This window comes from Amblyomma mixtum, chromosome 2, assembly GCF_055824585.1.
Source record: "Amblyomma mixtum isolate Tamu chromosome 2, ASM5582458v1, whole genome shotgun sequence".
Lineage (NCBI taxonomy): Eukaryota > Metazoa > Arthropoda > Arachnida > Ixodida > Ixodidae > Amblyomma > Amblyomma mixtum.
The window spans coordinates 225955734-226244091 of NC_143013.1; the positions used below are offsets into that span (position 1 = coordinate 225955734).

The 288358-nt window shown below is 45.8% G+C and overlaps 2 protein-coding genes and 1 pseudogene across 3 annotated transcripts; 2 read left to right on the forward strand and 1 right to left on the reverse strand.

The window, feature by feature from the left end:
• The first annotated feature begins 40442 nt into the window (after nt 1-40442).
• LOC149362789 (uncharacterized) lies at nt 40443-43256 on the forward strand (annotated as a pseudogene).
• A 682-nt stretch (nt 43257-43938) lies between these two features.
• On the forward strand, nt 43939-46418 carry LOC149362790 (uncharacterized). The gene is made up of 4 exons (XM_089569816.1): nt 43939-44181; nt 45273-45444; nt 46024-46172; nt 46252-46418. The coding sequence occupies exons 1-4, from the start codon at nt 44022-44024 to the stop codon at nt 46416-46418; spliced, it is 648 nt and encodes a 215-aa protein (XP_089425942.1). The 5' UTR covers nt 43939-44021.
• Nucleotides 46419-109412: 62994 nt separating this feature from the next.
• On the reverse strand, nt 109413-240759 carry LOC149362791 (uncharacterized). 2 transcript variants are annotated; one of them, XM_089573215.1, is made up of 3 exons: nt 240528-240759; nt 147499-147604; nt 109413-109945 (listed from the first exon to the last, which is right to left on the reverse strand). In XM_089573215.1, the coding sequence occupies exons 2-3, from the start codon at nt 147559-147561 to the stop codon at nt 109697-109699; spliced, it is 312 nt and encodes a 103-aa protein (XP_089429341.1). In that variant the 5' UTR covers nt 147562-147604; nt 240528-240759; the 3' UTR covers nt 109413-109696. The 2 variants fall into 2 exon arrangements, with proteins under 2 accessions (XP_089429341.1, XP_089429342.1); XM_089573216.1 differs by lacking the exon at nt 240528-240759 and adding an exon at nt 162429-162649.
• Nucleotides 240760-288358: the final 47599 nt, after the last annotated feature.

A 288358-nucleotide genomic window follows, 5' to 3' on the forward strand; every position in this document is an offset into this window, starting at 1 on the left:
CTTTCTTCTGAGTAACAGCGACATATCTTGCTCTACCACAAACAAGCTTGAGGTGTTCCAGTATGGTTCCTCTCTGTCCTTCAAAATTTCGAGCAATTCAAATCGGCAGGCTCGCAAATAAACCTTCAATTTCTACATAATAGGGTAGTGAATGGCTGAGTGACAAGTTCTGAAACGGCCCCAGCCTGTTTGCACTCACACTAATAAAAGTAGTATCACAGCAATGAAGACGTGCAGAACCACGCAGTCAGATTTTGTGTAATTAAATTACTCATATTGATTGAGTGTCGCAGAATTCCTGTAATGTACCGTACTCTACCTTTCGGACAGCCGAACAAAGCGAGCCAGGCTTCTCGTGCTTCTCGGTATTAACAGGCCCAAAGACTTACGTCAGGGGACGCATTGCCGAATTACCGAAGTCTCTCTCTGAAAAACTGAAGGCCGCTTAGAAAGACTAACGTGTCCTAGGTCGCTAGAGGTATTTACCACTCCTGCTTCAGCATCCTGCTTTGGCATCGGATTATCACCAACAACAAAAAATGTAGGAGGAAGAATCTGATAAATGTGGGGCTTCTGCTTGTACAATGCGTATTTGAGAGGTCTCTTGTCGCCTACATCTCTGGAACAGCTGCTCAGTTGCTGATATTGGTGTCTCTTAATAAAATGCCGCTTTTTTTACTACCGAAATCGAAGAAAGTGTTCTATCGGAGGAAATGCACTCAATATACATGATTCAGCGAAATTATCAAATTCAGTGCATGAATGTGAAATGATAAATACGAATCTGAAACGGTCCTGAGTGGCTCAAAGATAATTGGCCACAGTTTTCTCATGCCAGATAGATCATATCAGTACTCGTTGCCTTTGGTATTAAGAGGTCATTGCTAGCCACTGGTATACAACTCCACTCTCATAAAAGCGTAAATAACTGCCAAGAGAGAGCACCATGGGCGATCACCGCATGCTTTGAATAGGCGTCTATGCAACTCTAAGAATCATGCACCGGGTTTAGGCGCACATCTTACTCTCATGATATAACCAGTGATGTCAATTCTCTCTCTCAAGTAGCATAATTTTATGTGTGTGACAGCAGGCATGCAAGCTTTAAAGATCTTGATGCGTAAAAAAGTGAACTTGCAGTACCAGTAAATTATAGGCCCGAAGAGCATTTCCAAATATTATACACAACAATTCAAAAGTCTGAAAATTCACTTGGCGGGTATTAGGAGAAAAAAAGACTTCATAAGCAGATTACGCGCTTTTTATTTCTGCTTTGATTGCCACAAAACAATGCTTGTTTTTCTATCTTTTTTTTATTTAAACCACCATACGATCCTATATTTTTCCCGTGCCACCCGCGGCATTGGTGGCTCATTGCCCTTGGCGTTCGACGACTGGTCTCAAGGTCGCTGGTTCGATCCCAGCCGTGGCAGCCGTATTTCGTAGGAGGCGAAAGACAGAAACACCTATGTGCTGGGCAGCGTCAGCGAGCGTTAAAGGACAACCAAGGAGTAGCCGGCACCACAACAAGGCTCCAAAATCTCCTTTCTGCCCATGTCAATAAAAAAAAACCCAGATCTTTAATTTAATTGAGTGCACTCCGCGATGTTGAGCCAAAAATTGCACTTACTTTCCTAAGCAACAAGATTACAGCTTTTTCTGGAATGGCTCCCGTAACCTTATCTTGAATCTGAATAGCCATGCTCAATTTCAAGCCTCAAACCGTTTTGATCACCTTGCAATCAGCGCAGGTAATTCTAGCAGTGTCGCAAAAATTATTCTCGAGAATTTGCCACTATGGTTCTTTTTGGAAGTGATCGTACAGCCCCATCCATAAATTTACTCTAACCGGTACACACCCTGCGAGGCAGAGTGGGAACGGCGATTCCTGTACGCTGCTTTGCCCGCATGGAATGTACAGGAGCCCCTAATGCATTCTGGGAACTTGAAACACGCAGCGCTTGGGCTAATTAGGCGCAGATTGTAGCCCGCTCAGCTCATCATTGGGCACAAACTACGCAAGGACATGAAGAAAGTGGACGCATGACCCATAGGAGCGCTAACTGCATTCGAGACAATGGCGCCCGAACTTGAGTGAAAGACCTCCAGGAATGCATTCCCGATATCTGGAGAGCGGTGAGTTGCGACCTGCCAATCGTACCGAGCCGTGGCGGGGAATATTTGCGCGTTTATGTTACCCGGCTGTCAACGAACCCAGCGCGTGGTGGTCCGCTCACTTGTTTCATCTCGTGAGCAGCGACGGACCTAATTGCATAGACAAGCGCAGCTCGTTTACACATAAGAGAGAAGAGAAAACAAGGCAGCCAGGCGAGGTTCCGCTTTCCGTATTTCACCAAAGGATTTATGCACCAATTCGAGACAGCCAGTGGCGACTGCTGCGCTCGCTCCCCTCTAAAGCGATGAATTCATGGAGAGAGAGGAAGGAATTTTGCTCTCAAACACGTAGGGTTACCATATTTTATAGTTTAGCTTGATTTCACAGCGCTACTGAAGAGTGGCCTGAAGCCAGGAAACTGCTTCGGTCTGTTTTTCTTGAAATACTCGGAATTCCTCTCCGGAATTCCTCTTGAACAGCGCACTGCAATTGAAAACACTAGATGCACTGACACATGGTCCATACCATATTTTAGAACAGACTACAAATTACAATCCTTGCCTCATAATCTCCCCGTTTCGCTCAAGAAATATAAAGACACTGTTGGTTTTAGTCCTAAGCAATTGAGAGCCTACTTCGTGCAAATATAAACCTATCCATACATGTGTTTTTACTTTAAATATTATACTCGCATTTACAAACTTTCTGCCTTGTAGAGCTTTTTTCATTGATTTTATTATTGATCAACTTTTTTGTTTTGTTCTCGTCTCGTCCTACAGTGACGTATGCATTGCAAAAATTTGTAATTAACTTCTGGAATTTGGTGTTTGCTCGTGCGATGTTGTGTATTGGTTTCCTAGGCCTTGGTCAAGCTGTTTGTACAGCTTTTAGCTCAGGTGACCATCCACTTGTTGGAAAATAAATTCGATTTGATTTGATTTGATTTGATTTTTGATTGATTGAAGTTCGTCTTTATTTTAGAGCATCAAAGCTCATCGCCTCACCTCAAAATCATCCCAAGCGAAAATAACTTCCTGTTTGAGTCCCGATATAACACTAAGGCCAGCCGACCTCATTGCAGATTTTACAAGAGCTTTTATACATGTTCAGCTCAAAAATACTGAACCATTAAAATTCATTTTAGAATGCTGAAATATGTTTATTTCGCAGTAGGTTTTGCTTCACTCCAGATCTCACAGATTTTTAAAAATGTTGTACGGTTTCTACTTGGCACCATGATGAAGCTGCATGCCTAGACAACAAGGAGGTAGAAGTGCAGTGTTCGTGCTTGGCGCCGCTTACCCCCTTTCTGTACGTCTATTTGGCTATATATATATATATATATATATATATATATATATATATGTATATATATATTGTAAGAAAGAGAGTTGGAGTTTGATGCCCCAGCAGCTAGCGCCGACGAAGGCGAGAAAGAAGTTAGGCGAAGCCGACGAAGTTCGGGTTTTGCGCTTGCGAACGCTGGCCTGCTGAGCAGCACCGCTGGGACAAGGACTGCGGCCATCCACGCTAACTGTGCGAGTTTCCACATTACAATATATATATATATATATATATATATATATATATATATATATATATATATATATATATATATATATATGACAGAAGCCAGCAGACAGAGAAACCCAGGGGCACAGGGCATTTTTAATTAATTTATTTATTTTGTAGTGTTGATCAATTTAGAATATTACTGAATATGTTATCGCTTAAAGCTAATTGAGTAGAAAAGCAGAAGAAAGGCAGAATATATATATATATATAGCGAAGTATACGCTTCGTTAAAGCAAAACATATTTATTCGACTCGACGTTTCGATCGGAAGGCCGATCTTCTTCAGGAGTGATTTTACGTTGTTAATGCATCCCCTTTTACAGGGGTGGATACAGAACAGGTAAGTGTTTCCCACTGACCTGTTCCGTACCCACCCCTATAAAAGGGGATGCACCAGTGCACACCTTAGGGGGGAACAGGGGCGAATCAAATGCTTTATGAGTAGCACGTTGCCTACAGTGTAACAGTGCCTGGCCTGGACCTTTCTTAAGGCATTATGCGGGTTACAAAAAGACAATAATGAGGTTTCCTTCTAAGCTGCATATAACTTGCACATCCCCTGCAGTGCCTGCTGCCTCATTGTCTCATGAATTTTGTTCGTCTACATCTTTCTTCATAGAATTCTTAATTCCTCAAAGCACAACAGTTCATAAGCAAAGTCTACCTACCACCCTCCACTTGCATGGTATAAAGCTGCCTCAGCGTTTAAAGGCTAACTCCATTAAGTTATTTCACCGCACTCAGTTCTCCTCTCCCCAAGTGCGTCGTATCAGGCCAGGGTCACTTCGCCGCTGACATCTTCGTCTTCCTCTTAATAATTTTTTCTTGTGGCATATATACATTGATGAGGCCAAACCCACCACATTGGAGGACATCATTTTTGAAACTTCGTTTTTAATTGAGCAGTGTTATGTATAATGGGCAAAACTTTTTAGCCAAAGCTGGAACTACCAAGCGCGGCCCAGTGGCCTCCTTTGAAAAATATCACTGCGGAAACCGCTTCCGGCAAGAAAGAGTCGTCTGCATGCTCCAACGTGGCACCAAAAGCGATTCGGCAACGCAGCGGCACGTGCGAAGACCAGCTCAAATGCGCCTTTTGCTTTGCCTATGTATTGCACCAGTGTTTGTTACAAATCTGTAAACTGCTTTGATATAAAATGCTCCGTGTTTGCTGTATTTAGCTGTTAGCGGATAAAGGAAATGTTGGGAGAGCGCAGCACATCAGGCTATCTCCCCGCCCCGCTTTAGGCACATGTTTTAGAACTCGCCTTGAACAACTAAGAATGCAATAGAAGAGTCCCCCTTCCTTCACTCAGGTATAAAATACGCCTTTCTAAGGACCCCTCAGCGAGGTTTCTCTTGAATTTCCTTTCCTTGAGATAGGTTTAGTTTGGCTTGTGGGATTTAACGTGCCAAAGCGACTCAGGCTATGAGGGACGCCGTAGTGAAGGGCTCCGGAAATTTCGACCACCTGGGGTTCTTTAACGTGCACTGACATCGCGCAGTACACGAGCCTCTAGATTTTCGCCTCCATCGAAATTCGACCACCGCAGCCGGGATCGAACCCGCGTCTTTCAGGTCAGCAGCCGTGCACCATAACCACTGAGCCACTGCGGCGGCCTTTCCTTGGGATAGGCGCAATGCTACGGTCATGTTTGCCACCTCGTTTCTTGGCCTCAATGCATGCTTCACCGCACTACAGTTTGCTGTGCGCTTGCGCCGTAGGGTGGTTTCGGTGGCTGCGGCGAAGCTGAGAAAAAAAATAGCGAATTTTTTTATGACAAATTTCTATCCGCAACCTACGCGTTTGAAGACCTCGCCAGATTTAATTTCCTTGCGGCTAAGCTTGCCAGTAGTCATGCGTATACGCACCCTTCTCCGGCAGTGTTTGCGAGCATTCACTGCGGTCGCTTCACACTTAAGTATTCCAGGTTGCCAGATCAAACATCTTTTTTCCTGCCAAATCATATAGAGCTGTGAAACAATGCGCGCAAAATGCAGAACGAGCGCGCGTAGGCGCGCGTACGTCATTATAATAAAAACTTTTGGAGGAGCGCTTTTTTTTCAATTTAGGCACACATGTTTTTATTATTAGATACATATTCTGAGCATCAGACGCGTATATATAGGTCCTCGTTGCTATTACCACCTCCTTACCAAAGTAGAGTCAAAAGGTGGTTCGAAAATTGGACGGCTACCTACTATGGTTCCATGTGATAGGGCCGCATTAAGGGTTCCTCATTTGAAGTAGCGAAATCATATAAGCTAAGAGGAGTTCTAAAATTTCGCCATTCGAATTCAACGACAAAGTGAGTTTTGGGAGCATGAGGGCGTCTTAAAGGGCACATGCCTAAAGCTGATTCATTACAGTGCGGACGTGTAATAGTGTACGGAAAAGTGATTATTCGTTTGTTGTAGACTGAGAAAAATTATAATGGTAACCAGCGTGCATGCCCAGTAAAAGGAGAACGAGTTAGTAATCGTTACGTGCACTTCAAATCTTAGTGTTCCGGGCTGTTGAAAACATATGCTAGTAGTTTAGACGATTTTTATACATGCTGCAACTTAGGTGCAAGCAGCATGAAAACAAAACAAAAACTTGTTCCGTTTTAACTTAAAGAATTCATTTTACGGAGCGTACGCTCTGTAAGTCAGTTTTACAGCTGAGCAACCATCACTGCCCACACTGCCGGACGGGTAAGGTGTTCCTACGAACCTATAAAAAGGCTTTCTAATTTTGGCTCAGGAGGATTAAGAACAGTGCAACCGCATAGGCAGCAGCGATATCTTAGACATCAAATTAATTCAAGTCTGTAATCTACACATAAAGTAAACTCTCGAAACTCTCGACACAGTAGCTGGCAAGCTGACCCTAGAACCAGCATTTGCTATGCAGTAAGTCTTGTACGGAGTCATCATGCTATAAGTAAAAAGTAGTAAAACCTCTGTTTCATGAACGAGACGCCGTGTAGAGTTTTGGTCTCACTCGGGAGCGCAGTGGAACGTGTTGCGTGCATTACGCTTTTTTAAAACATTTTGGCAACCAGCAATAACAGGACAGCTAAACTGTGCTGCTCTTGCTCCTCCTTTACACAGCTGTCGGAAGGGCAAAAAAGAGAAAATGAATGATTAATTTTCTCATTTTCATTAGCCATTTTATCTAAGATGGGTTTCGCATTTAAAGAAAATATACACAAATTACATCACGCGTCCACACTTGAGATTTCTTTTTTACAGCACTAAACTTAGCTAAAGTTGGATGGGACACTTCAGCTCCGCCTTAAGGCTATGACGTACTATCGCAGTGGGTTAATTCCTATATACGCAGACAGTCACTCTCTACTTTACACTTATAGATCCCTTGGAGTCCTCATGCCCCTTCTGGCGCAGTGGTGCCGCGGTTAAGTGATGAACCACTGCCCTGCGATGGCAGGTGCTACAAGCGGTGGGTCTTCAGCGACCCAGGTTGCTCTTGCCGAGCGACCAATGCTTAATTTAACTCCCACCTGCCACGGCGGGCAGTTTGCTCACTATCCGGTGGGAAGGTTGTGATGACGTCGCAAGCTCACGTGACCTAGGCTGCCCACCTGCCTCTTAGGTTGCTCTCTGGGCACCACTTGACAGAGTCATGCTCGTGATTTTTCGTTCACAACGCCGATGCCAAAACGCCGACGCTGAATTTTCTGAGTAACGGGGCCTGTAACACTGCCGCGTTAAAACTCTCATGCATTTTCTGTGCACATGATAATAGAACAGCCAAAAATTCCGCTTGGACAGACAGGGACCGTCCTTTGCTGCAAATAAATTCCTTTCTTGGTTTGATTTGCACTGCGTGTTAGGTTCAAGCAGTTCCGCTTAATGTAAGATTTATCACTATTGTCACTGTGGTAAAGTGCACAATGGCTCTGAAGTCTTAATGTTATGACATCGTGCTTACTTATCTACAGGCGCTGAATTGCTGGGCGGTAAGGTGACCGAAGTATCTTCCAGGCTCAAAACAGTCGACTAGTCCATAGATGTCTTCCAGGGCGTTATCGATCAGTTAAAGAAAGAAATAGCTCCTCTAGCACAAAAAAGAATAACCCTCGCCATCAACACAACCTACTAAAACGCACTGCTGGAACAGACCTCTAAACGGAAAACGACTGACCTCGTGGCTTAAACACTATAGATAGTGAATAACTGAACTTCGGTTTTACGCAAAGCATGTGTCGAAGACGCGAAATAAAGGCACTGCCAATTGTTAAACCAGTTCACTCCTCTGTTCCCATAGCTCTTAATACTTGCCAGCTTTAGCTCTTGTAAAACACGATGCTGGTGGAGCAGCCGAAGACAATTGCTCTTGTAGAAGAGTTACATTTGTTTCTGCTGTCAGGAAACAATCTTCTTGCTCTCTTTCTACCAGGGATGCTGTTACGGCAGGACTGGCTTAGAATAGCTGGAGCCCCTGTGAAGGATGGCGCCTTACACGTATAGTCTTTGCCAAACGTAACCAAGCTGCATGGTTTGATGCTCATTCGTATAGCAGAGCCCTCACGTCTTCCCTAAAGATCGAAAAGTTTTTTGAAAGTGAGGACAGGGGTTCTTCTTACCATAGAGAAATTTAGAGCTTGAGGGATGGCATAATAGCTTTAATATACGACTGAGAAGCAAACCGTGCAGCCTGGTTACTTTTGACAAAGACTGTACGTGTGTGACCCTCTTTCTTCAGAAAGGTGCAGTTTTTAACGGCACGAACGCGCAGCAACTCTACCACTTTGAAGCTTTGTTTCAAATAATTCCAGTGCATGGTAACACAGTTCACAAAATCGTTGATACAGTTTATGCCAGTAGAAAGTTCCAAATGAGACACAGGCGCCGGCACTCTCATTCGCTATATGCTTATAATATTCTATGTAGCACAAAGTATAAAATGAAACGGGGGCCCTTGTAGGTCCGATGTCGGCAGCGCATCCGTGCTTTATGGCATAAATGTGGGTTTTGCACAGAGCCCACATTGGAATCAAGAGGGCAGGCCACAAAGATCCCGATCGGTCCCATTTCGGGCCGATGTAGGAAGCCCACATTGGGGATAATTTCCTGCCGTCCCCGCATCACGCTAACCAAATAGGAAAAAGCCAGCTGAAGAGGAAGGCAGGAAATTTTAATAAACTGGATAACTGCAAAAGCGCCGTGGGGCAAACATGCATGGGACAAAATATGACGCCTTTCCAAATCCAAGGTGTTGCTGATTTCTTGCTTTGAATACACAGGAAGTTGCCTGCATGGACATTTACACAATCTTCGGGAGTCGATTCGAATGACAACACAAACAGTGTTCCCAGACCGATCCCATCAGCGTAACACAAAACCATTTCCGGAAGGCGCACTAAAGCAGACGTGGCCTAGGATGCAACCACTTGAACCACCTGACATGACGTCACTTCCGGCAGCAGTAGAGCTGCCTAGCGTTTTTGAAGTTACTGGGGAGAAATTTCGGTCTAGTTTACACTCACAACTCGTTTTGAATGTGCTGGTTTGGGCCCTCTAATGTGATAACAGTGGTTACGCATGCTGACGTCATGTCTACGTATTCATGGCATATTTGGGGCGCTTCACCTTAGCCGCACCTTAGCCGAGCTCTCCTCGCGGGCGGCTATTATGCACGCACGCGTTGGTTGATATTCAAACAAGGTAAAACAACGAAGGGCACGGACGAACCGATGAGAAACAAGGCTGGTCGCTAGCAGTAGCGTTTTGTTTTCTTTTCAAGTTGATAAATCAAAATGAACAGGAAGGATAAAGGTGTGTTAAAACCGTGGAAACTACATACTTTCCTCAAGCACTCGATCTACTGCCGGCGCAACCAAGAGGAACAGGTAGAAGATAGGGAAGCTGGTGACACAGAGATAGTAAGGTAGGAGTACGGTAGGGTGTTACCAAACACACACACACACACGCAGAGAGAGAGAAAGAAAAAACGGCTACCGCGTATGTGCGCTCCCAAACTTCTGCAAAAGCAAAAAGGAACACGAAGGACAACAGCGCAGGCGTAAGGCGGCCCGCAGGACTCTGTCGCTTGCCGAAAGACGTGATGTGCCTATACTCCAAAGAACCGATTCATTGGAGCATGATTAAAAAAAAACAGCGCTTACAGTGGGAGACTTTATTAAAGGTCAAATCACAGCTTTTACGTGCTCTTCAGCAGCGCAGCCACTAGCCAGCCGGTTGACGTTCGCTGACGAAGCCAGCCACGCCTGTCAGTGGGTTGGAATGGGGGTAAGGTAACGTAAATAATGGATGGACATCTCCTTTTTGCTGGCGCTGCGAAGCTGAACATAACAAGCGAGGCGACACAGCAGAGGACAGCAACAACTGAACGCTTATTGTGCATGGAGAATCGCAGCGGTGGGCTAATGGTTTAACATCCGCCTCGCATGCGGAGGTGCGGGGTTCGATCCCTAGTGCCGCCAGGTACCCTCCGGTGATACAATATATTAAGGGACCCGTGGCCATAGATGCCCTTCCGCTAATAATTATGATAATTGAACATACAGCGAAATTAAAGGAAATGGTTTAAACATGATTTTTTGGAACTTCGTTGAAACATTTTCGACCTTCGGCAGTCATTTGAGGCGCATAGTATATTATCATGAATGCACCTAACTAATGGAAGCCAGCCTGTTTTTTTTTCTACAATATTTAATGCTCCATCCCATGTGAGCACAATAAAAATGCTGTGGACTTCAAAGCATGTACCCTTGTTCCTACTTCATTATCACTGCACCTGGCAAACACATCACTTAGAGCTGGTGAATCGTTTCTTGTTTTTTCAGGACACAAGAGACCCGTTTTTGCGTACCGTATGCCAAGTTACGCTGCGGCGCCTGCTGCCGGAGTACGTAGTCGGAACTGCTGAGGTTTACAGTAGGGTCAGCGGTTTTTACCGGGAAATCGTTTCCTGTGTAAGGTTTCTTTCCGCGCGGTTTTCGAATGACTTTCCGTGCACTGTGAAACGAAAGAAACTGTACCGTGCTTTGTGTGATGCAGTTTTCCCCGTGCCTTGTACAGGGCCTTGTACAGTGGAGGCCCAGGCAAAGATGTTTTAAAGAGAGTGAAAAAAATGCAGGTGCCGCCAGGAACAAAAACCTCCTTTTTTAAGCTGCACACCGGAACCTTACCGGTTAAAAAATTTTTAGAGGGAAAGGAATTATTTTTACCCTGGGGAACTCACTGTTTGATTTGCAGGAAGCCGGAAACAATAGACCATGTTTTTTTACACTGTTGGGAAGGGGTTTATTTTTGGGATGTGTTGCAGCGAACCTTAAAGAAAGAATTTCCACTAGACCCGTACGGCATTCGGTACTTATCTGTTGAAAATGAGCATGGGGTGCCTTTCGACTTAATAATGCTGACAGGCCTCCACTCTATATGGCGCTCCAGAATGGCAGGCTACCATTGTGACCGAGACGCAAGACCTGCCAGGATTTACTTTCGCGAAAATATGGACATGTTTCTGGCCATTCAGAAGGCCGCTGCGGACCCTCCGGAGTGGCTCTCAAAACTAGAGCCCCTCTGTACATTGCCTGAATTTTAATTAGACGAAGCCAGATTCATGCTGGCTGACCACGAGTCGTATGTACATAGCGTTTATTGTGTTTTGTTGATTGTTTGTTTTGTCCAATTTTCTTTGCAAAAGCCAGGCAATAAAGAAAAAAAAACTTAGATACCAATTTACGTAAGAAATACAAAAAAATTGATTGTGGCGCCATCTCGCGAGTCCATTATGAACTTCTGCTTGGTTGCCGTATATCGCGGATGCGTTTGCAAAACGAGAGGATGTTTTCGTAATAAAGGCTCCATTACGCGACTTCGAGAAACTCGCTAGAAAAAGTGTACATCCGCTGGGCCAACCTGCTCAAGCCAAGTTTGACGCAACCAAAGGTCGCATCATTTGAGAAGTCGACTCAGTGTTGACACTTGAGTAGCTGAGAGAGGATAGAAAAGAAAATTCGCTCGGCTGATTCGCTCGCTTGTTCAGGCTCAAATTGAGGACGAGTTGGCATTTGGTGGTGAATTTCGTTTTATACTACGTTTTTCGTGGCATACTTGCCTCATTTGGTCAGAATCACCCATTAAATCGTCATCTGCGCCAAAAAACCAAACAACCAGCTCATCATTGGTGCAGGTAGCGCCATCTTGCACCCATTGCAGAAACGAATGTTCGATCAATTCACCGTTCATAATGTCTAGATGGCGCCAGAGGTATCGTTGCTGTGAAAGTTAGTTTTGTTTTTTGTCACCGCGAACGAGTATTTAACAATTAAACGTTACCAGGGATGGAAAGTATCCTGCTAAAACAGTACAAAGCATAACTGCCCGCCATATGGCACCACTGTCAGAATCATCCATTAAATCGTCATCTGCACCAAAAAAAAAAAACAAGCTTGGCATCATTAGTTCAGGTAGCGCCATCTTGCACCCATTGCAGAAACGAATGTTCGATCGGATCGCCGTTCATAACGTCTAGATGGCGCCAGAAGTATCGTTGCTGTGAAAGTTATTTTTGGTTTTTGTCGCCGCAAACGAGTATTTAACAATTAAATGTTACCATGTACGGAACGTATCCTGCTCAAAAAGTACAAAGCAAGATTGCCCGCCATATGGCACCACTGAGCGAAATTTGAGCGCTCGATAATGTTATGACGAGTTACTATTTTTTTCTTTTTTTTCTGAGCGAAGCAACACTCCTGGGAACAAAACGCGCGCGCCAATATTTTTCTAAAGTGCGTTGCGATCGCAAGTGAGCTGATGAATCCTCCACCGAAGGGTCTATCTCGTGGCTGCGACCCGCGAGGTAGCAGCCACAAGGTAGCATGGAGGCCGTCATCGCCATAGGAATCGTTCAGGAAGGTGCTAAAACAATTCTTAGGGATTCCAAGGCGGCCCTTCGCAGCGTTGCTGGGGGCAGATCTGCTCTAATTCCTGGAAAATTTTATAAACGTTACCTGAAGACAGGATCGAAGTGGACCTGGTCTGGGTCCCAGCCCACGTGGGCGATCCAGTAATGAAGCCGCGCACCGCTATGCTCCAGGTTTTGTCAGCCGAGTGGGTGGGGAGGCTTCTGACACGGGGGCGCCCCGAAGTGAGGCCGTGGACTCGAATCAGGCCATAACGCGATACTAACAGAGGGCTACGAGTGCGCCTGCCTCCTCTGCACGATTCGCTCAGCAGAGAACAGGCTACCACGTGGCGACGGCTGCAGACGCGGCCGCAGCCGAACCCGAGCACATACTCTAACATATTCCCCGATCTTTCAAACCCGTTCTGTGAACTGTCCGGGGAGCCTGCCACTTCGGACCACACAATCTGGGCCTCCTCGGAGGATCGGCCTCCTGTAGATCTAGTTACATCTCCCTCTCCTGAGCAATGGGAAGCTGTTCTCGTTATTTCTGACCCCGGCGTTCAGCCCAGGGCGTCGCCGAGACCACTACAGGTCGCCGAGAGACTACAACTGCCGGCCACCTGGAGCTCACTGGCCATTTGATTTGCTGACAAAGTTGTTTCTCTCTCTCTCCATCGAAGGGCCGTGGTCGAGCAAACATTGAGAAATTACACAACACAATCCGTACGACCAGCCAGGTGAGATGCGAGCACAGGCGTGACCGACAACTCACTTTCTGCGTCCAGCGGCGCGTATCGAGCATTCAACAGCTGGGGTTGCATAGATCCTTGGAACCACTTTACAACGGCGTGAAGATGCAGTTGCGCATGCAAAGGCATTTTTCGCTGTCCACAGCCTCCATTCCTGCATCAAACTGCCGGTGGAAGTGACATCATGGATGTCATTGTTCGCAATTTCGGGCGTTATCTTCTTCAGTATGCCTACGGGATATAATTTAGCTATACGCAACACAAGCCCTGTTTTGTTCCATGGCCCACTAAAGTCTACACACTACTACAGCCGGGCTGTGAGTAGATCCTGGCTACACGATGTTGTTGAATTTCCTGCCTTTGTGCTAACCTATTTCAGTTTTGATTTCTAAGTTTTTCCTGTACTGCTCAGCGTGCCAAACTTTACCCCGTGTGGCGCTAATTTGTCCCAGTCTCCGCTACACACCACGCCCGAAGCGTGACGCGCGGTTTTGACTGACAGCAGAACGTGGCCCAAACTGCACAACGGTGCGGACTGTGACGGAGGCCGCAGCAGTAGTAACAGCATGGGCCATCCAAGGACGAATGAAAAGTCGGGAGAGGACGTGATGTCGCGCGGTCAGCCTTCGCAAGCAAATCGCTCGTGAAGCCTGTGCCTCCGGTTTTTGCTCTCCGAGTCAGTTCCTAATGTTTTGGTGTCGGTATATTGTAGTGTGTGCATCTGCGCGGCTTATTTTTTATTTATCTACAATACCCCTAAGGGCCCTCTTGCGAGGGTATTACATTGGGGGGGGGGGGGGGGGGGGGGCGATACAAGCATAAAAATAAGGAACAGGCACTTGAAACAAAATACACGTAATAATGAATTAAAGCTAGTAATGTACACAAATAACACAATAAACAACTCAGAATAAAATAGTAACTGCACATAATACAACAAAAATACCAAATCTGTTAGTCCATGGTTTGCTTTAACGAATCCTGAAACGATTGTAGGTTAGCCTCAGTAGCTATGTGTGATGGCAAGTTATTCCAATCTATTATAGTGCGAGGAATGAATGATTTCGCGTAGAGCGATGAATGGCATGTTATGTGTTTTATTTTGTTATCGTGATCCCGGCGAGGAAAGACTGCAGGGTGTGGCAAAAAAAAAGTCGTCGTGGAGGGTATGGTGGTGATACAGTTTGTGAAGTAAGGTTAGGCGAGCGAAATGGTGTCGACATGATAGTGGTTCCAACTCGGCACGTTGTTTTAATGCTGTGACACTGGTGATGCGTGAATAATCTGAAAAGATGAAGCGAACAGCACGGTTTTGCAGGGATTCAATGTTGTTTATGATGTATGCTTGTTGAGGGTCCCATATGGCAGAAGCATACTCAACTTTCGGGCGGATTAGCGTGATGTAAGCAAGTTTTTTTAAGTGTGAAGGCGCATGTTTGAGATTACGCCTAAGAAGGCCGAGTGCGCGATTTGCTGATGCTAAGATTGTGTTAATATGGTAATGCCAAGTTAGGTCACACTGAAAGTGAACTCCTAGGTACTTGTAAGTTGTTGTAAGTTATACTCTATCGTTATTGAGGAAGTACGCTGTAGGAATTCGAGTGGAACGGTTAGTAAACGACATTAACTTTGTTTTAGATGCATTTAGAGACATTAGCCAGGAGGAACACCAAGCCGTTACAGCGTCAAGATCAGTTTGAAGTGAATGGCGGTCGGCTTCATTAGTAATATTACGATATATTACACAATCATCCGCGAATAACCTAATTTGAGACGATACACACCTGGATAGATCGTTAATAAAAATTAAGAAAAGCAGAGGGCCAAGTACACTTCCCTGGGGGACTCCAGATGTTATGGGGACAGAACACGAGTTAAAGCCGTTGACATAGGTGAATTGCTTTCTGCTATAGAGGAATTGTTTTATCCATGAAATAACGTTGGGATGGAGATTTAAGTATGTAAATTTGGTTAGGAGCCTGTGATAGGGAACGCGATCAAAAGCTTTAGAATAGTCTAAAAATACTGCGTACACCTGTAAGCCAGCGTCTACTGCGGAAAATATGTCGTTAGTAAATCCAGCGAGTTGTGTGTCGCGTGAATAACCCCTGCGAAAACCGTGCTGGTATTTTAAAATGATATCGTGCTCCTCTAGATAATTAATTACTTGAGTATGAATTATGTGTTCCAGGAGTTTAAAGATGTTGCTGGTTAATGAGTAGTGGCCAGATTTTTAGGCACTAAAACGCACGTTTTAGGCGCCATAAATAGGCGGCTAAAATTGCATTTTAGGCACCCAACGGAGAAAAATAGGCACTATAAACTTTATCAAAAGTGCACACAGTTCCGAACTTCAGCGCGCAATGTCTGCCGTAAAATAAAACAAAAACACAGCAGGAATGATTTGGGACCTTAAGCAAGGTGCGAACATTGGAAGCCGTTTTTTTAAGGCTGTCGTGCAACTTTTCGAACGATACACAAGCTTCGGCAGAGCAAAAGAGACGGTTACCAACCCTTTTAAAACACTTTGGTATACCTCGAAACAAACAATTGGCTTGTCGTGTACAAAAGTAGACACAATGAACACCTTAACAGGAGGCCATGTATTTAGAAATTGATAGGAACATTGTCAATTCAAAGCATCTGACAAATGAGTTCAGTCTTCGCTCACACAGGAATTGAACTTAATTAGTGCAGGTATTCACGAATGCCTGCAATAAATGCGAATAAATGCGAATAAAGTGCGCGCATACGAATGCGTTTTCGTATGCACGCACGACTGTCAGCTGTCTAGTGTGCCCTTCTCCAAGAAGATTACCGCCAAATGCCGTTTGGTGAAAATGGCATGCGGCCGGGGCACAAGGAACGAAAATAAAGCAGGTTACCCAGGTGGAAATTTTAATCAGATAAACTGTTTTCAGCAGGTTTATCGAACATTTTACAGTTGGTTTCAATTGGAGCCAACAGGGAATTATTTGGACGAACCTATATCTTACTCCGTATACTTTCCGAAATGTGGTGCCATGTGGTCAACTACCGCTTTAACAGCCAGTCATCAACAAGCGGCCACGATAAAATGGCAGAAAATAGGAAAAAAGTTGCTTCGATATTTTCGCCTGACGTGGTTGGTATTGTGTACACAGCCGGTGTAGGTGCAGTGTTCCCCACAGCCAACTGACGAGGTCATCTAATGTTGTCACGTGTGTGTTCTACTCAAAACCAAAATACATTCGAAAGCAAACAGAATCTGAAAGCAGAACCACAGCGTATTTCAGGACCCTTTTCTGTAAAATAGGACATGTTTAGGCACCGACGTCGGAAATAGGCACTTATAGGCACTGACACCCAAAATAGGCATTTATAAACACTATAAGAAGAGCATTAAACATATTGTCAACACCTAATTCGTGCTCATATGTAAAAATGGTGCGCCTAAGAAACGTTCAACAAAATAGGCATTTGCCTAAAATCCGGTCTCTATTAATGAGATAGTGCGATAGTAAAGTGGAATTGTGGGGTCTCCGGATTTGAAAATGGGTATTACTTTCGCTGTACGCCAGTCATCAGGAATTGTACCGGATGATAATGATTGTGAAAAAAGTGATGTCAATACTTGATAGAGGTTTAGAGAGGCATTCTTTAGTATTTTGTTATTAAATCCAAGGTGATCAGAGCTAGTAGTAACTTTGAGGTTATTCAAAAGGGCAAGAATGCCTGATTCACCAATGATAATTTCTGGCATGGAAGTGACTGAAGATGGCTGTAACATGGGCGAGGAAGTGGTGTCTTCATGGGTGAACACTGAAACGAATGCGTCGTTAAAGGTGCACTGAAGAGGAATCTGAACTTGTCTTTTTGCCGCGGGAACTCGATTTACACGTTCCGAGCTTTCTTAGAAACTGCGATTTATTGCCCTGTGTGGCCGATTTCCGTAATTAAATCAAATTAACGTCCGGCTCCCGCCTTTTTTTTTAATTCTCCCGCGTACGGTGTGCAGAGTCGACCAACGCGTGGAGCGCCTTTCACCCAGTTCCGTGGCGGCTTGCCGCTCTGCCATTGGCGGAGTAATACGTAGTAGACCGTAATAGCAAATAGTCCGCGCGTATTTTTATTTCTGCGGGCTTATTTCGTGACTATATTATCTGCTAATGAAACTATTTATTCATGGAAACCTAAAAAAAACAAAATAAAGCTAAAGCAAAGCCTCCACGTAGCTGGCTGAAAAGCACTTCACGCGTTGGTCGACTCCGCCCACCGCACGCGGCGAATTCAAAAAATAAAGGTGGGAGCCGGACGTTAATTCGATTTAATTAGGGAAATCGGCCACAGAGGGCAATAAGTCGCAGTTTCTAAGAATGCTAGGAACGTGTAGATCTAGTTCCCGCGGCAAAAAGACAAGTTCAGAAACCTCTTCAGTGCACCTTTAAGAAGCTGTGCACCCTCAGTTTCAGTTACTGGATCACCGTCAGGATTAATTAGTACGATTTCGGGGTCGGAAATCGGATTGATGACGCGCCAGAATCTATGAGAGTTATTGGTTAACATGGTGGACAGGTCGGGACTGAAGAAATGATGACGAGTTGCTTTAAGCAGTGACTGATTCTCGTGATCGCAATGCCTGTACTTTGTCCATGACGATGGAAGACCTGTTTTGACTGCTTGGCGGTACAAGCGTTTTTTCTTATTATTAAGACGACGAAGGCGATTTCTGAACCATGCTGCATTTTTATCATATGTGATGGCGATGACTGGCACAAACTTGTCCACATGATTAGTCAATGTGTCTTTAAGCGATTTCCAATTTGTTTCGACTGAGCGAGATGAATAGTGAGCTAGGAAGTCCTCTGAAAATGACTGCAGTGCAGAGTTAATCCCATCGAAATTAGCGCGGTTGTAGCAATGAATTCGCTTAGTGGATGTTTTCTTTCTATCGAATGGACGAGTGATGTACCCGATGATGATGTCATGATCGGATAGGCCTTGTAAATGCAAGATATCGGAACAAGCCTCAGGGTTATTTCTTAGGACAAGATCAAGAATATTTGCCGTTGTGGCGGAGCGGCGGGTAGGATCAGTGATAAGTTGAACAAGCGAAAAATCTAAGCAGGTATGAAGGAACATGTGGGCTTCCTGATCACTGGGGTTAACCGTAAGATTAGGCCAATCAATTTTTGGGAAGTTAAAATCACCAAATACAAAGAAAATAGAGTTAGGAAAACGCACATATAAGTCACTCATTAATCTATGAAATTCACCTGAAATGTGGCAGTCATATCTGGCGGTCGGTAGAAGGCAGCAATAACAACATCAGCAATACCGATTTTGCACCGTATCCAAACACATTCAAGAAAAGAAGCGACAGTGATGGGGACAGCAGATACTTGTTTCTTTGTAGCAATAAGGACGCCACCCCCTTTCCTATTTTTCCTATCAAAACGAAAAAAGCAAATTTCGGATTCACTGAGAAGAATGTTAGCATCCCGAATAGAAACGTCCAAGCAAGTTTCAGTTAATATCAGAAGTGAAGCGCACGTTGAATCGACGAGGGAAGAAAGGATGAAGAAGGATGGATAGCTGGGCGAGTTTGTAATAATACATCGTGCGAGGGAACAGCGCGAACAAGACGACAGACGAAGCAAGAGGACACAAAGACGAGCGCTGTCTTAGTGTCCTCTTGCTTCGTCTGTCGTCTTGTTCGCGCTGTTCCCTCCCACGAGGGAAGAAAGGGCAACAGATTTTGAAAGTACACTTCGGATATTAGTGAAGAGGAATCTACTGCTATTCTGTGAATTAAGACGAGTGTTCAACGAGGATGATGAAGAGGCTGGAAAAGATGAGGTGGCTGTTGGAACCGGTCAGTCGGTCGTGGAAAAACTGGCACCGCTCGGCCACTGGCGACAACCCACAGATACGTATCCTTATTGATATGCAATTTATCGAAAGCCAAGCGCACGCGGTCACCATCTTTTATGCGAAGCATATAACTAGAGCTACACTACAGCCCGTCGAGCGCGGCGGTGGAGCTACCATTGACCTTTAGCGTGACCACGTGACACCACGTGACAACATGACGTCACAGCAGAGGAGTGATGGGCTGCCGGCTCGCGCGGTCGGCCGCGGCGGTGGAGGCTCCACATCAGAGGCGCGGCGGATGACCACGTGACAACATGACGTCACAGCAGAGGAGAGATGGGCTGCCGGCTCGCGCGGCCGGCCGCGGCGGTGGAGGCTCCACATCAGAGGCGCTGCAGCTGACCACGTGACGCTACAGCAGCGGTATAAAGCTGAGCTTGCCTCGCTGTCCGGGCACTTACGAGGCGGCCAGGTGTTGGGATGCCGCCTAGAAGCAGGGCTGATTTGAACGAGAAGCGAAAGCTTCAGCGTGCCACAGAGACCGATGAAGAGCTGGATGAACGTCAACCAAAGAAAGCCATGTATTACCATGCCTAGCCATCAATATGCTTCGCATCTGACTAGGCTTAACCTTAGCTAAGCCTCAGCCATTTTTTTAAATCGTTTTCGAGAACTGCAGCAGCTGGCGGCGTTTGTTACGGACAGCAAGCGAATAATCACGTCCGATCCTAAAATCTCTTTCTTTTAGCTTGCGGCCGTTACTTAGAATGGCTTCAATTTCTTTATCGTTGATGAACTTCGCTATAATTGGCCGTGCCTTCTCGGTCGAGAAACGGCCCACACGATGCGACCTAGCAATGGAAGTAACAGTGACGCCAAGCTTATCGCGGCAGAAGTCGTTGACAAGTTGCTCTGACGTCTCCCAACTTTCAGACGAGTCACTATCGGCGATACCATAAAACATTTGAACGTCGCGACCGGTTTGCTAGGTCATCAATTTTATTGGCGATGTTAGATAACCCAGCTTCGAGATTTGCCTAAGTACTAACAGATGAAGCCAATTCAAGTTTTGTTTCAAGTTCTTGAACACGTTTGGTTAGATTTTCAAGGTCTGTTTTCAGTGTGGCATGAATATTTAGTACTTTTGTTACTGCTTCAATAAGAGAGCCGTTGCTTCCTTCAAGTCGCAATACGGTTTCTGCCACGACGTCTAATTTCTCTTCCTGCGCCTTTGGCATGCCGTGGGCCTCTACACACAGTCTGCCGCGCCGGTCCGCGTATGCGCGTGCAATGCGGCGATGGATATCACCGCACTCTATGACGTGATCTGGCCACATGGGAGACCCATTCCCTCCTTTTACTTTTTTATGCATAGGCTTCAATGTAACAGCCGGACGCTCCCTCCAGAATTGTTGTTTCTGTACTGGATCATCGCTTCGAGGGTCGGCGAACGTCAATATGACCAACAAGAGCCATTTAATCCCATGACAACGGAAACTTCCTGCAACAATTCACATGTTGAAAGCGTCGGCGTGATGGCTGTGCAACGATCTTGGCGACCACCTAAATATGCAGAAACTGTGCGGTGGGCCTTATTTGCTCACGCGAAGTTTCTACACGAAGATGTCTTTTGTTCGGCGTATTTATACTCGACAAGGCTGCTTCTTCGTGAACAAACTTGCCTTTTAATCAGTGAATTAAGTCATTACAAGCTTGTTTACCAGAAAGGAAGAAGTCGTCACCATTCAAAATGCATGAAACCACCATGATCCCGCTCACTTTTTCCAGCCCTCAGGTTTTTGATCGATAATGGTGTCTGGCGCGTGGACTGATTTTGCAGGTTGAAAATGGCACAGCGTGTTGTTTCCAGCGGGAACACACGGAATGAAGCGCAGAAAAGTTTAGGCGTTCGCGATTATGTATGATGCCAACCATCCCCACACCGTTTCAAAGGGGACACACACACACACACACACACACGCGCGCGCACACGCACATGCACACACACACACGCACACACGCACACACGCACACACACACACGCACACACGCACGCACGCGCACATGCGCACACGCGCACACGCGCAAAGACGCACACACGCACGCGCACACGCGCACACACACACACGCGCGCACGCACACACACGCGCACGCACATGCGCACGCACACACACACACACACAAGCGCGCGCGCACACGCGCACACGCGCACACACGCGCACACACACTCGTACGCACGTACGTAAATACATACATGCCGACTGTTGCCTCGATCAGCGAAAATTGGAAAAATTTTCTTGGCCTCACGGCTCACTTGTTCGGGCTCCAGTTACGCACCAAAGTGGCATTTGCCAGTCAATTTTGTTTTATGGTTCGTTTGGATGGGGTACTTGCCTGATTCGGTCGTCTGCATTTGCTGCATGAGTAGTGCGAGTGAAGGCTTTTTAAATTCACAACGCTGGAAAGCCGCCTTAACGAGCTTTCAACGCCGCACTTTTCATCTTAAATTTTTCGATCCACAATATCAATTCATAAAATGTAAAGCTGTGTTCGCCCTCTACGTTGACCGCCCTAAATTTCTTTCGCGATTGAATACTATACCGTAAATTATTTATTATTATTATTTATACATACTGCAACCCTGTAGAGGGATTCTAACACTGTGGGAATAGGCTTGGTTTTGGTTTTATGGGGTTTAACGTCCCAAAGCGACTATAATAAGGCGATGAGAGACGCCGTAGTGGAGGGCTCCGGAAATTTCGACCACCTGGGGATCTTTAACATCGCACAGTACACGGGCCCCAAGAATTTCTCCTCCAAAGAAATTCAACCGCCGCGGCCGGGATCGAACCCGCGTCTTTCGGGTGAGCAGCCGAGCACCATAACCACTGAGCCATCGCAGCGGCTTGGGAATATATAAATAAAAAAAACATTTGAAGGGAGGGGCATAAATTAAAACAACGGCATGTTTCAACAGTGCAACCAAGAAAGAAAAAAAGCGTAATAAAACATGTTATTACAAACACCTATCGAAAACCTTCAGATGACATTCAAACAATTTCAAGGATGGCTGAAGAACTTCATCCCCAAGCAGCACAGGTAATAGACCCAGTATTGCGAACGGATGGTTCCTCTGTGGTCTTTTGTATGGCCGGGCTTTGCCAATACGTTTCAAATATTGGGCCGACTATCTCTGCTGCTTGGGTTGTTGGCAAGTAAATTCCAGTCAGTGAGAGTTCTGGGGAAAAATGAGTTCCTAATGATGTTATTGTTTGTACGAAAAGGGGTTATTGTCAGATTATGACGCTGCACTGTGGCATACCCAGTTGAAAAAGAAATAATGTTTGCGAAATCCACTTCATAACCTACGTTTATTATTTAAAACAAAGTTTAAGACACGACACACGATTTCTATTATCTAACGAAACTAAACCTTCTATTGTCAGCAATGCTTTCGCACATGCTTTCCAGAAAAGTATTGTATATAAAGCGAGCGGCTCTTCTTTGCACACTTGCAGTGTTATTCATAAGGGTTTGTTTGTACGGGTCCCAAATGATGGCAGCATGATCTAGTATTGGAAGTACGACGCACCTGCAAGCAAGCAGACGTAACGTAGGAGTTGAAAGTTCAAGTGCGCTCCAACCCTTCCTATTAGAATTTCCTCTTAGAATTAGCCACCACATAATCTACATGTTTATTCCAATTAACATTTCTTAATCCAAAAACCCTTATTGCTTATATTGGCATACCTCTCATAAAATGTTTTGGTTGCAGGGATACTGGAATTCTAAAGGAATTTTTTTCGAGTGATATTGATATAGGCAGTCTTTTCAAAATATAGAGGTGCTTTGCCAAGTGTCAAGCCAAGTGACAACTTTACCGACTGCCTTAATTCAAACTATTTGGCTTGTAGCACCTTCAATTTCATGATAAAGAACACATACATTAGCATACAATTTAATTTCAACAGGAATGTCTTGAACGATATCGTTAATATATAACAGCTAAAAAGGGATGCAAGGGCCGAGCCCTGGGGCATGCCAGAGTCAACCGAAAGTCCTTTAGAGTGTTCATTGTTGAATACAACGAATTTGTGGCGATCGTGAATGTAGGCAGATATCTACTGTATGAGCTGAAAATTTTTGAGCAATCTATTCGATCTTAACAATAGTTTTTTTGTGAGAAATGTTGCCAAATGCTTTGTGTAAATTCATGAAAATACCATCTGTTTGGTTACCGCTATTTATTGATGTAGCGAAGTCGTACACTGTTTCGACTAATTCTGTGCATGTTGAATAGCCTCTCCTTAATTCGTGTTGAAATTTAGTCAACCCATAATGCTTATCTGAATGTTCTGAAATGTATTTACGTAAAATATGCTCAAGTATTTTGCAAACTGTAGAATTTAGTGAAACCGGACGGCAATTAACAATGAGGTTTTTCTTTGTATTTTTATGAGGTGGCTTGACTCTGGCGGTCCTCTAGTCCCTCGGAATTCGAATGTCAAGCAGTGAATTGAAAAACAAAACATATAGATACTGAAAGGGGGTTTCCGCACAGGTAGCTCGGGGACGGAGTTCGCCACGAGCGACACAAAATGGGCGAGCAAGACGGCGGGCAGCGCAGATGATGGCCAGTTCACCCGAACCGATCTCGTGCAGCGCGGCGGCTCTTCGTCTTCCACTGGCGCTTCGTCTTCGTCGGCGAGTCGTCAGTGATCTGCCCTGGCGGTAACAGGCGCGACCGTAGTGTTTCGCTACAATACAATTTCCGCATGAGTATTCAGAAAAGCATTGGTAATTTGATTGGGACCACAAGATTTTCTTGGTATCTGTGTTCAAAATCATACCGAAAATTCCCTGTTCGCAGATTACAATGTACAAGACTATACAATTAAGCTGATCGCTTTCAATAATTAATTGGTTTAATTGTTTATTAGGGTTTCACATCCCAAAGCGACTCAGGCTATGAGGGACGCCGTAGTGAAGGGCCCCGGAAATTTCGACCACGTACGGTTCTTCAACGTGCACTGACATCGCACAATACATGGGTCTAGAATTTCGCCTCCATCCAAATTCGACCGCCGCGGCCGGGATCGAACGCGGGTCTTTCGGGCCAGCAGCCGAGCGCCGTAACCACTGAGCCACCGCGGCGGGTTTTAATAATTAATTAGTCGTCTATTAGTTAGTATCTGCAGCGTACATAATGTCTATTTCGCTGTAAAATCAACTTGCTCAGACCGCATCGAGTATCTTCCTATGTTTTTTAAAATGGAAATGTGCAAAGAGTTTGGAAAATGTCTCGGTAGAAATTATACATCCTGTTCGCACCATTAGCTTGTATAAGGGTGATTGTAACGGATCCTAAGACTGCATATAGTTTTCAAACGATAACAGGTGATACGCGCATGCGCGCTGACGGAGCAGTTGCGCCAAGCTTCAAAGGCTAAGGCCTGACACATAGCCCTGGTTTTTCAGCTTCTAGAGAAGTAGTGCTTCCACACTAAAAAATCATGGCTACCACAACATTCAGCAATGCAAGACCAATCTAACTCCTAAGCGATGAGAATGGACAAACGCTGACGGCACCAAATAGCGAGAGCTGATAACAAATGCTCGTTTTAGGGTACTACACCGTATCTCAGGTGGATATTCGGAAAGCTTAGGCGGCAGCTCTTCAGGGGGCGTGCGCTGCGATTGCTGAGTTTGCGAACTATGCCTGTCCGCTTTCGGTGTTCTTGGACTTCAGCCACACTCATTGGTTGGGTAGGTGCTCCAAAGATGGCGCGCGGCGCCTGCTCTTTTTCTGTCGGTGATCGTGGCAAACGCTAGGAGACGTTGTGTTGGCCTTCAGTTGCACTCATTGTTTGGCTAGATGATCGAAAGATGGCGCGCGGTGCCTTCTCCTGCTAAGTGCGAATTTTCAAGCTAGCTACGGATTGGTAACTTTCTGTACTCTTATTTGCGGAGTCGTTAAAGGGCTTGTTTTGTCATATGTACACAGTGACTACAGCTTATTCCTCAAACGCGAATATACTTCCAGAGAACTTTGCCTTTGGTAATTTCACCCAGTTTTGAAAACAGCTTCAACCTGCAGAATTTAATAACAGAATTACGAGTTCGCGGTCCTAAAGAGTCCCGTGATGCAGCCGTGCTATCAAAAAAAGGAATGAAAAAAAAGCCGCTGACAGTGTTTTATCAACTCAGAATCAAAGGCTTTAAATTCGCATTGTCGGCGACCCTCGGCCAAAAAAAAAACAGTAGCAAACAATTGTTTAGAAAAAATTTTGTATACATATGTACACATGCCAAGGTTACCAGATACATTGGCATTTACAAGAACACATGACACTAAGCATGTAACGCGAGCCAATTAAAGAGGTACCATAAACTTCTTTAAGTAACTAACAGGAATTGCTCGTGGCCGATGTAAAACAGGATAGCATTCCTATAGCCAGAAGGATGAAAAGGCAGTAATTTTACACTCAAACACTGAAAAGGAGACCTTAGCGCCAGTTTTGTCTAAAAACCAGAACAAGACGACCGTTCACTACAAAAAAAAAATGGGCATGACTTTCTCTGACCAGAAACTCAATTAACTCCCTCCGCAGACCTAAAGCGGGATTATCTGGGCACCACTCGAACGAGTATCTAAGTCCACGCACAAAACCGTCATACAAGCACTAGATGCTGCCCGAAACAGTTATAAAAGTCTTTGTTGCTAATTTCTTCTGAATGGTCGTTGAGATTTTGGTCAATCTGTGCGTTAAAATACGCTGGACATTGAATTTGTCATTTGCAATAACGCGTGCAAAGAGCAGATATACGGCGTCATGCTCTTCAGTATCTTCTGGTGGCTGTCAGGGACCTTAGAAGGTGGTTCCAGGGTAATAGGGGAGGGCCAGGGTGGGAGGTGCGCCGCGTGGAACAACGGCTTCGGGGATGGCGCCAAGGTCCCACACACGCACATAAAAGATCGCTCGACGCCGGCGGTCGAGGCGGTAGCAGTTTCAAGCGCGCTCGCGCGTTAGGGCATTTGAAATCAAGTCGGTCACTGCTGTGGCGTAAGCTCATAGCTTTTCTCCTTTTGGCAGGCGGATGTGAAACGCTCGGGGACCACTTGAACGCGATGGTTCTCCTGCATTCTTGTCAGGCCTGCGTCGCGTCTTGGCCGAGGTACGATTCTGCATTGTTCTGCATGTGCTACTCTCGTAACCATTTCATGCTTTCATCTCTTCTCGGTCACGAGATACTAATTCGTTTTATGAAGGTAGCTTTTATCAACGGATAACAGCGAAGCATAGCCGCGTTGATTCGAGGATTCTAGAGGTATAGTTAGGAAACTAACTTATCACTAGTGCCTCTTGAGAGTGCGTCAGCTGTTGTATTAAGGCGGAAGCCTTTAATGCCTCATCGTTGTAAGCAGGAGTTGTCGACAGAAATGTCACGCTTTTCAATTGGTGGAAATGGTCGTTGGTGTCACAGTGCGCGAATTTCAAACAGGGTCAATTGTACTTTGGCTAGTAACAATGCAACCATTTAAAGAGATGGTATATTGATGCTCCAAGTAAGTGGAACTGAGTTTAATTAATTGCTTAATTATCCAATTAGCCTATTTAACCTTTCTAGTCAGACGAGATAAATAAATAAAGCCGAGTAGGAAATTGGTCGAGTTCGGGAATCGAACCCCGGTTTCCGGAGTGCGAGACGAGCATGCTAACCACTCCGCCATACCAGCTCGATGGTTTAGAATGAACAAAGGCACGTCTAGTGAATACGGTGTCTTCGTTCACTCCCATCTTCCTCCCTTCCCGTTAAGGCGAGGTTCAGGTGTCCACCGAGGTATGCGAGACACGCACATTTCCTTTCCTCAAAAACCAGTTTGCCAACAAGCAAGGCGTAGAACCGAACGGGCGATGGCGTTCTATGGAATCCCTGGCAGCGTTGCAAGACGCTGTCGCGTTTCACTCTTACAGGCCAAGCTTAACATCTTAACAACACATCAGTGGCACAAGTAGCAACACTGGCTTAAGGCTTTCGCCTCACCGCACTTTAGGTCAACAAAGTGCCCCAGGAGTAAAGGCGTTTGTTTCTGCCGCAGCGGTAAGCCTGTATCCTCGTCCCTTCTGTCTCTGAGCGTATTGAGGCGCAACGTTACGTTGTTCATCTGTCAGGCGAAGAACTTGAAAAAATATTGACCAGGACGGCTGCATTGGCATCATAAATTAGTGAATTGCTTTTGGAGGAAAGGAAATGGCGCAGCATCTGTCTCACGTATATCAGCGGACACCTGAACCGCGCCGTAAAGGAAGGGAGGAAGGTAGGATTGAAAGAAGAAAGAGAGAAAGAGGTGCCGTAGTGGAGGTCTCAGGAATAATTTCGACCACCTGGGGATCTGTGAAATATTTGCCTCATTCTAACGAAAAGCTGGAACAGCTGATGTGCTGCACTCAAATTTCTCATTAGGAAGTAACGTAATCCTCAGCAATTTTTTCCCCTCTTTCTCATGTGTATTCTATAGTATTAGGCACCTGATTACACGTAAGTAGTTATAACAGAAACGGACACTTGTTTTTTCACATTGATGGCAGTATAAAGTTTGGGCTCCCGACAGCCGGACCATAGGCACCATACGATCGCAAGCGTCGCGTGCATTATCTCACAGCCGCAGATCAGTGCAATTTATACCCACAGACAGATTACTAGGCCTGGGCCACCACAACACGATCAGGGAACTGGTGGAGGCCCACCGACAGGCCCAATACATCAGGCTCATACAAACCTCCACAGGTCGGTATATCCGGTACTCCCTCGGAATCAGAATACCGGCCAACGACCCAACCCTCCTCGCCATGCCACGACCCCTTCACCAGGAGCTCCTCATCAAGCCGCTCCCGAGGAATATGCACCCGTCCCACCATGAGCAGTGCCGCAGAGCCCGTGCAAAGGCACTCCATCGAGCGTACGGCCCCGAGCCGGACGCCGTATGGGTGGACGCTGCCTGCACGAGGGATGAAGCGACAGCAGCTGTGGTGGACTCCTCTTTATCCAGCCTCATCAAACTACCTCTCCCTCCAGACAGAGAGGGAGAGAAAAAACTTTATTGTACAAGGAATTCCGGGCACGCCCCAGGGTCCCCGCACGACCCCACTGCACTCAAGCGTTTAAGTTCCTAAGGTCCATAACACTGGCAGCCCGGCCGGTTGCGATTGTCTGCACGGCTGGGTCCTCCGAGCGCAGCAGGGTCTCCCAGTCCTCCCAGGTCTTGAGGTTCTCTAGGTCCCGCGGGGGAGGGTCCGCCGGGCAGAGGGAAAGGATGTGGAGGGAAGAGGCAAAGGGTTCTGGGCATAGGGCGCATGCTGGAGTGGGGAAGGAGGGATGATAGTGGGCTAGGGTAAGGGGTGAGGGAAGAGAGTGTGTCTGTAGTCTGCGCCAGAGCGTTGCGTGTTTGTTATCTAGGGAGGGGTGGGGCGGGGGTTAGAGCTGGCGTGAGGCTCTGTAGGCCTGCATCAGCTCGCTGAATGAGTGCATGCGCTCCTTCGTGAATCCCCGATCCGAGGGCACCTGAGCCCGGTTTAAAGAACCTCGGGCTAAAAGGTTGGTGGCCTCGTTTCCGGGATTCCCGGAGTGCGCCTCCCCAGAAGCTGCAGAGGAAGCCGCCATTGCACTTGCTATCACCCGCACGGAAGCCCGGTACATTTTAAGTGATTCTAAAACTGCGATTCTAAATTTTGCTCGAAGCCGAGTCCATGTCCCTGTTTTTGGCATACTGGACTCCCCCGATGCACCCCCGCCCCGCCAAGCGGAGCTGATATGGGTGCCCGCGCACTCCGGGAATCCCCGAAACGAGGCCGCCAACTTTTAGCACGAGGTTCTTTAAAAGGGGGTCAGGTGCCCTCAGATCGGGGATTCACGAAGGAGCGCATGCACTCATTCAGCGAGCTGACGCAGGCCCACAGAGCCTCACGCCAGCTCTACCCCCCCCCGCCCGACCCCTCCCTAAATAACAAACAAGCAACGCTCTGGCGCAGACTACAGACACACTCTCTTCCCTCACCCCTTACCCTAGCCCACTATCATCCCTCCTTCTCCACTCCAGCATGCGCTCTATGCCCAGAACCCTTCGCCTCTTCCCTCCACATCCTTTTCCTCTGCCCTGCGGACCTTCCCCCGCGGGACCTAGAGAACCTCAAGACCTGGGAGGATTGGGAGACCCTGCTGCGCTCGGAGTACCCGGCCGTGCAGACCATCGCCACCGGCCGGGCTGCCAGTGTTATGGACCTTAGAAACATGAACACTTGAGTGCAGTGGGGTCGTGCGGGTACCCTGGGGCGTGCCCCGAATTCCTTGTACAATAACGTTTTTTCTCTCTCTCTCTCTTCGTTTCTTCCATCTCTCCTTCCAGGACATAGCACTGTACTCGCACTTTTCTTTTTTTGTTTACCTGCCTTGTACTGACGGCGTCGAGCAGAATCAGACTGCCGAGTCTAAGCTAACGGGCTCATTGTTTGGAGAAGGTTTCATTATTTAGAGCGCCTAATATTGGCTCTGGTCGTTGATTTAAGCAAGAGGTCAAAGTGCGGGCCCGAGTTCGAAAGCCTGTAAGCCTGTAATCCATCTTTGAGTAGTGTTCAGCGGGCATCAATTATCCGGCTGCCCGGTAATATGCACCAAGTGCCTGGAGGTTCTCGGGGCCCGGCGCTGATTAATTGTCTCTGCCATTACTCATTCCTTCCTAGGTTATAACTCATGCGCAACGGCTCCACTGTACTGGCACAAAGCGCTCACGGGAAGTTTTCACCCTCCGTAATTACCTCCATCGCATTGAAGTAATTTTACTTTTTTTCTGTTTTCATGTCACAGGCCATTAACCTCCTAAATATGCAGTACGTCACTGCAAGGGTAACCCTGATCCTACGGTCGGCGATGTCTTCCGTTTGTCAAACACCCCGAGAACTCCTCTTGATTAGCCCGACCAGCTCTCGCAAAGTGCGGAGAGACATTAGTTGATGAGAACGACTCTTATCCCAGTTGTAGCACCGTCGGAGTGGTAGCAGAGTTTAAGCGCGACCGCAAAAAAAAAAAAGGAAATGTTCCGGGTTATTGCTAGGTTGCTTTTCTGCTTCTTACAAGAGCTGTATTTTACCATCACAGTCATGTTCTGCAGCGATGCGCGATAAGGCTTCTGTAATGTTTAGTTTCGCTTCATAAGTAATCACAGGCAAGCTTAGAGTTAAAGCAAAAGAAGTACTTAAAGGATTCTTCTAAAGAGGCACTGCCAGAAAATTTCGAGCAAAAACACACAAAATGATTTCATTTATTGGCGTAAGGAGGTGCTTTCTAGCAGGTTTCAGTCGCAGGCGTTGAGTGGAACATAGTTTGATATGTATGATGCTGAATCTTCTGACAGGAGCTGCTGGGCATTTCCAACCGCATTCAATGAAGTTAATATGCACTTTCCTTAAATTCTGTGGCGTCACCGAACCCAATGCTTGCTCACAGAAACAACCATTGCTTGCCGGCAACCTCTACGACATCAGAAATGTGGCAGTACAGGTTGGCCGGTCGACCGCTACGTCAAAGTGCACCTCAGCGCTGGCGGGACTGTGACCGATATTGCCTGTGCAGAACAATTCGCAATAATTATTTACGCGGCGCAGTGGTGTTTTCAGCTCATTTTCATAATTAATACGCCCGTATAGAGGATTATAAAGAAAAAAATGGGCACGGAAAAACGACTTCTCTACTTCTTAATACGTACAGTCTTTGGCAAAAGTAACTAGGCTCTACCGTTTGCTTGTCTTTCGTATAGCAGAGCCCTCACGGCTTCCCTAAAGATCAAGAAGTCCTTTGAAGGTGAGGACAGGGGTTTTTCGTGATGTTTTCCTTGTTGATGTTGGAATAAAATTATGTTGATGATGGTGATTATGATGATGATAATGATACAGAAATTTAGAGCTTGACGGCTGGCATAATAGCTTTAACACATGACTGAGAAGCAAACCGTGCAGCCTGGCTACTTTTGGAAAAGACTGTATACTCACAAAATTTCACTAATAATATTAGGAATTTGCGCGGTTTGACGCTCCGACGCGCTACATGAGTTATGAGAGACGCCGTATTGGAGGTCTTAAGTTAGTTTTAGACCAAATGGGGTTCTTTAATGCGCGCTGATATCGCAAAGCATAGAGGAGTTTTCCCAGTTAGCTTCCGCCTAAATGAGACCTCCACGGCTGGGATTTGACATTGTCAGTTTGAGATCAGTAGCCGAACGCCACAGCCTTTTTGCCCTCACAGCACGTGAATGAACAGAGAAGCTGGCGCGCCGAAATTAAAACTAGAATTTCGTGAGGGTCACGCCAAATAAGCCGGTCATGATCTCAGTAACTACAATCTTTATTCAAACACAAGTGAGGTCGCGGGTTTTGGGGCAAAAAGAAGAGAGAGAGAGAGAAACAACTTTATTGCCATAGATTGGCGGGATTTAGGGCAGGTGGGCTTGGTGTGGCCCCCAGGTGGGGGCGACTTCCTGGGCCCACGAAATGAGTGCCAGTTGGATGCTCTTGTCTGGCCTTCTGAGGAGTTGGTTCCATCCGTCTTCGGAGGGAGCTGGCAGTAAGGTTCGAGGGGGCGGATTTCCCGCGCAACCCCAGAGGATGTGAGCCTGGGTGGCGATTTCTCCCTGGTAACAATTTTGGCAGACGGGGTCGTATTCCCCGTCTGTGATGAGTGAAAGTCTAGAATGGCTAAGGATGGAGTGTGTCTGCAACCTGCAGAGCAAGGTGGCTTGCGCTCGATTCAAGTCGGGGTGTGGAGGCGGGAACTGGCGTCTCATCTCTCTGTAGAGGTTGGTAATTTCGGCAAAGGTCTGGGGAGCCTCGGCAAGAGCGTCTGGGTCCGTGGGGCCGGCCGCCCGGTTGGTTAGTCCTCGGGCTAGTCGGTCGACCCCTTCGTTTCCAGAGTTTCCTGCGTGGGCGGGTACCCAGACCACATTGATCTTATGGTCGGGAGTGCAGCCGCGAAGGATGCGTGCAGCGGGGTGGCAGATAAAACCTGCCGAGTAATTTTGTATCGCTCTTTTGGAGTCGCTGAGGACTGTGCGCGTACGTGGGTCAGCGATGGCCAGCGCGATGGCGGTTTTTTCTGCCGCTGTCGGAGAGTGAGCTACTACTGTGGCGGCGGTGACGATAGTAGATTGTGGCGTGGTTGCACAAGCCACGTATGTGTTTGCACTTTGCCGTGCAGCATCTACGTATATTGCGTGTTCGTCGGCAAGGTATGTGGCGTCTAGTGCTTGGGCTTTCAGCTGACGGCGCGTATCATGGCGGCCAGGTAGCATGTTTTTGGGGATTGGTTTTATAACTAGGCGGCTATAGACCCCTATCGGAATGGGCGTCGTGGGGTGGACGTCGCCTATGGGGTTGATGTTGAGACGGTCAAGTATGAGCCGCCCGTGTTTAGTGCGTGAGAGGCGGTGGATTTGGGCGGTCTTGTGTGCCTCTATGAGTTCTGTGAGCGTGTTGTAGATGCCGAGTAGGAGGAGGTGCTGTGTGCTGGCGTACTGAGGTAGCCCCAGTGCCGCTTTGTACGCTGAACGTATAATGCTGTTCACAGCTTCCTCGTCCTTCCGGCGGAGGTGATAGTAGGGGTAGGAGTAGACTATCCTGCTAATGAGGAAAGCTTGCGTGAGCCGACAGAGGTCATCCTCCTTCATACCTCTCCGGCGGGTGCTGATGTGGCGTATAAGGCCGTTGATCTGATTGGCTGTGGTGCGGAGGCGCTGAATGGCCTCCGAGTTTTGCGTGTTGTTCTGTATTAACGTACCCAGAATGCGGATGGTGCGGACCGGAGGTATGGGATGGGTGTCGACTCGAAGCACAATAGGTTCTTGCGGGTCGGGTACGGGCAGGCGAGCTCGTCTGTCCCTGATGACTAGTAATTCGGACTTCGTGGAGGAGCATGTGAGCCCGTTCGCCTGTACAAAGGAGTGTACTTTATTGATTGCTGTTTGGAGGGAGTTTTGGATTTCCCCGTCAGAGCCAGAGTTGGTCCACAGGGTAATGTCATCGGCATATATTGAGTGTTTAATGTGAGGTATCTCTTCCAGGAGCGGAGGGAGGCCTCTCATTGTAGTGTCGAAAAGGAACGGAGATAGGACTGCTCCTTGTGGTGTTACGCGGGTGCCTAGTGTGATCTTCTCGCTGTGGAGGTCTGCAATGTGAAGTTCTGCTGTGCGGTTATGAAGAAAGTCGGCGATGTAGTTGTAAGTGCGAGTGCCTACATTCATTTGTGAGAGGTTTGCCAGGATGGAAGCATGTGACACGTTGTCGAAAGCCTTGCTGACATCTAGGCTTAGGATGGTTCGTGTAGCTCGGATGGGTCTCGGATCGATGTCGTGTTGGATTTGCCACATAATGTCTTGAGTGGAGAGGCCGGTCCTGAAGCCGATCATAGTGGGGGGGGGGGGGGGGGGGGAAGGCCCTCTTGGTCTACGTGAGTGTGGAGTCTATTGAGTATGACGTGTTCCATGACCTTTCCCAGGCAGGACGTGAGCGAGATGGGCCGAAGGTTGCCCAGCTCGAGTCGTTTGCCTGGCTTAGGTATGAAAATCACTTTGGCATGCTTCCAAGTGTCTGGAAGGCGACCCTCATGCCAGTGTTGGTTGAAGAGGTCCGTGAGTGCCTCGACGGACTGATCTTCGAGGTTACGAAGCATCTTGTTTGTGATGTGGTCGTCGCCAGCGGCCGCGGTGGTTTTAATCTGGTTGAGGGCGGCGCGGACTTCTCCTGCCGTGATGTCGGCGTCCATGTTGGTGTTCTGAGCACCCGTGTATCCTGAAGGGATGGGAATTTCAGTGGAAGTATTGATGTATTTGTCTTTCAGGGTAGCGAGGAGTTCCTCATTTGTTCCCTGAAAAGCGTGTATGACACGGGTGAGGTTCTTGTGAGATGTGGATTTGGTGTAAGTTGGGTCCAGTAGATGTCTGAGCAAGAACCACGAATTTTTGCATCCTAACTGGCCGTTAAGACGGTCGCAGGTTTGATGCCATTGCTCCTGACTCAGTTTGATGGAGTAAGCTTCTATCTCTCGCTCGAGGCGAACGAGACGGAGCTTGAGGGGTCGATTGTGTTTTTGGCGGAGCCAGCGAGCGCTAAGACTGCGCTGGGCCTCCCACATGTGTATGAGTTTGGCGTCGGGAGAGGGGCCATCCTCGTCCTGGGTAGTCGTGGAGGTGGCATTGGCGGTGTCTTCGAGCAGCGAGTTTGTCCATGTGTCCAGGTCGTCTATGGGGGCCGAAGTGCGTTTGGCGCGCACGTATCGGAAGGCGTCCCAGTTAGTGTGCCTGATTGTTCGGTTGGGGGCTTTGCTGTGTGTAGCCGTGAAAGTTGTGCTGAGAACATAGTGGTCGCTACCTATGTTCATGCCGAGGTTTTCCCAGCGTGCGTCTGGGATGTTGCGGGCGAAAGTGAGATCGGGGCAGCTGTCCTGTGAGACACTGTTTCCAATCCGAGTAGGCCTGTCGGGGTCTAGGAGTAGTGTCAGGCCCAGTGTTTGGGCTGTCTCCCACCATTTGGCTCCCTTACGACCGCATGCTTTGCGGGGGTAGCCCCACTCGGTATGCGGCGCGTTGAAGTCACCTAAGATGAGTAGCATCCCTGTTTGTGCAGTCGCGCAAGCCTTACGAACGAGGGTTGCCACTCGTGTGCTTTTGTCGCTAGGGGGGCTGTAGACGTTGAGGATGTGGAGCGGGGCTTGTGAGCGGCTGTTCGGTAGGACCTGTACGAAAGTGTGCGGAACCTCGGGGTAACTAAGGTCTATATGATTAGCTGCTAAATTTCGGTGGACCAGGATGGCGGTGTTGGGCCGGTGGTCTGGTGTCGTTTGTTGGTTATATGCGGCGTAGCTGGTAAGTTTCGTGTCCATGAAGGTTTCTTGAAGTGCGATGATGTGGGGGGTGTGCGGCTGGGCCTGCAGGGTGTGCTCCAAGGCTCGCCGCTTCGCCTTGAAGCCCCTGCAGTTCCATTGCCAAACTGTGATGGGGGAGCTAGCCATCGCGTTTCCCGTAGGGTTCGGGGCGCTGTGATAGCACGACGGGTGATTTAAGAATGCCGCCTGCACGTGAGCGCGCGGTTGCACTCTCCGACGTAGCGACAATAATGGGTGCTGGGTAGTTAGGAGGGGTTGTCGACTTCAAGGGGGTTGCTGATGTCGGGGGATTCGTGAGGGTATCGAGCCTGGCATGAAGGGTTTGGATGTTGGCTGCCATTGTGGCGCAGCTTTCTACTAGACGGTCAATAGTGGGGGCGAGTCGAAGGAGGGCACCCTCGAATTGGGCCATTCGCGTATCAGCTGCCTCGAATTTGGCATCTATGTCTGCTTGTGAGGAGGGGGGAGGTGCTTTACGCTTCGTGCGCTTAGACTGCTCAGTGTCCATGCGTGGATCACCTACGGGGTCGGATGTGGGAGCGTGAGCCACCTGCTGCGGTTGCAATTTGGGGTTTGCCTGTGCTGATTCTAGGCTATGAATTTTAGCGTTTGCTTTGGCCAATTGTAGCTGTAGTTCCTTGACCATGTCTGCCAGCTCCCTTACCTGTGAATCTGGTGGAGAAGCGGTGACTTGTGCAGGAGTCTTCCATCCAACTTGTTTGGCTGCTTTGATCTCCGGCCGGCCTTGAGAGCTGGCCCGAGAGCTGCGTGAGGCGGATGTGGAACGGCTGCGAGTGCTGCTGGAAGGGCTGCCGCTGCCAAGCGGGGGGAAGGAGTCGTCCCGCAGTAGGTTGTGGTCGCCGCGTTTGCGGTCTCGGGACCGGGACTGGCGTCCGGGGTTTGCCGAGTTGGAGCCGGTATCGGTGTCAGTGACCGATGGGGAAGACTTGGGCCGAGTGGAGGACGTGAACCGGTATTTGCAGCTTCTGCTGCCTGTAGGGTGGGCACCTTTGCAGACGATGCATGAGGCTTGGCACGTGGGCGGTTGGCCAGGTGGAGGAGGGTCATGGGCTGCGCCACAGCGTCGGCAAGTTGGTTGTCGCGGGTGGGGGCACACATCCGCCCTGTGGCCTAGCTTCCGGCAGTTGAAGCATGCCTCCGGACGGCTTTTGTAGGGGAACACCTCAAAAGTGAAGCCGAGGTACCTCACGTAGCGGGGTAGCTTGGCATTAGCGATAGTCACCACGAAATGTCGTGTGCGGCCCATGCGGCGTGCGGCGACTACGGGGAGATCGGGGTTTCGAGCTTGGAGCTCAGCGAGGATCTCAGCGTCGGTCCCGTGACTGTAGGCTCTATATATGATTCCTCGCATTGACTCCAACGCCATCCTGGTAGCCTGGGGCGTACGAGGCTACCAGGATGGCGTTGGAGTCAATGGTTAAAGTTCGTATTTTAGCATACAGGAACGCCCGTTCTTTCTCCGGTGTGCTGATGGTGACAGTGTTGTTTGTGGGGTGGACGCGGACTTGGTCGGCGGTGATTGCAAGGCGGCCGTCGATCTTGGCGGCGTTGTAGATGGCCATCGCCAATTTGGCCGGGCCGACTGCGTTGAGGTCGACGGTGCCTTGCGGTCGGAAGACGATTTTGTAGTCCTCTGCAGGCAGGCGAGGAAGTGGTCGTCTTTTAGTTGGCGGTGGTGGACGGCCGCGGGGTCGTTGGTCTGACAGGCCAGTGGTGGCTACGGGCGTTTGGGTGGTGGCCGGCGGCGTTGCCGGTGGTGGCGGGCGTCTGTAGCGGCGGTAACATCCGTGCCGGTGACTGTGTACTGCATCTTTAAATGCAGGGAAGCGTCGTCGAGGCGAAGCGGGCGTCGCCGCCGCAGGTGGGAGCAGAGCACGCACTAGGCGTGCTGAGCCATTAGGCCTAGCTCCCGCGGTCGGGCGTGGTCGCAAATCGGCCGTAAAATTGAAGGCACTCGCCTGAAAGTGGTTAAAAGTCCCACAGGTGAAGCTGGATCGGTGGCGGGCCGTCCTGTGAAACATTGGTGGCTGTAAATAGCCGGAAACTGGTGAAATCGCCGGAAAATCGCAGACCGCATATAAGATGCGTCCGCTCGCTCCGAGCGCAGTCGGCGTTCTTCGGCAAAAAGAAGATACGGTTTCACTCAGCGCGTTCACATGCCCCTGCAACTTCCGACATGTCTTACGTTCCTTTCTTTTCCATTTTTTTTCGTTTTTCTCGGCAGCCATCTCTCCCTCTTTCAGGGACGCACGGCAGAACTCCACCTTGGGGATATTGCTTCCCAGCCTTTCCCCCTGCCTAACCGGGGTACCCCACAAGGGGCGGTTCTATCACCTGTACTTTTTAACATTGCCCTGGCAAAGGCCCTTGCTGCTATCCCAGGGCTGCACACAGCCATATACGCAGATGATATAACCCTCTGGACAACGGGAGGATCCCTTGGAACAGCCCAGGATATCCTGCAATCTGCCATAGACATCACCACCACTCATTTAGCAAACACAGGCCTCCGTTGCTCTCCAAATAAATCGGAACTTCTGCAACTGAAGCCCCTCCCCAGTGACCCCCAGATCGAACTACACATGTACGACAATCCTGTGCCCATTGTGCCTCAGGTGAAGATTCTCGGCCTTCTCATTAGCAACACACTCGATGCAACCACCACCCTTCAGCTCTTGCAAAAACAGACCAAACAGGTCGCTGCACTTATCAGGCGGGTGGCAGCACGCAATCATGGGCTGTCTGAACGGGAGACCCTCAATATGACAAATGCACTAATCATTAGCCGCATTATATACCACCTCCCATACCACATACTCACTCAGCGGCAAACACAACAGGCAGACATCCTAATACGCACGGCTGTCACCTCCGCCCTACGTCTTCCACGGACGGTTAGCACGAAACGTCTCCTGGCCACAGGTACCCACAATACAGTGACCGAATTAATAGAGGCTCAACGCACCAACCAGTTAGTCCACCTGAGTCGCACAGAAACAGGACAACGCCTACTGCGACAGCTACGTCTCAATCCACCCATTCCCTCCCCAACAAGTCCTACACCTTACATGATCTCTCTGCGCACTCAGGATCACATATATCAGAAGCCCCTACCGCGCAATATGAGCGCTAGTCTCCATCAGGGTAGGCGGCAGGCACGAGCGAGCTATTACACGAAAACATACAGCAACCGCTCCGATATCCTTTATGTCGACGCGGCACAAAATTCGAAACCGGGATATTTCACGGCAGTCGCAGCCTATGAAGACGGCACAGTGGGGGCCGCCGCCACTATCCGGACTAATTCGCCTGCAGAAGCGGAAGGAGCCGCCATCGCACTTGCTCTGGCCCACTTCACCATTGACAAAAACGTAACCGAAATTTGCACAGATTCCCAGGCCGCGTACCGCCACTACCTAAAGGGCGTGGCGACGCCGGCAACACATCGTATTCTTGCCACAGTCACCTCTCTCGACCGAATGGTTACTCTGTCGTGGGTCCCTGGGCATGCCTCGATCCCCGGTAATGAGCGCGTTCATGCGCTGGCCCGAGAACTCTCCTCCCGGACCCCGGATGATCAGGCGCCCAACCCTGCGAAAGAGGCTACATCGGTCCTGCATACATATCATCAAATTACAACATTCTACAAACTCAGCCGCATGACACTGCCACCACCCCACAGTACCTTGTCGCCCTCATCCAGCGCCACATGGCGACAATTACAGACAGGCTGTTTTATTTTCCCCCACCGTCTCTCATGCTTTCACCCCACCTTTCCTCCTGATTGTAGCACCTGTGGCGTGCCCAGATCTACACTTTTCCACTATCTTTGGGAATGTCCTTCCCCGAAGGCAGTACCCCCCTTCCCCAATCCCACTCATTCTTCTTGGGAGGCTGCTTTACGGACCGCTCAGCCCGCCGGCCAGAAATGGCTGGTGGATCGGGCTTTACGTGAAGCGCAAGCCCGTGGACTCCTGGACCAGTAGGGGACCACCCTGGAAGAATTTTTTTTTGTGTGTAATAAAGTTGTTTCCATCCTTCCATCCCGCGAGTATAAGACAATGAAGAGGTATTGAGCAATGAAGGAAAGAGAAATGACATAAGTCCGTTATGACTAAGCATGAAGAAGGCCAACAGTAAGCGAAACCAAGAATCATAGGAGAATGCTTTAATTTTTTTAATTCGTGGCGTTTATGAAGAGGAAATACAAGTGCAATTATTTTATAGCTGCAAAATATTTGATTACATAAAGTACAAGAAAAACAACCGCATGCTGCCGGTGAGATCCGATCCCGTGAGCTCCGCATTTCGCGTTCGGTGCTTTATGGGAGAATCCCTTTGCGACAATAAAGTTCTTCACTCACACTCTAGCGACTTAGATATGACGGGGGCTGTTCAGTCTTCTACTTTTAGGGGTATTTATGCTGCGTATAAACTAGCCTTGACAGTTTTCACTAGCGCCACCCGCTTCCATAGCGGCGGACGTAGTCAGTCCTGTGTTAGCGTGATAGTGACCTGGTACGTGATCAAGAGTTTTAGGTGACCGCAATTCGGAAGTCGTGGGATCGGATCCCACCGATATCATGTCGCATGTTTTCTTCTACTCTATAATGATTTATTTCTCTGCAATAAAATAATCACACTGTAAATTTCCCATTCATCAACACTGAAAACTTTAAAAAAAGATAGAAAAAGGACAGGCGCTATATCCGGTCCTCTCCTGTCCAGCGCCAGTCCTGTCCACTTCTGTGTCCTCCGTGTCATTTTTGCGCTATGTTTTCGAAGCGTAACGCAAAGAGTTGAGCTGAAGTTAAGGATAACGGAGTGAGCTATGGAAAGAAAATTGATACATGTAAAGTTAAGAGACCGGAAGCTGCTAGAGTAGGTGGGGGAACAAACGCGGGTTAACGACATCCCCGTTGAAATCAAGAGAGTGAAATGGGCTTGGGCAGTGCGTGTAATGCGAAGCAAAGATAACCGCTGCTCTTTAAAGGGAGACTGAAGCGGTTTTCGAATCAGCTAATCTTCTAGGGTTTTGAAGTAGTGTCGTAGCTGATCACGCCTGTAAAGTTATTTTTTCGATTTTGGCTAAAACAGTGGCGCAATCACCAATTGTAAGCGCGATGTTTAAATCTCCCGCGTCCCGCACGACCGCAGGTGAGGAGGATAGCGGAGAGAGAAACCTCGTCCATGTCGGCGAACGTGACGTCATTTTGAGGAGTCGGAGACCGTCCCGTCACCCGCGCGCGCTTTCAGCGCGCGTTGTTCCTCGTTTAAGCCAAGTTTTGAGCACCCGACAACGTGCAGGCGATCTAACATGCGGTACTGCTCTGTATTCGGGTGTACGAGCACCTACGGCCGCGATGATGTCGTCTTCCACACTTTCCCGAAAGATCAAAAGCTCGCAGCGCAGTGGGTCGTTGCTGTGAAGAGGGACAATTTCAAGCCGACCAAAGCAAGCGCACTCTGCTCGAAGCACTTTCGTGACAGCGATTGCGAGCTGAGCTTGTCCCTAATGCGATCGGTAGGGGTTTCTGTTAAAGGGGCACGGCTGAAACATGACGCGGTTCCTTCGATATTTTTGCACAAATGAAGCGCGTCACCACCGCCAAGAAGCGCATTTGCGAAAAGAAGGAAACATAAGGTGAGTGCTTCTACTTCACTACTTTGCGGAAATTCAGGTCTCATCTGTGTGTGAAGCTTTGCATGAAGCGTTGACCGTGATTACCACACGCGGAGCCGACCCCGCGATGGGACAAAGCTGCGCCGCGCGGCTCTATACTAGCGGGTTTACTTTTCTCGCGCAAGGGGATATGCTATAAAAACCCGGCGTTGCGCTAAAAATCACGTAACTCATCAACGAAACACCGATGATGATTATTCGCGTGCGCACGAGACGGGCTACTGAGAAAAGCCCACTGCTGTGCCTGACATGATCGCGGAGCCCCTGCGGAACACTGGCGCGGCCAGGTTGGCCAGGTCTGAGGGCGCGCTGAGCGAGTTTCGGTTCGACGCGTCGAAGCAAAGAAGTATCGAAGCTGTTCACATGCGGCGTCGTGATTTCCTGCCCGTTGCTGCTTCGTCGTGGATCATTAGTTACGCGATCTGAAACGAAAATACTCAATAGAAGTCTGTCTGGTTGCGGGTGCATTTCAAGTGAAAAATGAAATGAAATACGACGTTACGAAACCTAGTCCGTCATAGGGGAATAGCGGGGAGGTACAGCGCATGCGCAAGACAACAACGCCCCTCAGGCAATGGTTCAGCACATGTGCACTGGCGCCTCAACCGATAGGATCATCCTATTCTAAAACTGTCCAATTACGACGTGTTTACGCAAATGCGATTCGATGATCACCTGACAGCCGAGAACGACATCACATATGCGGTTTTCTCGCCTTCATGGGAAAATTTTGAGAGTAAAGAGCAATTCCACAAATTCAGTACGCATTTTATCCTTTCAGGTTCTTGCAGAACTGCTTCAAGAAGGATCAACTATGGAAACACTTGATCCAGAATTGGACAGTCCCTCTGGTAACCAAACAGGTAATGATTCTACATTAAGTCTGAACATTTAGTTATACATGGCTATCCCGTGCATCAAATCTTATCTCAGTCTGTGTTGCAGACGTCACAACAGAAGCTGAAGCAGATTTTTGTGCAATGTCACATGAAAACTTTGGTGAGGAAAACTCGCCAAGTACCCTCGCTCTCACAGGTAATGACCAATATTCAGCAAGCACAGTAATGCAAGGCATTGATCCCTTACACATTACATGATAACCTGCTCATTATTGCAGATGCAGCACAATATTATGGGCCACTGGAGGTCAAACTGACCGAGTCCTGTGACAGAAGACACAAGTGTGTCCAAGCAATGGTGCGGCCAGCGACACAAAGCACAGCTGTACAGGCATGTGTGAAAAAAAGCATGGCATCACGCCGCACTCAGACAAAACCGCAAACTGTATCTATCGGTATGTGCCTCTACATTGAGCGTGCATTTCTGATGCATGCATTTGTGCAGTAATGATGGGGGAGGGGGCAAAGCACTATAAAGATTGTCAGTTCTAAAAATTCTGCATATTCCATGTTGCGTCCAGTGGTAATAAATAATAAATGCACCTGCACATATCGCACGACTTTTAGGCATTCAGGTTGGTAGCCCCATGATAGATGCAGCCACTCAAAAGAGCATGCCGACCCAAAGAGAGGCCAGCGAAAGCGACGATGACAGCACAGAAGACGAAGGAGCCGATCAGAACTACGATGATGAGGACTACAGCCCATGTGAAGAATTTGAAGAGAGGTATGTTATTTATTAGCAGTATGACGAAAAGCTAACAGTACGCTTAAAATGCTGTTTGCCCTACTTTTAATGTGGTGCCATAAACATTCACTCCAAATTTTTTCATACAAGCTTGCATGTTTACGCTGTCCAGTGCGATTGAAAATTTGCCTATTCTTTTTCAGGCTAGGGATGTGCTGGAAGCTGCACAGATGAACCTGGAAAAAGAATTTTTTTGGTGCAGGAGAAGTACCTGCGAAAACTTTTCGAGTTGTGCACAGAGTGCCTCGCACCTCGTACAGTCTCATTCGAGTGTGAAGGCACACGTTTAAAGGTTTATGGGCAATGTGCATCTGGTCATTTCATTTACTGGTGCAATCAAGGCATCACAAAACAGCAGCCGATACTCAACCTGAAGCTTTGCGCAGCAGTTCTCTTTTCCGGAAGCAACCCAACAGCTGTGCTTAGAATGCTGGCTTCAGTTGGTGTACCGGTTGTGAGCAACAGGACATTTTTTTGCAATCCAGCGTTCATATCTGTGGCCTGCAATTGACAGGGTAAGAAGTCATCGTGAAGAAGTTTCCAGCTTTTTTTGCATGGCCAAAGTTCAATGCGCACTATTTTTTTTTTCAGGTTTGGAAAGAAGAGCAGAGAAGTCTGCTGCAAGAGCTGCAAGGCCAACAAGTAAAACTTGCTGGAGATGGACGGGCTGATTCACCAGGATATAGTGCTAAATATGGCACGTATACTCTGTTGGACGTTGAACGCCACAAAGTCTTGCATTCTGAAGTTGTGCAGGTGCGTTTCCACTTTGCTACAACAAGATTCTGTAAATTTCTATAGTTCACTAACGCTGACAAATGAATTGTAACACAACACTTAAATATCATGAATTCTTTCTACGGCACACGCATATTGTGGGTTTAGCTTTGAATCCCCATGCTGGTAGATGAACGGTTTATGGGGGTTTAATGTCCCAAAGCAACTCAGGCTATGAGGGATGCCGTAGTGAAGGGCTCCAGAAATTTTGACCACCCGGGGTTGTGCATTGACATTGCACAGTACATACGCCTGAAGCATAAGCACGGGACTGCCATTGTTAGCAATACAAACAGTCATTTTCGTAAAAAATAGTAACAGCTGGGAAGCAGAGGCCTCAATACATGCAGTTTTTTTTTGAATTGGTAGACATGCAGCGCATCAAACTCAATATCCTTTGCCATTATCATTCCAGAGTCTAATGATGCTGGCGGCAGCTGTCGCATGGAGTTAGAGGGCCTGAAACAAGGCCTTGCTTTTCTGGAGAGTGAGAACATCAACGTTACAGTGCTGGTGACCGACCGTCACACACAAATCAAGTGCTTTCTTCGCAACAACAAATCTTCAATCACCCACGAGTTCGATGTGTGGCACATAGCAAAAGGTATCCAGCAGCTGCAGTTTTACGGTGGCTGCTGATAAAATGTTATTTTCAGCGCATTTATGGAATATATCATGTTCAATTTATATCTAATATGTCTTTTAGGTGTCACCAAGAAGCTGCATACCGCTGCGAAACAAAAGAGCTGCAACGAACTTGCACCTTGGATTAAGTCTGTGTGCAACCATATGTATTGGGCGGCAGCATCCAGCAAAGGCCAAGCACAACTCATTGTGCCCAAATGGCTGTCCCTTCTTAATCACATAAGGGACATCCACACACACGACCAGGCATCATTCCCCACGTGTTTGCACGGTGACTTAGCACCCAAGCAGTGGCTCAGAGAAGGTATATTGCATTTTGCATTGAAAATACGGCAAAGGCCCCACTGAAGCATAATTAGTAACATCTAACTACGATATATAAAATTACAAAATTCCAGTAAGAGAGGGTGTCAGGAAAGAAGGCACAATCTCTAAAGTACTATTCAATGCGTGTTTACGGAAGGTATTTACAAACCTCGAATGAGAATAACGGACGATAAGAGTTAATGGAGAACACCTTTGCAATTTGCTGACGACACTGCCTTGCTAAAGAACTCTCAACAAACTGCAAAGCATGATCGATGACCTTGACAGGCAAACAAGAACAGTGGGTCTGAAAGCTTTATGCACAGAACTTAAGCAAGATTCAACAGCCTCTGAAGGGAACAGTGGTTATACGATAGGTACCGAAGCCTTAAAAGTGGGAAGGGAAGAGATCTAATTAGTGTAGGTAATTACTGCAGATCCATACCATGAGAGTGAAAGATATTGGATAATAAGAATAGGGCACAGTGCATTTGGCAGGTATGCTTATACCATGAATGGTAATTTACCGGTATCCCTCAAGAGGAAATTGTACAACAGCCGTGTCTTACCAGTACTCATGGCGGAGAAAAAAAATTAACGAAAAGGGTTGAACTTAAACTGAGTACAATGCTGCAAGCTGCAGAAAGCGAGAAGAGTAACATTATGATATGAAGAGAGCAGAGTGGGTCGGTAAACAAATTCGAGTTAGCGACATCCTAGTAGAAACCAAGAGCAAATGGCAGGGCATGCAGTGGAGAGGCTGCACAACTAATAGTCGTTGAGGGTAACAGACGGGGTTCCAAGATTTTAGCAACCTGCGCAGAGCAGCAGGATTTCAGGATTTACATGATAAGCTTCATGAACTAAATAAATAACATTTGTTTAAATTTCTTACATACAACTTCTTACAGTGCACCTCAAATTCCAGTGTGTTTATTATAAGTATAAAAACTCATAAGATGCTCATTACTTAATACGAGTTTATTTACAGGTGCGCTGAAATGCAGTTTAACTGGTTGATTCACGAGCATACAGCAAGCCACACGTTTAGAGCTTTACAAAAAGATGACAATGACTGTTTCTTTCTAGAATCAAAGGCTTTCCAGAAGCTTCGAGACGTTGCAATGTCTAAAGCCCTTCTGCAAGACATGCCACGGCTGTCAACAGGATACCAAACTTATGGATTAGAGGCTTTTCATAGCCTTCTAGTGCATTTTGCACCGAAGACCTACCATTATTCATATTCTGGAATGAGGGCTAGGTAAGCTGTCTTCTGTCTGCTTTTACGTTGAGAAGACACCAATATCACAAAATAATTATGAACGTTGGCGCAAATGTTAAACATGCATCTGTAGAAAAAGTGAAAGGCATGTAGGTGTGTGCCACAACTATGTGAAAAGGTGCCCACTTTAAATTAGATTTACTGAAATTTTCAATAGCTGCATCTTTTCTTACATCTTCTAAACAGATTTAAAAACACATTTGACCGAATCAGAAGGGATTCTACATGCCGACACTTTTTGAGCATGCAGAGTGCCTGCTGTGTTCACCATGCAAGCACTGCATTTTCATTTTCAATCCGCCTGGAAACTGAGGTGACGCTTTGTTTGCACAGATCTTCACAAGTAGCACTATGCTTTGTCACAGTGTTTTCATCATGCGTGCTCATGGTACTTTCAAGCACTAATTGCTGGCATGGCGTTATGCTTAACATCCATCAGTGACCTCCTATTGTCGCATAATCTTTATAGTTAGACTGTTTACATGGGTTACAAGTCCTGAGGGTGAACGTTTGCGGATACCCTTTTCACATATGGTCCTGTTTGTTTAACTTTTTCAGGACTCAACTCGCTGCACTTCACTACAATGAAAACAGTGGACGTGGTCAGGCACGCACAAAGGATGGCACACTTCGATGGTGTGTGCGTTACCCAAAGGCAGCAGGTGGTGACCCAATAGCTTGTCCAATCAAGGAGCCACCCACTCATGGTAAGCTTGCACCACCTAGTTTATTTGATCACGAAGAAAGTGAATATTGCACAACCTATGAGATAAAATGCTCACACAGGCTACGTCACACGCCTCCTCGACATGATTGTGGCTATGGCTGAGAGCATGGAGCCTCAGGAGAGGAAAACTGCTCCAGAATCTCGACCGCCACTCAGCAGCAGCTTTCCAAAGGTCCCAAAGAAGAAGGTGGTTGAGGAAAGAAAGTCAAGGTTCAACAGACAATGAGCAGTTTCACATGACATGCAGAGAAAGTACTGGTAAGTAGTATGGGGGTTTACCTGATGTCCAAAATCTGAATGTGAGTTGAGCAGCCAAAGCCCTTGAGAAACTGTGACAGGTAAAAATATATAGCAAAGGATATGATGACATGCACTGTATACTTTAATAAGGGGAACCAGTTACTAAAATGTTTGGTTCATCAAAAACAAAATGAAAAGCAGATATCACTAAACACAAGAAGGCAGAGTAGAATCATGCAGCCACTAGAAAGGATGCAGACCACTGTGCACAATATGCTGGGGATTGCGCAGATTATACGGGAAAAGAATGCAACCGTGATAACCGCTTTAGTGCCTCTATTTTCTCAATAGCATTTGTTGTTTCTTTAGCTTTTTTTCATTTTTCTGTTTTATTGCCACTGTTCATATCTGATTCTGTTGCACTTTGTTTGGAAAGGGGGGAGGGGTCAGTTTTTGCAATCTTTTCATGTTAGTATAACCATTAACCTGCTTCTCTCCTACCTGTAGGTCACAGGCCCCATGGCCAGACAAGAGGCCTTTGAAGCCCAAGAGTCCCACCTTCCCACTCGCCTCACTCCACACCCCATCATAATCCTAGTCCCCCCTCTTTAGAGTGAAGGGCCTATACAACCCCTGCCAATGATGACCGCACTTGACCCGACAAAGACAAGTCCTCTTGTTGGAACGTCCGTCGCTGGACTGAGGCTCTTCCTTCATTTTAATTTTTCAAGATTTCCGTCTGCCGTACTTCTTATCTGCCACTATAAAAGATGAACCAGCGCACTAATGCTACTTATTTAGCAGCCAATGCTGTCTTCCAGAAAATATTACCAGTGACCATAAGCTAAATGACACACCATAAGCTAAATGACAGTATCTCATGTGCATGATCTTAAAAGCTTTATGCTTCTGCATTTCTTGACAATTTGCAGGTTAGCACAAAAGAGAACTTCAATCACTTTGTCTAGTGTGCTTCATGGAATGGTCATTTTGTTTGTCAAAGCAGGCAAAAAATTTTTCTTGGCACCTATCTGCTCTGCATTTGTGCGGTAAACATGTAGTTGCAATTTTTTGGACCTGAGTGACTGGAAGGGCAATGATGGTGAAGGAAGTGGCACAGGGCACTTTCACACCTAGTAGTTCAGTATGTTGGCCCTTGACTAGAGCACTTTCCACCAGACTGTGGACATAGCTCAATTTTTCACAAAATTTATTTGAATGATAATGTATCCGTCATTGTGTTCAGTGTTCCTTGGATGCCTACGTCCAACCATTTAACCAGGCATGAACTGCAAACAGACCAACTAGCTCATCCAAAGCCATGCTAGGAAGACAGCTAGATGCCAGGGCAGACTAAAAAGGAAAGTTTCACCCAATTACAGATCTTCAGAAGGTGCCTTTTTGTTCGTGACACAAGTGGCTTTTGCACTGCCGACAGACTTCTAACATGCTTTTTCCTTTCTTGCTGTGACAGTATATAATTTATTGTATAATTTGCAGCAGCAATTCTGACATGATTAGAGTTTTGCTGATTTAGCTTGCTCTTCTAAGTGTTTGATAAGCCAAAGAGACCTTCTCCCTTATTTCAATTCCGTGCACAATTGTCTACTGCGCATACATATGCTACTAGCGTATAATTACTGCGCAGAGTCTTCATGCTGGTATTTATGCGCACGACTTTGAAAGAAAATTTTAGCTGAGATAAAATTTTATTTGAAGTGAATCTGTGAACTCACTCAGCTGTAGAAGCTACGACTTTTTTAATCCCTGCAGCTGCATCTTGCAAGGCGGTGCTGGTTCATTTATGACTAACTGTTTTATTTTTTTATGTCATGCTGGAAAGCCTCATGTGATCCAGGATTTTCGGGCGGCGTCATCAACTCCGTGTAAAGGAATGAAGTTTCACCAACTCGGACATACTTCCTTGACAGTGGTGGCAATAAATGCCACAATGTCAGTAATCAGTGTAGAAAAATGCAACTTGCTCTTATTTCAACATGTACCAAGCTGCATTGCTGCAGCTGGCATAGTGAATCGTCACAAGCAGTTCACAGAAACGTTGGATGCCAGGAGGTCGTCACCGACTGCCTGTAGCAGAACAAAGCTCAGCCAGCTTGTACATGACTGCTCATCGGCAGTGGGGATTGACAGAAGCTACAACCCGTGTAATCCCTGCTGTCTTATCTTGGAGGTTGGTATGGGGACACAATTATCCTGTGCGACGTCGCTGAATGGTAAGGGACGTTGTGCTAATCATCACAAATGAAAAACAAAAAAAGAGAATTAAGAATACTTATTCCTGACAGCAAAGTAGAATAAAACTGGTTTTTTGCTGTATGGTTTCTCCATGCCAGTCACGTTAGTGCCAGGTTCGTGCACAGTGATTGCAAGAAAACCTGCCAGAAACTCGGCAGACCCTGATGAAATAGTCTGCACTGCAAACAGCACTTTTTCTTGCTCTCACTTTACAAAAACCTCAAGCACTGAGGCCAACACACTCCTCTACAGAAACCACCTCTAAAAAAGTGCTTTCTTTCAGACTGTGTCAAGGACACAACTTGGTAGAAACAGCTGACTGTTTCTCATTTGTTTTCAGATGACCTAAACACCAGGTATGCTGCATGTCACTGTAGCCTGTGAATGAAAAGTGTTAAAACTTCCCCCAAGGTTGACTCAAATTTCTCACTCATTATTGGAGCATTTTTTTATTGTGCAGTGGAAACTTCAGTGCAGTAGCCGCACATAGCAGGTATCTCCTAGCGATTTCTGACAATAGATAAGTGCAGTAGAAGTATTCATCTTCTATGCTGTGCATGCATACAAACACCTGCTATGAAAGAGTAATATTACAGCCACAACGAAAACACGGTTATCACCGACTGGGTGCCACCCTACATGCGAAAAAATCGCATACCGGCATCGGACACTCACCGGAAAGCTTTTTCGGGAAAGCCTTCGGGAATGGCACCGGCCGACGCATGCACAACGAGTGCACTGTGGGCAGCTCCTTTCGAAAGGGAGGCCTCTGCCGACGGCTACGAGCCTTGGCTTAGTACATGTGAGCTAGCGAACTCGCCTTTTCGTTGCATCAAGCTTCGGGTATAATTTCCGCTCTCCAGCGCTACCAAGCAATATTGCGAATCACATCACAGCAGACGAACGCACTTTGATCATGCACATGTAAGAGGTGCTATGGCCAGGCGAGAAATATACGGCTGGAATATACGGTCGCGGGTTTTTTCTCACGCCATGCCATGACACGATCGACAACACACCGCAGGGCAAGCGAAAGCAAACACATTCGGGTTTCGTCGTTTCTGCGAAGTAGGCGCACCGTCACGACCTTCCGAATCTTCCTCGGAGTCTTAAAGACTCCTTGAAAGTGACTTATCACTATAAAGTTCTCGGACAATCGTCTAGCTTCTGCCAATAACGACATGCAACCCCAAAAAATGCCGTACTACGTACAAGAGCAAGTTTCCAACGGCGGTAGACGTTTCCGGCTGGTCTTCGCTCTCCGCAATGGAGATACTGCGTCGTTCTTGGGCGCAACAAGTACGAACACATACAGCGAAACCCCGATGTTCACGTGAGTGTCAAAAGTGTCTTACAATCGCTTTTACAACACCGCGAAGAGGTGCAATCTGCACGCAACGCAGCCTACGCAGCGCGGGAGCCATATCGGCAGCTTCGCCAGTCCTCAAAATTACGTCACGTCACATTGGGCAATCACAGGCGGCGGCGCGACCCGCGACGAGCCCCGAGGCGCCGGCCGCATATTTCTGCTAAAAACAACAATTAGTGCTTGTTTTAAACCCAATTTCAGTTCGAAATTCGAGTTTGCAGCATCAAAAACTATAAGGTGCCGTCGCAAGCCCGATTTTTGCAAAAAGTGCTTCAGTCTCCCTTTAAGCCTAATGGAGTGGATTCCAAGAGAAGAGAAGCGTAGCAGGGGGCCGCAGAAAGTTACGTAGGCGGATGAGATCAAGAAGTTTGGTACAAGGCGCAGCTGGCACAAGACAAGGTTAATTGGACAGATAGGGGAGAGGCCTTTGCCGTGCAGTCGGCGTAGTCAGGCTTATTTCGTTCCTTCTTCGATGTCCAACGAAGCTGTTTAATTCCGTTTACTTGTTTCACTGAGAAAACTGTTCCGTATACATTGAGATGGTTCGTAGAAAATATGCCACATACTTCACTTTCCATGAGCAGTGTGTCGCGATCTGTATTCTGCCAGTTTATTTTGTTGGAGCGGCGGCGATAATGATCAGGTAATGAAATTCACTCTAGTTTCCCTATTTATAAATAAATTTTCCATTGGTCAAGCGAAACACGAGGAGCGGCACGTGTCCTTATTTGCCTCCGTTAAAATTCGGTGACAGCTTATCGCATTCCCAAGCAGAAAATGCTTTCTTGTAAGATTTCTCGCTTTTCCCGCTAAAATTTTGAATTGCCTTGAAAGAACCATTAATTGTTGCCTCCGCAATCCTTGCTGTAAATTACCATCCTCCACTGCGATGAGTCAACTATTACTCTCATAAAAACCCAGCAACGACTTCGAAGCGTGTTCACGCCAGATAATGGAATTCGATTATTGCGCTCATAATACCACGCTCAGCTTCATGCTTGAAATCCGCATCATTCTATTCTGTTCATTTTTAACAGCTACAGATACTGTTCCCTCATACCAAATATCGTGCTGAAGTTTCTTTAATCATTCGCTTTTAGTTGACTATATTTCCGGCTTTCTCTATAATCACTGGAAGTATATGTCGTTCGAGACGACTAGCTCTGTTATTGCGGATGAAATATCCCGCAGGCTACAAGGCTATGTCGTTTGGCCGCCAAAGTTCTTATTATTAAACAAATTAGCTTCCTAAGCATCGTGCTAGCTATTGCTTTTCATTACCGGCTGAAGTCTAATGTGAAGTCGATAAATCTTCAAAATGATTACTGGTGCCTTCAGGAGCTATTTGTCTGGTGCCGCATTAGGCTGGCAGTTGGCGAGTTCACAGTGTGAAAATTCTGTTTTCCCTTCATTCGGTAAAAAAACCTTTTCCCGCCATTCCGTTATTTGTTTCATGATGCGTCCCTTTATGGGCTTCATTATTACCAGTGCCTTGGTATCATTTTCGCGCTCAACATGTATAATCATCTCCTTAGTCACGTTTCGACTGTACCAAAAACGACTAGGTTAGCCGTGGAGAAAATAAGGAGTTTTCCAAAATGTGATACTTTGGCATTACTCTATAAATATTTCTGTCTTTTATTGTCGTTCTGTATTAGGTGAGAATAAACCAAAGTAAAAAACTTTTAATGGACAAGGAACCTACAGCGTTTCCCTCTTTAAGCAAACCTGTACGATATTTTTCATTATTGTGATAACAATTTATTTTTCTTGAAAGTTTGTTACCTGAATCTGCCACTGTCCTGAGCATGTAGCTTAGTCATTTCTTAAAATAATCTCCATTGTATACTCTCTCTTCTTCTATACAACATCACTATTGTAACGTTATGGCTTGCAACGACCGTACTGACATGTTCATGTTTTCAAGTTGTTCTTTTCGCTCACAGAATAACGGACCTGGTTGGAAAGTGGTTTTCACTCATTTACATCTCCTAAAATCTTGTTAAAAATCAATACCGTGCGAACAGTGCAAATATTTTTCTTTTGGCAGTCCTTGCCAAAGATGTCATTTTTGTGTGTGTGTTTTTGTTACACCTTGATTATTTTCGCGTTTACATTAACGCGACAGAACACGTAATGCTGCATGCGTAAATAAACAACGTACTCAAGCTTGTATCAAAGATTTAATAGTTATTGATAACTGTATGAATAGAACGGCGTTGCAAAAAAAAGATAAGTATGTAGATATGTGCTGCCACTCATTCTTCTTCTTATCTTATTGGCTGATGCAAATACAGGTTAGTAAAGTTAGTTTGCTTTAAGAAATAAACAAAGGAGATTTGCAGCCCCGAACTGCATGCTCACGAAACGTGTTGTGGTTTGCACGCAAACACGAAGGCTACGCTCCAAAGAAACATCTCCGATTAGCACTGCCTGCCTGCCTCGCTGAGCAGTCTGCGACAAACACGGCTGATTGCAAGTCACCCGCCAGCTGCTTTAGAGGCCTTGTGCCTTGGTACGCCACCTTTCACAAGTGGCCGGCACACCTTCTGCATGCCATCAGTCAGCTGCAGCGCTCCATGAGTCGCCAACAAGTAGCCACCGCGGCCGTCACCGAGTGTTATTTGAAGCCACGTATTGGATGCTCAGGAAAGGTGCTCTTTGGAGGTGAAAGTTTAAGATCTAAAATTTTGTTTCATTGTTGATCTGACCATTGTTACAAATCCCAAAAGGTGGTTTTATTCCAGTATGGGCATTGACTTGTGCACGTACCGTTCCAGAATCTATCGTTTCGTTTCGCACTGTAAACAGAACGAACTTCATTCACCTATAAGGTTTCAACCATATGCATTGTATTTTTGAATTTTTTATTATTGTCCTCAGCATTGTTTTACACTTTTTGTGTTTGTGTTGTCAACCCCCTATTATGCAGTTTTGCTGTGGGCTGTCAGCGCCTGTTTTGCCGATGTTCTTTTTTTTAATGATCCACTGTGTTGTGTATTTAGAATCTTTTTGCTTCTTTTTCAACCTCCTGTCTAATGCCTCTAAGGCCCTCAAGGGAACGTAAATAAAGAAAGTATAATGATGGCAAAGATCATCAGGTTGCATACTTATGATACATGGTGTAAGTACAACGCATATATCTATGTGTGTATATAATTCGCCAAGTTGAAGCAGGTGACTAAGTAACGAGCTATTTTCGTGAGCAGTTCTAAATTAAGTGCCCATCCTCAAGCTTTCAAAATGAATGGCCGCACTAAAGAATTCTTGTATGAGGACACCGCACCCGGTCAACCTACGTAATATTCCCATCATGTTCACAACAAGTTGCGGTCAGGTGGCTGCAACCTTTTCAGCAGCTGCCCACCTATCGGAAGTTATGTTGCGTGCGTTTTTTTTTTCCTGCGGACGAACTTGAATTACAGCGTTCCAGCTGGCTCGGATTACTCGCGCAAACAGACCCCTGCAACAGAATCCTGCGACCGGTCGTCAATACACTTGTTCGTAGCCTGCGACGTTGTTTGTGTCAGCTCTTGAACGAGGCTGTTCAACCGGTTGAATTACACGCCGGCTAGATGAAGCTTTCATGGCAATTCTCTCTCCTCCCTTTTTACTTCCATCGGCCTCAATCATACGGTGCCTTAGCTGTCTAGAAGACTGCGCAGAGAGTAAGTCTGGGACGCTCTTTGGGTTGAGTCTATTCTCCTCATCTCCATTGTTTGGTGTAAGTTGGCCTCACAGCTATGAGGATATGGGCGCTTTGTTCGCGTGGCCTCAAGGCGGGGTTGTCTTTGTTCACAGTGCAGCTAAGGGTCAAGCATTTCTTTGCGTCTTGCGGTCTTTGACCGAAAGAAGTAAAAGCAAAACTTCAGACGCCCCTTTTTCGAACGTCGGAAACAAATAGCACGCGCTTACTTGAAGGGGCACCAACCTCCATCAATCCATTATAGCCGCGAAAACCACATTAGATTCTAGGAAATAATTCACTTTTCCGGCACATAAAGAAACATCACTGCATAGCTATATCAAGGCGAAGTCATCTAGATTTGCATGCACTCAAAGCTTGACCTCACCTCCAAAAGGTCACAGCTAATAGTGGTAACGCGCCGTAAACGTCAGAGGTTCTTGGCCTTGCTTCAAGGGCGAAAAGTGACAATGAGGGTAACACAGTGACTCCCCCGCAGTCTGTGAGAAACCGTTCATTAGGGTCCACATGGCCGACAGCCGTCTTATTCCCATGTCTGCAGAGTGAACATTCTCGATAAGATAAGAGTCTTTTTGTCCTATGATAAACACAGGGCTACTTACTACTGCTGTCACACCACGTCAAGTAACACCACATCCACGCCATATAGTTATACGCAAAGCGATCGGTTTAAAAGGAGACAAGCCTCGTGTCATGATCTCTACTGCACTTACTCTACAAAAGCCTGCAGCTGCTGTTTTCGGGCCACGTGCGCTATTTCAATCTTCATGACACTGCTGCGCTGCTCCCTGAAATAGCCACTTTACATCACAAACGCGCTCCGAGCTGCGCCGTCTTGTCTTGGAGGTATCTCGACTGCGTTCGCTATACCACAGCCGGAAAACATCAGCCTGCGCTTGTCTTCTCAGAAAAGGTTCCGGCTCCTTTCATTTTCTATGCCACGCCGTTACTCTCGCTGTACCATTCCTGTTCCGCCAACGCAGTGCTTCAAGGGATTCCACTGACCCGCCATTGTAAGCCGCAGTACTAAAGGAATGCTTTCAACGTTCGAGGTCTGTAGACACTTACCGGCGACATCAGACATAACAGGGAAATATGTATCGGTTGGAGGTCATTTTGGGAATTCTGGTCTCGTACACGTGTCGCAAGGATCGGCCAGTGTGTGGAAGCCAGATGTCACAACTAATCGAGCGACATAGACAGCCCGAACTGATCGGCTTGCTGGTGCACCTCTACGAAAAAAGCGCCCAAAGAAAAAAAGACGAAGACGAGAAGTGCGTTCTTTCATCATTTTTTTTTCTTTTTCATTCCGCTCCGCTGTCTATATAGAAAGCTATCCAAAACCTCCTGAATATTTTTGTTTGGCAGTTCTAGATGCATGAGAGACTCTCTGTACTCTAGAAACAACTGTCGCAAGGTATATCGAACCGAGCACTTTCTGCCTCGCCTTGTGACCAAAAAGAATGATGTCCTGTCCTCGTCCGCAAAGTATAACTATCCTGAAAAGTTCGAAGCTTTCTTCTGCATGCAGAATGCTGTGTGGCGTGGTCTTCAATTACCATAATTCCGAATCTTTCGTATGTTAGAAGTGCTTCTCTCCTCACTCCTCTGATGATTATGATACGTAACCTAAAACCATAGCGCAGACAAGACGTACACAAAGCGAAAGAGCTCAGAGCTAGCTCCCAACAAAAACATTTTTAAGAGAAAACTCTTATGCAACACAATGTAAGCAGTGCAGGCAGTGTCACTGTCCTGTGCGAAATCCGGGAACGAGAAATAAACCACCTCCAGTCATTTCATGAGCGTCCTAAGGGGCAGTACATGAAGGCATGAAGGTAGTGGAATCTCTAGATTGCGAACGCTGCGTTCAGTCACCATCGTTGCACTGAGACTCGTAATCGTTTCGGCAGAGTCTTCTTCTTAATGCAGCACTATATAATAGCACGAAAAAAGTACGATCAAATCCTACTCGTGCAGCTTTGAAACCAAAGATCAGTATTCAGTTCGATTGTTGCCTTAACGGAAACATGGTTGCACGATGCTATTCCAGACAGTAGTATTCTGCTGAGTGAATCCTGCTTTAATATTTTTCGTTGCGATAGGAAGTTCCGGAGAGGAGGCGGTGTCCTCATTGCAATTAAGAAGGAAATTGTAGCTATACCTGTAATAGTCACCTCTTTCATTGAATGTGTGTTTGTTTTTTTGAAATGCGGCATTGCTAACCTTATAATTGGAGTATTTTACCGTCCTCCTGATATGTGTGACGGTTTTGCTGAAGAATTACATCGCATATTAGGTGAAGTGTGTGCACGTTTCCCGAATTCTATTTTACTCATTCTCGGTGACTTTAATTTTCCCAACATTAGCTGGGATATGTTGTCTGCCCCTCCTAGTGACAAAGAAGCCCATGCCTTCATACAGACGTGTCTCGACTTTTCGTTATCTCAAATTATCTCTCAACCTACTCGGTCATCGGTGCATTCCTCAAACATTCTGGACCTCTTCCTAGCCAGTGACCCAAATATTTGTTCAGATATCATTCATCATGAAGGCCTTTCCGATCACGACATTATCACCGGGCACATCAACTATCTGCTCAGCGAAAGAACAACTGTTCCAAAAAAGATAAGATGCTACAATAGGGCTAACTTTCACAAAATGAACTCCGAATTAACCACCTTCTCAGTGCAATACCTTTCTGATTGGTCCTCTCATTCTGTTGAGGAAAACTGGATGTTGTTCAAAACTACACTTACTAACCTCATCAATGATTGCATTCCTCTTATATCGATAAAGTGCAACCCAAGTGTACCCTGGTTTGATCTCAGGCTTCGTAGAGCTAATAATAAGAAAAAACGTCTGTACAGACAAGCCAAAGCGCATCGAACTACTCATTCCCATGAAAGGTATAAGCAAAGCGATAAAGAATACCAAGTATTACTAAAAAAATCCGCAGGGAATTCTTCAGCAATGTTTTGCCAACAATCATCACCAATAACCCACGTAGATTCTGGCGCGTTATTAATCCCCGCAGCTCTGATGACATTATCCTTACTGACTCGAATAACACTCCAATTCCTGCATCCGAATGTGCTCAGATGTTTCCTTCAGCATTTTCATCCGTATTTACTTTAGAAGACATCGCTACAGCTCCCATCCTAGATCAATTTCTTGAGGTTTCTATGCCCCAATTAGTTATTAATGACGAAGGAATTAAATCCCTCCTGAATAATGTTAAACTAACTTCTAGCTCTGATCCTCTGGGCTTTAACAACAAGATTCTTAAAAACATTTCTGAGAGCATTTATCCAGTATTGTCATCACTCTTTTCTCAGTCATTATCATCTGGATCGATTCCTAGCGATTGGCGCGTAGCTAAAGTAATACCCATATTCAAATCTGGTGACCACTCTAATCCTCTCAACTATCGTCCAATATCTTTAACTAGCTCCATATCTAAGCTAATGAAACATGTTGTTTACACTAATATTATCAGCTATCTTGACCACCACAACATCATATTAAAATACCAGCATGGATTTCGAAGGGGTTTCTCATGTGACACTCAACTTTCCGGCTTCACTTACGACCTCTTTTCATCAATAGACGCAGGCAAACAAGTCGATGCGCTATTCCTTGACTTTTCTAAAGCATTTGACCGGGTCCCCCATTACAGACTTTTGCTCAAACTAACCCACTTGAACATTCATTCCGATGTTATTGCCTGGGTTAAAGCTTTTCTTGCATGCCGATCTCAGTTCATTTCTGTCAATAATCATCTTTCGTCCTCCTCACCCGTTTCGTCCGGTGTTCCCCAGGGTAGCGTTTTGGGTCCTTTACTTTTTCTAATCTTCATAAATGACTTACCCGCTGTGTATCATCCAAAATCAGATTATTCGCTGATGATTGTGTTATATACCGTAGCATTTCTAACGACTCTGACCGCCAATCTTTGCAAACTGATTTAGATTCCATTAGTATGTGGTGTTCTTCTTGGTTAATGACCCTTAATTCCTCTAAAACCAAACTTGTCTCTTTCACTCGCAAGTCTTGTCGCATCCCAACATCTTACACTCTCCTTAATAACCCGGTTGAACTTTCTACTTCCTACAAGTATTTGGGACTACACCTTCAGTCTAATTTAACATGGAATTACCATCTTAGCCATATTCTTGCAGCTGCTAACCGCTCTCTGGGTCTTCTAAAACGTAACCTTAAACAAGCGCCTTTCCACCTGAAAAAACTAGCATATGTTACCTTAATACGGCCTAAAATCGAATATGCGTCGGCCATCTGGGACCCGGATCAAGCATACCTTATTGATGACTTGGAATCTTTGCAAAACCGTGCCGTTAGATTCATCTTTTCTGATTATTATTGTCATTCTAGCGTCACCGCACTAAAGGCTCGCGCCGAACTTGATACGTTATCTCATCGCCGCAAACTATCACGCTTGACCCTTTTCCATAAACTTTACCATCATGTTCTGCTCCATGACGATTTTTTTCAATCACCTGAATCTTTTTTTCCACGTCGCGACCACCCGCTGAAAGTTAAACGCATATCATGCCACACTTCTTCGTTTGCTAACTCTTTCATACCACGTACTATAGTCGACTGGAATAATCTTCCATCACACATCGCTTCTGAACGGGATCTTATTAAGTTTCAGGACCTTCTTACCCAAATGTCTGTTTAGTTTCACTAATTGATTGTACCACATGCTGCATTCAGCTTTTTTGTTATTTTGTTTTGTTCCTGCGGTTGTTATGCCTCTAAAACACTATCTGTTCTTTTCTTCGTGTAAATTACAATGTATACAACAGGTTTTTGTTTATTTCTTTTGTTTTCTACATGTGCTTTCTGTTCTTATGTATTGCACATTGGCGCTTGCTCAATATTATTTTGCGTTGTGTGTCATTGCTCCCCCCTATGTAATACCCTCGATTGAGGGCCTTTAGGGGTTTATTGAATAAATGAATAAATAAATAAATTCCCAACCACCTGTGTTCCGATGTTTTGACGTTCTTGCAATATTGTGAGAAAGGCGGGAAACAAAGAAAGCGACGGCCTAATTTTAAATACTAGCTACTTCGTAACGCCACCATGTGACAAATGGCATTTGGTAAAGATATGGCTTTCTTTTATATGAAGGAAAAGAAGCCAGCCCGAGTTAAAACTCATTTTTTCCCTGAGTTGACGTACGTCACTTCCAACAAATTACACGTCTCCCATCATCCCTCCAGTGGACAACTTTACCGCGCCTTATGAGCGGACAGCGGTGGTCGCTCACGCGGAATCATGGTCCTGCCACGCCAGGATCGGCAGCGAAAGCCAGCGTGACGTCATAAAGTTGTGTGAGCAGAGGCCTGTGAAAGATCGCCGTCATCGCCGCTGCTTTCTAGCCAGCGACGCAAGGCCGCCCACTTCTCATCGCTGCAACCGAGCGCGGACATATGGCGGAGTGGCCTCCGTGCGAACCGCTGATTGTGGGTCTTAGCGTGATTTACGACCGGGGTTCACATGGGGCAAAAAGGAGGAGCTAGTGCAGCCCTTCGCTCCTGGGCCCAGCGCTGATCCTGCCTATGTCTCCGCTGTTTTCGGAAGCGATTTCTTACTTGCCGATCGCTTACAGCCATTCCTTTCACACTGCAGCGGTGGCATAGTGGTTTGAGTGCCCGCATCACAAGCGGGAGGTGCGGGGTTCGATCCCTAGTGCCCCCGGTGGCGAATCGGGGATACAACAGGTGCAAGCTTTCTTCTGTCCTGGTGCGCGGCTTCTTAAGGGTGGAACGCTTGGGAAATGGGTCTTTGACCCCGCTTTAAATAGACGTAGGACGCCTTGTGTCATGTCGCTCTTTGACACAAATGGCCTTGTGCCATAAAATTTCACCATCTTCATAATCACTCCTTTCAACTACTTCGTTTACCTGTTTGTTTCTGCACCCAGCCCCTGCAAGTGCATCCACACCTCACTGTAAGTCGAAAAAGGATTCGTGGACAGCCTTTCTAACCTCTGGGCATCGTAGCGCATTGTGGTGCGTGTGTTGGCGAAGTAAGCATTCTTCTTGTGGACTACCGGATGCACCGGAGATTACCTCATTTTCCGCTTCGGTAAACAGTCCAACTGTCAAGGTAAAAAACATGCGAGGTCACGTGGAAGGGCATAACATAGATTCCAACCTCGCTCTTGACCTTTCTAGACGGCCCGACGCCAGAGAGAGCTTGCCTTTTTCTCCGCTACGTGCTTTAAAACATAGATCTAGAAGCTTGAAAACATTCCTGCGATTCGCAATTCTATTGCTGTGGTTTCGCAGGAGTATAATTCCAGATAAAATAGACAATCCTGGAAATACAGTACGACTTCTTTCCAGCACGGTCGTCTGCGGAGCAACATAATGACTGCCGCACTTACGGTACCTTGTGCTCCACCTTAAGGTTACACAATACCGTCTGCTCATTAAACGCGTGCGCGATAGGTGCATAATGCAAAAGTAAGCGCACAATGAACAGCCTGATATTGCCGCATCCAAAAGAAGCTGTCGCTAATGCGCGCTGTGTGCCACGAAGCGTGGAAAGTTATCTTGCGCTTATTTGGCGCACCGTAATCATGCGTACAAAAGACACAACTACACATAAGGCAGACTCATTCGCAAACGTGTGAGCTCCGTTAGCAGCCCCCCGCGTCCGGCATGCCGTGCAAGAGAGAGAGACCAGACACTAACGACTACCACTTCGACAGGATGGTGCGGAAATGAATTGCGCGGCCTTCCCAGCGAAAGCACCTCTTCCAGAAGGAATTGAAGGGAGGAGCGAGAACGGGGGGGGGGGGGGGGGTTGCGAGCGGAACGAGGAAAGGCGAGAGGCGTCATCTCGGAACACTTTCTGCAATGCCGCTGTTAGCAGCGTACGAGTGGGTTGACTACTACGCTCTCCTTCATTACAGGGAAAGTGGGGACCTGGGGAGCTACGCCTCGTGGATGACGAACGCGCTTCGTGAGAAGGAAAGAACAGCAGAGGGTAGGGGTGGGGAATAGGGGCACCGCGGCGTGATGCTCTTCCGCAAGACTTAGGCGTCGCAATACCGGTGCGTGCGTTCGCGTGTGAAATTGGGAACATGAACAGCAAGAGGAGGCGGATGGGAGGAGTTGTGTGTGTGTCTAGCGTGAGTCTAGCGCGGGGGGGGGGGGGGGGGGGCGAGAGTTGGTGCGCTGGCGCTGAGATTCGGTTCCCTAACCTCCGACCCTGCTTCTTTGCAACACTGCCACTCATCGCTGTCTTTTTTCAGCTTCACCTTTGCCCCCCGACCGCCCCACCTCCTCGGCTTCCTCACCTCCGTATCCCCAGCTAAACTGATCCCCCGCCGGGTCACCCCACCCATCGTGAGGCTTGCTTCTCCCTTTTCCCCGTTCCTCGCGTTTGGGGGCACGCCACCATTAGCCCTCTTCACACGAAGGTTTTCTGATTTTGTCGACCACGCTTGACTGACCTCGCTGCTTCGGCACCAGCACGTTGGAGGCGTGCGACAGCGCTCGTTTGTCAAAAAGTGCGACACAGGCGGATTCCTTGGCATGCATACTGCCGCTCCCTTTGAGGGAACATTTCTTATTTCTTTCTTTCTACTAAAGTAACGCAGGTTTCTATTTTAAAGAGAGCGCGCAAGACGTCTTACAATAAAGCCGGCGAAAGGAATGCAGGCGGATTAAAAAGTCGGTTCCAAGTTCTACGAACCCACCTAATGCGTTATGTGGTGCGGCCTAAACACGCACTAAAGATGCGTCGCATATCTACCGGAGCGAAGGAGTAATAACGCTGCATCCGGCGCGTGCCTATACGTGAGAAAGATGCAGTGTGCGACCTATCAGGAAAATAATTCATTGCGGCTCTGTGACCGTTGAAAAAATAACAGAGTGCTTTAACTTGTATATGAAAAAACCGACCCTCATATACTGCATTGAGTACGAATGTGATCATGAAAATATCCTTGTACATGGATACCTTATTTAGTTATTACTGTACTGAATGTTGTCGTCATGCCAAGGCTTCTTGGAACTGTGTCGTGTGGTAGTGCGTTCTTTGTTCCGAGTTAGAAGCTGAAATCATTAGGCTTTGCGGGATAAACGGCTCTGCATTAATTTAGGTACACACTGAAGCGAAGGTCCGATTATACATAAGAAAACGGGCAAATGAAAAGTGATGGTATGGCACACAAGTTTTCGGGCTTTAACTGGCAGGGTCTGCTAGAGAACAACCTGATTCAGGAAAACTGGAAGCTGCAGGTTCAATGAATGATGTGCGGTACTTGAATATGTAACGCTCTAAAGCAACAAGCATTCGTCGCCTAACAACTTTACTGCCAAGCAGTAATTTGGAAAGGGGCCTTTCTTAGGAGCTGAATGTACCTCTTACTTGCAACGTGAAGTTATCTACAAACGCGTTCAAGTCTGACCGAGCCTGTTTTCTAAAGTAGGAAACGGAATTGAAAGGATTCGCCAAATTATGGTGGCCTTTTAAAGTATTCCCCCGGGGATGTCCGCCCATTGTTATATCATTGTGGGAGTTCCTTGATCTTGTTTGTTCGAAAATGTGTGGATTGCTGTCGTGATCGTGGCATGTTGCGTTTTATTCAATGTAGTGCTTGACGTGTCTCGAAATTCTTCGTGATTTTTATAGGCCTAAACAAGTGTAAAAACTGGTGGCTAGGACCAAACTATAAGGATGGATCGCCAGGAGATCCGAATGCATGGTTTTCAATTTTGCCACTGTCCTATGCGTCGACGGAGCCTGGCGTTATGAATAACAATCACGTTCTCGCATAAAATTTATTCTTTCTGATGGCAGCAGCACTAAGGAGTATGGAAGTGCATCCGACATTTCTTGTGTTCCCTTGCTCCGAAAAAACGTTCACATATATGGCGCCTTCAGCGTGCAACAATGCTAACTCCAATAACTTCCCAAGAGGCGGCTGTGATTTCCTATCCTTGCATGGTGGGAAATTTTGATGATACCACTCCCGTGCTTCTTACTTTAGTTGATATTGATAAAAAAAAGTTGGCAGTGGCTTAGCTCAGCTAGGCCAGGATGTAGGAAGCGAAAGCAGTTTCATCTACTGACATTTCGGTAGCGACACGCCTTCGTTGTCGTACAGCAGCTTGGCGGCGTCTCTTTTCGAGACGTTCCTCTCCTTCTTCAGGCGTCTCAGCCACCCGCTTAGCCTTTGTCGCCTCGTTTTCACGCAGCGCGGAAGCTGTGCGCGGTCCGCCACGTGCGCCATCTGCTGGGCCTGCGCCATATATTGCTGAAGGGGTTTTTCAGTTGGTGCCGCATGATGGAGCTTCTACTACACGCCAAGCAAGGAGGAATTTACTCGAAATGGAGGAAATTTGGTGCTGGCTCGATTGCGACATCTGCAAATAACATGCTCATAATTACTCATGTAGGCCTTGATCCTCGAACACTGCCATCACAATGTGATCCTTGGTCTTGACAGAAAAGAAGATATAATCAGAGTAGGTGAAGCGATCTTTAATTAAAGGATAAGGTAATTACAGTAATTCAGTAGGTAAATAACTAACAAACAAAGTAAAAATTACAAAGGGATACAAAGAGAGGCGAAAAGTGCCGAGGAGGTGTCAATGCCTTCGCATTCTCCCAACACGGGTCGCCGAAGTTATCTCTAATTTTTTTACTTCTTTCTTTACCCCCTTCCCCCGGGCCCACCCACCACGGCAACAACGCCTGCAAAGCCTATGCATGTATGAAAGGAGTAATAAACAAGCTGGAGCTAGCGCCGCACCACCCTCGCGGCAGAGGTGATGCTCAAGGAGGACTGTGGGAATACTGCAAGGATTAATCTTTTACCTCCGACGCGATTTCACGAATCGTTGCCAGACGGTTCGCAATAATGCATTTTTCAATGCGCTCCACATTCACTGTTGTGACGGAAGTCATCCGAACTTGCCGATGTCATTTATTTATCACTGCGTCGGCAATATCAGAATGTCAGACTTTTCTACACACGTGCACTTAAGAAATTTTTATACAAATTTCAGTGCGATTGATGTTCTCCTTCACAGCACTGTTCCATGGAGCCCGATAAACTACTTCGCGACATTTACATTTACCCCTATGCGCATGAAATATCGGCATCATGGCCGACATGTGAATCTCATGAAAGACTTAGGGACAGTCACGGAAGAATAATACAAGCCACGCTCCCGCACGGTGCCTAACTCCTCCATCGCTTTGCGGAACGAATATGTTATATGCCTTCATGCTGCAGCGCGCAAGCGGCATTTTGCTTGCATAAATATCAAAGAGTTATCAATTTTTGCTATGTAACGCACCACAAGAGTTTGACTGCCGAAGCTGCCCGTGTTATTCTATGACTGCGCAATTTCTGTCAGTTCTATTGTGCTGCGTAAAATCATCAGTTTTTTTTTATTAAGAAGCCAAAGGCAGCCGTGAATAACACCTCTATGAAAAGGACGCCTTCAAATATTGCTTCGCAATTGCCGAACACATAGGTTTATTTTTATTTAATACCTTTTGCGCGTTTCTTTTCAGTGACTTACTTTAGTGTGTATTATGTTTCTCCCATTTCATGCACCTTTGTGAAAGTTTTCTTCGTCCGCTTCATCGAAGAGTGAGGAAGCGGAGAATAGCAAATTTACCCGACTTCTTATCTACGGACGCCATGTTTACGCTTACTGGCCACTTCCACGGCTTCATTCTACGGCTGTTTAGCACAGTACAGAGGGCTTCTTATTTCACCTCTCACCAAGACCTAAAACGACGCGCGGACCATCCAAGCATAGCAGCTCTTTAGCTCAACCAAGGTCGAATCCTCACAACATCTCTTGCGCTCCTATATTTATGTGCGCGTAACACGATCTCTTGTTTGCTGTTCTCATTCCGAACCGTCGGGGATGTTTTTTACCCTTTTTGTTGCTCTCTGTTCTCCCCTGGCTCCCCGAAGCGAGCGCCGTCGTCGCCTATCTCGTACTCGTAACGCCTTCGTGGACTGCACTGGCGAAGTGTTGATCCGGCTTTGCAGTCGCACCGCCTCAGTCCTAAATTAGCCCTGCCCGGTTCTTATCCCTGCGGACGAAGCCGGAGCACGAGTACGCCGTAATGGCTGCAATCCGACAAAAGGGGCCAGCAGCCATTGGGATGGCTCCACTTGCGGTCGTTGCAACTTCCGTATACGCGTTCTTGCAGCTCGCATTCTGGGCATGCAGCAGTTACAACAAAGCGTCGTTGCACCTTTTCCGAACAACTGAGCCTCTGGTAAAGCTTCCAAGCTAATTTATATACCTAGTGTGTGTGCTTAAAGTATTCAGTCAAAAGAGGCATTTTGTTCAAATAGCAGACAAAACAGTCGATATCGGGATTGCCAATCGCAAGAAGGTGCTTATTTTGGCTCTATGAAGAAGCCCCTCGTTGACGCCGAGGAGTCACAAAGATTGTTGCTATTAATTCATGCGGGCAGCGCAAAAAACCTTGCCATAAAATATTTTTCTTACAAGAATCAAAAACATAATTACAATTCCAAAGTTGCTGAAGCATACTGAGTTGGGAAACTGCGTTAAAGGACAAAATAGATGGCAGGAGAGGAGAAGATCAGCTCGGATTTTCAAATAATCTGCATACTCTAAAATATTTCACGCTTAGTAAGCGTGAGTGTCGATGATTTTTCGCGTACTTGCTCTAAGCGGTGTGTGTTTTCACACCGAAGTATCACGCTTCTTATGCGTGACTCACTGGATGCGTAACGCTTGCAAAGCGTGAGTGAAGGCAATTTTTCGCAAGCTTGTTTTACGCGTGATCGCTTTCGACACTCACACTTGCCATCTGTGACTGGCGATCTGCCTTTACTTACTTACTTTTTACTTTTTACTTTTACTTACTTCAGGCGACATTCTCTTGCTGTGTAGGCCGTCAGAAATCATTTAAAAAGAAAGCGGAAGGAAGGCCGCATTTCTAGGCTTGACGGTTGCTTATAAATACTGACGACCAGTATTAAATAGTTAATTACAAAAAAAACTTAATTTTCATCTTGCACGTATGTGCAAACACAACACTGCGCTGGGGGAACGTAGAAAAAGATAGGTAGCTTTTTTATTTTGAGTCTGGTTTATACCACAATTGGTATGCAAAAATTAAGACATTGCCTACTCACACTCATTGCCTACTCACACCATTTTCTACTAATGGCACATAATGCGTGCTTGCGCGCTGCTCAGGACCGGCAGTTCGTTATTGAGTGCTGTGTTTTCTGGAACGGGTATGCCTTTAAAACAACGCGTTTTTTCGCGTATATACTGAATACCAACCGTGTTTCGAAACACTTAAAGAGTGGCCTATCTACGTTCAATCACTGTCGTTGCCTTTACAATTTTAGCATGGGCCTGAAACTTCTAAGAAAAAAGTTAATCATTTGTTTTCGTTGAAAGATTGTAACTTCATAATAACATCTTCATGCGCGTGGACTGCATAGCTAACGAAAGCAGTGGAAGAGGAGACCATCTCATTTGAGCATCGTTTAGGAGCTGCATTATGAAAGAATACCGATTGCATAAGGTAGATATCTTTTATATCCTAACGGAAAATGAGCTTAGAGAGCTCGACATTTTTAACGCACTATTTTGAAGAACCCAAGCGCCATAGAATACAATGCAAGGGAAACTATCATAAGGTATCTAGCGAGTCCTACACCTAACCCTCCCATGCCAATTCTTACGGCGTCATCGCCTATACGTTTTCAAAGAAAATTAAGTAAGGAATACTATCAGGCTTTGCATGTCGAAGCAGAGCGGCGGAGCACAATACGAACGTGAAGTAAAACGAATTTTAAATCTGAGTGGAACTTTTTATTCATAATAAGTTACAAAAATGCTTTTCTAGAAGGACATTCCCAGAAAAAAAAACACATATAAACTAGAAAATAGGCTTAAAAATGACGCCGTTTCAAAGGAGCGCGTGAAAAGTGCCATGTAGAGTCAGGCCGGAATGAAAGGCGAGCACGCATATGCCGTGGTTTTCCCCTTTAGAGATGTAGACATTCCTTTGTGACCGTTTTATGAATATATGCTTTGGTAGACGTTTTGCCCTTAAACAGGAATCAGCCTAGCTGTGCACTGCAGCTGCAAGTACACAGGTAAGACATTTTGTTTTGTTCACAGGCGCTGCCTGTAAACAATTTCATTCCGGCTTGACCGTACTTCTCCCAAAGTGTAGCTTCGAGAACAAAATCCCGTAGTCTTTTTTGCGCTCATATAATTTCGACTGTACCGGTACATCCTACCACTGCTTGAACATAATAGCCGTATATTTAATGCCCTTCATGCAATATGCGCACAAGCAAAGCACCGAGCCCTCTTCTGTGATGTGTCAGGTTGCAAGTTGAAGATTTCACGGCGCTCTTTTCAGCATACGAGCTGCTTCATGTCGCCCCACGAAATGCACGGGCCAACGATGTCCGATGGCCAAACCTGGCAAAGATATAATTAACAAAGGAAAATGGTACCTGATGGAGTGAACCGTTGACAAATCTCACTGAGTGAAGTAAATACAATTGTATAAAAGCTATTTTATTGCCGGAGCCCAACATTGAGAATGGGACGTTAAATCTTCGTTACACCCGGCTCAAAACTAGTAGTGCTGGCAGAATAAAGAGGTTTAGAATTGCGCGTGAAATCTATGGTTGTGATAAACCACTATACTCACAGTTGTGATTGGGGCAGTTTATGTGAACCTTGGTCGCAGGTATGTGTCAATGCCAATGGACGGCGGTCCCGTGGGGAGGCCACTTTGTCGCTGCTTCATTTCATGGCTCATCACACACCTGTCCGTTCCAGAATTCCTTTTTGGTCCCCAGCGCATTGGCTTGCATGTAATGAGTTCCACTTGAAATGATTGTTTAAATAAATTTAGTCATCATCTGCAAAGAGAGCGCTCAGCTCTGAAGAAACTCCATTTAAAAATGTGGCGAAATGCAGACGTATAAAAATTTATCCTCAAGAGCCACGGTGCTTGGTACCGAGTAATCCATACATGACGACTCTGTACTCTGTTGGTCGCATTTTGCAGAAGGTAGTGCAGACTGGTCTGAAAAAAAAAAATAAACAAATATCAGCTTGTGCCTTGTCAATTATTTTTGTTTATATGCTTGTGCCTTGTCAATTATTTTTGTTTATATATGGCTTCGATCGCGTGCCTTCGTCACCTACAATTATGCTCAACATGGCGCTGTTTAGTGCGCACTATATATGTGAGTATGTCTTTGATTTGTTCAACCTGCAACGAACTTACTGACTACAGAGAACAGCGGATCCTACTTCTATTTCTAAGGCGTAGAGTTGAGCTGTTTCCGGATGCAGTGCCTCAATTTATTCCAACAAATGGAGCAGCAAACTTCTTACTGAGCAGAAATTAAGGTATATTACTACCATCGATTCCAAGCTGACTCTACCCAACCGATTGCAAGGAGCCTTTTCAGGTTTTTTTTGGCTTTTACTCTGTTGCAGAAACTATGTGTTCGCTTCGTACCCTTGTAGCCCGCTCTTGATACAGCTTATCACGTGGCTTGCCGAGGACGGTTCAAGCAAAATTAATAAACATATCACTTCTGCAATATAAATTTGCTGTATAGGAGAGTTTTAGACCCCCCCCCCCCAAAAAAAAAAAAAAACACTAAAAAAACGGTCCCAAATCATACGGATGATGGTCACTAAAATCGCTAATTTAAAATTCAAAATATTGGACTTTAATTACATCGAAAGAATATGCGCTAAGCGTGGAATCTCAGAAATATTTGCCAATCAGAAAAAATCCTTCACATGGAGATCGTTGTGACTGCATTCCGTTGTATCAGTAAAGCTTCCCTCGCGAATTTCAGAAATGGCATTACAGAGAGGAGCTCTTAGTCACAGCAGCCTACACCAAGCCAAGCATACGCTCTTTGTAGTCATAGAATTTTTCTGGGTTTGCAGTTAAATGTGCAAGTCGAAATTCATGTCATTAACAAGTTCTTTTCTTGAGCGGCTAAGAGAAAAAAAAGTTTTTTTGCCCGTTCGTATGCTGTCATTACGAGAACAAAGCATGACCGCCACGGCATTCCGCCTTTGCCGCCGAGAATGCTATCACCAACACTCGGCGCAGCACAGGCTGTATGTACTAGACCGTAAGCCAATGTATACTGCCTCCCAGCAATGCAAATATTAATTGCACACGGCTGCGATTTCACCCAGCATCCTGAAATTCGTACAAGTAATACAGTTGTATCTCACAATATGCGGTTAGGTTTTAGTTCCGCCCACAGTCAGTTCACCTGTTCCCAGAGGGTTTTCTTGGTACATGCGATTTCAATTTAATAGTGTTAGATCGATGCGTCGCACACTCCAGCTGCTCCAGCCGCGATGTGCAGCACAAACAGGCACATTTTCAGCGTGGCCTTAAGGCGGCGGTTCTTTACGTTCCGCGGAGGATTGTGGGAGCAGCTCCGCGTGTGATGTTATGCGCGTCCTGAAGTGGCCAACGCTCGGAATTAAAAGATGCCGCTTTCTCGCTCAAAACGCTGCACAGGCGCATCTTTACCGTGCTTTCAGAATCCAGGCAGAATTCAGTCTCGATATACTAAACTTTTCCCGGAGTGAGAGTATCTTTTAAAGAAAAAGCAAATTCCGCGAAAGACGCTGTGTTTAGAGCTTGTTCTAGTGTGGTCCCTAGTTTTATCAACACTACAGTTACTGGTAAAGAAGCAAGATATGAAAATATTCATATCTACCAACAGATAGCACGCCCTCTCCCCCTGGAATTGAATCCTAAGTTCCTTCCAGGTAGCAAAATTTGTGCTCTGTTCTGGCGGGGTCTTCCAATCGTCTGCACTTTTTTTTTTACTTCTAAGCGCCAGCCACCGAGACCTCAGGACTAGTCAGGTACAGTAAAAATTAAAGCCCAATTTTCTTCTTCCGCACATTAAAGTTGATGGGAATCGAGACTGCTAATATAGTAAGCCTACAGACTTAAAAATGCTCTTTTTCAAACATGGATTTTCCTGAGAACGCAGTTTTTTCTTCTGAGAAGCCCCTCAAGACTCCTCTTCTGCTTGTAAATTGTACAAACGTTGTATTATGAGCATCCGAAATTTTAAGTTGTGGTTTTACACCACTGTACTCTGTTCGAAGTGCTTAACGGCATTTCTATCATCGACATAACTTACAGTCAGCGAAGAGTGCTCCTCAGTTATTCCATGGCACGTTTCTGCAGGATTCGTTCTTCATGCGCTCGATCAGGTGGGGTGTATGATATTGTCAATGATACGATAAATATTTTGGCCCGCTATAACAGACGCGTTCAGATCATTCGGAAATTTCACTCCACACTCACTACATCACGCCACGTGCCATGTTGTTATACGCGGTCCAGTGGTGTCGCCGAAACAAGCTCTCTTTACGCGAAGATAGACAAACGCAAGACATTCGTCCGTCAAACAAGGCGGTGAGTTCGCTAAAATAGCAAGCATGGCACCGGAACAAAAGCGTTTGCGCGTAGAAAAACAAAGCAATTCGCGAGAATGTTACATCCTTTACGTACACACTCGCCACTAGCATCGAAAGTGAGTATGTATGTTAGCGTGTCGGTGTCATCATTTCTTACACGCTTTTTGTATCTCGATTTGATTACCGTTTTATTTTTCCCGTTTCATCTCCTATACTAGAGTCGCGAATGTAAGGACAGCCTGTTATCTTTTAAGAGCGCTGAGATAGGAGAACGAGCTTGCCGACAAGAAAACGATGATGTGAACGAGCACTTCTTGTCCTTTGTTTTTCCCTTCACTCGAGGGCGCACTTCGTTCTCGTTCCACTTTTCACAACTCTCCAGTTCTGTTTTGTTACTCTAATCCTCTTCACAAGCCCAATGTGGATCCCTCTGCTTCGCTTCCAACGTTCGTTGTCTTCTGGGTTGTCTTCTACGCAGCCTGCCTCTCCTGCTTGCCGGCGAGCCGCTCTGCCTTCGATATGTTTGCTCTGTCAGTGCTCTCGCATCGCCTTGGTGTCCGAAGCTTATTATGGACGTTCCTTTTTTTTAATTTTTACATACTTAGTACAGCCGTCGCTCCTCCTCTTCAGATCCCTTTTCCGTGTCGAAGGGTAGAGCTCGTCTGAAAATGCGGAAGGTCTTGCATTAATTTAAACGGTGGCCTTTCTGTGCATAGCTTAACTGTCAACCTTACAGCGAAATTGGGTCGGCCATCTTTGTCTAAAGACGCACGTGCGGACTCGATGCCGGTTAAGATTGGGAGAATGTGGTAGCTGAGGACCGACAGGAACTCCCATGAATTCTAGGGAAAAGCCGGGCCACTGACAGCGCTCCGATAGAACTGCCCTGCATTTCTGCCGTTCGCTAAGTTCTCAGTTCGCTATTCTATACTTCTGTGTTTCTATACTCTCTCCTCTTCACGGCGTATGTGCGGCAAGCGTCATGGTTCTGTGAGCTTCCGAGGCTGTTTTTGTCAGTGTACTCAGTTCCTTTTTTTTTTCTCTAGTTGTCGCTCGCAAGTACGCTTCTCCTGTGCTTTGTGTGCTCGGCGCATTTTCACACTGTCTGCTTCTCGAGATTGCTTGGCCGGTAGCTCTAACCCGCTGAGATTTGGAAAAGGAGGAAATTAGTTTGGAAATTCCGCCACACGTAGCACGACAGGAAATTTGCTCGCTACTGAGGAGGCAAAATGGCTGCGAGAAAAACAAAAGAAAAAATACAGACTAGTATATTCACTTGAAACCAATTGTTGCTGCTGAAGACACCACCGGTTCGACGGATCTCCACGGCACGCTTGGATGTATGCGTTTCAACTGCTCGCTGAGGGGAGGCTAGAAAGACGCCGATGCGAGAAACTGAGGAATGAAGGAAGCTGTTCCTTGTTGAAACGAAGCGCAACCATCCTAAAAAAGAGTTATTTGCTTTTTGGATCCAGCAGACCGGAAAGCCAACAGTGGATAACTTCAACGTTTTGCATTTTGATCCTGCGTTTCCATTTGCACAGATGCTGGGCCTTTTTTTCCGGAAGGAAATTTAAGACGCCTGCATTTGCATTGTCTTACATGTTAAATATCTTTCAGATAAGCCGCCGTGTTTTCGTAGGAATGGAGCTGCTAGATTCAACCGATAAAAAAAGGCAATAACCTGAGGCTCTCGAAAACACACAAATAATTTAATTAGTCCCGGCCACATTCAACAAAAGAGACACCCTTTGTAGTGCCCTCTTTTTTTTACGTGTTTCAGGGCACGCAGGTTGTTTGCAAACAACAAATAATGGCGCATCCACGTGCCCAACATCCGCTTTTCCGAATGGCGAAATTTTCCTGCATATTAGACTGAGAAGAAACGAAGAAGCTTTAACACAGAAATAGTGCCAGGAAGGTTTGAGAAAGTTGTCTGTATCATGTTCCAGTAATCGTTTTAAAACCCCACTCTTGCTTAGAGCTGCTAGGTGCAATTGCTAGGTGCTAGGTGCTCGACCTAACGCACTTTGCCTGTAGCGAATGCCTATGGGCTAGTTTTTTTAGAGAAGGTCTTGTATTTCCCATATATTCTGTCCTATTGCACTTTTCACTGCGCGGAAAGTGCACTCACTTTTATTCAAACGAATATATGGACAGCAACCATTATAATCAGGTGAGCATCTAACTGCTATGGTAGCCTGGCTCTATGTTTCTCGTTATTTTGTATAGAAACAGCAGACATAAAATGGTGTGGGCAAAATAAAAATAAATAAATAATGCTATTGCCCAGTCCACACCGCCTGTCGCACAACTGTCAGTTCGAACAATGTCGGTGGAGACGCGTCGTGCATCCTTTTGCGGTCCCCTCTAGTCCTTCATAAAAGGTATATATTGATAATACTCCACCAACGAGTGAGAAAAAAAGGTTCTGTGAGGCATTCGGCATACCGATGAAACGAATTGAATATTCGAATAAGCATTTGTTAGAGTATAATTCGCAACAGTGATGACGGCCGATGTAGAAGCAGAAGCGGTGCGACGCACCTGTTGTGTTCTAATTCAGCCTTGGATGAATGTGGAGACAAAGACGGAGTGTGCATTCTTGTTTTCGCAGTAGTATGCCAATTCGAGGATGCCGAAATTTTGCCGCAGTTATCAGGCATATCTGGGCGATCGAATACCTGGAGTTAAAGGTAAGTCACGTAAAACACTGCCTCAAAAATATATTTAGCTTGATCTGAAAATAGGATGGCTATGTGGCTGCAGCATATAGTCTAGTGCATACAGTCCTTGCAAATGCTTTATTGTCTCATCTGGAACAAGCCTTAATAATATCCGGTGTCAAACATAGCGAACTGGCAAAGCAGGTAGGTTCTCGTGAACCAAATGTTAAGCGGGATAACCTGTACCAATTTTTGCTTTGGCCCCACTCAGCCTGTTGTATATGGTGTGTACAGCGAAGTTAAACATATTTAAAGTTGAAAAATTGTATTTACTTCAAGTCTTGCCCTCTTCTGCTCATTGCCGTATTTTCCGGCTACGAAAGGCGTTGTTTGAAAGCAAGGGGTAATGCCGCCGCGGTGGCTAAGTGGTTTTCATTATCTTCTGCTTACCCAAAAGACGTGGGTTCGATCCCATTCGCGATGGCCGCATTTAGATGGAGGTGAAATGCTAGACGCCCATGTACTGTGCGATCATCAACATCGGTAGCAGCAGCGGCGGTGGCGGCGGCCGCGGCGTTGACGGCGGTGGCGGCGGCAGCAGCAGCTTGCGCCCACTACAGGGCAAATGCCTCTGACATGTCTCTACATTATCTGGAGCTCTCCACTACGGCAATCCTCATAGCCTGAGTCGCTTTGGACGTTAAACACCACAGAACCAAAGCAGTGGCTAGGAGTATGATTACTTTTTATTAACTTTCGAACCACTCTACTGCTTCAACGGCTACATGTAACGGGAATAAAAACATTTATTTTTAAAAGATAGGATCCAATTATCGAAGCTCTACATTTGGGTCTTTCTATTGTTATAAACAGTTTCATAAATATAAAACGCTAAAAATAGACAACGCTACGCCATTCCTTACCAAACAAGACTGTATGCAATCTTCCCCACATTATAGATACGAAAGTTCCCTTACTGTGGGGAATGCTTTACACTCTACCACGTGGTATTGGCTTGTATACGCAAAACAGACACTCACAGCTATCCCCCTAACTATTAAAGGGCAGAGCGGTAGGGGAGAGCTTTTCACCTTTGACCCCGACCAGAAGCTACGGCTTACCAAACGGTCGGTCGAAGAACGCAAAATATACCGAGGTGGGGCACCAAGCACTCGACTCACAGCGTTCGTCTTCAATGTTTTCTTGAGTTCAAAGCTTTAGAGCGCAGCTCCTAAGAGCACGTTCATGGGTTCAGCAGCGTCCCTTGACGTCGCCGTCGGCCTCGACGCAATCGGCAGAGCGAAAGAGCAGCGTAGCGGAGGATGAGAGAGAGAGAGAGAGGGAACGGGGAGCGCAGCGAAGGATAAAAGTACGGCAGTAAAGGAAATGGCCGGAGAGGAAAGCCGTGGAAGAGGGTATAACGGCAGCGAGAAGACGGCCTCCGCAGCGGCGGCCAGCTAATAGTTCGTGCTGGAGTGCACGTGTTGTAGAAACAATTGCGCACGTCTGCTGAAACAACTGATCACCTCATAGTCGAATATGATTGCACCCATCCGGATGTCACTGCAGGCGCAGTCAGACTCCCGAGGTTCTAGGGCTTAGAGATAACATCATCATCATCATCAGCCTGACTACGCCCACTGCAGGAAAAAGTGCTCTTCTATGTGTCTTCAATTAACATTGCCCTTTGCGAGCTGCGGCCACCGTATCCCTGCAAATTTCTTAATCTCATTCGCCCACCTAACATTCTGGCGCCCCCTGCTACACATGCTTTCTCTTGGAATTCAACTCCGTTACCCTTAAATCCCCGCCGCAGTGGCTCAGTAGTTACGGCACTCGGCTGCTGACCCGAAGGACGCGGGTTCGATCCCGGCCGCAGCGGCTGAATTTCGATGAAAGCGAAATTCTAGAGGCCCGTGTGCTGTGCGATGTCAGTGCACGTTAAAGAACCCCACGTGGTCGAAATTTCCGGAGCCCTTCACTACGGCGTCCCTCATAGCCTGAGTTGCTTCGGGACGTTAAACCCCAATAAACCAAACCATTAAACCTTAAGGGACCAGCGGTTATCCTGCCTTCGAAATTACATGTCCTGCCTAAGCCCATTTCTTCCTCTTGATTTCTACTAGGATGTCAATAACGCAAGTTTGTTCCCTCACCCACTGTGCCACGGTGCCAATGATCATGTAAATCAATCTGCGGTAGAAGTTAGCGAAAAGATATTTGAAGATTAGTGCCTCAAAAGCAGACAGTTGACAGAAGATTAGAAGTGTAGGTCTAAAAAGATATTGAATTAAAATTGCGAATTTTAGCACCAATTTATAACAGATGTGAATAAAAATAAACAACAAAAACAGAGCATAGTGGAAAACTGCCGCCACCCTGTATCAAAGGGGGCACTCCTATCTTCCATCCACCCACCTATGCCGTCCGTTCGCTCAAGGAGAGGCTCAGCGGCGGCGGAACGCTTGCGCTGCCCAAGCTGAAACCCACAGCCGCCTCAGTTCTGCACTTCGCGTTCCGTATGCAGTCGACGGCGGTTCAAATACTTCTGCAACTGTACACAAAAAGTGCATTACCGAGGAGCGCTATCGTTGGCAAATTTTCCTCCTTCTCGTTCTCTACTTATGGTTAAACGCTTTTGGAAGTTGCCGCATGTATGTGACTAAATAAATCAATCAATGGAAGAGCATTGTCAGCTGTAAGCGATCACATCAGCTACCGCATGCGCATACGACAAAAAAACGGTAAATTTTGTCTCAGGACAAAAGGATGCACAAACAGCATAAATTTTCATGCAGGTGCCGCGCGCTACTTTGAATCCCCGAGAGATGTTTTACGGCGACCTAATGAGAATTGCAACCCTTGATGTTGCAGGCGAAGCAGGTTGAAGCCCTGTCTATAGATTCAAGGTGCGGTATGTCGGCGTTCTGAGGGCACTGCAGGCCGCATTCATGACATCAGTACGATACCTTGGCTGTATCACAGCTGTGCGCTTTGGCAAGGAAATGAAAGGATGGAATGGATCCGGGGACCGCAATATTCTAAAGGCGTGCTCCGCCTACAGCGCAAAAAGCTCGTTGTAGCACCTGCCATGGAGCTATTTTTTAGGCTGTAATTTTTTCTTTTTCCTCCGCGCAATGTAACGTGGTATTTCAAAAGATGCTTTTAACATAGCGCATACCGCAACCGCTACCTAATAGGTGAACCACGACCCGCCACGGCGCTCGCGCTTATTGGTCACGACGCGGCAGGCGTGCTTGCTGTTGACGGTAAGGTGCCGCCATCTAGCGCACTCAGCGTTATCTGCTCATGAGCATTGGCGTCTCGAGGGCAGCGATAGCGGTACACGCTATGCTAAATGTCTCTACTGAGAGAAGCGCATTGCCCTTTGAAACGACTGACTCAACTGCGACGAGAAGTACCGGGATTATTAGAGGATATTAGGAGACACCTTTGTCCTACAGCGGAACTTGTTCCAACTGATGATAGTGAAGAACGAAGCAAGGATACCTCTTTATCTCGCTGAAGGTGGGAACCGACTAAATCGACTCTTCCGGAGCAAACTTCGTGTATACTGCGTCAGCATGTTTTACTAAATTATCGAAATTACTGGAATATGTTCTTCTTGCTCTAATTACGGGAATAGTGTCAAACTGCGCAGGTACTGTGACTGCCTGGCGGCGCCCTGAAAGTAGTTAGCTTTTCTGGCTGTGAACAAGACTATTGTGCGGGCTAGTTACTGTTCCATGATGAATGGCTTTCTGGCTTTGCTGCGCTTATGCCCTCGTTTCAAATACACTGATTATGCACGATGCTGAAACGAGAAGGTGTTGATATAATTAGGGACTGCCTTTCTTTTTGAACAGGAAAGAGCACAGAAGAGCCGCATAATTAGCTAATGAGCGAAATCAAAACATGGCCTTTTCTTCTATACGACTGGTGCCAAAACGGTGTTCTGAAAGGAATTTTACAGATGCTGAGTGCAATGAATGCGGTGAATAGTTAGTGGGAGTTGCATTTTAGTGGCCCTGCTAGGACATAGTGCCCACTATTCGGTGAACACAAGGCTAACTTAAAGCTTTGCTGAAAAATTCGAACATGTGCGCATGCGCCATAAGTTCATGTGCAGCATCTCAACTGTATCTGTCTCACGGGGCACCGAAACGCGCATTGGAAGACAAAAGCGGTGATGCAAAACCAGCTAAAGCTGTCAGCAGCATTGCATGACGAAATTGTACCTAGTAACCACGGTGTCCTTCAGCAAAATTCAGAGCACGAGACAACCACTAAAGCTAGGAAAGAATCCTAGCACCCGAAAATTCCAGCTTATTCACGACATTATGCACCCGTGACCAGTCTATTGAATCTCCAAAGTGCGTTGCTGGGCTTCCATTGTGCTTATAATGCGTTCCTCAAGCAAACAACGTTCTAGACCCAGGGATTGCACCCGAAATCAGATTAAGAACTGTGAACAGAAAACGGCGGTTTTCTCATACGACGAAAAGGCGAAAGTATACCAGCTTTGACCACACCTCCAGGAGCAAGCGTTTGGTTTGTGCGAATTAGATATCACTAAGCGGCGCACGCAAATAGAAAAAAGTGTGAATGCTTGGAGGCTTTCCTAATTCGCACTGGTGTTTCGCTGATATGAGCAGTCCTGAAACCGATGGCTTTCCTTCAATACGGAATTTTAGCGGAGCGAAGACGTACTATATAGCAGATTGCCTAATACAAAGCAGGTATACAATCGCCCACTGTACGCACACGTCTTCGTTATGATGCAACATCCCTTAAGCCTTTTAATCCGAAAAAAACTTAAGATGACAACAGAATTTCCTGGCTCGACATTACTTTGTTCGTCCCTATGTCGTCGTCCTTCGAATTACGTTTTAAGAACTGCCCTGATTACTGCCATAAATCTCAGAAAGCAAATCCTGGACATCATCAAATTTGAGGGTGCAAGGGTAAGGTGGTTCTGTGATACATAATATTGCAGTCTGAAGGCGGTACAGACTGCATACGTCATGTGCGGCTAATTCAGGTCACTGCAGGCCCACGCGCGGAAAAATATTCCGAGGACAAAGTTTACGAGCGTTCGCCAACCCAGTCTGCTTTTCACTCGCGGTCTCAGCGAGCCTCCATTTCGCTTCATTGTTCGTGTTTCTGGTCCATTAAAAAGTTTTCTACTAGCGCTTTCTCGCTGACGTTCAATGATCTCGAGCTGGTACGCCATCCGCCAAAGTTTATGCACCGTTTCCTACCACCATTACCAGTCTTCTGCTCGGTTTCTTTCCCCCCATAAATCTTACGCGTATGCAATGTTTGCTGGTTGTCATTATCATAAATTTGCGCCACTATCGAGGTTATTTCCGAACCAAGCGCGCGCTTTTGGTACAAAAGATAACCACCTCGAACCCGAACTTGCTATGAAGACAGGAAACAAAAAAAAGTGTGTGAAAAACGTTAGTTTTGAAACAAAGAGCACAGAACGAATAGAGCTGCGGGCACACAGAGTCGTTAAAATGAGCCTTTCGGTATTAATAGGCGCGCAGCCCGGCAAGAACTGCGGTCCATTTTGCTTTTATTACTCTTGCCAGAAGGCTTCGGAAGGCGTATTTCTTTTGCTGCTGTTGAAGAAAGAGAGCGAAGCACGCAGCCATGAGCACCATTTTTTTCCGCTCGTTGCTTGCTGCTTGAAAAGAATTAAAGTGTCCACCGCAGCGTTTATTGTTGCTAAGCACTGGAAGATGACACGTTGCCCTAATCTACATTTTTTTGCCCGCGAACTGAGAAAGAACTCATTACCATATTATTAAAAGAAGGTTCTTAACCTTAAGCTCGGCACAATAATTCATTCGTTTAAAGAAACGAAGCCTTACACACTAATTATAAGCAAATAAGGGTTCGGAGGCTTAGTTACTTAAACATGCGCAAGAAAGGCGCCCACTCGACCGTACCATCTTTTTCGTGCTTCCTTCTGTCATCGCGCTAATTTCGGCCATAGTTTAATATATGGTGGTGGGAATGTAAAACGGACTAGATAAAAGAAATTGAGAAATATAATTTACGCTCTCAAGTCTCTTCCCAACCAGCGAGCTGCAATAGCGAAATATTAATAACCTTGAAATGACGTAGGCTACTTGTGGCGGTGGCGGTTTCAAGAGATTATTAATTTTGTCAAGAAGTAAAAGACGTGAAAAGATTTTTTTATGTGATTTAATTATGTGCGAGTACTATGCTTTCCAGCCAGCATGCAATTCAATTAGGCTAGCTTTACTACAGTATCCAATATCAGTACTTCAGTAAAAAACACAATCGAATATCAATAGAAAAGCGGAAGGACCGAATTGAATAGGAATCAAATAATTGTTAGTTATTTGCTACTTGTGCGAATATTTTTACAAAATAAATATTCATGCGGAAAATTTCCAACATTCGCACAACCTCATCTATGTTTTCAGATATTCATTTTGGGTGGAAAAAACAGCGCGAAAGGGACGGAAGACAAAGATGCAGGAAACCACACGGACGAGCGCTGACTCACAACTATTTTTTATTCAGAAAAAACAGACATTTATTCTACTACAGTGTATTTTCAGATATCTCAGTATGAGATGACAAAAAATCACTTCTGGCCAGGTCTGAAATTATGAATTTTGAGGAAGTTGCAGGGAAAAGTGAGAATGGTTTTATTTTCTAGTTTCATTTGGCTGCGACCAAACGAAATATCTGTCGCGACCCACACAGAGCCAGCGTCATCTGCAAAACAACCAACGCCTCTTCATCATGCCCTCCTTTAAGAACTTACGTAAGTTCAGTGAGTTAAAGCAGCATGTATGCCGTTCCTTTCTGGGGTTTCTCAGGAGGCATGGCTTCCTTGTGCATTAAAATGCAGCTTCTTCACGTCAAGTTAGGAATCCTTCAGACGGCACTTTGTATACGTTATGCACTAGTCTGCGAGAGGAAAAGCTGGACTGGCATCTTGAAATATTTTACAAATATTTTGCTGGGTCAGACAAAAAATAGCTATAGCAGCTTGTAGCGGCTTATGAAAAGATTGAGCACAGAAAGTTTCCTGCTTTTGAGCGCACCGGCTCCTTGCTTCAAAATTTCAGCATGAGCGGCTGCAAACGCTTTGCTACTGGCAGAAGAGAAACCAGTACGCTTCATTGCTAATTCATCGTCTGCTGAAGTGGAAAGAACGCAGACGCCTTTAATATTTTAATGACGAAGTGGAGGTGTTGAGAGGCTTCAGTATTACACCACATTGAAATGCAACCCGGAACGTCATTGATCAAGTTGCGAGACCATTAAACTCTCTCAGCAACTGGTTAGAAAGCTCAGTAGTACTTTTCTGACGTCCTCTTTTCCCACTGCAATGGGTAATTTTAGGTTTTAATCACACGATGTGGACTTCTGTCAAGTTACCCATTTGACTAGCAATTCTTTTGTGAGTTCACAAAAGCTGCAAAAGCCTGCCTATTGTTTAATCATTGGTTCTGTCCCTGAGACTCAGCACAAGTTTTTAAAAATTTTGTTCTTTTTGCGTTGAATGAATCAGGTTTTTTCGGACAAGGTCCTCTGAGGCCGCTGGACGAAATAGACGTCTTGACTGTTTAGGTTTCTGAAAGCTTAGTGCTCGGTGTGAAGACGCATTGATTTTGCTATAAACCGGAAATCTCCTTTGGTTCACTTAGGACGCTTTCCAAAGGCATTGAGCACGAGATCATATGCGAGAACAATATGTTTAGAATGTACACTGTGCGCCGAGTACCATGACGGAAGATATCGTAGAAAGAAACGAACGTCGATCATGCATGCGATCAACTGCGCATGGTTCGTGTCTCCGTTGAAGAAATACGTCTTTTTCATATTCAATCCTAACTAATAATGTAGTAATTTTTTTGTTACCTGTCACTGTACATTTAAGAGCTCTTAACCGCTGGCATGGTTACAGTGAGCTCTGAAACCCCTGCTTCAGTTATTTGTTGTCAGGTTGCTTTTACTGGGTTTCTCTTTCCAAGCCAGATGTCGCTCTTATTTATTTTCTTAAATATGGCGCGAATAAATATAACTACCAAATTTGTTAAAGGGCCTCGTGATCTTTGGACTGCGCAACAGGATTTCAATGCTCTCGTGCGAATCGTGGAAAAAAGTACCGCGTTTTTTTGCAGTTATTTTTGTCCGCGTGATGCATCGTGATAATTTTGGACAGCGACAACATCTGATTTTTTTCTCTCCATCTTAAGTTCGGTTACCTGACTGTAGCTAGCAAAATTAAAGAAAACCGGCAAAAAAAAAATACCCGTGGCGCTTTGAAATCCGCAGCTTAACTTTAAAACCTCTCTAATGTTTTCTAGAACTCTGTTAAGTAAATTCACTATTACCTATTTCTTAGAATATATCCTAAAGAAACTCACAACGTGCCCTGAACTTGACTAATTTGAGAAATCTTTTGCTTCAATCACAGCTAAGCTCACACGTCCGTACTTTACACAGCTCAAGAGGGTATCCTAATATCTACTTTGTAACCCGACGCCGCTTCCCCAGGTGACAAAGTAATTAAAATTTTAGAGCTGATATTACATGACGGAGCTGTTGCTTTAAGTGATGACTAAGAGTTTATTATATAAAATGCTGGTAACTCATGTGAGGTTAAGGGTTTGTGGTAGTTCATTTTCGTCAGGTAAAGCAAAAACAAACCGTAAAACTTCACTATGCTGGAATACCGCAGATATGCAATTGACGTGATTTACTGTAGAACACAAAAAGTTGTATGACTAAGCCTTTGATTCTGACATCTTTTACTCTCGGTGATGAACCTGTCGTCAAGCTACCAGCCTAAATTCATCCAAGCAGAAGATAGTGTTCTTTTGTGGATAATAATTGTGTAAGCCGGTCATGACTTTCTTAGCGCACCGAAGTGATGGTTGACTATGTCGCGCGAAAATAAGCGAAGCTCAGAAACGAAAATATTTATTTATATCTCAATGCATTCTCATTATTTTGATATTCACATTGGCATTATGGGGCCTGCTAACAAAAATTTTACTGTTGCAATTTTACCTAGCAAGTAGCATAGTTATCGTAACTATAAGGGGTTTTAGATGAGTGCAATGAATTTTTGAAGGAAACATGTACTTTGTAGGAAAAATTTTTGGTTACACCCTCCTCATGCAGGACTTCTCGTAATGGTCGAAATTAACAGCGCTTGTTGTTTTTTTTATTCCTACAATGTTCTGAGTGCAAGCATTACTCTTCTGGGGTGATTAATTACAACATTAAACTGTGAATTATGCCCTTTTCCGGAAAACAGCGAAAGTCATCTAGTTTGCATAGGCTGCAACTCAGAAAAGGTTTCTATGTGAAGCAATTAGTTCATTGCGTCTAGTACGCCTCTGGTTTGTGCCTTCCTGAGTTCAGGCGCAGAGCTAGCTACACTTTGGGGACTTGTGATGAGAGCCTCAGCCTTTGCTGAAAGATGGGGAACTGATATTGTGAATCCAAGCACCTGCTGCCCTAAATACGTACCGAAATCTCTATATCTTAAAATTTCTGCGTTTACAAAGAATAAAAACGCCACCGTCGGAGTCTATATACAAGCCTGTGTGCGTGTAGTCGGCTGTGGAAAGCTGCACCTCCCAAAACCAGCAGCTGCTTCCATAGTTTTCGTTAAAGGCTTTTTATACCTACGAACTAAATTAAGTTCAGCGGATATAAAACGACACAAACCTCAGTCCTATGCTCGAGATAAGTAGTTTAGTGCAGCTAACGCGCGTAGACTTTCGTATCACTGAAAACATACACGAAATAAATCGAAAGTTGCCTATTACATTTAGGTCCTCTCTAACATCCCAAAGTAACTAGAAAAAGTTGATGCTTATGCTGTATTTGTAGAGGCGAAGCATAGGGACGACGGCTATTTATGGCCATTTCCTCTCAAAGCAGATAGTGAAGACAGACTTACCAAATAATCAAATCCACCAGTCAGCAGTCACGACACATCACTTCGCATCTATAAAACCACCTGGGAGACTGCCCCTTTCTTAACAGCCCTCACAATATCACAGGTGTCTGCTGTTGTCTAAAGTATTGAAGCGGGCACTAACTCAGGCTTTAAGGGTGTGATTTCCGGGGCTACTACACTACTGAGGTTGGATACAGAGACAATATATATGGCCACGCAGAAAGCCCCGCGAATCTTTCTGACTAGTGACTATTCGTGTCTTGACAGGGTTCTAGCTGTTACGATGGCGTTTTGGATGCCCCGGCAATTCCGCGCATACTACAACGCTGTACATGGGCCCGTCATCTATATGTAGATTGACATCGGAACATCTGGTTGATTGTTTCAGTGTGTGTGCAGCGATTTTCTTAGTATTCTGCCTTTCGGGAACGCATTGTGTGTTGCTCTCGGGAAAAACTGCACAATTCTTCTCGGTATACTTCAAACCTCCTACTTTACAAAAAAACATCAAGCATGGCTCGAAACAACTCACGCATGGCTGAAATTTCCACGCTAACAGTACTTTAACTCTATGTTTAAAAAAAGACACATTTATGCCTATTCAATAATTTTCATTATTTCGTACTTATTTCCGCAACAAAAAACCAATCTCCTTTAGTAAAAAAATTCCCATGGGTGAGGGAAAGAAAAGTTATGTTAAAGCACCTGGCAGCACATTCTAGACCCATCGCATGTTTTCATGGCGTCCATATTTATTTGTTGTTTTTGAAATGTATTTCTTTTTTCAAGGCATGATATGGCCATGTCAGTTTGTCCAGCAGAAATTTGAAATATATGCCGAGGAAATATCAGGCTCTTCTTCTCCCAATAAGTTACTTCGAGGTCCCCGTTGAGGTGCACGATGGACGTACGACGCGCAGAGGAACTGAGTCTTTATACTTCAAAAACAATACAAGAACAAATGTACACAGTGGAAACAGAAGCGTCATTCTCGGCTACCTAGGCTGACTCAACATTGAATGCTGAGCTGCCGAAGCCGAACCAATAAGTACACTTGAGCTCACTGCTCGCGCTTCATGGGTACTTGAAAGCTGGGACCTCTCTACTTATTTCGACAAAACCCGAACGAAAACTGCGTAACATCACGCAACAAACTGTAAAAGATGGTAACATACTTTTTGCCTAGATTCTATAAACATGCGCAAGCAGAACTGCGTGAACGTTGGCTTGTCTTGTTACTTTACTGTAGGCTTTCTATTGTTAGCTTATCATGCTGTTTTTCACGTCGTGAATTGTAGTGCTTTAACGTAGTTAAACCGAGTAGGACCAGCGAAAGCAATTGAGGTCATGCCGCCTCAAAGGCAACCGCATGAAAAGACACAGCACGAGCTGCACGCGTCCATTGTCGCCACGCAGTCGCTCGCGTCATTGCGACGCCGATGGCTCACGCGCGTCGGGAGCGGGGACAGCGGAGCACTTCAGCGACGTGGTGTAGGTGGGAGTATAGGCTAAATGCACGCACTAGGAGTGTAAACGATGCTGTGGGATGGTGGCACCGCCGGCAGCGATGGCAGAAACCTCAAAACATCCCAAGATATTGGTAGCACAAACCCACAAAGATTGCAAAATCTCGTTCGGGATTTACTAATCGGAATAATGCCTTCGCACTAATAAAACAGGTCCAAAATTTCTGCAAGCGGGGATGGTGCTGAGAAATTGAATCAGCACCGTAGCAGGCGTTAAGCTGCGTCTTCTTCTTTATGCCTTCTTGATTGCGTCCAACCATCTCGGATCCGAAATTTCTGGAAGCGCGCGACGGCGCTAAGAAAGCGAGTCAGCTCCGCATCAGGCGTTAATCTGCGTCTTTCTCTCCCAGCCTACTCGATTGGTTCGAACCATCTCGGATCGTCTGGTCACGCTCGCCGCATCGCGGAAGACGCGGGGAGAGGAGGACCTGCGCTTTCAAGGTTTTTCAAAAAATTGTTCTCCTTCTGTTTCTGCTGCGCGCGCGATGCAACCATGTAGCCTTGCGCGCTATAGGCATCCCAACTGAAAGTTTGGCTACGTGATGAGAGCGCCGCGGTCCTCGCCTAGCGGTGCAACTCTTAGAGCTTCTTCGCCTATTTTCGCTTGCTGCGGGCGTGCATCTTTCTCCGCGTGGTGCTCGTACCCGTTGCGCCCGTCTCTTCGCAGGCGCGGCGGTTGTGATGAGATGCGCGATGGCTGCGGCGACGGCTGTGGATATGTTCATCGGTGTGCACTTTTAACGATGACCAAAGCGGCCCCGCTGTAGCCTAATGGCGGGAAAGCGTCCTGCTTGTCTCGTGGACTTCGCTCAGGACACATATTCGCTTACAGTCGTGCGTGTTGCCAAAATATATATAAGCAGGTGACAGCAATTTTTTAACAGTATCGGATGTTGCAGCAGTGATTAGAAAATAATAGTAATGATCCATCGCCATTGGCGAAAGGAGAGCGCGACGGCAGGCCCTCAATATGGGTGCTCTTACTCGGCCCACGCCGTGTAAACTTGCAAGGTGGCAGAAGCTATTCCACATAGTAACTAGCGCTGTGTTGTTCACACGCGGTGGCAATGCGGCTCTGCAGGTTACACACCATGTGCTGTAGATCACCGGCGGGTGCGCAGCAGCGGTACGTGCAAATCGAGGCACATAAAATCTGTGAGTGTAACGTCCCAGGGCTCCACGTAGAGCATGGGAAAAAATCTATTGGAGGGCTCCGAATAAACATATATTTTTTAGATATGTGCATGATGATGTTAATGGCAACTACAGCCGTGCGGCAGTAGAGACTAGGCATGCAAAACAGCGTTAGGAACGGCGTTGTTATCATAGTGGTCGTACCAGCTGTATGCATCCCGTGCTAAAACTCCCTTATTTAAAACGATCTATGATTTTTTGGCACAGCAGTACTGCGAAATGCGTTTTCATATTTCGCCCAAATCAAAATGCGGCGAGATTCATCCCGCGGCCAGCATAACGTCTCGCTGTATCGACTGGCGAGTAGCATCCGTTCATTGAATGCAACGTACCCAGTCACCACTAGCCCGCGCGCTGAGTCTTACGATAACACGCGTAGCTTTCTCATGGTCTACATAAGCCGAAAAATTTCGTATAGTCCGTTTTGCACTGACTCCGCTGTTAATACTATCAAATTCCTCAGGGTAGAAGCGTAGGCTACTTTTGGAGATTCAGTGCTGTCTTTGCACGCGTCACTCTTCATATCTTAACAGTAGAGAGAGTCTGCTCGAAAGTTAAGCTCACTCAAAAAAGATCGCATTCTTCTTAGGATGCAAAGTTGGGTTATCTCTGCCCGTTTTCTTCCTAACTGTCCTTGAACAACTTATATGATATTTGTCCACATCTCCTTAGTGTGCCTGCATTATTCTCTCAGCGCACTTTCTCTCTTTCCAAATTTCAATTTAGCGCTGTTCCATCGTTTCACATGTAGGATAGCGAACTTAACCGGAGTGCATTCAAGCCTTTTTTATCTACTCTACCGTTCTCAAGCTTTATTTCACGGTGGTGCAGACACACCCTGAAGCTATCTGTTCTTTTGTCTGATTGTTCTGATTGTCTTCCTCGTAAGCTGCTTAGACACGTAATCATGACAAGAGTTCCTTCATTCATATTAAAAGCAATGATTTTGTCTTTCTTCGGCGAACAGCAGACAGGTTGCACGAAGAAACACTTTTCCTCGAGGCCATCGAAAAGTCTGTGACCCGTGCAGTAAATGCTTTTTATGTGGGAACTTATGAACAGCGACAACGCTTCATTACCATCCTTGTTGTCGTGCACATTACGCGAAATCTGTAATTAAATGCCGCGAGGCTAAAATCGCTCCGACAGTACAAACACTTCGTTGTTTTCGGAAGGCTTGCCAGAAAAGCCTGGCGTTTGCGTGTTGTTTGTAAGCATAAAGTTCGGCCTTCAAACGTAAGGTCTTTGCTGATGCTGTGTCAACAACCAGGAAATAATGTAAAGTGGTGTTTGGTAAGAACAACATTTATGTTGCCCATATGCAAACTCGTTATCAAGGCTTTCATGGATAATTCGAGGTCTTCAATTCTATATTTTAGTGTCCAGTGTCAGGATAATCATTTCTGTTACAATATAGTTTTCCTTGTTTTTCTCCGCTTGGCTTGTACTCTTGTACCTTGTACTCTGGCTTGTACCTTCGCCTGTACTCTGTACATCATAATTTATAAGTTCTTTACTCGTCACATGTTTCTGATACTAAAAATAGCACGATGGCTAAATGGACAGGAAGTTTCTTAGGATACCCACTGAAAAAAAGTTTCACCATGAAGGCCAGCTAATGTGCTTGGTTATTCGAGAACAAACGACACTCAGGACGAAAACATATTAGGCTGGCAAGCATCTGATGTTCACATATGAGTGCCCTGATTTAAATTTACCCAAATATATGCAGCCTAGCTTGACAAGCTTCATTATATTCCCCGTTCGTTAATGAACAGGTACACAAGGGTATACTGTGACAAAGAAAGTTATTCAGCTGGGACGTGCTTTTAGCATCGAGAATTGAAAGCAAACTACTCTGTTTATGAAGCAGTCTTCCTCTGTGCACTCGCCTAGGTTTTAAAACAAATATCTGAATGCATACGAGCTTCCGCGGCCATAATGTCTCCGGTGACCTGTTTACCTTCAATCTGTAGGAACAAGAGCATGACCTCCAAGGTAGTGTTTTTGCAGAGTCCTCCAGTTGACTGATAGGGAACCGAGCCCGTTTTGAAAAGGTGTCATTATGTTACTCCTTCTTCATTTTCTCAAACACGTGGAAGCGGCTCAAATTTTGTGGCTTTCTATGGGCAAAAGGTTTCTAAACTGTCTTGCGCTTAGAACAGCTCTATTACTGGATGGCCGCGCCTAAAAAAAACCTTGTCGAGCATTAACTGATATCAATCTGCACTCCTTCCTGAGAGGTTCCTTTCACAGCCTCGTTCTTTCTGTTTTCTTTTTTCGCTTATAGAGGAAGCAGCGCTTTCGACTGAGGATCAAATTGCGCGCGACTACGGTCGTAGGGTGGTACATGCTTATCCGCTGCTTTGGTCAATGGAAGGTAAATAATGGCACAGTCTTCAAGTTGGTACTCGGCAAATGTTTTTCAGGATAGCTATGTAAAGTATGAAGGTGACCTTGTCAGGATATTAGCAAAGGGACGCTCGTGGAAAACACACAAATGCATATTTTGAAGATTATTACGATACTTTCTAACCCAAAATATCAGCGCTCCTTTGTAGGTGTCTCAGGATCTGTAGGCTCATTGCCTAGCTTTGCTGGGTCGTCGGCACGTCTGTTGACTATATTAGATCGATAGTAGTATTGTTTGATGAATACGACCGTGTGCAATGCATAGCGCGTGAGAATATGTATATTAGTTCGATAGCAGTATTAGCAGAAGAAGGCGACCATGTGCAATGTCCAGCGCGAGAGTGTGTTGCAGTTTAACACAATTTTTGATCGGCTGCAGCGATAGCATAGTGCTCTCATTCTCTTGAGGCTCATTATTTTCCTTTGTTGGGCTGCGGGCACAAATAGCTGCGATGTTCATTCGATAGTAGTATTAGTTGAAGAATACGAAGATGTGCAATGCACAGAGCGAGAATGTGTTAAGTATACACGAGGCGAGGTGATCTGTTAGTTAAAAAGAAAACCGGCAATATCTTAGTGCTTTCGTGCAGTGGCCAGCTGAGGTAATCTGTTTGCGGCACCTCGCGTTCAAATCCCAGTCTCGGCGGTATTTATTTTAATTTTTTTAAGGTTTGGCTCGGTTACACCAACAGCGGCGATGCGGTTCAACCTACGAAGAGGTGCTTAAGAGCTGCGCTCTAAAACTTGCACTAATTTCGAACGCAGCGAAGCACAAGCATGCAATAAAGAATTTATCTAAGACACCTGCGAGAAGATAATTTTATCCGCTTTTAATTGACAATATGCTCACGAGATGACCAAGCAGATATTCCTTGAAAACATTGTAGCATTTTGGCCTTTTAGAACGCATCAAGTGTCTTTCTTGATCATACGTTCTCTGCTCTGTTCGATCACAAGTTCGTAACCTCCTTTGCACGTGGTCTTGTCAGCGTTTGCAGGTTTTTACGCTGTCTACGTACCGCTATGCGAGTGTGATTATTTTTGTTTACCTGGTTGCTTATTTGCATGCCTAGAATATCAGCAAATAGGCTTGTTCCAACGCTAGCGTCCTTATTCCTTGCATCCGACAGGTCGACCTCTCGTGGAACGATTGGCAGAACTTAAAAGTAAATAAAATAAAAAAGATTCTTGCATTGAAACTGCGATATTAGGCGATGATTCTAAACAGACATTTCAGGCGCTACGTCATCATTGCGTGCTTGAAAGGGATGTTACGAAAACAGTGAATGAAGTTTTCTTTGGTGAGAACTTTCCTTAGGTTGTTTCTTCTACATGCATGAAAAACATTGATCAACACGCAAACCTCATGGAGTGCGGAAATCGGCGCATAGTTGAAATTTGACTCTTAAATTTCTTAAGTGCATATTTTAAAGTGCACTTTTTTTCCTGCATATAAACGCAATCGCATTAAAGTTGTCATGAAAACAAAATCCCGCCAATTTCCGAGAAAAATTCTGTCATTGGTCGAGAGAGAAATGAGGTCACATGTACCACGTGGCCACCAAAGGCCAATCAAAGCGCATCGCCAATTTTGAAAAACAATCAGCGCCGGATGACCTGATGAACTAAGAAGCTGCGACTGTGTCGACCTCGCTACCAAAGAGGGCAAACGTAGCAGGGGGCGCCGATTGTCACATGACATGACGTGGATGACGATCGGGATTCGAACCCCCGCGGGGCGAACAAAAGAGCGTACTTAGCCACTTCTTATAAAAGCTTCTTTATCCCCGCCACCGCGGCAGAATTTCGATGGAGACAAAATTCTAGAGGCGCGTGTACTGTGCGATGTCAGTGCGCATTATAGAACCCCAGGTGGTCGAAATTTTCGGAGTCTTTTGCTATGGCGTCCCTCATAACTTCAGCGGGCATCCAGTTTGAAGATCGTAAGACAGTATTAAAAAAATCAAGGAAATTGAAAAGGCAAATCAAACAAACTAACCAAGCTAAGTTGATTAAACTTCTCACACGGCACTACTATGCTGTCTCCCCAACTCTTACAAAATATTGATTGTCTGCATCCTGATGCACAGCAGATGTTTACGCACAAAATAGTCAATTTTTATTATATTTAAAAGGCTGCCGATTAAACACATTTCTACGAACGAACATTTTGAGAGCGTGCAATACTAGACAAACGTGCTTTTTATTTCCGGGCCAAACGAAATTGCCGTAATAGAAAGCAGTGTCTTCAGAAATGTTCTCTGAAGTAGGTCATATCAACAAAAAACTAGACTTTTTAATCTGCAACCCCACCTCTTGTGCAGTTTACAATGCAGCTAAACTATAGTGACGTGAATCGATTGAAAGAGTGTACATTGAGCTTTCGAGCGATGCATATATTAGTGTTTAAAAAGAAAAAAATTGCGGAACGCTCGCACGAACCTAGCCTAAAATGGACCATTCACTCAGCCGAAGTGAGAATCTCGCCTTATCCGAGTCTTGGAGCAATCCTTACTCAAAACCAAGCATTAGAGAATGTCAGTCGAATAAATTTTGGGCGGTCATTACTGGTGCAGTTTTTACCTGTAAGCGTAAATATATGCACCTGTGTTTTGCAAGCTTTCAGAGAAATGAACACTTAAGCGCACGCTGCAAGCGCAGAGGCATAGTTCTCGAGCCACAAAGTGGAATTAGCAGAGACGCTTCCTACTAGATTAAAATTTTTCCACTCTGACAAACTTCTTGTAAACAAGGGCTAAAGATAGGAAGCTAGTTTTTTTTTTGTAATTTGGCATCGACGGCCTTTCTTATTGAAATCCTCTCAGCTAAGAATTTATTTCTTCGTGAAAATGTTCGCGTTGGAGCGCACTACTAAAACGAGTAAATGAACTCAGACGCAATAATCGCCAGCTGGAACGGGTAAGCAAATATTTGCTTTCAACTTACTTCGCCGTTATCACCAGAACCGTTGTTCCTCCCTCGACCATTGGCAGCGTACTGTGTGCGCGACAATCGGCAGGCCTGTAGAGTGGGCCTTTTCTTCCAGAAGTTATTTTTTGCTCCGCGACCCTTGAGGAAGCCCGGGACAAAATATCACTTATTTGGTTTTATAGGAACTGCTTATCGGCGTGAGGACAGATATATACGAATGGCAATTCAAATGCCAGCTGCTCTTTACCGAAGACATCCTGGCACTTTTTCTAGCCGCTTTACCTGGCGGCCTTTTCATTCGACAAGGATTCTGCTTTATTTGTGAGACATTTAACTTCCGAGACACCCTCATTGCATTTCCTGCATTATACACGGCCTTGTTTGTTCTTCTTTTGTAGTGTCAGTCTGTGACGGTCTTTTTTTGTCTTTTTTCGTTTGACTCTACAACCCCCCCCCCCCCCCCCAATGTCAAGATCTGTGCTCCTAGGGTGGTCGCTCTTCGCGGGATTATACGAAATTGTTCGGTTAGTTCAACAATAACGGTGATGTCAATTGAGCACTTTCGTGGGCCATCCTTGTGTTCTCGCCGTTTTAGTCCACTCCCCTGCGAAACTTATCTCGAACCAGCTGCCCGACACCCTAATTTACGGAAGCGTATTGGGTGTCGTTACACGTTAATCACGTGAACTAAATCTCACATAAATCGTTTATTGCTTGCTGTTTTTGGAGGCAGCGATGGTTGCCGATAGTTTTAGGTTCATTAAGGCCAAACCGTTCTCACTGCAGCGAACTTATTTAAAAAGTGGCGTATGCTTGCGTTAAAGCAGCAGTAATTTGGTACTAGATAAATAGTAGTGATAGTTGGTAAGGTTGCACTGGAGGCGCACTTTGCTTCTTCGTCCCGTTCAGCTCATATAATGGGTGCCATGCGGTAAACGGGTAAGTGAAAAACTTTCGAAGCGATCCCTTTGTCGTTGACACACTTGCAGGAAAGAGGTGTGAGATACCGTACAAATCACAGGGTCTTGGATACTCAAACCAGTAGCAACAGAATTTCGCCAGCTGCTATAGATATATTGCGGAGAACATTACTTTCATAAACGAGAGCCTCGATTTCGAGCCCTGAGTGGCTTCTGAGATAGGTCTGCCTACACTCCTAATCAAGTGCCGGGTGCCGGTTTCTTAACTCAAACATGGGCACGAAAATTACGCCAGAAAACGTGCAACAAAAGGTTTCTCAGAGAAAGCATTGCATTTAATAGATTGCAGCAAAGCTGTCACCGAACGATTTCCTCTTGTCTTCGGCTGGAGTTTGCATTTAGACTTGAGTTGCTGGCATTTCGGTCAAGCTGGAAGCATGGCGTGATGTTTTTTTCCTTCCTGGGTCTTAGCCAATTTAGGTCACACCAGAGCCGACTAGACCTCATGTGCCGTTTTAATAGCGGATGCGCGGAACTTATTTCTTATTTCTGGAAGTGACAAATCCTTGCGATATCCAACAACTACGAGGCACAGGAGAATCCTAGCATAATTCTGGTTTCAAAGCTTCGTGTTCGTGGAACTGCCCTGATGAGTAACTCTGGTCTGTGTTGAATTCACCCAGTAGCACCTGGTCAAGCATGATGGGAAAGAATATATGCACTTTTTTCTGCGTTAACGAGGAAATATTGATTGTTTCTAACTGATATTCTCCAACTTTGCGAGCCGCGTTAGCTTTCAGCTCATGTTAATATGTTTGACGGTTCGCGGAGTAGCTGTGAATGCACAATAGGTATTTATGATGTTCACCAATAAATGAGGCGACTCAAGTCTACATCACCGGCCCTGCTCCGCTAATGTTACGTTGGTAACAACGCTAAAAGTCGTAAAACTGTCTCACCGCTCAGCAAAGCAGCGCCGCTCTGAGCAATCCACACAGAAACGCCTCTTTCCCTTTGTGAAAGAACCGATGTGAAAGAGCGCAGGCAGCCATATCACTTAGCCTTCTTTCTCAAAGGAAAAACGTCTACTAGTGGTGAATGTTTGGATGATGAGAGATAATCAAAGCTACTGTGACCAAAAGATTATTCAGAAATTCAATACATGTCTAATCCTGGTTTATTCTAACGTTCTGACATCACTGCATTACTTCAAATGTTTTTCTTCACAGTTTTTCGTTTAAGGGTTAAAGACGCAAAATTTCGAAAGGAAACTAACTGTGCGATTTGTTTCATGGGTGCAAGGAGTGGCACGTGTTGAGTGTAACATCACTTATTATGATTTGAATGTTGTCAAGGAGCTAATTGGCATTTCCATCCGCATGGAGTGACGTGAAGGTGCACTTGCCCCAGTTGTTGTGACGTCGCCGAACCCAGTGCTTCTCGGGAACTACTAGTGCTTGCAGGTGACAGTGACGTCACCAAGAATTTAGTAATCCTATTTGGCCGGTCGACTTTATCTCAAGATACACTTCAGCGCTGGCGTTGTCCAAAACCGAAACTGCCGAAAGGAAATCGTTTGTAATTAATTATAAACGCTGCTCACTGCTGCGTTGAGATCATTTGCATAATTACTAGGCTCATAGGGTAAGCAACGGGCGTGCAAAACCTTTGTGTATGTTCCCTTCAAAAATGCATGTTTCTAAATGCGGTATTCTGCCCCATGAGCATATTGCTGGGGTTGAAGCGAATCCCCGTGTGCAAAATAGTTTCATATATTCTGATGTGGCGGCTACGCTCAACTTTAATTTTAGCCATCAATAAATGTATTATTTCCGAATGTTAGCACATCAAGTGAATCTTTGAATAAGCGTGCGCTTGTAATGTTTCGCTGTACCCGAAGATTGATTAGCTCAATTTCAAGAAATGGACTAATTTGAATCCGTGAGAGCTCACGTCGGAAAATGAAATATTTTTGGTGAAGCCTGCGAGCAAGAAAAAATTATGCGTTGCCTTGAATTAACGTTATAATTAAAAAAAATAACGCTCCAAACTAGGTGGCAATGGCAACGGCAGAGGCGCAGAGGGCACATGAAAGTTTATTTTTCTAATTTGAAGGGGGAAAACTTAGGGGAGAACTTTGCCTAAACGAAAAAAAACGAGGAAATGAGACGCGTTTTCAGGTTTGCGCGTGCACGTAGACAGCTCTCTCAAATCTTGCCTGGCAGGTCAATTATTTTCGGACCATAATCGTCCGCCTTAAGGTATCCCAAAATAGGCACCGATCATAACGCACTGTTTTCCGAAGGCGCCAAAAGGTTAAAGATATCAACGCGTCCACAATAAACTGCGCTAGGAGAGTACGGATAGTTGTTCGCAATCGCCCGGGAAATGAACGGCTGGTTTATCGATAGTCCAGAGCTTGATGCGTGAGCTGCAGATATGGTTTTGCAAGACTGTCTCTGCCATCTCTGCTGTCTCTGACAGCGCGCCAAAACGGCGCAATGAAGGACTCAACACTGCACCGAAAATGCCATCTTTTCACTCCTCCACTTCCACCTTGAGAAGGGTCATGGCATTTGTTTAGTTAGCCGTGGGACTAGCTCCCATTCCCCACGAAAGCAGCCACTCTGATCACCGGCAGAGAATCCATGCAGCCTCATTTCAGCGGGCTTCAGTGACGCCCCTTCGGGGGCCCGCATTCCTAATCCGATTCCCGAACGACAGATTTAAGCGGCTCGCCTCTGCTCTTTTCGTGCTTAAATACACTCTGGCCGTCCTCTCTCATGGTCATCTCATCTCTCTCAGCAAACGTTATTCTAAGCCGGCAGGACATCTCACTCTCACAGTTTCATTTAAAACTCTCTCTTTCGGCCCTCGCTGAGCGTGAATATGTTATGAATTCGATTTTTAATAATCTTTCGGCATTTAGGGCTTTCCTGCAATTTTGCGCGAAGCCGTGGCGGTCGAGCTCTGAAGGACCTCCCTGATGAGCCAGAGTCCCTCGGGGTCTTGATTAAAAGTTGCGGCTCCCAATTTATATCCCATTATGGAAGTTGTGGGCGTACGCTATGGCACGCATGGAATCCTTGGAATCTGCAAACTCTCAGTATGTGAGTGCTGCGCTCTCCATCTGTTGGCGACCGATATTATTTCTTTTCTCTTCATTTCTTTATTGAAAACAGCGCTCTGGGCAATTTACTTACCGAGGCGCCAAATGAAACGTATTGAAACTTTACTGGTAGGTTTGTCCACCAGCGAGAAAGAAACACCGTACTCCAAGGAGTAAGTAACATCGGTTCTAATTCAGACATGTCGTTCACATGGTGTTGGTAAATGTTCTCTTGAGTGAGCCTAAGTGACGCCAGGCGAAAAGAAAAACGTGAATGTCAACATCTCAAAAAGTTTCTGGTGGTTCTCCAGGAAGCATGTGCTGTGATCAACAGAACGAACAAAAAATAAATTACGGGGAGGTTAATCGCAACACAGCTCCGGTTGGTGGCCCCACACTGGACGAAAGGATCGGGGGGTGTAATGGGCAAAGGTACGTGTAAAGTAAACATAATAAAAGTCAGTTAAACACCATCGTGTGGCAAAAGGTCGCACCTTGTTGGGAAAGCATTGCCACCTCCCCAAGCGAGAGATTATCTGGCAGACCGTTTGTGTGGATCATCAATGTCGCTTTGAATTCACTCAATGTGAATGCACGGATACAAAGTATGATACGAAGTATGGAGGGACGGGCTCGAAAACTGGAAAGCCAACTTGATGGGGACGTTGCGAGCAGACCTGTAGGCGCAACTTACGTATACGAAGGGGGGGGGGGGGGGGGGGGCATAATGTGAAGAAGGTCGCCTGCAAACATGGAGTCAAATGGTTTTTTCGGCCCCCAAGAGATTGGCTAATATATGCGGTGGAGTGACTGGCGATGGAAGAAAAAACAATGGCTGCTGTAAGAAGCATGTTAAGCCGTACGTGGAGTGTGCCACCGGGGTCATTTATGAAATCTCCTTAACCTGTACGGAGGTTTACGTCAGCAAACCGGCCGATGTGTGAATGATTGGGCAGGAGAGCACAAGCGGTCTATAAAAAACAATCTGAATTTAAATCAGCCAGGCCGCTGCCGATCTTGGGAATTCAAACTGAACTGTCAGCCAAAACTGAGAAAACAAGAAGTTTAGGCAGGGGCAAGGACACTCTCTTGCGTGAATTACTCGAAGCTTCTTTTATCAAAAGCCCGGGTTCGGCTTGCATCACAGACTCCTCGGTGTTCCTTTTTAGTGGCGAAAGTAGTCTGCTAAGTATGATTAGGTAGAGGTGATCTAGAGTTTGGGTCAGATGTTTGTCGGCTGCGTGAAGGTGTTTGAGGGTGGTTACACTGCCAATTTTGACTCACGCGCAGAAACTCTCATTCTTTCCTTTTTCCAGGAAATAAAACTATTTGGAGTTAGCGCCCGACTTTTCCTTGTCTTCTGTGTGCGTGTATTTTTTAGCGCTGTGGAACTTTTCCTTTATTCAGTACGCACCATCTAGCCCCAAAATTGGTTTTACTTTACGCTATGTGTACTGTCCCGCTGACGCGCCCAGCATTTCATGCAGGCTGCGCCAGTGAAGGCTTTCAGTGATAGTTTTCAGAGTGTCAAAATTGAGTTTGGAGCATTGTGCTTTAAGTGGCGACTGGTGTCAAGAATAATGCGATTCATGCAAACTATTAAACTGGTTGCCTAAGTTCTCAGATCAAACTGTTTATATCTTACAACTGAGTCCTTAATTAAAATTCGAGATTTATATCTCCCTTTACTAAACGCCGCACAGCGTTTTAGAATTTCGAAACAGCTATATCACTCGGCTCTGTGGCGCAACATACAATGACCTTGCATATGCACCAAACCGAGGCTAAGGATTTTCATGACCTCAAGCATCGGCTTCCATGAGTCGACATCATTCGATCGCAGATCCCTTGTCCTCGTCTGTCCCACCCACGCTGAAGATCTGTATCAGCGAACAACGGCATGAGGGCGACGCAGAAGGTCACATGGTATGACGGTCGAATGGCAATGAACTTTGAACGGCGCACACTGAGACTGAAATAAGGGACCTTTCGTTTCTTATGATTGAAACTACTTCACCGCTTTCTTCCCGCAGTATGTTCCAAAGGAAGAAGCTTTAGTGGTTGAAGGCTATGGATGGAAGGTCTTCAGAAATGACTGTTTCGGCCTTGAAGGAAACTTACGAGTACTGTTACTATCAAAATAAACTGAAAGTGCTGAGGCGAAGTTTGACTGGTTAATCGAAAGATGTTTTTTTTAACTCTCAGTGTCTGTTTAGATAGCGCATGTCTCATGCGTGATTCTACATTCTATACACGAGTAGCATCAATGATTGTGTAATATTGGGAGCGCACCAGGTTCCGCGCCATCGATTGTCGACAGAGACATAGATGGTGTGGTATTATGTTATGCTTGATTGCATGTTCCTCGATGTCGAATTCCTTGCTTATAAAAATGTGGAAATCGCGTGGCAGCAGTAGTGAAAGTAATATTAGCTTCGATTGAATGCATGGTATTGAGACTTTCTTTAAAACAGCCATATACTTTGAGAAAGCAAATAATTTCCTAGACTAGTCTTCAAAATTTCGGTCAAGTACGATTTGATGCCATCCTGCGTGAAGAAAGTATGGTGATGTCCCTGCAGCTTAATCGTCCATAGTTTGAGTCATCTTTGGAATTATCTGTGGCTCTAAATCTTACCTGCTGAGGTATTATGAAGTTTTTGTTGTGCGATTCCTTCCCGACGGCGTTAAATTATTCGCATAAATATTTAAAACACTTTTCTGGCTTTTATTAACCACACTTGGGGATTTTCAAAAACGCTTGATCCTTCATCCAGAAAAAAAGTTTCTCTTCACATAAATGTTTAGGAGTCGCTTGACACATTATTAATTATTGAATAATTGATGACGCACCCTTGAACTTTCGCTGAAGTTCGACATAGTCTTTTGATAACCTCTTTTCAGGGTGTGAAACGTAGCAATGTACTTTTAATTCTGCGCGATGTCATTCTAGGAAGAAAACGAAAGGCTTCCTCATGTAACCCTAGCGCTAATCGGAAAAGCTTCCAATATTTTGTTTAGTGAAAATAACGATTGCTGCCTAATAATCTCGATGAGTACTTGGGGGATAGTAGCACGCCACTTCCCAAAACCACTTCAAAAAGTTGTGCTTTAATCAGTGCATGCTCTGAGTCTCGCAATAGTGTAAATCATAAGGTTAGGTAATAAGGGCGTAATTACTCGACATCCACCCGAGCGCAGCCATACGGCTAGAAAGGAAAGCTATGCAGCTTTCTCAGAAATCTCGTAGTTAAAGAAAAATTCGTCCTGGCCCGGGGTTCGAACTCGGGACCACCGCTTCACCGGAGAAGTGGCTCTACCAATTGAGCTAACCGGGACGGCAAGCTTATGGTAGGGCGAGAGCGAATTGATCAACAACTCGAAGTGGGAACTGTGTTGGTCAAATGTTTATTGAATCCCCCAAGGTGGAGCAGATTTGTAATAAGCGCGGAATTACTCATTGACATTGACAGTTCCCACTTCGAGTTGTTGATCAATTCGCTCTCGCCCTGCCATAGGTTTGCCGTCCCGGTTAGCACAATTGGTAGAGCGACTGCTCCGGTGAAGCGGTGGTCCCGGGTTTGAACCCCGGACCAGGACAAATGTTCCTTTAACTACGAAGTTTCTGAGAAAGCTGTATAGCTGTCCTTTGTAGCCGTATGGCTACGCTCGGGTGGATGTCAATGAGTAATTGCTCCCTTATAACAAATTTACTCCACTTTCGGGGATTCCCCTAAACATTTGACCAATAAGGTTAGGTAAACGCGCACTGATTACTTCATTCTTCTTAAAATTTCTCTTTCCAAAGATTATCTGCTTTGTCGACCCTTCTTGTACTTGTCGACAGACGCTTTCACATTGGGTTCATGGCACCACAGCCCACGCTGAAGTTTTCCCTTAGAGAAAAATCAGGCTAAAATGACGCAAAGCCCGTGGCGGCATGCGTACCCTAGGTCGGATATCAAACCATTCTCTTTTACCGTGCCCACATCTTTGTTTCTTTCTTTGCGCCCACCGAGAAAAAGAAGAATGAAAGTGCCACCCCGAAACTTATTTGCATTCGGTTGCCCCGCAGAGCGTATGCAAAAAAAAAGAAACCTGAACGCTAGCGCACTTAGAAACAAAGTGCCCTTTTAGATGGCCCGCTCGAGAATATTACTTAAGCGGTGAATCAGCTCAATCTCTCCGAGAAGCTAGCGCACTCGTGTATTCCAAGTAGATCATCTTTGCATCTTCAAGTATGTGTTTTTGCGTGCTTATCTGCCATGAAAACTCACTCTTCCTTTTCTCTCAGCACTGGACTTCCGTCATGTGGGTCTTGCTCAAGGGTTTACTGTGGATGGCTTTTCCCGTTAAAGCCTAATTAAACATTTTCTTTGAAGCCACTCCGCTATTCACTGCGCAACTTCTGGACGAACGCTTACAGCAAAATGCTTTCATTCAGCTCATCGCTTTCCAGTATAGCGGGCCTCCGCAATTTGCCTGACTACTGCAGTACCATCCACAACGTGAGTACTTTGGTTGATTATACGAATATGAGCACAGTTTTGCATCCACAAGATCGGCTTCTGTAGCTGGTAGCAATAAACCGTGACAAAAAGCGCTCGTTGCAATAAGTGACCTAGTGTTTTTTGATGACCCGTTTCCAGCCGATATTTTAATAAAGAGCGAAATGATATATTCTCCCTGCCCGCTTCCCAGGGACGTCTTTCGCAAGACTTAATAGCTATAAGATCGCGTTAGTTAACGCATAAGCTTGTTGGCAACAGGAAAAAAAATGTTAATGAGTCACGTTGAGGTAAGAAATAAAAAGCACTTTTAGATGAGGCATAGCGATGCGGTTATAAATTATCGTATGAAGACTGCTGCGTACGAGAAATAAGTGCCTCAACTGTCGTTAAACAACAACCTTTATGCAATGCTCCATGACGGGTCATTTGAGGTAAAATTGCTTAATAAAAGCTTGTTTAGATAATGAAACAAATCGCACTTGCTTTTTTAAAAGCCAAAACCTCATAAGATGTTATTCCCAAATAATACAATACGCTTAGCACCGGGCGTAGCAAACAGGTAAGGCTGTAGAAGACCCGGACCAAGGGCCCCTTCCATTTCTGAGGGTGCAAACCTCTTTATTCGATAAAATATTTTTCAACATCACCATCATATTCGCAGTGCTTGTCGGAGGTTAATTGTGTTTTCTAGAGAGTGATGTTTCAGGTGACAAGAGTGTAGTTTAGAAACTGCCGGCCCTTAACTACAACTGCTCGGCCATTGCTCGTCATGAGGCTCCTGCGGCACATTAGCGCTTTTAGAGCACACTTCGGGTTTTTGCCGTCGCTTTGTCGTGCAGGCTAACATGAAGTCTCCCCTCCCCCTCTCGATTATTTTTGTAAAGATTACTCACTGAGCACCTTGTGCGATCTCGGTGACCTTTGTTTGCAAATGTGTCCCACCCTTGTTCGCGTTGTTTATCACAACTTACATGACACCCCTCCCAGTTAGAAGTTGGGCCTCTACGCAATAAGTATCCTGTTGTCAAGGCTACGTTCTAACTTCCCAATCGTGGAGCATGGGCATGTAAGTCGCGTTCCTTTTCTGTCACGCGTGATTTTCGTCAAAAGCTCATCAAGAAACATAACAATGAAACTTAGGAACAGACGTGCCCCCAGAAAAAAAGCACAAAACCATCTTCCGCTCTTAAAAACTTCGAGACTAAAGTAAAGTCGCAAGCTGCTGTTGGCTCCTTCTCCTTTCCAAGCGATTTTTTTTTATCTCGAAGTGAATAACGTATAGTTGCTTTTTGAGTCAAGCGCAAGTTAAAATCTCAACGGCTACCGTTGGAAGTAGGCTGTATGGCTTGTTTTGTTGCCTTTTATACTTTGACACATCATCGCCGACGACAAGTACGATCTGTAGGAAATGAAGCTCAGCCTTGCAGTACGAGAAGTTGGTGATCAAGTATATGCTTTTTTTTGGCTTCAGATCCAAATTATCGTTCTCAATCTTTTCCCCGTTGTCAGTTTAGACGCCTTATGAATTATGCCAATTACTAAACAAAAAACTAAGCTGGGACTGTATTCTATAAGCCCTCCATTTTCCGTTGCTCATTTCTCGTCCATTCAGTCCTGTGTCAGTGGTCACCCTGATGTACCCGCGGCTATCAAGCGTCTGTAGCAAGCGACCCTGCAATTTGGTGGTTGGCGGAAATTGAATGCACCGTTGGCTGAAATTCGATGCAATATGCAGGCAATGGCAATGTGCATCGCAGCGCTCTGTCAACAGCAGGAGACCGGACCTGAATACCGGCTGCCATTGGCTGATATATGCCGTCAATGATGACGTCTGATCGCCAACCACCCAATGGCTGAGTGGCTTGCCACAGACGCTTGAAAGCCACGGGCATATCTAAGTGACGAGTGAGAGAGGACCGAATCAACGCGAACTAGACACCGGAAGATGAACAGCGTATAGGAAAAGGCCATAGAAAAGAATTCTTGAATCTTGCCTCCGCACTATTCGTGTTTCTCACACGAACCACTCCAATCAGAGGCTCATCATTGCGTCCCATGACAGGTTATTTCGCATCCGAGGCCTTAATACACAAATTATCAACTCGCCGAAATAGTTGACAAGCTGTATAATAACGCGCTTCAAAAGGTGATTCGGAGCAAGTTTTCCTTCTTTGCGAAACCAAAGATTGAATTTCATTGGGGCGATTTGGACTCAGATCTTGATTTGTGATTCGAGCACGACGCTATAGTCCCTGGGCTTCGTAGATATTTGGCTCCTTCACAGATTGGGAAAAGTACTCCAGATCGCGGTTTAGAATTCATCGCAAGACCAATCGCTAAAACGCAAAGGCAGCCAAACAATTTAGTGCCAAACGGATACGCCGCACTCACCAGAAAGTTACAGTTCTACAGCATGGTGCCCCCAAAAAATCTCGATATACCGTTTATCCGTAAAGCGGGTGGTTTGCCATGCGAAACCGCCATTCTTCCTGCTGCGGTCAAACCTCGGAACAATGAAATGAACCAGCCAGCGAAAGGAAGCGATTCTCGCCCACATTTTTTTTATTTTGCTCGCAGCTGCGTGGGGACATCGTACCTCGAAGTGGCTTAGGCATGTCAGCCACTCGCCCGCACTCGCCGCGGTCGGCTGCCTAATTGGGGGCTTTCGCGCATCGCTTGAAGCTGAGCCGGCAATACGGGGCTAATCCCGGCCACTCCGGTGTTCGTTAACAACCCTGATTGCCCCGCATTGACCGCGTCGTAGTTTTATTGTGTTTTACTCTTTTCTCCTCATGCTCCTCCAGGCTGTGTTTACCACTTACCCCTTCTGTATATCTTTGCTGCTCTTCGAAAAAGCGTTGCTCCTTATGCGCCCCTTAGGCGCAGGCAGTTGGGCGTCAGTTCCATAAACCGCCCGGCTGGCTCTGTGGCTAAGGCTCTCTGTTAGGAGCCACGTAAGACGTGCGGTTGAAGCTGCTTGCGACACTGGTATTGATATGAAAGCGAATGAGATAAAAGACTGGCGAGGATCATAGTCTTTTTTCTCAAACCTAACGGCTGCTGGCCCTTTTCTTTTCGTAAAATTCATTCATTCATTCATTCATTCATTCATTCATTCATTCATTTTTTATGCATTCCAATCTGTAGTACGAGCCTACTCCGTTTAGGTAACGAGGATACGACAGAGTTGAATGCGTTTTCATATTTCATTGGCCTTTGGCGCAGCGGAAACGCCACGTACCGCCGCCAGCACGCTTAACACGAACGCTCAAGCGCTTGTTTTCTACGGACATTAGCGCCGCTGGGCTTCGGCCGCCGGGTCAGAGACAATATTAGGGTGGAAGCAGGGCACCAGCTGTCTCCAACCGCGGCAAACACACTGTGCAGCACGATTTCGGACTCGGCGTCCAGCGCTCAGGGGCTGTAATATGAGTGCAGGACGCGCAGTCGAGCGTTCGTGGTAAGTGTGCTGACGGCGGTATATCAAGGCAGAGTGAAACAGAACAGAAGACCCCGTGGCATTTGGTACACCCCTTGCCGTCTAGCAGCGCTCGCGAAAAGTTTATGAAGCATGTCCTGAGCTCGTGACTTCGTCTCCAGTTGCCATATGCACGGCCATTGCTCAATTTGCCGGTTTCGTGATCCCCGTCGAGGAACGGCGTGGCGCTGGCCGCCTCGCTTTCATTTGACCTTTTTCCACGTCGGCGGGCAAAGCAAGCGAGATGAAACTGCCCTTTTGTCTCTTTCGATGAGATGATGAAGCTTCGACTTGCGAATTAAGCCGCTCTGGAAGCGGCGAGCAGTTGCAACTTCGGCGTGATGTCAGTGACTCTGGGCGATCTGACGTCTCTATGTGCATGAAAGAAAAACTACGGATAACGAACAACTAGGTGAGTTGTTGATGGTTACTCATTTTGAACAGCTCGAAGAAAGACGAAGACGAAGCAAGAGACACAAGCGCTAAATTTCAACTGATGTACTGTTCCCTAATTTAGTTTGCGCCCTTTTATGTGCAAGGAGTCCGTTTTCAGTGCATTCGAGAACACTGTAGCATTACTTCTGATTCGATGGCCGATTTCTCAGGGAAGTCAACTATCAATAGGCCTGTTGCTTACGTCGTTCCACACCTTACCCTGCTGACTACGTCCCGACATGAACGTTTCTAACTACACCCGAACCTGGGCCATGAGCCCATCTTTGCTACAGCGGACTATGAACACTTAAAATTCCCATGGGACGTTCGTTCGTATGTTTCAAGGCAATATGAGGTTTCCATGACGCTGTTGCGCTGCAGAATTTGTCGTGTTAATCTTTATTTATGCTGTTCTGGGTTCACGCCGCCGAATCTATGTGCGTCATGCGGGGTCGTCGAATCCTGAGACCATTTTCTCCTCTGCTGCCGGCGGTTTCCACGGCAGAGAATTAAGTATTTGCGAATTGCTCTCACTCAATTAGGGCTCCCGTTTTGTCTTGCTGTCCTCCGCCCTTTGGGTGCAGCCGTCCAAGGGAATGCCTTTATGCTGGCATGTGAGCTCCTTCACAGGTATGCTATTAAAAAAGGGAGGTTTTAGTTTTCTCTCAAAATTTATTTATTTATAATTATTGCTTTTATTTTTTATTTTAACCCTCAACTCTTTGTTTTATCGATTTTCATTCCATTCCCCTCCCACAAAATCTCTTAAAACTCGTTAATCATTTTCCCAGATTCGGCAATTTTTATGAGCCGCGTCAGATAGGCCTGGATGAATTTTTCTTACGCTTAGATCTGCACTAAACCCTGGCCAATCCCCCACCGTGAGTATGTGCCATTGCTTCAGAGGTAACAACAAAAGGTAAACGAATGCTTTGAAAGGAGCTAAGGGCCGCACGTAGGCTAACGAAAGAAAGAAGCAAAATGCCTGAAACCGTACGCACAAACACATATGGCATCCCCACGAGGCTGTAAAATTCCCACGAAGATGGTCCAGCTCTGCAAGTGGTACGCACTGAAGGGTAACCGCGCCGCGATGCACCGGCCACCACACTTGGGGTGCGCCTAGAAGACAAATTCGCTCTCCGCAAGCATGTGTTCTTCAATTGTCCCCTTAAGGTTGACGCTTGGAATCCCTGTGCGTCTGAGATTCGGCCGGTTGTCGGTAGGCCCGATAGCCTCAAGAAACTGCGTCGTAAATGAAGGCCAGGTTTCCCTTCTGCGCTTTAGGATACTGTCGGCAGATTATCTTACTGAATAAGCCGGGAGATTTTTCCGATTTGGTCCACTCTTCCTTTGCTTGCATTAAAATGGTAGGACACTATTTTACTGCCCATAGTAATTATTTCAGTGTTGCGCCCAGTGTGAAATATAACAAGTAGGCTTTGTTGCGAAACTTATCCTGTGAAGTAGGGTGCCTGTGGGATCCGTCCGGAAAAGCTGTTCATTTAGATGCTAGTTGAATTATCCAGGTCCGGTGCTGTGTCATCCTACGTCCGGGCAGTACTCAGGCGAGGTTCTCTGAAAGCACTGCAGTATGCTACCATCGGCGAGATGCGGTCATACTGAATTCGGTGTTACCTCCCTTTGGCGTAATATAGTCAAGCATACCATATATATAAGGTCAGGAACATATTTATACAGCTTGCGCAAGCTTTCTTCTTCACGCAGGTATACCATATTATCCCCTTCACATCCTTTGCTACGTGAATTCTGTACACCCGTTTTGCATGCCACGGAAAGATGTCCGAAGATATCTGTACACAGCTTTTCACACGGGATATCCGATTACGCGCATGTCGACTTTCAAATGGAAGTGCGGGCGCAGAGGTATTGTCTAGTTATATGTTGTGATTGACTGCAGTACGTTGCGGTAATACTGTAGTGACGAGAAAAAATTATATGAAGTTTAGCCCCAGGCGGCAAAAAGCAATGGCATAAGTGCTCCTATCTGTACTGTCCTCCTTTCCTCCCGTACGCTAGTGTTCGCAAGTGACATGCGCTTAGTATTCAGGAAATAAACAAACAATTTGCGAAAGATACAACGAGAAGTGCGCTACGCTCCGTCGTTTCTTATCGTAGACCTTCGTCAATTGTGTTTATGCGAAGGGCATTGAAGTTACGATGCAATAACGCTTTCTTTTAAAAAAAGAAAGTGCTCGGCTTCTGTGCTGAGGCCTTGCTAGTTGGATACTATTTTTGACATATGTGTGCGCTCTGTCCTACACACATCGTAGCTGCAGTGGGACTATGCTCGCTACGAGCCACTCTCGTAGAATATGACGCGATTGCGCCAGATGAAGACGGAAGGTACTGGGTGGACTGCTAACCCGTCGAAACGCAGCAATGTATTGTAATGGGGCGAGAAACACAGAACGTCGAAAAACTATTGTTTCACTCGCAGCACGAGGATCGTAGCCGTTGCATCAGTTGTGCTTGCACGGCTAAGCATAAAACCTGGAAAATGCACGGAGTTGGCAGTCTGAACCTTTCAAACCATAAAAGCCGAAGTTCGTCGGTGCAGTCCAAAATATTCTGGATTTATTTTTACGGTGAAGTCGACCCGATTAGATTCTCTAGCAAGTGTTTTTTTTTAAGCAATATACCAGAGTTCGAATACGTGATTCGGTATTCTTGGTGTTTTTCTCAACTGACGAATAAAAAATGTGCACATTGAGCATGGTAGTTCTGCGTGCATTGTCTAAAAGCGGGAGCAAAACCTTAATACAAAATAAAAAACGTGATTTTTGCCACAGACAGCCAATATTGCGAAAGGAGTGAGGAAGCAATTTTGGGCGCATATAACTCAGAAACTGTAGGTTTTACAATTTCACGCCGACAGCTGTGTTACTGCACCTTTCACGGTTCATATAACGGTGGATTGAACAAATAGTAAATATAAAGGCATACGAAAACACACCAAGGTGTATGACAAAAAAAGTGAAAGAACACTGTGGCGGCGGTGGGATTTACGGGAGGGACATGTCGTGCTACCCGATCCAAGGCGAGACATCTGCGTATTCACATTAAGGAGCAGAGGAGAAATGACCCACTCATTGAATTGTTTCGTGCCCGATGTCATCACGTTGCACCTTTTGTGTACCAGCAAGGAGCCAGCGCCGTGTCTTTGCGACATGAGTCCAGCCCTTATATTTTGTTCTATTTCAGTTGACCTGACTCACCTTTCATTCACAGGGCGCTTAAGGTCATGTGCACTTGGTCCTTTCTTGCTGAGTTCGGTGTGGGTTCGAGTTATTCGTCTTCTGTTGCAAACTTCGCTTGTTGCGCCGCTAGCGCGGCTTTTTCAGGCATGCGTGAGTGTGTACTACAAAGCTTCCCATCCCTGAGAAGAAACTCCTCAGTCGACCTTCCACGGGTCTTTTCTTCGCACAGCTAAAATAGTCCACCCGGCGAGGTCTGATTTTGCCTATATCAATATCGATGGCGTTCAGGGTTTACTGGCACCAGTGCTTTACGAATCAGGCGAACGTTTTTCAGGTGTACTGTCCGCTTTGCCTGCTCCTCAGGAGTCCTGTAAACTGAGCACTGATATTTGTTCAGTGCGCAAGCTCATATCTATTTGTGCGGTTAATGTTTGTACGAAAAGCATAATTCAACTCTGGCTAAAAAACTTGAGTCTGACTGTATGACGACTTATGCGCTACAGGGTTTAGCTCCTAGTGAATACGGTTATCTTTCAAGGCTCACGGATTTGGTTGGCTACGCATACAAAATAACTTTGCTATCATCACTGCGCACCAGTTCCCAGAAGCTTTTCTGGGGAAGAGAAAACACAACAAGAAAAGGTTTGCCATAAAGGATCCTTTTATTGTACCACAGAAGGCCAGTTTCAAATGAATGCGTGTTTCTAATTTACAGGTCCAACTACTTGCAACTTAATGGAAGCATCCATGGGTTCAGGATGTTTAATTTCCCTTACCATGACGGATTATATTTTCATTCTATGCTGGCAAGATTAACAATTCATATCGCTATTAACATCAGTAGTTTGGCAAATCATTCATTTATATAAAGCTGCCAGATGGCGTGATTTCCAGCTTTGAAGACAGATTAAATTGCCGCTTCATCACAGACCTCGGAAAGAGTAGTAAGCTTACACGAGTGTCAATGCAGATTGTGAACAACGATGCTTTTAATAAATGCACTCTCTCAAAACGGAGTTGAGGATTGTAATATTCGCAATTGCCTCTGAGCTTTCAAAATGATTTTTCACGGGGCGTAACAAACGCGATAGGTCTTACCTGCAAGGCCTGTCTGTGCAACCTGATTGCCGCGAGTATCAGCTGCTTTGTGATGAAGATTGCTGGTCACTGGCCAAAGTCAATAAAGATGGAAAGACGTTTCGGGAGCGCTACGGCTCCCTTGTTCAAGGCTTCATAGTGAACAAGGGAGCCGTAGCGCTCCCGAAACGTCTTTCCATCTTTATTGACTTTGGCCAGTGACCAGCAATCCTCATCACCGTGATTTCTGGCCAGACGGTATGCCGTCAAACCCTCGACTATATCAGCTGCTTTCTGCTATATATTAAGCTGCTTGGTTCCACAAAAGGGGCGCTTAGATTTGTAATTGTGGCAAATTTTTATTAATGATTAAAAGAATTTGTGGTCGTACTCGGAAAAATTTTATAACCAATAAAAGTTGTCTATGGAATTTATTGTGACCTTTATTGGACGACAATAATGACCGGAACTCCAACTTCCGACCGCAGTAGTGAACAAGGAGGGTCCATTAGTCGCGTTCGACTAATGAGGCGTCTTAAAGTGGGAGATTACTGCAACATGTAACGTGTGCCAAAGTGCGCTGACGACTGGTTTAAACTGCGGCACCCTGACATGTAAAATCTTTTTTATGTCTTTATTCGCAAGGAGCCGTCATACCTCGAAGGGTGACGTCGGTGAGCAGCGTCCCAAAGCTGCGCGGCGCGTTGGATGAATTAATGACCTCGTTGCTCTTCTCAATAGGAACCACTCAGAGCCCGCCACAGTAAGAACTAAGTACAAGTATTTACATCTCCCTGGAAACCACTGAAAAACAATATTCGTGAGGTGTGCCGTCAGCTGTGAGATAACAATTTTGTGCCCTTTGCGAGTTACAGAGAGGCCGTGTGAATTAAGTGTGCCATGCAGGCAACGCCGCTTTCAGTTTTCTTGTATAGACTAAAGTCTGTACCGCTTTAATTCCCAAAGTTTATTTGCTGCCTAAAGTAAGGCGTTCCTCACCACAATGATAATGCTCCGTTGAAAGTTTTACTGGTCATTTGCCGCCGGGATTGGCCACGGGAAAAAATGTCGCCTTTAAAGCCGATCTATTATTAACTTCCACTTTCCAAGGATTATCACCATTTTCTCTTCAAGCCAACCTGCGTCAGTGAGCCATGCATTACTCATGAATGTCAAGGTTATCATCCCATATACATCGTCCAGAGCACTAGTTTATATTTGTATTTTTCCTCACTGGTGCAGTAGTTTCAGCCCAGAAATGCTAAACAGTGTTAAGGAGTCACAGATTCAGTAGTTCAGACTGATTCTCTGGCTCTCACTGCAGTAACCAATAGTGGTTGCAAATGCAGAGCCCATTCTGTTGCTTTTCTTGTCATTTGTAGTTAAGTATCCACTTATCACTCTGGTTAAAAAAAAAGTTAACCTGATGACAATACGGTCCCTGTCAGCTATCATTTAAGGAATTTGTTGCCACTAATCTGAAATTTGTTCTTTTCTTGCCATCTTTGACCGATATTCAAGGTATTCTCAAAGTTAGATCAATGTTTCTGGGATTGTGTTGCGCGCACCTCATTCCGACAGACCTTCCATGAACCCTTCGTGTATTCACCAAGTCGGGTTCACAGCTGTAGGTCTCCTTGCACTACTTGGCAATGCATGTTCAAGTGCTGACATGAACAAGTCCCGGGAGACAGATAGCCCATTGTTGGCGTTGTTTTTCATGTACACAATGTTCGATAAGTAGTGACCCTCTATTCAAAACAAAACGCGTGACTAGGAGTAAACGGAGATCATGAGCTTCAAGTCGTCGCTCTTGTCATTTCCAAGTGCATGCTTTGGCTCCTTGAATGACGAGACTCGTGGCCTCATGGTAGCTGGCTTCTACCAGCGTCGCCGCCGTGAATCTGGTGGGGGGCTCTGAGATGATTCCAGGAACTTAGTGTGTTTGTCGATCATCCTCGGTCTTCAGGCGGCGTGCTGCTCACTTGCGCCTGCCGAAGCATGAGACCGCGTTGAAAGAACACTGCTTCCAGCCGCTCCTTTTCCTCTGGAAGTCGGGCACGGCCGGCTGCATCTCCACTTGTTCTCGCTGCATTTGGCGGGCCAGCTGTTTGGCCATCAGGTAGTTCCAGAACATGTTGTCCAGGCCCCCGCCTGCCACGGCGCCGCCACCCATGCCGACATTGCCGATGCCCACGCCGCTGCCTCGGAGGCCGCTATCGTCCGCCACCTGCGTCAGGAAGAAGTGGGCACGTACGAGTTAGCATCACTTAAAAGAAGTGGTTGAAGAAAAAGTAGTTTGCTACAGGCAGTTCCTGCGCCGCGAAGTAGTGTCCACGATGCCACTGTCATCGTCACCTTCAGCCTAACTGCTCCTACAGCAGGATTAACGACTTTGCCACACATCTCCAGTTGACTCCCTTGGAAAAGCTACAGCCGCTTTGCCATTCTCCCCCTTCCTCATCGTATTCGCCCGCATGCCTTCTACCGTGAGCTATCGTACAACATAGCCCATCCATGTCCACTTCCTTTTCTTGATTTAGGTTGTATGGATTAATTACCCCGTGTTTCTTCGTTGACCCAACTGTCCTCTCTCAGCATCTCTACTAAACTTCCGCTTCAGTCAAAGAAGTCATTATTCAATACGCAACAAAAAAAAAATAAAGCTCTCATTTATTTATTTATTTATTGGAAATACCTGCAGCGCCCGAAGGCATTATTGCAGGGGGGATGAGGATACATAACAGAAGAATAGGCCATAAAAAAAAGAGGAAGAAAAAAAAAGCAATACAACAAGGCATGACACAGCAAGTACAAAATGAATGAAATATGAAACAACAAAAAGACATGACGAAAAAAAAAGAAAGCCAACTGCGCACTCATACATCCGACAGCAACGCGCGGAACATAGACTCTGAACGGCACTCAACAATTTCATGGGGCAGGCGATTCCAGTCATGAATGGTAGATGGGAAAAATGCGTTTTGATAAGTGTTAGTTTTGCATTTAATTTCTCTAATCTTCCACCCATGGTCAAGTCTGTTTGACCTGAAATGCGGTGGAAGCAAATAATTTTCTTTATCTATTTTTATTTTTCGGTGAAAGATCTTATACAGCATTTCTAACCGGGAGTTGGTACGGCGTTTCCGTAACAGCTCCCATCCCAGCGTTAGTTTAATGTTAGTAACACTGCTGTTAAAATCATAATTACTTGAGACAAACCGAGCGGCAAAGTTCTGAACACGCTCAAGCATGTCTGCTAAATTTAAAGTAGGGGGGTGCCAAACAACACAAGCATACTCCAATATTGGCCGAATATAGGTGAAATAAAGAAGCTCTTTAACTTTTAGTGGTGCCATTTTAAAATTTCTTCTTAGAAAATTTAGCATGCCATAAGCTTTAGCAGAAACGTGCTCGACGTGCTCATTCCAGGTGAGATTAGACGAAAAGTAAACGCCGAGGTATTTTTAGTTAGTAACTCTGGAAAGTCGGGTAGAATCTAGTTTGTATTCAGCCAAGAAACGGTGATGCTTGCGCGTGAAAGAAATAAACTGACATTTTATAGGGTTCAGAAACATCTGCCACTTCAAACACCATTGTTGTATGCGGTCCAAGTTGCACTGCAAATCACAAGAATCTGAAGAACTGTTAATAACATGGTAGATAACACAATCGTCAGCATATAAACGTATTTTACAGGTCATATATTTAGAAATGTCATTAATATAAACTAGAAACAGCAGAGGTCCTAAAACAGACCCCTGCGGTACCCCCGAAGATACAGGAACATAATCAGACTCGGACCCATTAATCAATACACGTTGTTTGCGTCCCTGCAGGTAACATTGAAGCCAGTTTAGAAGGGCATTATCCTGGCACTTCAACCATTTACGCGAAACAGACTAGACAAACCGGCAAAATCGGTACGGGCAGGAAGTAGGCAGCGGTCTGTCCGCTCCCCTCATCCAAAAGGATTAGGCTCCTTAGGTGCAAGCATTCGCCAACAAAGCCCTCTCTTTTGAATGCGAATGATGTCGAGCTCCGTTAATACTTCTGTAGTTGAGTACCCCTAAGCGAAAGCCGGTTCCACTTTCTTCTTCAGTGAAAGCCGGTTCTATTTTCTTCTGTAGTGTGTGGCCACATCGTCACTTAACTGCACGTTCTGTGTTACCCTGCGGTACTGCTTTGTGTTTCAAGCTACCAAAAAGATCACCTAGCGTTCCACGCTTTTAACGGTGTCCACTCTAGTAACTTCTGGCGTTCGTGCTAAACAGGTCTTCGAGTAATTTGGAGAGCAGGGCCGAAGTGTGGAACGCATCCTTAGTGCGGAGACACCTTTGTAGCCCGAAACCACGCCAGTATGTGAAAGCCAATAAAATTGCTTTAAGGGTGATTGCCTAGCTTTTTTTTCGGAGGCCATCTTTGAGCGGGTGGATTCATGGTCTGGTTATGTCTGTGGTATGCCAGACAAGATACAAATATATGCCTTTTCTATGAGGAGCCGGCGCTGAGGCTTCCCTTATAGCGAAGCGATAGCAGCTATTGCGAATAGTGAACTTCGCTAGATTCGACATGTGCTGATAGTGGTACTGTTATGCCTTAGGAGCCGAGGGCATCAAGCCCGCGAAACAACTCTAGCAGGCGTTGACGTACGGGTATCAGTGGCCATGGGAACACGCAATCGCTCGAGCTCCTCCTTGGACTATATGTTCACCTTCAACACCAACGGGCACATACATCGCTAATGTCTCTGCTCGGGGAACGCGAGGGCGCTGGATGTTCCATAGCACGCTCTATCCACTCACAGAAGGCAGCCCGTTCGTCGACTACGTCTTCACTAGAACTTAATGCTCTCCATTCTTTCACGATCGCCGCTGAAGGATGGGCACTTTTGTATTGTTCCTTTTGCATTGCTCTAAGGGCTTTCTTTAGGTCCTCTTCCTTTACTGTTGAATGTAAAATTGCCGTGCACTACTGCGTCTTTCATCAACGCCCTGATTACATTGGCTACTGTACCAGATTCCCGAAGAATTTTTCGGCTGTTTTAGCGATACTGTTCTTTTTGCTAATGCAGTGGCATTACCCTGCATGCCTATTTGCGCAGACATCTAAATTTTGGCTATGCCTAGTATTCTCTTGACCAATTTTAGGTTGCCAGCATTCTTTAGAGCATGCTCAATCCTCTATGTGCTATGCTTCCTTATGCGATTACCTTGCGCTTATTGATTATCTTTCTTAGCTATGCCAGTTTAGTTCCGCCTGTGCGGTTGATTGATTTCAACCAGATCTTTCGTCTCATGTGAGAGCTCTATATACATGTCTCTTGAGGAATTCTGCTAAACAGCCATTCGTGATCTGAGAGTACCTTAAAAACGCGCCACCCCATTTTTACTCTGCCAGCCACTTCACCCTCGTGGTCCGGGTTTGGGATACAAGCCCAGGGTAGACGTATACTCTTAACACTTGCTATGATTCGCTGCCAGTTGTGAACAGCTGTTCTCTTCGTACACAGTTGATCAGGTGTTTTATTTTCGAATATTAATTTTTAAAGCCGTCCTTCAACTCTACCGGTTTAAAGCATTGATCACTGGCGCATGAAGTTTGCCTAGTTGGTTTACCATGAATATAAAATTTCCGAAAGAAACAGCACTTACAAAAGCGCGCTCGCATCGTCTTTGCTGTTTGTGAGTCCCCTTTTCATGGTAATTTTGTAGTCATGGTATCGATCGTGCTTTAAGATTCATCCCTCCAGGTAGTTAGCCAGGCAATGGCGCCAGCGACCTTGCTTATCTATTACGATCATTATTTTCTTATCAGCCGGTAGACAAATGGCGTGCTTCTAGATAAGCTGAAGTCACATGCTCTTTCAAGTCCGGGTGAAATGAGGAAATCAGTGCCGCATATTAGACGTGCGCGCCTAGATGGCTGCTCGCTCGTCCTAGGGACTTTTATATTACATCACTGTCCGCACTCTCTGCCGTCCTTCTAAAGCAAACCCCAATTACATCGCATTCGAGTGCCCAGAAGACCAACCCCCTCTGAGCTTCCAGTCTCATACCAAAATCAGTGGGAGACTACGTTGCCCAGCCCTGACCCGGAGGTAAGACTCCTGGTAGTAGGATGGGCCCTAGAGGTGGCATTGAAGTATGGACTTCAAGCCACCTAGCGCCGTCGAGACGGCGCACAAACTGTCTAAACTTCATTCCCCTGTTTTTTTCTATGAGAAATAAAAGTTTGTTCCTCTGTTTTTCCCACGGCTGCGGTTGAATAATATGCGCTGGTTAACCAGTTAACTAAATCCTTGTAATAAAAATTTTAACTATGACTACTGCAGAGATGGATGCCAGTTGAAACTTGTAGCGGGGCGTTAGTGACAGCCATATGAGTTTTAGAATTTGGAAAACGTGGTTACCCCAGTCGCTGTGGCCCAATTAATTCTGCCTATTCGGCTTGTTACAGCTACTGGAAGGGTTGCTCAGCCTGCATACTTTTTGAAAGCATGCGTATTCTGGCATAGTATAGGCAGAATCAGGCCAAAGCACCGATATTAACTGCGTTTTCGAAATTCCAAGAACTGATATGGTTATTACTAACCACCAGCTAAAATTCTTTTATTGAAATCGGATGTGTAACCCTGATAGCTAAAAACGTAATTTTCAGAAATTAGCTAAGTGGCCAAATAGATACCTTTATCCACCTGTTTTGTGATGTCCGCCGATGCTGGTATGTTTCTGGCAAAGAAACCGCCCTGATATCTTGAAAAGCCGAATTTTTAAAATTACTTCCTAAATTCCTGAAACACTGCGTGTATAACATCTATGATCAGTACATTAGTAGGTTCGCCTTGGACAGCACATTGTTCAAATTTTTTGCACCATTTGTAGCTTCACTCTATTTGTCAAATTGTGCCTGTCTAGGGCACTATTATTCACCAATTTTTTAGACAGCATATTTCTACACCTTCGAAGTGTGTGCGCGCAGCTAGGATAACAATTACGCGCACTATTGCACACGAACCACAAGCGGGTCCATGCTGTCAAATGCAAATAAGCAGGTGCTGCTTAAAAAGGTCCTAACATTTGGAGGCAAACAATAATTCGTGTTGTTCGCTTTAATTTTAGTCAGGAATTGTGATGTGAAGAATTTGTATAATGAGCGCAAGCAACAATTCTGCCAGTGGCCAGTTGCTCCAGATTCCCAGTTTTCCTTTATTTAGAAATAAGAGATTTTTGTGTAAACGCGCTCAAGCCCCGTTCTCGTCAAACCTTTCAATGCCAACAGGAACTGAACGCATTTTGGATGTTGTGCTCGAGTGTTTCTCATTCTACGTCCCGAGAGGCTACAGATAAGCAACGTCTCCCTAAGGGCAGTGAGCCCTTTGCTGTTCCGTCCAAGCCCATTCTGTCGCATATGAGAACTTCTTGAGGCAAGTGAACTGCAAGAAGAATCACCGCTTTCTCAAGGCAATCTCTGCACGCTAGCGAGTGATGATCCTCGAAAGTTTCAAAGCGGCTAACAGCATGGCCGCAACAAAGTCACAGTGTCGACCCTCGACCAGTGAGCAGGCCTGCACCTTCGGCAAACAAGGCTCTTACTCAAGTATTTTATGCAAAGACAAGAAGGCAAGAGTGAGCCAAAGATGGACTTTTATTGCTGCTTTCAATATGTCTCGACTCTAGTTGTAAGAGTTCTGATTTGTCCAAATGAAAGTCATCCAGATTCTCGGGACCCTAGGAAAAAAAATAAGGTGTCATAAGATAGTTCCTCGTTCATGGAAGGTTTACATAGCTAATAGGAAATGGTATTCATTAGAATATAATCTGTTTTGTGGATCCTTGGGCTCAGATTCGGGAAAATTTTTTTCCGAGGACTGCTTTTTTTTAGCTTTAACGTCTTGCCTTCAACGCTGAGCGCTCCTGAGAGCAGGAATATGATTGCCTTATTTCTTCCCTCTCCTTGAAGCTCTCCAGGACGAGCGTAGGCAACAGGTCTCCATCAAGCGAACTGTTAGAAACGTCAATCGTAAACATTGCAGTTTAAATAACAAGCAGAAACGTCTGTACCGGGAAGCAAAGAAAAGTAATGTGCCAGAAGGATTTCAAAAATACAAATCAAGTGACAAACCCTACTAGATGTTTCTCAAATGTACTCACCCTCAGTTATTTCTCGCGATTCATCATCCTTGTTAAAGAAAAATCCTAGAGAATTCTGGCACGTCGTTAACCCTAACAAATACCCGGATATTATCCTTTCTAATGCAGACAGCACTCCAGTTCTCGAATCTCACTGCGCCAAAGTAATTAACAATGCGTTCTTAGATTTGTTCACTCATGAAAATATTAAGACAGCACCTACAATCGACCAAACAACAGCCTTCAGTGAGCCTAGAATTTTAAACTAAGAAATCTGAAAATTTCCATGAGTTCAGATTAACTTTTTTTAGGTACTAAAAATGTAAAGAATATTTCTGATGCCGTATGTCCTACGATAGCTGCAATTTTTAATCAGCCATTATCCACGTGTTCACCTCCTCATTACTGGCGCACAGCAAAAGTAATTCCTCGCCTCAATTACTGCCCAAAATCCTTAACAAGCACTGTCTGCAAACATTGGGAACATGTTCGATGTACTGAAATCATTACATATCTTGACAAACATAACAAAATTTATAACTCTCCGCACAGTTTTCGTATGGGCTGTTCGGGTGAAGCGCAACTAGTAGGTTTTAATATGAATTACATTCACGTCTAAATGTGGGTTCTCAAGTTGACGCAGGTTTTTTTTTAAACTTTTCTAAAGCTTTTGATTTCTTACGTCAACATAGGCTCCTGACAAAACTCAAGCATCTGAACATTCATCCTAAAGTCATTGCATGGGTAGAAGATTTCCTGCATGTCCAACTCAGTTCATTCTTGCTAACAATTTTGATTCATTATCAGTAACTGTAAAATCCGTAGTTCGACATGGTAATGTATTAGGCCTATTACATTTTCTACCTATGTTAATGACTTACCGGCTGTGTGAAGTCCAGTATCAGGTTTCTTGCTGATGACTGCATGATTTTACCGTAACATAACTACCCAACTCGACTGCCAAACCTTAAAATCGGACCTCGATGCAATAAAGTCTTGGTGTTCTTCCTAATCGATGTCCCTCAATATATCTAAAACAATACTAATGTTTTTTCATCCGCCGCTCTCGCATATTCACCAGTTATCCCTTAATAACACTGGCCTTGAACTTACTGCCCCGTATATGTACCTTGCTGTTCACCTCCAGCCCCATTTGTCATAGAACGAACACATTAATCTAACTCTGGCTTCTGCTACCCGCTCGCTGAGCTTCCTAAAGCATACCCTTAAACAGGCCCCTATTAACGTTAAAAGACTTCGATACGCAACGCTAATACATCCGAAACTTTAATTAGCGTCAGCTTTTTGGGATCCTGACCAAGCGTGCTTGATCAATAACATCGAAACCTTGCAAAGCCGTGCTCTGCGTTTGATCTGCTCGGATTATTCGGGCCACTCTAGTGTGACACAACAAAAAACCGCACTCCGTTTCAATACTTAGTGAACCGCCGCCAGATAGCCCGCTTATCTCTTTTTTCATCAGTTGTATCATCAACCACATTTTCATGGGGATCTTTTTAAGGCTGTGACTGCCATTCTTCCGCGTCATGACCATTCATAAAGCTAAACGTGTCATCTGTCTAACTTATCATTTTGCGAGATCATTCATTCCCCGCACTATCAGAGACTGGAACTACTTACCTCCAGATATTACAACCGAAATTGATTTATATATATTAAGAGGTTTTTCGTTCATTTATTGCCATACAGGATTTTTTAATGTTTCTTTTTTTTTCTCACCAACCATCTTGCCCTGCCTGTAATGCGCCCTAACACTGTTGAGGTATATTATTGCTCACGTTTTTGATCCCAGTCCTTATATGTACTTTTATTTTTGCCCTTCTTGTGCATCATTTAATGCCTTTCTTTGTTTCTGATTTTTTCTTGCAGAAATATCAATTTTTATTTCTTTTTTATAAATTTTCTTGCACTTATAATTTTTCGAGTTTATTCCCATTTCTCTTTGCCTTTTGCATTCTCCATTAGGTATTTGTGTTTTACCTTTCATGTAATACCGTCTAACTGAGGCCCTTTGAGAGTAACCTGAAGAAAATAAAATAAAATTTATGCAAATCCTTTCCAGAGAGCCCATATGTAATGTAAAACATTATAAACTTACAAAAGTCCTGGGACAATCTCGGAAGGTTAACGCTGAGGAAAAACATGAAGAGCGGATAGTGAGTAAACACAATGTGGATTCGTAAAGCCTAAAGACATTATTAACAAAAATAAACATGAATAAAGAAGTTAATAAAACCTAATATTGGAAGAGATAAGCAATGCCTAATGAAGAAGCAGGAATAACCTGGGACCAGAAAGAAATCACATAAAGGCAGGAAACGATAAGAGAGAAAAGGAATTGTGGCACTAAGCTTTTGAGCGTAGTTTTTCTCTAGGAAGTTATTGCAGACAAAACTTTATTATTGCAGCCTGTAATGCCGAACGCGCGGCACCAGCACAGTGTAAAATATTATGCAGTGGTAATGCAAAGTTATTGCGCGCTGTAGCACATAACCTCAAACATATTTGAGTCTTTGTTAGTTTGTGCCCAGAAAGTCAACTGAAAAGGCTTACAGGTGGACTATTCTGAAATAAAAGCAGCCGTAGACACTTTCCTATCTAATGTATATATTGCCGCCAGGTGTCCCCGGGCGGCGCCGAAAGGACGAAGAAGTGAGGAACTCGCGTGCTCTCGGAGCTGGGACTCTGCTTCTCTGTTGGCGGCTTGCGCCTAGCCTGTGTGATTAAGGACCCATCCGTGACATTTCTGGTGGAGGTGCTGGGTACATCGCCCTGGAATATGTCGCACACCCCTCCTAACACCGAGGACCCCAGACCTCTCCCTATCGACACGCCAGTGCATCGGGTCAGTCGCGGGAATCTAGGACTGCCCCCTGAGCATGGGCTGTTGGAGACTACCTCGGCACCTGGCCGGCTGCCTCCTGAGCTCAGGCCATTTGACACTACCTCGGCGCCTACCCCTCAACCAGTCATGCAAGGCGCCGCGTACTACACCCTCCAAAACCCACGGCTACCAAAATCCTTTCACGGGACTCAGCTGGAGGACGTGGAAGATTGGCTCCTCCAGTTTGAACGGGTCGCCGCATTTAACCAGTGGGATGACGCCGCCAAACTGAGGAACGTTTTCTTCAGCTTGGAGGACGGTGATCGGACGTGGTACGAAAACCGTGAGGACGCTCTTTTGTCATGGCATGAGTTCCGACGTCAATTGCTCGCCACGTATGTCAGCGCTGATCGTCGGGAGCAAGCTGAACGCGCCCTACAGTCCCGCATGCAGATGCCCAATGAAACGGTTACCATGTACGTCGAAGACATGACGCGTCTCTTCCGGCGGGCTGACCCAGCCATGTCGGAAGCCAAAAAGCTGCGCCACCTAATGCGTGGTGTGAAAGAACAGCTTTTCGCCGGCCTCGTGCGCAGCCCCCCAAGCACTGTTGCCGAGTTTCTAGCAGAGTCCCAGCTCCGAGAGCACGCGAGTTCCTCACTTCTTCGTCCTTTCGGCGCCGCCCGGGGACACCTGGCGGCATTATTCCCCCTCCCCAAAAAAGAAAGCAAAAACGTGGGCGCACATTGAGAGAACGGGAGGAAGTAAGCAAGAGAACAAACGGTCACATGCCGCTCAACGGCTGCAGGCACTAATAAAAAAGAACACGCGGAAGAGGCTACGTCCCTTACTGTGTACAGTAAGGCTTCATGCGCAGTACGTGCACGACCTCAGGCTGAGGTCGACGGCGCGAACTCGGTAGAGTGCCATCGGGGAGGACTTCATACGTCACATCCGTGATACGGCGCAACACTGTGTACGGTCCAAAGTAGCGGCTCAGGAGCTTCTCCGACAGGCCTGGGCGACGTACTGGGGTCCATACCCACACTTTGTCGGCGGGGTGGTACTCTACGTGTCGATGTCGTTGGTTGTAGCGTTGTGCATCCGTGGCCTGCTGCCGTCGGATGTGCATACGGGCCAGTTGCCGGGCTTCCTCTGCGTGCCGGTAAACTCCTCAGCGTCCGACGTGAGCTCCTGGTCGTCAGGGGCGCACGGAAGCATGGCGTCGAGCATTGTCTGTACATCACGCCCGTAGACGAGGCGAAACGGCGTAAAGCGAGTCGTTTCCTGAAGCGCCGTGTTATAGGCAAACGTCACGTATGGGAGGATCTCGTCCCAGGTCTTGTGCTGTACATCGACGTACATGGCGAGCATGTCCGCTAAGGTTTTGTTGAGGCGCTCCGTGAGCCCGTTTGACTGCGGGTGGTATGCAGTAGTCTTGCGGTGGGTCGTGTGACTCAGCTGGAACACCTCGTGCAAGAGCTGTGCAGTAAACGCAGTGCCTCTGTCGGTGATTACGGAAGACGGGGCGCCGTGTCGTAAAACGATGTGGTGTATGAAGAAATGCGCGATTTCCGAGGATGTACTGCGCGGCACCGCCTTGGTTTCCGCATAGCGCGTCAAATAATCAGTCGCAACTATAATCCACTTATTGCCAGATGCTGATACAGGAAATGGGCCCAGAAGATCAATGCCGACTTGGTCGAAAGGTGTGCGAGGTGGTTCAATTGGATGGAGGAAACCTGCAGGCTTTAGCGGTGGCGACTTACGACGCTGGCACTCACGGCAACCTCTGACGTAGCGATGGATGGTCGCTGCAAGTTTAGGCCAATAATAGGCCTGACGCACTCGGGCGAGCGTGCGTGCAAATCCCAAGTGGCCAGATGTGGGCTCATCATGACACGCTGAAAGGATGTCGTCGCGGAGGTCTGATGGCACGACTAGGAGGTAGGTCCGGTCACCGTTACGTGAGTTTTTCTTGTAGAGTACGCCATTGCGAATACAAAAAGAGGACAGGTGGCGGGAAAAGGGTCGAGGTACGTTGGAAGCATGGCCCTCTAGGTGATCCATGACAGACCGCAGGTCAGCGTCAGCACGCTGCCTTGCCACCAAGTCCGAACTGCTGACCACACCTAGGAAACGATGCTCGTCCTCTGCGCTATCATCAGCTTGCTCAACGGGTGCGCGCGAGAGCGTGTCGGCATCTTCGTGTTTACGTCCGGACTTATAGACAATTATATAATCAAATTCCTGAAGGCGAAGGCTCCAGCGTGCCAGGCGGCCTGATGGGTCCCGGAGATTGGTCAGCCAGCACAAGGAATGGTGGTCTGTGACGACTTTGAAAGGGCGACCGTAGATATAGGGCCGAAATTTCATCGTGGCCCAGATGACGGCGAGGCACTCCTTTTCTGAGGTGGAATAGTTGATTTCGGTGCGCGAGAGTGTGCGACTCGCATACGCGATCACACGTTCCACGCCTTCTTGATGCTGAACGAGGACGGCACCAAGCCCAATATTGCTAGCGTCGGTGTGTATCTCGGTAGCAGCCTCCTCATCAAAGTGAGCAAGCACAGGGGTAGTGTGCAGCCGTTGTCGCAGCTCAGTGAAAGCAGCCTCTTGCGCGGCAATCCAGACGAACGGTGTATCTTCACGCGTTAAGCGGGTCAAAGGTTCAGCGATGTTGGAGAAGTCTGCGATAAAACGGCGGTAGTAGGCGCACAAACCCAAGAAGCGCTTGAGCGCTTTCTTTGTAGTAGGACGGGGAAACTCGGCTACGGCGGCAGTTTTCTCGGGGTCGGGTTTTACACCGTCGGCGCTCACAACATGGCCAAGAAACTTGAGCTCTTTGTAGCCAAAGTGGCACTTCTCGGGTTTAAGTGTCAAGTCGGCCAACCGCAGGGCATCCAGCACGGTCCGCAGTCGTTCAAGGTGTTGGTCGAAGGTTTCTGAAAACACCACCACGTCATCTAGATAAACTAAACAGGTTTGCCATTTGAGGCCAGCCAGGACAGTGTCCATCATGCGCTGAAACGTCGCAGGCGCTGAACAAAGGCCGAAGGGCAACACCTTAAATTCATATAGGCCGTCGGGTGTGATGAAGGCAGTTTTTTCGCGGTCACGTTCATCAACCTCAATCTGCCAATATCCGCTCTTTAGGTCGATCGATGAAAAATACTTGGCGCGGCGAAGTCTGTCGAGTGAGTCGTCGATGCGAGGCAGCGGGTAGACGTCCTTTTTCGTTATGGCGTTCAGCTTACGGTAATCGACGCAAAAGCGCAAAGTCCCATCCTTCTTCTTTACCAGAACAACAGGCGACGACCACGGGCTCTTAGAAGGCTGAATTATGCCGTCTGTAAGCATCTCCTTCACCTGCGTTTGGATGGCGTCGCGTTCCTTCGGGGAAATGCGGTACGGCTGCTGTCGTATGGGGCGAGCATCATCGGAAGTGATGATTCGATGCTTTGTGACCGCCGTTTGCCGCACTTTCGAGGAGGATGCGAAGCAGGTTTGGTATTGAAGCAGTAGGGCGCGTAGGTCACGCTGTTGAGTCGCTGATAGCCCGGAGCTAATATCGATGCGATCCAGGGACGTCTCCGGTTGTACCATGCCCTCGGACGCAAAACACTCAGTAACATCTGCCAATTGGTCGGCCCACGCTATGGCAGTAGCTCGGAAAAGGCGACGAGGTTCGTTGGTAAAATTAGTAATCAGGAGCTCCGACCGACCGTTATGGAGGTGGACAAGGCTTCGGGCCGAGCAAATGCCGTGTGTCAGTGGCAAGGAAAGGTTGCCCTCGGCGACTGCAGGTCCATCACGTAGCCTATCATCGCATTCAACTCTTGCAAAAACACTGGCGCGCGGCGGGATGAAAACACTCTCAGGGGAAATACGAAGGGCGGAGCTGCGTTGGCGAACATCGGAGGTGTCGTCGGCTTTCGCTCTAGAAAACGTAACGGTTCTGTTCCGCAGGTCGATAACGGCACCATTCTCACGGAGAAAATCTACGCCCAAAATCAGGTCACGAGAACAGTCGCGGAGCACCAGGCAGCTCACTACGAACGTCGAATCGATGATCTGGACCCTAGCCGTGCACTATATGTTTTTCGAATGTGATAGAACGTGTAGTCCGCGCTGTGTGGAAGAGAACTAAACACAAGTACTACAGTAACTTATAGTGAAAGGCGAGTACCGAGGAAAAGTCTCTCGCTGCTAAATACCGCTTATTTCCCCTAAGATATCAAGTTTTTAAAATGAGACTTTTCCACTTAAAGGAGTGCTTTTTCGGCACAGCATGCCAGCGGTATGGCGCATCGCTTTACAGCTAATACGCGGTAACAGAAAGGCTGGTTAAGTAGTATTGAATAATTACTGTAACTCTCCATAATTATTATGATGCATGCAGCCCACGACAATATCTATACGAGTTTTTAGATCATAATTAAATAGCTTTTAGGTGCAAAAAACAGACAAGACACACAGGCAGAAACATAGGTGTGTCTTGTCTGTTTTTGGCGCCTAAAAACTAATCATGAACCAAAACCAACTAGCCCAGCAGCAAGTGCTCTTACAGTTTTTAGAATTTCGAAAAAGCAGTTATCCTCGGCGTTGTGGCGCAAAAAACTTTGCCAAAATTGTGCCAAAATACATCCGCTTTCATAAAGATTGCAGCCAAGGCATGTAAAAAGTTGAAATAATCAAAATTTCTTGGACTGCAGCGCCGCATGCAACCGCGCTTGTGAAATTACAAAAGCTGATGTAGATATTACTTACAGAGGCCTACACGCATCTCAATAAAAGGGGAGTTCAATATAAATAGTAAAAAGTTTTTTTTGCAATATTGGTTGAGAAGCTCTTACGTTGGCTCGCGTTAGCTTTAATCCAATACGCTGCACCGCTGACAATGCTATGCCGCAAAAAGCGTATAAGTATGAAAAGCATATAAGTATAAACGTATAATTAGAACATATATTTATTTCAGTAGTGGAGCACTTCTTTGTCACAACGTTGTCAGCGGTGTAGTACACCAGAATACAACTAAGACGCGCTGGCTACCAGGAACATTAACTAAAACTGAATAGTTAACTTTTAACTATTGCAGTTGGGCTCCTTAATTATTGAGAGGCGTGTAGCGCACCGTTAGCCCACTGTCACGTGTCAGTTTTTAGAATTTCGAGAACACGGTTACCATCGCCGCTGTGGCCCCAACGAATTTTGGTTATTTTGACGAGTTAAGTGCACTGGAGAGGTTGCTTAGCGTGAAATTTGCTCTAAAGCGCTTGAAGTTTGACGCGATGTAGCCAGAATTTGTCGCGCCACAGCGCAGAGGGTAACCACGGTTTCAAAATTCTAAAAACTTATATGGATATTAGTTACGGTAGGCTGCACGCCTCTTAATAATTAAGGAGCCTGAGAGAATTAGTTAAGAAGTTAACTGCTGAATATTGAGTCAGCCAGCCTGCTAGTGAGTGCGTCTTGTGTATTCCGATGTAGTACACCACTGATAATGCTATGACGGAAAAAAAGTCTCTTTTCACACAAAAACCTTACTTTTAAAAAATGCGTAAGATCTTAGGTAAAACACTCTTTATTTGTTACTCGATGACTGTGTATACATCTTCCGCCTGGCTGATGTGAATCAGTTTCTTCAACCTGCATATTTTGAGCAAAAGCTGTCGAAGCCCGTCTACACTGTCAGCAGTGCTCGCAATAGACCGCAAATATCGGGAAATTTAGACGCACTTCAACAAAGCACCATGTATGCTCTGCAGCTATCGCCGACTCGATGTATCCCTTTGAAAAACATTGCCGAACGCATTTGCTTCCCCGAACTTTTGTGCCACGAGAAAGAGGAATGCGAAGAAAACTCGTAGAATTTGTGTTGAGGTTGAGAGAAATTATGATTGCTTGGTCCTCGAGACGGCAATTAAAAAAAAGCATAGATGCGCATTTTTTGCCTTTCCGTAACTGGCATCGTATAGACCGTACATATCTGGGTGATACCTAAATACTCGGCCAACTCATCGTTGCACACGAAATGCTGAACACCAAAGGGTTTCTCTCAGAGGAAGTTACGGTGAACTTGTATAAAAGCGCACGTACCGCATGGTTAGAGTCCGCCTGAAAAAAATATGAAACGGAGCTTAATGGTGTGATGAGTTTTATAACTATACAAAAACCGCGCCTTCTTCAGGCCGGTTATGTGCACTCCAACAGACTCGATGCGGTTTTATACTCTGATGCAAAGGAGACTACAATCTTCGAGACACGTGAAATTAAGCCTATATTCAAATTATTCTGTTTTTTTTTATTCAGTTTTGCTTGGAAGAATAAATTGTTTTAATTACAAACCATAACATGTTAAAGATTTTCGCTCCGCCTACGCTTATTTGCTAAAAGGCACTAGTGTACTCAGAAAAAGATGTACAGAAAGCTAAAAAACGAGACAGCGCATTTTCTGAACTTAAATAAAATAACAGCTGTCAGGATTGAGACTTCGCATTTCTTTTCTGGAGACTAGTGAAGACATACATTCAAAATCAGAGATAAGCAGCAAAAAAAGGAGAAAAAGTGATGGGAATCTCGCCAAGGAAAACTGCAAGACGCGCAGCCACAAGTCGACGATTCGGTTCAGAATTTGCAGCTAGAAATGTATAGCAAGCGCATTTTCCCCCGACCTTCGTCAGGATTTCTTGTGCATGGCAACCCTGAAGGACATCTGCAACGTCGCACTTCCTTTCGCGTTAATGTTGAGTTGAAAGAATTTTCTCTTTGTGCCTCACTTTGTTTTTTCCAAGGAGGCATTAAAGTTATCCCTTTCATACACTCGAACCGGTTCTCCGATGGCCTTGGCATGGAAATACGCGTTCAGTCGCAGTACTGGAGTTAATCACTATATCACTCGAACTTAAAGCGTTTTGGAGCTACAGCTGGCGTCAGAAAATCATGCGTGAAATTTTCCAATCTTTTCGTTAATATGAATAATTCAAATATGAATGCAGGCTTTGGCCGGCACTCGTAGTAAGCAAGCGCACGCTGCCTGTCCGGATTGGTGAATCACCGAACTTTCAATGCGCGAGCAATCATAAAAATGAGGCACATGATTTGGTCGTCGAAATGCAGCTTCAACAAAGCTTTCGGGCTGTGGTAAGAGCAAGATGCTCGTTTTGCGCTGTAGTTTCTAGGAACCGGGATGCACACCGGTAGCGTTACCGTTTAATAGAGCAAGAATGAATGCCCGCATCACGTACCTTTTTGTTCTTTTGATCATTCTTCTTTTGATTTTACTTTTCAAATTTCTCATAATTCTAAGTGTAATAAGTTCATAATTCTGATATTTTGCGTGACTATTTTTCTTTTTTCCGTTGTCAGTATGTATTTTTGATTAAATCTGGTTTTATTTTCATTTCCAGCAGCGCTAATAACATCATCAGCGCTACGGACGCCTTCGCTTTTGCAAGCTATCGCGCTCACCTATGCTGCCAAGCGTGTGTAGCGTAGAATGAGTGAACATAGTGGCGAACAGACTGCGTTTTTTTTTCTTATTATTCTTCAATGCCTCAGCTTCTTATACATAATGTGATTGCTTGTGTAACATCTAAATATTATGCTTCAAGTACGATACGTTGTACTAGCATTTGCCGATCCAAGTATTTCATCAACAGCAATGCTGCCCACGCAATTGAAATGCTTTTCTACGTCGCTGCAACCAGTCTGCTTTCTCTAGAGAAGAAGGACAAACCCAAGAAGTGCTTCATTTGAGGTTACTGATGAAGGCAGTCTAAGTTGGCAGAGTCCTATTTTTGAAATTTGTTTCACCACGCGTTGAACTCATAAGCAAATTTTCTACACCAGGGAGTGCCCATTTACATGCAGCAACCATAAGGTTTTTTTTTTTGATAGCATCAAGTGCACGAAAGGGAGTGCCCTATTTGTCCACACATGGCACAAAACATTTGGCAAGGGCTAGCCCCATCCAATTTCCTGCACTAATTGAACTCGAACACTAGAGAAGCACAATATCTGTTCCAGGGATGGAACCTAATAAACAAAGCAGATAGTTTTCGTTGCAAGAAGCGAGTAATATGCTACTTCCTGTCTTTCACGCGCGCTAAGCATTGTTTCTGTTATGACTTAAACTGAGTGCCGCTAAAGCATTTCTCAGCAAAGCTGAAAGGTGCCCTCAGTTGCGGGGTAGAGCAGTTTTTTTTACAATAAAACAGAGTTTATTCGCCAGTTCGTACACACAAATTTGCTGGTCAGCCTAAGGAAATACCGCTTATTGGTTGGCCTGGCAAATGGTGGATACATCATCACTTACACGCAGGTACATGGCACAAGTTGCTTAAACTGAAGTGAAATGGTGCTAACTCTCTAATTCCGCAGGATGAAAAGTAGTGTCACGTATGACTTCTTAACACTGTTAAACATTGTTTCAGTGACTGGTTGTGTGTGAAAACATCTTTTTAACGTTCATCACACACCTGGAATCTCAGCAGTGATATTCGCCAGGAATAGCAAGTCTAAGTAAACTGGGACCAGATCACCATGGTTTTTGCTGAAACTATTGTTCGCAGAACTGGCCCAACACCTCGTGAATTGGCTTTTAGAACCCCTAAATTGACATTTCCAACAATAAGGGCAGAAGGGCAGAAATTTTTTAATGGTATAGCGCTGCTATACAGAGTTATAAAGCACAAAACATCCTCACCTCGACTGGTGATCGCTGAAATGTACCAAAAGGAAAGGTGAACGCGTAATTAAACAAAGTAATTCTACAAGATTCAAGATGGTGCAACACTGCATGTCACTGCCGACACAGTTGTTTTAGGCGTCCTTGCCATTATTGAAACAGTACATGACCCCGTCTGGATTTTGTCCCAATAAATATATGTAATTTCAATAAAGGTAATAGAAATGAGCGCAGTTATATTTTTCGTACGTTTCTCGCGCTATAGGTATGGAACACACTTTAGGCGCAGTAACTCATCAGCAGAATTTTGTGCTCAACTCGGCAAGGGCTCGCTTTAGAATCCATGGCATAATTAACAATACAAGTGAAGGCATGGCACTAATTACTGAGGGTTGCCTAGAAACAAACGGACGTGCTTAAAGTTTGGTCACTTCATAGTCAATAAGAGAAACCTCGGAATTTTACGATCGAATCCCATCTATCCAGATTGGTCCCGATAGTATGCGGAATTTCCGTTTGCGCTGAAGGGTTTGGGGATGAGTAAATTATGGATAATAATCACAACGAAGTATTCTGCCGGTCACATTCACGGAATATCTATATAGCAAAATTATAAGGAATTTCAGGCAAGACTCTGAATAACGTAAGTGAACAGCCCCATTCGCAAGCAAAAACCAGGAGAACAATTATTTGATTGTGTGAAACGTGCCTTTGCTAACCGGGTTTCTTGCTATTTGTGAATTGCTAAAAAAAACCGAAATTTTAAATTGTTTTCGTCAGCTTTTCTTTTATTCTGATATTATATTAAGGATACCCTAGAATACCTAGTCTCATTCGGCCCCTTGCGCCTTGCTTGAAAAACCTCCTCATTTTGTTATTCACGCAGCCCCATTGCTCTCCAAAATTAGCCGTAATCACCGTCTTGTGCAACCCACGATTAGACGTGATATATAGGAGCAGGATCGCAAATTTAATCAGGACAGCCTTAACTTCAATCAACCAAATGATCAGGCAGGCTTTCGTAAAAGATACTCGACAATAAACCATAGTCACGCTATCAAACAGGCGATAGATAAATGCGCAGATTATATATAACCCCTATATATAGCCTCCATTGATGACGAGAAAGTATTTGACTATGGGGAAGCCTCAGCAGTCATGCAGGCATTGCTGAATCAGGATGTAGAGGGTTATTATATGAAAATACTGGAAGATATCTATATCCACTTTAAAGCCACCATAGTCCTTCAAAGAGTCAGCAATGCAATTCTAATGAGGATGGCTGTCAGGCAGGGAGACACGATCTCGCTAATGCTATTCACAGCCTCTTTGCAGAAGGTGTTCCGAGGACTCGATTCAGAGTAGCTGAGGATGTCATAGAGAATACCTAAGTAATTTGCCATTCGCTGATGACACTACCTTGCGAAATCATTCAGGACATTGACTGCGAAGCGTGATCAAAGCGTCAGACAAGCAGAGGAGATGGGGAGTCTAAGAACTAGCATGAAGAAAACCAAAGTAATGTTCAACAGTCTCGAGGGGATGAGCAGTTGACAATTGGTACTGAGGGGCTGGAAGTGGTAAGGAAATACGTCTACTAAGGGCTGGTAGTGACCGCTGTTCCGGTTTATGAGTGGAATATTACTGTAAGAATAAAAGTGGGGTGAAGTGGGTATGACAGGTTCTCTCCGATTTTGAATAGCAGTTTACCAATATCCCTCAAGTGAAAAACTCACCTATGGCGCAGAAACATGGAGGCTAACGAAAATCGTTCAGCTTAAGTTAAGGGCAACACAGCGAGCTATAGAAAAAAATTGATAATGTAACGTTAAGGAACCTGAAGACGGAAGAGTGGGTGAGGAAGCAAACGGAAATTCATGACACCCTAGTCGAAATCAAGAGGAAGAAATGCGCTCGGGCAGGGCATGTAATGCGAAGGCAAGATAACCGCTGGTCCTTAAGAGTGACGGAGTGAATTTCAGGAGAAGGCAAACGTAGCAGGGGGTGGCAGAATGTTAGGTGGGCGGATGTAAATAAGAAGTTTGAGAGGATACGGTGGCCGCAGCTGGCAAATGCCCAGATTAATTGGAGAGGCATGGGCTCTCTGATGTCTTTGCCGTGCAATGGGCGTAGTCAGGCTGATGAAGATGATAATAACTGGAGCAGGTGTACAAATGTTGCGCAGTATTCAGAAGAGGCCTCGGAGCAGGGTTTTACCGCAACCATACCTTACTCCCATTATTTTACGCATCCTAAATATTTAAAGATTAAAAACTGTTTGAAGTTTTCCGAAACGAAGCCAGAATTTAAACATTTGGCCTGAATATCTTAGCCAAAGTGCAAATGAAAGTTCTGCAAGCGCAATGCTAAATGAAGTAGCCAGTGATGCACGTCCACATTGATGTTGAGTCTTACTATCAACTCGTTAAACGTAAAGAAAGCACGGGCGGCAAACCAAACCAATATATCATGTGTGTCCATCTAATATATCTGCCCAAAGAGCAAATAAACAAAATCGCTTACCCTTCTAGCGTGGTGCTGCAAAACATTAGGAAAAGACATGAAAATGAGCACTAAATATAAGTATGTGTTACGCGCAAGTTCGCAAATATTTCTAAGATGCAGTGGACTGCATTTAGCAACATTCACGTTAACTGTGTGTGCTCGAGACCGCTTCTATGAAAGTATGAATTCGCTCTGTGTATGCGGAATCACATTTTCAATGCACATTTGAGCGTTATCAGCTGTGTAGATTCAGTGAACCTAGCGGAATGAACTTGCCTAACGTACTTACGGTATTGAGCCCTGAAAATCAGCGTTAAAAAAACCGCCTCGCGCACACATTCAGCCAGAGGGTCTAGCCGGTGTATCTATTGTCCAGTAATGTAGAAGAACTTCTTGCTGGGCGAGTTGGTGCATAGCTTTCTTGGGATGGCGTTGCGCACACGAATAAACATACACAGGAAGAGGCAGAAGACGCGTGTGGACGCGTGTATGTCGGCCAAACTGGACGCTGCATCAATGAGCGCGCAGGGGAGCATGCACTTTCTGTAAGAAAAAGAGACTGGGCGAACCTGCCTGCCCATTGCATTTTATGCTGTGGTTGTGAGCCGATGCTCAAATACATCAAGATTCTGGGCAAGAGCAAAAGTAAAATAGCCCGCGAACTTTTAGAAGCTTTCCACATCAGAGAAAAAGGCGGAAATTGTATCAGCGATACCTCGGTCACCTTATATGATAGGGAAAGGAATTTTATCCGTAGCTTTCGCTGACCTATGCAGGCCTGACTTGCTATCCCCTTCCCCCCACTCCTTTTTTTCCTTCTCCCTATTCTCTTTTGCTTGCGCTCTTTCTGTCTTCTGCCTCTTCCTGTGTATGTTTATTCGTGTGCGCAACGCCATCCCAAGAAATCTATTGTCCGTACCACGGATACACATGAGAGCATTACAGCCCTTGAAATTTGCGATTATCATAAGTATAACTAGATAACATTTGTGAACTAAGTACTGATGTAGCAAAAAAAAGTGAATTTAGAGAGCCTTAGTTATTTCACAGCATTGAACACTTACAACTTCCTCGTCGCCGGTGTTTTGACACGTTCTATCCGCTTGAGTAGCTTAACTCTTGGATTTGACCTCTCGGTTATGCTCTTGTACTTACAGCCCCAAGCTGTCTTTTCCCGTGTAATTGGTACTTCCGCTAGTAGTGGGCAACCATGTTGTTCACACGATGTAAATCCGAATTACTACACTTTGCTCAACTGCGCAAGCCACGTGGCTGATGTTGCCGCAAATAACTGACGGAAGTTTCCAACTGTTATTCTCTATCAGTTAGCCGGCGCTGATTTTCGCTTCATGAGCATAAAACGACCTCTTTTTATAAAAATAACAGAGACCATTTCTTCTCGACAGATATCGAACAAGACATTCGAAGGCAAATGTTCCACCCTAACTGAGCCTTGCAGGACTTAAATCACGGTTGCTAAGACGCTCAGAATTTGAAACCGACTGCGCGGACTAAAAAATGCCTCAAGTATATTTTTTAGAACCGTGTATCGGCAATCACACAAGCCACACACATTTTCCTCCGTTTAACTTCTAAACTCACTCACTGCGCCAATATATGAAACGCTGAGATCAGAAAAACCGGCTTTCCTCTGAATGGACTTTTGCATTTAGAATGTTACCAGGCTAATGTGCACACCTGCTAAAATAGGCAACCAAAAAAAGTGCAAACTTGATATTGGACTGGTGTGTTCAGCGCGTGAAAGGTTTAGTTTATGGGGGTTTAACCTCCCGAAGCGACTCAGGCTACGCGAGACGCCGTTGTGAAGAGCTTCGAAAATTTTGACCACCTGGGGTTTTTGACCACCTGGGGGCCTCTAGAATTTTTCCTCCATCGAAGTTCGACCACCGCGGCCGGGACCGAACTAGCGTCTTTTGGGTCAGCAGCCAAGTGCCATAACCACTGAGCCACCGCGGCGGCCGAAAGGTGCGACTCGAATAGACCGTGGCAAGTTTTATTCCGTTGCCTCGAAAGGAGAGCGTCAGCACTTTAGAAAATCTGGAGCACTACTCCGCTGCCAGCGCTAGGTTTAAAGTCGTAGGAAATGGTTGCTGAGCGTTGCATTTAGAAACTGACGGTGAAACAAAGCTATAGCCAATTCACTCTTTTTAGAAACAAAAAGCTTTAATGTAACACGGGAATGCACTTCACCCGTGATCTCACCGTCTCAGGAGAGGAATTTTTTTTCCGAGCCATCTGAAGCATAAGGACTGAAAACCGCTCGCAATGTCGTCTGCGCCAATCTTTGTTCTCCTTGAAAGTTTTCCTTTCGTCCTTCTTGCACCGATCGAGGCGTGAGAAATTCGGGTTGTATTCGCAACTTTTAAAGCTATACATTTAAACTACTAACTAATAAATCCAGCAGAGCACACGTTATTTTAGGTAGGGAAGAATAAAAAAAAGTTTGAAAGCATACAACACCGCAAACAAAACTCGTTTTCAAAATCATGTTAATTTGCTCCAACCTTGTCCGTTTCGTCCCTTATAAGGACAAACAACACTATTTGCAGATTTGATGTTGTGACTTATAGTACGTCTTGGGCACACCGCACTTACTAGTTAGTATCACCGATGAAAAAATCGGTTTTTCAACGTGCGTACCAGCCATGAGAACCTGTTATAATTGCGCGGAACGCTCGTGCTAATAGTACTCGCTTATTAGAAGACAGTGCAGTTCTTCAGGGGCGAAACACCTTTGGTACGCAGTGTATACGCATATAAACGACAGTACTCGATCGCGTTTATGTGTACAATGGCAAGTAATAGACCTAAGTGAGGAGAACAGACTGATTCCGCGTTTAAGCTTGCGGATATGCGGTTTAAAAGTTCGTGTGGAATGCCACGCTTGTCGTGGGTAGAGCTCAACCTAAGAGATCTCTGAAATATTTGTAGAGGCATATACAGTTGTTTTCATCATGTCGTACATGTTCTTGCACGCCAATGCAAAAGTCGATAGCAAGAGTTACCAGTCTGGAGAAAAGTAATGGAAATCAGTCGAAGTGACGCAACTCAGTCACTTAAAGGACTGCATATAGAGACGGAGTGGTCCATGCGTAAGTATCAAAGTCACACGAGTAGGTTGCGTAGTAGACCTAGATTGAACTAGCCTCCGAGCACAGACACCCCGCAACCGTTTTTCTTCAGCTGTACGTTAATATCATACACAAAGAAGAGGCCACTCTTATTATATAAGACGAAATGCTGAAGAGCTTATCGATCTTCAAGGCACATGAAGGCTACGTTAGAGCTGTACACAGTGTGACGCACCTTTCCTCCCGGTTTGTGTGTCTTCTGCAAAAGGAGAAAGACAGCGTCCGAGATGCATAAGTGGATGTCCGCAATTTTCGTACCAAAATCTTGAATGGATCAGTCCTGAGGGGGCGAGAAGCTCGGGACATTTTTGAGTACCAGAATGTCTCGAACAGTAATGATCGCAACTTTGTAAGCTAAATTTTCTTTTTAGGTACTTCGTAAAGTTAAAGAGCAGTCGTAAGCTGAGTTTGTAGTGAACCAATAGGTCAGAAGCAGGTTATGCTTGTGAACAGTGTCGCAAGGTTTGTTGCTGCGCTGTTTTAAGCCTTTCTTTTGGGCATACTAACTTTTTCTTTATTTTAAATTTTCCTGAAAATGCATTCATTTGATTACTGTGTTTTGATATGCAAAGATCCTGGTGCTTTCACATCTTTTTTCGGCACAACACTCTAGCTTTATTAATTACACACTAATTTCATTAAAGGAAACTCACGTTATTCAGCGCAAGCGTTAGTCACTTTAGTGAACGGTTGAAATTTCTTTTAAGCTTGCGAACAACCGGGCGAATGATTTTCCTTGGCACCCCATATTTAAGGAGGCCAAAAAATTCCAACGCAGCCGAGTGAAAAGCATGAATCAGCCACATTTAAAATATTTTTTTTTAAGTTTTAAGGAAATGACGACAGTAATAAGGACCGACCCTCACTGTGTCACTAGTTGTCGTAAGCAACAATTTACGACTAACTAAAACTCAATAAAAGTAGCGAGAGTAGAGCCAGGAACGGCATAGAGAAAACGTCTGCCTTTATTACATATTACGTACCGGTAGCGGCACCTGATATTGTGATGACGAAGCCTTCACTTCCGTCAGTCCTCGCCTGTTAGTGCAGATTTCTGAATGACAGTTAAAAAATACTATCTCGCTACAAGATTTCGTCTTCCACAAGCTCACTTCTGTTCTAAGCCTTCTTCCAAGCCTCGCAACAGCATTAACTCCTCTCATTGTCGCCATGTTCATTATTTGCAACTTTTCAGGTGCACAGACAATTGGCGTCAGACATACTGCGCCTCTGTCGCAGGAGCTAATAGCAAAATAAACACACCGGGACAACGCTGCTATCAGCGGACACATCGTGTTGTCAACAACTCCAGCACTGGGACGTAGATTATGTGTAAGCTTTTTGTGACCCTTTTATCTATTGTTACATATGTGCTCGGGGTTGCTTTCAGAACATTAGTCATTCCTCGTGGATATGGTTAATAGCGTTGCCAGTGGCATCTCACCCCGTGCTAATTCAATAGATGGTATACTGTGTGCTTGGGCTGCCTTGAGCGCTGAGTTAAAATTGCTAGGCTGTGCACACGGCCCTCCGAATCACGAAATAACTAAAAATACGAAAATTAGTGCACTATGAATGGAGAAGGGACAGCCCGGAAGGCATGCCAAGCAATGTTATACTTCCTAAAAGGGTACCGGTTGTGAGTTATGTTGTTACTTTGCCAAATGTGCTTAATTATCGGAGTCTTTCTTTCTTCATCACTCCCTCTCACTTTAATTCTGTATTCTGTAACGAAGTGAACGGTTAGCAACCGGAACCGTTTCCTCATAACTTCATCTCCCTTCGTTCTCCTTATCGCATTCTCATAATTCACGAGAGTTGAGCGTTTGATAGAACGGGGTCTTGTTTTCTGTGATGGTGTCAGAACACGCAAAATTCCTGAATGAAACAGCCTGAATGAAACAAACGGGGTGAGAACACAGACAGAGCCTGAAAACGAATGGCAGTGAAACGGCTTTTGTGAGAGCTCAACGAAGGGGCCCTTTGAGTAGAAAGTATTATAACTACTGCAGCAAAAAAAGAAAAAAATTGTGGGCACACTTAGGTTGAGAATTTTGTGTATAAACCGACAATTTTAATGGGCTCCTTCAGTGGCCTGGGGTACTGTTTGCACATTTCTTCGCAGACACCAACATTTTTTTATTTTTTTTTTCTTTAACGCGACACACTGAAGGCCTCCCTCTAACAGAGTCTAATGAACGTTCCTCAGTGGTCGATGGGTAGCACGCCCAGATCATGACCCAAGGGGCAGCGGTAAGAGTCCCGATTCGACCATTTTTCTTGTCTGCGCAAATGCTTTTTTCATTCTTCCAAGGCACTACGTAATTGTGGCAGGCAGACGTCTGAACTCTGTAGATCAATTAGGAATTCTGTGATTGTTTTGGGGCGTTTGAATTACCCGCGCTGCGTCGTCGATACATCAACGCCAATAACCAACGCGGTTTTTCCGCTGAATGGCAGTATTAACTCTATCGCTTTAATAGGACGTTTTGGTAGCCTAATCTGAAAAAAAGAGCCATAACAAGCGGCAGGATCGTCACGTGACATTTATTATACCGAAAAATTGGTCTGCCCCTGAAATACAGGTGTGAAAACAGAAACGACTGACTCGTATCGTGGTGAGCGACTGAGCATAGAGGAGTGTTCAGCCGTACACACAGTTTGACCGGAAGACCAATTTCTCTCAAGTGTGCGTCTGGTATTTCCGTGCGGGTTAGTGCTGAGCGAACAGAATTTAAGCGTTGGCAGAGTTGCTGGCATTGATGCGCGGGTCTAGTGCCCCAAAAAATTTTGTCGTTTTTTTTAATTCCTTCTTTTCGAGGAAGTACGGAAGTTTCGTTTCAAATCCCTGTAATCCGCGCTTTAATAGCCTTCGGGTGCGCACCTGTAGCTGCAGATTCAAAAATTTATGTAAGGCTGTCTCGTGGCTCGGTTAGTAACAAATTGTGAAGCCTGCACTTAAGGAATATTTTGTACGCTTTTGCAAAGACGTGGCGCAAACGTCAAGGTGTCATTAGCCGGTTTTCAGGATGAAAAATAAACAGGAAATTTGCTTACCATACGTGGCAGGGGCTGCAGTAAAAAGAAAACAAAGGTGAGCAAACATTTACAGACGATGTGGCCACATGTGATCGTCGAGCGTACAACGCAGCACGTCACTGCATCTACATCCCTATGCAGCCTTGAGCCCTTGACTAAAACATCACGTAGCGCGAATCCTAGAGCGAGGTTTTCTGGCTTTTTCGAAACGCCAACATATTTATGTGCTTAACAAGTTTGTTATTTCGCTATTGTGAGACATTCAAGCGGCCAAAAAGACAGGGACAAAGGAAGACGACACAGGACGAACGCCGGTTCTTCAACTGAGGTTTATTTCACAAACAGCTATAATATACAAAAGGGGGCGTAAAGAAAAGTGAGCCGTGACAAAATAAACCCATAATCCAAAAAAAGCAAAAAAAATGCAGAAGGCGCGCCTGTGCCATTGCCACTCATGTTTGCCACATCGGCGCACCTTCTATTTATCGCCTACCTGGCTGAATCAACCCGTTTTCCTTCACGTAATCTATTTCTTTTTTGCGTAGCGCCACAGAAGGGCTGCTGACGCAGTTTTCTTTATCAGTTTTCTCTTTTTTCTTTAGCCGGCGTTCGTCCTGTCTCGTCTTCCTTTGTCCCTGTCTTTTTAGCCGCTGGAATGTCTCACAATAGTACTAGCAACCAACTAGCCCAACTTTCTACGCTTGTTATTTCGCCATGCTGGGGTGCGCATTCAACAGCATTCTATTTCTCTCTAGGTTGCTCACTTAGGTAGCGTTTTGTTCTGAAATCTTCAAAGAATATGTCTTTTAAATGTGCAAAAATATGCAAAAAAACCGGAAGTATGCCACCCGTCAGGTAAATGTGCGTAGTAGCGAATTCGTACGCGAAAGATGATGGAGCTGGACCCCAATAACCTGAATGAGAACAACACAATGTAGCGTAATAACATTAGTTTTTATTGCGAAGGAATACTACTTTACCTACCACCTCAGCCCGTCAAAACGCGAGGCGGTGGTAGGCACGGTTGACCTTTCGCATTGGATTGGATTGGATTGGATAACCGATGCATCACCACAAGTCTAACCACAAGCACCACCACCAGCTACACTAGCAGCTGAACCATCGCGTAGCTACGGATAATGCCTCATCGTTGTAAGCAGCAGTTGTCGACAAAATGCAAAGAGGAAGCAACAGCGGTACAACAGCCGAACCCACGTATTGCTTCGCAATTACCAGGCTTAACCAAGCTACGCCACCACCAATCTTTTTTTTTTATTTGGCTCCACAGTTATGGGAATCAATAGCTTGGATCGTGTTAGAGCTGAGCAGTGCCTATTGCCGACATTTATGCCAACAGGTACCAAAAGCAATCACATTATTGGTGGAACTAGTCCATTCAGTAAACACTTGGATGCACCGAGAAGAGGTTTTCAAAGATTTTGACGGGCTTAAAACGCGTTTGTATTCGTTGATGATCTCATCTGATTTTTCACAATAAAGCCTGATTTCCTGTTGGAATGTTTGCTGTCGAACTCTCATTTTTCATAAAAGACGAGTTCTGCGTGCTTAACTTTATCATATTGCCTATATAGTGAAATCTGTTTGTTTAGTGTTCCCACGGACGCCATATGGCAATCTGAAGTAGCATTATATTTCGAAACCGCCAGCGCTGTCCGTTTTAATCCATCATCAGGCCCATATTACGGAAGAAGGTGTTCGCATGCTTCCACTGATCACAAAATGCCGAAAACACTTTCACGACTGAGCCTTCTCGTTTGTGTCTATTCGAAGCCAGCCTATCTCTTTTTTGGCTACCTACCGACAGAAATGGTCATTTATTTTGCAATCGTATGTGGACCTTGCACTGGAAATTTGAATCTTTCAAGACTTTGCAGATTAGTATCAGCCGGCCGTAAAAGGGTTTTGGGAAAACAAATAGCGAATGTGGCTCATGCACGTACATTTTTATAAACTAGTGAGAATTTCTTAAAAGGAAATGAATATTATTAAATAGCACAGAACGTGCAGAAAGTTCAGAAAGAATGCTAACGCGTAGAAGGAATAAAAACATGCTTACGTCCACCTCCGGCTGAAATAGTTAAAAAAGGGCAATAAATAAGGAGTGAGAAACATCTCCGCGGTACCTCATAAATGTTGCTATGTTCTAGCTCATTGAAATGTTCAGCTTACGTATTGAGCATGAAACTCAGCAAAATATGCCTGCAATGAATGCCTGGCGTATAAGAGATATTGGTTGTTTAGTTTTGTAGCACTACATTTTGAATCCATCAAAATTGAAAATCCCGTAGATAATTAACGTAGGGGCACCCTGCAACATTCCCCAAAAAGATTTGTTGAAATCTTGCCAATTTATTTTGAAAAAAAGATTCCACCGTCACAAATTTCAACTGCTTTGGATGATTTCTGTTATTTAAGGATAATAAGACTGCGCGTAAATACGCATGCGTCTCCAGCAAATCGGGACTAAGATTAAACTTATCTGCATAATCAGCCAATGGAGCGTTACGAGCACAAAAATTTGGGATGTTTTGTTATTAGAGTTTTCTTTTGCACAAATTAACCTTACAGGTATGCCTCCGGCATATCTGGCAGCTGACGCCCTTGTCTCACATTGGTAAATATGCTGGAAAAGACAATTTTTTATGCAATTCTGTGAGTAAAAATGAAAATTATTCACATTTCTGCACTTTAATTCACTTGTGATACGCCAGGAACTGCCCGTCCCCAAGCGTTTAAACCAAAGTAATCAAGTGCGTGAGACCGTTGGATGTTTTATTCCTTCGCCAAATTACATCAAGCGATTTAATGGTATAAAATATACTGCCAACAACTTATTTTTTATCAACTAGAAATTAACAGAAATTTTTTCAAATATTTGGACATTTCCTATTCGTTTCTGCTATTTTTTTGTGCACTCATCACTGCGTGTCATTGCGCACTGTCGCAATCCGACAAGGCGTCAGACAGAGAGAATGACGTTTTTAGATCTGATAACTGTCCGTAAGTAGCCTTGCAATCTGCAGAAAGAGGCAGTTGATGAGGATGAAGTTTTTTCGTAAATCACATTGCTTCACAATTAATTTTACTTAAATGTCAACGGAATGCCTAAAAAAGAGGCAGTTATTAACAAGCTGCCTCAAGTAAGGAACGGCTTAAAGTACCTGGTCCTGAATTAAAACGTTTTTTCATATTTCTTGAAAATACAGTTCGCTCGCTACGCAGGTTTGTATGGACACAGAAACACAAGTAAAGCTATACAGCTATCCATTAATGTACTCCGGCTGTTCTGAAACACCGCTTATGAATATAGGAGTGCGCTGGCGGGGGAAGAAGCGTGAGGTAATTATGTACGAAGAAAATCACTTGCAACTAGCGTATTCATACAAGCAATCGGCGAGCACTTAAGAACCGAAAAGTTGAAATGTTGGTCGGTTGGGACAACAAGATTGTTACTTACTTCCGGTGTGTCTGCAGCCTGTTATAAAAAAAAAGCAGGAACTGAATCAATGAATGTGTGCATGTCAAGGGTAAATAAAATACGAGCCACGTATTAAGTGTCATGAGTGTTAAAAGTGCACAAATCCAGACAATTATTATTATTCTGCCGCAGTGGCTCACGAGTTATAGTGCTCGGATAGTGACCCGAAATACGCCAGTTGATCCCGGCCGCTGCCATCGCGTTTTGATGGACGCGAAGTGCTGCAGGCCTGTATTCCACGGGATATCAGTGGACTTTAAAGAACCCAGGTGATCGAAATTATCCGGAGCCCTCCACCACGGCGTCCATCAGAGCCTACTCGCTTTAGGGCGTTGTACCCCATAAATCGAAACTGAACAATAAAATCATCACTTATCTTCGGTAGGCTGTTTATGCCGTAGTAAACGCATTGTTTTTGTACAATAATGTGAGAGCAAGATAATAAAAATTTATTTTTTCTTGACCAGCGCCACCGTATTTTGCTAGCTATTGCACAGCACTTCACACTTGGTACTATTGAATAGGACACGTGCAGGTCGGCTTGCTCATTACCCTTTTGCAGCCTCGGCGCTATTTATAGAAAGAACATGTGTTTGCTTGCGCGAGGGGTGTTTGCGTCCAAACGAAAATTATTGTTCGCGCTTCAGTTTCCGCCGAATTCACCAGAATCGCGCGCTTAGCACAATTTGCCCGCACTTAACGATGCCCGCCAGCTTTACCTTCCATTTTTGTCTTGTTTCCCGCTCTCGAACAACGCTAAACGCAACAGTTGGTCCATAGCTATTCACGCATATGATACCGAAAACATTAGCGATGGGATGATTATTTGCAGCCCCGCACAATTAGTTTTTTTTTTTTGGAGTGCTTGCATCTTTGTCACCTTTTCTTCCTGGCATCGCTTAATGCGAGTTTGCTGTATAGGACCAGAGAAAAGTTGCCCATTAGCAACCACAGACTACCCATCTCCAAGGGCGCTGGCGGATTTCAAGATCTCGACGCTGGTGCCTGAAATAACGGCAGTGCAGGCGCACATTCTCCAAATATCGACACGGAAACTTGCTGAATTCGAAAACAGCATGCCGGCAAAGGTTGCTTTTTTTTATCTTTTCCTTATGCTACGGTTGTGATCACGTTTACCCTGAACACACGTACAGGGTCAGTCACACTTAGAGAGAACACGGCTCCGCGTGTCCACATACCTGCGGAATGCCATTACATCTAACCCGTTCACGAATCAATGCAGAGTGGCGCACGAGAAGGGGGACCTCGATGTAGTTCTTAGTGCCATCTGCCCCTTTGCACAGGTTTGCCACCGGCTTCGTCGCAATGGAGCTCCGCGTGTGCGCAGCCACGCGAAGTCGTGTTCCCTCTAAGTGTGATTGACCCTGTACGCGTGTCCTTCGTGTGCTCCATGTCATAGAAAACCTTCTGCGGCGTCTACTCAGTGCTGCATTGACTTTTTGTCACCGGGAAAGGCCTCTCGAGGCAGCGTGATAAAGCATAACGTTAATATGAAGTCACATGCTCGCATGTTCACGGTAACTGTGAACGCCACTCTAGATTCTTAGGACCACGCGAGCAACGCGCGAGTACACCGGTTAGGAGTTATTTAGGCTAGTTTGAGGTTGCTTGCCAGTAGCGCGTAATTTAGTTCTAGCTGCAAAGAAAGCTGATTTTATCTGCTTTGTTTTTCGTTCCAGTCATACAGAACCAGCGACACAGTGCCGCGCGGGCATTTCGCATATGGCTTCACTGGTGCTTTCTGACGTTCACCTGGTTTGCTGGTGGGGCTGCTGACGCTTTTGATCTTGGCATGAAACGAAGGCTGCGCCTAAACAGAGCGTTCACAGCCAGTGAATAAAGAGAAGAAGATGATGGTGAAATGAAGATGATGTAGAGAAGGCGGTAGGCATGAGCTGAGTGAGGGAAGACAGCTTGATTTGATATTACACCTTGCAAATCACCGAGGCGCTAAGCGTCTGTGTGAAACGCGCAGTTGTATGAGATCATGATGTCTGATGTTTTGTTCGTTCACAGCAAAAAAACAGCGCTTTGCCTGGCTGCAAACGGCGCTAGCTTACTTAAAACGACTGCGCGAGGCAGTAGATATCTTAGGAACGAATCTGGTGTCCCGTTTAACTGCGTACACAGTACAACCTCTGCTGGCGCTTGTAATTCCTTTGTCCTGTACGGCACTCTAATATTCAATTCGGTTAAAGGTAAGGCTTTCAATGCGATATCTGTGACTCATTTAAATAAGTTGTACACACTGCAGAATTGGTGACGCTGTAGATGAGTGAAGAATATGAACGGCCGTTGCAGATCCGTCAATAAGATAAATTCGCTGACAACAGTGGCAATAAAAGCTAGCCGCTGACACGAGTAAAGTGAATGATTTTGTTTTATGTTCGGGCCTGACATGTATATTTCTACCGTCGAAATCTGGTCTTCCTTAGTAGCACTACCTACAAAGCTTTTCGTAGTCTCTCTACATATAAAGAACCACTGACCGGCTCCTTAGAGGTGACTTTATAGGCTGTCATAACTGGGTAGTTTATCCGCTTCAATGATTAATTAAGATCCTGTCGGAAAAAAATGCTTTGAAAATTTCACTTCCTTTTTCACTGGTTCCGAAAGCATGTAATAATATTAAACCCTCTTTGATGATTTATTATGCCATTTTGTCGAGTTCTGATGCCTCCGAGTTATAATTGCACACCATTTCAATGATTTCAACTACAATTCTTTACTTATTTCTGCAGGCAGTCCTCACGTAAACAAATCCGCTAATTTTAGGTCTTTTAAAAGCGCTGTTGTGTGCAAAAGGAGCGAATGAATGCATATGGGATCCGGAGCCGCACCAGCGCTTACTTTAATGAGGAGGTGGGTATCGTGAAAACGGTTCCCTGACTTCATTTCGCATGCCTTGCTCAAAATCTCTTATCATGGTTTATCGAAAGGCGTCCGAAGAATAAGCTCCAACTATTCGACGTGCATTATATCCCAGTACTACCACAAGCCGACGCCAAACAAATTTCATACGAATCTGTGTATGTCGTGACTGTCGTGTGTCGCGAAGTGGGTACGCCTTCCTCTCACTGAAGAAGTAGTCTTACCGATTAACATGTGCAACTGCCCTCTAGACTTTGACAAATGACAGCCAGAATGCTGAAAGTTAAAGTATTAGGTTTTCCTTCCCTTACAAGCTTCTGAGGTATTTACCATATTGGAGCACGTTGCTTGCTCCTGCAGCTTTAGTCTGGGTGCCTCATCATTTGCTTATTTCTTTCTGGAGAGCAGCATTCTTTGCTCTCAATGCGTAGTAGATGAACTGGGATGGTCGTCTGTTTTGGCTTTAAGCTGAAGTTGTCATCTCCGAGTCCATGCTTCCTTCAATTGTTTCTCCAGTTTCCCCACTCTGCCTCTTTTCATTCATTCTCATTGCCACTGGCAGTCCTATATTCATTTTTATTTGAAGTTTCTTCTTACCTAAATGCTCACCCTCTAGTCTTCAGACAATTGAACCGACTTTCACGTTCAAGACTGATTTTCTGTGATGAGTGGACAAATCAGCCACCTTGTTGATCGTTTAGCATTAACGCACTATTCTGCTCCAAATGAATTCCGGAAGCACATAAAAAGCACCCTTGTCCAAATTTTAGATGTCCAAAGTAGCAATGCCTGGAGAGCCCTTAGAGACAGCGTGGTGTCGATTTTTAGCGGACAGTAATAATAGTGATATGGCCTTCATGGTCCTCACACACACACATATATATAGGCGTGTGTGTGCGTGTGAATGAAGTAGGTATACAACGAAACACACACACGAAAAAGGTATACACACACAAGAAAAAGCGCCCGTCAGCAAGTAAAGCCACCACTGGGCATGTGTTTGAGTTGGACTCGGAATGAAAGCGAGGAAGTAGAAAGTGGCAATTCTCGGGGGCTTCTCAAACACCGGAGCAAATCACGGATGTTCCATTCTAGCACGACGCCACTATCGCCCTATGGCGGAGAGGGGCTTATTGCCGCAGCCGTGTCACTAATCTCAGCTGAGCCCAGCATTCGGATAAGTCAAACTGGGGCTGGGGTCCAGCAGAGCCGAGTCAGCGAGCCTTCTCCTTGAGGCAGCGTTGGGCAAACACAAGGAGGATCGATGCGCCTGCCGGGGGCATTTGTTCCTGCGCCATTCATCCGAACGCCGCCGGACAGAGAACACACAGGTGGCTTCTTCATCGGATTGAGTCAGCAGCCGCTGCCGGTGCTGTCTGCGACGTCATTTAATCTCGACCGGGATGGTTTCCTCGTCTTTCGCTTCAAACGTCACTGCCCACGGCGCACTTCTAATTCTTCTCCGTCCGATGACAGTGATGTTCCTCTGGGGCATTTGTTCTCCGTTGTAGCACACGTGACTGCACTGACGCGCCCTTTCTTTTCTGCAACAAAGCCTTCCGTCGATGCCCCCTATTCTTCTCGCGCTACTCATGCAGCTTCTGCGCGTTTTTTTTTTATTTTGCTGCTCGCACAGCGAGCTTAGTGCGCGTTCAGCGCTTATGCTTCGTTTTGCCTTGATGCGCCATAGAAGCAGAGCTGCTGGCGCTAAGAAGAAAGATATGCGCGCTTATGCTCACGAACTTCCGGCATTAGCGTCAGCCTATATTTATCGGGAAGTTGCACCGTTACCTCCGCTATTCTCGTGCACCTAGCTGGCAGCGCAGTGTGACTTTTTTTGACCATCGCGTGAACTGAAAATGGCGAAGGGCAACACGCGCAGTTTCGCTCTCTTACCATCAAACACAGCTGTCGTTCCTTACGTTGGTGCAGGTTTCTTTGGGATTCTGAACTTTTCTTGACTCCGAAGATGTTACAAGCACACAAAAGAAGCCTTGTAGTCTGTGGCTGTTAAGGTCAACATGCCGATGAGGACAACAAAGGGCTCGCAAAGATAGTTTAAGCTCTTTTAAAGGGAAATGGACACACTAATCTGCTGTGTGAAAATGATGGAACCACACACTGCAGTTAAACCCTCTATCTAACACGAAGAAAGTGGCCAAATTTGAGAACGCCGCATATCTCGTTAGCGCGCTAATATACAGAAGCATATTTATTTTGTTAAAGCAGACAAAAGTACGTGATTCTCTCCTAACAGCAACGTTTGACCATCTATTGAAGGCAGTATTTCTCTCTTTAAGCACTCAGCAAAAAATAAGTTTCGCCAAAACTAGAAAAGAATTTTCGCGAATATGTGAACAAAAGGGTGAGCTTTGTTTAAAAAAAAATATTACTGTCAGTCATACGCAGTACCATATAGTATATAGACAGTGGTCATACGAACTGCTCTCAAATATCATGGCTGCCTATATATAAACACAGCGCAAGCGTTGTGCGTCTGCATGTCCCACAGTTTTCACTAGGCTGCTGCGGTTAAAATGTGCTTTGCTCTATGTCCCGCTTAGTCCGCCTTAGTCTACTAAAGTACGCTCCCCATTCCCGCAATTATCCATTGTATAAGAGATCGGTCGTTTCGAAAGAACCTTCCGGAAAAACCTGCTGACGGAAGCGCTTCGATCGCAGGAAACGTAAACTCACACCCTCCGGCACTTCATTATCTTCTGTGCTCGACGGCTAAAACACAAACCAACCCGACTCTCATGACGTAATCCTCCACCACCCGAAATCAATCGCTCTTGCAGCGGAACGGTTCCCGCCCGACCCGCACACACCAACGTCGGTCGCTCCTGTCGCTCGGGTGGTGCGGTTCAGCGCCGTACAGCGGCGGCAATGCGAAACTTGCTATACATTTGTGCATGGAAGCAACCCACGCGGAATCGTTTCGCACGAGCTCGGAATGTGCTGATGATGCCCTACAGCGCGTCCCTAACAGCGCTGCCGGGTGCGACGCTCGTTCCCAACATCCGATACCCCCCCCTCCTTTTCTTCACCCTGACCCTCTCCCTTTTACGAGGCACGAGAGCAGTGCGATAATTGCCGTGGCGCTTAACGACTCTCGCTGTTCGCCCCCCCCCCCCCCCCCCCCCCCCCCGTCCTCACCAGCTCCGGGCCATCTCTCTTTGCGCGCTTCTTTCGTCTATTGTGTCACCAAAGAGGCTGGTAAATTCGCCCGTGGGAAACGTGAAATTGATGGCGGGCAGGGAGGTGTGGCAGGAAGGGGCGAAATACCCTGTCGCGATCTGATTAGGGCGATGATTACTCCGGCGTAATTATTCCAATTTATTCGGGGACTAGCACGAGATCGGAGCTTCATCCACTATGCTAGCAGTCAAGGGCACACTGCTGTTCCTGTCAGTACTCGCTCGTCGCTTCTCCTCTCAAACGGCGCGTTCGTCTCTGCAGGGTGTCAGGAAAGCACTATTCCGTTAGCCAGGAGTTAGCTGCCCTAATCGTGAGTCAGCGGTGAGACTGCCTCCGCTGAAGTGTACTCAGAATTTTGAAAACAGCGCATGCTCGACGCCTATTGAAATGGTGAGCGCTGCGCTATACTACACGCCTGCCAGTGCTCCCGCTTCGGCTGATGTTTATTCAAAGGTGGCGTGGCACGACGTTTTTCCCGACTTGTGCACATAAAGCTCCTGAGTGCTTAGCAGAACTACAACGGAGGGAATATTAAACACGCATCACAGTACTTGCGCTTCTGCGCCAGGATTTCAGTAATTCCTGGCTTGCAGTTCCCCTCGCGCAGTAGCGGTCGCTGTGCGGTCAAGATAAGACACGTTGTTTGATGAGCCCAGAGCGTATTTCGCCACTTCCGAAGTGTTTTCTGTACGTTGCTTAGCGCACAGTAAACTAAATGAGCCAGCGAGTATACTCCATGAGTTCTTTTTCCTATCAAGTGTTTTTGCTTTGCGTTTACAAAGACCAAATTAAATTGTTCCAGAAAATTAAATTATCCCATCCTTAGTGTTGTTAATTGCTGCAATGTGTTTCAAATGCGGAAACATCCATTCCGCTTCTCTCGGTGTAGCGAAAGCGTTGAGAAATATGAGACAATGCATTCAGCACTCAGATGTCTCCAGCAGACATCTGTCAGCGCTGAAGCCATTGCTTTGGTTACTGACAAGATGGAAAGACGGGGGGCTTTGGCGAGACAAAGACAAGACCATGTGCGGCTTGTGCGTCGAAATGAGGCATAAGATTCGTGCAGATAGGCGTCCCAGCCACCTATCGCTCTTCCCGGTGTTACGCAATACACTGAAATTCCTTCCACTGGTAATTACAGGAGCAGAAAATTCCCACTTGTGATAAGTTCACAGCGCAGAGAGCTAAACGTCAGTGTGGTAAGCGCTAGGCAGCCTGGCAAGCTAATGCTTGCCTTCTGCTCAAGACCACGCGGTGACGTGATATCGATCGGACGCTTCGGTGGCAGCACCATGACCTTCGAGAGTACCATCTGTCTATAGCAAGGCATTACGTTACAGCTTACCGTTAGATGGTATTTGCGTCCTGTTGCCCTAGTACCTACCCAAAGGCCACTCGGGTGCGTAAATTCTAACTTTCAAATCTACATACTGCCTCCTCGGAGCACAGCGACATTATTGGACAGTGGTGCATGCGAAACTGTGATTTTCAGCACGGTCGTAATGAATTGCTGTTTTACAGATCATAATAATCGTATGTAAGCGTCACCGCAGAGACAAGGATACTTCGAAAAATCTGTTCCTCTTCGAGGAGAGACTCCACTCTGCTACTTTCATTCCCTCGTACCTCAGGCGATAATCGGCAGAGATTGGAAATGCAGAGCCGGCACTGCACCCCGCATTTCTTCTTTTCTCGTGTAGTGCAACCAACTATTTTGCAATACGAATCGTTGAGAAGCGGTCGGCAATCGTCAGAGCAGGCCCAATGCAGCATAACAAAACGCAAGAGGGAAATGCACCACAGAAAAAGCATGTGCAGGGACTGACCTCTGCGCCGGTGGCGGCCAGGAAGAGGAGGACGCAGGCTGTGATGAAGATGATGTGCTTCATTTCCGTCGGGTAGCTGGCGAGCTGAGAGTTCCGGGCGTCCACACTGCGATAGACAGGCAACGTGCACGGTCAGTTAAGAATGCGCCTGGTAGGGCGTCAAATATTAATGAATTTCCGTTCCATAGGACCTATGGGAAAGTGTAAGAGGGAAAGAAATGCTGAGAAGGCGACATGTGCCATATAAGAGGCATGTCGGTAGCCTATGATGTCACTGGCAGTGGCATGGAAACGGCTCCTGGCTGAAAGTTGACCATTCGGTGGTACTTTACCGCGTTCTACTTAAAGTATTGATCTAGGCTAGTGGATATAGCTGCCAAATTAATGCCATAGGGACAAAGAGGCGGTTCACAAGCAAAAATACAAATCAACGCAACGCCTGCTTTTTCGAATTAGATCAAACTGTTAGACATTCCATAAACCTTTTTAGCCAGTATCTTCTTTGATGTGATGCTACTGTTTCTTTTTTATTTCGCAGACTTGACATAAATGCGTAATTCGGGTTAGCTGTAAACTATAGGAAATAACTGAAGGTATTTTCGTGCACGGACCAGAGAGGAATATTCACTGTGGCGCGAAATTAGGGAAACTGAAGGTCCCATATAATCAGAGATTTTATATTGTCCGGCAAAAGTGTACATGTTTTTGTAGTTGCGCAACGAAGTCATTTTTAAACGCGGTAAGACAAATATTCTCGCGATTGCTGGTAAGATTCTAAACGGTGCTATTGTTTAAAGTTCATTAAACAGCTCTCAAAAATAGAGGTTGGCTGCCAGCCGTATAACTGAAGATGCCTCCAGCCAGCAACCATCTTAAGCTCTTGCCTATGTAAATTAATGCCACAAAAAACTTTAGGTATTGAGCTTGTAGCAGCTTAGCTGGCCACCTCAGTAACTGCATATCTTTGTAGGAACAAACATGTTTACATTCGCTCTTACAATTTCTAGAGTATATCTTGAATCTTGGCACGGATCGTGTCTGGACAAAAAACGGCAAAACAACGCTCGTAAGTTTCCTGCTGTGTCCGTAAAGTACCTAAAGCGACGGGTAGAACTCGTCGTGCTAAGAGGGCCAAGAACAACCTCCTGCCTCACACAGCTTCACAATTTCTGTCACACTGTTCGGCAGCCCGGGAGGCGTGAATTGACGGTTTCTTATGGAACTCTCCACGTTTCATTGCGGCGGTTCCAGACGTAGATACCGCTATTGATAAAAGCATTTATTATTGCTTGAACCTCTGTACCAGCTTTTTGAAGGCTTACGCGACTCTCTGAGCCTGCCGAATGCGGCTGATGTAATTCGCGAAGCCAATTTTACAGATACGAATGAACATCTTTCAACCGGAATTCACTCATTTCATCCGGCTTCCTACAGCACGCGCCAGAGTAAACGACGAGGCACGGCCGAAAATGGCGCCAACGAACAACCTGCCCGCACACATCATGGACGCATAGGTCTTTTACAACGACAGGTGTCCATCATTACATCTTTGCATGTCATTACGTGCCGTTACAGCGTGTTTTATTGTCTCGATCAAATTTGTATCCTTTTCCAGCGGAGTTCGGCCTTCGCCGGTATGCGTGATTGATGAATAAATATGAAAAAAATATGACTTGCATTGTAAGAAACTTATTAGTTTCGTCGGCGGCACACATGGCAGCAATTTTCCTTCTTGCGCGCCACTGATGAAAGTACATAAACGAATAAAAATATTTCGGGGAGCGCTTGGCAAATGGCACTTTTATACGTCAAGCTTCGATGGTCCGGCTAGCAAATTTTATCGCTAACAATAAAATTCTCCTTTGATAACAATCAGGTTTCGGGTGTAATAAAGTTGAAACGAGTTTTAACCCGTGGCGCCTACATTTAGACCATATAAGCGGCGCAGGTTGAAGGTAGAGAGAGGAAGAGATAGATAACACATGTTCCCGAACTGAAGTCGTTATTGGGGCGGAAACTTTATGCACGTCCATTAAACTTCCATTTAACACGGCCGGAACGGAGAGCAATAACAGCGCGTTATGCTTCCGTCCCGTGACCTTAACTATTCGCTGACACTCTGCGGTGGAGGCCACAGTGCACCGCTAACGGCAGTAATCGGAGACGCCGATTATTCACGCGCTGTCGGTTGCGGAAACTCGTTGCGACGGAAGGATTTACGACGCTGTACCAACAGCACAAAGTAAGCGGACGTGACCACAAACGCACAGCCAGGAACACACACACACACGCACCTTCGACGGAAAACCGGGGCAATACTCGCGAACGTTCGTGAAAGCTGCCCGTTTAGGAGCCTCTTACAGGAGACCGGGGAGTCGGAGCTGAGGTGGAAGAAGTTGGGGGGGGGGGGGGGGGGGGGGGGGGGGGAGTGAGAGGAAGAAGGTACAGCAGATGCGCTGCTACCTCTGCTCTGGTTGATCGTTAGGGCCGGAATAGAATTAGGGACAGCAACGCGACGGAGACAAGACGAGAAAGACAAATAAAGTCACCGAATCGCTGACAAGCCGCTTCTTTACGACCCCATCAGAGGCGCAAGAAAAAAAAAGCGTGGCTGGCCTGGCAAGTACGCAACGAGTGTGACACCGAAGCGCCGTGCACCGACCCCGTTGAGAGCCGGGGCCGGGTGCTCGCGTCTCCATCTTTCTTGCTGCATACGTCTGCGCAGATATAGCGCGTGTGTAGGGCGGGTGCGGGGATGCTAGCAATAAAAACAGAAAGCGTGTCCGCGCCACGAAAATGACGACATTTTCGTGTCTGTTTTTAATCTCGGGTGGTTTAGGACACCCGACGTCGGCTTAAGCGACTATATGCGCAGTTACAGCGGTGCAACAAGATGACGGCTTTCTTACCCTGCTTCTGCTCTTGCGCAGCCACGTCCTATTAAAAACGGTTTCGACTCCCCCAGCGGAGGCTTAGCAGAGAAGCCCTCCCGTGGCGTTTGGCTTTTATTTTCCTACCTGTTGTGTTTCTTTCGTCCGCTTACTTTTAATCACAAACCTTGCCCATGTCCCCCCTTTTTTTTTTCTGTTGCTAGAGTAAGCATTGCCAGACGGCCATGTCCTGTAGCCCTTAGGAGAAAGGGGCGATACTGAGATTGGATGGCCGAGATATGCACTGTATTTCTTTACAATATGGTCTTCACACCTTCTGCAACCTTCTGATAGAATCTATTGCCTTTCTATAGATATTTATCTTTGTCTACTCAAAGTGCACAGACTGTCTACAGAAAAGTGCGCTAAAAGTGTTTGGCCAGAAATCTATGGATTGCCTATATACAGTCTATAGCATTTGTGATGTGGGTACCCACGCTTATAAGAGTTGCCTATTTTATTGACAGAAGTGTGCGGACTGTACTGCCTAAGCAATTTTTTTGTAATGGTTATAAACAGTGCCAAATATTCAGACGCCCTGTTTACGACTCTGTATCGAATCCCTTCCCTTAGTACAAGTTTTGTCATCACTGAGGCATCCTTCACTTGGCGCAGTAAGTGCGTGAGTGCAATGCCGCGTCTCCGCAGTAGGCCCAATGCACGACGCAAAAATAAAAGCTTAACCTTGACATTGGGTAGGTAGGCTATTTTACAGGGGGATGAAGTGCAGGATAAACGTTACGCGGAGGTGTCGTCGTCTTGGCACGTGGGACTGCGTTTTCAATTCGAGTCAACTCTTCCCTTTCCGCTCGCCTCGCAGCGTGTCTTTCTTTCAAACGTCAGCAGGAGCAGGGAACACGAAGGAAACCTTAACCGAGACAAAGAGCTCGGCTTTTTTTTACGACCGCCACAGCGCAATAAACCTGCCCGGGGAGACACATTTGTTCTCCGAGTTACGCTACTGTTCGTTTCCCACGACACATCCTCGCTTCTCGTTCTTTTGGTTGTTTATTTGATTCCGTTTTTGACTTCCTTTTTTTCACTCAGCGGTTGGTCGTTGAGCGCCCCTTTATTTAGGACTCGCGGTAAACTAAAAGGGGGTCTTAAAGCGCAATGAAAGACTGCGGGTGGTGATGTAAAAAGTAAAACGGCTCCTGCTATCCGGTCGTTTTTTCTACTACTTTGTGCCGTCTTTTTGCGCTTTAATCCTTGTGAGTAAGTAGAACAAAACGCGTCCCACTAGGTTTCGGTCTTGCTTGGGGCGGTACTTTACTTTCGTCGGAACCTAGGAGTTCGAAAGCACACACAGCAGCCGTCGGCTTTCTCTGTGTCAGGGTACATATCCGTTGAGGTGCAAGCTTTAAAGTAGGTTTCTGCGTGACTGGAATTACAACGAACTCCTGACGCGCGCGCCTTCTTAGGATCTCGTTAGCTCAGCTTTCTCAGTCGTGTTCCAGTTTTCTTCCTTTTTTTTTTTAGATGTGGGCACTGATGACATTTCGTTTCGCTATCTGCCGAAAAAAAAAGAGTAAATTACCGCTCTCAGAGTTAACGTGCAGCAAATCACGCTAGTGCTCAAGCTTGCAGCCGCATGCGACTTTGATCAAATTCTCTAGTCTCTTTTCGAGGAGGAAAACAAAGCCTAACGAAGGTTGCTGATAGTTCTTACGGGCGTAGCAACAAAAAGCAGTTGACAGTCCTGCCGAGGACAAATCGTTCTGAAGGAACACGCAAGAAACTCTTTAGACAGCGCACATTGCTTATACTGAAATGCAACAAGGTGCGCAGATGGCGTGCAGGGATAGAGACATGATGAAGGCGTCAACTCGACACGGCAAATTCAGATCACATGAGACGGCAGCAGGTTTGATAGATTTACAGGAAAGGACCGAATAATTAAGCTAATGAACGAGGATAAGTGGCAAGTACCGGGGACACTAAAGTTAATGCAGGTTTTTGCCATCCCTGTCGCAAAAAAGTGTGCTGTTCAATCTTCGTCAAATGATGTGTCAAGAATAATTCAGGGACGTTCCGTTCTGATGTTCAGAGCGTAAGTGGTTTCGTAGAAGCCCAGGGCTGTTAGTTTAACACTAAGCCATCACTGCCGCATATCTTAGGCAAACCAAAAAGAGACAAATTGCTTGCATAAATATTTGGAAGCACTTAAGGTGATTACTGGGAACTCACAAGCAGTTTTGAAAAATACACCACCTCCTGGGAAGTGTAACGCAGTGCTTCAGGAAAATCTTCATCCTTGATGCTCATTTCATTCCTCGTTTCACATTACACCCTTATTTTCCTTCTCATTCTAGGCTCATGTAAACTTTCTAAGCTTGCAGTACCTTTTCTAAGCTTTTCCCTTCTCCCGTGGAAACCGAAAAAATTTTGTGCAGAACCTCTAAGCCATTCCGATTCGTCTGTTTGTTTTTTTTTTGCGAGAGCCAGACCAAAAAAAATGCGTCCGTACACACGACTAATCATATCGTCTCATTTGGCATGTAATGTTCCAGTAATCTCCATAACCTTGCCCCACGCGAGTGCTGTATACGGCAGTTCTTGCGCTGGAGCAGTCTTTCCCCACGACCGGCTGAGCTCATCACAATATTATTGCATTGAATAGCCAGTATTCTTGCTGTTCTCGAAGCAGTTTATTCCTGTCGTTTCTAAGCTGACAGTGTCCGCGGAAAAAAAAGGAACGCTCTCAAAAAGGTAATGCAAAATCGAAAGCTACAAACAAGACAGCTCTGATAGAGCCTAAAGTTACAATAATCGCCAGACGAAGTAAGGGAAAGGGCCCCAGCTGCACGCTAGGCTCTTTTCAATGCCCCCAATTCAATATGCCGCATCCAACAGGACCAATAACGGACGGAACAGGCACGTGCAGCAGAGAGCGCGAAAAGCAGCAGTCTCCTGTTTGCCAACGACTCCGCGAGAATTAGCGCAGGCCCGAAATGTCAATTAGGGCGTCGCATAAACGCCGCCAATTCACGTGCGTTTCCAGCCCGACCGGACCACGAGGCGGAGGGAAGACGCGTCCAGTAATTGAATATTCTTGAAGGAGGCGGGGAACGGGTCTTACGGTGACGTGATGAATATTCGAGACACGAATTACCTCATCGAGCGTGCGAAGCATCTTTCGTGGCAAACTGTGCGGACGAAGAGTTCATTCCCGCATATGTTATGAACAGTACGTATCTCGCTGGGAAGGAATTCCGAACAGCGGTGTGTGGAAGGAACATCTATTGAAATGTTTTATTTGCGCAGTGTTTTCTTAAATGGATGTTCAGCGAAAATTGAAACTAGATTGCATCGATAGATTAATGAAAAGGAGGGTGCTTTTACTGAAAACAGAACTTTTACACGCTACAAGAGGTCCAAAAATAAAACGGAGGTACCACTTCAAGCGGCCGACGTCGCAAGCAAACCACGCTAATGTCTAGGCAGTTTATTTTGCGTCGGTCTCCGAGGCTTGGCTACATGTAATTACCACCCTACACGGTGATCACATTCTTTTTTAGCCTTGAGATCACGAGCTTCAATTTCCTGGCGGGGTGGAAATAAAAGTGTCGTTTGATAATTAAATTTTCTTGGATATAGATGAGTGTCTGTTGCTGCCGCTTGATCATCAGCTAACCAGAAGAAGAAGCTGCAGAATACGTGTCTTCTTTTTTCTAAGAACGAAAATACGACGAAGTGGTTCCTGTACAGACTCTCGAAGGTTCCTCTCAGCAAGCCAACCAACGCCCAGTGGCACTCAAAGAGAAACGAAAAAGCACGTAATATAGCCACGCGTTTCCTCGTATCTTCTCCTCGTTTTACCTCTTTTAATGTCTCGTTAATCTAATCAAATTTTACCTGTTCCTTCGGTTACACCCGGACGAAATTCACTTCGCTGCTGTTCGCACCTTGTGATCCCCGTCTCTTTTCTTGCGCCCATTCTCTGCGTAATAGTTCAGGAGTACTAAGCCTTGCTCCGACATCTGTATGAGTTAATTCATATCCGATCGACTTTTGTCAACTGGCTTAAAAACTCCCCTTCTTTTGCCCTCGCCACTGGGTGTTTGCTATGACCGAAGCTCACCTTTTATGCCCACACATCCAGAACGCATACACCAAGCAACAAAAATCCAGCATTGCTTTTGTCTCTTCTCGCTTCAGGCTTCCAGCTCTAGACTTCCCGCTTTTTTATCCGTAAGACCTCTCCCATTTGCTTGCGGCTACTAACTAGGCATTAGTGACTTGAATGCGGTGTACACTATGTGAATTATTACGCAATCCTTTTTGGATGCACCAGCGCTTGCTTGCGTCTTGTGCAACCAGAAGGGCTAGTTGAAAAGCGCCCACAAAACTAAAGAAGAAATTTTTTGTATAAACTGTGTTATTCCAGCAGTTTCCACATATTAGCTTAGAAATCACCGTTTTGTGTCGTTACTACACATTGCGTACAGGCTGTTTCGTGCAAAGCTGCTGCCGGTTGAAATTTTCAGATGAAGACCGCTTTGAAATGCTGCGAAACGTGGAAGCCCTAAATATAGACGACAGAGACAAAACCTTGAAATCTGGAGAAGGCGGCCCCTTATAAATCATGGACGCCAATAAACACTTCGCCCGCTCAATATAGTTTATCGTCTCTCGCACACAGTGTGTATTGCTTTTGTAGTAAGGGAGTAATTACTCATTGACGTCCACCCGAGCGCAGCCTTACGGCTACAAAGGAAAGCTATACAGCTTTCTCAGAAACTTCATAGTTAAAGAAAAATTCGTCCTGGTCCGGAGTTCGAACCCGGGACCACCGCTTCACCGGAGCAGTCGCTCTACCAATTGAGCTAACCGGGACGGCAAGCTTATGGTAGGGCGAGAGCGAATTGATCAATAACTCGAAGTGGGAACAGTGTTGTGGAATGTTATGATCTAAACATTTCACCAGTATTGCTTTTGTATGTGGCGCCTTTATTTGAGCTGGCGCATTTCATAATCCAATTTTTGTTAAGCTACTTTAAAATGTTTCTTTTATATTTACCATTTCTCATAGTTACGATCTTGACTGTGTCGGATTGTGTGCTCTGTACACATTTACGATTCTGTCCCAGCCAACTCTTATGCACCCTTTCTGAAAAGCCGTCTCAGTTCAAACGCAGACCGCCGCCACCCTTCGCGGTTACCGCTGCCGCTTTTCTGATATTCCTCTGGTGCCGAAAAAAATATGGCTACACTTTCTCTTTGATACAGCATTGCTTCGCGAGCTACGAAAGTGACGGTCCGACTTCCAAGTAGAAAGCCGACTTGGAAAGCATTCCCCATGCCAACATTCCGCCCCCATCTCCACTTCCATCTTACAGGCACACCGCGCTTGTGTGGCTTCGCGAACGCAAAGCGCGCTTTCATTCCCCATACGCTGTACGGGCTTCCTAGATAGGAATACGTTCCAGAAAATAGAACGCCTTTGAAGCGCTTGCCGGCGGCGAATGTCGTTGGCATTGATGCGCACTGCTCTCAGTGCCTGTGGAAAAGGCACATTCACCAACTGCGAAAGGCGCCCGCCAGTTATAGCTGGTGCATGGTTATGCCCTTCCTTCAGTATATGTGTGGGTAAGAAGAAAGAAAAAGGAGAAAGTCACTACGTTCCTGCTATGCAAAGTATTCCGCTCAATAAATCGTACTCACTCCATTTGAGGCTAGAGAGACCGAAGAAGACGTCAGCAGAGAGCGCCTTCCTAAACCCTTTGTCGGCGCTTCGGTGAAATGTTTACGAATGACTCTGCCACCCAGAGATGTGTTTTCCTAAACGGTAATACGTTTGCTTGTTGCAAAAGCACATAGCGAGAAGAGCCGTCCTCATAGCGTAACGTGCTGTTTAAACTCGGAAGCCTGGTTTTTGGCCCCTCGCGAAATTCTGCCTTGTTGTCTTCATCTGTTCTTTTTTTTTCTGGCGCTTCCTCGCCACCTGAATTTAAGGGAAGCCTGCTCACTCATCTCGTTTACCGGGAACGCGAAGGCGTTCCATTCTTGATACGAGCGCTTAGATTTCGCCAGAATTTTGGTGAGCGTGGAAACTAAACACTGCTTAAATTGCGCACCTTCTGAAGGCGTCACCCGTGACGTCAGTGCTTGTGCAAGTTTCGCCGTCATTCCTTCCTGAAACTGTTTTCCTTTCTTTATTGTTGCCTTTATGCAGTTTCTTATGGCGTAGCATGTAGAGTGTAGTGTGTTTACATTCTGCAAATATTTACGTTAAAAAACGGAACTGCTGCAACTTCGCTTGTACAACAGACGTAAGCAGAGTCATGGGCTCACTGCTGTCACCTCTTGGAGGGGCGACAATAATGCGGGTTATTCGGCGAATCAGCGCACTTTGTAAGACTCATATTTACAGTCATGATTGAGTGTCTAAGCATAGACTCAGTCGGCACCTTCCTAGTCTGTGAGCCCTAATTTTCAGAGGCTGTTCCAGGTTAATACCACACTGTCTAGCCTTTTGCGCACATGCTGTGGTCATTTCGAATACGAACCGCATGTATGCTCGCACACTGTTCTTGTCTTCTTTGTGCAGTGACATTTCCCTGCAGATGGCTCCGTCACGGCCAAAATTTCCCATTAGAAACCAAAAACAGCGGTTTAACAGACCAACTAGGACCAAAAGCCAGCGCGGCAATATATTTCCCAAAACCGCTTTAGCACAATTGTTGTTTCCGAGTGTTAAGTTAGGCTTTTGACATCTGATGCAATTGACAAGGTTGTTATTGGGCTAGCAATCCTTACAAAATAAAAAAACAATGGCAGCAGCTATTAGTAGATAGGCCATGTAATCAGAGGCGGATATTCTACGCTCATGATCTAGAACCTACAGCCCGAAGTGCCTAGCGTGGATCATAATTTGACGCTGATGACAACCGTATACAGGATGCCACCTCTAAAAATAAATATAGCATCAGATAAAATCGCTATCGCACTTTGCTCACCGGTATAGTTGTTAATTCGTGGCAGCGAGGAACACAACGCTTCCAGCCAAAAAACTGCTTGTTGCTGGTCTTTTTACTGCTAAAGCCATGGAGGTGAAGAGCTGAAAGTAATCTTCCCGGCATGCTTCTGCACCCTCTGTACAATGTTTACGCATGGGTTTAACGTAAGGATGCTCTACCGCCCTTGAACACGCCCACCCGGGTTCCTAAAATCATTTCTCGCTGCGGAGGCGTGGAGACAGCCCGATTAATTGCGCTTATCTCGGACAAAATTGTGCGGCAGCGCGGCATACAGCTTTGTCTCTATTGTAATAGCCGCGTCTTGCGGCATCACCGTGTGCAAATTTAGCTGATATCTCTAGAGCTCAGTGTGCATCCCCACCGAGAAGCTCGGCGAGTATATATCGCATGCGGGAAATCCTTTGAAATAGCATTCACACGCTGCGCGCTTCACCCGATGAAACTGGGTAGCCGGATACATCCCGCAGCTGCGTAACCGGATACATCCCGCTAGCGGGCTACATCCCGCTACGCAGCAAATACCCATGGAAAGCTGTAGCCGTGCTGCTGGCTTCATTCTGCTAATGCTTAAGACCTACAGTATAATGTAGAAGACCTGCCGTCTAAGTGGCAGCTCGGGCGTCCACTAAGAAAGCAACGGGCCTGGCACTGACCCCACAGGCAACGCTGTTCACGCAGTGACACGTGAATGTTACTCGACCGAATGTTGAATCTTTGAGTCAGGACTGTCAACATCCGCTTGGGAGGGCTCCTCATAACAGCAGGACTGGTCCCATATCTTCGAAATATATTTTAGGTGTTATTCTACGTTGAAGGAACCCTAAAACTTGAGCCAACCTACGAAGCATATGTGCGCTATGTAATCTGCCCCGTTAAAGCTGGCCACCTATCTAGATGGCAAAACCGAAACATGAAACAAACGATCAGACTGAGTAACCAGTGATAACAGCCAGAAAGACAAGGTAGCTATCTTCCACGCTCTTGAACACTGTGAACTAAACTTTGCATATCTTGCGATTGAGTCCCTAATTGGTTGATGCCAACCCTCTAGCGCCGATAACCCTGTCTACATCCAAGAATACCTGTGTAGCTACCGGGTTCAAATTTCTCGGTCGCCTCCGCGGAAGAAGTGAGAAGAGAACGCGGCGGCCTGTCGCCGCCATCGAGCTTTTTATCCTCTCAGCCACAGTGTTTTGTAAGCTAGCCGAAGGTCGTTTACACCGTACGTCTACGCCCGACATTCCCCGCCAGATAATAGGTGGCGCGCAAGCTGCTTACACGTCCTCTCCTCACCTAGTTGCGTTCCGCGGGTTTACTTGCCGATGCAAGTTTATGTAGGCATTGCTTATCGCAGCCTCGCAGGAGCGGCGCCCGCTTTTCATGTAGAAAAGGAGCCCCAGTGTAGCAGGAAGTCAAAAATAAAGAGTAGACGTGGATCGGCCTAAGCCCTTCGCTACAAAAAGTGGGGAATCAGGGTGGGCGGGGTATAGTCGAAGCCTTCTGGAGGGCTCAACTTCACCTGGCCCTTAGGAGGGACGGGCTGGCTTGTGAAGAGGGTGCGGTGACGGTTTTCTGCCAACTTAAGGGCGTAGGTATCTTGGCCTACTAAGAGCGTCTAAAGCTAATCGGGGAAAAAGTGGCAAGATGGCTGGAGCAATGTGGCTTAACATTGGTTAAAAAGGAGTCTGATGGAACCGCTTATCTTCGCGGAAACACCCGTCTTAGAACAATACTCTGGAACGAGGATCTTGCTACCCCGAAAATGGAGGCAGCTAATTGGTGTGCTCTCATTATTGCTTGGCTTACGGCAATAACCCCAAAAAAACGGAAGTTTATGGCAGAGGTTCGCGTGGGAAGCTAAATCGTTCGTAAGTGAAAAAGAGAGAAAAAAAACCACATCGTCGCAAAATAAAATTATCGAATTATTTTCGAGCCACCACAAAGCACAAGGAACTTTCTGCCTGGCACAAGCTTACCCCACAAGCTTAAACTCGCGTTTAGTAAAAGCTTCCCAAGAAGCAGGTACAAGAAGCTCCAAGGAAAGGCATGCAGGCAAGTTAAAGTTGGCCGACTATTTTCATTTGTAACTAAAGATGACTGAGTTATTAAAACCACTCGCAGGAGCTGATGACGTACTTTCTGTAAACGAGAAAAAAAAACGCTGCGGATTGTCACGTACAGGAATTTTAAGCGCACTTCGCGTCGGGAAAACGAGCCCGATGGTAGTTCATGGAAAATAGGCACCCCTTGCTAATGAACATCACGGGTAGATTTTATTGCTGTCATCAATCTTAAGATGAAAGAGATTTTGGAAACTGAAGTTTGGTTAGACATACTCGTACTTATCTTCAGTCGATGTGATAATAACAGACAAACCGCTACTTCATAATACCATTACGGGGCAACCGGAATTCAGTGGACACAACTGGGGACGTGCCTGTTAGTTATACGACAGTGCGACTACAGTCATTTGATGAAGGCGTAGTCTGGAGTGATCAAGGTCGGCGTGCATAGCACCATGCCCGACGTTCACCATATTAGTTACACAACGCCGCTGATTACTATGGGACTAGGACTGGTCCCACTGAGCCGACACTCCCTGACCACCGCTTGCTAATCGCGTATGATTAGTGACGAATTGGCCGTGAGCGTGTATCGGTCGGTTGGTATCCATCTACGCTCGTTGAAAGGAAGGACGCCAGCGAGGGGAGTATTGGGGAGAGTTGATAATTAACCGGCCGTTTCCTAATGACTTTCCCTGCGTAATTGACTTGTCGGGAGCTGCTGTCATTGGGCTTAGGCAGTAGGAGAGGGCTGTGTTGGAGTCGGAACGAATTGCTCCGAAAGTATAACTGTGGACTACAGCGCCACTAGGCACAGAACTGAGAGAGGGGCCCTGGAAGCCTTACACGTGTTCATATGAATACACTGGTCGTGTATACGATTTGTGAAAGACCGAAGACGGTGTTATTGTTGGCGAAAACCACATTAGGTAACTACGCATGCCTTGGTAAGTTTCGCTTGTGCGTTGTCGCCTTTATGAGAGTAATGATTAGAATACAAAGAAAAAGCTGCTAGGTCCTGTCTCATATTGAGTACAACTGATCTTGAAGCAGGCGGAAACGTGAGAACAGTAATGCTCCTGTCATGAGTTGCGGCTTCGCATCCACTACCACCGTCTTTACCACAAAGACTGGCGTCTTTGTTATTGATCGATACACATCACCGTTGATCTGCTGCAGAAATCTAATCTCCTACGGATTTATATAGACCATTTCGGGATTAAAATACAGAAACATCGATTTCTGGTTCGTTCAGTCATTCATGATATTTTGTATTCTTCCCAGTCTGGACATTAAGCGAGTACAAGCTGATTCCTGGCGAAAATGACAGCGAAAGTTCGATTCAAAGCTCACTCACGCGGTGATGGTGCCCTTTTAGGTTCGAAATGACGTTCTATCAGAGGCAGGAGATACTGCACACGGATGCGAGTGAGTTTTAGCATATCGGTGAATATAAGCGCGGGCGTAGCCCTGACGCCCCTGCGCATGCGCTCTTTCAGGTGTCCACCCAGCGGCCACTCCGCGTGCACAGCGTGAATTAGGCAATCCGGTAAACGTCTACGCTAATACGTCACCGATGGGCTAAAACACACGTACTTAAGGCGTGACAGTTTATGAAAGCGTCGACATTTGCGAATGCTGGCCTCAAGTGTTTGGCTGTGCTGCCCGGACCAACTCCGCGTTAATTGTGGGAAAAGGAACTTCTAAGCTCGGACTTCGCGCGACGCGCTCAACAATATTCTCCCCGCTTTCCCGCGTCCGATGCTTACGCCATGAAGCATAGGGAAACCTGTGGCAGTGAATTTGTCGCCCACAGGAAAGAACGAGCGCCACGAGCGGCCCGCTGAGGGCAAGGCAGTAATCGCTCTAGCTTGGACTCTCTATCGCGCTAACCTCAGCGGTTTTGCATCATTAAACATTTCTCTATCGCGTCGAGCCTCGGCGCCGAAGACCGCAGCGGCGCCATCGGCGTCGGCGGTTAAAAGAAGAGTCACACCCCACGCCCTAATTGCGGGCAGTAACGACTCGGATTAATGTCTTTGCTCGGCAGTAATTGCCTCGAACTGGCGCTGTACCTTCCTTCGGCTCTCTTAATTCTCTGCTTTCTGTTCCTGCTCGGGTTCCTTCATCGGATTCTGCGAATTAGTGGTTAGGCTCGTCTTGCTGCATTTGTTGCGCCTGCCTGGCGATTAAGAAAGCATGAGGTTTCGTTGTTATCGTAACCTGACTCTTCCGGGTGAGGTTTCTTGGATACGTAATGCACACAGTTCAGGAAAGCGATTAGAGTTTGTGCAGCGACTTGAAGCTGCACAAACTTGACAAAGCTTGACAGCAAGTCTGAAGCAACGGATAAAAAGATTAAGAATGAATTTCAACCTTTCAATCCTAGCAATTGGTTCAACATCGTTGCGCAGACTTTCGCGAAGGTGCCTGCATATTGAAATGCATTTCTGGTACTTTTTGAGACAGTTACAGGATTATAAAGGTGGAAAAAACGAAAACAGTACAAAAGACAGAAACTGCTCCGTGGCTTCCAACACACTCTTGCCCATTTATACGTGTTTGGTATTCATGAATCAGCGTGAAGGAAAACACAAGAACTGCGCATAAATTTTTCTGTGTAGCGCCACTGACAAATGTCTCGCCCAGCAAAAGATGTTGATCCGTTCCGTGAAGCGAAAAGCGTGCTGTTCTGGAATACTCGAACAAAATATACGGCTGTTGCATTGAACAGAATTCTCGAGCATACTTGAAGCAGTGGTACCTACTTCGATGGGACAAGAGTACAAGGACACAAAATATAGTAAGCAAAAATAAAAACGCTCAAACAAGGAACGACACAGCGTGTGGGTCGAAAGCATTCTAACCTCCCCGTTCCAAGAGTTTGCCGTCCAAACTCGAGCTTTTCATTTCTTGACCGCGTTTCTCCGTTTCTCCTATAAGCTTCTGTCGCTCACCTGTTGCGGTTTCCAAAGTCCACACTCTCACGCGGCTTCCCTCAGGGTTGCGACGAAACATCCGACGACAATGGAGTGCCTACGGTCGCGCAGCCATTTGCATATATATGGCCGAACGACTAACCTCGGAACTATTTACTGGCTTCGCCTCCCGCTCAAGGATCTCTCTGGTCCCGCCGCTATTTGTCGTACTTGTCGGCGCAACCCACCGCCACCTCGCCAGACGCATCGACTAGCAATCGGAGAGTAGAACAACGTGAACTGAAAGAAAAAGATGAATGAGCAAGCGATCTAGATAAGCGTAAGCCGCCGGGAAAGAGGGCGGAAGAGTTGCACGTCTGGTCGATATTAGGCGCGGCTATGCGTCGTCCTGTGCTTTATCGCCCTTCCGGATCCGCCGACGGCGACAAGTAGACGTAGTGAGGAGCAGCGTTGCCGTCGTGGTCGACTGTGCAATGAGGCTACGCGTACAGTGCAAACACATCCGGTGCCAACGCTGTTCCGCTATGCGTCAGTCTTGGGAAATGGCTCGCTATGACGGGTGCGTCAACGTCATTACAGCCTAGGCTTTCCATCTCTTCCCTGTCACCAGCCGTCTCCCTTCCTCGACACTGAGCCTTCTTTTCGCTACCCAGTAGGTCGAAATCTTAGGCTTTCCGTGAGTCCCGGGGGCAGGCAAGTTCTCCGACACGACCGAGCCTGTTTTACAAGACGGGGTACACTGAGAACACAAGGGATCCACAGCGCATGTGAGGTCGTTCCAGTGACGTAACACCTGGAATTAGCGGCAATCACAGAAACGGCACGACTTGCTTCCCAGGCTGGAATACAGAAAGCGCAGCTAAAGACCCGAAGAGACTGCGTAGCTAATTGTAGAGGAAGTTTACCTTCCACACATTCGGGCAGTGACGCAAGAATGACGGCTCATTTCGGAAACTCAAGGAGAGCGAGACAGTATAAACTTACTTGCTTCGCCCCTTTCTTGCACACTTACGAGCGCCGGTGCAACTCGATAGAGCACCCTAATTTGCGGTTGAGGTGATTTTTGGGCTCTACACCGTCATAAACGACTTTTTAGCGCTCGCGTATAGTGTTGCGGAAAACTTCATCTCTGACGGCAAGAAAGAAACGACACAATCAGTAGGAAAGAAGGAGGCAATAAAGCTCCCCTAAATGGGCGTAATTTTCTTGCCTCGAGATTTCCTAGGGTTACCTTTTCACTAGGTCGTCGCACTTAAGGGTACCGGCGGTGTTCTGAAGTTCCTCGAAAAGCTTGATTTTATTCCATCGACTATTCGTTACCTTTCTTAGCTTACTGATCAGTTACGGCTTGCGCTTGCTGCATCGCCACACATAAAAAAGCAGCCAGTTGCATGAACGCCAACCATTAGAGCCGCTACCAGCGTGATTTCTTCACTGCCGTCATTCGCATTTCGGCTTCTATGCAAACGCAACCTTACGTAATTGTAGCCCTGCTCATCAGTGAGTGGTTGTGCTGTAGTTACATAAATATTCGTCGTGAAGTGGGAAATCCGTTGAAGCGGGCTGCAGAGTTGAAGAACGGAAGGTAATTATGAGTGCTGATTAGCAGAGCTTTTAAGGTCGCTCGTTAGCGTTCTCCGAGCCTAAAAATACAGCCTCTAGGTGTATTTAACTAGTGAGTTTTTGTACAGATGTGGTAATACTTTTAAAGTGAAGTGCGTCTTTTTTGTTATTTAATCTTTTTCGTTTCTTTCGGATGGCTTGGAAGTGGAGCTCAATTTGTGTTAAAAAAGCCAACGTAGCTTCGTAATAGTTTCAAAGAAAAAAGGTTTAACTTTCAGGGCAGTCTGTTTTTCTCTAATTTCCAGACTACACTGTGCCAAGTGCAGTGGCCTGCTTTCGCAATGAAGAAATCATGAGAATTCCAGTAGTTACTAGGATAATGGATTAGACCTTGATGGTGGTCCACGCATGCGTGGTTCATTCAGCTCAGCTGAAACAGCAGCAGGAGGAGGTCGTGAGGTGTTGTGCGATGTCCAAGACGTAGAATTATTTCATGCTGTAACCCTACAAGCGCTCGCAGAATAACTGATATTTCAGCGTGAAGAAATTAAGAAACAGGCTTGCGGCGCTCGTTGTTATGGTGGAAGGCTAATTATCTCCACTCTTTGCAGCTACTAGATAATTGACTTAGTCATTACTACATGTAAACTGTTTCTGACAGCGCGGACTTAGTTTCAGATAGTCCACGGGGGTCGGGAAAAATTCCACTTGCTATGGAATGCATATTAGGTGCATTCTTGCTGCTCTTGGAGGTTGTTACGGTCAAGATTTGGCCTTTAGTTAGGAGGAGCACGTTGTTTCCCGAGATCTTGCGCGGTGCCCACACTGGCGAAGGAATGTAGTGCATTAGGCTCCTACACTGGCTCTTTTCTGTCGACCTGTTTACTACAAGTTTGTTTGCTTTGCTGCATAGCATTAGCCTCGTTTGAAGACTACGGAATAATATTCTCTTCGTCATCATACAGATTCCTGCCTTGAAAATACTTGAACAATACTAAGTTAGACGGCATTAATTCTTTATTTCATTTTACCCTGTTCTAACACTGATTCAGACTTTCCTTTCCTGAATCCCCTGCGCTTCATGAAGGAAGTAGCTTGCCGACGCTTTTGAACTTGCTGACGAGATTTTATACTTTACAAAATGCCTCTCTGCCACTCTAGTTCATGAGAGCTAAAAAACACCGGGTCTTTAGTTCACTCTTTAAAGCTACGGCACTTCTTGAAGAAGCGTTTAGTTTCAAGCGGGTTTATATAACCGTTCATGAAGGCTCCAGCGCAGCAGTTATAATTACTGTCTCACATTCAATATATTTTTTTGCGAATAGCTTTTTTACAGGTTCGAAACGCTTGCATTTCTATGGAGACAATACGCAAATATAGCCGTACGCTGTGCATTATAATTTAACATTATAAAAAAAAACATGTGTTCAAGATTAATTAGGAACCCTCCACTATAGCGTCCTTCGTAGGCTGCGTGGCGCTCAGCGAAGTTAAGTCCGCAAACCTAACCAAGACTGCCATCGTACTAACGGTGCTTGGCTGAGCACTGCGTACCGCGAGCCGTACGAATGCATTTAGGTCTTGAAAGACTAAAACAAGGTTAACTGTTATCGTTAGACGCACGAGCTGCAACCGCATTGGGCTTAATAAATTATTAAAAAGTAAGGAATCAGATAATCGCACATTATAAGGTGGACGCCGACCTTCTTCAGGCAAAAATGTTTTTTTTTTTTTATAATTCGGGGGATATGAAAATGTTTACTAAACGCAATTATGCGCCTATGCGCGCAGCTCAGTCGCGATGTTTGTTCAAACACATGCCGCCATGCCTCTGCGAACACTATAGAAATGCGGCTTTCAGGAGGATAATTAGATTGTCCAAAAAAAAAAAAAAAAGGTTTCATTCTAGCAGCTGCCGCGCTTTTGCACCATCCAAGCGGTTTGCGCTTAAATTGGCATTTGGCGAGCGTTTTTTTTAAACAGAAGGCTGGGGTAGGGCGGAAAGGCGCTGCTAACTATTTTCTGACAAGTACTTCTTACGATTTGGGTACATTACACCAGTAAGGTTGCGCGAAACATTTATCGCAGCAAGCGTGCGTTCCGCAGAGGTGCATAGTACTTTAAGAAATTTGATTTAAAACATCGACTCAAAACTACATCGAAGATAAAATTAAACATAAGAGAACGTTACGGCATTAGCGCTGGCGTGTGTATCTTCGACTATCTCTGTTTTGTGGAATGGTTAGCGTACGGTTATTTTTCTGAAGAGCAAAGTAAGACTCAACTTAATTGCTAGAAGTTCAGTTTAGTTAAACATCCTTTTTTATATTACTCACGCTACGCGCAGCCATGAAAAATACCAAAAAAAGATACATGGGGCCCGTCGTCCCAATAGCAAGCCTTCGACAAACACCCTACAAAATAAGCAAACTGAATGTTCTCTCTGTTATAACTTACTAAGAGAAAGAAAACGTGAGGTAGTAGAGCAAATTACTGATATTACTGTAGCATAAAAAAGTGCAGTGTTTAGTGTATCTCATCCAAAAAAGCAATGACCCGAAGAGACACGGCAATTATTGGAATGCACACGCAGTGGGAAACATGAAGGGCAGCGCACTACGAAGACACTACTTCCAATATACTTGATGTAACGCGCAGAGAAGTTAAGGCGAAAAGTTAGGAAAGTTACGCATCGTTTACAGAACTCAATACTTCACTCGCTGAAAAATTGGACAGCTCGTCAGTCGACCCGGGCTACTGAGGTCACTGTTTTCAACGAATTGCCGTATTGTTTACTAGCCCCAACTTAAATTCCTGAGCGAGAAAAAAAAAGGACGACAAATAAAGGTCCCAGTAACGCAAACTCATTCCTTTCAGGCATCAGTTCCTTCTTATCCCGGCTGCCATCCGTCTTACGCCAGTCCCCTGGCAGCCACTCGTGGAAGGTTTCTTCGCGATCAATTCTTCGTTCTTTTTCGCGCCCTTTTTCTCAACTTAGCCGTACCGTTTTGGGAGGACCAGGCACAACAACAAAATCCATCTTCGTTTTTTTTTTTGTCATTTCGTCCGTAGTGGAGTGGACGTCGCTGCGAGAGCTCCAAATTATCGACGCTGTTTCAACACCCTTCCAACGCTTTACACTTCGTAAGAGCGCCCCCGTTCATCTATCCGTGCTCTGAAAAGCGTTTCGCGTCCCATCTACGCTAGTAACAGAGCACTGCCACGGAGGCACCCGCATAAACTCGAGAGGGAATGAATACTGATCCTTTATTTTTGTTTTTTTACATTGCTATTTCTTCTCTATATCTCTCTTCGAAGCCAATGCCATAAACATCAGCTGCATGCTGTTCTCTGAAAAAAGAGTCGTATATTTCGAGCTTTTTCCCGGGCCCTTATTCCGTTTTGGTTTTATTTTTAATTTTCTCCTTTCCTGTTCCCCACAATAGCGGAGACGGGGCCAATGTCGCGCCTACGAATTGCGAAAACTGCGCCTCGCTGTTCCGTCGACGTAAATCGAGCGCAATTTCTTGCTTCAACCGTATGCAAAAGCCACCATAAATCTGTCGTCGCCGTATTTACTCGGAACTACGAAGATGCAGCATGCATACCGACCACGTTGCATCTGTTGCTGCTGCTACTCCTGCAGAACTGCAATACAGAATGGCGTTTGCATAAGTGGGCCGCTAGTGCCGCGGCATGCAAACGGCTATAAGTTTTGCAGCGCAAACACATCGGTCCTCGTAATTATTTGTTGTTTCTAGAATGGACCCGGCAGATTGTGGACGCTAACCTACTCCCGGTGCCTTATGTAATTGCCAGCGATAAACTCTCTTGTCCGCTTTCCATTCCTGCGCAGTTTGCCCGCGCACTCAGCGTCAGCGTAGGTGGGAGGAAGGAACGCATGAGATTAGAACGCTTGTAATAACCGCTACTCGCGGTACAGCAGTGGTGCGGGTGGATTCTTATCTCTTTTGGCTCCATCTAACTGTCTACCGGCCTCTCTGTGTGTAATAACAGTTTCTTCCATCTGGTGCGCAACAGGGGTGGTTGTATTTCAACTGACGACTTCTTTCTGTGTCGTATTATATGCTTATCTTTATTACAACAAAGAGAAGCACGTCAAACCTGTTTGAACAACAACCTGTTTGAGCATTTGAAACTTGCAAGGTAATGTTGTGGAAATATGAAAGGTAATGGCACATTCTTTCGTTGTGTAGGAAGCTCTTTCTTTCAATTTGTTTCACTGCTCGCATAGAGCATTTAGGACTGCCATAGAGAACCAATCGGGAAAGATTTTGAAAATAAGAACGGTAAGAGCAAAAAAAAAATGCAAATATGCGGGCGCCAGACATGCAGATATATTGATTATTTTATTGAAATCTCGCAGTATATGAAAAAATTGCGTTCATAAAAATTTTTCGTTCAAAAATGCTTCTGTCCAGAATTGTTGTGTATGGGAACACAATACAAAGTCCATACTTTATTTTTTTTTCTTGGCCCGGGTAATCGCCAGCTTTTATACACGTCTGAACAAATTTCTGGGCTTTGAATAGTTTCTTTCAAAATGAAGATGATGAAATAATTACCTCGGAGGCATTGGAACTGTGAAGATTTCAATGCATCTCTATTTTCAGTCAAACACAGTTCTGTATTAGCTTCGTCACCCAGTACCTCAATGCTAGGCGCTTTCAATGGCGGGTTTCATTTTTCCAGTGCGTGTGTAATGTCACATCTCTCCTGAAATCCTAAATAATGGAATTTTAAGCAAAAACCAAGTGAACAGCGTACAATATCGCAGCCGTTGTCACTTGTCGCTACCACCAAATTTTGCACCCAACGCCTATGATGTCACACAACCCCAATTTACACTCGCCCTTGGTTACGCCTATCACTGTAGCGATGTTGGTCCGTGGCAACCTGCCAAAACAAGTGTATACTTCCATGAAGAACAGTCGCATTTCGACCGAAATATTCTCCGAACTGTCTACCGTCACCCTGCCTGCAACCAGCTCACGCGCTACTTAACGCTGGCCTCTATCTTCGTGTCAGTAACAGAGGACATGGTGATTCCTTGCGCATCCTAAAATTTTCCCTGCGAAAAAAAAAGCGCAATATTTCTGCGCCCTAGCCGCTGTCACTATCAGGCTTTTTTTACGCAAGTCTTTCGTCGGTTGTATACCCTTGTATAGGCTGCAATCTCCTGCACACGCTACCGTTGGGCAACATCACTTAGAAACCAAAAGTAAAAAAAAATCAACAAAAAGTAAACACTGATTAGGCATAACGAAGAGCAGGACTCATTTCCTTTGAACCGCAACCCCCTCTAGCGCCTAGTCGCCTCCCCCTATTTGCCGGCACAGAGTTCGGAGCAAATTTCACCGTGTTTAGAAGCCGCCTTGCAACGAACGACATAAGCGCAGATTCCGTCAGCGAACTTAGTTCGCGTCTCATTGCCTCGCCATGCAGTAGAAAGGAATTAACGGAACGCATTTGGCAGCGAGTAAAAAATAGAAGTCGGCCATTCGTCATGGGCGGGGAGGCCGTCAGTGTCACCCCGACACAAGTTGGTCGTGAACTGACAGCAGCTCCTACTTTCTTGCCGCCTTCGGGAAGATTGATTAAGGCAAGGCGTTCGGGGAACGTATTAGCGCTTTAATGTCTCCTCAATATCGATCCAATCTTAACGCGCCTATTTTGGTGAGTACTCGTATCTCGCAAAAATTTTTTTTAGTGTTTCTTGGCAAAGGCACATTGACATCTTCCACGAAGCAAAGCGCAAGAGCTGAAAATAAGAAGTTTATGAAGAACAATCTTCTTTAAATTTTTCCTAAACTTCCTAGAAGAGTTAATTCTGAACTAGGTTCAATCCATCAGCAAACCACAGTCGGTACTTTTTGTAGTCATTGACCTGTACGGAAAGTGCGATGAGCTGGCTGAGCTAGAGATGTCTGCAATCTAATAAATCACGAAACCTTCAGACGTGACAGAAAAAGGCAAGACAAAAAAATACTAATGGCAAGAAAAATGAAGAGCAGGCATCATTCCGTCCCCAATGGTTTAAAGTACAAAAGAACACGCCCCGAAAATACAAGCGTCGAAGAGAGTGACTTAGCAGTTGGACCGTATCTGGGTGCCGCCTAATGCCCGAGGGAGTGTCGGCGGCTGCAAACCCTCGCTCCATTGCCGCCCTCTTCCACCAGCCCCCGTTGTTACACACAGGGCCGGGTGCATTAACGCATCCCATTCGCATCCGCCGCCAACGGCGCCGCGGCCTCTTTTGTTAATCCGACGGCTGACGCTCTGGCAAAACGACGGCGCCGCTATTTCAACGCCCACATCACCGCGAAAGAGGCACAAAACGAGACTGTGGCGCACTTCTGTTGCGGCGGGCGCCAGTCGGCGTCGTTGCCCGCTCCAAGCTTTCGCTTCGCTGTTTTGCATTCTTAGCTCTCAGAGTGCCAAGTGAAATGAAAGGGTTGCAAGAGACCAATCTTTCTTCCTTTTCCCCACCTACCTCTTTCTTTTCTTTCTTTCTTTCTTTCAAGACTTGCTGAGAAACCGCACTTCCATCCCAACATTTCTTCCTTTTTCTGCGACTCTCTTCTTGAGCTCCCTTAATACTTCGGATCAGGCGTGTCTTGACTTTCTTCGCGTTTTCAATTTTTAGAACTCTTTTTCTTCAGCTCGGTCTGATGGTATACCGGGGGTCTAGCCCCTCCATATAGGAGGCCTCCGCAAACTTCTCCGCGTTCCAGGCTTGGTGACAACACTTTTCGACCCCTGGATTTTCTTCGCGCCCAATTTCGCTTTGTTTACCGCCCGCCCCCGCGGAATGTCGCCATGAAGAAGGATCGGGAGGACGAACTGACGGATGCTGGTGGATATCGCAAAGCTGGCGTGAGTTCAAGTTTCCAGGAAGTAGGGGGAGTATGGGGCACCGCCGGTGGTGGGTGATGCCCGTTAGAAGCTGCTATGAAAAGGATGGCAGTGTGGGAGTGAAAAAGCACCAAAGAAACTATATCGTGCTTGTTTAGATGTTGCACAAAATATGCGGCCTGGTGCAAGTGCATAGAGTTGTTTATTGAGAGGGAGCACTTGTGAAAGACAGCACTTAGTAAGAAATGAAACGGCTGCCGCGCATTCAGAAACTACATCAATCAAATGGGTAGTACGTTTTAGATGGATAGAACGAAGACGCTGGTAGTGGGAACAGTAAGAGGTATGTGCGTGAATTGTTTAGTGCTAAACCAATATCTCAAGCCTAGGCAGGAGCATGTCGTTTTTTTTGGACGAGAGAAAAAATCTTTTGGCACGCATTTTTTTTTGTGCAGCTAAATCTACTCCTTTTTTTCACATTGCACCCAGTCACTCAGACATGCACGCATGCCCAGACACAAATTTGAGGGTGCGCGAGTGCCTGTGAGTTTTCTTAAGAGTCCATGTACGAAAACTTAAGCAAAAAATAGAGACTCCTTCCCAAGTCCAATCCGGAGCAATTGAGGCATCATGCGCGTATTGCATGCGATGGAACTGCGGTCGTAGAGATTAAAGATGTCAGGATATCTGTACTAATGTCGCGTCATGGCGTATGTATAAGAAATGTCTGACGCCAAGCTAGGAGAAGCAAGCGAATAATCAATTACGATTTTATCGCGACAAGATTCGGGAATGATTCTCCGCCGCGTTGCCTCCTGACATTAGAGCTTGTCTTTATGCACGTCATTGCGCATATAACTCTGAATACCTTTCCTTTCAGCGCAGACATTAGCCACAATTTGTAAAATTAGGGCACTTTGATCTACTACTTGTTTAGTATAAACGGTAAAACTGCTTTCTAACATTCGTTCATTTCTTTTGTGCTTTTCACCCTGATTTCCTCCAGTCAACGTGCACGCTGACGTTCTTCCTGTTTGAAGTTTTATGCCCGCATCACTCTCTTGAACGATGCACAGTGCTGGCAGGAGTCCAGTCTACAAATCTTTGCCCCACTTTATTCTATCTCATTTAACGCAAGACACCAATCTTCAACGCGGTACCCATGACGCTCGTTCACGAAGTGAAAGGTCAAGCGGAAGCTTACTCACGCACTGCTGAGTCAAAGCAAGCATCATCTGCACGTGAGTCACCCACTTACTGAAAATGGGATCTGCGCCAATTAAATTGACTTTTTGGAAATAACTGCTGACGTCACCGCACTGAAAACTTTCAAACGTCCAAGTTTCCAGTCTCTTGAAACTTCTGACGCTTATGCTACGGGCTGGCAGTAATACTCTTATTTAGTGCTGCCCATGTAGTCCACTTTACGCGACAGCTAAAACGAGAGGATTGTGCTGCGTCACCTCACAGTTGGCAGTTTCGCCAGTAATGCGAGAGCTTCCATGAACTCTAGAGGATGCGATAAAAACAGAAAATTGAGTAGATGCAGAATAAATTGCGCGACATAAAATATAATCTAGAGTTCATTGCCGCGCTTTGAATGCCTCTGTTGTGTGCCTGCACCTGTTCCCATTCAGCTTCAGACACGTTACCAATACGTCGTGAATAACTCAAACACTACTTGCGTAAGCAAACAGGTACGATAAGCGTACAATTCAGTTCCCTGACGAGGCTCTAAACTCTGTGACCCCTGAAGCACGTATCTGTTTCTTTCAGTTCGCCTTCGGGGCAAATACGTATATACAGAAAACGAAGAGCTAAGTGCAAAAACATACGTGACATAGGAAGACGAAACACACACAAAAAAGTCTGAAGAGGGCTGACGAAAAAACTTCGGTTGCTGACGAGTACTCCCAGTAACCAGTTCAGAGTGAACGGCCTCTGATTGGGCGCTCACTCCAAATGAAAGGAGCTAAAAGCTACAGCAACGTGCACAGCACTCCGAACGCTTTATTGAAACTCAGAGCAAAGTGTGAAGCGTTATCAAAGGCGATCCGCGCTTGTTAGCGCGCCAGTCTTACCTTGCGTATTTAATGAGCCGCTTCCCTTACCAGAGGGAGAAAGCACAAAATTCTCAGTTAGTGTCTGCCTGAAGGCTTTCAGTTTTCTGTCTGGAAAATGAACTCAGTAGAGAGACCGGTGGAGGCTTGAAGCCAGTGGTGTAACTCGAGATGAATGGTGTGATAGCAACATATACGTAACGGCAATGAATACGTAAAGAAGCTATTGCAAAACTGTGAAACAAGCTGAACGTAATGAAGTTCGTCGTTCGCTTGGAGAAAGTGCGCACATGCGTTCGCCATTGCTGCTTGCATTAATATAGTGAGCACCCGATGAGTCAAATATATCAACCAAAAAATTAATATATCAGTCAATTAAAAGAAGAACTACCTGCCAGTCACAGGATCAATCAATGTAGATTATAAAGAGAATGGCGTTGAAAATTGTAAGAGACTTTCTTACAAAACTAACTACCACGCGATTGCTACTGTGTTTGAAATTACGGATCTAGTGTATCGTAAGCTTCGCTGAAAACTGTCTGCGTGATTTAACCGCGTTACTTTCCTTGCAAAAAATTCAGGTTTCAAAATCCTTCGAGCTGCGCTATTCGTGAGAACCACTTACGGCCTTGCCGTCTCTCTTAATATTAAAGCGTAAAAGTGCAGCGTAGCACTTCTTTAACCTACCTGCAGGCAATTTCCTAAAGCTGTTTGCACTTAGTATATTCGACAATTATAACCTCTAAGCTGACAGCTCCTCTCTTAGCAGAACTTTTGGTTTTAACAGCAAGGCTTGTCTCCTGCAATTTTTCTGTTTTTTTTTCTTTATTCCTGAGCTAAAACAAGCTGTCACATAAGTTTGCGCCACTCGTAAGCGCAGCGCTTCTAATTTGAGATATTTCAGGGCCTTTTCATTCTCTTCTGTTAGTGTCACTTATAGTTAAAATTCAAACTACTGCTTTTTTCGCTGTCCGCACACCGCTCCTTACGCTCTCTTTTAAAAGAGACAACAGTGCGAAATATTCAGTGTTTCACTGCAGACATTCACCCATTTCCTTATATGCATTGTGGCTCCCACGTTTCGTAGTTACCACTGTCAATCTCATCGAAAACCCATATTTACACTAAAAAATAAACGCACAAGCGAGTATATTTGCTGCAGAAACAAGAATAAATCTAAATAATCCCCTCAGTAAAAAGTACGTGCATGTGCCCCTATCTATATGCACGCGAGGATATGGAGTGGCTGTCCAACCTGACAAGCTAATCAGGCGTTAGTGGACGGGCTGTCTGTTCAAGCTAACTCTATCTCTGTCCTCTTTCCAATCTAAAATCGGGAGCACTTGCACTGGATGAATTGGGCGGGAGCTAGCCGAAACTGGGCCGCTATATGTCCAGGTTTAACAGGTGACATCGGAACCTCGGCGCTTCTTAGTTAGCGACAATCAAAGAAGATTCTCATTTGGAGAACAATGTGCCCGCTACGACGGCCCATCTTGGCTTTAGAGAAACAGACACAACGGGTGCAGCAGAATGACTCTTTTGAGATAACTTCCTCTTCTTTTCCTGGTCTTCGAGCTAGCCCAGAATCGGTTTTTCAGCGATGCCTTGGGACTCAATGCCGTATTCATACTTTGCCGAAGAGATTGCTGCGGTCGCCATTTCAGTGGTCGCTCCCTTTCACACTAGGCATTCCTCTTCCAATTCATTTCTTAACATTGATCTGGCGCTTCTGATACAGGTTTAGCTCCAGCTTTTTGGAAGCCGCAGATAGACAAACCTTATTCCACCGTACCGATGCTAAGATAATAATTAAAGGCAAAATCTGTGGAGCACTTTTTTAATTAGCATTCCTCTCTGCGTCAACTCATTACCGTGTCCGAGCAGGTTTGTAGGGACAGACGTATTGCTTAGCGATTTATAGGTTGCCAAGGTCTTATTGCAGCAATAAAACTATAGAAGGTGGGTTGTCTGAAATTGGACCCTTTTTTCCCGATGCTACTGAGTGCTTTCTTGCACGCTCGAGCTTCATAGAAGCGCATCATACCGCTGTAACTTGATTTCGAGAAGAAGAGAACTCGCCTGCTCGTCGTTCTGGAAAGTATATTGTGGCATATCGACTAATGAGAAGTTGGCTGCTCAATATTATCGCTCGACGGTGTCGTTGGATCGATGTCCCGAAAGAGCCTTGACTATTTGGTTGTCAGCGTGCTGTGATGAGACACCTGCAGCTCCATATCTCCCAGTCACCACTGTATCTCCTCCTGAACTAGATATTCTTGTTTGGTTGCGGAATTCACTGTCACTGGCATCGAAGTCAACATTGGCAGGAATTAGTTCATGCATCAAGTGTTTAATTAGGATGGACACACAATGGCACGGTCCTAAGAAAACACCACAGTGATGCCCTTGTGTACCGCGCCTGTGAGGCAGCATGCTCTCTCCGACTTGTTCTGGTACCGTATAAAGCTTGGTGCAATTAAAGAAACATAGTGCGCCTGTGCATACGAGCAAAACCGGCACCCCTGCATTCGATTGTATAAAGGACGAGGATTTTCATTTCAGCAGGGCTCAAAGGAAATCCAATGCACTCGTTTACTCCCGATGTCGCCGCTGCTTTGGAATCCGATTTGCATTTCCTCACCTCGTTCTCAGCACCGTATAAATTAAATGTGACAGGAGGCGCTCTCACGGGCGTCGGCTTGCGAGCGTTCAATGCGTAGGACTAAGTCTCTGCTCTAGCTTGTGGCGCACTCGAGCGCCAGAGTAAAAGGCCACCAGCTTTTGGCGAAGCCTCCACCTCCTCTTGTTCCCGGTTTTGCCGCGAATAAGAATTTGCAGCGAAAACACGCAGAACGACATAGAGAAGAAAATCTGTCGAATTGCAAGTAGTTCGTTCAAACTGAAATTCTGCACAAACGAAGTAAAGGTCATATACTGGACAAGTATGGAAGGAAAGCTGTCAGCGCGAGCCTTCAGTCGCTCTTGTGAGGCCTTTAGCTCGAAAGGGCGTGAGACTATAGCTGGCCACTTGAAGATGCCGCCTGCTTCGCCATCGCCGCATCTACTGGACATACCCGTAGAAAGTAGTGACACGGACAACTCAGAGCAGAATTTCGGCAACACGCTCGCTGCGTCTTCGAGTGCACTCAGGGCGAAAAGGTCTTCCATTCTAGGCGATGGTACGTACACACAGTTGTGACGTGCGACGTGTGGACATGTCTTTGTCAATAGTTCTTACGCCGTCCCAATTTCGCCGTATGGCACTCTCCTCCGAAACTTTGTGCTGGGGTTCAGAGCGTCTCACTGAGTGTCAGAGCAGACTCGCACCGAAGCCTGCACGTGTGCAGGCTGGCAGAAGAAGTTAACTAAGCGAATTATACTAACGAAACAAATAAAGGTGGTCGCGACATGTCTTATTCTAATTTCAAAGCAGGAAGATATAGGCAGAACGAGGTATGTATATCGATCTCAACGAATTAGCTGTCTGGTATCCCGAAGGGTGCCAGATGGTAGCGGTGGCCTACCATGATGGCGGTATCGGTATAGCAGTCCGAAACCGAAATCAGAATAAAATACCTCACAAGTGGTCCAACGTCGCCTTTAGGTACTCGGAGAAGCAAATTCAAGCTAAGAGTGCCTGGTTAGTATTGCATATCCTTCCGTTTTGCGTATAGGCGCCGTAAAGCACTGGAGCTTCGACTACATTTGGAAGTAAGTTCAGTAACAATCGTCTTCAATGAGCTCCGAAACTGCCCCCATCTCGTGATGTGGTAAATTGATATTCCTGAAAACATCGCCCACATTTCCGCTATATTCGGTTCTCGATAGACGCCACTAGTTCAGCGCAGAAATAATTTAAAGTTTCATCTTCTACATACGCATTTCAGCGAACAAATATGAGATTATTTCGTGTATTCTCAAGAGGAGCATTATCCACGAACACAGTATTGTCGTGTCTCCCGCACTGATGCCCGGCAGCCCCATACAACTGCATCTGGCAGAAACGAGAATCCCTGCATTATGCTTGCAATTGTTCCGAAAGTAGGCAAACGGCGTTTCATTCTTGTGGCGCCGTTTGCAACTGGAATTTACTGATCGTTACTCGGCGCATGCGATGCTTAGCGGATTCGATATGTTCTCGTGAAAGGCCCGAGCTATACTAGTTCATATCTGCGTAACGACGCCAATATTGTCCGCCCACTGCTACGACGCTCCCAACTGAAAAAGAAAAAGCACCAGAAGAAACCGCCCAGAATCCCATTAAACTCTCCTTGGTCCAGTAAGGCTTGCGGAATACCTCTTTATAAATTTCGCTTGTTTGTTTTGTCTTCATAAAGAAGACCAATATAAATCTATGCCAAATAAAACCTATCTTTTTGCTTTTATTTACTGAAAAAGAGACGTTTTTAAGCTCTTAAATTGTCCTCTACTATTTTTCTTGTGCAACGATCGTTTTTAGATCTCATATCAGTTACGGAGTTCACTCTTTAATATTTACCGCGTTAGTTTAGTTGCCCGAGAACGTAATGCTTGAAAGACCGATGCTGTGACTAGACATTTTTATTCGAAAGAAAGTTGCTTGATTCCTAGGGCTGCGGCGAGTAGAGTGTAGGCGATTTTCCGCTCGTGCGCTTGAGTCGACCACTGGTTCACGGACAACCTTTTAGAAATATTGTTCCTTTAACTTTCGGCTCTGTGAGCATCAGGCTCCTTTAGCCGCACTTTCCTAGGGTTGTGTGCACAATTCGCAACTCCTATTTTGCCTGTTAACCTAAGTCGCACTTCAAATTTTCATTTGAAGAGAGCTCTGTGTATGTACGGCCATTTATTTTGTTGGCTCCACGTGTTTTAAGTTCAGTTTTCTCCAACACGCGCAGTTGTCCGCTTTCGTGAAAACGTTTGACGAAAGAGACCTATAAATCGGGTCGACTTTGGTCGGATGCGTTAAGATGTATAGCTTATCTTAGCATGATGACAGCGAACATTAGGTGACCACAGTGTTCCAGTGCAGCGAATTTTCTACTTATGAAAAACTTAGCCTCGTCAAAACACTTAGAGCCTCCAGAAGAAAAGTTAAAGTTATTTTTTACCCTCTAAGATCGCCACCCATTCAACGGCAACAACTCCCGTTGAATGCTAAAAGAGGCTGTTAAATTTAGAGGCAGAATTACTTACTTAGCAGAACTGCCGATTCTGCACAGCCGCGCGCTTGTTAGTAACAAGCAAATCACTGCAAGGTAATTTCCTGCCGCCAACGAAAAAATATCTCACTTATATTTCTGCTTACACTACGGCCACACCAAAAAAGAAAAATAGAGAAGCTTATGAAACATTACAGAATAACACGAGACATACGCCGTGTTTGTTCCAGCAAAAATACACGGCGAGAAAACTTACAAATCCCCGAAATATTAGATTATCTTATTGCTCGCGCGCTTGTCTTACTATTTGCGTGCTTCGTTTGCATGACGGGCTCGCGTTAAGATGGACGACGTCGCATTCATAATCCACGACGGGCGTAGAATGCAGTGTCATTAGGGGAATGGCCCGCACGGGACTCGGGCCCGCTTAATCACGTGAACCGGGCGGTTCCGTGTCCCTCGTCCATGCTCTCTTCGTGTGCGTGTACCCGCGCAGATGGCGCGACGAACGAGATGCCGAGATTGTAGCCCGCGGGTCTCGCTCTTATTTATTTCTCCACGATTCTTTCGCTGCTTGCTTTCTCACTGAAAAAAAAGGAAGCTATTCGGACGTGACCATTCATAATCCGTGCCCCTACGAGAGCAAACACCGAAAACGACGCGAGCAAACTTGCGCGGCCAATTCTTTCGGGAAATTGCGAAATCTGCCCTTGGTCCTATAGGGAGAGCGCTTATTGCGTGAAGGCAGGCATTCGTAGGAAGACAGGCTGTGGGGTTCGCTTGGAACTACGGGCTTCCATTAAATCAGTAAGGTAAACCCCTATGCGTACTCCTCGGATTTGGCAAATACACTCAAGCGAGCGCATATCTGCTTGTGTGCATGATCAAATCACTCCCAAGCATCAGAAGGAGGTTAGACCCACGGCTTCTGTAAAATTTGTTAATTCAGATAGTGTTATTTTCATTCTTTCCAGTTTATTTCGTAATTTCTTCTTTCGTTCTGCATGCTCACTTATACCCAAACTGCTTGAGCCCGTTGTACCCTCTGCCACGGGCTCTAAACTCTCAACCTTTGCTTTCATGATCAGATTTCATGCATATTTGCAGCAGCACACACTACCCGATTTCTTTCTTGCTTGAGATGAGCATTGAAGTTACGTTCACAGGGACCCATTCATTCTGGATGGACTGCCAACAAAATAGCTCTGCACACTCAAATCCCAGCAGTCCTATCAGAAATAAAAGCGTGGGCGTAAGTTGTAAATATTTATTTTCTTCTTCCTGCTTTTCAATGAGTCGCCATCATCTAAAGTGGTCCTGTCAAGTGTACCTTAGGGACCACTTTGGGAGAGCAGCGTTATAACAGCGCAGCTTTTTTTACCTTAAGAATTAAGGGAAGCGAAATTCTGAAATGTACTTATAATTCCTCCAGGGGTCGGACTTTATCGGTATCAAGAGAGTCACTAACTACGGCGGTTAAGTTATATATCTCTTCTTTATTTTGTACTGCTTTTAAAACGTTCCGAATAAATAGTAAAGCTTAGAATACTGTGACATCATGGACCAACTTTACACACTAAGGTCACTCGTCCTTGAGGGAATGAAAAACGGAGGATTCGCTAAGGCAAAGCTGCAATTTCTTTCTTGCGTAGGGTGCGCACACTTATTTTTTGTGCACGCGCAATTGCACCTACTCTGCAGGCTTCTTAAGTACTTTAATGCGTCGCTAGGGATAACTAGCCTCCTCAAGAACGCCCTGTCAAAAAGAATGTTTTGAAACGCCTAAACTTCGGTGAGTTCTTAAAGCAATGCTTCTGCTTTGCACTGCTGCTCAGAAAGCAAAGCCCAAAAGTTATAGGTTGTACGCTACGAAAATGTTTGTCCTTGTCCTACTAACACGTCACAAATAAAATTATACCATAATTTGACGAAACCGTTGTTTTGTGGTTAGAGCGCAACTCCTCCCTAAAGTAGATTTGGTGGAGCAATCTCAAATTTTTCTGCGGGGTAGCAGTAAATTACCTCACCGTGCTGGCGGTTTTTGTAATAGCTCTAACTACCAACACCAGTTATCGAACGGGAACTAAGAGGTCGACAGGAAAACAAAACAAGGTACGTACTTCTGGGGGAGACGTGGTCAGGCATAATAATTACCGGTATCACGAAATGCAAGGTCTGAGCACAAATATTAGGTTTCTCCTACAAACATAAACGCAAACGCATCTTCACATGCATATTATAGTTGATGGATTAGTAATAGGAGACTCTTGGTCTTACAATACGAGGGCACTTTGGAGTGCTTACTGACGAACAGAGGAAGCAAAAAATCAGCTGCTACAAGAATGCATGTAAGCAACGGAAAGCTTCCTTAATATAACTGGTAAATTGTGCCTACAAAAATCAAGGCTGTCTTATAACAGCTCAAACAACGTCACCAAGTTACCAGGACGTCAAAGGGGCCTCACAATTTCTTCGTTATAGCCGTTGCTTCGTTATAGCGGTTCGCAACCTTGGTTGCAACTTTGTAAGCCAGCGGACAACGAGCGTCCGTCACGTTGGCGAATACACATTCACCAATCGAATGTGTTAGCCTTCTAAACACGCACTGCTGCCTAGCGCGGCCCGTGCAAGAGCCAAGAAACCGAATCTTCGAAAATTCTGAGAGGTCTTCTAATAAGCGACCTATGAAAAATATTTAGCTCTTTTTTTTTTGGTGCTGAAGCTGGCACGAAAAGCTCGAAAATAGGGCGCGAAGCGGTGATTTGGTCGCCAGATCCTGCTTCGGTTGGCTTCGACGTAGAGCTCGCGAGTACGTGGTCAATAGCAGTTCAGTGCGTAGCATGAATGCCTTGTGAAGAGTGAGCACGGCAGAGGCACCGACTGGTGCGCGAGTTGGTGTTTGAATGCGGAGCAAGGACGAGCGGACAAGAACAAAGACATAGAAAGACGCAGACAACACAAGCGCTAACTTCCGATTGATCGTTTATTGACACAAATGCAGCATATATACACCTTTGTTCATGACGTAATCGATTTAAGAATGCAACATCAGGCTGCCGCACCTGTAAACATTGATTCTTCTAAAATTTGTGAAATGCATGATGCTCTCACACAGGTGCACGTGCTTTCTATTCAAATCTGCTTCAATTACCTACCTTACATCCAGGCTCCTATGCATAGCTAGTAACCTGCACGCTTCGAACAAAGGTTTACAAGGCTTTTCATTCTTTATTTCACAGCCAGAGTCGGTGTCTAAATGAAAGAGTAATGATGCACAGGGGGAAGGTCGGTAATTACAGGTACGCGAACCTTTCTGTTCATTGCCACGACTGTGAAATAAAGAATGTCAAGCCTTGTACAGGATACTAGCAATGCATAGGACCAGATTGTAAGGGAGATAACTGAAGCAGATTTGATTGGAAAAGAAGGTGCATCATGTGTCAGCGCACCATCGATTCCATTGAGTTTCAACGAATCATTGTTTTTAAGTGTGGTCACATGATGTCGGCATTTTACGTTGGATGACGTCATAAAGGAAGGTGCATATATCATGCATTTGTGTCAGATAACTATGAGCTGGAGGCGAGCGCTTCTGTTGCCTGCTTCTTTGTCTGTATTAATTCGTGTGCGCTCGTACGTGGTCTGGAGTGCGCCAAAGCGGGCGGGCGCTTTGATGGTGGTCGCCTTCTGGTTAGCGTAAATTTCTTGCACTTTCATTTTCTCTCATTTACTCCTGTAAACCAGAAGGACATCAATAACGGTGAAGTACGTTAAGCGGACTGCCAAATTATTTTAACTGTGCGACCAAGCTGCGAAATGAAAATTGAAATGCAAATTGCACCAGCGAAACGCAGTTCAGTCCGCGTGAGCCGATTGCAGCGAGGAAGTAGTGCAAACTGCCGCATCTAGTGGTACGGAAGTGCCTGGCATCACTACCAATTTACATACGAAGCCCGAAATGGAAGTTAGGTTAACTGGAGGTTCGTTATATCCCGTTGTAGGAAAACATTACTTCGTGAAAACGAGATAGCAAATATATTAACGTCTATGGTGGCATCGAAAGGAAATCGATATTCTTATGTTGTAAAGCGCTTTGTTATAGCGAGGTTAGACTGTATTTTCAAGGAGCAACCATTGAGATTTCCTTCTGAATCTTAACCCGATAAAGGAAACAGAGAAAAAACTCTTACTTAAGAGCGATCATCATGTCCAGATTGGAAAAGGCCTGTTCTGTGTATAACTGGCTCAAAAGCTGCTACTTAGAATCCTTATAGCGAGCTTTTGCACAGACTGTCGAATTCATTTTAGAAATATATTTTCCGCAGCATAATATTATTGATTTATTTATTAAACAATACATTAAAGCCCATGAAAGACAACTGAAGGAATGGCAGACAAATATTAAGTACAAATGTGAAACAGTTGGTCAAAGCCCAGAAGAAAAATCAAGATCATAGAGAAGTGTAAATTACGGCAATTACAAATGAAAGAAGAACGCGATAAATATCAATGAGAGCGCCAGACGAAACACTAATACGATAGATAGTTAATATATGAACTACACAACTCAGTCTTGTGGCTTTCAAAATAGAACGCACGACACAAAGGCGATACCATATTGAAACAACAGAAGACAGAACACTAGCTATAGAACAAGCACAATCAAAGCAATGAGCCGTAAACTTTAGACACTAACTAAAGTTAGGCATTTCGCAAGTGTAAACTAACTGAAAGCGCCAAATTTAGCCCAATATAATAAGCTCAGTCAACTTCAAACTGTTGGTTATTACGATGCTATCGGCACAGGATCATCTTACTTAATACTCATGTGAACTGTGACGCCATTAATTAATTTTCTGAGAGCGCTGCAATGCAGCTTAGTGACGGAATGGTAGCCGGTCTAAGTATTAAGTTTCGATTCCGTTCCGAGTTCCCAGCGTAAAATAATATTTAAAGCGATGTGTGAAGTGTGCTAACGGAGTATTTTGTTGTGTTTATACCACTTTGTTCTAAAGCTTGAAATGCAGATGTACTTTGAAGTATCAGTGCTCACTTGACAGTGAATTTGTGTAAAGAGGAATCCAGGATAGAGACCCCTATTTGCAGAGGGACGTTAAACAAGCGCGCCCACTCTGTGTTTAGCGTCGGTAATGCGGGTGTTCTCAAAATAATGAGTTCATTTCACACACGCTACCTCATTAATCATCCGCTCTGTGCTTGAGTGGCTCACTGGTACAGCCAACTGTACGGTGCGGACCTGAATCATTAAAGTCTGTTGCCTAACGCAACATGTACTCGAAAAGAACATTGTATTACCTGCCCACTGAAAGTGAGCTCGACATGATTTCCCTCACTGCAGCCAAGTATGATTTTCCTTAAACAAGGAGAGAGATTTTTATACCTCGCTTCATTTATTCGTTTAATGGAATTCGTCATGTGTAATGTTTGAGGTGCGAAGCTGCACGTGTAGCTCCAGTCGGTTACTAATGCTCTTAAAGCGTAGCTTGCATATTCAGTTTGGAGTCCGCACGCCTCAGAACGGTCACCTCTCTTTTCGTTTAATTACTGCTTGCTCAGTTATGCTGTGCTATATGGTAAACTCCATCAAAAAGCATCGAGGTCGATTGCCACCACTGACGGCATTAGAAACCCTTCATTATATTTACGCTACCGCTTTTCTCGGGGATGGACTTAAGTGGAATATAATGGTTTGTACGAGTGTAACTAACATTCCTCTTCAAACTAGGGGCTGGTCGCGTAAGCATGGAATGTTGTCTACGCATTTTGCAATCAGAGTCTTTCGAAGAAATCGAGAACGGCACTTCGCAAAGAAACAGAAATGTGATGTGTATTTCGTTTTTTTTTTGTTTTTTGTGAGATATACATCAGGAGCTTGATAACCAAGCAGGAGGAGCGGTAAAGCGCTGCCCGACTCTTAGGTGAAAGATAAAGTAAAGCAGTCATGGAGTGGAACTACTCCCGCATGACTGGACAATTTATAAGCACAGTGTTTAGGCTGAAAAATTTAATGAATAACCCATTCAAATGACCTGACGGGCCACCGCAACAAGCTGATGAAGCGCAATTTTTTTGCGTGCAGCGTTTCAATAGAACAGGATGAAAGGTATTCTACACACACGATTCTGTTCTGAGTCGCCCTCGCCTGTCCGCGGTAAAATATTTCTGCAGGTTTTGCGCTTTTCCTTCCCTGTAATCTACCTTGTTGCCGGTCGAATGCAGCGGCTTCTTTCACCACGCTGTTGTTTCAACATTCGTCTAAAGCCCGGTAGAAACCAATTTTATGCCTTTAAATTGCGTATTCATCAGATTCGCTATCATGCTTTGTCGCTGGCCTGAGGTCATCAGTTTCTCAGTGTACGTTGTTACTGGTGAAACGCAAACAGTTTTCATTTGACATTTGATATTCTCTCACGTAAGCCACGCCACTGTGATACATCTTGCTCAAACCGTTCAAAGTACACAGCACCGGTGCTCGTTTGTTTGTTTCATTATCTGCGGTGAGCAACTGAAAAAATAACACACGTTAATAGTTGCAGGAAGACAAGCAGCTCAGTAACGTATTGAGTGAATACGAGAAACTAAACACAGACATATTGCAGAAATCCTCTGACCCGCACTCCTTGGAAACACTACATGTTCGTATGGTAATTGAGCAACGTATGAAATTACGAACACGCTTCCTCTAGCTCCACAAATGAAAGGCCATCCCGAACGTCGCCTTTCATGCACCAGTGGTTCTTTAATGGAAATGATGCGTGCATTCGGATGGTTTTACAGTCTGCTTTGTCAGCACTGGCGAGATATTAATTTTACACAATAGGATTTGCGGCCGCTTAGGAAACGAGCATGCGGAACCATATTTACGACAAGAAAGAGATCTCTTTTATGATCCCCTAGATCAAAGATCACGGAGCTGAAAACGGTGTCTTCAAACGTGCTTTTCACTGAATAGGCTTTCAAATTTCCGACTTCATGGCGTGTCCATAAAACCAACCACATGTTCTTCATGTTTTATACGCCATCTGCACGCTTTGGTTAAATGTGGTTTCATGTTTACTGATTGCTTCGAAGAGTACATCTCTGTACTGATTTCGCTACATCAAGTATCGTATTACGGCGAAGTAAACTGAGCTTGCATATGGTAGCAGAATAATGCGGAAACGAGTATTGCTTTTAGCTGGCCACTTATGTGTGTTCGGTAAGGAAGAAAATGCATTTTGCTTTTATTTTTTTCCCCAAAGAACACTTCCGCTTTGGCGTATGCGCACATAACGCTGAAATTTGTGCAATGTAATTACTGATATCAACATATTATTCTCAAAAGCTGAGACGCCGGAGAAAGTCAGTGCCAGAATGAACCCAGGAGTTAAAAAACAGCAACTACAACTTACTTCTGAGACTCTATAAGCTTTCTGTCACTTTAGTATGCCAGTGCTCAAGGCTCTTAACATGCAATGTGCCTGCCCACGGAGCCCTTTATGCGTAATAAAGGCACAGGTGGCGGTTTTTTTTTTTCAGTTTTTAAAAATGAGTTTGCAGGTTCTAGAATTTGAAAACCAACATTGAACTATTCTTTCACTAAATCAAGCGCCCTTATATAGCTACAGAAATAAACCACGACAGCTGCAAGAACCAGCGACCACTTCAGCCTTTCTTTCTTGTTATCTTCCACTGTCTGTTGCAAAACACTCAAGCGCATTATTTCGCAGGTGCACTGTACATATAATCAGCGTGTAAGACAGTTATTTTCAGCGCACCGCAGGAAACACTGCACTACACCTCTGCTGCTTCATGATAGGCTGACAAGTCGCGACGTCTTTTGCGCTGAAGTGCTGTCCGTGCCATATCAAATTAAATTTCCAGATCTTATGTTTTGGAGGATCGGTATTCATTAACTAGGATAGAACCTGTTGTTAACGACTGGCTCAAACACCAGCCACGATCCGACCGACACGGCAGAGTTGCTAAGCTAACTTGGCTAACCACGACGCGTTTGCCTGCAAAAAGGAAAACACTTCTCTTCATTTCTAAGCCCTTCTTTCCCGTTATGCTTATGAACCGACGGTTTTCACCTCCATTAGGATGATTAACGATCTCGAGTAAAACGATTAGCAAGCTTCATAAAGGTGTCCCGCCACGGGCACACCACGTTGTTCTAAACCCTGCCGTCTCCATCAAGTTTCCTGCATTGTGGGAGAGACGCTTAAGCTGCGACCTGTCGACCTGGTAAGCCATGACCCCATCTGAGCAACTACCATAGTAGAACACGGCCTCAAGTTCCCGCCGCCATTTTATGAATAAAGGCAGGAAACGAGGATGGGTGAGAGAAGTGGGGAGGGAGTGCGTTTGAAAAATCACAAGGCATCCCTTTACACCCAGTCAAGTAAGCCTAGTTCAGCGGGCGCACACTAAATCTGGCGCTCTTGCTCAGTCTTCCAACATACGAATGATGAAACACAGCTGCCTGCTTCGCGAACCGAGGCGACCCGCACACACAAGCACACACATCTTTCTTCGCAGCTGCCCGAGAAGCAAGAACGAGAATCTGCCAAGCGGAATGCTGCACGCAAGTTACAAGGCAGCTGCTTAGGCATTCCGGGCGCGACACTTTCTCAGGTCTGCGGGCCTTCTTTGAGGCGTCGACCACCCCGAGGCCATCAGCAACCCTGCCGACGCAACTCGACTCGCCCTAGAAATGCGGGAAACGTGTTTTAATTACGGAAGGCGACTCCAGCGACACCACGTAGTCTCCTCGAAGGGAGAGTGGAGCGAGAAGCCGTAATTTCATTTGCTTCACGCGCCGCACTTCTACCTCGTGTGCGGCGGCTGATGACGTCTCGCCCGCGTCGGTGTCGCTGCTGTTCCTTCTTAGCACCAGCGCGCCTTAGGCTAATGGCAACGAGTGCGGTTCTAACTAACCACCTTTCGTCGAGATCCGTGTCCTGTTAGAGCGCTCCTGTGCTGATGTTGCAAACTAGGAGTTCCAGAAAGGTGCAAGCAAAATGTGGCCGCGTTGAGGTCCTCATTTATTTTTTTTATTTCTTTTGACAGCTTTCAGCAGTAACGCAAAGAAACGGACGTCTCTTTAACTAGTCAGATCAAGCGCTCTCACTTGTAATTTTGCTGCGGCGTAGTGCTTAAAAGAGAAAGAAACAGTGAGATTGGGAGAACGTGCTAATTGCCTGTACCCACGAGCGTGAGCTCTTTTTCGCTTTTCCTTTTTACTCCTCGACATAAGGGATTCTAATGCGTTTTCGTGACTTTTATTTGCAATTTTCGCAAACGTTACAGATTGTATTAGGCTTCACTTGACTCAGGGTGTTTCAAATTTTACTTTAATTTTTCCGCTAAAATTACTGAGCAAGGTAAGCGGGCCACTTGGTGGGTGGAAACGCCTCTTGTTTTTTTCATTTCAACATATGCAAACATCGGTACGCCTTGAGTTTTGAGCGTTTTAAATATTTTATCTCATAGAGCAGTGTCGCATTGATAAATGTAGCAAGGATATTGAAAATAGAAGTGAACAAATCAAGTTCAGAATAGTGTGTGTAACTAAAATAAGGCGAAGATACTTGACGGGCATAGTTAAGCGTGTACTAAGCGGATGCATCAAAATTCATTACGAGGCTTATCAGCGTAGAATGTTGCGCAAACCTTCCGGCGCTTTGGAGCGGTCAGATATACAGGGTTGTCGTCTTAGTCATGAATGAAGCAGACGTGCTTAACAGGCTGCTTGACATGATATTAAGGTCGTTGCCACTAAACTACTCGGACTCCGGCCAGTGACCTCTACATTGGCTGAAAAACGAAAGAACAGCTGCCCTGTCACTCTGTCAGCCGGTGCATCCATGAGAAAGTAAATGAAAGGAAAGTAAGTGAAGTGTATGTCATGCTTCCTTTTAAGGAAAAAAATTCATCCCTATCTTGACAGACTCGTCAAGTATGAGCTTGACGCTGAGACGCACAGTGGAGCTAGAAGGCGGCATTTACCGCAGAAAATGCTACTAGGGCTCCTTGATCCTAGAAATCTGCCCAGCCCTTCTTTCAACCCGTCAACAATATGTCTTTTGTTTTTTTTCTGTTTTTTACTACAACTATTTAGGCGTAGGTTGCTTTGCGGCTGTGCACTGAGGCTAATCCGCTGTCTCGACGTCTCCTCAGGCGACGTGATCCCTTCACGCACGACCCTATCGGTCAGCAGAAAAAAAAAAAGAATCCACTATGAAACTGACGCCCCACCATGCCGGATGAGCTAAAAGAGGGTAAGGGGGAGAAGGCTGAGAAAGAGAAGGAGAAGAAACAGCCCCTAGTCGAGCAAACAAACGGCGGGCGACGCTGCGCCGCCCCGAGTTTCGACATGGGCAGGAAATTCTCCTACGTGCATCCGCGCGCGCCGTGGTCCGTTCGGAGGCAGAGAGATATGACACGCGGCGGCCTCTGCATGGTTCTTCGCACGGGGGCCGTAATTGGACGTCCCGCGGGACGCTGTGGCGACAGCAGCGACCCACTCTACGTCGGTATATTACCATCGCCTCCCCCCCCCCCCCACCACCTTCCCGGCAACGCAGTCTGGGGTCTCCCCTTAGAGCAATACGCGGGCGCCAGTAGTAATAACCGAGGTAGCGACAAGAGGTGTGACGCTCTCCAGGGCCTGTACATACACACGTCGCACGCAAGTGTGTGTGTGCGTGTGTGTGTGCGACACATGCCAAACCCAGCATTTGGGTCGCTGCTGAGTGCGGCGAGCTTGCGAGACCCTTGACGTCACCTTGCTCATTTAGGGAAGGCTGCTCCGGCGGCGTTCACACTTCACTGCTGCCTTTGCCCTCCTCTCTCCACGATCTGAGTGGCAGCGCACATCAGCGGCAGTAGGTTTAAAGGCTTATATTGACGTGTTGGGAAAGAAACGAAAAAAAAAATAGGGTGTTGGTTCTGAGAGCTCATGTGAGCGGCTGCTTAACGCCGCAGTACGGAGAAACTGGAAGCCGACGCAGGGCTCGAAAAATCTCTAGTAGCAACGCACCTGACGCAGCGCGGGAATTATTATTTCGCAAGCAGTAACCCATAGAGACTACACGTGTTAAAATCCCCGTGAACTGATTGCATCACCTAGTCAGCGATGCATCAACCTCATAGGGCCGTACTGAGGAACTTTGTAAGAACGCAGGCGCAGTTCAGAGGACTGATAAACCTCGGTCCGAAAAAAAACAACATAGAATGGCTAAGGAACTTAACGAATGCCGCTTAACTGCGGCTAACCAGTTGTGACTTGTCGTGCCCGCTCATTCCTCCCTGTTCGTATGCTGCTTTCAGCGGGGACGCACCCCTAACTTGCGGATCCCATAGTCAGACGTCAGTGCATAGCTTGTTAGAGATTTAGCATAGTGAAGTCGTACTCTTACCACGATCCGTTTCTGAGAGGAAGTAAAAGGGGCATGCGCACTTCCGATAGGTGCCAGATGCTTATTTGCAGATGGTCCCAAATGAGCCAGGTCTAGTGACACAGCTGCCGCAGCACCGCAGCGCAGACGAAGTTGTGCGTTCACGTAAGTTGATTACGCCAGCTGCACGCCGTGCTCGTTACGCTGTCCAAATGCAGAAGAAGTTACTGCTCGCTCATATAATTATCTTTCTTCTGGAACGCACTGCATATGAGAAATGGCGGGCAAAATCCTAACCACGGTTCCTCTTTTCGCCTGGCATGTCGAAGGAACGTCTGACAAAAAAGATGCGTCGTTGGCACTTTTCTTTTGCAAGTAAGGTAACAGAATAGAAATCATTCCTGAAGCCCTCCATGCTCCATACGCAAGGAAAAATATATGGTACCAAAACCCCTGTATCGACTGTAGACCACTTTACGCATGCCGAATACGGGGACGACCTCTACCTCAGGTGGACGGCAGCACTGCCACTTCCCCAAGGACGTGAACGTGGGAGGATAATTGTGATGCAAGGACTCGCAACAGCTGGCCTCCTATCAACTTTGGGGGCATTTCTTTTTTTTTTGCCGAGTGGTACTTGCTACCTCAGCAGTCTGACATATCGCATAATCCTATGCTCCATAAGGGCCACAGATCTGTTCCATTCTCTAATGCTATATGAGCCAAGCTGCAGGGAGTGCACAAGGTTTCCTGCTTTAAAGCTGGCATGCATCTTATATCATTGCACATGAAGGGCTACTGCTGTACATGCTGCCATCGTGTGCTTATTAGAGCCAGTTTGCAGGCGTAACGCAAAGCGAGAAATGCTAGAAGGAAGCATCTGTCGGCCTCTAATCTCAAATAGTGGTCGAACACGACGCTAACACCTGCGTCTCCGAGACAAGCGTACATCTATAACGTTCCAAGAAACATGTGTTTTCCAAGAAACATGCACCAACTAGCTCAACTCTCCGTTTTATTGAAGATCTATAACGTGCGTAATATCGATTGTGTGCTTATACGTTTTGCTAACTAAACCACTCAGATGCCCTCCTTCATTTTTTAGTATTGCTATTATTCGCGATTTTCTACAACAGGAAAAAAAACGGCATGTTGCATATCACCTAACGCTGCAAAATAGTGGAAGAGATCCATTTATCCAGCTCGAACACTAGACAGCATCGACGCGACCTATCTGAGAACAAAGGATAATGCCATTGTTCAGGTCAGTTTGGCCATCGCGGAAACACTACGACCCTCTCGGCAAGCTGATGAGTTTCCGATGCCATTTGTTTTGCGACGGTGCTCTCTATACCGCCGCATTAGAAGACGTGTTTTCCCCGAAGACTTCTCTACGCCGTCATCGCAACCCAAAGCGCGTGCATGCGCTTTCGAGCGAATAGGAAATCGATGGCAGCGCTACGGCCCCGCAGAGTACTTCTCAAATCTTGAGGACATCCGCCACTCGCGCTCCATCATTGTCTCTGCACATCGTCCGTGCCCTACACTCACGTCTTTTTTCTCCTCCTCACGATGCACGAGGGAACTTCCATTGCTTTCACACAAATTTCTCTACGTTTATTCGCTCAACTCGAAATAGTGCGGTGCCCAGTCGGTAAGTCATTTGTCGCTACGGAAGACAAAAGGGCGCACTGAGCTCCAGGGTGCTTCAATGCACACGTGAAGTTCACCTCCATTGTGATGCCTAGTTCGGTTTTCCATTAGTAATGAGACCGAGGCATGCAGGTCGCGTGGAGCAGCGCTCAAATGCTCCCAACACTTAGCGTTCCTTGATAAACCACACACGCGTATGACAGGGATGAATGGGCTTTCAGTTTATCAACTCGCACTTCTTTCGAGGTCATCGAACTCGAGGTATTATTCACATCGCCACTGTACACGCATTACTTCTGAGCGCCACTAAGTCATTTGCGCATCAGAGAGTTGGGCGGCAGTCCTCTGCAGCGTCCATTGTTGCGTGCCGTCGTTTCTTACAAGGCGTATTCTTCAGTTTACCCATTCCATTCTAAAACACACGGAACTCCCCCCCCTCCCGGGTGATATATTTCTTGACTGATGTTTTCGACACTGAGCGAAGTCGTCCAAGAGCCTAAAAATCTAAAAATAGAGAGGAAATCCATAAAAATAACGAATGAATTTGTAATGCATACGACAGAACTGTAGTGTACCCTGCGCGAATGGAAAGTGACCGACTGGTCGTGGTTAGTGCAAGCACCACCGACCGGTAAAAACACGGAAGTGCGTCTGTAAAAAAAAAAGAGAAAAGAAACAGAAACTGCTAAGCAGCGCCAGTGTGTCCCGTTCTACTTCAAGTCATGCGGAAGCCGTTACCGAATAAAGCCTCCTCTTCACCGAGCGATCTCTTCCGCCCCCGTGCACTCGTCCAGTGCAAAAATAAACGCTCGCTCTACGTTAACGGTGCCCAGTCGCTCTACGTTAACGGTGCCGCTTTGATCTCTCAACAAGCAGAAAAAATGCGAGTCGCTGCTGCACCTAGTGCTTTCCGGTTATAACCCGGGTATTCTAATTCTGTACCGAGGCAGCGTAAGCGCCAGAACAAAAAAAAAAACAAACTAGCTCGCGAAAAATCAGCGTGCCCAGGCACACCATGGGAAGAGTTCACTCGTAAACATGTTTCGAAACCCAGCGAAAGAGCAACTAGCGCATCTTGATGTTTTCCGTGAGCGAATGTTTACTACTGCCTTCAGCGTATTTTATCTTCCTTGGTTTCCGCTTCGGATGTTTATTCCGATGTAAGCAGCGCTCTTCGTAAGCGTACGGCGCGCTCAATTTCCTATGCTCCCACAGTAAGGGAAGTATGACGTATCAGTTGCAGTGTTTTGCCGTTTGGCGGTATCAGTTTACAGCTAACATTTCAAAGACTAGAGGAGGCAGGTTCCTCTATAAAGACGAGCGTCGAGCAACTGTATATGCGAAAGATTGATAAACACCGTTGTTGTATTCCTAGCGCTCCGTTCCGTCAGGCGGTAAGGAATTTATGTTATTTCGAGTCGAGTTTAGTTCGGGTCGCTGTCGCTATTTCTTTTTCGCTGATTTTTTTCTTGGTCAGTAAGTGAAGGAATCTATTTCGCGGTTGTGACCATATCCACGACTACAAGCGTGTATTGTTTTATTTTATTTTTCTTTCAGAATCAACGGCGTCTCAGCGTGAACTGTTAAAGGACTATAAACGCCTAATTTTAGTTGCGACTTTTCTTCGTCCAGATTATGCGATATGCGTTAAAATGCATGAATGACCACGCGGTATTAAACTGCTCTTTCGAGGCTGTTGCGATTTCGATTCCTTCAACCGAGCGATGTCCGTAACGTTTAGTGGATGCTTAGGTCACTAGGAGCACGAAACACTGGAATATAATCGCTCGTACGTAGTTTTAAATAACTACATCACTTAAGGCAGCCTGATTGAAGATTTAGAATGACAATAAACGAAATCGTTCTAAGCCACGCGGTCGAGCTTTGCGCGTGGCTGTCCGTCTGTAAGAAGTTTGCGTAAGTTTCGATTTTCAGTTCGTGCTGTATTGAACCTGAAAGTCGTACTAACGCAATACGGTGTCCTACATATATGCTGTTCTTGTGAAATTTCGCTTTACCGGGATTCTCACTGCAATAAAACCGAGACAATGGGATTCCTGTGCATTACAAGACTGTTACCTCGAACATGAAATCAAAAGTGTTACTTTAATGGACTCATGCCTCATCATTTTGTCTACGTAACTCCGTTGATCCAAGTTTGCCGGTGATTTTGCCGCATGACTTCAGTTTTGTGCTAATACATCCGCCTGTCCTTGACGAATGTCTAGACTCCAATGGTAAGTAAGTAAAACACTAAACCGCGAATGAAACCTTGTGAGGTTGTATTTTTTCGCCGACGTGGTAAACTTCTGGAATTGTACGCCACACAGAATGAACCCCGCTAGAAAAAGATCCCCATTTTCATGAGTGAAAAAGACCCGCGTACTTCCGTAGTTCTAAATGCGTGCCTTATACTGCAGACACATAAAATGAGCAGTAACTTTCTTAGTTCACCCTCCATTTCGCGCCGCTCTTGTACAGCCGGGAACAAAACTCTCTAGGTCGCGTGCTTCTTAAAGGAAGGCCACAGCTCCATTACAAACCGCCGGCCGGAGACCACATTTCTGTAAATGGAACAACAAAATTTTGATTTGTACTTTCAAAAGCGTAGACTGCACTCGCGTTCGAATAGTGGATCTATCCGCTTGCTTTCCCGAACACGTGCTCCAGAGACTTTCGTCCCTGACTGTAAGTTTTCAACCATGAAATTTACCAAAACGATTACGGCGCCTGTTTTTCAATTTCTTGCTGATCGCGCTGTCATGTCGGAATGCGCCTGTTTTTCAATTTCTTGCTGATCGCGCTGTCACGTCGGAATGCGCTTTCCCTACAAACATTGGATTTTTGCACACTTGACGGCACAGTGACAGCCGCACGTTTTCGAACACACCATTATTCTAGTCGACATTCAGAGCCTGTTAGGTTCCTTACAATGTACGCCTCGGGCGCTGAGTCGGCAGTTCACCCACTGTGCGTTGGCCTACTTCATTCCTGTTTGGAATTCCTGACACAACACGGCTCGGCCGCAGGCGTTCGTAACGAGTGCCTTAAGGCCGACTTGCAAACACGGACGTCATGACAGCGAACAGCCGAAAGTGATAAAAGAGCAGCCCTGTGCGTGCCCGGCCCGCCTAGTCACAAATATAAACAGGAAGTGACGAGAGAGGCCCGAACTCGTACTTCCGTTTTCCTCCCCTTTTCGAGCTTCACCTCACCCGCACCCTAAGGCTATCCGTCTTCCTGTTGCTTCGTTTCCTGCCCTCTATGTGGCAAAACAAGATGGACGACTGTAGGTTAGAACGTTTCTTGGTTTGCTATTTTTAGAAAACCGAAAAGGTGTTCGCCCAGGAAGGAGAGGTATTTTTTAGGGATCGGCCGGAGCGGACTGAAAGGGATATAAAGCGAGCTTCAGAGCAGGGTTTGTTTCCTGCGGCTTCTTTCATTGTTGCCTCTAATCGCTCGTTTCACGCCTTCGGCCCGATACTACTTGGCAGAAACTGGGCACCGGATTGGCCGCTGGGACAGCGCTGAATCCTACGCAATGTGTCTCCAGGGAAAACTTCTGCTGTCCCAAGTTACCGACTGCGTGCCCGCAACATGAACAAAGGGGACCCTTTATTGGAATCGTTGCCAGAAGTGAAATAGTCGAGTAGAATCTGCACTGACGTGTAATGCGGGTGTTAGGCCTCGTCAGGAGACACTATACTCATCTTTAGCCTCTCCCCGCAGACACCATATAATGTTGTCCGAAATAAAATGAATTGAATTGAAAATAAAACGAATGAAATGAATTGAATTGAAATATCTTTTTCATAGATTCTTTACCACCCGCTGGTTTGTAGCGCCCTGGGTATGTCTGGGTATGTCTTTCGGGACGTCTACAAAAGCCGAGGATAGACAGTCGACCTTTTTGATCAATGGGCGGTTATCAAATGAATACCATGGTCGATTTCCCTCTCCTCCATTTTCCGACAGCTTTGTTCATTTATGTCCGAATTTATGCTACTCACGTGAATAACTGAGAAGTGCGTAGAAATGATGGTGTCTCCTGAGAGCAGGTACGACGCGAAACCAGTTCCAGACTGACCTGCGCAGCGTCTAGAAAGGAATCCCCTGTATCACTCACGTGGCTTTCCTCCCCACCCTAGGAAGAACATATTCAACTTGATGGAACCTGTGGAACGCAAAGTGGCGCTACCATGCTACCATTCGTACAAAACTCTGCTAAAGAGGAAGCCCATAATGGTCTCCGGATTATTGTCAACGCTGCGTTTGCTTCAAGAACGCCCCCTCCGTTTTTGGATTCTACGTATTGAGAAAAGAAAAGAACGTTTGCATTGGGGCTCTTCAAGAACGCCACCATGACTTGTAAGGTGACTGTATACCACGGGTTCATGGCTGCGAGTTTCATGGTACTTCGCAAATGGCCTAGGAGACTCGCCTATTGCTTCTCAGTGCTGCCTGGCTGTCGAGGGGAAGCCTAGACCGGAATGGGACGGCTTGTAGGCTTGTGTGGTTGGTACGTGACCTCGTGAGATCAACACTGTTTGAGAATCTCTTGCCTTTGGTTCCAGCTTTCAGGTCTTTGCTCCGATCTTCTAGAGGAGCCAAAGAACGTCGGGGCCGCCATTGGATATTATTTGCACAGGCGTTCAATTTCAGGCGGCATCTTAGAGGGCATGCACGAGTTTAAGGGACCAAGGGAAGTGGTTCGGTGTGCTAGTGCAAGCGGGTGTGATGCATTATGGACGTTAAGGATGCAATGTACATGGCGAGAGGTAGCATAGCGAGAACTTTTACACTAGTAGTTTCCTTTTTTGTTTCGTCTTGCAGTGTTAAGCTTCATGTTGTCCGCGGTAACGTTGCCTAAAACCTGCCACCACTGATGAACGACATCCTTGCGCTGATGTTTCTTCATTTCTCTTCAAGCAATTCTCGCTAAGCGTCTGCATCCCTGCGAAAGCTGCGGTCGCTGGCGCCTCTCCCGAAAGTGGGTGGCGCAATGTGGAGGTCCGAGGAAGCGCCGACGCCGGCTTACGGTGGGCCCGACGGCGTGAAATAGAAATTCCTCAAGCCGCGATTTCGTCCAGGATGGGGTTAGACCGGACACGAGCGAATCGCTTTCGTTTCAGTGGCGACAGCCATCTCCGTCCTCTTAAACTGCAGCCTCCCCACGAGCTCCACTAGCAACAGTCTTTACCGCCCAGCATCGACGTGCCCTGCTTCGCCACCGCTCCTTCGCCCTCTCCATCTTCCCCCATCTTCTTACGGCATTTGCGCTGCCTCCTCCGCTGGTATCCACCCCCTCCCACTCCTTTTATTTCTCCAGTAGAAAGGAAAGCCTTGCCTTCGCGACCTCCGCCGCGATTTCGTTGGGAGTCTAGGAAAGACGGCGCCAGGAGGGGGTCACCCGGAAGCGGCGAGCTGGACCGACCTCGTCGCTGTCATCGGTCAGCGGCCGCATTCAGGAAATGGATGTTGGCCTCTCATTCGAGGCCGGAATAGGGGAAGCTGTAGCAGCCTATAGCCGTCCAGTCTCTTCATAATGTTTTCTGTTTCCTTTTTTTTCCAGGAAAAGTTATTGGTTTCAAACACCTCTTTTGCTTGTCTTAGAGCTTCCCGCGATCCTTCTCAGGATGTACGTCGTCGTATCTCTTGATTTAGAGTTGATCACTGTGGGATTTGAGGCAGGCTTCTAAGGGTGCATCATGTCGCTTTCGTGTATTTCAGAAATGCCTCCTGTGAGCGTATCGCGCACGAAGTGTGTCCCAAATCTTGGTTTTCTTTTCTATCTTTATCTATCTAAACTGCATGGTATGTATGGCTTGGGATGTGTTTCCGATAATCGTGATGACATATGTGGTGGAGTCCCCCGCTAGCTTTGACGTCCGAAGAGGGCAATTACCTTGAGCGAGTTATGAAAGCAAGTTGCGCCCGTCAGAGCGGGATAAGCAAGCGGATAAGGATAGACCAGATGCATGTTAGAGGCACTCACTTGCTGTTAATACACAGCTTCCCCTTAAAGTCGCGGTAAATATTTCTTCTGCTGCTCACAAAAATAACTCACTTCTTAGCAGCAAAACGTACTTGTTAGAATTGCACGAAACATCGAAACAACAGCTATATCGGCGTACATGACGCGATACACCATTTTTCTTTGCAAAGCATTTTACATCTACGAAGAAAAATTTGCCGTTTTCAATGCTGCGCATTGATTTAGAGCGAGCATAATGTTTTTATAACCTGTTTTTTGTTTCGAATTTCAAGCAGAAGTTTGAAAGAAAATTTGGTATGGATGAGCTGCAGTGTTCTAACTCTGAACGTTAAAGAGTAATGTTAGGGTTTTTTTCGAAGCGTTTTTTGCTCGCCATGAATGGACGGCAATAGTCACGAAATGAATGTGCCGACTCAATTCCGTGTTTTTTCTCCGTCTTGCTTCTTGATTTCTTTTAACGGCGGTTTAAACTACACTGGCAAACGCTCGTGAGAGAGTCACCTATACACTGTGTGCGGTTTAAGGGTAGAATCAGTCGAAAATAGCCACTCCGTAAAATTATGCGCATTACGAGACTACTGGCATTCGAAACGCCAACAACAGCGAAGCGGACACTCTTCCGTCTCTTATTTCTTTATAGAAAGCCCTCCACAGGCTGAGCTGTTTTCAAAAAGCTCATCCTTGAGTTGACCAGCTCCTAAGTGGCAAAGGCCCGTTGTTGGAGAGGAATCATGAGTAGTAATTTTTAAAAAAACCCTCCTACCAGGAATTAGTGCAATCGGGAAAAATAAAAATGAACAGGCGACAAGCTGGCACCTAGAAAACACATCTTCGCTGAACTTTAGCGCTATCTCCTCAGTTGCGCTTTTCAAATCTTTCCCTCGCTGTTTTGAAAAAAACAAAAACAAAACAAACATAGGAACACACGATTCAAACAGCATCTCTAAATAAAAGTCACGGCGTCTAAAATTGCATGTGACGACTCGTGCGCATTTCTCGTAAAAATTTCACAGTTTTTCGCTATATAGAGCCGTTCCTAAAAATTGCACGCCACTCCGCTCAGGCCTCCACGCGATGCCGCAGTCCCGACACCAGTCGCCCGGCGGTACGAAGACAAATTACTGGTTGTATGCTCAGAGATGGCGTGCGTGACAGCAGTCACCGTCTGCAGGGGCGCGTCTAGCGTCGCGAGGAAAATGAGAAAAAGTTGCCGGGGGTCGAGAAAATCCTCGACCCAAGAACAACGCCACCGGCCAGCGGCTCAATTTAGGCAGCGGACGGCCCTCTGTCGGGCCGTCAACAAACACCGGAAAAAAATAGGGCGCTAAAAAAAAAAGGAGCAGAAGGAGACGCCGGTGCACTGAACATTGTCTCGTTTACAACGAGGCTGACTTGGGATTGCGTCGGTCTGTTCCTGGGAGAAGGTACTCGTCAAGCTGCAACATGGTCTCGCTGTCTGTCGTCAGCTGCGTTGTTCAGTACGCGTGCTTCTCAGTGAAACTACCTTTGTAGGTTCCACGCGGGAAGCGTTCTGGTATCTCCACTGCGCTCCCTGACCACCTTATAATAGCAGCAATGCAAAAAAAAAAGAAAGAAAAGATGCAGAGAACAACTTGTACCTTCGTTACATACCGCCCTATCCCTTCGTACTTCACTGGGTAAATAGCAGCCCCTTTCAAGAACTGCTTCAGAGGAGCCAAACGCTTTATCCAACGGCAGTTCGTACAAGGCAAGTATATGAAAGGCGGTGGAAGAGCAATTTGTCGCCAAAAGGAAGAAATCTCAGCCACAGATTAGTCCTTTACTCCGAGTTTGTAATAAATTACGATGTTGTCACTTGCAGAAAGAAATGAAATATTACAATATACACAAGGTGATGTCATTTGTGGCATCCTTCCCAGGCTAAGGTGTAACAATTGATTGCTAGTAAGGTCGCATATAGACCGTAGTAGGACCTCTAGCAAAGAAACAACGTTATTCTTTCTTCTAACTTCACCAGTTCCCGTGGTTCCAGGTCCGAGTCACGCCCGCCGCGGCCGCATTTTAGTGGAAGTGAAATACAAATGTGTATGTGCTATACGGTGTTGGTGCCCGTGAAAAAACACCACGGGTTGAAAATAAACACGAAGCCAACCTGCGTGGAGTGTTACAAGGCAGTTTCGGGGCATTTAACGAGCCGTAGATCCATCAATGTCTCCGCGACCAAGCGAGAATTGTGGCTCTTAGTGCATGCTGTGATACGTCATTTTATTGGCAAAATTTTCCGCCTTTTACCTCACGCTTCCTTATAAAGTTCTTGAACAGAGCTATTCCAGTCGCAATGCGGTGCTGTTGGCTGCGTGACATGGAAGTTGTCTAGGATAAATGCACATCTGTTGTTTTTCCTTTTGCGACCAACAAGGAAGCTACTTGCTAATACCATATATCCCGCCTCCTCCCAGTCCCACAACTCGCGCGGTTAATTTGTTTCTTCAATTTTTCAACTCTTCTCATATTAAAAGGCAAGAGGAAAACCTTGTCATTTTTCTTCGTTTTGCTTTCTTTTTTTGAGCCAGCTGAACTTCTTCCCACGCGACCTGGCGTGAACTCACATTCCGGTTCCGGCCAACGCGTGACACCTCCTGCATAATGTATCTATCTTCCTTAACTTAATTTTCCCAGAAGGACGGAGATAAACAAGCAAGCAGCGTAGGGCTGTCCATCTGACACGTGGCGCGCTTAGATTTCCTGCACTGCCCACACTCCCGAAGGGAAAAAAAAAATAAACGCTGGAACGAGCGCGTAGCCAGCGACAAACAAATGCTTTGACCGGAGGGCAGTTGCGACAGCGGTTATAGCGACAGCTGAGACGCCAAGACTTCTCCGGCCCACTGCTCACTTTGTAACGCTTAAATAAAACGCGAGCTAGCTGGCACTCGGCAGCACCAATTCATTCTGTTTACGTACCACTTTTATTGCGACACAGCGTTTCCTTTACACAGACAAGCGCTAAAGTAAACATGGCATTGTTTTGCGTCACAAGACAAATTTTTGTAAGGATTATTTTTTGCATTTGTACATTTCTCCATTCATGACTATGACCCGGAAAAAGTTGCACGAGTTATGGCAGCGTAGTTGCTTACGCAGAGAAAGCAGTAATCACGGCAACGTTGCTAAACGAAAAGGCTTAGAACCATATCTGAGCATACCAATCCCCTGAATTACTTTGTTCTGAAATATTGCTCAAGAAACAAAGAAAAATCAGCAAGCGATCTTACCCACTTGCTAGTGCCAGCAACGAAACAACGCTGAGCAGACGTGTTTAACTCTGAGTGCTTTTACGCAACCATCTGTTTAGGAACAAGGGCCCGAGGATTAAAAGGCTGCACTCTAAGAGTCTGCGGCTATTTGTGAACGTAAGAGATAGATGTCGCTCGCTAAAAAACGGCAGCAAAAACAATTGCGGCTGTAGAATTTAGAGCGCTCGTAAAGTACGGAGCTCCAGGACTAGGCGCCTGTAAAACTTGTTGCTAGTGCTTTACCCTGTCTTCTTTTTCCTCGGTCCACTCGCCATGCTAGCGGAATGCTTGTTTAGTGCCTTTAAGAGAAGCCTAAACGAAAACCGTCGAGATTCGTTTAGCAAAGTGGCAACTGGTTTGGAGCAGTGTCTGCTTGTTTCACCGGCGCTTTAGAAATTATAGAGAGAAGATGGGTTGCGTTGGAATGAGGGCATAGCTTCTCCTTGGCAATCATTTCGCAAAAAGCCTGCTTCGGTTTTCCTTTTTGCGTGATTTTTTTTAAAGTAGAAAATACAGAGAGACTGACATTGCGAAACTGGCGCTAATGTGGCAGATTCTGGACAAAAAGAACACTGATATTTCTAAAAGAAAATTTAAAGCTTAAATAAACTGAAGGAAGCGGAGGCTCTCGTGCAACATCTACTTTTCGCTTTCCATAAATCCACTCGTTCCCCACGCTACCACAACCCTCTCCTCCTCAGTAAGGATCAGGCTGGCGTCGGCGCCTCAGGTAGATAGGCTATATCATATGACGCTAGTTTTACCTGCAGTTAAGTCTTCCTGTCTCTATCTCTATCAGTTTGCGCCGCCGTGTTTTGCTGCTTGAAACTGCTCTGACGGAGTAGCTCCAACTTTAGGAAAATGTTCGGTCTTATATTTCGCTTTTAGGTGCGCCATACTTTCAGCATGACCTTCGCCATAGCTTGCATTGATTTGGATCTCAAAGTGCGCATAAGTACTGAAAAGATGCACCTTGACAAGAAACTAAAAGTTGACTCGCATTATCGTGCGTCATCATTCTAATAACTAACATAGAAAGAAACGGCAGCGAAATAATTAGTATTAGAAAAATGAGTGATGCCGTTTGCGTTGCCACAAATCCTTGAGCAATGGTTCGCAACAACTAGCCACTTTTGCATTTGCAGGTTGGGTAACGCAACATATGAAGTGATTCATTTGAAATACTTTAAGGCAGTGGCTGATGTGGAACGGCTAGCAAGCTTGAAAGGTAACAACTCGTGCACTGCCGTAAGCGTGTTCATCGTTGTGCGAAATGCGAAGTAAAATTGGCAAATTTCTTCCGTCACGCGTATAAAAGCATTATATTCTGCTCAGCCTGCTCACAGGCGTCAATAACGCATAACATGGCTTCTACTACCTAACAACAGCACGTATGGCCTCTTGTTTTGCTTCATTTGCTTCTTTCTTTCGTTACTTCTTCGTGCTATTCATAAGTTGCTTTTTTTGTCTATCTGCACTGTTTTAATTTGCATTACAGCAAGGCTCTCCCGGACTTCGCGAAACGGATGGCGTGCTCAGAGATTCACTCTCCGGCAAGCGCATGGTTCAATGCGCTCGTAATTAAATTGCGTTAGGGCGACGTCTTTCCCCGTGGAGGTGGCGGACCGAACACTCAGCCCTCCACTTACTCGAAGAAGGCATGCTCTCGGTGTTGCTCCAGCGCTTCTCTTCCTGTCTTTTCCGTCGTTTATTGCCGTGTTTTGTTTGCTTTCTTTCCGGTCCCAGACGCCGCATCTTTTGCTCGTGTTAACGCAAACACGGGAACGGCAAGAATAACAAAATAAAGCACAGAGAGATAAGAGAATAATCTTGAGTACAAGAAAACATAGACCGAGGAGCAGCGTTGTACGAGCTGCTTAATGGGCTTGTTGTCGAGACTAGCATCACATAGCGCGCGGAACGAGGAATTAACAAGCGTAACAGCGCCGAGAGTACCCGCAAACAGGGTTCGAGCGTAAGAGACCGCACCAACAAATGCCGTGAATTTCGAAGGTCAGCGCAGAGGCCAAGGGCCGTAGCCCTTGTTAGTCTCGGAACTACGCGGCCTTACTCAGAAGCACGCAGAATTAGAACGGGATTCCAGTGAGGGCCACAGTTGAAGAGGAGGTTACTAGTGGAAAGGAGAGGAGGATTAAGAAGGCGAAGTGGAAGGACCGAGTGGGAGGGGAGGTGTCATTGCGGAGAACCAGCGTGTTCTGCTGCACCGCAGCTCATTGGCGACCGGCCGGCCATAAACAATTACAGCCCTCGCATTTCCGTCTCTGACGGAGCGTGAAATTAAAGGCTTCGTTAGTGATTGCATTGTGTGAGCTAGGCCTCGAATGGGCGGCCGCCGGAGGCCACCTACGTGTAGAATGGGCAACTCGTCCTGTACAGACTTCAAGGGCGAGAAGAGAGAGACAGAGAAGGGTTGAGGGGGAGGACAGCGATAGTGCGAATTGGGAAAATGCGTCGCATTCAACACTGAGTAGCGCCGCGGCATTGCTGGCTCGCTTGCTTCGTTCAACCACGACCGCTCACTTTGTAATGCACGTCTTCTTCCGCCCCGCTTTTTGGAAAGCTATTTTCCACAACCCGCGCTGGTAGTTTCAGGGAAATGCTAGGAATCGCTACCAGCCTTTCTGCTGGTAGGACACGATAGAGATGAAGAGGGCGTTGATATTTGAAGATGTAGGTGGGCGAATTCGGAACCAAGCTGCAGCACTGTCAAACCCACTTGCGAACAACACCTTTGTCACGTCATTGCGCGGGTATTGTCCCTAAAAGATTTCGTTGCAGTGATGAACGTCTGTTTCCAGACTCTTCAGAGAGGGGGCGGAGACGTCGTGAATTATCCAGTGCACACGTCACATTTACTCACGCCCATATACTAAAGAGTAACCTTTTACGGACTGTACACGGGGTACGGTTTACTCCTCACTCATGCTTACAAGACTGAGCTGCCCCTACATACACTTTTCTTGAGGATCTAGAGTACGGACAGCGACGAGAAATAGCTTCAGTGCGCGCGCTATGTATCGCTGCTTGGAATAACTTGTACGCAGTATTTTGACAAAAGAAAGACATCAAGGAGAGAGAGAACAACGTTTGAGGGGAATAATAACGGCGGCAGCAAAATTTCCTTGGCCGTTAGTTTGTTACGCACTACGTCATTATGATCAGCGTGGAAAGATTGCCTTCACCATCAGCTGTATCATGAATGCCCCTATGAAACACTTCTCACACTACCGTTCAGCCGACCAGCCCACACGTCAGCCCAAACTATTCCTTGCGCAATAAACTATCTGGTCTCTCCGAATTCTTCTCCCTTTTTCCTTTACGTCTGTGCCTGGAACGTGCGATTATGAAACTCGCAACAAATGGAAGCAGCTGGTCTCGAGCCGACTACCCAGTATCGGTATTAGGTGACAGGACATGGATGCAAGATGGGATATTTTCTTGTTTTCTCCTCTTCCTTCCTCGCTACAACAGCAAGAGCGACCAAGCAGAAAGGATTGATCGATTACGTCGGCGCAATTATAGCACGCGGATGTGGGCACTGCTGCGCGAGTAAGCCTCGTGCTCAACCACCGTGAATAGAGGCACTAGCCTTGCGGTGAGGTCAAGCACGCGTGCAGTGAAGCAGTTCTGAGCTCGGAACCCACGTGCCTAGCAGCTGGAGGCCGGTGATGACAGACTGCGGAGGGCTTGACGGAATATTTCCCTGTGCTCTAGGCAGCGAAGGCATGATTGCACTGACTCCACCTTGGTAATCGATAGGCGCATAGCTGAAAATAGTATCGGCGTTCTTGTTTTTAAGTTAGTCATGAGATCGACCTCTTTTCTTGAAATTAAGCTCGGAAAAAATCAGTGTTCATCAGCGGTTCACAACAAATCACCATTTTATTAAGTAAGATCACAGTCGAAGGATGCAGTTCCTCAGGCGCACGCAATCATACTAATCGGACGAAGGGAACCAGGTGAACGAAAGGAATGAATAGCTGCAGCATAAGCCAAGACTTTAGTAGTGTGTGCTACTATTGTCGCAAATAGAAAAAAAAATCTAGCACTTGTACTTTAGTTTTGACATATATTGAGCCTAGTAACGCTGAAAACTAGAGCATATACTGCACCAGTGACGAACGCAATAAATATTGTGAAGTGATTAACCTACAGAACGTTCGGAACAGCGAATACCGTATGCTGTTCCTTCCTGCTGCTTACATGTGGAGCTCCAAATAGGAAGTGGAAAGTGTCCTAGCTTTATTCCACGTGCTTTAACTACGTACAAAAACGCAAAATATGCACTGTCGTCATCACCATCGTCACCCTTAATAAACATCAGTACGGGAGAAAGGCCCCTCCCATAGTCCTCCAAAACTGTATCGATGGTCTAACATGCGCAAGGGAGAGTTTGAGCGGTTCAGTTCATGTTCCTTGAATACATTTTTAACGTTTACGATGTTCAATGGCCAAAATACGTGAGCTGCAATCTAACCCGGCGATTTGTATATTTTTAACAAATGCTCTGCATACTTTTCTTACGATGCAAGTATGTTGCACGAAGCACGTGTATTTTATAAGTGTACAATTAAACCACTGATTATATGGAGCCGAAATTAATATTGAGGTCAACTATGCAGCGTGTACAAACCGTGATTCAGAGCACAGGGGGTCGTTTAGAACAAAAATACTAACAGGTTTCATAAGTTTTGGCGGGCTGGTTGGGTAGCTAAAATCATGAAGCTTGCAGCTCTTAGTTAGGCACACATACGAGTAAAAGACAACCCCCCCCCCCACACACACACACACACACACCCACACACTTTGTCCCGTCTCATATCCCTTCATCAGTGTGTGTCTCATCTCGCGGTATAATCTTCAGGATATTTGTTGGCCATGCGTCAGGGCTTTTCAGAGCTCCATGTACCATGTGATCAGGAATAGTCAAGCAGGCGTATGTCTTTCACAGTGGAGTCTGGCTCAGCTCGTCTCGGCTAATCCTAGGGCGGAAAAAGGGTCGGATTTGAGATACTCGCCGTTCCCGCAGTCCTCACGTGGTCCGTAAGGCCATCGCCGAATCCGCATGATCAGCCACGGGAGCCCCAAGGTTCTCCGAGTCGCTAACCGAATCCCCGGCCGGCCTGTCCTGCGCTGAGTGAATTACGAGAGGTTCGCGATGGCCAGCGGCTTCTCTCGTTGCGTGTTTGGCCGCCGGAAGGATCCACGGAGCTCCAACTTAATGGCACGACCCGGGGCTTCTGGACCGCGGCCGAATGCCATATATACGACAGGGACGCGGCAGCGGCGGTCGTAGCCTGCTGTGGGCCAGTGGCACAGAGAAATGGACGCTGCCAAGTTCCGGCTCCCCTGTTTGGCCGCCCTTTCGAGTTCGGAGGAGTTCGCGGGTGGTCTTCGCATCAGTCCAAGGAAATGCAGCGAGGTGAACTAAGGAACGATAACTTCTGTCTTGTTGGCTGTGCTCCCTGTTTTGTTTCTCTACCCTGCACTTTATTTTCTTTTCTAGGTTGTTTCCTCGCTCGGACTGCACGTCTCAGCTTAGAGTACCATGTGATGAAGGGTGCTGTGTGACTTGTCTCTTGAAAAAAAAAAAAAACGTGGCCCAATTTGGATCGGTTGTAAAACGTTAGGAATCCCATTTGTATATATTCATTTTCGGTTCGCATTCTAGCTTTCATTTATTTTTGTCCCTTTCTAGCTACGCCCCATTTATTGACGCTGGAGGTAATACTGCTCAAACCGTCATTTTTTTTCTTATGCTCTCCCCTTTGGCTAGTTCCGCAAACGTGTATTTCTTCGAGCAGAAAAATCATGGCCGAAGTTTCTTGAGCGCGAGCCAAACAGCAATCTTCGCGGGCAAAAAGATAGGCCTCGCACTCCACTGACGAAGAACGAAGCCAGCGAGGCGGGTGATAAGGAAATGCGGCACGGGCTGCCCTTAACAAACGACGCCGGCGCAGATGGTAAGTCGTGATCTCATCTGTGCCCACTCGACGCCGGCTTTAGTTCGCTCTACCACTGCCGCCTTTGTTTTCCTCCAAAAGTTTTTCAAGATCACAAGAAAACTCCTTTTGTCTTTACGCATGCAAGCACAATCCTGCAGTTGAGCGCACAAATAGACACAGCAAACAACCACCACGCAGGAATGTTGTGTTTGGTTGTCCTCTTTTCCTTTGGTCTGCATATGAAAAAAAACCGGCAGGCAAAATAATCAAAGGTATATTCCAGCTGGGTAACTCTAAAGGCCGTCCTCGTTGAGAGAGCTCTTCAAGTTATCCGTCTCGACGTGAATGCATGTTTTTGTGCTGCAAATTGCAGCGTCAAAGAGCCGCTGCTTTTACGTCGGCAGATTTAGTTTCCTTTCTTCTCTTCGAATAGCTTGCATCCCGTTTCTTTCTCTCTTGGTCTCTCATTCTTCGATTTCCCCCCGCTACGTTTTACGATGACCTGCGCACTACAGCGATTTCCGCGCCAACGCTCCAATGCACGTTGTAGCTTGCTGTTTGTTCAGGGGATGACGCGGGCCCTTGCAGGCGCATGGGTCGAACCCGATGCCCTCGGGGATAACGACTCTTTCCGCATCGTGCGTGTGTGCAACAGGCGGGAGAGGGTGGGCTCGGCTTCATAATGACGAAGGGAGAGCGACGGGGATACGAGCAAGCACGAATGCAGAGCAGCTCGAGAACTGCCTTTTCAGACGGGAAAAATAATGTACAGGCACGTAGAGAGCGGTGCAATTTGGATGCTGTAGAGGGAACGGAAAATTCAGGGCGATGAAGATCGCGATGAAACAAGACATTGAAATGATAGACCTAGGCTGTATTTGAACCAGCTGGGCAGCGATCATACGCCTTGAAGTTTATTAACGTGATATCGTTAAAGGCCATGTTGTCCAGACAATCCTGTGTCGGCGTCGGTGTCGGCGTTGTGAGCGAGAAATCCCGAGCATGAGTCAGGCAGGTGATGCCCAGAGGGCAACCCAGGAGGCAGGTGGGTCATATCGGTTACGTGTCCTTCTGGTGTCCTCACAACCTGAGCACCGGATAGTGAGCGAACTGCCCACTATGGGAGGTAGCAGTGAAATTAATAATTAATCAAACATGCGTGATATATATATTTGGTTTAGTATCGTGTCCTTAAATTTTTCGAGTGAAGTTCAAACTTGGTGAGGGACAGGAAGTGAAGAAGAATACATGCCGAAGCGCGAGCATAGCTATCATAATTTTAGAATCACGATTCGTGGTAGTAACCAACGAGCCGAGAGCCTAATAGCGAACAACAAAGGTACAAGACGATCACAATACCGCGTGATGTGTTAGCAATTTTCTGGTAGCGATTTCTGGTAGTGTTAGCAATTTTCTGGTAGTGGTATGGTAGTGAAATTCAGCCCACTGTTTGCCTGATATCAGTTATGGAACCGTGAAAGCAACAGATATCTGAAGTTCCTCCCAGCCATGCCAAACTGTAGCGGTTTAAGCAATCGTTGAGGCGTTCAAAACACAGTGCATTACGAATCTCTGCGAAAACTTTCAGTTCAGTCAGGCTAGGCTCCAAAAGACACTTCACTTTCCCGGTTCAATAATATTTGAACCAGTATCAGGTTGGGAAACCTTCACAGCTGATAAATACGCCGGAGAGTAGTGAACGCAGACACCACGAGCAAAAACGGGAAAGGCGGGACCAGAGACTAAACTACTTATGTTATGAAAGAACGTTGAAAAATTGTAGTTTGCCGTGAATAATCGATAACGAGCCTCAAAAAGTTCAAATCGAAAGGTGCGGTGGTGAGGCGTCTATGGCTTACCTGGAAGGTTATTTGAACGAAGGCGTCGCCGAAGTAATAAGGTCGTTTATCATTACAGATGGCATAGGAAGTTGCTGCACTGCATCGAAGTCGAGTTTGTCGCTTGTGTGAGCATCTCGGAAAGCATTCCTGTTTTCTCGTTTCATTTCATTTTAAATGTAGGGACTTCAAAAGCCCAGGCATTCGTTTTTTAAAAAGTCGAGAGAAGTAACCTACTTCGGCTTGCGACGAAGTTGCGAAGGCGCTCGACGTCTAATGTTTGCAATCAGTGAAACAAGAGCGAAACGGCTAGAAAATAATAAAAGCGGAAACATGAATTCAGTTTATACTTCGCGTTTAAAGACTGAATTATATTTCTTTGGTCGCTTCCGGGCACTTGCAAATGTAGAACTCCCGGCGCTGCTGAACACACATGTAATGACTTTCATTTTTCAACTCGGATCATAATAAATACCGAAAGATTATAACCCAAAAAAGGAAAAAAAAAGTTAAAGTTAGGAGTTTCTGTATCCGCGCTATGGTCGGAGGATATTTTAAGGCTTGTTCTTCTTGGAAGGCTTTTGGATAAGCCCTTCAAACATACAAAGCCGAAAAGAAAAGCCCTTGTTTCTCATTTTTAGTCCTAGTTGAAGAACTCCGTTCATACAAAACACGCTACAGCCAAATATGGTACTCGCGCCTATAACACTTACTTTCTCAGGGGTAATTTCAAATCAGCATTTCTTATTACTTTGCCTCTTACAAAATTAATTTCCTAAGCTCTCACACTGCAACTTTTCGCCTTTTAAGACACGGGAGCACTGATCAACAGGGACCCTTTCCTATGTATGGGTGGCCAATAGTGAATTAATTATTTTCACACTGTCATTCGGAAATAGCGAAGCGCCCAAGGCACCTTTGTAGATGAGAATAGAGAGTAGTCGCTCTCACAGTACTAAAGCCGGGTATCTTTTAACCATAACGACAGTCGCACACTTTCCGGTCTTATGGTTGTTTTTTTAATCCTGTCTGCGCGTAAAATCATTTCGCTGAGACACAAGCCCAAGAGCTGCACAAAGGTGTTTCCTAAGACTATAGATGGGCGAAAGGCTTGCCGTCTGACTTCCTGCCCACGTCTCCCGGGGCAATTTAGGACGTGCCATTTCTGCACAACCCAGCAGAGATAATCCTCCGGATTATGCGCGATTTCTCGAAAGCAAGTCTGATTACAATACTATCATTTATTTGGCGAGGAAAGGGAAAAGGAAGACATATCTCTGAGCGAATTTTATCGAGGGGGTCCACTGTGCGTGTCTGAACTAGTATTCTTGATTAAGGATACTCAATGCCGCCTGCTGCTGGTGAGGATTGAAAGAATAGAGGCGAAAGCATGGAAATTGACTTGGCACATGCAAAGCGGTATTTCAGTACGTTGAAAACTTAATGAATGAGGTGTCATGAGAGTCCGCTGGGGCTTTAGCACACATTTGAAGTTTCGGAAAGTACCTTGTTCTTCTATCTTAGAGAAAAGCACTAATGGTGTAGGACATTGCTTAGATTTTTTGGCGCGAAACACCTCAGAAAGCGTTGACCACGGCAACTGACAAAGTACGACACAAACCTTTAGAACAAGCCGCTGCGTTCTCGTAGTAAACGACAAGTGAAGAACAGGCAAATAGCTTGGCTGTGAAAGCCTAACGTATACATTTTAACGCATTTCCTTTGTGCCATTCGGGTTGACTACGTCCTGGTTATCGCCAATGTACGGAAGTTGGCACTTTAGATTCTCAGAATTGAATAAAATAAAATCGGGGCATAAATCGTTGCATTTCACCTGCCACGTTCCGCATGTGAACAATTGTTACAGAGAGCACGAAAAAGAGATTTTTCTTCCACACGAAGCACTTCGAGATATTTGGCACTGAATTCCACTTTTACATCTTGATCGACTGGTTAGTTTGTTCAGGCAAGACCCTTATTTTGTTCACGACAATGTTTCGTTCATGACGACGGACTTAGAATACACTGTGTGAGCGATTAGGAAATTTTCACTGCGATGTGAAAAGCATTTTACGCAAAACAGGCCAACAAACGCGGAACTTTCCCATTCTCCTAATAGGTGAACATTTAGAAATATGAACTTCAGCAGGTCTATTTTACTGACAGTCGTAGTGTTAAATTTTACAAGATACGAAGCGCTGAAAATTGCTAAAGGAATGCTAATAGGCACAGAATAACGTTGTGACATCCGCAAACATCAGAAAATGATTATGATCATACAAGACATCGGATTAAAGACTGCGGCCTACAAGACTTCAAGAACATTAGCGGTAAAGGGACCTTCCAGGCGCGGCCTAAGCAAACTGCTTGTTCTCTTAAGGTGAGCCAACTTTCTCAACACCGTCGTAGGATCACAGTAAAGCTTCTTAGGCTAAACATCTCAAAGCTCGCTTAAGATGAAAGGAGTGTGGGAAGATTCGGGTTAAGAAAGAGAGTTAAAAGAGGCTGTAATTTTTGGACCGCTAGAGTTGAGGATTACGGTATTAAAGCAGCACCAAACAGCGAAGTCGGCTTAGCATAAACCGCTTTTTTGCTTAGGGACGTTGTCGTCCTCACGCTGAAGACTTTAGCGGGATCGCTTTGGACTTAAAAATTTCCAACGCCGAGACGCCTCAACGCCCGTGAAAAGAGAGCTTCACCACTAGAGCACTTTTGCGAATTCAGACACATCCATTGGCAAGTATTTGGCGAGTATATTGCTCGACACTAACCTTAAGCGGATTGGATTCCTATGGGAGCAAGATTCGGTATATGAATTCGCTACTGAGCGGCGGCTAAGACTCGCTTCACATTACACAATCGAAATCCCATACTCGTGAAATGTTGGCAAGCAATGCGAATGGTGTTTTTCGGCAGAATTAAGCCTCATAATCCTTACATTCCGCTTCAAAGCTCGAAGTATTCTTTTCTGTATGCGTATGTAGCTCCTAGATGCTCCCGCTTTCTGCTTGGCCCTCACTTGCTGACAATTCTTGCGACATTCCTCAAAATCCCCTCATGCGCCTCATTTTGCAATCTTTCTCAGAGTGAATGAGCGGCTTTGTTAGCTCACTGAAGAAGAAATCAGAAAACTGCGTTTAGTCTAGCAGGGACGAATGTTTCTTACTTCTGCCTCTACGTATACCTGCGAATGCTGGCTAAATGTTTCACAAAGGTCTGACTTTCACAAAGGTCTGAAAATCACAGCCCACTGCAGGGCCTGTGTTAGCTGCGGCCACCCTATCCCCGCAAACTTCTTAATCTCATACGTCCACGTAACTTTATCCCACCCCTTGCTACCTTTCCCGTTTGCGTCATTGTCAACATTAGAAGAGTATATGATTTCATTTTTATGCGAAGCATACTACTTTAACTACCACTTTAGCCCTTCACCGTGGTTATGCGCCTCCAAATCACGTGATACATGACGTCACACCACGTGACACGATGACGTCACGACAGTAGAAAAACGGGGGCCCACCTCCCGCCGTCGCTGTGGTTGTGCGCCTCCAAATTACGTGACACGATGATGCCACACCACGTGACACGATGACGTCACGACAGTGGAGAAACGGGTGCCCATCTCGCGCCGTCGCTGTGGTTGTGCGCCTCCAAATCACGTGATACATGACGTCACACCACGTGGCACGATGACGTCACGACAGTGGAGAAACGGGGGCCCACCTCGCGCCGTCGCTGTGGTTGTGCGCCTCCAAATTACGCGACACGATGATGCCACACCACGTGACACGATGACGTCACGACAGTGGAGAAACGGGGGCCCACCTCGCGCCGTCGCTGTGGTTGTGCGCCTCCAAATTACGCGACACGATGATGCTTCGCATTCTCCAGGCTTAACCAAGTTAAGCCTCAGCCATTTTTTCTTTCTTTATCAAAGTTTTCAAATTATTAACTGAGCGAACAACTTTTTAAAGTTTTTGTCTGCTGTTGTTTTTATCTGGCTAACGATAACGATCCAACAGATAGCGAATTCACACAGCAGATAGAACGTTGCGTGCTGCGGACCGGTATATTATTTTATTTTTATTTAATGATCTAATTAAAGCAACAACAAGGACGAGAGCCAGGTGCCAAGACACAAGCAGCCGCTTTCCCGAGATCGTAGTCTTGTGAATTCGGGCCTGGTTTGACAGGGCCTCTTATTACTTGTAAAATCACCCCTTCATGTGCGAGTGATTCGCCGCATCTATATAGAAGGGAGTGGAGATAAATTTTAGCGTAACTCATGGGACGTTTTGATTCTCATTACGAGAACCGGTATAGCACATCCCCCATGAGGATATGCCAGCGTGTGGCATGCCAACACGACACGCAGCATCGCACTTATTGTTAACGCTGCTATGTGACTCGGTAACGTAGAGCCGTGGCTCGAGCTGCTTGCTCAGGTTAATTTTTGGAACGAGGCGACTGCATGCCACTGTGTCACGAGGCTGGTACATCAAAGGCAGAAACCGAGATTCACTGTCCTCGAGGGCCCATATTTATATGACATTTTGAATCAGGACTGACTGGAGTTTGGCATCAGTCCCGACGGAGATGTGTGCGATTAAGCTGTCATGGTCGTGAAATTTGACCAGCGGCTCTTGCAAGACGAAAGCTAAGGGGTAAGCGGGCTTTAGGAGACATATACAGCACGCATGCATGTACAGTCATGAAATTTATGAGCGTGAACACGGGAGCGCGTGGCAAATAGCCACAAGCCTTCCTTGTGGCGTTACGCGGCGCCTGCTTTTAGGAACGTGGGGAAAAGGGTTGTGCCACTTTGCCTGCTTCCAGCAAGCCGAAGGTCACACCTCCCTTTCGACTTTGTTTATGAAGGCGGAAGCCGCGTATCGCCACGAGTAGGGTTCCAGGCTATCTGCCACGCGCTACCGTGTTCACGCTAATTAATTTCAAGACTGTACACACGCAGACATGCACGCACTCACGAATGCAGATGTAAATGCGACATTTATTCATGTCTGTGCTTTATGAGCCTGCCGGAACCTTGAACACTGCAGGGACTTTATAACGCTGCAGGGACCGTTCCCACAAAAATATAGCTCCCTATGCTCAAGAAAAAGCACTTGACACTCGCTAACCAGCGAAGTAGAAGAACCTGAGTCTTCTTCAGTTTTATTTCGTTACAAATTCAAATTTTCCCCCACCTCTGGCTTCGTTACGTAACAAACCTTTTCCGGGACTTCGTTCGTACTTAGCAATGTAAGTCGCGGGTTCAGCTCTCAATGGGAGTGCAGATAAAATGAAGAAACGTCAAAAAAAATTTTGAAAAGGAGTCCTTGCAAAATAGGGCTTCTATTTTCCGCCGCATTCGCACGCACGATCTGCCAGTGGCAGCGCTGGTATCGTAGGTCCCGCCTTTGCTCGTTCGCGTACATTCGATGCTGGAGCTGTCGCCTACCATTTTCCACCTCTTTCTGGACGCACGTATGCTCCGAACACGTCGCTTCACATTTCGAAGCCGCGGCGAGAAAAGCTGAGCACGACACGTGCTCGAGAGCGAAGAGAAGAAAGTTGGTTTCTCCGGCCGGTTGTACGCGAAGAGAGGCGTCGGTGTACGTACGTGCTCTTGACGTATATGCTCCCACACACCAGCACTGTGATCGATGTGAGAGCGCAGTTCGCCGATCACGGGGGAAAAGACTGAAAAGAAGATATGCCGCGCAAAGAACCGTATCCTTGCAGCCTTATTCGCACTAGTGCAGCAGTAGCATTTGGATCGAAGAAACGAGAACACGGTTCGGTGTGGTAGAACATAGTATGGTGTGTATGGTATGGTATCGTATTGTATGGTATGATATGCTAAGGCATCATACGCTACGGTATCGTATGACATGGTACATAAGGTAAAGTATGGTACGGTGTTATGTGGTAGAGTAGGCCATGGTATGTAAAGATATGGTATAGTATGACATGGTATGGTAGGGTAGGGTATTGTATGGTATGACATGATATGGTATAGTATGGTACGATATGATATGGTATGCTATAGAATAGTATGGTGTGGTATCGTACGCTAGAGCTCGGTATGGCATGGTATCGTATGTTATTGTATAATATAAGGTAAAAACTCAGGGGAATATAGGAGCGCCTTAAAGTCCAACGCGATCTCATTAATTAGAAATCCCGATGGTTGCTACTTTGGTGTTTCTGTGTGTGATGTCGTCAGCTGGTCACCCGACCTGTCTCTGCCAAACATCAATTGTAGTTCAACCTGCTCCGGTGGGCAGGCTGCTCATATTCTGATGGGCCGGGTGAGTAGGTTGCGACAGATACTACCCACAGACGGTGCCTGAGAATTTCGTGACAGACGCTACCATTTTTCCGGAATGTGGACGCGACTGCACTCTTAATAAAATACGGTACCCGTTACGGCTTAGGGCGATGTGGTACGGTCACCGCATGCTATCATGTGTTATGGTACGGGCTGTGATACGGTAATATAAATATCCAGGAGGTAGAGGAAACGTGAGAAATACAGTCATGGACCACACACCCTGCAAAAAGTGTTGCAGGGGCTTCATCACAATGAATCGTGCAAATGCGACTACCGTACGATGCGGTAAGCAGCTTCTAGCGCTTTCAGAGCCTCTATTTCAAATAATGCTCTCATCAGACACGAAGAGTTTTTTTTCTGTTATGTGCAACAAGTGCTTAAACAGTGGGCATTCATTGGAAGAGAAACAGATATGCGATCTCATCGACAAATCTATTGGCATCGCAGGAAATGTTAACGGCAAAAGCGGGAGCCGTTAAGAAGACCACACGCCCAGGCACTAAGACTGCTGACAGAAAAAAAAGGATGCAAGTGCCACTGAATTTCCGACCTCAGTAAATGTAGAACAGGAAATGAAGCGGGACTTGTTGCTAACTGTTGACGACATTCAGCGCCGCGCGATGAAATAAGAATTAAATTCAGCAGAAAAAAATAAATCGCTAGGATTTAAACTCAGTTAAACCGACTAGATGGGCTAAAGCATGTGTTTAGCCTGGTTGGCTCATGGTTTTGCTTTGCTGGATTGTCGGCACGTCTGACGACGACATTATACTCAAGGTTAAGCTCATGTTATCTGTTCTCGCGGCAGATGGAAGTTGATAAAGACGACGATGTGCAGCGCACAGCGCAAGCCTGAGGACATCATCATCATCATCATATCGCGAGAGTTTGTTGCAGTTTAACAGGAGGCGTGATTGGCTGCGGCGTTGACATAGTGCTGTTTGCGCCGCCGCGGATTGGACACCCAGTCGGAGCAGTATTTATTCATTTCTATTTTATTTCCGCATGGGCCAAGGTGAACGTCGAAGTCAAGCTTGAAGCAAACTCGGTAAGCCAGTTAGACCTCGCTGAGTAGTGGTTTAGTACTAAAGAGGAAAGCACTAGGAAAGAAAAGGAACCAAGAAAGAGAAATAAAAACAAGCAATTGGAAAAGCAGTTGTGGTGATGCTCCACCAAAACATTAAGGAATAACAAGACGCGACTTCTGCAGAGCCAGTCAACAACGTTAGGCGAGCTAAAAAGAAATTACAAGCGGTGAACACTTCACAAATGACACAAAGACAACGAAAATATGAGAAATGTCCGCAAAAGATACCTACACACGTTCATCGCATGAGCACTTAACCCAAGCCAGAGACGGTCTACGCTACAGCGTTCCTTGTACAAACAGCAGCGACGACATGGGCACTCTGACGATTCCGCCTTCATGTATTTCTCTCTATCCCTCCCACTTCCATTTTTTTTATTAAGTTGTCATTTTCTGTTTTCTGAAACACGGACGAGATTGTTGAGTCTGCCAGCCCCTAAGATTCACAGTGCTTGTGAACACGTATGGTGGCGCATCAACATGGCTGCTTTTTTCTTTGCGTGTTCAGATTTTTTTCACTACCTACGTTCCCTCTTTTCTGCTTACATAGCGGGCTTATAAGTTTATGTTACGGTTAAACAGTTGTTTGTGTGTGAGGCAGCGCAGCGTCACATTCCTTCCTGTTCTCCCCATTTCGGTCACGCTGAACTTGACGCCATGAAGCAAAGGACGGAGCATTGAGGTGACCGGGACACTCTGGTTCAATGTGGCCGCGCACTTCACTGTCGGGCTTTCACTCGCAGCCCGAGACACACATTGTCCACTCGAGAAGGATATTTATAATGGGGAAGCGCTATTATTTTCTTTAGAAAGAGAGCCGGCAACATGTGTGTTTGTGTGTGTGCCCGCAGATGGTACAGAACATACCAGCGATAGCAAGAAAAATAGATTTACGTCATCAAGCGGCGGCAGGACACACACAGCAAGCCGAGAACCGCCACTTCGGAGAACCCTATGCATGTCGTTTGTCTATATATACTCTATACTGGGCGACCCCCATATGCCGCCAGTTTTCCCGGCAACAATGGTACCAAAACTGTGACTCAACCAATTTTTGTACAGTATTCCGGGTGGTTTCATACGTATGATTTGTAGTTGCAAATAGCTTACATGTGCTAGTCAAGTGACGCAACCGACTTTTGTACAGTGTTCCGGTGGTGTCCTACGTATGATTTGTAGTTGCAAATAACTTACATGTGCTAGTCAAGTTGGAGGCTAGCTTGTGAAAGAGATTCGAACCGATTACATATGCACTTTCAGTTGAATGCCTTCCCAGACATTCGTACAAAACTCTGACGCAACCGTTCGTCGTACAGCTTTCCATGCGGTGCCATATGCACGCGCGGGGAGTGAGCGTGCGTGGTGGTAGTGTGTGTGCGTCAGGATATCAATGCTCCCAGGAACAGTAGCGCTTCCGCATTCTCACACGTAAGGAGTGTTACGTGTCTCTGACGATTTTTTCGTACACCTTCTTAGGTCAAATAGTGCACAAGACAAAAGGCTGTTCCACTACTCACCAGTGTAATGCTCTTGTGCGATTGAGGGAAAATAAAACGTAAAAGAAATGTTCTGATCCTAAAGAAGACCAAGAAGACTGCTTTGGCCGACAATATCAGAGTTGTTGTGAAATTTAAAGATATTTACATAAAGCAACTCGGATTCTTGCGTGAAAGACAAATTAGGTGCCGCCGCAGTGTCTTAAGAAATCGGAGCCCATATCCCAGTTCGCAAGAAATGAAGTCCCAGGAAGGACAGGTGGGAATCAAATATGAAGGAGGACTACTTCCTTTAGAAAGATTTGCTTGCTGGTGTATAGAGTAGCCTGGAGTAGCCTGCGAGATGCAATTAATACAATTAATGCAATGAATGTCGCCCTTTCCTGCTGCTTGCAAGGGCATCACTGCGTATTGGTGACAAGTACAGCACCGGTGCTCTACTTGGTTTGTTTTCAGTGTGACAGCCGAACTTCAGCCGCTCGTGCGTTCGCTGGTGAGCTGTAGCAACGCTTAATTGTTTCAGAATAGCAAATGACACGGGATAATTATTGAGAAACGCGTATGAAGCGGCAACTTTCCGTTAATGTAACTTTATATATTTAACGGCTGCACATACTTTGAACATACAGCGTAAGCCACAGATACCGAATCGTACCATGCGTCAAATTGGTGATGTTCTTGTTCGTGGCGCTTGAGGTTTGTTGCTACGCCCGAGCGAATCAAATAATGCGGTTCAAAACTTGAACATTGGAGGGTTCTGTTTTGCTCACTTCAGTTCTTCCTTGAATTTTTTTAGTTTTTTATTATATTTGTTTGATCTGTACCACACAGTATATGCGGAGGAATTTATGCTAAGCCTAAATTAGGAGTAAACAACTCCTTTGTCTCTTATTTTTCGCTTCTCGTAAGACAGCTGGCAAGGATGAAATGTAAACTGACTGTAGCCGAAATCTGTACTCCATTAGAGATTCTGCACGGTGTGCCCACCCTAAATACACTACCGGTTTTGAGAGCCTCAGCAAGCAAAGCGGAGGCACACCGCGCAACTGCGAACATACTCTTTCCACGCCAGTAGAAGGGTTGCTTGCTTTCGCTCTGGTCCTGAACACTTTTGTAGGCATTTCTGGAGCAAGGTAATTAGCCACCGAACGGCGCCGCGTAATTAAAGTCAGCCTGTTCCCGACGCTTCCACTTTTCTCTGTGGAAAAAGTAAATGATGCACTCGCTCAATAGGCTCCCACTGATTTCGCTGTATGTTCAGTGGCTTCCCATTCGACAGATATGCGCACCAGCATTCAGTGCAGCTTTATTATCCTTCCACGGGAGCAATGTGAATGCCAGAGGAACGCTTCTGTGAGGGATATTTATGCCCCCGCACTGCAAATCAGTCTTTGGAGATATTTCCAAGAGAAATGCTACTTTTTTGGCATTTTTGTCATTCTGCTGAGCTATGCGGGCTAAATGCCTTGGATCTTTCATCAGCAGTAAGTTCAGTGGGACACCGGAGAATACAGGCCAGGAATGTAACGAGAAAGTGACAAACTTTAGACTTCCGACACAAGGTTTACCTTTTGAAACGCCCGGTTTCTGTATCACAGCTTTTTTAGATCATTTCTGTCTGATGAGTTGCGTTTTCTAATAATGAACTAGTAAATTTTTTTTTCTCAAAATATATTGCGCTGTAATTAGTTGCATCCTGCTATTATGTCCTAAATATTAATGTATTTGGCTGACAGGGCGCTCAACATTATGGCAGCAGGCCGCACGTGTAGCACACGACATGGTTTTGAAGAACGCGTGAACAGTCAGCGAAAATGTCAGCAGCATTAGTAGTAAGACGTCGCTAGAATTGCCTGCGGTGTTCTGAGCCGAATGACATTAGGCACGGCACTGCTCAACTACTCTACCTCCGTCCCTTGCTTTCACCTATCAAAAATATATAAAATAAAGCTTAGCGGCAACTACTGCTCTGACAGACGGCGACAAAGTGATGTCTCTGCCAACTTTAGAGATCATCGCGAAGTCATTTATTTCCGTCCACAGTTGGCGTTCGGCTTCAGGAGCAGAGAAAGCACGCTTCGTTTAACGACTTCACGACAAGCTGTCACACGAGTGTAAATTTTTCGGATGGGCTGTAGGCGTCGCGAAGGTTGCCCATTCACAGATGAAGTACCGCTCTTCAAAAGCCCCGGGGGCAATGCTTTGCATGTGTCGCCCTTGGAAAGAGCGAAGGTGAACGAAAGAGCAATTCCACTTTGGAATGAATGCGCGTAGGCGCACCAGCCTCGTTCACTAATTTTGCAGCAGTAGCGTTCTTAAAGAAGTCCATGGAAAGCCGTGAAACGCGACCTCGAAGGCACAGGCAAAAGTCAAGCTTCGTTTTGCAAAGGCGCAAAACTTCTGACAGTCATTCTCAGTAATAGATTGGCTAGTTGCGTGCAGCAGGTCCAAACGTGCGAGTTAACTTTTCTTTTGCGTAATATACTTAAAGAAACAGGCTCAAGGCAAGAGCAAAACTTCGAGCTATACTCAATACAAACTGCCACTTATACAGGGAAACGGAAAGGATGTTGAGAACACTTTTGATGGTACTTTTTCTATCTGACTAGAGATGAGGATAGTTCGACGCTCATCCGCGGCCTTTCAAGCGGAAATAGAAGGAGGGAGCGGAAAGACGGGGCAGTTTCAACTTCTGGAGAGGAACATAGCTTCTAACATGCTGCACGGAAATGGCGACAACCATATGCAAATCGAATGTTGTCCTAAGGTTGCAAGTTTGCAGGAACGCAGCCTTGCTCGGTTCAAGAAAGTTTGTACACGAGTGCTCTAGTTTATTATGATTCTGTCGGTGGGAGTTCCTGCGCAAACACGCGGATCGGGTTACAAATAGAAAACGTGAGTATGAACGAGATTCGATGGGCCTGTAATCTGTTCTGCCCACTCCCGTGGGATCAAGCTGCCGAAAAACGTGTAAACTGTCGGTTCCGGGAAAATACATTCGAAGAGCCCCCTCTTTTTCTTTTATTTGTCCGGCTTCTGGTTTCGGCATTCAGTTGTGACGAGGCTTAAAGAAGGAAATTACGACATATGCGGCGTCAGGTTGGTTGACGCTGAAAATGATAAAAAAATATAGATTCTGTCAAATAAACTTAATTCGCGCGTGAAAAATGCCTCGCGTTCGTCGTGAAACGAGCCCTCAGTGCGCATGCTGTGCCCTCTTAGACTACCACCAACAACTTACAAAGCAAGTTCTAAGAGTAGAAAGTCGATCATGAGATGCATTAAATTTCAGTCGCTTGAAGCAATGCCGAACAACGCAGTGGCGCATGAATAAACTACGCAAGCAACCTGCGTGTAACATCTATACTAGGGGTGTGCGAATATTCGGAAATCTAGAATGCCGAATCCAATATTCTCCTATTCGAGTATTTTATCGAATCAAATAGCTTATGTTCAAAATTTTTCGAAACGAATCGAAATTGTCAGAAATTCGAAATTGTACGAATGAGTTTAGAACAAGGTGTTCCGCGCTTTACTTCCGCTACCGTATAGAAAACAAGGCCCACATCGACGCCGCATACAATCCAGCCATGACCAGTACGCGCGGGATAAAGCCCGGGATAAAATCGACGTTTTTTTTTTAGGCGATATTCACGCGGCAGAAAACGTGGTGGTGGCGCTACACCCGGCTGGAGATAGACGGAGCGAAGAAGCGGCGCGACCGCTCGACTCGAAAGCAATTGTGATCACGAAGTCGCAAATACCACTGAGCAATTAGGTCTGTCAGAGCAGCGATGCTGACTGTTCTTTCAAAATCACGAAAGTGTTCAGTTCGACACCAATGTACTTGCTTTAGCACGCGTGCATAAGTACCTATAAGAATTTGAGTGCTCGAATGCATGGAGTCGCGTACTACCTTTGGACGCCCGCTATGCCGCGGACATCACCGGCTGCAGTTCTTTTCGACACATTCACTTCAGGAAGGAAATGCAGGCATTTAGATCCAAGATTCGGCCTTGTTTCACGATAATAACATTTCCGTGCCAAAATGACTGCGTAGCACGTCGGCCATGGCGGCTGTGCTGGTGACGGCAGGCAGACGCAGCCAAACCGGAAGAAATGGCTGTCTGCTCTGCTATTGGCTTGTTTCAGCGGCAGTTTCCGGTCTCACCGGACGTGCTGCGTCAATATCTGGCAGAACCAGATCGGAGGCGATAGCTGTTTCTCTCGACGCCGGGCGTCGAGTCCACGCCGTCGGGCGAAAATCGCCGACTTGCCGCCGTAAAAACGCTCCGTGTATTCTGGCCTTTAATAAAGCGTTCATAGGAGCGACGCGGTTCATTTTTTGAAAAAGTGGGGTGTCATAATTCTTATACAAGGCCTCTAATACTAGACAACACAGCAAGGCTGAGGCAAGCTCAGCAAAGCCTGGCTTGATGCCCGATCTTGGAGGGCATGGTTCATACGCAGCTGTTACACGTCTTATGTCGTGAGGTGTGGCTCCAGTTTTTTGTTTTTCGTCAGCAATAGCAAAAGTTCATGTGCTTATACGTAAGTACTTTACGGCCATCGAGTTAATACAGTGACCTCATGAAGTGGCTCTCCTAGTGAAGACTAGAACTGCACATTTTACCAGCTACAACTATAACTCCATAACGTACAGCACCGTACAGCAGCGCCTTCGTTGGCTCTTCAATGATTCCTCGTTTTGTATGAATATTCGATTCGGTTCTGTAACTATTACATTTGCATTCGATTCAGTTTTAGCTAGACTGGGAAAAGCAGTCTTCGCACATCTCTTGTTAACATGCATCAATTCAAGACCGGGAAGGAAAAATAACCTAACGTTCGAGTGCACAACTTATTGTGCTATAAACACTTTATCCGCTCCACCTGGAAAGTAGACAGTTTGATTATCGCCCCGAAACGCTGTGATTGTGCGTTCACTAAACCCCTCTCCGCGCAGGAAGATTCTCAAAGGGTGGACGCCAGAGGGTTACGATATACAGATGAGAAGAAAAGAAATCACTTTGACCCCGCCTCATAGGCTAAAAGCCTTAAATGATTTCTGGTGTGAAGTGACGTGCATGTTTCGACAACTGATATCAATGCAAGGCTTCTGAGTTGTGATGTAGCGCTACAAAAGTTTTTCTTTTTCTCAAGCCCGAGCGCCACTTCCGTCAATTGCGCATCTGCGTTGGGGCGATTAAAGAAGTCTCATTGCCTCGCATGCTCTCAAACTTACCCCGTTTTCGAAAGTTACCCCGTTTTCAAAATCAGGCGAAAGTTGCTATAGAAGCAATAAAACAAACTACAGTGACCGAAATTATTCAAATATATGAAAAAGAAAGTAATATAGTTCTCAGACTTTTTGTCGCCTGCCCTGGAGAAGTGAAATCGAAAGCTATGAGGCCGGCCTGTAGAAGTTCCTTCGTTAGAAGCCCATGTGCCCATCGCTTGGACCGTGGCCGAAGGCAGAAAAGAACTTTTGGATTGCTGCTGGATTTCAAACAGGTATGTGGCCTTGGGATATACCTTTAGTAGCCAAATTCGAATCTGCATCTCCACGAAGGGTGAATACCAAGACACTACTTAATGAAACGAAAAAAAAGGATTACAAAAAAAAGAAAACTATGCGGAAGTGTAGCTTAAGCATGAAATGCGACAGCATCAGATTTCGCATTTGTCACAGCTTCTGCTGCAAATTCTCTTTTTGTTTGCGCCACTTTCCTTGAAATTGTCGGTCTGTCAACCGCCATATTCGGTTCATCAGCGCCGGCATCTCCAGCCTTTTTTTAATGCTCACAACCCGGTGGACAGGTTGAGATGATTTCACAAGATCACATCACCACTCTCGACCAACCGGTGCAATTCTTGATATCAGACGGAGGGTTTTGTTCCTGAAGGGCAACTATACTGCTATCGAAATAAAATTCGCAACCTTGTGGTTCCCCTTCCCCATTAGTTTTATTCATAGGGGGTGCTCTTATCTTTATCCACGCAAGTCAATAATGTGAGAAAATAACGGGCGATTATTTAGTGAGCTTGCACAGCTTTTGCGGCGCCTGTAACGATCACAGCATACTGGGGTGATAGATGAACAAAAGAGCTTTAGGTGGATTCGCAAACGGCGACAACGATATTGCAGACAGAATATCGAATGGAGCTCAGCCCACAAGAACGAAAGCAAAAACTTACGATAAACGCGTTTCCCATATTCTTTATCACTCTGTTTTAGAATATCGCCACAGAAACTAACATTTTAAATGTACACTCAACGCAACGACGCCAGTGACTTTAAATTTGCCTTTTCTGTTTACTTGGGGGCCTCTATTGATTGAAACAAGTTGAGGGACTGGCGGTGCGTCTAGATCCAGCGCCATCGGTAAACTTATCACTGAAAATTTTCACCACACCTCAAAAAATCAGCCAACGTCCATGGCGATGACCCCCCCCCCCCCCCCCCCCCCCCCCCGTTAATCGGCATACTCGACAACGCTCGTTCACGCAGTCCAAGTGTGAGGGCTCGGGCGAAGCTCTATCCTAGAAAAGGCGAATGATTGGGTTATTTCAAGCGTTACGAGCATACTAAATATTCACCACCTCGAGGCGTGTATTGTCAGAGCCAAATCGAACTCTAACAACACATCTGGAAAGAGTATACAGTGAAGGGGTATAGTGAATACAAGCGCATCTTGTTCGCCCTTTGATAGAGCGAAGGCATTGCCCAGGAAGTGCTAATGCGACCTTGGATCGGTATCCTCCAAAAACAGCTGTTATATTTCTGGTCGTCACTTTGATTCTGAGTTATCCTGTTCGCATTTCATTTGACGCTGACCTCCCACCCATAGGTGCTCATGATGTGGACGGATGAAGAGCAGGGTTGGTTCTGCCTTGCGCCTAACTTCTGGGATCTGTCATGGTCGAAATAGCCAGGCCCTCTACGGTAATTTTTTTCTCGGAAGAAGGCTATCTATTGGGATTCGAAGACTCCACCTTGGGTGAAAGCGGCTCAATGACTCACTTCACAGCTCTCTAAGCTAATGCTTACCGACAGCGCTCCAGGAGATCCAGAGGCTTCAGGACCATTGTAGTCCAAGCCTTATAACTAAGTACGGCACCGCCGTGAGCATGAGTGGAGCAATTTATCTGGAAGAACGGATCGTTTACGGCCGCCTAGAGGACCGCAAAGTGCCCACGCTGTATTGCCGTTGAGACGCCGCAAAAGGCTTAACATACGCACGATAGAGTACATCGGCCCGTCGAGCTGCTAAGGAGGGCACTCAAGGAAGTAAAACAAATAAGCGAAAGATTCGAGTGTAGGCGGTGGGAAGAAAAAATGAAATTAGCAGCGTTGCAACAACTACATTCCGGATAATGTGAGTTGGAACACAAAAGTACGGTCTCTCCCAATCCATACAGGTTTGCAAAGAGCGTTGCCCAATACCGGCACGCCCACCGGTGGAGCCAACGCACCACACACTGAGTTGTGTTTCGGACACGGCTTTAGTTACCGCTTACAGTGACAAGATTTTCAGCTGTCTATGTTTTATAAACGGAACATGAATGCACACAAATGCAAGTAACGTCTGATGTATAGCGGGGAACTTTACCGGTAGTTAGAATGCTTAACCTTCCAAGGCGGTGGACGGAACTGGAACTAAGGCGGAAATTGAAGCGTCCCCTTGTAAGCTCCGATGTTCAGAAGAGCTTGGCAGAGCGTTTTTCAATCGCGGCAACTTTCTTAACAGCGAAAGGAAGCACTGAGGCCGTTAAATAGAAAAAAATTATAACGGATCTGGGGCTTTGTGTCTCCTAATCCCTTAATCCTTAAAAAGACTTCTCTTGCACAATGAAATCCCCTGTTTGTCTTAAGTTTTTGCCTAGAAAATTTCTGTCCTTTACAAGACAGCTTAGCATTGCCTGTGTGTTGTCAATGTTGTGACAGGACCAAAAGGAAACGGGGAAGGAAAAATAAATTAAAGTACCCGAAGTTGTCAAGTCGGCGTCCACCTTTTTTTTTATTTCTAAATCTTTATGTTTGCCTTCGTGAGGTCGCTACTGACGTCAATCCGTGAAGAGAGTACGTTCCAACGGATTCAGAGTTCAGATTCATGTACTATGCTCGCGTGCATTTTGGACTTGTAGTTCAGTCATTTTTTTTTTATGGCGCATGATGGCCAAAGTTGCCAATGCGCCATAAAACCCAACACAGCGGAACATTTTTTTTTTCACTTTAGCGTCTTGGTTTCTTCTTATGTAAAAGCACCAACGCCTGCAACATTTTTATTGTAAAAGCCTTGCACGTAGGCGTGCTTCTCGCAGCAGCTGTCAAATATCTTTTCGCTTTTTGGGATAGGACTCACACAGGATTCGTTCTGTTGCAGATAATACTCCTTCTTGGCAACTCTCTTGCTCGATACATTCTCATAAAAAAGTGCCAGAACATCTCCCTTTGCTGTTTTGCCATCTGTGGTACATTATGGGTCGATGGCGAAAACAAGAAAAATCTCGTTTTTTCTGACACTCTCAGCTCATAGGATTCACAGAAGGCGGGGCAAAGTTCAATACTTCACGAACTTCATCAGAGGTACTTGTCTACTCGCCGTCTTGGTGCTTACCCATAAGAATTACTTAGCGCAATGTTTTCGTGTTTTTTTTCAGTATGGGAAGCTTAGACGAACGGAATTGGAAAAAGTATGCCAATAGCGCCCGTTTTTCCTGTTGGTGTCTTCATTCTTAGACCGGATTAAAAAGGGTAGTTAAATACACTGAGTAAAATGAAAGCGATGCACGATATTCATCGACTTCTCGAACAGAAGCTGGTCGCCGCATAGACGGTTACGAGCGCTCAATTTTTACCAGATTATATAGCTACGTTCTCTTTAGGTTACTAGTCCTGGGCTACATGATTTTTATTAGATATTGTTAGCTGTTGATGGGAGTCAAACACGGATCTTTGATTAAAGAGCTACGGAAAGCAGACTGATAAAACAGGGACATCCGCCGGAAAGGGTTTAGCAACGCCACCTACTTCCGCTCATTTTTACGCCAGACCCACCTTAACTTCGGGAGCCTCTTCATTATTTCTTCGTTCTGGCAGGTCCATGCATACTTCACACACTTCTGGCATGCTTGTTGTACATGCATTCATAGCTTGGTACATATTCCACTGACAAAATCATACGCCGTGAATTAAGCCCATGCCTGATTACCACGCTCTTTCCGGACGCAATATGCAGCCAATGAATAATGCACGCGCCAAGTACAGTAAGAAGTAAGAAATAGAAAGAAAATATCCGGTAGATGACCGGACGCAACAGGTCGCGCTGCCGGCGAGCGCTTGATCTCTGCATCGCGTGTCATACGGATATCGGATTACGGTCGTGAACTTTGGCGCCACCCTATTCTAGCAGGAAACAGAATGGCTCAGAGGATCCCAGATAACCGGGCAGGATATTTGTTTCCTGGCAACGAAAACACGACACGATGAAAAGCATCGGCTTACGGCCGTGTATGCGATCTCTCTCCGCTTCCATGGAGATATTGCTTTTGGCTGTCGTCTTCTGTACTCGTGCTTGTGTTGACGTAAGCCCATGGTACTGCATTCCTGTCAGCATCACCATGATTGGAGTTTCTCAAAATTCGTTCGCCGAATTTGGGAAGCTTCAGTTAGCATATTTTCTTGAAAAAATGATCTTTGCTTCAGTATTCGCCGCAAAAGAGCTGGAGGTTTTGATATTTTGGTGTTTTGTCAGCACGATTCCTTTACCGCCCCGACAAAATGGCTGCCAATTTCGAACAGAGGCTGCTAAGAGTCGTAGCATGTCAGTTCATTGCGCGGAGACTCTTTATTGCCGCCACCTGCTTGTCTTTCTGCTTTGTCACCCTTGTCGTCTTGAGCCTCGTTGTTTACACAGCTGATTGGGGAACACTTGTCGTGTTGCTCAATGCGTTGGCCCGAGCCGTACGTGTTTAGTCACAAGGAACGGTCTTCGGGTGAGAGAAGACAAGAGAGGCGCCCTGTTCCCTGTGTTCCTTGATTTTATATCTTGGGTAGCGATCTCAATTCTCAGCCCTGCGAAGGTAATCTAAAGGCCCAGATCGCTTTCAGTGGAGCATACGTCTGGTTTTGAAAAATACGACAGTGTGCTAATGTAAGTAAGGCAGAAAATAATACACTGTCCTGTTGTCAACGTACCTGGCGGGCATCTAAGCGCCTTTTTTTACGGCTTGTACACAAAGGAATGTTACGTCGTAAATTTCAGCAGCAGCCCCATTACTTTTACGCTTTGTTCTACGTGCCGTTACGTTAACTGACGCAACGAGGAATGCCGCCCTTGATTTGTATGTCTAATGAACGTACAGGATACTGACGTCAGTGGTTATTGTAAGCGCAATAGTTGACAGGGCGCGGAGGACCTGAAAAGCGGGCGAGTTATTTCATATTATTAGTGATGTGCTCGTATTTATCTTGCTTTCTTTTAACCTCCAAGTTAGTAGCTTTTCAATGAAAAAAAAAGTATGGAAATTGTGCGCTCATTGCATTCCGTAAGTACTTCAGGATAGTGAAATCAGTTTTAACTCTTTCTCGACAGATAATTCTTGCAAATCAGAGAGCTCTTTCTTGGACAATGGGATGCCCTAACGAAACAATATTTGATTCCATATGCACTGAAGGCGTCATAGAGCAACCTTGGAGAGAAGGTTGTCAGGCTGTTTATAAATTGCATAATTTTTACCACACAGCCATTTTTATTCATCCAGCACCCGTCACACAGTCTGTTACTTTTCATTTTCTGTTTATGTTATTTGGGCTTTGTTTCTATAGCTGCGGAGGCCCCCAACACTCATGAAGGCGCCAAGGTGAGCACTGTCATCGCCGATGGTACTTAGTGCTGCAGACTGAGAGTAGGGGCCTTCCAAAATGCACAGCGCCTTTTATGTCGCAATTACTTCAATGTTAGGAAATTCGTGGAAGTAAATATAAGAATACAAGAGTAGCGGTCGTGAAGTTCGGCTGAAGAAGAAGCGAGGAATTTTCGCTTCCAAACGGGTGTCACCATAGAAAAGTTTAGACAAAGGAGATAAGTACCACTGCAGCTCGAGTGCCGAAAGGAATGACGTAAAACAGCTGTCATAACTGTGCAAAGGGGAAAAAACTGAAGCTGACACACAACTCACGCGTCGGGGCAGCGGACCACGTTTCTTCGCTCGTCGTTATTTCCCCATTCCTTTTCCCGAAAATTGTCACGACTGAAATCAATTTCCTTTCGAAGACGCCTGGAAACAACTTTCGATCATCCATAGTTCGACGAGGCATGTGGCGAGTGCCGCAAAAAAAAAAAAAAAAATGTAAAGGCCACCAATGCTTTTTTCCAACGGGCATACGTGGTGGTTAGTTCCTTTGTTTCCATTTTCACCCGTTCCACGCACCGACCGCAACGAAACAGGTTTGGCGCTTTCCGTCGTTCGGACATTCTCCATCCCTCGCAGCGGGGGCATTGTCGTGCTTCCGCGAGAATCGAGTGAGCGCGCTGCTCGCTGTGAGGAAAGGAGTCTCGTTGGTCCTTTCTCACTCCTGCTTTCCTGGAAAGACGTCCGGACGCATCGGGCATCAACTGCAGTTATCGCGGCCAGTAGTCTCCAACTGCTCCGCACCATCCATACTGATGAACCCGCATTCGCGGCAAAAGGGAACAAAACGGCGCCAAGTTATAACGCGTCTTGTCGTTCGCGCAGTGCCGCTGACGCCATCGGCCGCTGCTAGACGCCGCATCTTGAAGAACCGGATCACGTTTTCTCTTTGAGAGAGCGTGTCTTCCATTCTCGGGATGTGAGGAAAGCTAGCGTCAAACTGCGTCGCCCGAGCATTTACTGGCGCCTGTTGACGATAAGTTTGATCTAGTCGGAAGTGAAGTACGCCTCCGCTAAGCTATCAGCGACTCGTCGCTGGTAGTTGCTGATCTGTGGAGCGGCCAGTTATCTTGGTAATAAAGTTTCTGCTTCTCCTGGGCTTGGTAGATGCGGTTGACGAGGGCCAAGATGGGAGTAATTTTGGCAGCTTTTTATAGCTGTTTATTTTTCTTGAAGAAGCGCATCCCCAGCGGATTGCTGGCAAACAAAGTGAGAAATTCAGTTTCAAATTCAGTTTTCAAATTCAGTTTTTTTCCCCGTTCAATAGAAGCCTGGAATTCTTTACCTGGGTCCATTCGTTCTCGTCCATTTCAAAACTTTGTAACTGCCATTGAAGACGCATAATAGCTGTGTATTCTTACCCGGTTGTTAACAGTTCCTTTCTTGTTTGATATTTCATTTGTGATTTTAACTTTTTGTATTTCTCACTTTGTACATTTTGCTGCATTTTGTTTCCTTGCATTTTCTGTTTTTCCCACTCCTGCCATAGCGCATACAAATTGCGCTGCAGTATGTTTAAATAAATAAATAAATAAATAAACCAGAGAACACAAAGTGATAAGCAAGAAAGTGAAAGTCACAAACGTAATTCAATATACCTTTCATGGTGAACTCAATCAAGGTGTCAATAAAACACTCTCTCATTAAACAGTCAATGAAGCAGTGCGATTTCATTCCTTATAACGCCACAGAGCTTTTTTCTTCCATTTGTCTCCAAGGGGCCGTCGCAAATAATGACAATGAAAATCAGAATTTTATGGATCTTGACTACTCATCGATTTCTTTTCATCCGCGAATCTGAAACGCGTGCTACCTTCGAGCATGGATCAGATTTGATTTTTTATATACGACCAATTACAGTATATGAATAGGGAGCTCTGTATACGGAGTTCGTGTCTGGCATTTGTCAAAAATGTTCACGTGCCACTTCTTCCAGTCTCCATGTTTACTCAATCCGAAATGAGTAGTGCAGTAAAAAAAGGGAAGAACATTTTCTGGGACAGAATTTGATGACGCTTTTCGTAAATGTACTGCGACCGGGTGATAAATGCACCACTGTGTTGTGGATGATTATACGGTCTGGCCGGAAGGAGTACGTAATTCGTTCTTCTTACTTCCTTTTCACGCCTCACAAAAGAACCGTCTCCCAGCGCAGAAGAATATGACCACTCACTACCGCTGCAAGTAAGACGTAAGCATTTTGCTCACGTTGACTCAAAATCGTCGTCTGTCACTGTCATCGCCATTCTTTAGCAGGCTCGGCTTTGTAGATAGGATGTTAAAAATAACAAAGAAACACATTTTATGAAGAGGCAGTTATTTCTTCTGTACCTTGGGATATCAGGTTGAATTTTAGTGTGTTTGCTAGCTTTTGCGTTTCTCTTCCACAAAAACGCAAATTCGAAGTTTCTTACGGCGAAAAATGTTTCTAGTATGAACAAACATTGCGCACTTTTCTTTATGTCAGAGCTTTTAATGCACTAAAGCGGTACCTTTTCAGCAATCTCTCCAAGAAAATAACGTCAACTAAGAAAAACGAAAGAAGGAAAAAATAATAGAAACAAGAATGCCGTGCTCCGGCCCCTCCGAAAATGCACGTTTACTTCACCGCAAGAACTCGTTTTGAGCGGCAAAGCACGCTTCGCAGTCAATCTCTCACCGCTCTTTGTCCGCGCCGCTCTTGCAATCCGCAAGCAACAATTTTTAAACTCCCAGAGCGTGCACTTCGATTTTGATGTCGCGAAAGAATTCGGGAGCTTTTAGCTTCTAGGAGAAAAGTGTGAAGAATGCGGTTAGAATCCACTCAAAGTCAAGGTAACAACGTGGGGGAAGGTGCCATTTAGGCGACTTACAAGCGAAGAGTGCGACCTTTCTTTGATTCTCAGAAACTCATGCAAGCCGGTAGAAACGTCGTTGACGATATTCCGTTTATGCAGCTCAGTAGAATAAAGATACACGCGGCTCCGATAATAAGCCGAAAACCTTCAAAAGGTTTTCGCCCGAGCTTTGAGCCGTTACTCGAAGCTCAATGAGTCACGGCGTCAAGTGGCTTCATCCCTGACGACAGAAAAACGTACGATGGTGGTACCCTTGCGCACTGTTATAAAGTACTTCTTTGCTTTAAGAGAAGTCCGCTACCCTGCTTACATAATTTCTCTCGGATCTGAACAGTCTTATGCGGATAAAACGTCTTTACTATGCCAAACGAACGACGGATTATGCGAAAGACACGTGAAGCCTTAGAGAGCTAGAGACGTCGTATGGTGAGCAGTACTTAGGATAGTTCTCCTGCTTGGAAAATGGTGAAACAGATACAAGCAAGTCAGTGAGAACCGGCAAAACTGAATGAATAAAATTGATGTACTCAGCTCCGTACCACTAGTCACTTTGTAAAATAAAAAGTTGGCATTCATGTAATTTTGCAGTTGAAATGGTAACTTCAGAATAAGAAAATTAAACGCGCACACATATTCTGAATCGAGCAGCTGCATCTTTTACAAGTCTCTACCTTGGATAATTGTGTTTTTCCCAAGACGATAAATGAGGATGAAGAGAGACTGCTATGACGAATAGGGAACGAAATTTCATGTGTGTGCAATACATTAATGTATGAACACATGCAAAGTGTGTAATAATCTGGGACCCAGTGTGTTTTCACAAACAGTTCCAAAAGTTCAGTCACCTAGCTTGTGATGATTTGGTTTTGAACTTCTAGAAAGGTAAATCTAGTAAAACCTGGCCTAGTGCAAGTACGCTATGTAATCAGACTTTTGTACACGTTAACAGATTATAGGTCATCGATGTTAATCGGGAGCCATTGATTAGGGTGGCTTTTGAGAACCGAACCCACAGTGTTGGTTCTACACATGGAAAGTCATTCTTCAGTCAAACAGTCGAAGAAAAAAAAAGCAATAAATTAAATACTGAACGCATGCGCACCAGATGGCCGCTGAATATGCCAATGAGAAAATCACCGAGCTTCAAAGAGACTAAATTACTGCAGCTATTAAAATGGGCGATTTTTGCGATTTTCTTTTCGTGCGCCTTTAAAAAATATTCAAGTTGTCCACGGCCGGATTGCGCGTCCCAAAAGACCTGCACCAAAGGTTGCGCCATTAAAGCCATCTTGAAGATGTGTGAGCGACGGAATTTTATTCTCGTCTAGGCTTGCGCATGCGTCCTTCAGAACCATGAGTATAATATTTTTAAGGATGAGCTTGGCGCATGATAGCCTTAGATGCTTATGCGCCACTAAACCCAGCACAACACAACACATAATATTTTTAAGGAAGTTAAATCTTGAGAAATTTCGCAAATGTTCTCTTTCCTTAGAATAAAACTTTTGGATCGAGACTCTTGGTTGCTTTGGCGGTTTAAAGGCTACGATATTTTATCCATATTGCCACGTATCATTGCAGTGTGTGTTCGTTCACGCTCAAGGCAGCAGGAAAGGGTCGTTATCACTTTTGTTCGTGGCGCGAGAAGCGACCAGACTAATCTCGATTGTTCGCTGCCATGAAAGGCTGCATCTAGGTTTTTCCAGATTACCGTAGATGATCTTGACCTGTTATCTGGAAGTTTCCTTGCAGGCTTTAAATTGAACGATGCCGCTAGCAGCGGGCATTCGTACTTCGACGACTGACGGCACGTTTGTTGCTTACGCTGCCGCCGAGTGATTCAGTTCTTTTGCGGGCGCAAGTCAGCCCAAATAAAGAGCTTCGTTTCCAAGTCTTGTTGGTGTTTCGTGACCGCTGGACTGCCGTCACTACAACGTGACATCTGGTGGAGGTGCTGGGTACCCTTCCATGTACCGGACACCCCCAGCAAGTCGCGACGCCGGCCCTTCGAGTCATTCACCGGAGGACTTGACTCCAGTCTACCACGCAGCCTCTTGGAGCCTCCAGCCATGACTTACGCCGCAGCAGTGCGCCGTCCTGCACCTCGATGACGGCACCTAAGCCCCTATCGCCATTAGCCAGCTGCGCTGGAGCGCCGCCCTCTCGCCCCAACTCGCCCGTCCCACGAGCGTCGCACACGGCCTAGGAAATGCGACGAGTGGAGAACACCCGACCAGCGCCGCCAACTATGCTTCCACTGCGGAGAAGCCGGTGACATTCTCCGGTACTGCCCATACAGGAGAATGGGCATCCGAGGATTTTCTTACGACGCCCCACGACCCCGACCTGGCCTGCGACCAGCCGCAATCGAAGAGTTCTTGCGTCGGGAAGAATACTCACCGGCGAGCCGCCCATCTCGTTCTCCGTCGCCATCGTCACCGCGCTATGTATCCCCTAGCCGAGGCTACGCAGTGCGCGGACGCTCCCCGGCCCCCGAAGGTTAAACTGAATAAAGCAGCCTCTGGAGGTGAGGTTGCTTCTGAGCGCAAGAACTAAGACTGTCCATCGACGAAAACACAAGACTATGCCGCAACTACGACGACGACACCTACGACGACGACACCTACGACGACGGCCCTTACGACGACGGCCCTTACGACGACGACGGCCCTTACGACGACGACCCCTGCGACGACGACCCCTGCGACGACGACCCCTGCGACGACGACCCCTGCGACGACGACCCCTGCGACGACGACCGCTGCGACGACGACCGCTGCGACGACGACCCCTGCGACGACGACACCTACGACGACGACGACAACTACGACGCCGAAGACAACTACGACGACGACGACACAGCAGACTTGAAGCTTTTACCGCGAACGCTAAAGGACTCGAAGTTCGCATTCTCCGCGTTTATTTTCATTTTAAAGCATCGAGACGATGCTTCTTTGGAAGGGGTGTAATGCCACGTATCATTGCAGTGTGTGTTCGTTCACGCTCAAGGCAGCAGGAAAGGGTCGTTATCACTTTTGTTCGTGGCGCGAGAAGCGACCAGACTAATCTCGATTGTTCGCTGCCATGAAAGGCTGCATCTAGGTTTTTCCAGATTACCGTAGATGATCTTGACCTGTTATCTGGAAGTTTCCTTGCCGGCTTTAAATTGAACGATGCCGCTAGCAGCGGGCATTCGTACTTCGACGACTGACGGGCACGTTTGTTGCTTACGCTGCCGCCGAGTGATTCAGTTCTTTTGCGGGCGCAAGTCAGCCCAAATAAAGAGCTTCGTTTCCAAGTCTTGTTGGTGTTTCGTGACCGCTGGACTGCCGTCACTACAACGTGACAATATAATTATGCTGCTATGAAGCGCCAAGTACGCCAAGACTCTCACTATGGGAATTTTTAGGTTTAGTCGAACATCATGCCTGCACTTTATTCTAACCATATTCTCAAGGCACCGGCATCCACGAATTTGATTCACTTGAAATTATAGTCCTCCCCACCCCCTTACTCTGTCTTGCCGAAAAAAATTATATATATAACAAAACATGCTTGCATAAGGCTCTCTGGCTTGAATTCAGTGCAGAACATCGCTGGAACATAGATTTGCCCTGAGGCATGCAAAAAGAAGCGTGAAGGTTTTTTTTTCCTTCAGTACGTCTTGCAGCTCGTTGAAGGAGATCTTTGAGTAGCCCTTATCGTTTCCCAAGAGAAGCCGTTTAACAAGGCGCACTTTCTGAAGGCTAACAATGGCGCTATACCGGAAGCGCTCAAGAGTTTCCGGTTTCTCCAGAGAAAATGCTCAAATAAATGTTTCAATCTGGAATGCGCTTCAGAGAATTCGCAGAGAAAAGTACGAAATAAATCTTTGCCCTGTCTTTGTACAGCCTAAATGATGGTGCATGTGAGCTTCAGGGGACAGTTAACGAGAGATTTGCTATCGTTGCATGCTTCGTATAGATTTTGTATTTTTTTTTTCTTGCATCAAGGGCCGTGACATAGATTTCTCATTAAAATTTTATTCAAACGCTCTCTGCAACTAAAGTAGATGGCCATGAGTACAAGGACAGAAAGATTGTTTTTCTCCAGCAAGCCCGTCTTGTGAACTCGTTTTCACCAGTCGCTGCCACGGGATGCTTGAACTTGATAGGCGGGAAAGAATTCTGCCTGTTAGCGCTGTTTCGCGGCTGTCGAAGCCGCGACATGTCTCACATCGAAGCAGCACATTGAACTTCGTAGCATAAATTGAGTGCAAAGCATATGCTGCAGTTTGTTTTTATAGATGTCTGGCGTCAGTAATTTAATGTTACGCAAGGTTTTCCCACGAAGTGTGGAGTTTCGATGCACGGTAATTATTATTCTGCAGTTGAGCTTTCTCGGTAAACTTGGAGCTTTGTTTCGTGCCCCCTATGTCTTTTCCGAATTTCAATAAAGGTAGTGCCGTAATATAAAAAGCTGCCATTCCGGGAATGATAGTTTGCTAATTGTGTTTTAATTATAATGCTTGTTTATGTTTCAATGTCAGGAGCACTACTGGTATATTTCGATACGAGCTGCAGTGAGAAAATAAACGACCAAGGAAACATATTGTGCCCTAATACGCTACAGAACGCTGCTGGAAGGTTTACACATTATGGATCAAAAAAGTTTAATACATTTTTTTTTTCCTTTTTAAAATCGCGACCCCTGTTTAAATAAGCCAGCTGGTGTGTATTTCTTTGGCTTATTCACCGAGGTACAAAGTGATGACCATTGCACAAAGAAAACATGCTTGTAGATATTGCCTTCATTCTACGCGTACATAAAGATTATGTTTTTCGGACATTCTCTTCAAATGAGCACTTAATATGCTGTTCATGTAACTTAATATCTAATGACACATAATATGCGGTATTTTGACTAAGAATGCAGACAAAATATACATTAATTAGCTCGTTATCTCAAGAGACATGTTCCAAGATCCCAGAATACCTGCTTTACATCAATACAATCTATTCATCGGCCTTGTGCGCTTATGTGAAGGCAGCCCGAAATCGCACGAATTACTCAATGCTTCAGCTCCAAAAACTGACCAGCTTTTTTGGAACCCTGTGCTGTCAAAGGAAGATGGTGCGATTCACATGTCTCTGTTGTGGGCAATTATGTGCTAGATACAACTTGAGAATTTTTACTCTTACTGCACCCGTTTAGGTACTAGCGAGGAGCCTATTTCTTCACTAAGGCATGGCAAGCCCAACCAACTGAAACTACGTCGCAATCTTTTCAAAAAAGACTGTTGCAGCGAAACGCAGCGGTCACGAGGCACACTTGCGTACTTTTGGCGCAAAGACTGGAGCGAAAGATCGAGCCGCTTTGCAAGGCTAATGGCTTCTTTAAGAATTCGCTGAGACATACATAAACCGCGGAATAGCAAAGAGAACGAAGTACTGAGGAACAAATATTTTTTTTCTAGCATGACACTCTGATTTCTCAAACATTACTATGCACAATTCCAAACAGGCATCAAGCATAGACAATGATCGACGTGTTTAGTAGAGTCTGCAGTCAAAAGTGTGTTGAAAAACGCGTTCAGAACCTGTTCGCAGCTCTAGTTACTTGAGTTGTGCATACGCACAGGTTTCGGGCGCCCGTTTTATTGCCTGGAAAGATACCTACGTGCTTGGTAATAAAAAACATGATCTTAGAACACCAGGGCGAAGCGTGAAAAATTAGTTACAAACGATTCTGTACCAGCGCTTTTGGCCTCGGTCAGTGATAGTTCTGGAGTGCACCTTGATGTCAATGTCGACCGGCCAGCCTGGACTACCACAATATTGATGAGATCGGCATCGCCATCAAGCGTTGGTTGTTCCAGAGAAATACTTGCTTCGGTGACTTCAAAATATTTGGCGGAAGTAAATCTTGAGGTCATCGATGCGGGAGGAAATGATGAGCGGCACCTCGGAGAACATTCGAAAACATATTAAACAAGTTTGCACTTAGCGCTTTGCGACTGAAGCTTGATAGAAGGCTTTTCCTGACGGCCTTAACACAAATGAAGTCGTTTGTTTCCTTCCGAAATTTTCGATCGGTTATCGTAACACGGCTATATAACGTGAATGCTTTGCTTGACGCGCACCTCTGCGAACGTTCGAGCAGTACTTATTTTCCAGGAAGAAACCACTTCTCAGGTGTTCCGAGTACCAAAAAAAGAACGCTTTCTCTCACACCATGAGGCTTGCGTCCGACCACCCAAGTCGCAAATCCCCATTAAATATAGTGCGACCTCGCTCAAAGCTTCCCAAACACTAAATAACGCTTGCCTTTACGTGATTTTTTTTAGCTTACCGTAAATCTTCCTAGTCAGCGCAACTTCCACGTCATATGTCTACGACTAGACGCCGCGCCGCCATTTTCGCAATAAAATCGCCATGTAAAGCGTCAGTACGAGCTTTTCTGATTGCGTTCACTGAGTTCTACCAATGCGGCGTTTTTGTGTGAAAATTCGAAAATATTTACAGCATGAATCTGAAAATTTCTCGCCATAATAAAAAGAAGCAAAGAATCAACGAACACTGCACCGCACTCAGAACTCGGAATTCGCATATTTTGCAGCCAACAGAACCCCTTAATTTTTTATTCTTGCTTTTCCCATTTTCCTTGGTGTGCGGTTTTTCGCGCGCCTCTGATATTGACTTCGAAACTAAGTTATGTAGCCGCACATGCTTTCATCCCTTGCCTGCTCGAAGAGAAAGTGAGTCAGACGGAGGCGGAAAATAGTGACGTAGTCTTCCGTTGACGTCAGCTGCTGTCGCAGCGTGGGCGCTTGAGGCGGCGTGGCAGTGTGGATGCGGGTAAGGCGCTTCAGGAGCAGGGTGCGGGGATGGCTGGTGACGTCATCGTTTGGAGGCGGAAAGGGCGCAAATGCCATTGGCTGAAGATGCTATGACGTCACGGATGGCCCACAGACATCCTACTGAAATTATTCACTCAAACAGAGCTACGCGTAACTCCCAGAAAGTAAAATTGTGCTTTTTGGACAGCTAATGCCTGACACGGGCTGGAAATATATACTTGGCTAAAAGTCAAAGTGAGAAAGCCCGGTAGGCGTCTTCTTGAAGTCTTTATTGCGCATCGCTGAGGTCTGCCTGTTCCTCCCCAAGCTTGTGCGGTATACCTCTACGTTCACCGTAGGCTACGAGAACATAGAAAAAAGTAATTAAAGACTTATTCAGACAAATGTACCCCCCTTGGGATGATTGATGATCTCACACGCAAGTCACAACCCGATAAGACTCCTGGAAGGTGCGAATAGTTAGAAGCGTTGATCTGTTTCTTGCGAAGACTAGTGAGTCAGATAAGAGTAGCCGAAGGCAAGAATTCAGAGAAAAATACTCAGTGAAATGTAAGGAATGAGGTAAGCCTCATGGTATGAAGGCATCAAAATAAACCAAACGGGCATTTATTTCTTACTAGCTTTTAGGCAGCGAAAATTTCAAGCCGTAGTATAGGTATGATGTCTCCTGATAAGTGACGGAAATACCGACGCTTGTTCTAGCGTGTAACGGTCTTCAAGATAGAAGAAGGAAAATGTCCCCGTGTGGAGCTTTTACGCGAGGAAGTTACCGATAGGTTGAGAACGCATTAGTTAGATATAGCTTGTTTTTCAGAGTGTAACACCTTTGAAAGCTCTACATTAATGATTCAAAGCCTCATCACTATCTTTATAGATGTTCATAACAGTTTGTAAAATCTTCAGTGTATACCCCTTCTGCACTAAGTTCCTATTCCCCTAGAGCAACGCGAGTCGAGTGCAATAATCGACATATATAGAACTGCTGCTGTGTTCAGAATCCATGTGCTAACGACTGCTCTCCGAAATGGTGCGAGACCACATAAAAAGTTGTATTTAGCGGAATAACAGTGCCAGGGCAAAGGGTTGGAGAAGTGAGCACGAATATGTGGAGATTATCTGTCTTCATCGCTTCATCTGGGAAGAACATAATACTTAGTTTTCTTGTCATATCTCTCTGCCGCTGGTTCAGCCGTGAAGAAGAAGTTAATAACACTTTTTTCTGTCCCTTTGATGATCACTATAAATGTTAGAGACATGCGATATGCTAGGGATTTTAGGTTAGTTTTTAAAATAGCTGTTCTGCCTACCGTTTTTCTATTCCCTTTTCATTAATGAGTCATGGCGCTTCTCTTCCACTGAATACCTCGCAAAAGTTTTTGCTTTTCGGTGCACTGAAGGCAGAAGTGCTCTTTCTTTAAGGTAAGCTAGGACATTTATCTCCTCAACTATTCGGGAATGCATGGAGCATGACAAAGACGACAGGAGACAGCAGATGGACGGGACAAGCTCATGTCCCGTCCATCTGCTGTCTCCTGTCGTTTCGTTCGCGCCACATGGATTCCCAAGCAGCGTAATTGTCTAGCTCACACAGCAGAAAGTTTAAATGGAGTAGTTTTTTAATCCGCTGTATGTCAAGCCAGGTAATTTGAGTGTTTTCTTTCATCAGTTTTTCCTTTCGGTAGCCGTGTCGTACGCAACAGTTCTGTACAGAGGCATTTTTGAGCGGAAAATTATTTATGAACGCAAGTTCTTCATAAAATGTAAGATTTCACTACAAAAATCAATATACCCGAAGGTTACCCGCCGGCAATCTTGCGTGTTTTTTGTATTAACGATTTTGCTACGTTCAAAAGCGTTTCCCCATTGGTTTTTTATGGCAGTCATAACTTTTCGATGCGATCAATGAAAACACTTAAAAAAAGATTTTTCTACATATCAAAGAACGAACTATTGCCTTCAATATTTCCAGAAGGGTATCTCGCTTTTTCGAATTTTTTTAATTTTTTTCCACAATGCTGGACATTTTGTTCGCGTTCGAAAATCATTAATTATACATAAATTTCATCCTGTAGGGTGGCCTCATGGCGTGTCTATAATTTTCAGAGGGATATGCAAGCGTGCAACGCGTAAGGTACACTACACACCCCAGGGATGAGCAGTTAGTTGCTGGTGCAAAAATATTTGTTTTATCTTTTTGTATCGACTCCGATTGATTGCTTTGCCATAAGTTACAATGTGCAGAGGAAAACAAAAGAGGACAAACACTGTTCCACTCTCATTAAAAATGACAGTGTTTATTAGGTTGTTAATATTTTGTTTCCGAAATATTCGACAAAAGACACTTATCTGATCCAGCGTTGACTTTGAGGGAAACCCGGAATCCCAATAAGCATTTTTTACACGTCATCAGCAGAGTACTCGGTGTACTGAAAACCTATTAACTGTAGCTCCCTCTTTAACTGCCAAGCTAATGAATTAACTAGTAAAAATATTCGTTCTTGTAACCAAGGTCACATTTTACATGTCTCTGTTCTTTGACTTTTCAACTGCTTAATTTCTGCTTCACTGTTTGTGGTACAGATAATTCATCGACTGGAATGTACGAGTAACTGATGACAAGCACTGCTCGGGGCGACCGCGCTCCAAACACGTGAAACCGAAACAAGCCAGAATCGGGCCTCCCTCTCATGACCTGGCACGACGCCAGCTTCTTCAAATGTTTTTCTTGCTTGAGTAAATTTCGAAGAAGGAACACGCCACGAAATACTACGGAAGCGTGTCCATCGAGTGAGGGCAGAAACAAGCAATCAATCAGACGATGCCAACTCACCAAAAAGTCGGCGTCGATTGATGTCGGCGGGGAGTCTTCGACGGCCTTGTGGGTCGAGGAAGAAGCGAACGGATCGAAGGCTTGAGGGAGATAGGAACTGCTGCGACGATAGGCGACGGTGTGGGGGCAACTGCTTCTACTACTGCAGCCGGTGGTGTCTCAGTTCAAGTCCGGAATGGGGCAGCTGTCCGGTGGCGTCGACGCTCGCGGGTGTCGGGACCCTGGCCGACCGGCCGGCTCGCTTATATGAGGCGCCTTTCGAACCACGTGACGAATGGCGCTCCCTGCGCCCATTGGCCCGAGGCGGCGCTAGTGGCGCGCGTCGCCTCCCATTGGCCGCGCGGCACCTGTTGAAAGAGAATGGCCCCGAGTGCAGCGGCGGCGGCGGGTACAGAGAAAGAGAGACAAAAAAGGGGGTGTGCTTTCTGACGTGGTCCTTTTTGGAAGCAAGCGATCGAGGGGAGCGCGGAAAGAAAGAAGTGGAGGAGGGTGGTTGGGAGAGAGTGAAAAGGAGCCGGCTCTCGAGAATCGCTATGAAAACGGCCGGTGAGGCTGCAAGATATGGGCGCGGACGCGCGCTCTTTAATCGCTCATTAAAGGCTGTAGGTTCTTCTAGGTACGCTCCCCTCTGAATTTCTGACGGAGTCCAAGTATCTTTGAGAGAATGAGTGATAAACGATGCGAAAAGTTGGGGTGTCAGTGGGCCGCACGTCTGTTCGGCTACAGTCAACGACTGCAAAGGCAGGAATAGAGAACAAAAGTAGTGAACGACGGCCTCTTCTTTTTGGTGACTACTCAAACTTCTAAACCTTGAAGCACGGAGTAAACGCTCCCTTATAGTGACTTCACCTGTCGTCGGCCTTTCTGCGTTTTTGAACATTGAAGCCGCCACCAGCAAAATATACTTCTTTAGGCGGTTTAACGCAATTCCCGGCTAAAATTACGACGCCAAAGGGGTTTCAACCGAAGATTTCAAAACGTACTAATAGCAACGAAAGAAAACACGAACAAGAAAACGGCGGCAGCACAAAAGCACCAACAAGTTAGCTCCTGGAGTGGAAATAGAATTGATGGTGTAACACTTCTTAAGGGTCTTCGCGCATTAGAACTTAAAATAACCTCAGCTAGTTTTGAGCTTCTACTGGCTATGAGGTTCTTATATGCTGGATGGTCAGTTGTCTTGTTCATGTTTCATTAATCGCTTATAGTACCTCATAATCACAGCCGCCGGCGAATATCTACCAAATACTTATTTAGGGTCATTTGCTGCGGGTAATATTTGTTCTTCTGTCCGTAATGATCAGTCCATACAGTTTCGAACTGGGCAGAATTCTGTCAAGGTCGCATGAGTCTGCGGTAATTAGAGCCCGTGATGATTTTAAAGTGGAATCCGCAAAGATGAAGCTGAAGCGATGGATTCCGAATACCAGGTTTCCTTTAAGGTTTGCCTGCTTGTCTTACAATTTTAATTCCGTGAATAAAAATTACTAGTCAGTACATTTAATACACACCTTTTAAACTAACATTCGCCGCAAGTGGCCTTAAATGTAGGTCTCTGAGACGTACTTATATTATGAAGTGTATTTTCAGAAACATGTAGCTAAGTAGCAATTCCTTTAACTTTTTTCTAAGTACGGTTATAAAAAATCTACAGCGCAAATCCTCAGCCTAAATTTTTTTTTACATCGCCTTAGCGTTCTCATTGTCCTCGGAGGGCCTTAACGAGTTGTAACTAAACGTTTAACCGAATGGCCGGTTACTCGCCTCGATAAGTCCTCCCATCGCGTAGCACACGCATAGTGCCAAGTACTGATCAAGCCGCCCTCTGTATTCGGGTCGTTTCGGCTTCGGGTTACAAAGCAAACATCATCATCATCATCATCAGCCTGACTACGCCCACTGCAGGGCAAAGGCCTCTCCCATGTCTCTCCAATTAACCCTGTCCTTCGCCAGCCGCGGCCACCACATTCCCGCAAACTTCTTAATCCCATCCGCCCACCAAACATTCCGCTGCCTCCTGCTACGTTTGCCTTCTCTTGGAATCCACTCCGTTACCCTTAAGGACCAGCGGTTATCTTGCCTTCGCATTACATGCCCTGCCCAAGCTCACTTCTTCCTCTTGATTTCAACTAGGATATCATTAACGCGCGTTTGTTCTCTCACCCACTCCACCCGCTTTCGAACGTGACACCTATCATTTTTGTTTCCATAGCTCGCTGCGTTGTCCTTAACTTAAGCTGAACCCTTTTTGTTATCCTCCACGTTTCTGGCCAAGCAAACATTACACATTATTATTCCTCGGGTTCGAGCCCGCAGCCAAACTGTCGACATCTCGATTCCGAGAGCACCGCTCGACCACTTGAGTAATCTGGCCATCAGAGCGACAGCCGACCCTTTAATGAGAGGCTGATGTTGAAATAAATGGGGGTGCTCATCGCAGGATGCACTGGAAGAGGCGAGGATGACGTTTAACTACCGGCGAATTTTATTCTTCGTGTGGGCTCAACCGAGAGCACTACCCTTGATCTTAAAAAAAAAAGTAAGTGCTTTGAACTTTTTGCTTTTTCTTTCTGTGTAAGGCTGACCGGAGGCTCAGAACTGGAAGCTTGCTAGAACAACAAGAGAAAGATGGCGCTTTTTCTTTTTCGCAAGAACCAGGTCAGTCGCAGGAGAAACTTCTACTGAGGGCCCAGCCAATCCACTGCAAAGTATCTGGCGGTATATGTGCTTTATTTTTGTTCATTATGAAATAGATAGAGCTTCGAAATTCGTTTCTTAGAACACGTAACTCCTTTTCATGTATTTGCGGGCGTCGAAGGGGGGGCTCAATTTAGAACGGCGTTCCGTGTCGTTTTTGTCCCTGTATACGGAAGACCATGGAGCGGTGGACCTATGATATACAGCACCTTTGGTCGCGAATACCACTGCTTCTGCAGCAGCTTCATACTGAACCTCAAGAAACAAACGAAATATCGAAACCGCACCTGCTGTGGTACTTTATCTCGAAAAGGGTGTGGTAACTCATGTACTGGTTGCCATTATATAAGTCTTGTTCAATTCTAGCGGTAAGAATATTTGATGCTTCGTATTTCTTTCTTTGATTGATATATACCCCATTAAAAGACACATTTTATTTTTGTGAACAGCATAATGCACTATCGGAGAAAAAGGTCTTCAGGGCGCAGCAAAAAAAAATGTCTTGGGCGCATAAGTCATGCGTTTTACGTCGATAGATTCCTTTCACGTTTAGGTGCTGTAGTAAACTGGACCAGCTTTTATTTGCTGGAGTGCTGTTTCGAACTGATGGCTAAATATACATATATTAGGTTCGGCCGCTGTTCACGTCTTCTGAACATTCTGACTGCCGATACCGTATTCCAGAGGAAGCGCACTAATGGTTTCTTAAGTTACGGTTGAATCGTAGTAATAATGTCGTGCTGCACACGGAGCATTTGTGATTAGTCAGCAGAAGACACAACTATTTCCACCTACATATTTGAACTCGTACAGGAACCGCTCAGACTAACTTTCGACCAAGGTGTATACAAACTTGAGTTCAAGATACGATTGAATAGAATGAACTCTCGGAGTTCCAAACTACCAGGGTTCCTATTAATTAATCAGACCGTACTGGTATGAATTGCGACGCTTTGTTAGCTGGCCCATCTGTAACAAAGGGTGCGCCGCGCTAATTTGAATCCCAAAGGACTCCACTCTGTTCACCACTGGGCTTGGGAAATGAGTGTCATTGTCGACGAGTGAATGAACTTGAACGATCCTGCTGCTACGAAGTGGAAATTAGTCTGGCCCGTCGTCTCACTCCTACGTTTCTAGTCGGCAAATTGCTCGATACAGTGTATATTTAAAAAAAAAACTGGGTTATTCTTTTTCCAATTTTGCTTCTAGATATGAAGTATTTAAAAGCTTTCTCACGTTAGAGCCACTGTTCTTGGCGTATTGCACATTCTCGCAATCTCGGCCACACGTGGTCTATCGTCGTTTCGCCATCAGCTCTTGACGCAGTAAAGAAAGAGTACCACGCAACTCTTGCTCGAGAAAAAAAAACAGAACTACAGGTATGTGGGTACGTTTAACATTACAATGCTGCGCATACAGAACTGAAGATATCGTAACAGAGGAGAGCGGTTTAATTACCGCCACCTGACAATCTTTAACGTGCGCTGACATCGCACAGTACACCAGTCTATAGAATTTCGCCTCCATCGAAATTCAGCTGCCGCAGCCGGGATCGAACCCGCGTTTTCGGGCCAGCAGCCGAGCGCCATAACCACTGAGCCACCGTGGCGGGTGATTAGTTTAGGTTACGCAAAAGAAGTGGTTTACGGCTGGCTATGAAGCCAACTGGTTCAGCGTCACTGTGATTTACGTTATGTCTTAGAATTCAAGCATTTGTCCGAAATCTGGTCTAAGCTCCAGCGCAGGTATATGCAGGCAAGCTCCCAGTCTAACCCGCGCTGCAATCGCGCATTTGCTCACAAACACAGACGCGCACATGATATCCTGGAGGCGTTTAGAAGCGCTTGGCGGCGTGGTACGACTGCACGTCCCACCCGATGACAACAATTCCGGCGAAAAGTCCAAAAATCGGTCTCTTTTTGTGAGCTGAGATATGACGAGGACGAAGCCAAGAATACTTTCCTACATTATTATCGCAACAATTTTCCACAGAATCAGCGTACTGTTTTAACTTCGTCGTTTATAAAATATTTGGCACCTACGAAAACAATCGATTGTGCAGCAACTGTATTACTGCCGTCAGACGGTTATAAGCGGAGAAAAAAAGGATGGTGACACCACCTGCATTGTAGTGCACACTCTCAGTTTAGATGTATGAAAATGTCATTGCGCACCAGCAGTTTTCCTGCTTCTGCTGCGCATTAAACTACTGCTGCCAGGCATACAAGTATTATTTCAGATCGAAATGTGAAGGCGATGTGGGCATGGCGGCAACCTATAAGCAAAAACATTCGCGGCTGAGGCTCAGAATCTGGACGCCAGCACAAAAAGTGTGCGATGGTGGCCAAGAATGAATGCTGCATTGAACGTTATTGCGTTAAACCCTCTTCTTCTGGAGAGTTGTTTTTTTTGTCTACAGGACCGTGGTGCAGTGCAAGCGTGCGGTCTTAACCGCCAGGTTTGATCTTCTGTTGCGCGCTACTCGTTTCAAGAGACAAATAACATAAGCGCTGGTCCTTAAGGGTAACGGAGTGAATTCCAAGAGAAGCAAGCGTAGCAGGGGGCGGCAGAAAGTTAGGTGGGCGGATGAGATTAAGTAATTTGCGGAAATATGGTGGCCGCAACTGGCGAAGGACAGGGTTAATTAGAGAGACATGGGGCCTTTGCCCTGCAGTGGGCGTAGTCAGGCTAATGATGGTGATGATGATGATCATGGTGCAGTGCAAGCGTGGGGTCTTAACAACCTAGTTTGATCTTCTGTTGCGCGTAGCTCGTTTCAAGAGACAAATAACATCCTGGAAGGTGGTACGAAAAAATATTACAGGCGTAATAGCGAATCTAAAGTGGGCCTCCTTCTGTGAGTTTTGAATTCAAAATATATAGACACCGCTCATTTCTAACTCACCCGCGCGGCTATTTTTTCCGCCCTTGACCGATAAATCGAAAGTCGTAAAAACTGGAGCGGGCACTAAAGCTCCGCCTTCAGGTTATAACGCAATAGCTTTAATGGCCTAGAACTTATATGTTCTGAATTTGTCATTCTTAACGTTCGTATATCTCAGGGAGTCCTTATACCACTTCTGGCGCAGTGGCGCAGCGGTTAAGCGACTGCGCCACTGCCCTGCGATGGCAGGTGCTGCCTCTGGTGGGGCTTGTGGGAATCAGGTTTCTCTTCCCAGCAACCTCTCGCGATCAATCATTACCTGAAGTGCGACCTGTCACAATGGGCTCGCTTGCTCACAATCGTGTGGGCAGGGTCTGATGACGTCACAACGCCACGTGGCCTAAGGGTAGGGTGCCCACTTGGCCCACCTTACTGCTGCCTATTTTTCGCTTATAACGCCTACGACGGCGGCGTCGGATTTTTGGCAGAACAGAGCCTTAACTCTATTGCGTTAAAGCACCCAGTTTTGGAAGCCGCAGTCTTGGCTGTAGTTAGTTAGGTGCATTTATTTCTGTTGTTATCATTATTTTTTTTTATTTTTTTTCATGGTTTAATTATTAGTTTCTTTTTTTTCCTTGTTTCCCATGCGCGAAGTTGATGAAGATGACTGCGTGTTCGAAATCGCCTTCGGCATGCATCATTTAATTAAGGACACAACAACTTCACTGAAAGTGAATATTATTTTTGCCGTTGCAGAAAACTAACGCTCAGATGAGTTTCCAACTTGTTTAGCGATGCTCAAAAGTGATGCGCTGGCTTCGTGCTGAGACCCGTTCAAACACTCTTGGAGAAATTTTAAAACGCAAGGGTTTAGCTTTACAACTAATCATATGCGTCTCACGCTGTGCAAGGCTACTGTTAGAAAGAATGGCTTAGTGCATATTCTGCGGAAGTCACATGCTCATGTGCGCCCTCTTCCTTGTGACAACCAGGCCTGACAAACAGCCAGGACGAAGAAATAGTAACCGGTCCTGTGGCGGTTTGGACTAGCTCCTGCACACTAAGAAGAAAACCTGATATCGAGATGCCAGTGACGCTAATGAGTTCGTTCAGGTGGACGTAGGGCTTAGCAGAAAAAATATTGCAGCTTTATGGAAATTGCCAGTTGCCTCTTAAAAAAAGAAATGCTAATCCGACAGTTTTACATCGCCAATTTAAATTTTGTTCGCAAGCTACAAATGACTGTGGAAAATTTTCCTGCGTGGAAAACTTAGTGTTTTTATTAGTGTCAATCTTTCGTTTGTGCACTAAAAAATACTTGGAGTAAAGGGGGACTATGGACAAACTTAAGAACTTTTGCGCCGAATCAGTCCCTAGATTGAATGATACAAAGACACATTTCTCTGAAAAATCAGCTTTGTAAAACTAGGAAGGGCCCCCCCCAAAAAATGATACGGTTACACAAGCGCCCACGTCTCGCTAGCGAGCACACGGTGCGTGGTACTCATCTCGTCAGCATCAAAGACACGAGATTGAACTGAGTGGGGGGAAAATATTTCATTTTTGGCTCCAAATTTCTCAGCCATGAATACGTATTCTCATGCCATACGAATGTGAATAGGGCCAAAGCAGCCAAGGAATCCAATGTAAGCAGGCAAGGTTGAGCTGTGCAACAGACAGAGAAGAACGAATTCTGCCTTTGAGACAGCGAGTAACGACGGCTTTAATTTCTCATAAGCTCTCGTTTCCTAATAGTTGCACCTGATGCATTCAGTCTTCAAGTAAGGGTCATGATTGATTTCATTGCCGCCATATGAAGCTGTAGGATTGCTGTTTCGTCCCTGCCGAAGCAGTATAAGTTGGCTAATGTCTGCGCCTCACATTGCAATCTGTAATGTTAAACGAAGAATGAACTTTTTTTTCGACCCGGCAGCCCTACTCGCTACCATCACCTCATCTCAGACCTAGGCATCTCATTTTACTGGCTTCCGAAAAAATAAAAAAAAAGACTTGCTGCGGTATTCACCACCGGCCGAATGCGACTCCAAGCTGAAAAAAATCAAGAAATCGTGCCCTCTGATCGTCTTTTTCTAATATCCAACCACTGAAAAGTCGTTCGGTGCAAGCTTCAGAAAACAGGCGGCCATATTGGTGAGTTTGAACCCGCGTTCCCGTACATGAGGAGGATTTTTGTTATGAAGCAGCATTATCGTGCCTAATATTTCCCGGCGCTTTTCTGTGATGCCCTGATATGATTGATCCAGCAGCTCCACATACTGGAATCCTCGCATTGTATTTTGATGGCAAGTACCTAAACAGCTGTAGGTCAATTCTCAGAAAAAAAATGACTCACAATTCGTTCTCCTTTTTCCGCAAAGCTCCGCTTGAATTTAACGACGGATCATAATTCTCGTTCTTCTAGAAGGCTTTGTCTTGTTTGTTCCGCAGGTCCCAGAGGCAAGGTGTTTTATTCGCGCCCGCAGAAGGCTATAAAAAAAACGACTCCGATTGGCCTTTAACGTGCCCACGATTTCCTCGCATTATTTCGCGCCATTTTCCCCACTTTTGGCTGTCAGATTATTGTGCAACCACTCGGACATACACAAACTTTTGCAGATTCTACGCAGGCCCCACAAAACTCTACAACTTGTTGCTGGGCGAATTGGTGAATGGTTTCTCAAAAAGTTAACGCAACACAAAAAGCAATCACGAGAATCATGTCCTGTCTTTCTTTCTCGTGATTGTTTTTTGTGTTGCGCTTACTTTTTCAGAAACTCTACAACGTAGTCTAAGAATATAGAAACACCCTCACCAACCCATCCGCCACCCCTCCTTGATAGTGCCCCGCAGAAACAACCGCTGTCTGCCCCCTGCTTGGACCAAACCTTCTGCTTGGTCCGCCGTGCGCCGCAGGTTCCAGCCAGTGATTGCCTTAGTAACAGGAGGCAAGACGTCGACGACAAAAATGTTATGAAGTTTCTTATATTTATTTTTATCTCTCAGAATTACTGCAAAGTAGTTTCTGCCGCCATGGTGTCAATGCACAGTTCTCTGGTCATCTGAGGAAACGTCGCACACCGACTGGTAGCTAGTGCCATTCGCTCTGAGGCACAGTTTTGATTTTAACTCTGTGACTCGTCCTTATCTCATATTCCAAACTGTACTGTTGTGCTTGGACTAATGTGGAAAGATTTTCATAGGAGAAATATAGCGGCCAACGGTTCTCGTCGTTGATCTTCACGCGGCCACGATACTTACTACCGCTGTTTGTTCTTTCGTAAAAAATTTTTTAAAAAAAGCGCAGCGCTGCACGACGTTTTGTGCTTACGCCACTGCCTGCGGGACGGAGCGGGGAGTGAGAGAAGAACGGTGTGGCTGGCAATTGTTACCCGGGAGGATGTGCAATAGTCGCCAGACTTCGCAACCTAAAATATCTTTTGCATTATGCTTTGGCGTGGCGCTTAATCAATGGCGTGACGCAACGTAATTCATCTGAAGGGCACAAATTTCTCCAACACAAGAAAAAGAATATTGTGCAAGGAACGGAATCTTACGCCTTTGTAATGATCAAAAGCAGCGCTCACTTTCGCGGCTAGACCAATTAATATGCGCATATATAAAGACTAATAGCTAATAATAGCACCCATTTAAGCATGCAGCCCATATTTGGCGGCACATGTTTTGAAACACTGGGGTTAAAAATGAAGTTTTATTTAATAGTAGAATCACGGAAGAATGAGGGGTGCCCTAAGGCCTCCATAATTTCGTTCTTTAATGTCGACTCTTTACAATAAAAAGTAGGCACCACACGCAGACACTTGAGTTTCTTTGAGACATATCTTTCTTTATTCCGAAGAAAAAGCAGGAAAAAAATTATGTAGGAAGAATATGATGGCGGACCTACATGTACTTTTTGCCCACGTTTTGTCGCTTTCGGAAAAAACTATGTTCCTCGCCATACTGTCTCCGCTCTCGACCAGATGCGGTCCTTATGTGTGCAGCAGAAAAGTCACAAAAATTTTTGGCCGTAAAAGTTGTGCCATGACACTCGCACAACTGCTGTATTGCATCCAAAGGGATAAACGTAAAACATGCAACGTATGCTTACCAGGAAGGAACGCATAACCCACACGGATACCGGTGTGCGCTCTGTGGTTTAACTGGAACCAGGTACTATTGCAAACAAAAAAAAAATTCCGCCAAAGTCAATGATACACCTAGAGTAGCCAACTGCAGGAACAGATGCGTACTGCGTAGAGTTTTGTCGCCGTGCTAGGACAAACAGCGTTGTGAGTTAATGAACCGTAATGCACCAGTTTCTTCGCGCTTGCCTTTCGAGCCGTAGCCCAGGACGGCGACAAAGTGGTCAACGTCAACGTCAAGCCCAACGTCGTCCGCCGGTCAAGCTTATTACGCCGGCCTGTTCCCAGAAGAGTCGTTAGGGTATAATAGAACTTCATGCATGATAGACAGCTGGAAAAGACGTTCCTCACTGCTTTCTCGCCGCTGCTTGAGAAGGCGATCTTTTTTGCATGTCTTGTCTACGTTTCTAGTTTCTGAGCGCTTCTTTAGTGCCACGAACGCGTTGTTGTAGAGTCCGGCATCTCATAGAGACCTCACCATCACTTACATTCGCAGCAGCCATCACACCTGCGGTAGGCGTGCGCGGTGTTCCTTTTCTATTCGGCCTCTGTCGCACGACGCGTGTCGTTTACCTCTATTCGTTTCAGTTATCTTTACTGTTGAGTGCCAGCTTTACCTGCCTACCTAGTGTCAGACGATTTCTTCTTTTTTCTGCGTGCTGCCGCTTACTACTAATTACGTTTCAATTCAGAGCATTGCTTGCTTCATACGGCGCGCTTCTCTGCGCTAAGAGAGTAAACTGGCAACAACGTAGGTACTATGGCGGACAAAATTTTCGAGGACGCGCTGCAAGTGATTTTGACTAATACCTGCATGTTTGTTAGCGATAACCTGCTTTCACTAGCACAAATAACAGGACGCGAGTCCGAGTTTCTCCTCGACAAGTATGGCCTCCAGCCCGCGGCTAATGACAGAGTTATCAGCTTCCGTTACCGATGACGTGTCCTGGAGACTTTTGTCACTGAGAGTATGTGCACAACTGGAAAAAAAAAAGCCCCTTTATCAGACAGTGTTGGTGCTGTACTTGTTATCGTCTGTGTTTTTGGTCTGTCTTCGTTTTTTTTTCGTTCCTTGCGGACGCTTTCTCCGGTAGCATCAAATAAAAAATTTGCGAAGCTCGTCAAGTCTTCAACGCGAATAGCTTTTTTTACGTGCAGGGACGGTCAGATGTAGAGCAGCTGCTGAAGCGCCGCCGGTGTAGTTAAGTTAAATTCGCTAGTTAAAATGAAGAACACTGTAGCGCCATCTTAAATCATTTGGGCAAAGCACCACAACTTTGTGATGAGTTAAGTTTATTTTTCTGGCAGCGAAAGATGCATTAGATGACGTGTAAACTATTTATAAGATATAAGAATGACTTTTGGATCAAATGTAAAATGCCCACTGAAGCGCGAATAATTTGTGTAAGCACAAATGCCAATTACAAGTTTCACAGGAAGACTTGTGGGGATAGCGAAGTGGTTAGAGGTGGCGCTTGTAGGCGGCACCGTGTGGCACGTATCAAGCTTGGGTTTCAATCCCAATGCAGCCTATACATTTCAGCATCTTCTCGAGTTTTCTCGTGGTGTGGACAAATATTTGGACATACAGTGGGCCGGACGGAAATTGTGGACGGACGGACAAATATTTGGAGGCAAGGAGAGGTGGAAATGTTGCTTGCAATGCACTCCTGCAAGAAAAGTAAAAAGCCTGGCTTTGCGTGACATTGACGAAAAAGGAATTGCAGAAGCGTTGCAAGCAACAATTTTCTGCGCACGCCTTTTTGTGACCGAAAAGGTTTTCGGCACCCTACTGATTTCCGCAAGGCACCGAAGTTTAGCTGTTGCGGAGACAGAGTTCATGGACAAAAATTTGTTTGAGGAGCTTTATTTTTTTCTCTAAACTTGACTCAAAGTAAAAACTAAAGAGAAAATGCTTCTTACCAAAAAAAAAACCAGCTGTGTGGGGGGGGCCTTACATCTATGACGCAATTTCAGCGATTCAATCCACATTGTGAGTGCCGTGCACGATGCCACTTAGATTTTTTTTGTAAAACTAGGAGACTTGTCTCTCCTATTTCTGCCCCCTTGCAGGACAAATGCTCGAATTTTATAGTGTCGAATAAATCCTCAAAAGCAAACTGCCAGTGACAAAAAAAAAAACACATGGGCTCGAACGGGAAGAAACTGGTCTAATAATAGAGGATAGACCTCAAACGCAGTACCGCCTTCTCAGCGAGGCAACTGCGGAGATTTTCGAACACTACAAATACATGATCGCATTGCAGTTTTGAGACCTATACATTCATTCGGTGCAATAAACCGTTTGACAAAATGACACGGGATTCACGTTCAGAAACTGGGATAAAAGGAAACAGAAACTCAATCATGCTTGCGCAAAATCCTCGTGGACGCGACACATTACTAAGACAGATTCTGTAGGCAGTGTACGCTTTCGTGGAAGGTATGCAGGGATCGAACAAAAGCGCGACGTTTTTTTCGTTCAGCAAGAACGGTGAGAACATCAAGGAACGAATTTAGCATGGCACGTCACAAGCGCCAGAGGTGCCCGCAGATATAGCAGCATCCAATATTTCTTAAAGAGAAACTTCAAAATTGATTTGTGCTGAAACCCCAGCTCGCTTAGCTTCAATTTTATGCGTAAAATATTTGAGAAAAGGTAAAAGCCTATGATAAGAGCTCCGTGAAAAACTTTGAGTGGATGTACCCCGCCCGATGTTAACGTTTATCATAAGATTCCAATTAGGCCTACGCGCATATTATCCAGTTAAGATTGGACGAGGCTAAAAGCTTTTCTTTTTGTTTTGATTTCTAGAATACCTCAGAGTTGTGTTCAGATCTCCTCGTTCAAGTTAGTACAGCGGCTGCTAACATACCGCACACAGACGTGTCCTGTTCCTTCTTGTTCCCCTTTTAGATACAAACATAATAATTACACAATGAAAGTAATACTATAAAGAACGAATGAAAAAAAATATCTGCGCCTCTAGCGAGCAACTTTTTTTATATTTTCCTGCCCCATTGCTCTATCCAAAAATTCAGGCTTTAAAGAAGAGCCTAAACTGATATTTGAACGGTACATTTCATGCTCAACTTCCCATCTGTTGTAAAATTTGTAAGTGTGGGCATTCGAACATAAACCCTCAATAGCTCTAGTACGATTTTTCTGCAAACACGCTATTTTGTAGAGTGAATCTTTCTTATCGTTTAACTTAGCTAAACTGCAATAACTCGAGAGAAGGTGAGGCAACTTTACATGAGATATGTGTTTTTAACCCGCAGAAACTCTTCGTGCTTTGGCACAAAACTTAGATCCCTAAATTTCGTCATATGCTGATATTCATCGCATGATGGTTGCGTAGCATCTGTTCAAGATAGAAATTACTCACTGCATGAATTAAACTCAGTAATAGTCTGAATTTGGCGGTCTTTGAATGAGACTTTAAAGGTTACCGCTTCTAAGAAAGGATCGCTAAATCGTTTAGAAGTTACCATGCGTTGAGCTTACTTTCTGCACCTGTCGCAGGAATATTGACCCCACTGAAATTCATTTCCAGGGAGAAATGAGTAGGCTCATCGGCATAAATTATAGAGGCAGGACATATATGGGGGATGAACTCTATAGTTTTTATAAGTAATGAATAGTAATATGCCTAAGTTTCGCCTTGGTACTTCTGACCTTGCGAACACACGCTTATTTGCAAACCGAATTTCAGTACTTAAGTCTTGAAATTGGAATGGCAGTAATTTCATGCAAAAAAACCCAGCCCTGCAACCTTGATTGGCGTCAGCACGCCCCCAACGACCTAGTGACAGTGGTGGCCGCAGAATCGCTGTGTCCATGCGCAGTTATCCGGCAAACATTAGGCAGTTTTAGCTGAGTGTTTTTACGGCCAGCGGGGCGGAGCGGGCGAGCGGATACACCAGCGGAGACGCGCGCGAGAAAAGAGTTTTAGCCGGGCGGATCGCCCGTCTTCTCGAGCGGACTACAGTCGAATTGCTCTGCTACTCCACCTATAGGTCACAATTCGAGTGACAGGGAAAAGATTATCAATTAAGTCAGCTAATAATGCTCTGAAACTATTTAGTAAAGGTAGATTCTGTGTATTTAGTTATTAAGTAAATGTTGCGATTTAGATGTACAAAAGAGGCTGCCATCTTGAACACCCATACACGCCCGCGCGCTCTTACGCACGCTCGCGCGCTACCTATCGCTCCGCTCGAGAGGGCTTCCCAGCGGGCGTAAGCTTCGCTCCGTAAAAACGCTGGCCGGACCAGCGACGCGCGCATGCGCAGTGGCGTCTGCGCTCACCCGCTCCTCTACGCTGGCCGTAAAAACGCTCAGCTAAAACTTTGTATTGTCAGTGACTGCGCGCACTTCTGCGGACGTAAACAAAACGAGCGGCTTTTCACTGCTGTCGGCGGGCTTCACGCATGCTCGGATAAAAAGCGCACGTGCATGCTTTGAAAAAGTGTGTTTTCAGACACATGTAGGTATGAGGCATAGAAACCCAATGTTCGGCCCTTCGCTGCGCTTGCGAGCAAAAAACGGTCTTCGTCTTGCCTCTCCTTACGGAAACAAAATTTTCCGGTACGCATTCCCAAGTGGGCGGAATCTCTGTCGATCGCAATTTGGTTGTTTCCACTTGTCGCGAACACCCACGGAAACCGGCCGGACGGCCAGCCGGCGGAAAAGGTCGGCTTAATGACTGTGCCCCGGCACGGTTTATTTTTGACGCCATGTCGTGACCGCGGCCACGAGGGACTTCGTCGGATCGCTCGGAATCGATTACGGGAAGTCCGCCGTGGAGGGCAGTCTTCTTGCTGACTATGGCCTGGCGATCGCGGCTTGGCTGAAGGCGGTCCGGACGGCCTGCAAAAAAAAAAAAAAAGAAAACAATTGCGACACCACGTGGCGGGAGTGCTAATGTTGATTCGTTCCCGTCACGCCCACCTCCATGGTTTCAGCAGTCGGCGCATGCTTAATGCTGTCTCTTTAAGCGCACACATTGAGCGTCGCTTGAAAAATGCAGAGGAAGGACCCGCTTCTAGTTGCATATTTTTCAGGCTGAGTTTCAGAGTCACCCTGTTCATTAGGAAAGCGGATCGGGAATGGTATGAAAGTGAAAAGATTATCTAGTATCTAATTTCAACATGACACTCAACATTATACCTATGAGCATTTATGGTACTCCATCTTGTAAAAACAAAACTCGCCTAATCCTGCAGTGACACATCAGCCGGCATCTACGGAAAAAAGTAAGACGGAACGAACTCATTTCAAGGCTTAAAATACATTCAAAGCATTCCAAGCGGCAGTGTCCTTCTGATGTGCTTTCGCAATAAGATTTAATGAAGCCAAAGCACAAACCATAATAGAAGGAATCTGCCTTGTTCGGCACCGCCTACTTTGCATAAAAAAAGCTTAATGCAGTGTTAATGTATATCACTATGTAATCGTGTACTAAAGGAGGGCAAAAAGTTGGGCAAGTTGGGAAACATTCATGATGGGTTCCAAAGCGCGACAAGACGGAGACGAAAGTAAAAGTACACGCACGACAAGCGCTTACTACCAACAAAAAGCGTTTATTGCAACGCTGGGTATAAATAGGGGTCACAGAAAAGACAAAGAAAAGAAACAAAGATTAGCCGTTACTATCTAAAAACGCACGTTCCTTCTACCACAGCAAAATTGAAGGCTCACTGACACGGCCCTTCGTCTTAGCAATATGATAGGCTTCGATGATTCCCCTAGTCTTCTGGTCGTGATGCGAAAAGATCACTGTCGTTTGATCCAATTGGGGCTTGGCAGGACTTATCTTTCTCCCCATGCTTACGCTCATGACTTGCCAGGTGCGTACCTGTGCCACTTCCTAAAGCCCGGCGATGTTCTGCGAGGCGCGTGTTAATGCATCGACCAGTTTGGCCGATATACACAGCCCCATATGACACGGGAATCATGAACACCATGTTTATTTTGCATGTGAAATAGGGGTTTTCGTGCCTGATTGTACATTTTTTACGCGCAAAAGATACCACACAAACGAAACGAGGTAGACAGGACAAGCGCTTGTCCTGTCTACCTCGTTTCTTTTGAGTGGTGTCTTTTGCGCGTAAAAAATGTTCAATCAGGCACGAAAACCCCTATGTCACATGCAAAAAGAACGTGGTGTACATCATTCCCGTGTCATGTGGGGCTGTGTATATCGGCCAAACTGGTCGATGCATTAACACGCGCCTCGCAGAACATCGCCGGGCTTTAGGAAGTGGCACAGGTACGCACCTGGCAAGTCATGAGCGTAAGCACGGGGAACAAGATAAGAAGTCCTGCCAAGCCTAATTGGATCAAACGACAGTGATCTCTTCGCATCACGACCAGAAGACTAGGGGAATCATCGAAGCCTATCATATTGCTAAGACGAAGGGCTGTGGGAGAAGGAACCCTTCAATTTTGCAGTAGGAGAAGGAACGTGCGTTTTTAGATAGTAACGGCTAATCTTTGTTTCTTTTCTTTGTCTTTTCTGTGACCCCTATTTATACCCAGCGTTGCAATAACCGTTTTTTGTTGCTAGTAAGCGCTTGTCGTTAGTGCTGTTTTACTTTCATCTCCGTCTTGTCGCGCTTTGGAACCCATCATTATCGTGTACTAATATCTAATCTAGTTTACACTCAGCTGTCTTGGCTCAGGCGAAGTACTCGTTGTTGGGATAGTTGATATTTGCTTAGGAAGTAGGTACTGCCGTAGGAGCAGGAGCTCAAATAACAGTGTGCACTTTCAGAGCACGGCCAGCACCTTGGCGTGGGCGAGGTGTACAATGCGATCGATTATTAGCTCTGCAATATGCGAAACGAGGAAGCACAATCATCTAGCGCTGCTTCTCGGTCTGTTTGCCGAGTGCACGCTTCTTTTCCGCACTGAACTTTATTCTTAGATGAGGTGTTCGCGTGTGACGCCAATTGTTGATGGGTAAGGTTTAAGGCAAAAATATGTGTCGATGAAATAACTAGGATTAAATGGGACGACTGCATCTGTGCATTCACCATAGGCCCACGTGAGCGGCACTGGTGAGTGCATGTGTGTATTCACCATAGGTTCACGTGAGTTGTACTGGAGTGGCTCAGCGGATGGAAAGTTGTCCTCAAGTACAGGTCAGAAGGTAGACGAGAGCACAAGGGAGGTGGCAAGAGCGTTGACTGTCAACAACGTTTACTTTCAGAAACACACAGCTTCATATACCCTTAAATAAAGTCACCACATGTGCCACAAACGCGTGACTTGCACAAAAAGTGGTACACACACACACTTCTACACTCTAATCAAAGTCTTTGCGCGTTTGACAAGTCGTTTTTTTTTTTGTCAGCAGCAGGGACGGTGTGCTGACCCATTGTTCACGTAGTATGACTATCTCAGCTGCCTCGACAATCTCACGGACGAGCTGTTCGCTTTGCTTTTTCAGCACTTTGCATCGTTCGAACTCTGGTGCACAAGTTTTGGATGCGCAGTCTCTGACGCGAATACCTAAATGCCAGCAGACTCGATGGACGTTACTTTTATGTTCTTTCAGTCCTTCATTGGTGCATCCACCTGTGTTCCCTGCATACTCTTACCCACATTTAAATGCTATGGAACACACAACGCGTTCTGCGTATTTCACAAAGCAACTCTGGTGGTTAATTGTGCAGCCTTGCTGTTTTAACGAGTCATCTACGTTGGCACGTCTGCAGAGGCCTTTCAGTGTTCCCGTCTACGTTCTACGCTGCTAAATGAGGTTGAAAAACGAACAAGCCCAATGTGCTGTTTTGGAAAGTTGCTTTCCGAACGAGGCATGATGGGTAAGATCCTCGGACATGGTGGACTTATTTTATCGGACGCATATTTATCGAAAACTGAAACAGAACCTTGTGCAGGTCGGTATTAAAAGCTACGGGAGTGAAATCGCACGAATAGGCATCGTAACTAATGTGAACTCCCGTCAACTTAATATTGCGAAAAAATTTAAACACCTTACCACCATCTATGTGATCTTTATAAAAGTCAGCAGTTGGAGGGCATGCTCGAGTTCATCCCACCCTCATCATGCCGCCAAGTCATTGCCCTTAAATACAGGGATTAAATCTTATTCGCTACATCGCCTGTTTTTTTTTCAGAATAATAAAAAAGTTATATTCTGGGAACAACAAGAGTTGAATATTTTTGTGTGGTTTCTGGCATGATAAATTAGGATGGTGACACGAAGCTAAATAAGCCACTTAATATAAAAATACCTGAATATAACTGCATGGGTTACAGAACCAACGCGATAGGATTTTTTGATGCTTGACCTATACATCGTCTTCCCGTATTTCATGAACAAACCGGGCGAAAACAGTTCTTCAGCCCCATACTTTAGCAGTATATTTCAAGTAACGAAATTAATTTTGCAAACTATTTTAAGTTGCTTGCCTGAAAGTTTCAGTTTGGGACGGCGCATATTTTACTTCAGAGGGCTGATGACTAGTGGGCTCTGGGTTCACGAAGTGCGCCAACTAAGCCTTGTCAATGGACACATTACCTGCGAGTAGATTACGGCTGAATGCGGCCGCTCCAACAACGATGTGTTCAACGAGGAGTGTCGGTGAGATTACGCCGCACTGCAGACTGTCCAGATTCCAATGTTCTGAGGTGTCGCTGCTAGAGATGGCCGGGGTTTTTATTCTCAGTACAACTTGAGCTGAGTTAACATCGCTCACGCCGACCCGTTGTCTGCTGACGTTCTCTTTCCAGCTCTATGCGTTTCATAAGACTTTTTAAACTACGCTAGAGCTAAAAAATATTAAAGAAAATAGAAATACTTTTTTTTAAATGACACACTTTAGTGTCCAACATTGCAAGGGCAACTTCGCTCATACTATCAGCCTCTGCTTTCGGTTCGACGACCACGCATTAGCCTGCGCATGGTATTAAGCCTACTGTTTGCAAAACTTTCCTTGGTAGGTTAACACTCGGATCGTAACCACACTGTTCAGTGTCACAAAACACCATATGACTACTGCTGCGATACCTAGGAGGCACTATACAGTTTGTCTTCTCAGTGTTCTAGCAAGAACACTTTTCACTGCTCACAACAGCGCATCAATCACGTACAAAACGGAGACTAGAAAAAACAAGCGCTGTCTTCAACTGAATTTTATTACGGGAGGGAAGAATATATACATCACGAATTTTGAAAAAAAAAAAAACGGAACCGGTATACAAGGCGCGAACTATGTGCATGTGTCCAATAACAAAAACACTCTGGCCAGAGGAAGATACGCGTCCTTATTTACACTATCAATCGAGGTAGGCGCCGTTGAGGAAGATTAGTTCATTTTACGAAACAACTGCTGATGGCCGGCTGACGTACTTGTCTCCAGACTTACACGTGTGATACGATTTCAATATTTCTCTCGCCATTTGGAACTTGCAGCTATAAAGAATGGCTGTAGCAGAAAAAACCGGGTTGTGACCATACGAACGCCAGTGCCGGACGAGGTAAATGGATGGCATTGACAGGTTATTATCGCAGGAATGGGAGTGTCCCTTAAGCCTTTTATTATTGCATAATCCGGTCTGACCAATCACTACATCATGACTGAATACCAATTCGCCCAACTTTCTCCAGGCTTCCCTACCCTTTGCAGGGTTGCCAGGAGCTGCCTTTTTATCTTTAGTACCTTTCTATCGTTCCTTATCAGGCACTCTTCCTTATCAGCTCTTAACGTACTGTATCCTATCGTCGGACTTTAAATCAGTTAACCACAGAGGTTTTCTGCAGTGGACATCAGGCGGCTACCATCCTGAGAGAATGACACCTTGTCCACGGTTATTTTATTTTTTCTACATCTCTCCCACTATGGCATCTCCTAATATATTAGCATCAAAGTTCATAGATGTGATGTATAGACACTAAAGTCTGGTATGGATGCACATAGCCAGTGGTCCACTATCGTGCTCCACTTTCGACCTTTTTCTTTCTTCATTCGTTTCACCCGAGTGCAGACTGGACATACGTCTGGTTAACCTCCCTGCCTTACCTGTCCCTCCAATTTTCTAGGAGCTCCCTATATACAGTGACGGCTGAACATATTGCCGCACTTACTGACTCGTAATTTTCAGCGCTTCCGTGCTAGTAAAAATTTATTACTCTTAGTGATAAGTACTACGCTTGTGTACTAAGAAAGGACACCTTCAAAGGTTAAATGGTTATATATAGTGCAGTGAAAATATTAATGAGGGCTTTCGCGCTGTTTTCTGCTGAACAAAAAACATTTCTGGGCACGTAAAACCTTGACACTGAGTTCATTTTACGGGCCTCTAAGGACCACTTCGCAACGTAACTTGGAGGCTGCAAATAGATTTATATCGCCATTTCAGGACCTACTGTTGCATAAATGTCGCTTCAAGAGAGCTTCTGTAAGAAATTGAATCAAGCCGGTGTGTTCGCTTTTTCTCTTTTTAGGCAGCCAACGGCTCGCGTCCATCAGGACAAAACTGTGTGTATATATAGAATACCTACGGGAAGCCTGCCTCAAGAAGGGGCACTTCAATTAAAAGACTGTACACCTCCTACCCTCTTGGAAAACAGAGTCTAAAACGGGTGTACCTGAGAAAGATGCGAAGATGTATCGACACCATTTAGTCAAGCCCACCTCATGTTTACCGTCATGAGCTAAAAACCGTGCATCCTTTAGAGCTGCAAGTACAGATATTATGGGCAGGTATGAAACCTTTTTTTTCTTCTAAATATTGAACAGCCGCTTCCTCGTTGCGCAGTGAACAATGGAACGTAAGAGAATGTTGATCTGTGGTGACTTTATGGACACAGCTTCCTTTCTAGATCCTCCCAGGGCAGAATCTACGCATTTAAGACATCTGAGGTTATACACAGCCGAGTCTCCGACTCTGACCATTAAGTTGTGAGCCATTTTTCTAGACTAGATCTGTCTACTTAGCCTTCTTCATATTTGTAAATTTTTTGGCCAGTTTTTGTTCTATTAAGTCGTGGGAACATTGTAACGGGTTTAATATACTACACAAGACGGACTGTGTGTGGATGGTCTTAAATGTTTCATGAGCACTATAATAGGAACAATTCACAAGAAGCTGAGTTGTTGGTCAGATTGTGTTCCTAAGACTATAACAGAGCGGCAAATATTGATCACACCAATGGAATCATAACATGCACTGACGACACGAGCGTTTTTCTCGGAAAAAAGTGCCCACGAATTACAGGTAGGGGCAGCACACTTGCTATTCGACCTCCTTGGTTTAATTTAAGTAAGCTTGAAGTGTTTGTTAGAGCAAGTCACAAAAATATTTTTAAAGTGAATAACACGAACATTCAAACTAGTTTTTCGCTAGCGTTTGACCCGGCATGTCTTACTCGAGATCATAAAATGCATGTTCCTGGTCTTATTGCTCGGGAGCTTCTAAATATGAGAGATAATGGTGTTGGGGAGCTCTTTTTGTTGCTGCTTATCGACGGACCATACAGATGCACATTTGAACTCTCGCCACAGTGTGTTTCGAACAGTAAACTTCGCTTCCACTCCACCCCCCTCCCCTCCCCAAACTTAAAAGTTCAGACATACTACTCATTTTTTATACCTTCAACACCTCCAGCTGACACCTCTAGAGCTTTACCACATGAACGAAACCAAAATTTTCGGGTTACTGAAGAGAGCTGTTACAGGTGTTGAAAATGCGCACATCACTAACACCACAGAGTAGCTTATGTAAATTAAATTTGTCATTGTTTAAAAAATAAGCGAAAAAATTAAACCACTTTTTTTTCGCATAGTCTTTCCAAGAACAGCAAAATAGAGTTTGAGCCTAATTGCAGGAGCTGTACGGGAAGATAACGAAACAGCAGCTCTGTGAAACGGCGGGACAAGTACTGTTCAGCTAGATACGGTTTACTTGAAAATGCAGTCAAAACCGCTATAGCAGACCTGACGGCTACGCGAATTTCGTTCGTTGCATCCAAAGTCGGTAGTAGGTAGGCTTCTCCTATTACAGCCAAACATTAGAGTTAGACAACAACTGCGTTTATTCCTTCAAAAAGCTCTTTGGGCACATCAATTTCTTCAGAGTAGGCAATTTAAAGCCGCTGTCAAAGGTCTCCGGCGTGCTCATGTGCTTCTGGCGGAGACTGTTGCTGCAGATCAGCCGCTTGAGGGACGCCATAATACCGATAGCAGTTCATGCGCTCACGGGAACTGCTTACAATAGGTTGACATCTTCGTCTTCGATTCTCAGCAATTGTCTAAGGATGCAGTGAAGCCGTTATGACAGCGAGTGTGCAAGCAGAAAGTACGATATGCGACACCTTTAAGCAAGCCTGTCGTGCAGCGCATGGCGGTTCAAATTTAACACTTTGCCGTAGCAACTATGCCCTTGAAGCAACCTGTGTAGAGAAGTGCCTCATAAACGACGTGGAAAGTAGCACTTTACCCGAAAACAAGCGGCTGCTGTCCGATTTTCATTTTTATTTATTAGTGCTTCGACCGCTCGACACAAGCGTGACGCATACCGTCTGCTGACTGCGTGCTTCCTGCCCGTGGCAGCAGCGTAGAAGGCGGAGTTTCTACTGCGGAGCTGACGCACGCCACATGACAAATGACACGGCAGGCCGTACCTTAATACTTGCATGCGGGCTTCTCAAATCACTGTCACTGTCTGATCCCCGGCCGCGTGCAGTAATTTCGCTTTCAACGTTACCCCTGTTTTGCATTTACCAGGTTTCTGATTCCACTTTAGATGGTTGGGCGAGCCGGCACGCGCGCACCAGCGGATTTACCTTTTAGCCGGTCGCGGCGCGTTTGGCTGACAATTATATCTAAATTCAGTGCTTTTTTGCGTTTTGGGGGTCGATAATTCTTATTAAGGAGATCAGCGGAACTGAAAGACACTCTTCGGTCTCTGCGCTGACCGGAATCGCACCTTTTTCAATTGCGGGGGATAGTTACTGCTCCTCTTTGTACCGTTATAACCGATTGGTGCGGCCGCGCTTGTTCGTTTTACCCGGGACTCATTACGGTAACTCTGATACGTATTCTGATCGTAGCTCCCACCATGCTCAATATATAACTTCGGCCGTTATAATATCGATTCTGAAAGTCATTCTTGTCCAAGTATTGCGGGAAAGTAGCTTCATAAGGCTGTATAATGGCGACATGCATACCTCTCCGTTTTTCGGCAGCATTCCACTTTGTGCCCGACAGCTGCGTCCACACTACTTTCCGAGCATTCGCCTACGACAACGTAAAGCACTCAAGTGGTTTAAAGGGTGGCCTGATTTCCATGCTATGATTGCGTCTACGCAATGGTTCGCAACCAGTCAGTGCACTTGGTTGCGGGAAACCACTCGAATCATTGTTTGGTCGCTGTTGCGAGGTGAGCATTGATACTCTGAGTTGAGACTTATGTGCAAGTGAATTATGAGGCGAGAGATAAAGAGTACAACTCTCCCTCGGCATCGCTTTAGCCTACGCTGCGCCATTTCTCTCCTGGCACACTGTGCTTTTGGCAATGCCGTTTCTCTTTGCTCGTTGGCACTGTTTGTGTAGAATAAGCTTACGGAATAGCTGTAGCTCTCAGCGGTCTGGCATACAATGCAACTGCCTTTCGCGTATGAGAAGTGGTTCGAATAATTATGCTTCAGTGGAAGATTCGCAACAGCTCATTTGGCACAAACAGTTCCAATATCCGAAGAGGTCTCGTATTTCGGAAGACCTAGACTTCAAGGCATGGAATTGCATAGGGCTAAAGCGGTGCCGGGGCTAGATTTTACTCTTGGCATGGACCTGTCGCTAGATAATTCAGTTCCACTTGAACCTCAACTGTGAGCATATATTGTACCTCTGAAAACAACTAACTGACGGCACGAGTGGTGTCCTCGCAAAAATGTGCACTGATTGGTTGCGAACCATTTCGTTGACGCAGTGATAGCAAGGAAAGCATGGCCTCGTTAAAAACCCCCTGTGTGATTTACGTTGTTCTAGTATAATGCTCGGAAAGAAAGCAGGGGCGCAGCTGTCATGCCAAGAGAGGAATACTGCACATAATACGAGCGACATGCAAGGTGCTATTATACAGCCTTTTGAGGCTGCAAGCGGACCCTTGCGCTTTCGCTTCGAAGAGCGCATACGCTGCCACATAATGTTGGTTTGAGAACGACTTTCACAGCACGTAATAAGACCTTTCCGAGCAAACTGTAGTAGAACAATGGTTACCTGTCCTTCCAAAGATCTGTTGTTACCTGGTTTTTCGGTATAGGCCCGGTAATTTGGTTCAAACCCAGTCGCGTCATTATCTACACGATTGTGAGAAAATAGTGCTTGCTTTTTATTGCACATTTGTGCTACACTGACGAATTTAATTTAATTCAAGTGGAATATAGTGGTCAGAGTGATGTGCGCATTTTCAAGACCTCGAACAGCTGTTTTCAATGAGCGAAATAGTGGGCCCTGTATGTGCAGTTATGCCGCAGAGGTGCGTAAACTCTAAAAGTATAGATTTATAGTCTTTAATTAGAACATTCGAAAAGAAAATCCCAATTGGCAGCAACAGCTTTGCACTTATAGCATTTAGAGACAACTAGACTTTGTTTTTTATATGTTCTTATCAGTGGTAACAAATGCTCTTGCCATACTAGCCGAAAAAGCGAGTGGCGTGTTTCGTTGTCTTGCCTATCAAAAGACTACTTTTAGTGCAAGCTCGAAACACTCGTTATAGCTGTCAGTTAACAATGCGTAATTATCTCCACGCACCGAATGAAGAATCCTGTGACTCATACCCGTGATTGAAAGCGCACCGATGGATTTTGGACTATTCCACATTCTCAATCAGAGCTTCAGGAACGCTCGAAGTCACTAGTAAGTGGTTGCACCGGTCGCCACTGCACTTCCGTGCTGCTGGTCCGAAGTTTAACCGACCGTTTATAAAATTAACGATAGAAAAATTGTTAACATCATTAAGAAATAGGTCCAATCGATGCTCCAAAAAAGACTAATGGCATAAGCTGCTTTCTTGCATTTTCGCTACCAATCTTCATTTTACGGAGAGCGCTATTTTAGGTATGATGACATTCCAACCCAGTCTTTTTTATAAAATTGGCGCAGGTTGGAGAATTTGGTGAGCACGTAGTCTTTCTGAAGCAAAAATACGCTGTGAAGTAATCACATACCGCATTTCTGATTATATTTAGTTGTGCAGCAGAAAAGAAGGTCGCCCTTTATGTACGCCGGCAAGTTCAATAAAATTTGTTGCCATCTTCATAGGGGCGTGTAATCGGTTTCCGCATTGGTGTGATTAATGGAGATTCATTGGCCCAACGTTCACTCTAATCAGAACAGCCAAAGTTATTGTCTGTAGTGTGCCAATCCTCCTCCTTTATCGGCATTTTGTAACAAGCGCCTCATATCAATACCCCGCGGTGCTGCAGAGTGCTAAAATACTCATAATCGGTATTCAAACATTAATTGGGCGCTTGCAGGCGCATTTCCGAAAAAAAATACTGTCACAAGGGCACCTCTTACGTGCGGTCATGAGGTACCGCGTGTGCAGCCTGACGCCGTAGTACTTTTTCGCGCCTAACAGCGGTGTAGGCAGAATGTTTTCACCTTCGTTGGTAGCAACGTCTACGCAGAAGCAGTAGGCAAAATGACGAAGCCGCCTGATCGCCAGTGGCGACGTTGCGGCCAGAGCCAATCGTTTGCTACGATCTCCGAATATTACGACCAATGGCGATTCAGGTGCCCTGTATTAGGGTTGGCCTTTACGTGGAAAGTGTACTGAACTGACGACACTGACGATTATAGAAGTGGCTAGACTTCATCGATATGACTTTCAAAGCTGAGCAGCAATCTAGGAGACAGCCAGCGAGAGGTGTGCGCATGACAGACCTGGCATCTATGGTGCTAGAACAACGTGCGCGTTGGCAGTTAAAGGGGGAGCTACTCTAGGGGGCAAATTTTTAAACGTAATCGCTTTTGTTGAACAGTTCCTGATTGAATTGCGTGCAGGTTATCATACGCCCGCGGAACCGCAATTCGCGAATTTTAGCTGTGAGATGAATACAGGAATGTTTCTTTCTTAACAGACAAAAAATTTTCTTACGTGACCTCGTACTTCCGCTGCAGCACCTACTCACTGTGAGTCCGGTGCAGGTATTATGGATGCAAGGGTGCAGTAGACTCCAGTAGGAGTGTGAACAGTTACTGGAAACAAGGTGCCAAATGCCGCTTCAGGTGATCATGAAGAAAAGGAAAGGAAATACTTTATTCAGTGTGAATGCCTGAACTACGGCGCGAGAGAAGGGATAAAGGAGGAGTGAAAAGTGAAAGAAAGAGAGGAACGGCACGGTAGTGGAGGGCTCCGGTTAAATGTTGACCATCGGAGGGGTCTGCCCCGCACACTGACACCGCACAGTATTCTGACGGTTGCCCATTCTATCTGCATCGGAATGGCGCCCCTGCGTCCAGAATTCAATCCGACAATGTAGTGCTGAGTAGCCACAAACCACGCTTCATCTTCGATTTGATGATGCCCAGAAGACATAAACTTAGAGGTCGCGGCAGAAAGCAGAACGGCGTTCATCAACATAATGTGCACAAGTCTGAAACTAACGAACTATCGAGGCGTTTTTAAGAGTTTTAGGTGTTTTGTCCCGCAAGCGGTGGCAAGAGGCCTCTTGCTCTATATATTTCCTCCCTTCGTGCGAATCGTTGCAGCAGCGATATTACTTTACTGAATAGGCTGCCCAGGCAGCAAAAACCTGTCTCGTGGCCGTGCAGGGAAAGAGAATTTCTGCCATCTATAGGTTCCAGAGGGACGGAAAAAATATATATATAATTGAGCCGGCCAGACGAACGCTTAATCCGAATACTCGTCTCGCAATTTTGCACCCGCGCTTCACCCATGGTTTTGCACCCTCAGGAGCAAACCTCTAACACAATCCCGCAACAGCGTCAGCCAGTGTAATCTGTTTTCTTTGTGCGTCGTGAACCACCCTACGGAACTAACGTAAGTTGTTTCAGTGGCGGAGGCAATCGATGTTCCTGACACTCACCGAAGTGATGCAGCCCGCAGATTTCGTACCTGAGTCGCTACGCTTCAGCGTGTCCAATCTGCGCCGATCCGGATTCCACCTTGCGGCAGTGCTGTTACTGTCTGGTCACTGTCGCGATTGAAATAACGTTCTTGCTGTGCGTGTTTTTCTCAGATGTTTGTTTCTTTGCTTAGTTTCGAGTGAACTGAAAACACGTCTTCAAAACTTTTATGTTCGCAAAAGCATGGCCTAAATTTGGAGTGCTTTTTATATGCGGAAGTTTAGAACTGTACACGTGAGTACAAGAGCGTTGCGATCCTAGAGCCGAACAGTAAGCATTGTACGTGTGTGCGTTTAACTCGATTCTTGCACTTAGTTCCGCAACAAAAAGAAAATTTTGGGCATAATGTACTTCTCTGTGCAGGGAATTCATTTTTTCACCACAGCTGCCTCGCCATGTTAAAGTTGGGCGTTGTAAACCTTCGATTGCAAAGAAATAATTGGTTTTAGCGCGGCGTATTAAATGCACCACTTAAATAGTGGAAACGCTTCAATCCTGTAATGCCGGGCCATCCACATGCACGAAATACACTGTAGTGTCCGCAGTAGTGACTGCGTTCTCGATAAAAAACGTGCGGAAATCCGGCGCGATTCCTTTTCCGACATATCTTCTTTTCAGTCATGATCGTTTCAAGTGAGGCTTAAATATAATTATAAGACGTTCTTCCCATAGTTGAAGCCTTGCTTGCAGGGGCGCGCGTTCTAGCCCTAATTTCTTTTAGAATGACCTGAAAGTTTGGTACCTGCTATCATGATCAACTATGCTATCGGGAAGTTGAATGCATGCTTTTAAGTCAGAAAGAAAAACAAAAGCATAATTTGAATAGAAAAACTTATGCAAAAAATCTGGTTGCGTGGGTGTGTAAGGAGCTTATGGAACAGATTTCTGCCAAACTATGTATAATGTTTCAGATACCGGCATGCTAAGCGTTTATATAGGAGGAATTACCACTCTCCATAATCAAAAAATTGTTTTCCGATCAAGTGTGCTTCTTTACCTTAAAATAAAAAGAAAACTGAAAATCTATTGTGCTTTGGCAGCTCGCCGCTGGAGCAGTACGGCTTGAAGCTGAAAGTAGATGGCTGTTTAGATAGAAATCGGAGATATTCGACAGAAAGCCATGCGGAGTGATTTATTTTAGGCACTAAATTGAGTGATCGCGGCTGAGAGACAAGAGCTCCATCCTGCATGGACAATTGGCGATTAGATGCATTTAACCTATCAGAACTTACAGTTAAAGATAACTATATATGCAGACAAAAAATTTAAAACTGTGCTCCCTGACGCTGGTGAAGTGAGTAACCAAGCAGCCAACCCCTAGGGCCAAGTGACCATGAGCGGTTCACTGTCTACAGTGTCAACTTTCGTGGGCGCATAGCTGCTAGGACAACTAGCCAGCATCAGTGAACAGGAATCTGGGGTACGTAGCGTGTGCTAAGCATGTAGAAAGAGCACGGAAAGCAGCACTGAAAGGGAAGAACTGCATTGCCAGGTGTATTTGTCTCTTTGTGGGTGATGAACTTTTTCTCGCTGCTTTGAATACGCCGAAGAGTTAACTGATGGTATAGTTGCTTTTCAGTCATTATATTCATCTGATTTAGCGCACAGTACATACCAAACAAAAAAAAAAGGAACCCGCTCGTGTTTCGTCCTATGCTTTCCTTTCTTCTGTCGGGCGAGTGCTTTGCGCTAAATGAGAGCATCCAGTACGCAGAAGTGGACCACGTGACCAAAGATGGGGCAATGTGCAAAACCCCGACTGCCCTGCCATCGTGATCCTTATGTCTCGTACCACCCATGAGGATTGTCTTAATGGCCAGAGTTGTCCGTGGTGAAAATCTTACGCTGACACTGGAGAGAGCGAGAAATGCCAATTGAAATGCCTTAAGTGTAAAACAATCAAGGAGGTCTTTATTGTGTGGCAAGAAAGAAAATTTTTACACAGATATCTCGACTGATAGCCATTAACGCTACTCAGTGGTACGATAACACGTATACCGGCCGCAACAAATGTATTTACTTGGAATTCAACGAAGATTGCAGCATTTGTTTACGTTAATTCTGGATTTAATTCCTAATCTTAAGGATATTGTTTGCATCGGACCCCTCAATAGCCGCCTTAACTATCGTTCTAAGTATGTTTCCTGATATTTATTTTTGTCGTTCAATAAAAACATTGATTCTTTAATTTTTCTTTTAATCTGATCAAATTTCACGTGGCAGTTGTAGCTTCAAGTGGTTAGGAACCATCTGAAAGGCAAAAAGGTTTGTCCTTCGACATAAATCTAGCCTACCGAGTGTCTGTCTCAGGAAGAGTGCTTTCTGCTCCAGATGTCATGAAGCGGAGAACACAGTACGTACCTAACGCACGTTAGCAGGCAATGCTTGAGTAGTGTGAACAGTTTCTCAAAGCAACTCTAAGGATGACGGCACTGCAGTAGGGAACTGTGCAGTAAAAGGGTAAAAAATTTCATGCACCCAACAGAAGAACATAAGTCAGTAAGACAAGCTTTCAGGAGCGAGCTCTTTTGTTCAGCGTAATTAGTTGAAGTGCAGACTCTCCGTTGCAACCGAAAGGTAATATTGAACGAACAGACCCGAATCCAGCTGCAGACATTGATTCATTGAGGACCTACGCACCAATGAGAAGCAGCCAGGAAACACTAATGATCAACCTGGACTGTTTTCTTGCCAATGCAAGTAGACATCGTGTGCCCAGCTGTACTCAAGTGTTTATATTCAGAACAAGTATGAAAATGTACAAAAAATAGGCAGTGCGCAGTGCTTGTGCGTAATATGATATTGAGCAGCTTGACATAGAAATGGCGCTGACATAAATAGGCCTCTGTAATTCCATGTACACGCTTAATGTAATGGATATAAGAGAAAAAATGCTGGGTATCCAAATGTTGCCGACATTTATGCGCACGAAAACGTATGTTCAATTCCATCAGGACTAGAGAAACGGTGACCAAGTTCCCTAGCAACAGCGCAAGGCAATGGACGGTCGATCAGCAGCAAGAAAGCGCACCGCGTTGTCATTTTCTGTTGCCTGCAGAAGCGCTTTGTCTCTACAATGACCCTTGCAGTCCGCAGAAAACGACGCAAACCGCGCCGTGGCAATCCAGCTTCGCTGTTTCTCGTTTTGAACTATTTATCTGTGACTTGGCTGAACACCCTGTCTCCTACTGCGGCCCACTATCGATCATAAAGTTGCGAAGTTTCCAACGAACACAATGGCGTCCATGCTGGCCTTCGCCAGCGCCTTTGCTTTCAGCGCCACCTGACTGCATCGCGTGCTTCACTTGCATTGTGGCGGAGTCAAACCAGGAAAGCCTTTCTGCATTCAAGCCTACCTCAAGCTGACAAGGCTCCGTTTATTTTTCACTTTCACCGAGAAGCTACAGGCGTGAAACTTTTCATGCGTCTTCGCTGGTACTTGATAGATTACCACACGAGAACTATGCCTGACCGCTTTGAGGTATATATTTAAGCAACTGTGTTTGGCGCAATAACCAAGGCCTGCGCCCAAAGAAAGCAAGCACTCCATTATCGTAGTCGACACCCTTTTATCCTGGGTCTGCCATGTGGTCCACTGGTTATAGCGTTTGGCTGTTGAGTTCAAGGTCGCGAGTTCGCCCTCCAGGAGAGGCGGCTGCATTCCTTCTGCGGAATGTAGAAGGCTAAGTGCGATAATTCTTGTGTACTCAGATTTTAGTGGACAATAATATATTCATAAATGAGCCCACCGTTCCTATGACTTTACTTTTTGGAGGCTCAGTCGAGAAGTAACGTGCTTTAACGAAACAAAAGTGCTCAAAAGAAGTGGCAGCAAGGCAGTGAAAAGCTAAGAATAGTTGAAGGGCTGGGGGTCGAGGCGAAGCATCCTTTTTACTCAGTGACCAGCTTTCTCGTGGTCGACAAATGTCGGCACTTTCCAAAACAGCTGCACGAAGCTCACGAAAAATTATAAGCAATTTAGAGGCTCGGTCCGGAGAGACGAAAGATATGCGGAGCGGGTGTTTTACAAAGAACTTTGTGGAAAACAAATGTGGCGGAGAATTGTTGTAGCTGCACGTATTCCTCCTGCTAAGAGCAACTACGGAATTATGTCGCTCTCTCCCTAGCCCCAATTCATTTCAGCAAAAACCAATTATGATAGCAGTGTGCAGTACATGTACGCGTATGGGAGAAAATCACACATCTTAGCGCACACACCAAGCTTTTGTATTGCAAAGCTGTATAACGAGACCATCTGCAGCTAACAGCCTCCTGCTTCATGCAGAAACTCGCTGGCGCCGACGTTTGCTGGCCTTGCAGGTCATTTAGGCGAAATTGGCGGGCATTTGCACAAGCTAGGGAAGAAAATTCACAATAAATATCTAGCGTAGAATATAACGCGCTGTGAGGAAAAGAAACAGAATTCAGAATTTTAGGAACATCAATCAGTATTTTTATTTTATTTCAGGTCCATGATCTTGTGTCTACTATTTTTATGCTCTTTAATTATTCTCTCACTTATTACACTAAGCACATTAATTAACTGACCCCCAGTTTATCCTCTTCTGTTGGCCCTTCTCACTTAAACATGGCCAATTCTTTGTCGTTGGCATGTGTGAGGTCTCAAAGGCAACAACAACATTGCGAAGTCTGAATAATGTCTATATTTTTGCAGAGAACGGTCGGTGCAGTTGCGCGGCTCGTGCTCATAATCGTTTCTGCGAGCGAGAAAATGCACACAAACGTACTTTAGAAACGACTGAAATTTCATGCCCGTCGTCTCAAGAGAACAAACTAAGGAACTCAGGGCTTTACCAGGGCTGCGTATTACATGCATACAAAGCACAACATTCTTAGTGAAGTGGTCATTTTACATGTTTACCGGTGGCGCTTGAAGCGTGAGACACTTGTACATGAACGCGGCGAGGCATATGGACAAGGTGGAAATTGAGATGTTTCCTTTTTTCTGCTCACATGTAGTCTACTATGAAGTTCACTGTACGGCCTGTTATATCTTTTTAATGAAATCGATTGCCTCTTGACTTCAATAGGAACACCACCTATTTGCTGTTGTTTTCTAACTTGCAATGCTCCATTTTTTATGGTTGATGTGGCTATTAATAAGGCTTAGAAAAACTTGGATACGTAGCTCCAGCACGATGCATAAAGGGTCAGTCTTCGCGCCCTCAATGGTGCATGCAGACGAGAGGGTACATCCTTAGACACATATATTCAAGGAAATATTTCCGCTCAAGATTAGTGTTTTCAAAGTGAATGAGAATTAGTGCTTCTAAGTAAGGGGTCGATTCCTGGTAACTTCAGATATGATAATAGTGTATTGTTTTTTGTTCAATAGTCTGATATGGAGGACCTCACAAAGTAGTATTGTTTTCTGGTCAGGCATGGTGGAATGTAAGGTCTCTTGTGCAAATGTCAGCCCTGACTAAGGTTTAGCTCTGCTCTCCTCGAAACTTGAACAATAGATGCTTCATCAAATGTTTTCTTACCTGATTGCACTTTCTACGCAATCGCCCTTCTTGGAAATGCCAAAAACTTTCTTGAGTACAAAAATGCAGCATTGTGCAATGTAACTTGGCACTCCTATATTGAAGGTACCTTATAGATAAATACCTGCCTGCAGTACTCTTGAACAGTGAAGGAAGATGCCATTCTGGCCGAAGTGAAGCAGCTTTTAAAAATTTGCAGGAATACTAAGTTGTGCAACCCTTGACGCATAAGGACAGCCTTTTTCTTTGACGTGAAGCGATGTGCGAATGTCTTCTAGGCTCCTGGAAATGTCAAGCAGTTACTGGACACCAGTCGCTAGTTAAACAGCTCAAAACAATGGCATCCGCATATCTGGAAAAAATAGCAGCAGGGCAGCGAAGTAGGCAATTCAAGCCATGTCGTACTTCGTTATTCCGCTCTGTCGAAGCATTCAAGTGACTGCGGGGTTCAATGCTCATCACCCTTTCTTCAATGCTTTCAATTTCCAAGTATGCTGAGCGCCAGCCGAACTGGTGTAGTGAAATTAAAACAAGGGATGGCCTTTCCCGATGTTTTTACTCTGGTCCCACGTGGGCTGCAGAAATAAAACCAAAAGTATACAAGTACGCGTATTTGTGTGCCCAATTTTAACATGCCACTTCGCGTGTAACCTAAATATATAAGCTCTATTTACGGCTCGGGCACCCCTTCCATTCACTGGCAGTTAAAAACCAGGGGCATATGCATGGGCGTCCGGAGGGGGGGGCAAGGGGGGGCGGCTGCACCCCCCTGGAAAATCACTCCCTCGAACCGTGAGTGATGGCCGCACGCCAGGGGCCGTGGTGGGCTCAGCCAAAAGGGTAAAAGCAGCCCCGCTTCCACGCTTTGGGTCACATCTGCGAAATGCCGCGTCCGGGCACGCGTCTTTATGCCGTTTTCAAACCACGCCATCGTTAGCTCTGTTGAAGGCCGACCTGTTGCAGACATACAGCGGCACCGGCGAGCATGTTTCAAGCCGTCTTGAAATGGGTGCCTGTTTCTTTGATCTCTAGACAGATAGCGACACGGAGGCAGACAGTGCACAGTGCATCTTGTTTTCGCCTTCGTTATGCCGGCCACCGATGAATTCTTCAGGAGGGAAAGACAACTCAGCCGTGTCCACCCCCGCTTTGTCGGGCTGCTCATGGGCAAGCGGGCGATCAGTTGGCGCCGCCGCCGCTCGCTGTGCCTCCGATCCACGGGAGAGCGCAGTGCGGTAGAAGCGCCGCTATCAGAATCTTCGGCAAAGGAGATTAGCATCTTTTGTTCACGGCGACGCAGTCTCCAGAGGCGCCCCCACACCAGCGTCCCTTGCGTCTTCTCCGAAAACCAGCGCCTTTGGTCAACGCAGCCCGATGGCGCCTGCCTGGCTCGCCTGTCACCTCTGGCTGGGCCTCAAATGACAAGAGCGCCCGTGTACTGTGCGAGGTCAGTGCCCGGTAAAGAGACCCAGGTGGTCGACATTATCCGGAGCTCTGTACTACTCCGTTCCTCATAACCTGAGTCGTTTTGGGGCTCTGAACCCCATAAAAACACACAAAACAAATTTTCCTACCGGAGTGGCGAGTGTCCCTTCCCCTTGGAAGTCGCACGGAAGTAAGCCCTTGCACGTGCGCGCGCCTCTGTATTTGTGCTTCGGCGTTTTTAGTGGCCGTTTGTCAACGAAGCTGAGAACAACCAAGACAGTGGACGAGAAAACTACGAGCGGCGAGCAGTGTGCGTGCGGTTGCTCGACTGTGCGGATGCGCGAGCAAGATGGAGCGAGGTGTATGAAGCTGCGAGCGTGCATTTATCTTGTAAATAAGTTTTCGTTGTATGTATAGACATCTTTTGTTTTCAACGTGCGCGTTCAACCGTTTTTCCAATCAATGTGTGTGACGAGTGTGCACCGAGAGCGTGTAATGAAGCACAGAAATGAATTTATCACCCGTGTAATCACGCAATTCGCCCAGAAAAATCCGTGGAGTCTACAGTTGCTGTTCAAGGAAGACTGACTGAGTGACTGTAGTTGCGTGTTTGTGACCATATTGTGCTGTGTGCTGGTCATCAATCCGGGTGAGTCGAGAACCCGTATGCAGCAATACTGGGCACTCTTCTCCACGAAGTGACAGTATATTTTTGGATTTTTTATTAATTTTAATTGTTTCTTCGTTGATAAACTGCAATGTATCTCTCCTAGCCACACTTTAATTTGCTGTTTGTAATTTTTATTTCATGTGTGTATTTCACTTATTTTTTATTTATATATAAATAAATAAATTCATACCGCAAATAGTGCCTTTTTGTTACGAACATGCCCCACCCCCCCCTCCGGAGCCAACAACCAATGGGGCCCCCCCCCCTGCAAAAAATTCTGCGGACGCCCTTGGGCATATGTATATATAGCTCCCGTTGTGGTTTGTCCAGCAACTCAAAGCAATCGTCGGCACTGCTTCTTCCGCTGCTAAATTTAAACCTTTGCTCAACGATAAGTGTCAATGCCTTTAACAAGAATACACAATTTGGAACGTCGCATGCAATCGCAGGAAAACAGGCCTTGCTATTCCTTCGCCATGGCTGTAAGAAGAAGAATCGATGGCTCTAAAAGTGCTTTGTATCCTTTATATGTGCTTGACCTTTCGCAGTAAACCGAGTTCGGAGTGTTGAGATGATCTCTTGTTTCCTGCCTGCCATTACAAGAACCAAGTGATTCCGCAGGGATAGATTATGGAGGCAGTAAGGAAAAACGGAAGAAAGCCATGATGTGCTTGACTACCCATTCATGTCCAGTGATGAAGTCGGCGGGCCGCGGGGTCCCTAATGCTCCTGCAAGCATGCAAGGCAGTTTAAGACGAGAAAGAACGCCGGCGCGCCTACCACCGACTTAACTTATGCAACACCTTTAGCAAACCTTATCGTTCGGGGGTGCCCTCTAAGAGCCAATCTCTTTGAAGAAACTATTACTGTCTCCAGTATTCATCACTCATCATGCAGCAACATTTTCTGCCACTTCAGCGGAAATAACATACTCGTTGCAGAGTTTTCAAAGGTTCTACGTATGAGACGCTGGTTTTTAGCCGAAAGAGTGGTTTTTTCGGCCGCAGAGAGCCTTTCTTCTCAACTGGCCCTCCTCTGCAACCGGCCGGAGCCTTCAGGAAACCCCGGTGTTTTTGTTCGGCACAACAAACAGATGCTTACTTTTGCGCCTGGCTGCTCATGACTGAAATTGATGAAGTCATAGTGACGTCTGAAGCTAGCATGGCTTCGACTGCTGAAAGGAGGTGGGTTCAAAGCGGCCAAGCCAGTGACGCCAGCGAATGGCTTCCGTTAGTCACGACAAAGCGGCACTGCAGCGGGGCATGCGCGTCTGGCTTGCGCTCTGCAAACAAACCAGTCGTAGCCTTTCACAGCCTGTCGGCATTTGTGTTTACGTTCGCTCTCGAACGCACTCGAGACGACAACCCGGCCGACCTACATTTGTTGAGCTCACTCGCGTTTACAAGTGTCCTGTCGTCCACGCGCCTTTTGTTAAGCATATGACGTCAGGTGAAAATCTATGAGCCACCGGCGCTGCGTAGGACAACTATCTGCCGGCAAAGATGCGTCTTGTAACTGGGCAGCTCAGCCGGAATTTGCATACCCGACGAACGTACCTCAAATTAAAACGTGACGAGGGGAACGAGTTGAAGACGACAGAAACAAGAAAACAGCATTGAAGCATGGGTAAGTATAACGGCCTTTTCTGTATGTTTTTATGTTTTTCAGCGAGTGTGTGTAAAGGAGACCAGTGGGAGCCTTGAATGTGAGACCGGCGTCTAGTTTCCTGCTTTTCTTCAACATATGACATTCGTTTTGGTTTATTTCTGCGTCATACTCGTGCATGACACTTAATGGTTTATGAACATGTTTCTCCTAGAAGCTTATAGTGGCAAGAGGATGAGAAGAGCCACATATATAAATAAAATGAGAAACGCATTATCTGGAACTAAATAATAAACTTATTGCATAAACTACTCAAAAAGTAGCACAAAACACTGCGTAAACAGCAATAAACTTCTCACAAGTCGTAACACTCTAGTGTACATCTTGAATAAAATGTTGGTAACACGATTTGCACATAATTTGCGGAGAGGCAGGACAAAACTGTAATCGTCAAGCGGGTTATTGAGCAGAAACAAGCTTTGAACACAACAAACCTCCTGGTTTATCCAAATTTTCACGTATTTTTGAAGCATCTTCAGTTTTTTGGCAAAAGTAACATGCCGCTTCATTGGAAATAGCAATCCGCCTTTGCGTACAGAGGAAATTTGCGTTTTTTGCACGCTTATTGAATATACAGAGAAGCTGACAGCATATTCGATTATAAGTGTTCTACTCAAGCTAAATGGCTCTTAATGTTTACCTCTATCAGAAATCAAGATATATAGGCTGAACTATTGAAAGAGATAGCACCAAGTCGAAAGTCGTTTACGAGAGACGAATTTGCCTTGTAAACCACAGTATTTCTGCCAATCCAAAGATTCATATCACGCCACTGGCTATCCCGGAAAGATGAACACGCGGCGACTGCTTGCAGTCAAGTGAACTGCCCGGGTTACGTTTGATAAGCGGAAAGATCTGTTGCAAAGGGAGGCACAGATTTAAGCTATAAAAAAAATCTGCGAAAACGTCAGTTTTTTCATGCCATGTAGTGTAGATGAAGGCGTGACTTATTAAGCTCATTATTACTGTTTTCTTTTTTCGGATGATGGGGGGGGGGGGGGTTGAGAGGGTAGAATGGGTGGTGTTAGCACGGGATGAAGTCAGATAAATAGCATTGCATTCAGTGAGAGAAATAGGCATATTCTTAGTCGTGCTCTAACATGCAACGTCATATTTAAAAAAGGTGATGCGCACTGTCAGATTAAAACATTTTGAGCTTTCGATGTCAAAGCCAGAAAATATAGCTTTTCTTGGCACCTAAAAATGGAGCCCAACTAAATGAATGGTTAGAGCAAAGTTAACGGCACATAAAATGTGCAGCAGGTAGACTAACAAATTAAGAAATTAAGGTTATTATAGCTAATATTGATAAATTGCAGAAGTAAGCGAATAAAAAGCAACAAACACGGACAGAGCAAGATATGAGGAGAAGATTAATAAAGAGCTTCAGAGAATATGGTAAAAATAACAAAAGCATAAAGCGTGTGCTAGAGATCGTTATTATAACGAGTTGAAGTCAGTTAACCAACTTGGAATTCGTTGTACATGACCTAAATATCCAATCTAAGTGTTAGAGATCGAACGAAAGTAACTATGAACCGCGTAAACAATAAGAAAAGATGTTCCATGCCGGCGTATGTTTTTTTTTTCATTTCTTCAGAGAAAGACCCAACACCGATAAGAAGCGCAGTGGAGCGTAATGCCTACGCGTCCTTGCAGCACGGGCGTAGCTAACCAGCACACAATTTCTAAATACCAACAAAAAATGATTGGCCCTTTAAAAAACTAAACGTGCAGTATAGGCACACTTTTGGCTAGAATATGAGATTTCGCGCGCTTTCTCCCGATGCTGGAAATATTTTTTTCAAGAAATAAATAGGTTTGGCTGTTAAAGGTCGGGAGTTCGCTCTCCAGGAGAGGAAGCTGCATTTCTACTATGGCTGAGTGCGAGAATTCCCCCAGACTCTGATTTTGGTGGACATTAAAGGAAAACATGAAGGCGAATTTAACCGCCAGCTGTTCAGTAGTTGTGTTTTTGCAGGTAAAAGTTCGTCAGTGAGTCAACCGTTCTCTTGGCTTTGCTTTTTTCAAGGCTCACTCAGGCAACAGCTTAAATTTGGGAATATTTGAAAGGGTACACGTCGAGGCCAATGATCCTTGCTATTGCATCACTAGCCTGCTCGGCCGTCGTGGTGGCTCAGTAGTTATGGCACTCGGGTGTTGACCCGAAAGACGCGGGTTCGATCCCTGCCGCAGCGGTTGAATTTCGATGGAGGTGAAATTCTAGGCGCAAGTGTGCTGTGCGATGTCAGTGCACGTTAAAGCACCCGGGATGTCAAAATTTCTGGCGGCCTTCACTACGGCATCCTTTACAGCCTGAGTCGCTAAGGGATTTTAAATCCCACTAAACTAAACTAAACTACACTAGCTTGCTCGACAAATGCTGCAAGGTTCAAAATCACCTGCCCAGAACTCAGGAACAATTAAAAGCGAATTAGAGGCTCAGTTCCAGAGAACGAACACTAAATGGAGGGTGAGTTAAAAAAAAAAAAAGTCTTTCTGGAAAACAAAACCGGCGGAGAATTTTTATAGGCGCATGTGTTCCTGCAGCTAAGAACAACTATGCGATTATTTTGCTCTCTTCTTCCCCCGTTCTTCATTTGAGCAAAAAACAAATACGATAGCAGTCTCCTTGAAATGAGAGGAAGAGAATGTACACGTGTGATAGCAAATTACACGTAATCTTCTCGTATGCGCCAAGCTTTTGTTTTGGAAGGCTCTTTAACGGTACCATCTGCAGCTAAGAGCCTTCTGCTCCTTGCGAAAACCCGCTGACTCCGACCTTTGCTCACTTTGCGGGTATTTTAATTAAAATTCAAGGCTATTTTTTGCGCATGTTAGCGATGAAAATGCTCAATAATATATTCCGCGAAAAAGATGAAGTGTTTTGAATCGAAGACAAGAAAGCACCCCTGTCATCAAGGTGTTAAGCGATAAAGAAATTTGAATAAGATTTATTTCTTTGCACAGACGGTCGGTGTTATCAGCCTATTCGTGGCTCGAACTAGTAATAGTTTCTGAACGGGACCTGCTGAGCAGAAACGTACAGGCGCGGACAAAAGTAAACGAAGCACGCAACTGTCTTCAAATATTTTTCACGCGTCACCTAATTGAAATTTCCAGCAGTGGCACGCGCATGCTGGTAGAGGAGGTTGGTGGGCTTTCTTGCAGACAAACAAGGCTTCTTCATTACCAATGGAGAAAGCGTGACTGCACTTCGAACGCAATAGTGTGCTCCGTTTACTTATGCCCGCGCCTGTACCTTAATGATGTTGGCAACCATTCAAACGTCCGTGGTGCCTCAGTGGTTCTGGTGCCAAGCTGCTGGCCCGAAACACGCGGGTTCGATCCTAGCCGTGGCGGTAACGTGTCGGTGAAGGTGACCTGCTATGCCCGTGTACTGCGCAATATTAGTGCACGTTGAAGAACCCCACGTGACCGCAGTTATCCGGAGTCCTCCAATACGGCGTTTCTAATAGCCTGAGTCGCTTTGGGACGTTAAGCCACACAAAACCAAAAGCAACCTCCTGGTATAAAGAGAACAATGTAGGCAACACGTTGTGGCACCAGTGCTGTGTATTATACAAGTGCAAAACAAAACATTGATCACGCAACGGTCATCTTACTTGATTATCGGTGGCTCTTGAAGCGTGAGCCAATAGTACGTGAACATAGCGAGGCATAAGGTCCAGGAAGAAATCGAGGTATTTTCTTGTTTCTACTCACATAGAGTCTCCTTTGCCATTCGTTGCTGCGCCCGTTATATCTTTTCGATGAAATAATTTGCCTCTTGGCTTCAGAAGGAATGTCATCTACTTGCACTCTTTCTGTTACTCGTATTGCTCTATTTTTGACTGCTTATGCGGGTACTACTAAGGTATAAGGAAACAATTAATGTGACGCTTAAATTTCGCCTTATAAGAAGAAGCCATAGCACCTTCACTTCGTTTTTAGCCCTTTTCATTTCATTTTCCCACAAATTAGCAATCCACAATCACATTACCGATTACGGTCATTGATTACAGTCACTATTATGGATCACACTGGTGATTATCAATCACAAAAACAATTATCCACTATCAATCATCAATCACAACTTTCAATTACCAATCACTACCCAGGTTACACTGCGCGACATATTACGCCCCTGCACACTCCTACAGATACACATGATTTGTTCAAGCACAATGAAGCACCATAACACCAGCTTTTCTTTCCTCGAAATTTCGAGCGCTTAATTAGCATATCTATATTATATTTTATTATTGCGCATGTCAAACACGTTACTAAGTCATACACACCCCAACACGTTCACTAGGTGCCATTATAACACGTTTGAACCAAGATTCCTTCGTGGCCGGTAAATAAAAAAAAGACCCATCCTGGACCACACTGTGTGCCCACCTGGCACGCGGAGGGCATAAGTTCGAACCGCAATGGCGGCAAATCTTTTCATGATTTACTTCTATATTCTGATTTTTCAATATTATCGCATTTTTTTTCAGGTAATGCAGGATGATGGCAGGCGCCGGGTTTTCAGGAGAAATAGCTCTTTACACAATCGCATAAAACTTGGATGCATGGCTCGAGCACGATGCATAGGGGTCTTTGAGTTTCGTACAATATTGTTTTCAAAGTGAACCAACTTTACCGCCTCTATGGACCGTGTCAATTTATGCTCCTTTCTGATTTGCTCGTAGTGTACTAAGGCGATAGCGTTCAATGCCCCGTTACTCACAAAATCCGGCGTTGGCGCTGTCGGCGTTGTGAGGTAAATATCGCGAGCATGGCTCTGGCAGGTGGTCCCCAGGTCCCCAGAGATCAACCTATGAGGCAGGTGGGCCACCTAGGCCTTATAACCTTGCGGCGCAATCACAACCTACCCACCGGATAGCGAGCAGACTGCCCACCGTGGCAGGTGACAGTTAAATTGATGATTGGTCACTCAGAAACAGCAACCCGGGTCGCGCAGGTACTACCGATGGGACCGCCTGCCGTGGCAGGGCAGAGTCGCATGACTTAATCACTCCACCACTGCGCCAGGAGGGCTATGAAGACTCCCAGGGACATATGAATGCATAAAGTAGAGAATGACCTTCTGCATATATAAGAATTAAGCCAATACGTTCTCGCGTCATACCGCTAAGGCGGAGCATACGTGTCCCTTTCAATGTTTTTCTCCTGACTCGCGTGATATGGAGGCACGCACAAAGCAGTAGACTGCAAGGGTAAACGTGAAGGCTAGTTGGTGATTCATGCTTCTTAAAACAGCGCGAGAGACACGTACAAAGACATGTGTGTCCCTTCGGTCGGCGTGCGTGCCTTTTTTGCTGTTTTAAGAAGAAAGCAGTACTGTTTTCCGGTCAGCCACGGTGTAATGCAAGGTCACTTGTTCGTATGTCAGCCCCGACTGACTTTTAATTCTTTGGTTCTCCTCCAGGCGTGAAGAGTGGTTGCACCATCAAATGTTTTCTTACCTGTTTGCGTTTTGTACGCAATCGCACTTATTACAAATTCCGAAAGCTTTCTTGAGTAAAAAGTTGCCGCATTTCGCAGCTTAACATGGCACCAGTATACTGGAGGTGTCTCACAGATATATATAACCGCCTGCAATATTCCTGCAAACCGAAGAAAAATGCCATTCGTGCCGACGTAAAGTAGGTTTGCTTGTTTTTTTTCTGACTGAAGAATTCTGAATTATGCAACCCTCGATGCCTCAGAGGCGTCGAGGGCAGTGAAGAAAAATGCGAAAGTTTCACAGGGTCCTGGAACTGTCCAGTAGTTATTTAACACAAGTTGCTTCTTGAACACTTCGGATGGACAGCACCCTAATATCTTGAGAGAGTGACAACATACGAGCAAAATACGTAACTCCAGGCATGCCACACTTCGTCGCTGTGCTCTGTCAAACCATTTAACTGACTTTCGCTCTTCAACGTATTTTTTTTTTCGTGTTCGCTGGGTGGCAGCCCAGCTCGTTTAGTGAGAATAAAACAAGCGATTGTCTTTCCCAATATCTTTACTCTGATCACCCGTAAGCCACGGAACTAAAAGGAAAAATTATTCTAGTGAGCGTCGTCGTGTGCACAATATAAACATGCCACTTTGCGTGTAACCTAAATATATAAGCCCTATTTTTGGCTCGAGGGTCCTTCCATTCTCTAGCAGTTGAAAGCTAGCCGCATATAGCTCCGGTTCTGTTTTGACATGCACCTGAAAGCAACAGTCAGCCTCGCTTCTTCCGCTGACAAATTTAAACAGTGGCTCAAGGAAAAGTGTCGATGCCTTTCACAAGAACAGACTCTTTAGAGCGCCGCATAAGAGCGTCGGAGAGGAGGTATTGCTTTGTACCCTTTAAGTGTGCATAGCCTTTCACTACAAACCAAGGCTTGAGTGCGTAGATTCTTTCTCGCTTGATGTTTGCAGTGAACAAAGTGATTTCGAGTTGATTATTTTTTGAGGCAACCAGGAGAAAGAAAGTCATAAAGTGCCTGACTGCGCATCTGTTTTTGCACATTCATGCCACATGGCCAAGCTTGTGGGCAGCGCGCTGTTACGTGCCACCGCATGATTGCAAGGCATTCTACGACCATAAAGCACCGCCGCGCCTAGCGCTGACTCGGCTTCCCATGCTTGCAATTGTTCAGCTTAAGCCCTGTGCCACGCCTTTTGAAAACCTTGTTGCTAGGAGCAGTCCTGTAAGAACCAACATCTCTGTGGAAACGATTACTGCCTCCAGAATTCATCACTGATCACTCGACCACGGTTTGTTTCATTTTGAGCAGAAAATCAAATTATAGTTTGCGGTACTTTCAAAGCACATCTTATACATACGAACCACTCGTGTTCAGCAGTCGCTTTGGCCTTTCTCGGCCGAAGAGAGCAACCATCTTCAAATGGACCCGTTGTGCAACCGGTCGAACACTTTAGGAAACTCCGAAGTGTTCGTCCGACACACCAAACGAGTGCTTACTTTGGTGCGTGGTCATTCATTACCAAAATTGGTGACGTCAAGAGCCACGTCAAAAGCCTCGCTTGGCTTCGACTGCCGAAAGGATGTTGGTTCAATGCGTCCAAACGAGCGACGTCAGCGGCTGGCTTCCGTTGAGTCACGACAAAGCGGCATACGCGTCTGGCGTACGGTCTGCAAACAAACCGGTCGTAGCCGTTCACAGCCTGCCGGCACTAGTGTTTACGTTCGCTCTCGAACGCACTCGAGTCGTCAACCCGGCCGACCTGCATTTCTGGAGCCTCGTGTTTAAAGTCTCCTGTCGTCCACGCGCCTTTTGTTAAGCATATGACGTCAGGTGCTGCACCGGCGAGTGAAATACATTAGGTCCTGCGTGCTGCGTAGTAAAATCAAACGTTTTTGCGAAGATTCATCTCGAAACTGGACAGCGTAGCCGGAATTCGTGTGGCCGAAGACCGTAGTGCACTTGATATGTGCAGGCAACACGCGCAAGTTCATTGAAAATAGGGTTCTTGATTTTAACCCGGATCTAATTGAAAGAACGTGGCCACGGGAACGAGTTAAAGACGGCAGAAACAAACCAAAATGCGTTGAAGAAAGTTCTACTATGCCGGCCTTGTTTTTAAAATTATGTAAATCAGCCAGTCTCTGTATAAGAGAGCTCTAGGAGCCTTGAACGTGGGATCGACGTCTAGTATCTTGCTTTGCTTGCAGATGTGATTGTCTTTTTTGCTTTATTTCTTGATAAACTCCGTGCATGATCTTTCATGACATGTGCAATCTAACATGATCTGAATGTGATGATTTAACGGGTCACACTAGGCTGACGGGAACCCGATGCCGACGCTACGGCGACGCCGACGATCGGCGGTCGCGTCGGCCAACTTGGTCGTTCCCCGTCTAGCCAGTCACACTGCACCGACGACGACGACGACGCCCCCAACGACCAAGCGTCTTCCTAGTGTGACAACGTCGCCGACCAAAGATGCCGACGAGACCCGTCGGCCGACGCGTCTTGGGCAGATCGGTGGCGAGCGAAAACATTCGCCGACCAAAAGCGAGTACCGAGCTCAGAGCGCAAAATGCAATCATTATGTAGACAAATAATGCACGCGCAGCAACATTCATCAAACCATATGGCCACTTGGCCGACGCGCCACACCGATTGTCGCTTGCGAACTGCCGTCCCACTGCAAGCAGGGACACTCGGAGCGGTGAGCATCGCTGCGCCGCTGTACCCAAGCTCCGCCCACATTCGGTGTCGCACTTCGCCGCCGTGCAGCAGTGCCTGAGCGCTGCTTGGGATGGTGTACAAATGTCACAAGAAAAGACAAGATCGCCTTGTTATCAGAAAGACTGCTCGAGCAGCGATAAAGCATGCCTGCTTATGTTTCGAGCTTTCGGCAACGGCACCGCTCGCGGGCGCTCCGGGCGGCGAGCTCTGCTGCTGCCTGGCTGCCGTGGTCGTCGCTAGGCCTATAGCCTCTTTCGCATTGGAGCCGCAGCGGCCGGCGCTTCGGAAGTCGCCTTAGCTATAATAAAAGGCTACTCTACACATCGGTTTACTGTCAACAGCATCATCTCACAATAAAATAATAGTATGGTAAATTTCCGCGACGTCTTCAGCAACGAAGCGAGCGGGCGCAAGGCGAGCCGGACCCCAACTTCGGGCCAGCGGCAGCTGCGAGGCGGTTGTGGGAAGAAGTTTGCTCGTATCACAGTCGTTACCTTTGCCAACAGCTCAGTATTGGTCAGCGATCCTGAGGAATGAAACATTTTTCACATTTCTTATCACAGGGTTTAATATTTACGTCAAGAACAACCTTCAGCTCGTTTTTATGACGCCGGCAGACGCTCGGCGTTCACATGTACTTCACGTTCGCACAAGAAAATACGAAACAGCCGTGAACCAGAAAGGATGCTTCCTAGATTAGAGCAACGATAATGTGCCTGTGCAAAAGTGGATCTTTCGGCAACGACACCGCCTGCGGCAACGCCGGGCGACGACTGTGCGCTGGTCCCAGGCTGCCCTAGTCGTCGCTAGGCCTAGGTGGTTTCGTATCGACTCGGCAGCTGACGGCGCTTCGGAAGTCGCCTGTGCTGTAATAAAATACCTACTATTCACATCGCTTTACTGCCAACTCGTCCCATAATAAAAGATATGTTCGATTTCCACGACGTCTTCAGCAACGGAGCTAGCAGACGAGCCGCGCGCACGAAGCAGCAGCGTCGAGCTGTCGGGATAGGACAACGTCGGCGTGAGGTCGGCGCTGTTGTCGGCAGAGTGTGACACGCGGGTCGGCCGACGGCTGCTATGTCGCCGACGCAACGGCGATGCGCTCGTCGGGCGACGATCGGCGCTCGGTCGGCGTCTGCGCAGTGTGACAGACGCCCCGACGGCACGAAAATCGCTGCCGCCGACCATCGCCAGACTGAAATCGGCCGATCGTCGGCCTAGTGTGAACGCGCCTTTAATCTATTCGAATGCAACCGCTTTAACGCAGTTTCTTTTTGGAAGAAGGCTACTGCAACTGCATGAGCTTAGCTAGCCAGAGGGTAGTTCTATCCTGCACCGTGACTAACTGACCGTCCCACCAGGAAATATTTCGTGGTCACTTTTATCCGCAACGCACATAAGAAACTTTAAATCGCACTGGACTGGTCATGTTTTTTCTAGTAGCTGATAGTGGGGATAGGAGCAGAATTTACAAGGGCGTCCGCAGAATTTTTTGCAGGGGGGGGCCCCGTTGGTGCCCCGGGGGGGGGGGGGGGGGTATGTTCGTAGCAAAAAGGCGCTATTTGCGGAGTAAATTTATTTATTTATATATAAATAAAAATTAAACAAAATGCACACATGAAAGAAAAATTACAAACAGCAAATTAAAGCGCGGCTAGGAGAGGTACATTGGAGTTTATCAACGAAGAAACAACTAAAATTAATAAAAAATGCAAAAAGATGCTATATCACTTCGTGGAGAAGAGTGCTCAGTCTTCCTGCATACGGGTTCTCGACTCACCCGGATTGATGACCAGCACACAGCACAATATGTTCGCAAACACGCAACTACAGTCACTCAGTCAGTCTTTCTTGAACAACAACTGTAGGCGCCTCGGATTTTTCTGGGCGAATTGCGTAATTACACGTGTGATAAATTCACTTCTGTGCTTCATTACACGCTCTCGGTGCACACTCATCATACACATTGATTGGAAAAACTGTTGAACGCGTACGTTGAAAACAAAAGATGACTATATATACAACGAAAACTTATTTACAAGATAAATGCACGCTCGCAGCTTCATACACCTCGCTCCATCTTGCTTGCGCATCCGCACAGTCGAGCAACCCCACACACACTGCTCGCCGCTCGTCGTTTTCTCGTCCGCTGTCTTGGTTGTTCTCAGCTTCGCTGACAACCGGCCACTAAAAACACCCAAGCACAAACACAGAGGCGCGCACACGTGCGAGGGCTTACTTGCCGCAGTATCCCCGAATGCGCACTTTGGGGGTGAAAGGAACGCCGCGCAACTTCCGAGGGGAAGGGACACTCGCCACTCCGGTCGGAAAATTTGTTTTTGTGTTTTTATGGGGTTCAGAGCCCCAAAACGACTCAGGCTATGAGGGATGGAGTAGTACAGAGTTCCGGGTAATGTCGACCACCTGGGTCTCTTTACCATGCACTGACACGCACAGTACATGGGCGCTGTTGTGATTTGAGGCCCAGCCAGAGGTGACAGGCGAGCCAGGCAGGCGCCATCGGGCTGCGTTGACCAAAGGCGCTGGTTTTCGCAGAAGACGCAAAGAACGCTGGTGTGGGGGTGCCTCGGGAGACTGCGTCGCCGTGAACAAAAGCAGCTAATCCCCTTTGCCGGAGATTCTGAAAGCGGCGCTTCTACCGAACTGCGCTACACGTGGATCGGAGGAGACAGCGAGCGGCGGCGGCGCCAACTCATCGCCCGCTTGCCCCTGAGCAGCCCGACAAAGCGGGGGTGGACACGGCTGATTTGTCCTTCCCTCCTTAAGAATTCATCGGTGACCGGCGTAACGACATAGGCGAAAACAAGATGCCCCGTGCACTGTCTGCCTCCGTGTCGCTATCTCTCTAGAGATCAAAGAAACAGACACCCATCTCAAGGCGGCTCGAAACACATGTTCGCCGGTGCCGCTGTATGTCTGGAACAGGTCGCCCTTCAGTAGAGCTAACGATGGCGTGGTTTGAAAACGGCGGAACGACGCACGCCCGGACGCGGCATTTCGCAGATGTGACCATGCGGGGCTGCTTTTACCCTTTTGACTGAGCGCACCACCGCCCCTGGTGTGCGGCCATCACTCACGGTTCGAGTGAGTGATTTTCCAGGGGGGTGCAACCGCCCCCCCTTGCCCCCCCCTCCGGACGCCCATGAGCAGAAAACTAATTATTGATAGGTTTCAGTGGAAATTCTGAATAAGGAGCAATAAATGCTTACAAAGCAAGCAATGTAACAACACAATAATGCAAAAAAAGGAGGCAAGTAGCGTACGTATTATTCAAGTAGCAATATAACAAATACAAAAACATAGAGAATGCGCGAGAAAGTAGCACAGGAATGTAACCTGTGCTACAGACCGTTATTAAAACGAGGTGAATCGGTTAACGAACTCGGAATTCGGTCTATATCAGCGAAGTGTTCAGTTGTAAGTTAAAGATCGGGTGAAAGTAGCAAGGGGTGGCATAAGCGATGAGAACATAGCCTCCTTGCT

Excerpts from the sequence above, each read along its gene's own strand:
- LOC149362790 (XM_089569816.1), top strand. The coding sequence starts at position 44,022 with ATGTATTGGGCGGCAGCATCCAGCAAAGGCCAAGCACAACTCATTGTG. Across the intron at positions 45,445-46,023 it reads TATTCTGGAATGAGGGCTAG|GACTCAACTCGCTGCACTTC; the intron begins GTAAGCTGTCTT and ends TAACTTTTTCAG. Across the intron at positions 46,173-46,251 it reads CAAGGAGCCACCCACTCATG|GCTACGTCACACGCCTCCTC; the intron begins GTAAGCTTGCAC and ends ATGCTCACACAG.
- LOC149362791 (XM_089573215.1), bottom strand. The coding sequence starts at position 147,561 with ATGAAGCACATCATCTTCATCACAGCCTGCGTCCTCCTCTTCCTGGCC. Across the intron at positions 109,946-147,498 it reads TGGCCGCCACCGGCGCAGAG|GTGGCGGACGATAGCGGCCT; the intron begins GTCAGTCCCTGC and ends TTCCTGACGCAG.